The 288,358-nt window shown below is 45.3% G+C and overlaps 4 protein-coding genes across 7 annotated transcripts; 1 reads left to right on the top strand and 3 right to left on the bottom strand.

Moving 5' to 3' along the window:
• Nucleotides 1-15,118: 15,118 nt before the first annotated feature.
• On the bottom strand, nucleotides 15,119-48,412 carry LOC115076261 (phospholipase A2 inhibitor and Ly6/PLAUR domain-containing protein-like). Its single transcript, XM_029577512.1, has 5 exons — nucleotides 48,286-48,412; nucleotides 37,780-37,896; nucleotides 35,532-35,684; nucleotides 33,049-33,195; nucleotides 15,119-15,563 (listed from the first exon to the last, which is right to left on the bottom strand). The coding sequence occupies exons 1-5, from the start codon at nucleotides 48,335-48,337 to the stop codon at nucleotides 15,445-15,447; spliced, it is 588 nt and encodes a 195-aa protein (XP_029433372.1). The 5' UTR covers nucleotides 48,338-48,412; the 3' UTR covers nucleotides 15,119-15,444.
• A 67,774-nt stretch (nucleotides 48,413-116,186) lies between these two features.
• On the bottom strand, nucleotides 116,187-219,972 carry PROSER3 (proline and serine rich 3). Of its 2 annotated transcripts, none has more exons than XM_029576165.1 (13): nucleotides 219,870-219,972; nucleotides 200,341-200,468; nucleotides 194,398-194,506; nucleotides 168,795-169,093; nucleotides 165,374-165,537; nucleotides 165,161-165,234; nucleotides 164,987-165,072; nucleotides 164,710-164,843; nucleotides 148,834-149,039; nucleotides 126,870-127,544; nucleotides 126,288-126,462; nucleotides 126,068-126,149; nucleotides 116,187-117,006 (listed from the first exon to the last, which is right to left on the bottom strand). In XM_029576165.1, the coding sequence occupies exons 2-13, from the start codon at nucleotides 200,349-200,351 to the stop codon at nucleotides 116,955-116,957; spliced, it is 2,067 nt and encodes a 688-aa protein (XP_029432025.1). In that variant the 5' UTR covers nucleotides 200,352-200,468; nucleotides 219,870-219,972; the 3' UTR covers nucleotides 116,187-116,954. The 2 variants fall into 2 exon arrangements, with proteins under 2 accessions (XP_029432025.1, XP_029432023.1); XM_029576163.1 differs by having other exon boundaries at nucleotides 219,796-219,949.
• LIN37 (lin-37 DREAM MuvB core complex component) lies at nucleotides 219,888-262,693 on the top strand. Of its 3 annotated transcripts, none has more exons than XM_029576167.1 (10): nucleotides 219,888-219,999; nucleotides 221,888-221,942; nucleotides 224,706-224,781; nucleotides 225,018-225,068; nucleotides 235,196-235,225; nucleotides 235,389-235,474; nucleotides 249,990-250,156; nucleotides 250,388-250,534; nucleotides 258,106-258,179; nucleotides 261,981-262,693. In XM_029576167.1, the coding sequence occupies exons 2-10, from the start codon at nucleotides 221,891-221,893 to the stop codon at nucleotides 262,060-262,062; spliced, it is 765 nt and encodes a 254-aa protein (XP_029432027.1). In that variant the 5' UTR covers nucleotides 219,888-219,999; nucleotides 221,888-221,890; the 3' UTR covers nucleotides 262,063-262,693. The 3 variants fall into 3 exon arrangements, with proteins under 3 accessions (XP_029432027.1, XP_029432028.1, XP_029432026.1); XM_029576166.1 differs by lacking the exon at nucleotides 219,888-219,999 and adding an exon at nucleotides 220,110-220,808; XM_029576168.1 differs by lacking the exons at nucleotides 219,888-219,999; nucleotides 225,018-225,068 and adding an exon at nucleotides 220,105-220,808.
• An 18,178-nt stretch (nucleotides 262,694-280,871) lies between these two features.
• Nucleotides 280,872-287,577, bottom strand: LOC115075978 (alpha-crystallin B chain-like). Its single transcript, XM_029576990.1, has 3 exons — nucleotides 287,294-287,577; nucleotides 282,294-282,416; nucleotides 280,872-282,060 (listed from the first exon to the last, which is right to left on the bottom strand). Exons 1-3 carry the CDS (start codon nucleotides 287,492-287,494, stop codon nucleotides 281,863-281,865), a joined length of 522 nt encoding a protein of 173 aa, XP_029432850.1. The 5' UTR covers nucleotides 287,495-287,577; the 3' UTR covers nucleotides 280,872-281,862.
• Between the last annotated feature and the right edge of the window lie 781 nt (nucleotides 287,578-288,358).

Raw genomic sequence — 288,358 nt, 5'->3', positions numbered from 1 at the left:
GGGTTGTAGCACCTAATATGGAACCCAACATTGTGTAATTATAGCATGGGTTATTTTTCCCTATATGCATCACCTTGCACTTATCCACATTAAATTTGATCTTCCATTTGGATGCCCAATTTTCCAGTCTCACAAGGTCTTCCTGCAATTTATCACAATCTGCTTGTGATTTAACTACTCTGAACAATTTTGTATCATCTGCAAATTTGATTATCTCACTCGTCGTATTTCTTTCCAGATCATTTCGTGGATTGCAAACTGGCTAAAAGACAGGAAACAGAGAGTAGGATTAAATGGGCAATTTTCTCAGTGGAAGGGAGTGGACAGTGGAGTGCCTCAGGGATCTGTATTGGGACCCTTACTGTTCAATATATTTATAAATGATCTGGAAAGAAATACGACGAGTGAGATAATCAAATTTGCAGATGACACAAAATTGTGCAGAGTAGTTAAATCACAAGCAGATTGTGATAAATTGCAGGAAGACCTTGTGAGACTGGAAAATTGGGCATCCAAATGGCAGATAAAATTTAATGTGGATAAGTGCAAGGTGATGCATATAGGGAAAAATAACCCATGCTATAATTACACGATGTTGGGTTCCATATTAGGTGCTACAACCCAAGAAAGAGATCTAGGTGTCATAGTGGATAACACATTGAAATCGTTGGTTCAGTGTGCTGCGGCAGTCAAAAAAGCAAACAGAATGTTGGGAATTATTAGAAAAGGAATGATGAATAAAACAGAAAATGTCATAATGCCTCTGTATCGCTCCATGGTGAGACCGCACCTTGAATACTGTGTACAATTCTGGTCGCCGCATCTCAAAAAAGATATAATTGCGATGGAGAAGGTACAGAGAAGGGCTACCAAAATGATAAGGGGAATGGAACAACTCCCCTATGAGGAAAGACTAAAGAGATTAGGACTTTTCAGCTTGGAGAAGAGACGACTGAGGGGGGGTATGATAGAGGTGTTTAAAATCATGAGAGGTCTAGAACGGGTAGATGTGAATCGGTTATTTACTCTTTCGGATAGTAGAAGGACTAGGGGACACTCCATGAAGTTAGCATGGGGCACATTTAAAACTAATCGGAGAAAGTTCTTTTTACTCAATGCACAATTAAACTCTGGAATTTGTTGCCAGAGAATGTGGTTCGTGCAGGTAGTATAGCTGTGTTTAAAAAAGGATTGGATAAGTTCTTGGAGGAGAAGTCCATTACCTGCTATTAAGTTCACTTAGAGAATAGCCACTGCCATTAGCAATGGTTACATGGAATAGACTTAATTTTTGGGTACTTGCCAGGTTCTTATGGCCTGGATAGGCCACTGTTGGAAACAGGATGCTGGGCTTGATGGACCCTTGGTCTGACCCAGTATGGCATTTTCTTATGTTCTTATGTTCTTATATTGAAAAGTAAGGGTCCCAATACAGATCCCTAAGGCACTCCACTGTCCACTCCCTTCCACTGAGAAAATTGTCCATTTAATCCTACTCTCTGTTTCCTTTTAGCCAGTTTGCAATCCACGAAAGGACATCACCACCTATCCCATGACTTTTTACTTTTCCTAGAAGCCTCTCATGAGGAACTTTGTCAAACGCCTTCTGAAAATCCAAGTATACTATATCTACCGGTTCCCCTTTATCCACATGTTTATTAACTCCTTCAAAAAAGTGAAGCAGATTTGTGAGGCAAGACTTGCCTTGGGTAAAGCCATGCTGACTTTGTTCCATTAAACCAGGGGTCGGAAACCCATGGCTCGCGAGCCAGATATGGCTCTTTTGATGGCTGCATCTGGCTCGCAGACAAATCTAAATCAGTGTGTCGCCACACTTTCCAGTCCCCCGCTGACCCAGCTGCTCCCCGGTCCTCCTCCGCCCGGGCTTAAAATGCTGTCAGCCCGGGCGGAACGTGGCAGAATAGCTGGAGTTGGCGGCACCGGCATGCTCTCTTCTTCCCACTTTCCACTATTTTTCCTGGCACTGAAGTCAGGCTAACCGGTCTGTAGGTCCCCGGATCGCCCCTGGAGCCCTTTTTAAATATTGGGATTACATTTGCTATCCTCCAGTCTTCAGGTACAATGGATGATTTTAATGATAGGTTACAAATTTTTACTCTGCAATCTCATTTTTTAGTTCCTTCAGAACTCTGGGGTGTATACCATCCGGTCAAGGTGATTTACTACTCTTCAGTTTGTCAATTAGGCCTACCACATCTTCTAGGTTCACCGTGATTTGATTCAGTCCATCTGAATCATTACCCATGAAAACCTTCTCCATTACAGCTACCTCCCCAACATCCTCTTCAGTAAATACCGAAGCAAAGAAATCATTTAATCTTTCCGCGATGGCCTTATCTTCTCTAAGTGCCCCTGTAACCCCTCGATCATCTAACGGTCCAACTGACTCCCTCACAGGCTTTCTGCTTCGGATATATTTTAAAAAGTTTTTACTGTGAGTTTTTGCCTCTACAGCCAACTTCTTTTCAAATTCTCTCTTAGCCTGTTTTATCAATGTCTTACATTTAACTTGCCAACGTTTATGCTTTATCCTATTTTCTTCTGTTGGATCCTTCTTCCAATTTTTGAATGAAGATTCTTTGGCTAAAATAGCTTCTTTCACCTTCCCTTTTAACCATGCCGGTAATCATTTTGCCTTCTTTCCACCTTTCTTAATGTGTGGAGATGCTGATAATTCAGTTAATTTAGGAGATTCCGCCTTCTTAGGGGAATCAATTGACATAATAATACGACAACTTTATTTGTTTCTTTTATGTTAGAGTAAGACAAGGAGCAAGTGTTTAGGAATTTTTTTAGGAATAAGGATGCAAAATTTTGCAGCCAGAAAATCCAAATGTACCCTGATGTCTCCAGAGCCACACAGGCCCATAGGAAACATTTTCTTTTCCTGAAGGGTAAAACTGTGGCAATTGGAGCCACTTTCTGTTTGAAATTCCCTTGTTCCTGCTAAGTTACACTTCAGGCAAGGAAATTTATGTTTACAGATCCTCTACACCGAGAGACATTTTTGAGTGATAAAATAGCTTTGAATGAAAATCTAGTGTAGTTTTATTAGAAATAGACCGTATAAAATTAATTACTTAGTTTCTCTCTCTCACATTTGTTTTATATAAATAATTAAGGGCCGGATTTTAAGAGGTACGCGCGGGCGTACATTTGTGTGCGCAACCCAGCGCGCACAAATGTTCACCTGATTTTATAACATGCGCGCGCAGCCTTCCTCCGTTCCCTCTGCCCCCCCACCTTCCCCTCCCCCTCCCTTCCCCTACCTAACCCCCCCTTACCTTTATCTTATAAGTTGCGCCTGCCTCCGGGCAGGCGTAGGTTGCGCGCGCTGGCCAACGGCCGGCCCACGATCCCAGGCACAGCCGCAAACGGCGGCTGTGCCTAGAGGCTCCGGCCCCCGCCCTGCCCACACCCCTCCTCTTTTTTTCAAGTCCCAGGATATACGCATGTCCCGGGGCTCGTGCGCATCGCTGGGCCTATGCAAAATAGGCTCGGCGCACGCAGGAGCGGTTATGCATGTGAATCCACCTGGATTTACGCGCGTAAGCTTTGAAAATCTGCCCCTAAGTGTATATATACATATTCTTATATGTATGTTTGCATAATGACACTTTCTTTCCTTCCTCCCCCTTGATTATATGTATTAGTAGTGCAGATTTATTGATTTTTTCCTTAGATTATAATTTATGGAATTGTGATTTCTTAGGCTGCACTACTTCTTTGCCTTGTTTAAAATGTATATACATTTAAAAAACATAATAAAGAGAAAATTATAAAAAAAAAAAAAAAGAGGAATGAGGTTCAACCTGTGAATCCTACAAAACTTTTTAAATGTACCTTTGTAGGAGTTTAGGTGGGCAGGGCCATTTGTGAAATATTAGGAGGGGGATGTGAATGGGCACGCAAGCCTACAGTGAACTATTTCTTACCAAAAAGTGCCAATTAACTGGCAATATCTTTTTGAATATAACCAGATAATTTTATTTATTGTTTTTTTCCTAGGGAAGAAAGTGACAGTACTGACCTGCAGGGTCTTCCTTGGTGATAGGATGGGAAGGAGAAACCACCCGGTGCCCTGTCCCCTGTAACTGGCCATGGAGCTTAGCACCTGTAATTATTCTGGAAGCTGCATTCTCTACAGCTTATAAACAATTTAAGATAACTGCAGGTAACCCAACATAGAGGGAATGGTGCAGGGTGGGGCAATGCTTCTGAGGGGAATGACATGAAAAAGGGAAAATCTTGGGAGAGATGAGGAGGAGGATTAATGCAGGAAGGAAGCAAGTAAGGAGTGAATGTCATCTTCCTACCCACCTTCCTGAAGAAAGTAATGCAAACTGAGCTCTCTCGCACCTTATTCATCTCCAAAGTCGAATGAGAGATGAGGGTAGAAGAGTTTCAAAAGAACTGCGTGAAAGGCGAGTTCATGAAAGAATTAGAGATGAGGGTAGAAGAGTTTCAAAAGAACTGCGTGAGGGCCGGCGCTACCTTTGCCCTCACTATGTCATACGGGCCACGTCACCCGTATGACATAGTGAGGGCAAAGGTAGTGCCGGCGCCATTTTGAATATTAGCAATACAGCCCGCGTGCAGGAGGTCGCTCCCGGACCCACGCTGGACTTTTGGCAAGTCTTGTGGGGGTCAGGAGGCCCCCCCCCAGCTGGCCAAAAGTCCCTGGGGGTCCAGCGGGGGTCCGGGAGCGATCTCCTGCACTCGTGACGTCGGGAGACAGGAACCAAAATGGCGCCGGCGCTACCTTTGCCCTGTCATATTATAAGGGCAAAGGGCCACCGGCGCCATTTCTATTAACGCAGCCGTGGCCCGCGAGCGGGAGATCGCGCCGGGACCCCCCCACTGGACCCCAGGTAATTTAAAACATTTTGGGGGGGTTCGGGAGGGCGGGGGACTCGTCCTAAAGGGTCGGGGTGGGTTTCAGGTTCGTTTTGGTGTGCCGGTTTTCCCACCCTCCCCCTCCCCCGATAAAACGAATTTTAACCAAAAAACCATGACGATCAGATTTCCCCCCCCCCCCCCCAGCCAAAATCGATCGTTAAGACGATCGATCACACGATTTACATCCCTAATGGCAGGTTAGCTACATAGGTTCTAAGTGCCTTTTCTGCAAAATTTTATACTTCACAAACTGGCAATGAAGGAAATGTGCATTGTTGATTCTGAGGTAACTAGAATATGAATTTACTTTTTTTGTGAGTTTTAAGGGGAAATGCCTTAGTTCTGCTCTGCACTCATTTCTGTGTATGTGGTGTGTGCTATAGAATGAAATGTGTTAGGATTACATTGAGTTTCTGTCCTCTTCTATACAGACTCCACATTTCCCACCCAAATAGAAGAATTAATTGAATGATGCTTTCAAAGAATTATGATGATAATTTTACGGGATGGTTCAGATTGTCCATGGATTTCTTTATTGCATAGAAGGCTGTGGTAACTTGGTGAGAGCAGCTTGGGAAATAGCCAGAAGGAATGAGGAGGCAGACTGTGGCTGTTTCCTATTATACAAATGAAGTACAAAGTAAAACAAACAAATGATCCAACTCAATTTAGGTAGCACAGAGACATCACACATAGCAGGTTTTTCATAGAGTGACTTCCTGGCTGCTCCCTGGGGCTTCTAATCTTTCTTCGTCCTGAGTTCTTATACTCTGGTGAGGGGCTCCTTCTTTCACCCAGGATTCCTTGTGGGTCTGGATCTTAAGCAAGTCTGGGTGAGACAGCTGTGTTCAGTCCCTTAAGGTAGTCTTAGGGAGTTTCCAAAAGACTCCCTGACATACTCTCACCCTCAGTTCAGCCTTGTTGGAATAAGCATCTGCCTGTATTGCACTGTTGTTGTCTCTACCTGCCCTGTATCATATTTTATAGTTGAAGGGCTGTAGGGCCAGGAACCATCTCATGAGATTTGCATTGTTTATATTCATCCATATGAGTGGTTGATGGTCTGTTATGAGTGTGAACTGCCAATCCAGTTGGTAATATCGCAAGGCATCTAAGGACCACTTGATTGCCTGGGCCTCCTTCTCAACTGTTGTATAACGCCTCTCCCTTGGCATCTGGCTAATATATGCCACAGGATGTGGCATCTGGCTAATATATGCCACAGGATGTTCTTGGTCATCCTTCTCTTGGACTAAGACTAAGACTGCTCCCAAGACTATTTCTAAGGCATCGGTTTGCACCGTGAAGGTTTCGGTGAAGTCTGAACTTATCAGGACTAGCTCAGAGCTTAATGCCTTTTTCAAAGCTGGGAAGGCTTTCTCTACTTCATCTGACCACTGGAAATTCTCTGGTGCTTTCTTCAACAACATACTTGTGAGAGGCTCCATCTTCTTTGAGTAATTGGAGACAAACCTTCTGTAGTAGCCAGTAAGGCTTAAGAACACTCTCACTTTCACTTTTGTTTGCGGGATTGGCACATGGGCGATCAACTCAATCTTCTGCGTGTGTGGATAGACCTTGCCTTTAACAAGGATGCAGCCAAAATATAGGACTTCTTGCCCTCCCAAAAAGCACTTCTTATGGTTAGCTGCAGTCCTGCTTTCCTTAGACTGCTTAGCACGTAATGGGGTCAGCTTAGATGTCTCTTCCAATCTGGGCTGTACACCACAATGTCATCCAAGCACACAGCTGCATACTCTTGTGGATGGAACAGGCAGTCAACCAAGCATTAAAACATTGCTAGGGTAGCACAAAGTCAAAATATGAAGTCAGTAAACTGAAAAAGTCACCTGGACATCGAGAACACAGTCTTCTCCTTCATCTCTGGCATGACAGGTACCTGCCAATAGTCTTTTGTAAGGTCTAGGGTAGAGATGAACTGGGCTGATCCCAGAGCTGCATCAGTTCATCCATTCATAGTATTGGGTATGCATCATGTTTTGAGACCTTGTTGCCTTTTTAAAGTCAACGCAGAGTTCAGGTCAAGTGATGCGGTGAGCTTGATCGGACTTGTCTACATGAGCTCTGGATATCATCTCTGCTAATCTGAAATATTCTGCAAATTCTGCTCAATCCCTCTAGTTCAACATATAACTATGAGAAAGGCTGCATGTCCATAGATCAATACATGTATAAATCACTGAGTGATATGCTGACTAAACTAGTAAAACATGTTAAATTGAATACAAGGCCCAGGGAACCTAAAATGACCACTCACAAAGAAGCTGGTACACCAGAGGCCTCGAGCAGCACTGCAGTGAGTGAAATCACAACAGCAGTATCTGCCAAGATTACAGGCAAAGTAAACGCGATATCTGAACAGAACTCATTGCGAAAGTTTAGCCCACAGGTTGAAGCACTTGAGGGCTGCATGATCCTTGCTGAACATGAGATGCTTGCGACATCTGGAAAGCTTAAGAAACTTGAATCTCTTCTTGCAAGGCAAACTGACAAAAATGATGATTTAAAAAAGAGCACAATGTAATAATTTAAGATTTGGTGGAATTCCGGAAGCCATAGCAGAGCATAAATTGAGTGAGATTATTACCTTGTAGTTATTGCATGCAGCAGAATGTCCTGACCTGCTAGTCCAACTGGCTATTGAACATGCACATTGTCTAGGGCCACAGAGAGAGGATGGGAGGTGACCTACAGTTATAATTGCAAAAATCCTGAATTTCTTGCACAAGACTTTAATTATACAGCTAGTGTCCTCTAAGCAGAAACAATTAACTCTGATCTGTGCAATTTTGGCCTCCAAACAAATTTGCTTTATGCTCCAATATCCAGCCAAGCTACGCGTCTGGAACAAGGGCGTTTTCAGCACTTAGGTAGAGGCTAATCAATTTGTGGCCTCTCTGATCCAGTAATGGTATAAAGTTCTGATATAAGGATCAGAGAGGAACTCCGTGTACTTGTTTTCGTGGCTGGATATCAACACATCATACCAGAGTGGAGATTTTCATGCTGAGCCCAGCGGGTTGGTTCAATTGGATGCACAGAGACTAATGGCAATCTGCATGACTGTGTAGATTATATTTTAGTATATCGTCTCTTAAAAAGTGCCTGTTGGAGGCTAAACGTTGGCTCTGGAGCCGTTAATTTTCAAGGAAGTTCTTCCATGTCATGGTTTAAATGTGAGTTGTTACTGCTGAGTTATTCATTACTTGATTTGTATATTTTCCTAAATAAGAGTGTGGGGAAATGGTTATGTAAGAGGCAGATACCTGTTCATATGCAATTGTGAGGCTGACTCTCCAAAGAGAAAGTTGGTTTTTTAGATGGGGGTGTAGGGAGTGGGAAACAGAATCAAAGAAGGGAGAAAAACTGGATTTAGTATTCCTACATAAGGGAAGGGATGGGGGATGGGCAGGGATGGGAGGTCTATTTATGCTAACATAAAGGTCTATTTTGTGATTACTTTCATTTATTTCTGGGAACAGAGAGTGTCCAGTTGGGAGACATCTTCCCTGGTCAAGGTACGTTCATATATATTACTTTATGTTGCTGTTAACAGTTAAATGACTAAGGCAATTAGAGTGATAGCATGGAATGTGTGTGGAACTGGATCAGTCATTAAGAGAAACAAGCCATTGAATGCGATAAAGCATTTTAAAGTGGGTATCGCCTTTCTACAGGAAATGAAACTTACAGATGTGAAATATAACAAGCTGCAGAAGCGCTGGGAAGAGCAGGTTTCTCTCTCGTCCTCTGGCAGTAGGAAAGCAGGAGCAGCAATCTTGTCTCATCGTTCCATAGCCTTTCAAATGTTCTAAAGGACCCAGAAGGGAGATGCATTCTGGGAGGGGTTGCTCTGTGGGAAACCAGTTGTTTTGTGTGGTGTTTATGCTCCCAACTCTTACACACATAACTTTTTTATACAATGTATAAATCTCCTTGCGCATTATTCACCTACACCTATCATAATGGGAGGAGATTTGAATATAGTCCATGACCCTCAGTTAGATAAATCATCCTCACAACCACTGGGAACTTTATATCACAGAATGGGGGATTCCTTATTTATGCAACTTGTTAGATTTGTTGGATACCTGGAGATGTATGCACCCCATGGAAAGGGATTATACCCATGTTTCTAGGGCACACAATTCTCAAGCACGATTTAGACTATTTAATAATTTCAGTTTCTTTGTTTTCTTGTACTGCTGGCTCTGAAATTGTCCTATAGAAATATCAGCCCATGCCTCGATATGGGTAGATTTGGATGGGTTTCTTTCACAATCTCAGTCTCGTTGGAGGAGATTTCCAGGACATTTATATGAAGATGCAGGATTTCATGATTTTTTGAGAGGGAAATGGAAGGAATATTGTGAACATAATGAACAACACAGTTCTGACCCTTTTTTGTTGTGGGAAATGGCGAAGGCTGTTTTAAAGGAATGACAGTATAGCATATACAATGTAAAAAAAATTATGGCTGGAGAGATTTTAAGATTGAGAAACAATTACAAAAAGATAAGAATTTGTATAGTCAGCAATCATCTGTACACAACATAACTAAGTACATTACAACTCATGTTAAACACATTAATCCATCAGAGAACAAGAAAAGGTCTTCTTCTTTATTATAAGCATACATTTTTGTTAAACAGAGAATGGTACACATATGTTACCACTTTGCGAGATCATTCTGGGAAAGAGGTCCAGGTAATACATACACACTTTTCTTAAGATATTAGAAAGATTTATGTACTTTGGAAAAGAAAGGTAAATTTGTACAACAGCGCTATTTGGAGGAAGCAGCTCTGCCCAAGCTATCCAATGAGCAAATGGGTATTCTGAATGCACCTGTAACGGTTCAGGAACTTCAGCAATGAAAACGTGATAAGGCACCTGGCCCAGATGGGCTACCTGGAGAGTGTTATAAATTATTGATAGATGTCATTTGCCTGTTTTTGGCCTCAGTCATGAACTGCTTGTGATGCAGACAGTGATGCAATACATGGCCAACAGAGCCACCACTAAAACTGTGTTGCCCAAACCGGGTCGAGACCCAAATCTTCCAGGATCGTACCACCCGATATCTCTATTGAATTATGATATAAAACTGTTTGCTAAAATTTTGGCGGACAGACTGGCCCCTTTTTACAGCATTTGATAACGACTGATCAAATGGGCTGTGTTAAAGGGTGACTATCAGTATTTAATGTTTGGAAAGTCCTGGCCACTATAGTGCAAGTTATTCGGCAGAATTTAAGATCAATGCTCATCGGTTTTGATGCTGAAAAGGCTTTTGACAGGGTGAAGTGGTTCTTTTTATTTGCTTCTTTGCAAGCTATTTTTTACATGTTGTATATTCCAAACCAAAAGCTTGGATCTTGGTTAATGGGGATTTCATGGAGGAATTTATATTGCACAGAGGGCCTAGACAGGGGTTGCTCCTGTCACCACTTTTATCTGTCCTGGCATTGGACCATTGATTAGGATAATAGATGGAAATCCAAACATATCTGGAATCTTTGTGGGAACCCACTCCTCCAAAATATATGCCTTTCCAGATGACTTATTGATTCGCATGTTGCAACTGGAAGAGTCTTTATGACATTTATGTTATGGGAACCGTCCAAAGAGGCCCGCAGCCGGCTTCCTTCACTTACCGGCGCAAACCCCAGCTGACTGGACCTGGATACCTCACGGCGGCCAGGAAATCTGACACATGCCCTCCTCTCTCGCTCTCCCATGCTGCTGCTGCGACCCGGGCCGAGGTCAGATCCCGCGCTGGCCTCCCAGCTAACCAATGGGCCTCAGGATTTTTAAGGCAAAGCCTGCTCTGCAGGCCTTGCCTTGGCTACTCCTGGCTCCTTTTTGTTCCTGGAAGCTTCGCTACTTGTTCCTGAATTCCTGTTTTGCCTGAAGCTGCCTGCCAAGACCGGGAAGTCCTAAGAATAAAGAATTGCAATACTCTGTACTTGTAAAAAAATGAGTGCCTGTAGAACTGACCAGAAATCATTTTTAAATGTCATCTGCCATTTGGATGCCCAATCTTCCAGTCTTGCACGGTCCTCCTGTAATGTATCACAATCCGCTTGTGATATAACTACTCTGAATAATTTTGTATCATCCACAAATTTGATAACCTCACTCGTCGTATTCTTTTCCAGATCATTTATATATATACATATTGAAAAGCACTGGTCCAAGTACAGATCCCTGAGGCACTCCACTGTTTACCCTTTTCCACTGAGAAAATTGACCATTTAATCCTACTCTCTGTTTCCTGTCTTTTAACCACTTTGTAATCCACAAAAGGACATCGCCTCGTATCCCATGACTTTTTAATTTTCTTAGAAGCCTTTCATGAGGGACTTTGTCAAACTCCTTCTGAAAATCCAAATACACTACATCTACCGGTTCACCTTTATCCAAGCCATTGCTTGTTACCAGCATTAGTAGCTTGGGATCTATTCATTTAATGTTTGGGTACTTGCCAGGTACCTGTGACTTGGTTGGCCATTGTTGGACACAGGATATTGGGCTTGATAGACCCTCGGTCTGACCAAGTATGGCATATGTATATATTTACAAACCTCGTTGATTATTTAATGCAAATTTCCCCTTGTTATTCACACCCTCATTTATTCATTTGTTAACTTGTTTTATTTGTTCAATGTAAAGCGCCATACCTGGCGTTTGTTTGTGTTACACTGTAAACCGATGTGATATCCTGGATGAATGTCGGTGTATAAAAATTTTAAATAAATAAATAAATAAATAAAATAAATCTCTCATGTTCTTATGATACACCAATGTACACAGAGCTTTTACCTTGAGCAAGATGCAGAGGTGTTTCATTACCTTGGAAATGAACGACATTTCCTTATCCATCCAGATTTCCTTGTGCAGCCCAAGTCATGAAAAAACCTTTGTTAGAGCAGGCACCACCAATGAGGTCATATTTTGTAGTGGTAATGCCTCCGGATATCTTGTGGCATAATACAGAATAATGAGGATGTACTTATTTCCTTCCGTAGATCTCTCAAGTGGCCCCCACACAGTCCATACCCACCCTTTCAAACGGGTCTTCATTGCGGGTATTGGTATGAGAGATGCTGCCCATATGCCAGCAGGCTTTGTGAGCTGGCAGGTAGGGCAGGAATGGCAATACAACTGGACTTATTCATGTAGGTCCGACTAATAGAACTGTGCCAATATTTTCTTTCAGGTATTTTCTTTCTCCAGGGAACCCTCTAGAAGTCGCTATGTACTAGTTGTATGACCTGGCATTATGGTTTGGGAACTAGGAGTTGTTTTATCAATTCCCCCTCCACACTTTCCTTTGTGGTTCAGTAAGGTAGGTCCCCTTTCATCATAAAATATGAAGGATTAGGGTCTATAACCTGCATTCCAGGGACTAGCTTTCTGTTCACCACTTGTATATGCTCCTAAGCCCATTTAATGGAAAATCCTCGGGTCATCCCTCTTTTTTTTTGTTGCTCTACCCCTGACTCAGACCCTTCCTTCCCAGCTGCCTCTAAATTAGTAGCATAACTGTATTTATCCTGTCGATGTTGCCTTGGGACTTAGGAGTTTTAGAGCCTTTATGATATAGATCTAGATCATTCAAGGGAACGAGTACTGGAAACTCCAATTCTTCATTGTTGGGGCTGGATGAACCCATTCTGAGCTGGTTCTAGAGTCTCTTAAAGTTTGGACATTCCCATCCTATCACCATGGGGTGAAGCAGCCAAGGAAGAACTCCCACCTCAATTTGAACTTGGCTGATTGGAGTCTTCAGTTGTACCCAACTTGCTGGATACTGCTATTGGTCCCTGTGAATGCATGCCAGGGTCACTACTCTGCCCTAGTCAATCTAGACTCATGTCACTAACTCTCTTCGAATAAGTGTTTTCACACTTCCAAAGTCCAGTAATGCCTGAGTTTGAACACCATCTAGCTCAAAATCAATCACAAAAGTAGAGACTCCCTGGCTGGGAACATTCACAAAATTATAAAAGTGCGGAGCCACAGCATTAACGACCGTTGGTTCATCTTCATCTGGCTGGATCTGCTCTACTGGTTGTCAGAGTCTCTAGCTCCTAAGACTCCATCATCCTCTATCTGGGTTGAGTGGCTTCTCTGGGGACCGTATTGGTTCCCCAGAGTCTGAGCCTGCTACTATGCCTCCTCTACTACCAGCTCTTTTTCCAGCATAAGGTTTGGGTGTCGGCATACCCACTGCCACATAAGCCATTCCAGGCTCATTAGGATCTATTCCAGCAGAACCACTTAGGCTACCTCCAATCTAGACTTTCATTTCCAAGTGACATTTTTGAGTCTAGAATAGGTTCCTTGGGTTTCCTGGGCACTCTGCAGTTGTTACTGCCCTGTGGCAAGTTCCTGGTTCACTTCCTCCATTTTCCTGCTTTCCCAGGTGGTATAGTAACATCCTCCCTGCCGTGTGCTACTGTGCTGTCTATCAGTGGCAGTGATGCAGGAACAGGCAGGACACAGATTGTATGTTCAACCTAAACTTTAGTGTGATTCTTCAAAAATAAACAAATATCCAATCAAGTAGATAATTACATAACATAAGGATCATAAAGCTTGCCATAATGGGTCAGACCAATGGTTCATCAAGCCCAATATCCTGTTTCTAACAGTAGCCAAGCCAGGTCACAAGTACCTGGCAGGATCCCAAGGGGTAGATAGATTCCAACCTCCTTATCCCAAGAATAAGCAGTGGATTTCTGCAACTCTACCTTAATAATGGTTAATGAACTTTTCTTCCAGGGGGAGTGTGAAACTTATCGGGACTGGGAGGGGGAGGGAAATGGAGTTGGCAGTCTAAATACCCTTTCCCTCCCCCTCCTAGCCCCAGTAGTTTCACATTTATCTCAACGTCCGTCCCCCCCGTCCCCCCCCCCCTCAACCTAGCAGGGAGTGAGACTGCTGGGTGTGGGATGTGTTGGAGCCTAGGCTTGGAGGACCTGGGAGGGAGAAGGAGAGAGAATGATGGGGACTTGGGTGAAGGGAGTGTGGAGGGTAAGGCTCCTGGGGACATGGGGAGATTGTTGGAGCAAGGCAAGTGTGGGGGGGAAATGTGTTTGGGACAAGACTGGTGGGGACATCAAGGAGAGATGTTGAGACAGCGAGGCTGGTGGGGACCTTGGGGGAAAAGGTGAGGTGAGCAAGACTTGTGGGGGACTTGGGGGAAAAGCTTGAGGGAGTGAGGCTGCAGGGGACCATGGGGAAAGGAGTGTGGGGAGCAAGACTGGAAATATGTGGGAGGGAGACTGCCTGAGTTCTTAGGTGGGTGGAAGAGAGGGTAAAGTGACACTGCTGAGGACCAGAGGGTTTGAGAAGGAGACTGCTGGGGGAATGGTCGGGCTCTGGTGCAGAGCTGTAGCTGTTGTTTATTTTGTTTCAGAAATAGTAAGAATTTGATTTCTTCTGTCATGTTTGTGAAATGTGTATTTTTTAATACTTCGCTTTTAGATGGTACAGGAAAAATACTTTTATTTATCTGTCTGGTGTTACACTCCAGACAGTTTCTGGCTTCTGAAGGTCTTCCAGTTCAGTTCTTGTCTCCATGCTTCTATTTCTAATTTGTGGTCATTTATGTTGTATTTGTTGCGGGTCTGTCTGTGTTTTGCACCTGGGACCAAGGTAAGCTTTCTGTTTATGTGCAGGATTCCTGAATCAGGATCTGCAGCAGGAGTCCAACTTGTTCTGGTTTCCAATCTGCACCTCTAGTAGGAGTTGGGCATTATGTTTTCTAGGGCAGCGGTTCTCAAACTTGTATGATTACTGTACCTCTCCTAAGAGTTTTAGTTGTCTTGTGTACCCTTAGGTTCTCACAAATTGGTGAGGGAATGTGCTGTTCTCTGCTTCTGTGGATACTCAACAACTTGCTGCTCTTCCCTTAGAATATGATGCAGTCTGTATGGCAATCACATATTCCTAACATTACTCCTGAGTCCTCTTCATCCCATGACCCCTCGTTCTAGAGCCTGCCTTCTGTTGAAAGAGGCTCACCTCCTGAGCATGGAGGCCTTGGAGGCATTTACATTTCTCTATCATATTTCCCCTATCTCGCCTTTCCCCTAAGGTATACAGATGTGCAGCTACAGATATACTAGATGCAGCTACTTTGCACGAATAAAGGAAAGAATGAATAAATGTGGAGACATTCTTTTTTGTGTTATCTTTTTAATGTGCAGCCTCTTGGCACAGCCATATTATATACTGAAAAGTAAACATAGCATAACAATCTTTTCTTAAATTCTGTTCACTTGCATAATTCTAATACTTGAGTACAGGATTCAAAGTAAAGCTGTACAGATCTTGGAAGTCTCCAGGGACTGAGGATTTAAACATAGTTAAGGTTCATCCAGAAATGGTCATTGCACAGAGCTTGACCTTTTCTATTCAAAGTAATTGTGAAGGGAAAGAAAAAGCAGTATTGGATCAAAACATAGGATTTGATTGATGCTTCCCACTGTGTTATATGCAAGAGCTATGGACCCCTTTCATGGCGGTAGTTGCTACAGTTAGATTAAAATTACGCTCGCAGGCTCCAGTGGTAACGCATACTTTCCAGGCAACGTTTTTAAATGGCTGGTCTGTAGACAGAGAGAAATCACAGCTTATTTTCAGGCCAATTCTTTTCCTTGTGTCCATCTGTGCAGTAAGAGCCCATCTGCTGTAGAGCATTTGTGCACATAAGTGCATGCACAGAGAGTAATGCTAGTATTTTTTAAACTGTATTGTGGAAACTGTACCTGTAGTCATATATCTTTTCAATGCAAAAAAACAAATGCATACTTTCTTAATTCATTTTATACACATAGACACTTTTTTTACGCATGAAATAATTGTGACATTGCTCAAATAAACACCCTGAACTAAGTATGTATCTGTATATCCCATTTTTAAAATGCTTTCACTCATGTGTAGACTCACCAGTTTGCTGATACATTCACTCCTTCACTCAGTCCTTCTCATTTCACTTAGATCCTCTCGCCCTTCAACTTAACTCCCCATCAGTTTACCCAGACCTTCCACTCATAAACTGCTGACAACTGGCAAGTCCAATTTCATTTGCACAAATCACTTAGCAGAAGTGAAAGTGTATGAATAAGTTTGGTAGTGCATACATGTATATCTTTTACAAAATAGCAACTACTGTGCATACTTCTGAATACTACCCCGCAAAACCACCCCTTATTTTCCTCAGGGAAATGTGCACTCAAATCCAAAAATATACACATACTCTTGACATTTATCAAATTGCATGCAGAATCCTTTTGAAAATTACATCCTTAGGGGCATATTTTCAAAACCTATGCGAGCATATCCAGGCGGATTTATGCGCGTAAGGGGGGGTTACGTGCGCCGGACTTATTTTGAAAAGGCCCGGTGGTGCGTGTAAAGCCCCGGGACGCGCGTATGTCCTGGGGCTCGAAAAAAAGGGGCGGGGCGGTCTGGGGGCGGGGAGGGGCGTGACCGAAGCCTCCAGGCACAGCGGACATTTGCTGCTGTGCCTGGGATCGTGGGCCGGCCATCGGCTCGTGCGCGCAACCTACTCCTGCCCGGAGGCAGGCGCAACTTATAAAATAAAGGTGGGGGGATTTAGGTAGGGCTGGGGGGCGGGTTAGAAAGGGGAAGGGAGGGGAAGGTGGGGTGGGGCCAAGGAAAGTTCCCTCCGAGGCTGCTCCGATTTCATGTGCACGGCTGCGCGCGCATGTTATAAAATTGGGCGTAGATTTCTGCGCACCGGGTTGAGCGCACAAATCTACACCCGCGTATAGCTATTAAAGTCCAGCCCTTAGGGCGTAGTAACATCAAGGTTCATATTCAGGAACAGTCCAGATAGCAAAGTTAGGTGGATAAACTTAATTGGCTAACTTTGGAGGTATATTCAGTAGTGCAGCTGCACTATTGAATGCAACTGGCTACCTTAAAGTTAACTCTTTTGTCTGACAGGGCTTAGCTAGCTAAGACATCCAGCTAACTCTGAATGTCACAGCCAGTTAACTTACAGGCCAATACAGTATGGTGTGCTTAAGGCCAAGCGCACTGTTAGCCCCATTTGGACGCGCGTTTTCGACGCGCTATTATTATCCTTTATAAAGTAAGGGGTAATAGCGCATGGAAAACGCGTGGCCAAGCCCCACTGAAACTAATAGCGCGCATCACAAGCAAATGCGTGTTGATGAGCCTATTAGTTAGTCACACGCAATACAGAAAGTAAAATGTGCGGCCAAGCCACACATTTTACCGTCAGAAATTAACTCCTGCCAAAGGCAGGAGATAATTTCGGCCGGCACCTGGCAAGTGTATAGAAAAGCAGAAAAAAATGCTTTTCTGAACACCCTCTGACAATATCATAGCGAGATTAAGTTGGAGGCCCCAGAAATAAAGAAAAATTGTTCTACTGTAAACCGGGGTGAAGGCTATTTGCTAAACCTCGGTATATAAAAGCTCTGAAATAAATAAATAAATAAATAAATAAATAAATAAATGTCTAATTTTGCCGGTGTTCGTGTTCCGAACTTGTGGCTGTCAGTGGGTTCAACAACCGATGCCGGTAAAATTAAGCTTTGGCTGTCGAACCCGCTGACAGCCGCCACGTCCGCCAATAAGGAGGCGCTGGGGATGCGCTAGTGTCCCTAGCGCCTCCTTATTAGCGCGGGCCCTAATTTAAATACTGCATCGTGCACCCAGGAGAGGGGCCTGGGCGCGTGTTGGGAAAGCGGTCACTCGCCTCAGAGCGCCGGCTCTCCCACACAGTTTTCTTATCGGCCTGTTAGCTGGCTAACTCATCTCATCCAAGTTATTTCCCTGGAATGCCCCTTAATTATCTGGCTAAATTCTAGCCTCCTAAATTATTAGCTGACTATTGTGAAATCGGATATGTGCTCAAATATTCATTTTGCCAGCTAACTACTGGATTAGCCAGCCAAATGATTTGGATATGGTTCTCATCATGTATAAGTTAGCTGGCAAATATGTGCATACATTAAACCAATTTTCAAAGTGAATTTGTGTGCAAAAATTTGCTTTAGAATTATTCCAGCAAAACTACGTGGACAGAATTGCACGTGTTGTTGGATGCACATAGTTTTGCTAAGAGATTTTGCATGCGTTTCCAACCTCGCCTAGACTCTATCCCCTGGAAAGTCTGTCGTTTATGTATGTAAAAGTACTTTTTGCAGATATCAGTCATCAGTTTTCTAAAAGGCCAGTTTTGCGAGTAAAGCATTACTTTACTCACAGAAGTTTCTTTTGAAAATTGCTTTTCCTGGGCAGCCGTCGCTTACAGTCAACTTTATAGTAGCACGTCAATATGAGAAAATCCACTCATCTGTCAATCTACCCATCATGTCATATTACACCCATTTATGACTCCCTTATCCACCCTTCCATCCGTCCATCCACCCAGCTATCCGTCTACCCTAAAAGCCATCTGTCCATGTTTATGCATTCTTAACCTCCTCATGGGCTTATAAGTGAAGCACTTTTGGCTTTCAATAGTTAAAATGACATTTAAGTGAGTGATTCCTTAAAAGTTCATAGATGTGAATGATTTATTTATGCATCGTTTAATTATGAACATTTAGTATTCTGCCTTTTCGTAAGTTAGTCTCAAGGTGGATTACAATCAAAATTATAATGAACATTACAGTTGCATCACAAATCACATTCAAAATAAAGAACATCAGGATGCGCAATCTTCCCCCCTCGATCGCTGATGTCATTGGAGAGCATCGAGGGGCCATAAGCGCTGCATCGGGCACCTCAGGACTCTCTTGCCTCATTTGCACATCTTTGCGTCTGGTAACAATGTAGGCGCTATCTGCTGCCTATTTTGCCGCTAAAATACATTGCCTTGCTGCTTTACCTGCCCCGGAACATCAGGAAGCGTGCTGTTCCTCCCTCGATCGCTGACATCATCGGAGGGCGTTGAGGGGGCCATAAGCGATGCACTGGGCACCTTGGTATCGCATGCCTAAGGAGCGCGACAAAGGGGCTCGCCCTTTTGTGCGCCCCTTCGTGCAGAACCGAGTGTCAATAAAATAATATCTCTCAACAAGATGGACATTAACAAAGCTTCACCAATCACAGTGATCATGGACAGAGATTATACGACCCACATTTCTGCGGAGACTCAAAAGTAAACGTCTCAAAATAAAAAACAAGACCGACACACCAAACTATAACATCAATATCTACCAAAGACTCACTATTTAACTACTTTTTTCTTTCATTCCTATTGATTAATGCTCAATCACTGATGAAGAAATCAATGCTATTAACAGATCAATGCTATTGACAGACAAATAGTTTTTGTTGCTTTCATTGAGACATGGCTGAAAAAAGTGATAATGTTATTGTAAATCAAATCTGCAATGATAATTATGATACAATATAAATCCCAAGAATTAATCGGAGGGGAGGGGGACTTATGCTAATAATAAAAAAAATATGAAAATGAAATTATTACCTAAACAACTGACATAACATTATGAAATCGCCATCTTTAAATCAACAATTCTACAAATCTGTCTGCTATACTGCCCACCAGGTATCTTAGAGCATAATGTCTCACCAATCATAGAATTCTTTGCCAGCAAATTAAACCCAATTAATCCCTCCATAATCTTGGGCGATTTCAACTTACACATCGATAAGATACCCTGCCAAACCTTATATGATGCATTAACAGCTATAGGTTATGATTTAATTACCACAAAGCCAACTCACAAAGCCAGCCACGCATTAGACCTAATATTTGTCAACTCAAACATAGTAAGAGATTTTAGCTCCGACTATTCTCCAGTACCATGGTCAGACCACTTCCTGATAAACGCTAATATCACATTTAACTCACACAAAGACAATATTAAAATGGAAAAAACTTCCGTCCAGCATTCAATATAGAAGAGCTACAAATGAAAGAAACCCAATTACAAGAGATTGACCTCTCCAATATAACGAAAGCAACTGTGGCATACAATCACGTCTAACCTAGCAGATAAGATTAATCCAGTAAAACTTAAACACGTTAATAAGAACAAAAATTCTAATCCCTGGTATAACTCTTAGATCAAAGATGCAAAACAAAAACTAAGGAAAAAAAGGAAAAGGAATGGAGAAAAAAACAAATGTACCCGAACTTTAACTAACTATTGGATCTTCCTCACACATTATAAAAACTTGATTAATAAAACTAAGAAAGAGTTGTATGGGAACAAAATTAAAAAGTTCTCACAAAACCCCCAAAAACTTTTTAACATAGTGAATAAACTAATTAACAAACCAGCACAAACAAATATAGAGACAAATAAAAACCTTAGCTAAGAATTAGTACTGTTTTTCAAAAGTAAAATTAATGCACTTGTTTCAAACTTGGAAAACATACCAATTCAAGAAATTATCATGAACACAAAAGCAAATACATCCTGGTCTAAGTTTGATGTTACTTCAATTTCGGAACTAACAAGACTAATATTAGGCCTCAACCCTGCCCAACACCTGTTAGACTCAATACCAATCCAGACCCTTAAACAAATTTCACAAGTAATAGCCCCAACAATTGCGACCATTATCAATAAGTCTTTAGAAGAAGGCCTTCTACCTGAATCCCTAAAACAAGCTTTATTGGCATTAGCTCTTTTACTGTTTTTTAACATGATAAATATTTTATTTTTGTTATATTAATTCGATTTATTGTAAATTTTTTCCCATTTTTTGTTTTTATTATCCTCTGTGCCATCCCGGACATAAAGCAGCACCCTACCACCAAGATGCTCTTCTCCAGCAGTGCAATATAATTTGTACCCCGGTATAGCACTATCCCATTGGTAATTTATTTATTTATTTGTTTGTTTTATATAGCGATATTCATACCGGTTCACAAAAGCATAATAAGAATTATTTAAATCATACATAAATAGCATCAAAGGTAAAAATGAGTACATATGAAAGAAATAAAAAGCATCTCCATAAGAAAAGATTATGTGAAATTAACATAATACAGATAAGAAATAAAAGAAAAAGAAAAAAGCCTTCTAACCTGAAATACGGAATTGCTCCTGTTAAAATCCTCCTTTCACCAGGTCTCTGAGATGCCAATTAAGTCTATGTCATCATTCACTGCTATACATTCTAATTCTCCCATCTTACTTCTTAGACTTCTGGCATTAGCATACAAACATTTCAAATTTGTTTTGTGTTTCTATTAACATTCTTCTTTTCAGCTGTCAGGGATAATAAATTGGAATTTTTTAGCTCAGGTGAGTTTTTAGTTATAGGCACTTGAACTACTTTGTTATTATTGGAACCTCACTGTTGGGATGCCCTAATTCTAATGCATATTAGTATTAAAGGTTAGCGCCAGCTGTCTGGTTTCACCCTGGTTAAGATGGAGCCCATCCCTTCTCCATCGCAACTATATCTTTTTTGAGATGTGGCGACAAGAATTGTACACAGTATTCAAGGTGTGGTCTCACCATGGAGTGATATAGAGGCATTATGACATTTTCTGTTTTATTAACCATTCCCTTCCTAATAATTCCTAACATTCTGTTTGCTTTTTTGATTGCTGCAGCACACCGAGCCGATGATTTTAAAGTATTATCCACTATGATGCCTAGATCTCTTTCCTGGGTGGTAGCTCCTAATATGGAACCTAACATCGTGTAACTACAACATGGGTTAGTTGTTACCCAATATTGACTGGGTAAATGTAACATCAGGACTTGCTAGAGACAAAGTTCCTGGATGTAATAAAGGATTGCTTCATGGAGCAATTGGTTCAGGAACCAACAAGAGAGGGAACTATTTTAGATTTAATTCTTAGTGGAACGCTGGATTTGGTGAGAGAGGTAACGGTGGTGGGACCACTTGGCAACAGTGATCATAGCATGATCAAATTTAAACTAATAACTGGAAGGGGGACAACAAGTAAATCTACAGCTCTAACACTAAACTTTCAAAAGGGAAACTTTGATAAAATGAGGAAAATAGTTAGAAAAAACTGAAAGATGCAGCTGCAAAGGTTAAAATTGTTCAACAGGCTTGGACATTATTTAAAAATACAACCCTAGAGGTGCAGTCCATACGTATTCCACATATTAAGAAAGGTGGAAAGAAGGAAAAACGATTACAGTCATGGTTAAAAGGTGAGGTGAAATAGGCTATTTTAGCCAAAACTTGGAAGAAGGATCCATCTGAAGAAAATAAGATAAAACATAAGCATTGTCAAATTAAGTGTAAAACATTGATAAGACAGGCGAAGAGAGAATTTGAAATGAAGTTGGCAATAGAGGCAAAAACTCATAATAAAAACTTTTTAAAAATATATCCGAAGCAAGAAACCTGTGAGGGAGTGGGTTGGACCATTAGATGACAGAGGGGTTAAAGGGGCTCATAGGGAAGATAAGGCCATTGCAGAAAGACTAAATTAATTCTTTGCTTCAGTGTTTACAGATTAGGATATTAGGGAGATACCAGTTCTGGAGATGGTTTTCAGGGGTGATGAGTCAGACGAACTGAACGAAATTACTTTGAACCTGGAAGATGTAGTAGGCCAGATTGATAAACTAAAGAGTAGCAAATCACCTGGACTGGATGGTATGCATTCTAGGGTACTGAAGGTACACAAAAATGAAATTTCTGAGCTATTAGTTAAAATTTGTAACCTATCATTAAAATCATCCATTGTACCTGAAGACTGGAGGGTGGCCAATGTAACCCCAATATTTAAAAAAGGCTCCAGGGGTGATCCGGGTAACTATACACCAGTGAGCCTGACTTCAGTGCCGGGAAAAATATTGGAAACTATTCTCAAGATCAAAATCGTAGAGCATATAGAAAGACATGGTTTAATGGAACACAGTCAACATGGATTTAACCAAGGGAATTCTTGCCTAACACATCTGCTTCATTTTTTTGAAGGGGTTAATAAACATGTGGATAAAGGTGAACCGGTAGATGTAGTGTATTTGGATTTTCAGAAGGTATTTGACAAAGTCCCTCAGGAGAGGCTTCTATGAAAATTAAAAAGTCATGGGATAGGAGGCGATGCCCTTTCATGGATTACAAACTGGTTAAAAGACAGGAAACAGAGAGTACGATTAAATGGTCAATTTTCTCAGTGTAAAAGGGTAAACAGTGGAGTGCCTCAGGGATCTGTACTTGGACCGGTGCTTTTCAATCTATATATATATAAATGATCTGGAAAGGAATACGACGAGTGAGGTTATCAAATTTGCGGGGGATACTGCTCAGGAAGGAAGGATTAGGTCGGTTGTCATAGTTGGTGATTCAATTATTAGGAATGTAGATAGCTGGGTGGCTGGTAGACGTGAGGATCGCCTGGTAACATGCCTACCTGGTGCGAAGGTGGCGGACCTCACGCGTCACCTAGATAGGATTTTAGACAGTGCTGGGGAGGAGCCGGCTGTCGTGGTACATGTGGGCACCAACAACATAGGGAGGGAGGGAGGTTCTGGAAGCCAAATTTAGGCTCTTAGGTAAAAAGCTTAAATCTAGAACCTCCAGGGTAGCATTCTCTGAAATGCTCCCTGTTCCACGTACAGGTCACTAGAGGCAGGCAGAGCTCCAGAGACTCAATGCGTGGATGAGACGATGGTGCAGGGAAGAGAGATTCAGTTTTGTAAGGAACTGGGGAACTTTTTGGGGAAGGGGGGGGGTCTTTTCCGAAGGGATGGGGAGAAGGTACAGAGAAGGGCAACCAAAATGATAAAGGGGATAGAACAGCTACCCAATGAGGAAAGGCAGAAGAGCTGAGGGCTGTTCAGCTTGGAGAAGAGACGGCGGAGGGGGGATATGATAGAGGTCTTTAAGATCATGAGAGGTCCTGAACGAGTAGATGTGACTCGGTTATTTACACTTTCGAATCATTCCATGAAGTTAGCAAGTAGCACATTTAAGACTAATTGAAGAAAATTCTTTTTCACTCAACGCACAATAAAGCTCTGGAATTTGTTGCCAGAGGATGTGGTTAGTGCAACTAGTGTAGCTGGGTTCAAAAAAGGTTTGGATAAGTTCTTGGAGGAGAAGTCCATTAACGGCTATTAATAAAGTTGACTTAGGGAATAGCCACTGCTATTAATTGCATCAGTAGCATGGGATCTTCTTAGTGTTTGGGTAATTGCCAGGTTTTTGCGGCCTGGTTTAACCTCTGTTGGGGAAACAGAATGCTGGGCTTGATGGACCCTTGGTCTGGCCCAGCATGGCAATTTCTGAGACGACCTCCATCGCGGTAGTTGCTAGCCCAGCTAGGCCCCGTCCCGCAGCAGCGCACGCCAGGCCTCACGCCGAGGTTTGGTGTCTTCCTCCATGCTAGCCATGCCCATACGCGCGCGTGCGTGTCCTGCTCCAATATTTGTAGGGCCGACGGCAGGCCTGGGTTCCGCGGTGCGCCCTGATTGATCTACAATATAAGGAAGTTCCTGACCTCACTTCCTTGCCTTGGCATTCAGGTCGGCTTGTATGCTAGATTGTCTTCGCGCTTGTTCCTGCCTGTTCCTAGTCTCATTCCAGGATCTTTCTGTTCCAGTTCCATTCCTGACTTGTTCCTGCATCCTCGTTCCTGAGTCCTGCCTGTTCCTGTGTTTATCTATCTGCCTTCCCAGGTAGTACCCTTGGACTTACTTCTGGTACTGACCTCGGCTTGTTCCTGATCTGCCTGCCTGTCTGCCGCCTGTCTACGACTCCAGCTAGTTCCTGACTCATCTGTCTGTCTGCCGCCTGCCTCAAAGACCCCAGCCTGTTCCAGATCTGCTCGTCTGTCTGCCACCTGCCTCAAAGACCCCAGCCTGTTCCTGACTTGCTCGTCTGTCTGCTGCCTGCCTCAAGAGCTCAGCCTGTTCCAGACCTGTTCGTTTGTCTGCCGCCTGCCTCAAGGACCTCAGCCTGTTCCAGATCTGCTTGCCTGTCTACCGCCTGCCTCTAGACCTCTGCTTGCCTCTGACTACATCTGACCTCCGGTATCTGACCCTTGCTTCGGTGACCACTCCGCGAAGTGACCTATGGACATTGACCCTTTGCCTGCCTGACTTCTTCTCCAGATTCTAGCTCTGTTCCTCACCTTGTCATCACCAACTCTGTTCTGTTCTCCCTGATCCAGCTCGAACCCGACCGCACTCCTTCTGTGTCTGTGGGCACGTCGGACTTCCACTCTCCCAGGAGACCCTGCGAGGTCCACCTAAATCCAAGCGGCCTGGGTCCCTACGGGCTCCTCCCGGGGGGACCTCAGGCTTCCAGTGGTGAAGCTCTACATAGCCTCTATCTCGTCAGTGCTCCGCCCCCTGGAGCCAGTTACCTCATGTTCCCTTTCAGGAGCCATTCCATCCTTGCCCCAGGACAAGGGTCCACCCCTGAGCACAACAGGTTGCCAAGGCCATAGACTCGGTGGAGTCTCCCGCCTCCATGGCCCTACCAGGACTGGCCGCCACAGTGTTCTCAATTACAAGATACAGCGTACAATGGCGTTCCAAGCTCCTGTCGTGGCGTCCTTAATCAGTGCTCTATGCAGTTCGCACTGCAACCTTTTTTGTTTTTTAAGGAGATTACCAAAGTCACCTTCATTCTATCCCGGTTGGAAGGGAAGGCTCTGGCATGGGCCTCTCCCTTATGGGAACGTTCTGACCCCATCCTTTCCAAATTATCTGACTTCATTAGTCTGTTTAAGCTGACCTTCGTAGACCCAGGTCGCATAGCTGTTGCCAGTCATAGCCTACTCCACCTCCGCAAAGGGTCAAGAACCTTCTCCGAATGTACAGTGGAATTTCGGACTTTAGCCACAGAGCTTGGGTGGCAAGAAGATTGTCTGCAAACCATCTTCCTAGATGGACTCTCTAATGCTCTAAATGATGAGATTGCAGCCCATGAGACTCCCACGTCTCTAGAAGACCTGATCTCTCTTGCCGGTAGGATTGATCATCACCTCCAGCAAAGATGCCTAGAAGTAAAGGCTCCATGCCCTTCTACTGCACGCCCCACAAGTGCATCTCGCTCTCCCGGGAAGAACCTGGTGTTACCATTTTCTTCTACCGTGGAACCTATGGAGGTGAATCATGGGCGATTATCCCTGACCGAGAATCTCTGTCGGAGGAAGGAGGGTCTTTGCCTTTACTGTGGCACTTCTGGACATCGTCTGCAGTGTTGCCTGGTCCATCCGGTAAACTGCAACATCTGAGGCTGGCGGGGATTCCGAGCTTGGGCACAACTGTTTCTGGCACTCAACTCTTGCTTCCTGTAACCTTGGGCGTTAAGGCCCACACCTTTGCGACCACTGCTCTCATCGATACCGGAGCGAGCGGTAGATTCATAATGGACGACATCGTCAAACTTCTGAAAATACCTCTTCAACCCCTTGAGGTGAGTCTTCCTATTGCCTTCATTCAGGGGGAACATCTTCCAGGTCTTATTACTCACCAGACAGTGGCGATCCATCTCACTGTAGGTACTTTACATCAGGAGGAATCATTCTTCTACGTCCTAAAATGCTCTTCCCATCCGGTGATCCTGGGGCTCCCCTGGTTCCAGGCCCACGAACCTCAGTTCGATTGGCAGTCCCTGCAGTTGGTACACTGGGGCCCGAAATGCGTGAAGACTTGTCTGCATCCAGTATCCCCCGTGATACCTGTTTTGAAATTGGTTACACTTCCAGGTTTACCTCTGCAGTACTATGGCTTCAGTGATGTGTTCTCTAAGCAGAAAGTGGATATCTTACCCCCATTGCGCAAGTTCAACTGTCCTATTGAACTCCTGCCGGGCACCATGTCTCCCAAAGGCAGAACCTACCCATTGTCTCAGCCTGAAACCTAGGCCACGTCAGAATATGATAAGAAGAATCTTGAAAAAGGGTTCATTTGTCCTTCTGATTCCTCCGCAGGAGCGGGGTTCTTCTTTGTGAAGAAAAAGGATGGTGGACTCTGTCCCTGTATTAATTACAGGGGACTCAATGCGATAACCCATAAGGATCGTTATCCATTATGCCTGATCAGCGAGTTGTTCGACCGTCTGGAAGGGGCACAAATCTTCTCCAAACTGGATCTGAGAGGTGCGTACAATTTGGTATGCATTCAACCCGATGATATCTGGAAGACGGCGTTTAATACCAGAGACGGCCACTATGAATACGTGGAAATGCCTTTTGGGCTATGCAACGCTCCAGCCATCTTTCAGCGCCTCATGAATGAAATCTTCCGAGATCTCCTGTACAATTTTGTAGTCATCTACCTCGACGACATCCTGATTTTTTCTAAAGATATAGAGTCACACCGTGAACACATTTGCATTGTTCTCCAACATCTGAGGGAGAATCACCTGTACACAAAGCTAGAAAAATGCTTATTTGAGCGGAACCACTTACCCTTCCTGGGATACATCATCTCTGATCAGGGTTTCGCGATGGACCCAGAGAAGCTTCAGGTAATCTGTGACTGGCCTCAGCCAATAGGCCTCTGGGTGTTACAATGTTTCTTAGCAATCACTAATTATTACTGGAGCTTCATTGCGAACTACTCTTCGATAGTTGCCCCACTTACTCCTATGACTAGGAAGGGGGACAACACCCGAGTTTGGATGCCGAAAGCTATTGCTGCCTTCCAGAGAATTAAACAGGCGTTCAGCTCCGGTCCCTATCTCTACCACCCCGATCCCAGGCATCCATTCATTGTGGAATTTGACGCTTCCGCGGTCAGTGCCGGAGCCGTCTGAGTCAACATTCTCCCACAGGCAAGCTAGTACCCTGCTCGTTTTACTCTAAGTTTTCCACCACGGAGCAACGTTACACTGTTGGCGACCGCAAACTCCTTGCGGTCAAGTTGGCACTTCAGGAGTGGCGCCCGTGGTTGGAAGGGGAGAAAAATAAGTTTCCCATCTACAAGGACCACAAGAACCTTGAACATCTCAAAGAAGACCCACTTCTGAACTCCCGTCAGGCCCGGTGGGCTTTGTTCTTCGAGAGGTTTAAGGTCAACCTTTGCTTCCGTCCAGGTTCAAAAAACTCACATGCTGAAGCTCTCTCCAGATCCTTTGAGCAGGAGGATGTTCCAGAGATCCACAGTTTCATTATTGACCCTGCTTATATTACCCTGGCAGCTACTACCACAGTTCAAGTTGGGTAGACCGTCATTCCCCGCCGGTTACATGTTAAGGTGGGATCACGATTCCAAAATGGCAAGCCACCCCGGTCGCGCCTGGACCTTGGAGATGCTGAGAAGGCATTATTGGTGGCCTACAAGATTCCCGAAACTACGTGGACTCATGTCCTACTTGTGCTCAGCAAAAACCACCTACGGGGAAGCCTTGGGGGTTGCTTCAGCCTCTCCCAGCACCTACTGAACTGCGGTCCAGCATTTCTACAGATTTCATTACAGATCAGCCTGTTTCCCAGAACAACACGGTGATATGGGTCGTTATCGACCGCTTCTCGAAAATGGGACACTTTATTCCTCTACCGGGTCTTCCTTCAGCCCTGGAACTTGCTAGACTTTTTCTGAAAAATATTTCTGTCTTCACAGACTCCCCAAGGGGATTGTGTCTGACTGGGGTCCACAGTTTGCCGGCAAGTATTGGCGTTCCTTGTGCTGAAAGTTCTCAGGCGAATGGACAGGCCAAGAGGACCAATCAGACCTAGAAGACATTTTTAAGTTCCAATGTTAATGATCTGCAAGACAATTGGTCGGAGCTCCTCCCCTGGGCCGAGCTGTCGCACAACACTCATGTTGCAATAGCCACCGATACATCTCCATTTGTAACATTGTTACCAGAACCTCGGTATATAAAAAATGTCAAATAAATAAATAAATAAATCTCCATTTGCAGTAATCTTCAGATGGCAGTCCCGACTGCTGCTTCTAGTACCTTGGTTCCATCTCCAGTGGCTCAATCCATGGCTCAAACCATTCACCATGTGCGGACCCGAGTAAAGGAGCGAATGGCGCAAGCTGCAGAATGCGTGAAGCGTGACTCTGATCTTCATAGATGACCTGCTCCACACTTTCGTCCAGGCAAGAAAGTATGGTTGAGTGCTCGACACATCCGCTTAAGGCTACCCTCTCACCGTCTGGCTCCCAAATACATAGGACCGTTTCCGATAATCAGAAGAGTAGAAGCTGTTTCCTATCAACTCCAGCTACCTCGTTCACTGGGTATCCACAACACGTTCCATGTGTCCCTGTTGAAACCATTGGTTCTCTCCTGGCCCTCTCGTAAAGACCCTCCTGCTCTGCATGTCTCTGCAGAGCCAGACCCATCTCTCCAGGTAAGAGAGGTCCTCGACGTCCGGTGACTCCGAGGCGAGTGGGAGTATCTCTTAGCCTGGGAGGGCTATGGGGCCAAGGAGAATTCATGGGAACCATCTCGAACTATTCTTGATAAGACCTTCTGAAAACCTTCCATAGAATGCACCCTGAGAAACCACAACCGCGTAGGGGGAGGCCTAGAAGAGGGAGATACTGTTACGCACCCTGCCTGTGGCCGTCCCGAGCACGGGATCGCTCACCTGCATAGTTCCTTAGCGGGTCCTGGGACGACCTCCCTCACAGTAGTTGCTAGCGCTGCTAGGTCCCAGCGTCCCGCGGCGGCAGTCACCAAGCCTCACACTGAGGTTCGGCGTCTTCCTCCATGCTAGCCACGCCCATATGCGCGTGCGGCCTGCCCCGATACTTGTAGGGCCGAGGGCGGGCCTGGGTTCCGTGGCACGCCCTGATTGATCTACAATATAAGGAAGTTCCTGACTTCACTTCCTTGCCTTGGCAATCGGGTCAGCTTGTATGTTAGATTGTCTTCGCGCTTGTTCCTGCTTGTTCCTAGTCTCGTTCCAGGAGCCTTCTGTTCCAGTTCCGTTCCTGACTTGTTCCTTCATCCTCGTTCCTGAGTTCTGCCTGTTCCTGTGTTCGTCTATCTGCCTTCCCAGGTAGTACCCTCAGACTGACTTCTGGTACTGACCTCGGCTTGTTCCTGACCTGTCTGCTTGTCTGCCGCCTGTCTACGACCCCAGCTAGTTCCTGACTCGTTTGTCTGCCACCTGCCTCAAAGAACCCAGCCTGTTACAGATCTGCTCGTCTGTCTGCCACCTGCTTCAAAGACCCTAGCCTGTTCCTGACCTGCTTGTCTGTCAGCTGTCTGCCTCAAGACCTCAGCCTGCTCCAGATCTACTCACCTGTCTGCCGCCTGCCTCTAGACTTCTGCTTGCCTCTGACTACATCTGACCTGAGGTATCTGACCCTTGCTTCGGTGACCACTCCTCGGACTGACCTATGAACATTGTCCTTTCACCTGCCTGACCTTGTCGCCAGAGTCTGGCTCTGTTTCTCGCCTTGTCATCACCAACTCTGTTCTGGTTCTCCCTGCTCCAGCTCGATCCCAACCACACTCCTTCTGTGTCTGTGGGCATGCCGGACTTCCACTCTCCCAGGAGACCCTGCGAGGCCCACCTAAGTCCAAGCGGCCTGGGTCCTTACGGACTCCTCCCAGGGGGACCTCGGGCTTCCAGTGGTGAAGCTCTACCTAGCCTCTGTCTCCTTCAGTGCTCCGCACCCTGGGGCCAGTTACCTCCTGTTCCCTTTCAGGAGCCATTCCATCCTTGCCCCAGGACAAGGGTCCACCCCCAAGTGCAACAAGTTGTTTGTTTAAGAAACAAGTCAAGTTGATTATCAAGTGGGCCATAGATTAGGGCATGCTTCAGTCTCGCCCTAATCTATGGCCCACTTGATAATCAACTTGACTTGTGAGAAACCTTTGAATTCAATACAAGGTGGTCAGATTTGATTATTTGTTTAGCTGTAGCTAGATCAAGAGCTAGGAAGTAATGAAAGATGGGTAGGTTGTATGGTATACTTGGAAACCTGGTGGACACACCTGAATGAGGGTGACTGCATTGTCTTCTCCTATCCTGGACTCTGTGACGCAAAGGATTTGGAGTTTAAATTCTTCAATTAGGTCTAGGATGAGTTAACCATGTTGTATGTGTATGGTATATTGAGCAAGCCAAGCATAAAAGGAAATGATTTGCTTGGGTTGATGTGGTTAATGGGGTGCAAAGTGATAGGAGGCTTGATTTTTGTGGGTGAAGTTTCCTCTTGCCTCACAATACCTTCAGAGGTAGAGTGACTTTCTTGTAGCATACTGGTGTGGAATTCTTATCTCCCTCTTCCCTCTCTGTGTCTGGATGTTATATCACTGCTGAAACACTTAAAAAGCTTTGAAAATTGTTTCACATTCTGAATGGTTCTTCTCTTGTATCACAGTTAGAACATCCAAATGGTTTTCTTGCTAGGGAGGTGTATCACATTGAAAGACTTATATCACATTCAGGAACTTTGAATGCTTTTTCTGAGTGAGGGTTGTAATATCATTTTCAAATTTTAGAATGGGTTTACTATGAGATTAGTATTACAGTTACAACTTTCAGAAGACCCCTTTTTAATTATGCATTGCCTCACATGTAGAACATTAAAATCGTTACTCACTTTTGGACAGTGGAGCAACCTTTTGGACACTGAAAGAATGTTTAGGGGAGCAGAGCTTTGTAGTAGTCTTTTTTCTGCAAGTCTTTGCAAAGTTGTGCCCAGAGTTGCATACAAAGGAGCATACCCCTTAAAGGGGCCATCTCATCATGATGTTGGGAGGGATGGACCAGAGGAGGAGAGTCGGTAAGCTCTTGTTCACACTTTGATGCTGCAGGGGGTAAGGAAAGAGCTCGTAGGCAGTGTTAGTGGAGCCTTCCTTCACTCCTACTCCTGCTATCTCTGGATCACTGGCCAAATGCCTTCCTTGCCCCTTAAAGGGGGCGCTCTCACCATGATAATGTCATGAGAGGTGAGGAAAAAAGGAGGTTTACTAACCTTTTATGAAGGTATCATCATCTCAATGAGGTACTCATGTGTCTGTAGTTGTATTAACTAAAACTGTGTAATGCTGAAGGAAGGATCCTCTTTCAATGCCCCATGGGTTGCATCCCTCTCTCTCTATCCCATTCACATAACGAATGTAATTTGAGAAATGTTTATAAATGAGCCGATCCACATTGTAGTGGATACGGGGAAAGTTATGCCTGTATTTTATAAACTGTGTGGCAGGAGCTGTTCAGTTTATAAAATACCATATATCTCTACCCTGCAAGTATGCACGTATATTTCATTCCTATTTTAGAAAAATGCAAGCACATTTTTTATGTGCAAAGTAATTGTAATGAATTTGTAACTACTGCAGTTTACATGCAGAGAGAGATATTTATAAAGTATGCAGGTACTTATAATCTGGGTGTACCAGGTCACCCAGACCCTCCACTCTACTTCATCCTTGACGTCCCAACAAAAGACTGCAGACGCGCGCATGTTATAAAATCCGGGGTTGGCATACGCAAGGCACCGAGTCGCACTGTCTTCTTCCGTTACCTTCCCCCTAACCTAACCTTCTCACCCCTTCCCCTAACCTTTCCCCCTAGCCCTACTCTAACCCTCCTGACCTTTATTTTACCTTTTGCGCCTGTCTCCGGGCAGGCACAAGTTGCACGCGCCAGCCGACTGCTGGCACGCAATCCTCCGACAGAGCTACAACGGCCCCGCCCCCACCCTGCCCCGGACCGCCCGTTTTGTAAAGCCCCGGGACTTAGACGCATCCCGGCCTTTTTAAAATAGGCCCAGCGCGCGTAAGGCAGGTTATGTGCGTAAATCCGGTCCTTACTGCTTATTTAACTTGTGTGCAACCCTTCAAACCCCGCCTGGGAACACCCCTAAACTGCGCAGACTTCAGGTTTTTACAAACTTCTACTTGTACACGTACATGTCAGGTACACGCTTAACTTCCATTATGTCCCTCCATTGCTTCTACGTTGTTCTCCAGCTCCAGGATCTGGCCCTGGGATCTAGTCCAATCTGATTAGATTTATGTGAGATATAATATTTGACACACAGAAACTGTTGCATACCTGACCATTTTTGAAAGGTTTCAGGGTGGATTTACAGCTTTCACCTACATTTAGAAGATCAAAATTTTGATAATGGATCTGTTCATTTTTGACTAGATAAGATTTTCATCAAACTGAGAACTGCAGAACTTTACCTGGTCTCCTTACTTCACCATCCAACTCGCCACATTGTCCCTGATTCCCAGTGCAATTAATCGTCTCCTCCTTGGTGCACTTTGAAGAACCCTCAACATAGCAGGATGGGCACTGCAAGCCATTCAGCGTGGTGTTTCGTTCAGGCACTAAGAACCAAGAAGGAAAAGGATTTCAGCAAGACTCTTCTAGGAAAAAGAGTTTAGTTATTTAATTTGATGTTTCGTGTGCTGGGTCACTGACATAGCTCTTACAGATTACAATAAACAAAAATCTTCCAGGTTACGCATGTATAACAATAACAAGAAAAAACAATTAAAGCAACCTTTAAAATCAGAGCCCCAAGTTTCCTGCGGCAGATCTTTCATGATTCTGTGGCAAGAGTTTCTAGTTTAAAGCACTCAGATGGTAAAGTTTACAGAGGTGCGCGGGCGCAGATTTGCCCGTGTTCATCAGCCCGTGCCCAGGGACTCTGCCATTTTATAACATACACAAGTTTATGTTGTAAAATAGCCTGACTGCACGCCCCTGTGTCTGCAGTTTTAAGTGGACGCGTGCCTATGCATGTAAATGCTGCTTCTACCATTGTAACTGGGGGGATATTAATACACATGAATGCCAACGCAACCACCACTTTTTCCAGTTTGATCCCAATTTTCCCCAGATAGGGGATAGGACTTTGAATCGTCCCTAGTTAAATAGCCTCCTTTCTACCCTGTTAGCTACTATCTTTAAAACCCAGCTGATCTGCCTATATTTTTTTGTTCTATTAATTTATTTATTTATTTATTCATTTATTTATTTATTTAAAGCTTTTCTATACCGGCATTCATGATACAATCATATCATGCCAGTTTACAAATAACAAGGGGTGCAATAACTTTGTTCTTTTAACCAATGCCGAGGAAGTAAAAAAGTTACAATATAACAAGGTTGTTGAAACGGGGGGAGGAAGGAGACAGGAATAGACAAGAATTATATAATCTTTACAGAGGTAGATTATTTACATTGTGCCGTAATGTCTCTTAATGGATATTATTTACATTGTGCAGTAGGGCACATTTAAAACTAATCGGATAAAGTTATTTTTCACTCAACGCACAATTAAACTCTGGAATTTGTTGCCAGAGGATGTGGTTAGTGCAGTTAGTATAGCTGTGTTCAAAAAAGGATTAGATAAATTCTTGGAGGAGAAGTCCATTACCTGCTATTAATTAAGTTGACTTAGAAAATAGCCACTGCTATTACTATAAACAGTAACATGGAATAGACAATCCAGGCCAGGTTCTTATGGCCTGGATTGGCCACTATTGGAAACAGGATGCTGTGCTAGATGGACCCTTTATAGCATGCTCTTATGTTCTAAATTCATGGAGTGCTTACTTATTGTTTTTGCACTATTATGTGGAGACTAGTGTGTTCCTCTGAATTACAAAGCAGTCAGAATTACAAGGTAATGGTCTGACATAGCCGGCAGATTAATACAGGGAGCAGGAAAGGAATTTAGGGAGTTGGCTTCCTAGAAAAAAATACCGGGCCCGGTGGAATACAGGGAGGTGAAATCCCTGGGTATACAGCCTAAGGTAAATAGGCTGGGGCAGTCTAGACAGACCAAAATCAGGGAGACAAATTCTCTGGGAAAGTCTAGAACTGGAATACAGGGAGATGAGTTTCCTGGGAATTCTGATATTCCCAGCCTCCTCCTTACTTCCACTATTGTGAGAAGCCATATCCACCTATCTCCACTCCTCTGAAACCATACTTGATTTCAAATAAATGTTAGAAGATCCAACAATGGAACTGCCAGAACTTCCCTCCCTTAATACACTTGGATGTATTCTGACTGGCACCATTAGTGAATCTACTTTACAATTGATCCTCATGTTTTTTTACTGCCCAGCAAAACTATGCATCACTTTAGGAGTCAAGTTGCTGAGTCCTTTCCTTTATTGTCAGCTGCAGACAAAGCACCCTGAGCTTTGCATTCTATTGCATGTCATTTTCTGAGCAGATACAGCTACCGGTATAAGGAATTGGAAATTAGCCCCAGACTGCTTGTTTGCCTCAGGGCCAGCTAACGTCATTTTGAATACCGGATCTGGAGGGACAGGAAGGACTGGGGAACACTCCTGCCCCATTTCGACTTAGGAGACAGCAAGGATGGGATAAAAGACAAGCGGGTGGGGGCGGGGTGGAAGGTGACCTACAAGAAGACTTGAAGGGTGCATTTTTAAATATTGGGAGCACTGTTTATTTCTCATTGAAAAATTAAAAGAACACAAAAAAATGTCAGATTTCAGTGATTTTCTTTTTGTTTGTTGTCTTATTACCCACAACAAATTGAGGCTTTTTACATTTGTTTAGTTTGATTTCTTTAGAAAAAACATTGTGCATCCATCATAGAATTTCATCCCAATAAATCTAGCAGGTAACCTGTTTAGTTAGCCAGCTAGGTCCATTTGAAAATCTCTCTCTGAGTCCTTACTTGTGACAGGTCCACTGTTACAGTTGTCTTCATCGCAACATAAACTGAAGGCATCATAGGAAAAGTTACCGCCGTTTAAACAGATTTGAGTTGTACAGAGAAATGGGTCGTATTTTTTACACCCTTTCTTAATTGACATATGCACATCATTTCCTATGGAAACAAGAAAATATTTGTAAGAGGTCATACTTTGCATAGTTCACAAGATTGGTGATACATTTGTATGGCGCCCCTTGTTCTGCCACGAGATCCCTGCTTAAAACCTTTGAGGTAATATGTAAGACCCGTGTGTGAGTGCACATGTGCGTCATTTGCCAGTGTGTGCACATGGACATGGCGATTTTATAACCTACGCACAAGTTATGATATCGGCTATACGCGCATACATGTGAACATGATTTTATATTGATGTACGCATCTGCGTGCGTATGGCAACGCGAGCCCGCAAGTGGGGGGACGTTTAGTAGCTACGCACACCAAAGAAATTACCTGTTTCCTCAGTTTGTTCCCACTTTGCCTTAGTAAAGGAGAGGACTACTTGAACCCCCTAGGTAATTTGCCTCCCTTTTAACCTATTAGCCCCCAAGCCCTAAAACCTTACTGACTAGCCTAGTTTTTGTTTGTTACACAACTTACATGCCGTCCCCAGCAGAAGTCACGTGGCTCTGGACACCGGCACGCGGTGGTGTGCGTAAATACCCGCAAACTTCATGGAGCAGTTCTGACCCACTCATGCTCCTCCCAGACCACACTAATGCCCCACCCTTTTTGGTGGAAAAAAATATATGCGCATAACGGGAGATAGGCATGTACCTGCGCGGGTTTCCAAATCCATGCGGTGTGTAGCGGACTGAGTCACGTGCATATCTGCCAGCTTTGGCACAAGTAGGGCTTTTAAAATGAACCAGTTTACATCTCTGAGCCTTCCATCCCTCTCTGCCCCTCCTAACCTGGAGGATTTGGATAGGATGCCTCATCCTTTTTGGTACAGCCAGTTTAGGAATCTTTGCAATCATTTTCCGTTTACTGCAGAGCAGAGAGGATGCAGTTTTCCATTCCCTGAAGAGTGCTCCCAGCCTGGTTGTGAATTTTATTTTGGAAGAGGTTCCTCTCTCTTTGCATGCCCTGCCAGAGGGTCATCCTTTATTTAGCTGCAATGGCACCGATTTTTGCCAGATTCCCCCTTGGGAAGTCTCGTAAAGGGGCTGCAGCCCACTCTAGTGACAGTACCCTGCAGCATGAGATTATTTATGGCCAAAATGTCTCCTGTTTTTCAAGAAGGGATGGCTTTGGAGACCTTGCTCACTTTGGAGCAGGCTCTTCCCAACACAAAGGACAAGAGCTGAGGACCTGTGAGCATTAATCTACTCCCTAGCAGGGCAAGCACCAGTGATGGTGAAGAAGCAGTCACCGAGAGATTTTTCAGAGAACAAGTATTCAGATATTGTTTTGTGGGGAGGTTCTGCACAGGGCTCCAGGGCTGAGATAGCCTGGTTCTCACTTCCTAAAGGCTTTTCCTGCAAGAGAAATCACCAGTACCAACATCAGGAAAGGAGGATCAAGATTCTGGAGTTTCCCACTCGGATCTCCACCTTATGGGACCAGGACAGGTTGGGTGATGGTGAATAAACTGGACTCAGGTAGGACTTTTCATATTTGAGAGGACCTCGCCAACAGGATTCCCATTTGGCACACTGGGAAAACTTTGTGCATTTTAAAATCACCATGGGAAGCTTTACGCAGATACCGGAGATAAAGGACACCTACCCAGAAGAGAAAAAACACCTTTGTACATCAGTCAGCTGTAAATTCATCTTTACTAAAAAATGGACTTTAATTATTACCTAATCAGTAAACATTTAATACACAGTGCCTAGTTTGTCTCAGCATCTCATACCCTGGGGTGCAGCAGCTAACACCACACAAAGAGAAAGACATCGCCTGGGCAATAAGCGAGAGCTTCCCCACAAAAAGGATGCACCCTTGGGACAGAGAGTCAGCATGGGAAGAGTGCCAGCCGGATGCACGACCCGAAGAGTAAAGATAAGTTTGGGTGCCCTTGGATTTAAATCCCGCCAGCATGAGTGACACATGCTTGTGTATAATTGGAAAAAAAGAGGTTAATATTTCATTTTTGAGAACCTTTAATTGAATATATAAGTTGCATTTTGGGGACTATTGATCAAAGCAGGGATCTAGAACCTAACCAGAAATGGAACAGCCTTCACCTGAAAGCCACGTCACTCACCCACTGTGTTATTTTCCAGCCTTGTCATACACATTTCGCCCTCATTGCAGGTCTCAGAGATAGGTGAACATTCAACTCCAGTAGTATTCAAGCACTTATGGCAATTCAGAGAGAGCCCTGAGAAAAAGGAGAAAACATGTTATATACACACTGCCAAAGTCCAGTCATCTTTCTTCTCTTCTCATCTCCTCCCTATATCACACCTGCACCCTTCTTTCTTCAGCACCTCACCCTTTCTTCCCTTATCCTACAATACAATCTTAGACAAAAAACAGTTCTTCAAATTCCACAGGAAAGAAAAGAATTTAGCACAGGATCCCAGGGTCTTCCCTTAAAGGACTTTATATCTTCAGCCTCAACAGGAAAAGGTTGCAGAATCCCCTTTTCTAGTTCTCAGTTACTCACTAGTGACAGGATTGTAAAACGTAAGTCTCCAGTTTCTAGATTAGATTCCTCCTTCATCCTTCACTTTACCGCTCATAAAGCAGAGCTCCCTCTCCTGCAGATCCAGTGATCCCTAGGGTAGAGCCCAGTCCCTTGATTGCTTCCCCCCTAGTGACTGAGTCACCATTTAGAGTGGTAGCCTACTCACCATCCCTTTAGAGGTTGGACCCTCCGGTCACTTCTAACTGACCACTTCTCCTCCTGAACCTCCCATCTCTGGAATGTTCTCAATGATTAGGCAGAATGACGCCGAGCTGGCTTAATACATATTTCCTCCCAAGATCTACATCTTTATTCCTTTACCTCTCCACCCATTACACTAAGCTCTAAAATAGATCAAGTCTCTTCTTCATTCTTCTAAGTTCCCTTCTACAGTTCTTCATCCTAATCCTTCTCTCTCTTTCCAGTTCTTCTTTTCTCACCTTCATCCCACCTTGCTCACTGCTATGGACTTCTTTCCTCCCATCCACCTTCATGCTTCCCCATAAACACACAGCCTCCTATCTTATAATCACACACACAAACTCCCAAACACACAACTTCCTCTCTCATACATACATGCACACCTCCAAACAAACAGCCTCCTCTCTTATATTCACACACACACACACACACAACCAAACACACAACCTTGCCCCAGTGAGGACCTCATCTCCGCCCTATCCAAAGCCCTCTCCAACCTCAACTGCTCCAACCCTGAGGACGCAATAAACTCATGGAGCACCATTACCATTGACATAGCAAACAAATTATGCCCCATCGCCACACGCAACCTGAACTCTTCCAAAGACCTAAAACCATGGTACACTTCGGATCTTAAGCGCTTAAAAAATAATCTCAGACAAAAAGAAAGAGCATGGCATAAGAACCCTTCACCCCATAAGATATCCTCATTCAAATCAGCATTACATCATTACAGAACCTCCACCCTCAATGCAAAACGCGACTTTCACGCTAAAAAGATTCACAATTACATATACAACCCTAGAGCCCTCTTCGCCTATGTCTCTGAACTTACAAAACCAGTCATCCCAGACAAAGAGGCAAGCAGTAAATGCGAAGAACTGGCACTATACTTTCATAACAAAATATCAAACATACTTCTAAGATTCTCCCCAGATCCCCAACCCCCCTCCCTAGGCCCACACCTCACCACCGCTTCCCTCAATTCCCTTGACCTCACATCCTCCCTCGAAATAGCCTCAATCCTTAAAACAATTAGCCCTGCCACCCACCCATCCGACACTGTTCCCAGTAAAGCCCTCCTTACAATTCCTGATACCATAGCCAAACCCTTGGCTGATATCATCAACAGCTCCCTATCCTCAGGCATAGTCCCCAACTCCCTCAAACATGCCGCCGTCAAACCCCTCCTAAAAAAATACCATCCTTAGACCCGAAAGACCCAGGCAACTTTCGCCCCATATCCAATCTCCCCCCCCTCTTATCAAAAATTATGGAAAAGGTAGTCAACAATCAACTTTCAGATACCTGGAAGAAAACAAAATCCTGCACTCCTCCCAATTCAGCTTCTGCAAGCACCTCAACACAGAAACCCTCCTTCTCTCCCTCACCGACTTCCTTTTCAGAGGCATGGACTATGGTTGTTGCTACATACTAGCCCTCCTGGACATCTCTGCTGCCTTTGACACTATAAGCCATAATCTCCTCCTCACTCGCCTAGCCCACATTGGCCTCTCAGGCACCGCACTCCTTTGGTTCACATCATACCTCACTAATAGAAAATTCTCAGTCAGAATTGGTAACTCTGAATCTGCCCACCACGCCCTCTCCCAGGGAGTCCCCCAAGGCTCCTCCCTCCACCCTTTTCAACTTACCCCCCTCTGTCAACTCCTATCAGACCTCGGCCTTAAAATCTTCCTATACGCTGACGATGTACAAATCATCATACCTATCCATGATATCCTCACAAACGTGCTGGATCTCTGGAAAAATTGCCTTGAGTCCATCAATGCTCTCCTCTCTAACCTTCACCTTGCTCTAAACACATCCAAAATGGAGCTACTCCTCATCTCTCAACACTCACCCCCTAAACCCGCCATTGCTAATGATCCTGCTTATGACTTCTTCAGCAGGGAACCCAGTGGACGAAACCTCGGGGTTCAAATTGAACAACAACTGAACCTAAAAAAACATATCAACCTAATCCTCAAGGAAGGTTTCTTTAAACTCAACATCATAAAAAAATTAAAACCACTACTTTATGCCAGCGACTTTTGCACCGTCATTCAAGCCACCCTTTCAGCAAAAATGGATTACTGCAACTCCCTCTTCCTAGGCCTCCCCTACCCTTCAGTAAAACCCCTTCAAATGCTGCAGAATGCAGTAGCAAGAACCATATCTAACGCTCGTAAATATGACCACATCACGCCTCTCCTTAAAAACTTGCACTGGCTGCCAATCCCCTCTCACATCATATATAAAACCCTATCTCTGACCCACAAAGCTCTACATACGCACAACTCTAACTAGCTCATTGATGCTTTCTGCCCCTCACAATCTAACAAACCTACCAGAGCTTCCAACAATGGGACCCTCCACATGCCCTCACTAAAAAAGGCACACCTCTCCTCCACAAGGGACCGAGCCTTGTCCGTTGTTGGTCCCACACTCTGGAACTCCCTACCCCACAACCTATGACTTGAGACATGCACCGCTAAATTCAGAGCCAACTTAAAAACCTGGCTCTTCAAACAAGCCTATCAGTAGTAATTTCCCCTCTCCCGGCCAACGTCCTCTTATACAAAATCTTGGCTAATGTTTATTTCATTAACTCTTAAGTTGTTCTCGAGTCGCCTCGCTCCATTGTATTTTTCTCACCTTTGACCAGCAGTTCCTTTACGCTTCTCCCCCCCTCCTTGACCCTGTTCTATGTATTTTCCATCCTGCATGTTTTTTGTAAATCGATATGATGTCCCCACTCATATAGGTATAGAAAAATTACTAAATAAATAAAACTTCCTCTCTCATACACACATGCACACCTCCAAACACATAGCCTCCTCTCTTATACACGTGGTCACTCCTCTCTCATACACACATGCACACCTCCAAACACACAGCCTCCTCTCTTATACACACATGCACACCTCCAAACACACATCCTCCTCTCTTATACACGTGGTCCCTCCTCTCTCATACACACATGCACACCTCCAAACGCACAGTCTCCTCTCTTATACCCTTGTGGTTCGCTGTCCCTTCTCTCTCAAACACAGATGCACAGTCCCAAACACACAGCCTCCTGTCTCAGACAGAGATGGTTCACTGTCCCTTTCCTTAAAACCTTCCCAGCTTTTAATATATCTCCCTTGTGCCACCTGTCTCTCAATATTCTGTCCTTCTCTGTGCACTCCTCTCTTGTGGGGCCCTCCTGTCTTTAGTCCCCTCCCTCCCCATGCTCTTATCTTTTTCTCCCTCTTTCTTCCCTCCTCCCCAGTGCCTTCCTCTTTCTCATTTCCTCTTGTGACCCCCTTTCTCCTTTGTGTCTCTTCCTTCACTTCCCCATCTGTCTCTCCCATTGTGCCTCTAACCTTCCCTCTGCCTTTCCTTCCAATCCACCTATGTGTCTCTTTCATCTCTATGTGGCCATCTTCCTTTCCCTCTGCTTTTCTCTATGCCCCCTCTGTCTTTCCCCTTTCCCCATCCTGTGACTCTGTCTCTTTCTCCATCACCCCCCCCTCTTTTACTGTATCCCTTGGATGGCTCACTGCAGCCCCTCTCTCAGGTCTTAGCCCAGCACTCAGTGAGGGAGGGGGAGGGACCCAGAGGGCATTGCGGCAGAAACCTGTGGAGCCACTGGGAACTGAGAGACCTGCCGGACCCACCTCCTCTGCCCATTCCATCCAATCACAACACAGGAACGGAGGCAAGCAGTCAGAAACCAGATCAGCTCTGGGTTTTAAGAACATAAGAACATAAGAAAATGCCATACTGGGTCAGACCAAGGGTCCATCAAGCCCAGCATCCTGTTTCCAACAGTGGCCAATCCATGCCGTAAGAACCTGGAAAGTACCCAAAAACTAAGTCTATTCCATGTTACCGTTGCTAGTAATAGCAGTGGCTATTTTCTAAGTCAACTTAATTAATAGCAGGTAATGGACTTCTCCTCCAAGAACTTATCCAATCCTTTTTTAAACACAGCTATACTAACTGCAATAACCACATCCTCTGGCAACAAATTCCTGAGTTTAATTGTGCGTTGAGTAAAAAAGAACTTTCTCCGATTAGTTTTAAATGTGCCCCATGCTAACTTCATGGAGTGCCCCCTAGTCTTTCTATTATCCGAAAGAGTAAATAACCGATTCACATCTACCCGTTCTAGACCTCTCATGATTTTAAACACCTCTATCATATCCCCCCTCAGTCGTCTCTTCTCCAAGCTGAAAAGTCCTAACCTCTTTAGTCTTTCCTCATAGGAGAGCTGTTCCATTCCCTTTATCATTTTGGTAGCCCTTCTCTGTACCTTCTCCATCGCAATTATATCTTTTTTGAGATGCGGCGACCAGAATTGTACACAGTATTCAAGGTGCGGTCTCACCATGGAGCGATACAGAGGCATTATGACATTTTCCGTTTTATTCATCATTCCTTTTCTAATAATTCCCAACATTCTGTTTGCTTTTTTGACTGCCGCAGCACACTGAACCAACGATTTCAATGTGTTATCCACTATGACACCTAGATCTCTTTCTTGGGTTGTAGCACATAATATGGAACCCAACATTGTATAATTATAGCATGAGTTATTTTTCCCTATATGCATCACCTTGCACTTATCCACATTAAATTTCATCTGCCATTTGGATGCCCAATTTTCCAGTCTCACAAGGTTTTCCTGCAATTTATCACAATCTGCTTGTGATTTAACTACTCTGAACAATTTTGTCTATGCCCCCTCTGTCTTTCCCCTGTAATCAGGAAGTTGTGGGAAAGAGGAGCCTCTTACAAAATCCGGATTTTCAGTGTCTATCAGTACTTCTGATCGGACACTGTACAGCATATCTGAAAACCTGGCTGTCTGGTCCAAAACTGGGCAGTGGGCAACCGCACTCTGAACTAAACCTAGAATTCTTGTAAATATGCAAGCCCTGGTTCAGAGCCTCCTACAAGGGCAGAAGCAGCTGCAGGAAAGTGTCCTGAAGTACCAGAGTCTCTGGACCAACACCTGGGAAAAAGAAGAAGCAGGCAGGGCATGGATAATTGCCAGTCTGGCTAAACTAAAACCAGGGCTGGACTCAGAACAGCTGGAAACAGAGAAAGTGTCTCAGCTACCCAAATCAGCTGTCTGCTCTACCTTGAAAAGGGACACTGCTCTAGAGGAAGCTGGAAGTAACACGGCAGCTGACATCAGACCGGATTCTGACTGGCAAGTGTTACCAGGGAGCGCTAGGAGAGCGGTCCCCCTTAGAGAGAGTGTGTCCTTGGGCCCCTGGCACGATCCCGCACCAAGGGTAGGTGTAGTGTGGGTGGCGAGAGGCAGCCAGACCCCCAGCCAGACCCGCATGCCTCTGGAACCAACTGTGGAGTGTTGGTGATGAACAGTCATCCGACCGTTCCCGGCCCTTTCGGACCTGCCGCTGGGATGGCAAGAGGCAATAGGCCGGACTCAGGGCGTGGGCAGACGAAGGATCAGGAACAGACGACAAAGACTCGGGAAACACAGACTGTAGATGTAGACTCTGAAGCAAGATACTGTAGACGTAGACTCTGAAACAAGTAGGGAGGTTCAGACGTTGGCACTGTCCCTCAGGGCGCCCTACACAGCCAGTACGACTGGTCTGGTCACAGACCACCCTGTCCCACATTCGCGGGAGCGGAACCAGCGCAGGAAAGGAAATATGCTGCACAAAGCAGTCCAGGGTAATGTACTGCACACCGGCAGTCAAAAGCGAAGTACTGCGAACTGGCAGTCTGAAGCAGCTTAAAACATCAGGGTCAGGAACAAACGTCAAGGAACATCATGAAACATCAGGACGTGCAAGACACCGGACACCAAGCTGAAACAGAAACGAAGACCTGACAGAGCGCTGGAAGAGGAGATATCCAGAGATTAACTCCAATGCAAGGCGAAGCATGAGTATTGGAGCAAAGCTTTTATAGCCCAGGAGCAGGCAACTCACTGGGAGGAGTCCAGATGGGCCGTCCCTCGCTGGCTCTATAAGAGTGGAGAGGAGCCGCGGGCCTGCCCCTTAGGAGAAGGGCGTGGCCCACACAGAGCATCCAGGCTGCAGTGGAGCAGGCCTCGAGTAGGCCCTGAACAACACCGAAGGCTTCCCAGGTCGTGGAGCAGGATCCGGACAGTTGCTCAGGCGAAGCCCTGGCTTCGAAGAGGCCTCGAGAAGGGGGAGGGGACCAGAGAACATGAGACCAGAGAACACGAGACCAGGAACACGAGACCAAGAGAACACGCGACCGACATAAAAAAAACACAAAAGAGGGAGCATGTGAATGGGGAACACGAGAATGGAGAGCGACAAGCGAAACCCGCACACAGCAGGAACAAGCACAACCGCACAACCAAGCGCAACTGCAATGAGCGCAACAGCACACAACAGCACCAACAAGTGCCCAGCACAAACAACCGCACACAGCACAAACAAGCACAAGCGGAGGACAGCACAGATGAACAAAAGCAGAACAGCAGCAGAAACGAGCAACAGCAGGACAAGGAACAGAAGACCAGAAACAGGAAACAAGGGAGGGAATCCAGGGTGGGAGCAGGCTATGGCAAAAAAACATCAGGAGGAGCGCAGACGCCCCCTGTGGGTCGGGGGAAGCAGACAGCTGGCGCCTCCAGCAGGTCGAAGAGAAGAAAACCAGAAAAGAAATTTCTGGGTCCAGAAAGGAAACAAGAATATTGGGAATTATTAGAAAGGGAATGGTGAATAAAACAGAAAATGTGGGATAATGCCTCTGTATCACTCCATGGTGAGACCGCACCTTGAATACTGTGTACAATTCTGGTCGCCAAATCTCAAAAAAGATATAATTGTGATGGAGAAGGTACAGAGAAGGGCGACCAAAATGATAAGGGGAATGGAACAGCTCCCCTATGAGGAAAGACTAAAAAGGATAGGACTTTTCAGCTTGGAGAAGAGACGACTGAGGGGGGATATGATAGAGGTGTTTAAAATCATGAGAGGTCTAGAACGGGTAGATGTGAATCGGTTATTTACTCTTTCGGATAATAGAAGGACTAGGGGGCACTCCATGAAGTTAGCATGTGGCACATTTAAAACTAATCGGAGAAAGTTCTGTTTTACTCAACGCACAATTAAACTCTGGAATTTTTTGCCAGAGGATATGGTTAGTGCAGTTAGTAGAGCTGGGTTTAAAAAAGGATTGGATAAGTTCTTGGAGGAGAAGTCCATTACCTGCTATTAATTAAGTTGACTTACAGAATAGCCACTGCTATTACTAGCAATGGTAACATGGAATAGACTTAGGTTTTAGGTACTTGCCAGTTTCTTATGGCCTGGATTGGCCACTGTTGGAAACAGGATGCTGGGCTTGATTGACCCTTGGTCTGAACCAGTATGGCATGTTCTTATGTTCTTAAGACATGGGATCTGTAGGTCACCAATGCTGAGCTTCAAGCCCATGTGCAGGTGGTAAACCTCTGGGAGAATAGGACCTGAGAGAGAAAAGAGGCAGTCCGGCAAGTGTGCAGAGTTGAATGAAGCACATGTGGAGCTGGCACAGCAGCTAGCAGACTTGTAGCACTGAACCAGCACAAGGTACACGAATGTACCAGAATATAGAAAGAAAGAGGCAATTCTGGAAACCACCATGCAGGTACTACAGAAACAGGTGGCATAGGCACAGGCCAAATATGAGTGCAGATAAGAACAAAAGAACAAAAGAATTGCCATACTGAGTCAGACCAAGGGTCCATGAAGCCCAGTATCCTGTTCCCAAGAGGGGCCAATCCAAGTCACAAATTCCTGGCAAGTACCCAAAAATTAAATAAATCTCAAACTACTATTGCTTATTAATTACCGTAATAACAGTTTATGGATGTAACCTCTAGGAACCTATCCAAACCTTTTTTAAACCCAGTTACACTAACTGCTGAAACCATGAGAGGCTTCTAAGAAATCTAAAAAGTCAGGGATAAGAGGTGAAATCCTTTTGTGGATTGCAAACTGGTTAAAAGACAGGAAACAGAGAGTAGGATTAAATGGTCTGTTGACACAATGGAAAAAGGTAAACAGTGGAGTGCCTCAGGGATCTGTACTTCGACCGGTGCTTTTTAATATATTTATAAAAGATTTGGAAAGGAATATGACGAGTGAGGGGATCAAATTTGCAGACGACACAAAATTCTGCAGGGTTGTTAAATCTCAAGTGGATTGTAATACATTGCAGGAAGACCTTGTGAGACTGGAAGATTGGGCAACCAAACGGCAGATGAAATTTAATGTGGATAAGTGCAAGGTGATGCATACAGGGAAAAATAACCTTTGTTGTAGTTACACGATGTTAGGTTTCATATTAGGAGTTACCACCCAGAAAAGAGATCTAGGCATCATAGTGGATAACACATTGAAATCATCAGCTCAGTGTGCTGTGGCAGTCAAAAAATCAAACAGAATGTTAGAATTTATTAGGAAGGAATGGCAAATAAAAAGGTGATTGCCTCTGTATAGCTCCATGGTGAGACCACACCTTGAATACTATGTGCAATTCTGGTTGCCACATCTCAAAAGAGATGTAATTGCGATGGAGAAAGTGCAGAGAAGGGCAACCAAAATGATAAGGGGCATGGAACGGCTGACTCTCTTATGAGCAAAGGCTAAAGAGGTTAGGGCTATTCAGCTTGGAAAAGAGACGGCTGAGGGGAAATTTGATAGAGGTCTATAAAATCATGAAGGGACTTGAACGGGTTAATGTAAATCAGTTATTTACTCTCTCACATAATAGAAGGACATGACGTTACATGTAGATCATTTAAAACAAATCAAAGAAAAATCTTTTTCACTCAGTACATAGTTAAGCTCTGGAATTCATTAGCAGAGGATGTGGTTAGTGCAGTTAGTGTAACTGGGTTTAAAAAAAGGTGGCTAAGTTCCTAGAGGAGAAGTCCATTAACTGCTATTAATCAAGCTGATTTAGGGAATAGCCTCTACTATTACTGGCATCAGTAGGATGGGATCTTCTTAGTGTTTGGGTACTTGCCAGGTATTTGTAGCTTGGATTGGCCACTGTTGGAAGCAGGATACTGGGATTGATGGACCCTTGGACTGACCCAGTATGGCATGTTCTTATGTTCTTAATGTTTAGTAAATCATTTGTGTAGTGACTTCCATATTCCCTTCTGCTCACACTACCTCTCCGCCACCCCCCTCCTCCCCAAACCTTTACTGTTTCCCATGTTATCATTCCATATTCCCTTCAGCTCACCCTACCTCTCCGCCACCTCCCCTCCTCTCCGCCACCCCCCCTCCTCCCCAAACCTTTACTGTTGCCCATGTTATCAGTCAACTTTGACTGCATCCTCCCTTGTATATAGTTAATTTTCAGCCTCTTGTATATAGTTTACAAGCAGATAATAATCTATTGTAAAGCCTGCTACTATATGATTTTATATTGTGAACCGTTATTTATATTCATTGTAAAGCTATTTGCTATGTTATGTTACACTGTGAACCGAGGTGATGTTTTGCTACGTGCCCCGGTATATAAAAATCCTTTAAATAAATAAATAAATAAATAAATAGTGAGGAAAGGAGGAGGGAGTCTAGAGGTGGAGGACCAGGTGACATGGAGAGTGATCATTAACTTCTAAATTAAAAGAGATAGGAAAAAATGTTCTTTTCTATTACTGGCCTTCCTTCCAGTGCAACAGCATCTGACATGATAGACAGTTTGGTTTTCTTTTTGAAAAGAAGCTCACCTGCCTGTGTGTAACGTCTCAAGAGTTCATATGGCAAATAGCAATGAACCGACTAAGCTACAAGAAGTAGAAGGGAAGGAATATTAATGAGAATCAGTTTGGGAATGGTAATTTAGGAAGAGAAACCAGGGAAGGTGCCTCACCTGTAACAATCAGAGCAGAGAAGATGCAGATGCTGATGAGAGAAGCTCTCATGGTGCCGGAGAGATGATGGAGCTGGATGCTCTGTGTATGACAGGTTCTGAGCTCACCCTCTGGTCCTCTATAACACCTCCTGCTCAGGACACAGTATTTATCCTCTGGGGAACAGGAAGCTCCTGCCTGACCAGGAAGTTCAGATGTGAGAAATGTCTACTGCTGAATATGTAATGTGGCTGTGGCACTTCAAAGACAGTCAGTCATGAAAAGGATCCACACCACGATAATGAGAGGAGCTTCCCCTCGGTGCCGTGGGAACACTTTTTACCTGATTCTCATTTATTCCTTCTCTTATTTATTTATCCTAAGTGTCTGCAACCAGGACATGGAGGCACATATCTGAGAGCCTAAATGCTAATTACCAGAATCTTTTTATTAAATATAGCTTTTTCTTTAATTATGAGGCAACTTTGCCTTGTCATATTGATATAATTGTAGTACATAGACATTTAATCCCATCCATGTGATCACAGTGCTCCTCTCCCAAGCTTGATCACAGGGAGATTTTAAGGGGTAAATTCTCAGTAAGCCACTCAGTGGTTAAATTTCAGTTGGTAAAAAGTATGGAGATTTCAGGTTGTGGCTGAAAATTCTCCTAACTTTAATTTTGCTGGCTTGTCATTAGGCCCCAGTGCATAGAAATACCCTCCCCTGTCAGTGAAAGTCAGGATATGCTCTGCTCCTGATTATTTTATTATGACCTTCCAGCCCTTAGAGATGGAGTTTATTGTTTAGAGAGAAGAGTTCTCCAATAATTTAGAGAAATAAACCAGACTGGATATATGAAAATAACAGCTCTTTAGTCAGATAAAAGTTATAATCTTTTAAGGCATGTGATTAGATTTATGAAGCTCTATACTTCTCAAATCTTATCGTAATCAAACAATACAGAGCTATAAGTATACCTTAAGTATGATAAAAATAGTTACTGCTACTATAGCAATTAGATAAATACCTACTAAAGACATTTTTTCTTGTAAAATAAATTCTTTCTAGTAAATGCTTAGCTAATACTAGCTAGGGTTCTCTTATGCAGAAAAATAACTAATTAAAAGGCTTACCAATGTCATGAAGCAATTAGCCCATTTACTGTCTCTCTTATGTGGTCAGTCAGAGTTTATCTTGCTCCGCTACCGTTCCTCTCCCCGTACTGTTCTTAACGGGTTTAAATAGACAGACTAGCCAGGCCGGTGGGGGCTTAGATTTTGAAGCCTCCCAAGGACAAAGATAAGAAAGTTGGAAGGAATCCCAATTGAGGAAAGTTAACTTTTTTGCCCCCTTCCCCCGACAAGGGTAGCCAGATGGGAGCTCTCATTTTCTAACTCCCCAATAACAAAGATAAGAAGTAAAGTTTCTTATACTGTTTTTTAAGCGTCCAAGGACAAAGGTGTCTGAAGTTGTGTTATGATTTGGTGGGCCCTTGGTTGTAGAAAGAGATGGAACCTCCGACAAGAAGGAGCCTTGTGGGGACTTGCTGCGATAGGCTGGCTCTACTGGTGCATACACACAGGAGTCAAGAGAGTCTTTATTATACCGCTGATGATGTAAATAACCCAAGGAGCGTGGCAGAGAGCCTCTGCACAGAAGAGGGTGGGTCCCAGAGGAGTGGTCTCGCTGATACTCCGCAGCTTGATCCGCGGAGATGAACTCTCATTAGAGGACTATAGATCCGGTAGTGGTCCGCAGAGCGGGGTAAGCCGTGAATCCACACTGTAGATGGTAAGCCTGTAAGGTAGATCTGTAGTGGTCCAAAGAGCAGAGTACGCCATGAATCCACGCTGTACAAAGGTGAGAGAGAGCGAGACAAGCTGGAAAGCTGGGGTACTCACTCTGTAGAGACAGGCTGAAGAAGAGAGGGACCTCCGAGGAGCGGAGGCCCAGGATGAGGCAAGGCCCCCGAGGAGCGAGTGCCAAGGGCATCCTAGCTGGAACAAGCTGACCCTGAAGGGTAAAACAGGAATGTAGCAAGGCACCCGAGGAGCGGGTACCTGGGTCATCCAAAGTAGAGTTCAGAGTGAAGGCGTCTATAACCTGAGCAAAATCAGCAGGAAGGAATCCTTGCTAATTCATAGCTGGAATGGAAACTGGAGTTTAAATACCCAGAAGTAGTGACATCATGCGGAGGGGACGCCCCCGAGGCTCCCGCCATGATGTATGTAAAATGAGGGCCAACGTGCGTGCGCATGCCCTAAGTGATCCCAGAAGGAAAATGGCGAGCACAGTCGCCCTTGTTGGTCCGGGGACGCCTGAGCGGTCGGCGTGTGGAAGCAGAGGCAGCCATCTTGCCAACTGGAACGGAGAAAGGCAGAAAAGAGGTAAGACAGAGAGGCCGCAGCCGTCTGCAGCCGACGGGCGCAACAAGTTGGAAGGCATTTCAAAAGAGGCCCTCATCTAAGTAATATTAAAAATTGCATTTCATATTCTTCAATATAAACGTGATTTAACTGACTACACCAGACATGCATGATTACACAGAAACACATTTTCTGACACCCCCTCCTAATATTCCAATCCTGAGCCCTCCCACCATTCTCCCCCTTCCCCCCACCCACACCACAATACAGAATAACATATTAAGGAAGGAGGTATAGTCTAGTCGTTAGAGCAGTGGGCTATGAACCAGTGTTTGAGTCCCGCTGTCGCTCCTTGTGACCTTGGGCAAGTCACTTTAGCCTCCATTGCCTTAGGTCAAACTTAGATTGTAAGCACTCAGGGGATAGGGAAATACTTACAGTACCTGAATGTAAACCAATCTGATATCTCAGATCAAATGTTGGTATATAAAATAAATCAAGTCAAATGGCACCGTTTTTAATTTGGCAAGGCCAGACCAGAAGGGATACACTTGCCCTCCTGCTGCCAAGGGTAGAAGATGGACCTAAGGGATATGGGAGGTTCTTTGTATGCAGCTGGGCTTCAGGAGTTGGCAGGAGGACTTGGGATCAAATGCTGGGGGATGGTAGGTTATTTGAAGTATTTGTGGGTCGGTGACAGAAAAGAGGTCTAAGGCGTGGATACTCCAGAGGTGTCTGAAGTATCAGGGGCTTGGGATTGAAAGGCAAGGTAAGTTTTTAAATAAAGCTTCCAGGGTGATGGAAAGCAGGAGGTATCAGTGGATCTTGGAAGGCAGGACTTTGTATCAGCTGCTTAGATTTAGGCTTCCGGTTGCAATGACTAGGTTTGGCTGATCAAGTTAGGTGACTAACACTGTATATCAGCACTAGTCACCTAATTTTATGTTGACTTAGAAAATAGCCACTGCTATTACTAGCAACAGTAACATGGGATAGACTTAGTTTTTGGGAGCTTGCCAGTTTCTTATGGCCTGGATTGGCCACTGTTGGAAACAGGATGCTGGGCTTGATGGACCCTTGGTCTGACCCAGTATGGCATGTTCTTATGTTTCTTATGTTCTTAGGTTCTTAACTTTTTTCTCCCAACTAATGCCACCCGCAGGATCTTTAAAGAATCTGAGTGACTAAATTTAGCCACCACTTGGGGATCAATATTCATTAAGCGGGTGAGCTATCAAGTTATTTGGCTAAACTTTGCCCCAAACATTCAATGGGATAAACGCAGACTAAATATACTCAAATAATATGAAAACAAGGGACACTCCATGAAATTAAGAACCAGCAGATTCAAAATAGTTTGTAGAAAGTACTTTTTTACTCAGTGCACTATCAAGCTGTGGAAACGGTTGCCAGAAGATGAGATTATGGCAATCAGCATAGTGGGATTTAAAAAAGGTTGGGACATCCCTGGGTGTAGCTGGGTTTAGAAAAGCATAGGATAAGTTCCTGGTGGAGAACTCAATAAGCTTCTATTAATCAATAAGGAATAGCCCCTGCTTGCTGCCGCCATTAGTAGCTTGGGATCTATTTCATTTTTGGGTACCTGCCAGGTATTTCTGACTTGGATTGGCCACTGCCGGAGACAGGATACTGGGCTAGATGAACCCTTTGTCTGACCCTATATGGCATATCTTAAGTTCTTATTTTCTTATGTAAAGTGCCTATGAAAGACTCCTGAGAAGAATAAAAAGCCATGCCTAATTCCTTATACTGGAGGAACCACAGAGAAGGATTAAATGGTCAGTTTTCTCAGTAGAGAAAGGTAACCAGTGGAGCACCTGAGAATCTGCATTGGGACCCGTACTGTTTAATATATTTATAAATGTTAAGGAAAATGGAACGAAAAGTGAAATGACCACATTTTCAGAAAGCACAAATTATTCAAGTAGTGAAATCACAAATGGATTGTGATAAATTGCAGGAGGACCTTGTGGGACTGGGAAATTGAGCATCCAAATGGCAGATGAAATTTAATGTGGACCAGTGCGGGAGTGATGCACATAGAGGCTTATTTTCAGAGGATTTACGTGCATAGGGGGGGTTACGCGCGCAGAGCCTATTTTATAAAGGCTCGGCGCCGCGTGTAAAGCCCCAGGACGCGTCTAAGTCCCGGGGCTTTACAAAAGGGGCGGGGTGGGGGGACGCGCAGAAGGTAAATTAAAATTTTGGGGGGGGGGGGGGGGATTAGGATAGGGCTGGGGGTGGGATAGGTTGGGGAAGGTTAGGGGGAACGGGGGAAGCCTGTGGGCGTCGGTGCGTGCAGGGTGCACAATTGTGCGCCCCCTTCCACATACGCGCATGTTATAAAATCGGGCATACATGTGTGCACGCTGGGTAGCATGTGCACATGTATGAAAATCTACCCCATAGGGAAAAGTAACCCACGTTGTAGTTACACAATGTTAGGTTCCATATTAAGAGTTACAGCCCAGGAAAAGGATCAGGGCATCATCATGGACAATACTTTGAAAACTTTGGCTCTGTGTGTGCTGGTGGTGGTGAAAAAAGGAAATAGAACTTTGGGAATTATTTGGAAAGGAATGTAGAATAAAATGAAAAATGTCATAACACCTCTGTATCGCTCCATGGTGAGACCACACCTTGAGTACTGTGCACAGTTCTGGTCGCTGCATCTCAAAAAAGATAAGGCTGATCTAGAAAATGTACAGAGAAGGGCAACCAAAATGAAAAAGGGGATGAAACAGCTCCCCTGTAAGAAAAGGCTAAAGAGGTTAGGGCTGTTCAGCTTGGAAAAGAGATGATTGAAGTGGAACATGTTAGAGGTCTATAAAATCACGAGTAGAATAGAATGGGTAAATGAAAAGAGAGAGGAAAAAATGTTATTTTCTATTACTGGCCTTCCTTCCAGTGCAACAGCATCTGACATGATAGACACAGTTTGGCTTTCTTTTTGAAAAGAAGCTCACCTACATGTGTGTAACGTCTCAAGAGTTCACATGGCAAACAGTAATGAACCTCTTACGGCCCCGGGCCGTGCCCTGGGACCTCCACTTACCTCGAGGTCGGCCTGGGCCACCGAGATGTCAAGGTCTGTCCTGGCCTCGGCCATGGCGCTCCCTCCTCGAGGGAGACACTGGCGATCCATTGCGTCTGGCCCCACCCCCTAGGCGCACGCACTTGCAGGGGCTCAGAACTTAAAAGGGCCAGCGCAGGAAACTACAGGACTGCCTCCCGATGACGTCAGATGCTGCAGGCCTACTTAAACCCTGCAGCTAGGCTCTTACCTTGCAACAAGGTTCACTCTTCTTAGAGTCTCAAGTTGCTGTTCCTGGTTCCTGACTGTCATCTGACTTCTGGCTTTTGACCCTGCTTTGTCCACAGACTCTGGCTTCAGCTTCCGCTCCTGGCTTTATCTTCGACATCTGACTTCTGGCTTCTGACCTTGGTTCGTCCCTGGACTCCGGCTTCAGCCCTCTTCCCTTCTTCATGTATCCTGTGTTTCACTCGCCTGGAGGTTTCGCCTAAGTCCCAGCGGCTCGGGTCCTCATGGGCTCCTTCCGGGGGGACTGCGGGCTTCTGAGGGTGAAGTCTCTTCTGGTCCTCGGCCACAGAGGATCACACCTAAGTCCAAGAGGCCCGGAGCCCTACGGCTCCTCCTGGGGGGATCTCGGGATTCTAGTGGTGGAACCTTCTCAGGAATATCTCTCCTCCACCGCCTCCCGGCCGCGATGTCCACTGTGGGCAGCCCGCAGTGCAACACCATCTGTCCCAGCCGGCCCAAGGGTCCACCGTCCTAACAGAACCGAGTAAGCTACAAGAGGTAGAAGGGAAGGAATATTAATGGGAATCAGTTTGGGAATGGTAATTTAGGAAGAGAGATCAGGGAAAGAGCCACACCTGTAAGAATCAGAGCAGAGAAGATGCAGATGAACATAAGAACACAAGAAGTTGCCATACTGGGTCAGACTAAGGGTCCATTAAGCCCAACATTCTGTTTCCAACAGTGGCCAATCCAGGCTACAAGTATCTGGCAAGTACCTAAACACCAAGTAGATCCCATGCTACTGATGCCAGTAAAAGCAATGGTATTCCCTAAGTCAGCTTGATTAATAGCAGTTAATTGTCTTCTCCTCCAAGAACTTATCCAAACCTTTTTTAAACTTGGCTACACTAACTGCACTAATCATATCCTCTGGCAACAAATTCCAGAGCTTAATTGTACAATGAGTGAAAAATAATTTTCTTCGATTCGTTTTAAATGTGCTACTTGCTAACTTCATAGAGTTCCATCTAGACCTTCTATTATTCGAGAAAAACCCTTATGGTGCCAGAGAGAGGATGGAGCTGGATGCTCTGTGTATGACAGGTTCTGAGCTCACCCTCTGGTCCTCTATAACACTGTTACACCGGTCGGTCGCAGATGGCTGCAACCACTATTGCTCACCTCTTTCTTCACCTCCCTGACTCTGTGGGGTAGACTGGCAGCCTCCGCCAGCTGCCGACGGCCTGCCTACTGCACCCAGGCCTCCCAGGGTGGCACAGACACCGCAGACCGCCATTTTCCCATCGGAATCTCTTAGGCGCGTGCGCACGGGCACGGGCCAGTCTTAACCACGTCATGGCGGGAACCTTGGGGGCATCCGTTCCGGATGACATCATCCCTCCAGAATATTTAACCCAGCTGGCCCTGCCTACCGACAACTTGGCAAAGAGACCCATCCTTGCTAAATTCGCCTCGCTCTCAGAGGACCCTGCATTCCAGTTCCTGCTTTCTGGCGTAAACCGTCCTGGGTACCCACTCCTCGGGGGCCCTCTCCTCATCTTGGTTATCCGCTCTTCAGAGGGCCTACGCTTGGGACTGCTGCCTGCGCTGTTCCTCAGGGCTTCCCTGGAACCATCGCTACTCTTCTCGTGAGAATCCCGCTGTGGGGACCACTTCCAGTTCTACCGAGGACCTCTCTGGTGTACCCTGCTCTGCAGACCATTACCATCTCTACTGAGGACTCGCTCAGGCCTACCTCGCCCTGCGGGCATTTACCAACTCTACCGAGGACCTCTCTGATGTACCCCGCTCTGCGGACCATTACCATTCTCTACTGAGGACTCCCTCGGGCCTATCCCGCCCTGCGGGCCTTCACAACTCTACTGAGAACTCTCCAGTATTCCCTGCTCTGTGGACTGCTATCACCTCTATAGAGGACCCTCACCGCTGTACCCCGCTCTGCGGGCCATTACCATTTCTACCAAGGACCCCCCTCGGCGTACCCCAATCAGTGGACTGCTATCATCTCTACTGATAACCCTCTCCAATGTACTCCACTCCATTGACCATTACCATCTCTACTAAGGACCTCATCAGCGAACCCCACTCTGCAGACCACTACCATCTCTACCAAAGACCTCTTCGGTATACGCCACTCCACGGACCACTACCTCCTCTTCTGAAGACCTCATCAGGGTATCCCACTCTGCGGATCATTACCGACTCTATGGAGGTATCCCCTCTGGGTATCCCACATTCCATTGCCCCTGTGTTCTGGGTCAGGGAGACCTCCTCTCTGGCGCACCCCCCCCCCCCCGCCGCCACTCTGTGGGTAGTGTCGCTCTATCCCTTTAAAAAAGACTCTAGATTGATACTGTGTCTGACGTAGCTGAGACTCCACCTCCCGACAGTGAGGCTCACAGGGCTCCTTCCTGTGGGCGGTACCATCTCTCACCTCGGCCCGGGGCCCACACACTAACTAATCCTAACAAACACCTGCTCAGGATACAGTATTTATCCTCTGGGGAACAAGAAGCTCCTGACTGATCGGAAAGTTCAGATCTGAGAAACATCTACTGCTGAATATGCAATGTGGCTGTGGCACTTCAAAGATAGTCAGTCATGAAAAGGATCCGCACCACGATAATGAGAGGAGCTTCCCCTCTGTGCCGTGGGAACACTTTTTTCCTGTTTCTCATTTATTCCTTCTCTTACTTATTTATCTTAAATGTCTGCAACCAGAATATGGAGGCAAATATCTGAGAGCTTAAATGCTAATTAACCAGAATGTTTATTAAAAATATTTCTTCATTTAATTATGAGGCAACTTTGCCTTCTCATATTGATATAATTGTAGTACATATACATTTAATCCCATCCATGTGATCACAGTGCTCCTCTCCCAGGCTTGATCACAGGAAGATTTTAAGGGGTAAATTCTCACTAAGCCACTCAGTGGTTAAATTTCAGTTGGTAAAATGTAGGGAGATTTCAGGTTGTGGCTGAAAATTCACCTAACTTTAATTTTACTGGCTTGTCATTAAGCTCCAGTGCATAGAAAGACCCTCCCGCTCTCCCCTGAGCCATCAATCCCAAACCCCCCAATCTTCTGGTAATTTAAATATCTTTCTGATCTTATGTTCCCGAGCCACCCTCACTCCATCCCACCCCCCACCCCCCCAATATGTCAAACAACCCCCACCTCAATTATTCCTATCCTGAGCCCCTCCCACCAACCCCCACCCCCTACTGTGTAGAGCAGAGTAATGCATGAAGTCAAATGGCACCATTTTTAATTTGGCATGGCCAGGCCAGAAGGGATACACTTGCCCTCCTGCTGCCAAGGGTAGAAGATGGGCCTAAGGGATAAGGGAAGTTCTCTGTATGCATCTGGGCTTCGGGAATTGGCAGGAGAACGTGGGATCAAATGCTGGGGAATGGTGGGTTATCTATATAAATAAAAATGTAAAATAGTTTGTACAAAATCGCTAATCTCAGAAACTACTGCACCGATTGCTTTCAAATTTGGACACAACCTTCCTTTCGCATACGGGAAGGTTCTTCTCTACTTACATTACATACATGTCACACCTGTGACAGGTAAAAAAGGTTTAAATTTTTGTCCGGAAAACAGCGCCATCTGTTGGACGTAAGTGCCATCTGTTCCACGTTAACGCAACACACGGTACACTCATGATTTCACCATTCCATATCAACGTTTCCCATTGCATTGTTACATTCCATTTTCACACATTTACATTTACCGTGTTTTTCGCTCCATAACACGCAGTTTTTTCCGACAAAAGTGGGGGGGAAATGTCTGTGCGTCTTATGGTGCGATTAGGAAAAAAATCTAAAAATGTAACAAACACACCCCCACCCTCCTGCCCCCCCCCCCCCCCAGACATGCCAAATTAATTTACTACAACCCCCCACCCTCACGACCCCCCCAAGACCTGCCTAAAGTCCCTGGTGGTCCAACGGGGGTCCAGGAGCGGTCCGGGAGCGATCTCCTGGACTTGGGCCGTCGGATGCCAGCAATTAAAATGGCGCCGACGGCCATTTGCCCTCACTATTTCACTGGGGTCCAACAATGGCGGCGGTAGCCCCTGTGACATAGTAAGGGCAAAGGGTTGTCGGCGCCATTTTGATCACTGGCAGCCGACGGCCCTTTGCCCTTAATATGTCACAGGAGCTACTGCTGCCATTATAAGAACATAAGAACCTGCCATGCTGGGTCAGACCAAGGGTCCATCAAGCCCAGCATCCTGTTTCCAACAGTGGCCAATCCAGGCCATAAGAACCTGGCAAGTACCCAAAAACTAAGTCTATTCCATGTAACCATTGCTAATGGCAGTGGCTATTCTCTAAGTCAACTTAATAGCAGGTAATGGACTTCTCCTCCAAGAACTTATCCAATCCTTTTTTAAACACAGCTATACCCCAGTGACATAGTAAGGTCAAAGGACATCGGCACCATTTTAATTGCTGGCATCCGACGGCCCAAGTGCAGAAGATCGCTCCCGGACCGCTCTTCGACCTCCGCTGGACCACCACCGACTTTTGGCAGGTCTTGAGGGGGTGGGGTGTTGTATTAAATTCATTTGGCTGATCTTGAGAAGGGGTCATGAGAGTGGGGGATTGTATTTAATTATTTTGGCAGGTCTTGGGGCGGCAGGAGGGGGGGTGTGACTGAGGTAAATGAGCAAGGGGAAGGGGGAGGGAGGGAAAAGAATCTGACTCAGCCACTGCAACACGTGGCACGGGTACTGCTAGTTTGAAACATTTGTGGGGAAGCAGGGGTAGAAGAGAAGAGTTCTTAGGCTTGGATACTCCAGAAAGGTATCGGAAGTATCAGGGAATGGGGCTCAGGATTGAAATCCAAGGTAAGTTTTTAAATAAAGCTTCCAGGGTGATGGAAAGCAGGAGGGATCAGTGGATCTTGGAAGGCAGGACTTTGTATCAGCTTCTTAGATTTAGACTTCCTGTTGCAGTGACTAGGTTTGGCTGACCAAGTTAGGCGACTAACACTGTATAACAGCACTAGTCACCTAACTTTTTTCTCCCAACTAATGCCACCCTTAGGACCATTAAAGACTTTGAGTGACTAAATTTAGCCACCACCTTGGGGATCAATATTCATTGAGCGGGTGAGCTGTCAAGTTATCTGGCTAAAGTTTGCCCCAAACGTTCAGTGGGATAAACGCAGACTAAATATACTCAAATAATACGAAAACAAGGGACACTCCATGAAATTAAGAACCAGCAGATTCAAAATAGTTTGTAGAAAGTAGTTTTTTACTCAGTGCACTATCAAGCTGTGGAATCGATTGCCAGAAGATGAGATTATGGCAATTAGCATAGTGGGATTTAAAAAAGGTTGGGGCATCCCTGGGTTGCTATCCCTGGGAGTGAGTAACAGGAATTAGATCTACTTTATGGGATCTTCCAGGTACCGGCAACCTGGATTGGCCATTGTCAGAGACAGGATACTGGGCCTAATGGACCTTGGTCTGACCCAGCATGGCAAATCTTCTGTTCTGATATTCTAACTGGTTGTGTCTTAATATAACCGCTTATGTATTAAGGTTATCTGGCCTTGTCTGGTCAGATAAAACCTAACCCGCTGTATTTAAAAGAATATATCCATTTAAGTGGCATTGTTTGGAAAAAAAAAGATTTGGTGGAGGACTCAAGGCCAATTTTGCTCCCCATCCCCACCCAATATTTCACAAATAGCTCTGCCAAGCCTCCCGCCTCCCCTGTCCCACCTCCCCAAGCCTTTCCAAAAGTGCATTAAAAGCAATCTCTGACAAAGGTTGAAAGCACCAGGAATGCATAGGAGAATACCTTGTTCCAAGAGAGGATCTGGTGAGGGGGAGGGCAGGGGTGGATTTTGGGAAAATAGTGGCCCAGGGGATTTTGCTCCATACTGGCCCATGGGTACCCAATTACATATACAGAGGCCGATTTTAAAAGCCCTGCGTGCGTAAGTCCCGGGCTTGCTAAAACGGGCGTGTCTCCCGGGGCGTGTCTGCGGTCCGGGGGTGTCTCCCGGGGCGTCTCCCGGGGCGTCTCTGTGGTCCGGGGGTGTCTCCCGGGGCGTGTCTGCGGTCCAGGGGTGTCTCCCGGGGCGTGTCTGCGGTCCGGGGGCATGGCCGAGTGCCCCGACTCAGCGGTCTGTGTCGGGGCCTGGCCAGCCTGCGCGAGTTACGCCTGCCACTGGCAGGCGTAACTCCATCTAACAAGGTAGGGGGGGATTTAGGTAGGGCCGGGGGGGGGGGGGGGGTTAGATAGGGGAAGGGAGGGAAAGGTGGAGTGGGACAAAAAAAAATTCCCTCCGAGGCCGCTCCGATTTCAGAGCGGCCTCGGAGGAAATGGAGGTAGGTTGCGCGGCTCGGCGCACGCAGGCTGCTGATTTTGCGGCGTACTTTTTTTAAGATCTGCCCCACAATATAATTTACATATATAATTTACATATATATGTACAAACCCCTTAAAACATAAAAAAATGCTACCCGGCACACACATGTTATAAAATCCATGGGCTGCGCCTACATATATCATCATTTATAAAATATTTCAGTAAGTACTTTCATTCAACAAGAAACCGATTAGTTTGAGAACATTTACTATTTTCAGTAGAAGAGCAGGTGGCAGTACAACCATACACTGTTCCACAGTCACCAGCAGCTTGGACTGAAAGGCTTCATCCCAGAGTCAGAACAAGCTGCGGACCTCACTCTACTGCTGAGGGTCCATTGGAAAGACAGAGACTGTTGCTGGTTACCGCTGAGCGAGAGAGCACAGGCTGAGAGGGACTGCTGCTGGTTACCGCTGAGCGAGAGAGCACAGGCTGAGGGGGGACTGCTGCTGGTTACCGCTGAGTGAGAGAGCTCAGGCTGAGGGGGACTGCTGCTGGTTACCACTGAGTGAGAGAGCACAGGCTGAGAGGGACTGCTGCTGGTTACCACGGAGTGAGAGAGCACAGGCTGAGAGGGACTGCTGCTGGTTACCACTGAGTGAGAGAGCACAGGCTGAGGAGGACTGCTGCTGGTTTCCGCTGAGCGAGAGAGCACAGGCTGAGAGGGACTGCTGCTGGTTACCACTGAGCGAGAGAGCTCAGGCTGAGAAGGACTGCTGCTGGTTACCGCTGAGTGAGAGAACTAGTTTAGAGAAAATGTGCACTGAAAATGTTTGAATTATCGCACCTGTGCCACTGTTTAGGTAAAGGTGCTTTCAATTTCGTTTGGAGTCTAGAGGTACTTGAGGAAATTTTCATATCTTTTACTTTTGTTGGCCAGAGCATGGATTGATTTCTTTTTCTGATACGTTTTGCAGGATGTCTGGCTCACAGCACATGAGCAAGAATGCTTCCAGATGAGCAGAGGTTAGAGAACTTCACAAGCGGTTTTTGATAAATTTTAGTTTAGAAAAACTTTGTTCACAAGATACTTGCGTAGTTGGTAGTGTCAGAAGATATTGGTAACAGGTAAAACAGTGCTGTGTAGGCATCTGCAAATTAACTATACTTTTCAAGTATTAAATAGCAGCAAAGTGAGCACTGTTTACAGGCCTTAAGGGGTTCTGTTTCTGTTTCGGTAAATTCTTTGCTAGAAGACGCTTCAGTAGACTCAATAGGCTCATTATCAGATTCTTCATCAATGTCATTGATTTCAAATGTTATATAACTTTCTGGAATGCTGTGCTTTAGACTATCAAATTTAGATGCAAAATCCAACAACTCTTCATGTATTTGACTGGGTGTTGCTTCTGAATTGAAGCGCAAAACTTTGTCACTCAATGTTTGAAACGTCTGTGGTGGTAAAGCAGACACTTTGCTGAAATTTCTGGGATCAAGACATGCCAAATCTGCTAATATCTTCCCGTTCTGAGCAAATCGTTGTTCCAAGCTATTCAACATTATATCAAATACCTGAATGTGAACCTCTACTTTGTGTTGTGTTGCATCACCGATAGGCTCATCATCTACACTTTCTCCAGGTAATCGTTTATGTTTCCTCAAACGTTTAGCTGGTAGTTCTGGTGTAATCATATCTCCTTCATCTTCCTCTTCAAGTTTCTCATTTACCCAATTCACAAAATTGTGTGCAGCAATTTTAATATTTTCAATATCTCATGAAACAGCCCTGATACGTTTGATTGTGTCACTCACCATTCTGTGTGCTTGCAGCAGATCAACACCCTTTGTCTGAAGATACGTTGACAAGAGGGGTGATGTACTGGAAGATTCGTAAAAAGAGTTGAGCTGTTAAAATTATTTTAAATGAGAGTAAGGAGTTTTTGAGCATTGTTGCTTTCAGCCAAGTTTCACCATTTACTCTGGAGGCAATCTTTGTCAGTGTCTTTATCACGATTACAAACAAGCAGTTTGATGGATCATTGAATTTACCAAAGATTTTAGACAAAAGATCATCTTTTGACTCCATCTATTTTTTCCTATGGTATTCAGGCGGCAAACCTCTCCCATCATTTCTGTGAGTTCTGTCCAGATGTCCATTCGGTTATGAGATTCTTTGATGAAAACAGCACTTGTATTTAGCAAAGTTAAAAGGCTTCCAAAATCAACTGTGTCTGTGGCATCAATCATGACTACGGTAGGTTTGGTACATGGGATTAGCACCAAATATGAATTTGACCAGGTGCAACTTCTGATAAATGAACAGTAACTCCATTGTAGATACCTTGCATGTTTGCAGCACCATCTGTTGCATTGCCGATAATTTTTTCAACATTTATTCCAGCATCTTGGAAAACCTTGGAAACTGATTCCTTTAGAGCCTGCCCTGTTGCTGAAGTGTACTGAACAACAGCGATCAATCGTTCTTGAGGAGCTTGCTCTGGTATCATGTACCGAAGAACGATACTCACCTGGTCAGCAACACTAATATCTTGTGTTGTGTCTATTTCAACTGAAAACATTTGGGCTTCACGAACCTCCTTGGCAATGCGCTCTTTCATTAAATATGAAATAATCTCATTTATATGGTTAACAGTTCCTTTGGATAAAAAGGTTACTTGTTTCCTTTTAGATTTTGTAATTTCTTCAATGTATTCTGGTAGTGTACTATCAAATTCTGATAAAAGGAGAATGATTTCCAAGAAGTTTCCACGGTCCAAATTCTCCTGCAGCAGCGGCTTTGCATTTTCATTCCGTTTTCCACGAAAGCTCAAACCACGTTTTCCGATTAGTTTTATCACTTTTATAACTCGAAGTAAAATTAGCTGGTGCTTATCTACTTGGCTGTTATGCATGCTTATTTGTTTATGAAAAAGTAGTGAATGAATATCCTGACTGAAGTCATGCATCAGATGAGCATCAACGCATCCTTTATGGTGGCTGCTGCCTTCGTGGTCTGCTATTCTATCACATATATGTTTTGGGTCAAATACTGTGAAACCCGGTTCCGATGTGAATGAACTTTGGTCACTTAAAGTCCCATGAGCCAGACAAACTGTGCAAAAAAGAGCATTTAAACCATCTTTTCTATAAAATAGATTTCTGGGATGTTTTAAACTTGCCAGTCTTTGTGGTTGAATTGGATGGTAACCGAAAACTTGTTTTAAATCTATCATCTTTGGGTTTTTTAATATATCCATTTGCTGAAGCTGCTCACTATTTTGTTCTTGCGCTACATTTCTTTTAGCAACTCCAGATGGACCTGGCTCTGCTTCCTTCTCTTCACCTATTCCTTGTTTTCCTTTAATCATTTCTAAAACATTTCGACAGCTCTTTGCAGTCTCTGCTAAAATTTTCTGTTTTTTCTCACGGAGCTTTTCTGCCCCTCCCTTTCTCTTTTGTCCGTCTGGGAGAAAAGAAAACAGGGGTACAAATTGCTTGTAACTACAAAAATATTAGTAGTAAACTAGGGAATGTTTTCTTAAGTTTTTTTCTTTTGCTGTTGCTATTTTGCTTCTTTTCTTGCCTTTTTCATATGTTCAGATGTCTATGAGAAAATATGACTTAGGTGATCTTTAGCCAAAAAAATGCTTCAAAAAAGACACTTGGAATTCATATGGTATTAGGCCTACTGCAATACATGTTGGGTGTGAGCATGACCCTTAGACAGCCATAAGGAAATTACAATATAGTAAACTCCTATGCCAAAACAGCGCTAATTGTCAGCCTTCACACAGTAAGTGTTGTTTTCCTATGAAAAAGGCAATATGTCAAATATTACACCAGGCCCTAACACACAACTACACCTGCTATTAGGAAATGGAACAAGCCAAGCTGCTATAGATCCCCACACACTAGCAGAATGCAGACAGATCTTCATCAAATACAGAATAAAAAAAAAGAGACCATGAAGCATAAATAGAAACCTGCAGACAAAAAATGAAAAGGAAACTGCAACAAGACAGACACTGTGGGGTAGATTTTTTTTAAAAAGCGCGTTCGCGTACTTTTGTTCGCACACCAGGCGCAAACAAAAGTACGCTGGATTTTATAAGATACGCGCGTAGCCATGCGTATCTTCTAAAATCCTGGATCGGCGCGCGCAAGGCTGCCGATTTTGGGCAGCCGGCGCACGCCGAGCCGTGCAGCCTGTCTCCGTTCCCTCCGAGGCCGCTCCGAAATCGGAGCGGCCTCGGAGGGAACTTTCTTTCGCCCTCCCCTCACCTTCCCCTCCCTAACCCACCCCCCCGGCCCTATCTAAACTCCCCCCCTACCTTTATCCATGGATTTACGCCTCCTGGAGGGAGGCGTAAATCCACGTGCGCCAGCGGGCTGCTGGTGCGCCGAGACCCGACCCGGGGGCGGTTCCGGAGGATGCGGCCACGCCCCCGGAATGCCCCGAGCCGAAACCACGCCTCCGGGCCCGCCCCCTGAAATGCCGCGTCCCGCCCCCAAAACACCCCCGACTCACCCCCTAAAAAAAAACCCGGGACTTACGCGCGCGCCGGCGGCCTATGCAAAATAGGCACGCCGGCGCACGAGGGCCCTGCTCGCGTAAATCTGGGCGGATTTACGCGAGCAGGGCTTTTAAAATCCGCCCGTGTATATAGTGCAACAATGGAAAAACTGAAACATTACCATTCCTCACAAAACATTAAACAATAAAGAAATTTCACACAATCTTAAGAGTAAAATCTTACAAATAAAAAGAATAAATATTTTTAAAACAGGTGACAAATAGAACATGTAATAATTAAACATTTTTAAAAAGTTTCCAAACACCAATAATATGTCAAAACTGCAGATCCATCAAATAACACCCAATAATTAAAACTGATAAAGATTTAAAATATTCCTCACTCTCCATACCTAGGAACTTTTGGTTTCCAGTCACCCTGAGACTGACATGGACTTGTGGGGGAAGAGACCCACAAACTAGCTCTTCTCTCTCTCACAGGCACACACTCTAACATGGACATGTTCTCTCTCATATATGCACCTCTCTCACCCTTATATGCATGCTCTCTTATGCACTCCCTCCTATTCACATACATTCTCTCCCTCAAGCACTATCATCCTCTCTGTCATGCACTCCCCTCCTCTCTTATACACACACACGTTGCCTCACCAGGGTTATCTCTCTCTCACCTTCATTCTGCTACCAGCTGGACAGGATTTATTTATTTGGCTACCAGCCCTCCTTCTCTCCCCCGCTCCTTCTTCCTTTGGCTGTGATGGCCCCTACCAGGTCTCTCCCTCTCTTCCATGCCAGGCCTAATTCTGTCCTCCCGACTCACCCACCGGGGGAGGGCTCAAAATTAGCACCGCAACGTGGACAAACCAACCGAAGAAGGAGATGGGGGGTCTCGCAATTATCAAAACATGGACTGGAGTCGCCCCAGGACCAGGTCACAATATCAACCCAACAATCATCCTTTCACATCCGGACAGAAAGGACGGCCGTGACGTCAGTAGTCATCAATATTTCAGGATGCCCGATTTCAACTTTAGAAGAAAGTGTTTTGAATAAGGGCCTAAACTTTGTGCCTACCCAAAGACATGATCCTTTTCAGTTCCACTGTGATTTTTTCAAGTTTATTAGACAACTCCAACGGAAAGGTTTTTTGTCACATTGTCCGCCTGCACCTTCACCAGCCACCATTGTTTCAGTGGTCAAAGCAAAATCGAAATGGAGCCCGCCACCCCCAGGAGATGCGGCGATCAACACATTTCAGGCCTTAGTCATGCACGATGTTGAATCCATTGAGAAAATGAAGTCTCATTCCTTCTTTAATTTGACCCGAGAGGAATCGCAAGCACTCCAGCATTTACGAGAAAGGCAGGATATCGTGATTAAACCCACGGACAAGGGGGGTGCGGTGGTCGTTATGAGTCTAACATCATATTTTGAGGAAATCCAACGACAACTTTCTAATTCTTCATTTTATCAAGTGCTCTCCATGGATCCTACAGATGATATCTTAGCTGAAGTGACACGAATTGTTGAACGTGGACGGGAATTGGGTTATCTCACCAATAGTGAATGTCAATTTTTGATTAACAAATATCCTAGAATCCCGGTGATGTATATAGTGCCAAAAATTCACAAGAATCTTGATAACCCACCGGGAAGACCAATAGTCTCGGCTAAGGAATCGGTGCTTGAACCCATCTCAATCTTCTTGGATAAAATTTTACAACCTTTTGTATCCCAAGCAAGTCATACATTAAGGATACCTCTTACATGCTCCAATTTCTGTCCACTATTACCCTGACCAATAATAGCTTATTAGTCACCATGGACATATACACAGTCATTCCACAGGGAGAATTACTCACAGTCATTGCCACAGTTTTAAATAGCCGTCCCTCACCTCAACGAATACCCACATCATTTCTAATAGAATTGTTACATTTAGCTTTGAGTCAGAATTATTTCATGTTTCAAGACAGATTTTTCTTACAAATCTGTGGTACAGCAATGGGAGCCGCAATGGCCCCGGATGTGGCTAATTTATTCATCACCGCATTTGAGCAACAATACATATACCAGAACCAGTGGTCAGCTTACCTGAAACATTGGAAAAGATATATTGATGACATCTTTATAGTGTGGAAAGGATCGCAGAAGTCATTGTTAGAATTTCATGTCTGGTTAAACAATCTTAACTCGGAGCTGAACGGAGAAAGGAGGTGAGCAAAGGTCGCAGCCACCTGCGACCGGGCGCAACAGTGTGTGTGAGGGAGAGAGTGACTTTTTTTGTATGAGAGAATATCTGGCTGTGTGTATGTGCCAGATTGTGAGAGAGTGAAAGTCCTGAGTGTGAGATTGCCTGTGAGTGTGTATAAGAAAGGGAGAGAACCATTGAATGTGAGACCATGCCTTTACGTGTGTGAAGAAGATAGAACCACTGAGTGTGAGAGAGTGCCTTTGTGTGTGTGAAGAAGATAGAAGCACTGAGTGTGAGAGAGTGCCTTTGTATGTGTGAGGGACAGAGATCCACTGAGTGTGAGAGAATGCCTTTGTATGTGTGAGGGACAGAGGGCCACTGAGTGTTCGAGCGTGCCTTTGTGTGTGTGAGAGTGTGTGAAGAAGAAGAAAAAGCCTTGGACCTCTTTGGTCTTTCCTCATGAGGGAGCTGTTCCATTCCCCTTAGTTTGGTAGCCCTTCTCTGTACCTTCTCCATCGCAATTATATCTTTTTGAGATGCGGGCGACCAGAATTATACACAGTATTCAAGGTGCGGTCTCACCATGGAGCGATACAGAGGCATTATGACATTTCCGTTTTATTCACCATTCCCTTTCTAATAATTCCCAACATTCTGTTTGCTTTTTTTGACTGCCGCAGCACACTGAACCAACGATTTCAATGTGTTATCTACTATGATGCCTAGATCTCTTTCTTGGGTTGTAGCACCTAATATGGAACCTAACATTGTGTAATTATAGCATGGGTTATTTTTCCCTATATGCATCACCTTGCACTTATCCACATTAAGACTAAAGAGGTTAGGACTTTTCAGCTTGGAGAAGAGACGGCTGAGGGGGGATATGATAGAGATGTTTAAAATTATGAGAGGTCTAGAACGGGTAGATGTGAATCGGTTATTTACTCTTTCGGATAATAGAAAGACTAGGGGGCACTCCATGAAGTTAGCATGGGGCACATTTAAAACTAATCGGAGAGAAGAAAGTTCTTTTTCACTCAACGCACAATTAAAACTCTGGAATTTGTTGCCAGAGGATGTGGTTAGTGCAGTTAGTATAGCTGTGTTAAAAAAGGATTGGATGAGTTACATAAGAACATAAGAATTGCCATGCTGGGTCAGACCAAGGGTCCATCAAGCCCAACATCCTGTTTCCAACAGAGGCCAAAAACCAGGCCACAAGAACCTGGCAATTACCCAAACACTAAGAAGAACCCATGCTACTGATGCAATTAATAGCAGTAGCTATTCCCTAAGTATAATTGATTAATAGCCATTAATGGACTTCTCCTCCAAGAACTTATCCAAACCTTTTTTGAACCCAGCTACACTAACTGCACTAACCATCTCCTCTGGAGGAGAAGTTCATTACCTGCTATTAAGTTCACTTAGAGAATAGCCACTGCCATTAGCAATGGTAACATGGAATAGACTTAGTTTTTGGGTACTTGCCAGGTTCTTATGGCCTGGATTGGCCACTGTTGGAAACAGGATGCTGGGCTTGATGGACCCTTGGTCTGACCCAGTATGGCATTTTCTTATGTTCTTACGTGGAGTTGACGCAACCTTCAAGAAAGAAGCCTTCAGCTGGAAGAACTGGCAATGGCAAAGGCCCAACTGGAGCTTCACCTTTACCATTCCTTTTTCCATTTAGCTTGAGATCTTGGTTGCTGGGACCAGAAGGACTTAGGTGTGAGCTTCTGCAATGGAGGTGAAGATCAGTCCTAGTCGTCGAGTCCCAAGCCAATGCCCAGGGCAGGCTAAAGGCAGGCGGAGCCAGAGACAGGTAGAGCTCAGGGCTGGAGCTGTTCAGTAGAGTCTAGGTCCAGTAAACAGTGAAGGCCCAGGCAGTGGTCAGTGTCAGGTGAAGCTGAATCAATTCGAGAGGCAAGTCTAATTCAAAACCAGAAATTCAACCGAAAGGAGCCGGGCAGAGAGGCAAGAAGGAGTCCGGAATACAGAAGGCTGGGGTTCAGGACTGAAGACTGACCACAAAGAAGATGACAAGGACCGAGACGAGAACTGACCACGTAGAAGCAAAAGACAACCGGGGACCAGAAATGAACTCAGACCAGGAATGGAGGAACAGGAGTGGAGACTCAGGAACAAGGGTCAGGAACGCTGGAACATGCTGAGGCATTTAGCTCTAACTGGAGGTAGTCGACTTATTGCCAAGGCAGGGAGAGAGCGCTTTATATAGAGAGATGGCTCTGACGACAGGTACTTTAAATTGCAGGAGGTTGGGGGCGTGCTCACCTAGGGGCAAGCTCAGAGTCGGCGTTGGCATCTCCCTGTGCAACAGTCTTCCAGTCGCGATGGATTGCCATGCATTCAGTCAGGGGGGCCTACCCCCATGTCGAAGGCGTCCTCTGGGGCCTCGGGGCAGGAGTTAAGTGTGGTGGTCCATGGCCCTGATCCGAGGACCGCCAAGCGTTACACCCTCCCTCCCCAATTAAACCAAGACAATCTCACGATGACTGGAAATCAAAAGTTCCAGGTATGGAGAGCAGAAGATTTTTTTCTTATTCCTATTAATTTTAGTTGTTGGATGTTATTTGATGTCTGCTGGTTTTAAATGTATTATTGATGCAATATCTGCAGTGGTATGTTTTCCTGGGTAGGTTATTGCTATTTGAGTCTTGAGTGTTAATGTTGCTTTGATATGGCAGAATTGTGTCTTGGGGAAAACTGTATTTTTGGCAGGCTTGGTAGATTTTATTGGATCTATATAAGTATTATCCCAAAGTCCTGTACGTGAGCTATTGAGACAATATAGGACCAATCATTAGATGTGAATATCTCTGAGCTGACATCTGAAGAAGGGGCCTATGTAGGTTTAAAAGTTCTTGTGTCAGGAAATATGTTATTATTTTGTGTTTATTGCTAATTACCTATACTCAGTGTAGTCAGTAATCAATAGGCCATAAGAGAAATGTAAGTATTAATACCCATATGTCTTTTTTCCTTTAAGAACTATAGCTTTAGTCAATGCCTCTGCTGATACATTCCAGACTTCCCCCTTTACAGACCCTGAAAAAACAGAGCTGTTTGAATTTTATGACCTTGGGCAGCTTCAACCATTTGATTCACAGGAAGAGCTTTGAAAAAAAGCTAAATCTTATCTGTCTAGTTGAAGGGGCCCCCTTTCACTTAATTAAAATGCATATGAAGCTTCCTAGGATAGAGGGGAGTGCGTGGTCTCTTGTCTCTGAACTATTAGAAGAAATAAAAAAGACTGAAAGAGTATTTTTCGCCTGGCACACCTTGGCATTGAATAAAAGACCTGCAAAATGAGCAACGCTTTAATTGGGCAGGAAAACTCCTATATTTTTATTTTCCATATCCTGATATTAAATTGTTTGAGCCTCATGAAGGTTTTCAAACTAATTTCTTCAAAGGCTAAAGATAGACATATTGACAGAAATAATACAGTTGCTTTAGATCAGAGGATTTTTTAGGGTATAAAAATGGGAAGCAGGACAAAGAAAGAAAAACTGGGACTTTGTTTTTTTTCCTTACATATGGAGAGAGAGAGAGAGACAAAGAGCGGGACTGCTTCAGATATCTGGTAAAGATATCTTATATTCAAGCATATGAGAACCTGTTAATTGCATTTGTTTCTAAATTGGCATATGTATTAGAAATACATTAATTAAAAGATAATGTCATTAGTTGACATTTATCTAATTTTAATTTTTTCTGTCACCCTATTAATGGTTTTCACATTGATTTTAGGGTATAGTCTGATAAAATTAAGGTTTGAACATAGAAATGTTTTTTAGAATCATTTAGAGATTTTAATATTGATATCTTTCTTTATCTGAAATAAAGAAAATATTTTTTTACTACAAATTGTTTGGTTTTATTCTAAGTGCATGCTGTGCAGCATGAATTATTGGTCAATAAGTTCTGGAGTAAAAACGAAAACACATCTCTTTAAATAATAAATTTTTTGTCTATAAGGCAAGAAGGGTAGAAGGGAGGATAAGTATAGGGTTTTCATCCAAGCAGGATCCCCTGGTAATAACTTTTAATTCTGCTAGTGGTGAACCCCAATACTTATATCAAACATTTTCACACTTGTACAATATTTTTAGGTAAAAATATTTATTCTGCAAGTATTTTTAGGCCACCTGGCTTGTTCCGTTTACCTATTAAGTGGTGTACTGGTATTATAGGGTTGGTATTAAATTTGAATTTTTGTCTTTTTATACATAAGGTTTTTACTGTTTGAGTGCTGGCAGTCAGTGCTGTTTTGTAGGGATGTGAATCATTTTTGAACGATTAAAATTATCGTCAGATAATTTTAAAATCGTTCTAAATCATTAGAGTGCACGATACAATACAAATGCCCCCGATTTATCGTAAGGGGCATTTGTATTGTATCGTTAAAAAGAGCACGGGAATTATTTGGGGGAGGGCGGGAAAACCGGCACACCAAAACAACCCCTAAACCCACCCCGACCCTTTAAAACCAATTCCTTACCCTCCCCCACCCTCCCAAACCCCCCTAAAATGTTAAGTTACCTGGTGGTCCAGTGGGGGGGGTCCCGGCGCGATCTCCCGCTCTCGGGACATCGGCGCCATTTTGGCTGCCACTAATTAAAATGGTGCCGATGGCCCGATTAAAAAAAAAAAAAACCACCCGACCATTTAAATCGACCCCCCTTAGCCTCCCCCACCCTCCTGGCCCTTTTTTTTTAGGGAGGCCCGCGCCGCTGAAAAAAAAAACCCTACCCGACCCTTTAAATCGACCCCCCCTCCTGACCCTCCCAAAACCTTTTAAAATTACCTGGTGGTCCAGGGGGGCCTTGGGGAGAGATCCAGGGGGGCCTCGGGAAAGATTTCCCGTTCCCAGGCATCAGCTGTTCTAAAAAAAAAAAAATGGTGCCGATGCCCCTTTGCCCTTACCATGTGACAGGGTATCTGTGCCATTGGCCGGCCCCTGTCACATGGTAGGAGCACTGGATGGCCGGCGCCATCTTTAAAGATGGCGCCGGCCGTCTTTCTCATCAGCCCCTATTATAGAGTATAGTATAATAGGGGCTGATGAGTAAAGATGGCCGGCGCCATCTTTAAAGATGGCGCCGGCCATCCAGTGCTCCTACCATGTGACAGGGGCCGGCCAATGGCACGGATACCCTGTCACATGGTAAGGGCAAAGGGGCATCGGCGCCATTTTTTTTTTTTTTAGAACAGCTGATGCCTGGGAACGGGAAATCTTTCCCCGAGGCCCCCCTGGATCTCTCCTCTCCCCGAGGCCCCCCGAGACCCCCCTGGACCACCAGGTAATTTTAAAAGGTTTTGGGGGGTCGGGAGGGGGGGGGGTCAATTTAAAGGGTCGGGTGGTTTTGTGTTGTTTTTTTTAGCGGCGCAGGCCTCCCTAAAAAAAAAAAAATTAGCGATGTGAATTGCAATCGTTTCAGATTCCAATTCACATATCTTAACGATCAGATTTCACCCCCCCCCCCCCCCCAGCCGAATCTGTCGTTAAGACAATCTGGCACACGATTCACATCTCTACTGTTTTGGTATGAGAAATATACTATATTGTAATTGTTTATTCATGGCTTTCTAAGGGCCAAGCCCACACCCAATGCATATTATAAAAAGGCTAATGCCATATGGGTTCCAACTTATTTTGTACGTTGGGGAAGGGGGACAGAGGGAGTGAAACTGCTGAAGGGTTAGGAAGGTGGGTGTGGGAGGGAGCAAGATTGTTGATGATTCGGTTATTGGGGGGGGGGGGAGTTGGGAGTGAAATAAGGGCTGAGAGAATGAGATTGAATCCCCTGCTATAAATGTCACCGCACGCACTGCTGGCACATGGATTATGCAATCCCAGGATCCCTGAGCTAGAGGAACTCTGTACTAGAATATTTCAGCAAAAGAGATTTTGCCTTGGATCCCTCACCTACCTAACTACCCTCCTCACCTCCCACTTTTACCCCTTTCCCTAACCCAAACTGAGGTCACTTTATGCCTGTCTAGTATTCCATTTCAGTTTGTTTTAATTCTTTATTTTCAATTTTGAATTTACCAGGAATAAATCCTATACAGAAAACTCAATGTCAATAATAAGAAAAATAAACAGATACCATTAATTACTTACATATTTCATTCCATATGAATTACTGACATTTAAATTATAAGAAAAAGTATAGCAAAATTAGGGGGCAGAAAGAAGGGAATAATAATACAATAAACATTTTCTTTTTTTTCTAAACCAGGCCTGGTGGGGTTAAAGTAGGGGAACGTCCAGCCAGGAACGCTTTCAATTGTTCAGGTTCTTGAAAAACATAATTTACATTAAGGTATCTAATGGAAGCCTTGCATGGGTTTTTTAGTATGAACTTTGCTCCCAATTTAAGAACCTCGGGCCGCATCAACAGAAATTCCTTTCTACGTGTCTGTGTAGCTTTGATAACATCTGGGAATATCCATACAGGGCTACCATAAAAAAGGAGTGTGTGTGTTTCTGAAGAATAAATGCATTCTCTACATTTATAAAACAGATATTAACAAAGCTAAAAAAGATTTCTATGCTGAAAAAATACATAATTATCAGTTTAACCCTAGAGAACTGTTTGCATATATTAAAGACTTAACCCAGCCAGATAATATTTCTTCAAATTCAAATAATAAATTAATCAAATGTGATTTGCCAATTTCTTTAAAGACAAAATTCTAAATATTATCACTAAAATCCCACCTATAAATGATCCAACTACAAACATTTCAAATACTTCTAATCTTAAATGGTCTCAGTTTGAGAATACCTCATCCACTGCAGTTCAAAGCATTATACAAAAAATGAATCCAGCCTCTCATCCTATTGATGCTATCCCAATGAAAACACTCAAACTAATTTCTAACATTATTGCTAGACCAATTGCTGACATAGTAAATATTTCACTTGATGAAGGTATTTTTCCTGATAAATTAAAAATGTGCAGTTATTAAGCCAACTCTAAAAAAAAAACCACATCTTGACCAAACTAACATCGAAAACTATAGACCTATTTCCAACCTCCCATTTATAGCTAAAACACTAGAGAAAATTGTGAACAGACAACTTTCAGTCCACCTTGAAAAAAATAAAATTCTTTTACCTCTCAACACGGATTTAGAAGCACCCTCAATACTGATACACTTCTTTTATCACTAACTGATACTATCCTCAAAGGTTTTGATAATAACTAAAAATTTGTCCTCATATTATTAGATATATCTGCAGCCTTTGACACCGTCAATCACTCTATCCTTCTTAACAGATTAAGAGAAATTGGACTATACAACACTACTCTGAACTAGTTTGCTTCCTACTTATCTAACAGATCATATATCGTCAGAGCAAATAACAATGAATCCAAACAGATATCTCTCCCACATGGTATACCACAGGGTTCATCATTATCATCAATGCTTTTTATCATCTACCTTTTACCTTTGTGCAAACTCCTCTCAGAACCTCAAGTTGCTTTACTTCATCTATGCTGATGATGTCCAAATTCTACTCCCAATTAACGACAATCTGGAAAATATAATAAGCATCTGGAAAACCCATCTAAAATCAATTCAACATCTTTTATCAAAAATTGCTCTCACCCTCAACAATAACAAAACTGAAATGTTATATCTATGCAATAAAAACTCATCTTTATTTAATTCCCAATTCAATAGCTACACTACAAACAAAGGGGTAGATCTTAAAAAAGTACGCCGAATTTTATAAGATACGCGCATAGCCACACATATCTTATAAAATCCGGGGTCGGCGCGCGCAAGGCTGCACAAAATCGGCAGCCTGCGCGTGCCGAGCCGCGCAGCCTGCCTCCCTCCATTCCCTCCGAGACCGCTCCGAAATCGGAGCGGCCTCGGAGGGAATTTTCCTTCCGCGTCCCCCCACCTTCGCCTAACCCACCCCCAGCCCTATCTAAATCCCCCCCAGCTTTGTAGAAGTTACGCCTGCTTGAGGCAGGCGTAGCTTGCGCACAGCCGCCTCGCCAATCCCCCGGCCCAGGCCGCAGTACTGGGGGACTCAGGACCCGCCCTCCCGGCCCACCCCCGAACCGTCACCACTCCCCGGGACCCGCCTCGGACTGCCCCCTGACCCCAGACACACCCCAGACTGCCAACACACACACCACTGGACACGCCCCTTTTACAAAGCCCTGGGACTTACGCGCGTCCTGGGGCTTTGTGCGCGCCGGCGGCCTATGCAAAATAGGCGTACCGGGCTTCTAAAATCTACCCCAAAGATTTCACCCATACTACAAAAGATCTTGGAGTTACAATTGATAATGAAATAAACTTTAAGAAACATATCAATAATATAATAAAAGAAGGTTTCTTTAAACTTCAAAGTTTTAAAACGAATTAAAACCTCTTCTACACTTTCAGGACTATAGAACAGCTTGCAAGCCTTAATTTTTTCAAAAATAGACTACTGCAATGCAATTCTCCTAGGACTTCCAATCTCAACTATAAAACCTTTACAGCTTCTACAAAATGCAGCAGTAATGTAATATAGTTTGCTTTCTTCCTTCTCTCTTAACGTTAACTCTTTTCCTCACTAAACTCTGCTTCTCTTCTTCGACATCCCGTTCCTTTTGAATTTCCCTTGTTAGATGTAACTATTATTTTCCTCCTACTGATGTTAATTGTTACCCCTGTTATTATGTAAACCGATGTGATATCCATTTGAACGTCGGTATATAAAAGTTTTTAAATAAATAAATAAAAGAACAGAACATATTACTCCGATTCTTAAACAACTTCATTGGTTACCAATCTCTCACAGGATAATATATAAAACCCTAACTCTAATCCACAAAGCTCTCTATAATAATAAAACTGAATGGATGAAAGACACACTTCTTTTTAAAGACTCACTTAGAAACCTATGTTCAACAAATACTGGGCTTCTCTTAACTCTTCACCAAGAATGATACACCATCAATTTACAGAGAACGTGCTTTTTCCATTGCAGGATCAGCTTTATGGAATACTTTACCCACAGAAATAAGACTTGAAGAAGCTACTAAAACTTTCAAGAAAAAATTAAAAACTTGGCTTTTCAATAAAGCATTTACAATGTCTTAAAATCAATAACCCCTCTATCACTTTCAATTATACCATCCCCCTTCTTCTATTTTATGAATCACTACACTCTTTCCCATCCCTCACTTGTTTCTCCTTCTCAATGAAATCTTTCATTGATCACACTCCTATTTTTAATATATTTGATAATTAAGTCAAATTATTAAGTCTAATCAATGCCTTTTAGAATGTAACTATCTATTTTATGTATTTATCCATGTTTTAAACTATGTAGAGTTAGTTCAGTTTTACATTGGGCAAGTTAATAGCCCCGGTTTTCCTTTTCAATTATTTGTACTCTTGCAATGTTCCATGTAACGCTCTTTTGCATTGTTTTGTTCATTGTAAACCGGTCTGATTTGTAATTTTTACAAGAAAGTCAGGATATAAAAATCCAAAATAAATAATAATTATATTTTGTAATACATATCCCATTTTCCCCTCATTTGTTATATTTATTACATTGTATTCATTTTTTAGTTAAAATTGTTGTATGTAAACCGACGTGATGGCATTGCTGAATATCGATATATAAAAGCAAATAAAATAAATAAATTACATGATTACGTTCAGAAAGAAAAGCGAAAGACATGAGCAAAGGTTTTCTGTGACTGACCCCAAATTCTGAGGACATTTCCAATACATGTAGACCTTGAATAACTCCAAAGGAGAGATCAATTTAATTACTGGAAAGTTCAAAATACGAAGATTATGTGGTCTTAAAGCATTTTCCACAGCTTCGTCTTTTTGATGTAATTTGTTCTATATCAATCAATTTGGTTTGTTTGACCTGAACCGATGTCATCCTTTTGTCCAGGTCTAACACTTTGTTATTGAAATTTATCATTAGATTATTATTTTTCACAGTTTGATTTTTTATTTCATCAGCTGCCAGTGATAAAGTTTTAATGGAACTCTCAATTGTATTCAACATAGTCCATATCCCATCCAATGTTATTGCATTAGGTCTGGCAGTTGCAGGATAAACCGATAGCGCTCTTAGCTGTGTTAGTCCCTGTTCCTCATCAGTTTCCCCGCTCAACCCCGTACCTTGTATCGTTAGAAGCTCAGCTGTTGCTTGGAGAACTGTATGGAGGCCATTGCCGGTCTCTCCAATCCTCCTGGGGTTTTTTCCCTCCAGCCGATGTAACTCGCTGTCTCCTCCCAGGGTTCCCAGCACGCCTGGCTCCATTGCTTCCTTCCCAGGCCATTCCCATGGCCGCTCCTGCTTCCACCGAGGCAGGGCAAGGTACAATGCTGTCCCCGGGGTGAGCAGGTTTGCGCGGTGATCCGGGGCTTAGCGTCGTGTCCAAGGGCAAGGCTCCTGAGCCGTTCCCCCAGCGACCAAGCTCTCCGGAATTGAAGGTGTAGCCTCTGCGAAAAAAACTTGGGGCTGTCGGGGATCCACTAGGGGTGAGTTGGCATTCTCACCCCTTAGTCATCCCTTTCTTTTAGTATGCGGCATGGTTTATTTTAACAAAATAAGAAAAATCTGAGACAATTACCAGCCTCTCCTCTGGCAGTTTCCAGCAGTCTTATGCCCTGGCGGCCATCTTGCCCCCGTCCATTTCAGTTTTATGTGCACAAATCATACTAATAATATTCATTTATTTAATTAGTTGACTTTATAACCTTTTTTAATGCAAAATTCACCCAAAGTTGTTTACAATAAATTATAGAAGGCAGTACATATGCAAAAGGATATTTGCAGCATTACAAAATTAGATAATGTAGAAGAATTAAAAGTAGCAGCAATGACATTTCACTCCACAATTTAATTTGCATCCTAAAATGTATTTCTCAGAGCCCTTTAATTTGGGAGTTCTAGATGGCAGGTGCTGTGTAACACCAGTGGAGAAAGTGGACCTTTGTGACAATGGTGTGATTGATGCATCCTAATGAGTGAGCCCACTAGGCCTACACCGGCAGCTGGAGGAGAAGGCGGTAGGCAGTACTAGCTGCCTATTTCAGCCATCTCCCCTGCAGGTTGAGCCCTTGGGTCTGGTGGCCAGCAAGACCTAGTTGGGTGTCCTTGGGACAAGCTGGATTGCATGCCCAGTCTTAGCAAGGGTTGTGGCAGGCAGCAGAATGTATACCAAGGCAGAGGTCGGGACGTTTAGGAGCCAGGCAGAGGTCAGAATCTAGAGAATCAATCTCAGATGAACAGGACAAGAAAATTAAGACAACCAGGACTAAAGAGACAAGCAAGGCAAGGCATGGGTAGGGACAGGAAAAAAACAACAAGAAGGGAACCAAACAGACAAGGAAACGAGACAAGAACAGACAATCACAGGCAAGGCATAACCTAGAACATCAGTGATGGAAGTTTGAATTTTGTTCTGTACAGTACTGGTAACCTGTTTGGATTTTGTAGAACTGGCGCGATGTGTTGTGCTTTTTGCATACTTCTCTCAGTCATGGAGCAGAGTTTTATATCATCTGGAGTTTGTGGAGGACATTTTCTATTAAACAATTTTATAATGCATTGCAGTAATCTACTCGTGGCATGAACCAGTGTGGATAGGTTTGTCTTCTCAATGAGCGGACGTAGTCTTTACAAATCATGTAGCTAAAAGTGGCAGCTCTTTACTGTTAGAATTTTCAGGACATGGTTAGTTCAGATTTCAATAAGACTCCAAGACCAGTGAGGTCCATATTCAGCTGCTGTGTGGCTTGGCCAGTTAGCCACTGAAGGTACCCAGCTGTCTTAAAGTTAGTTAGATAAGTTTATTCAGATAACTTTAGAACAGGTCAGTGGCAATTAGCTGGATAAGATATCTGGATAATTCTAACTTCCTCTGCACTCAGGCAGGCCAGTCCACACCAGTAGTTATGCATTCCTACCAGAGGATGGAGACAGAGTAAAGCTGACTCACTGACATCAGCCTGCCAGGATTCTCCATCTTCAGAGGATGGTGGACATTCAGCTTCCTTGTGGGGATTGCTTGTGGTTAAAAAAAAGAAAAGAAAAACAGAGAAAGAAAATAAGATTAGGAAAAAATTCAGTCACATGGCTTGAACTCCTGAGGTGACATCCATTTTTTCCCTCCCTCAGTTTAGCACTTTAATCTGCAAGTCTGCACAGGTGTAGACTTAAAATAGAGGATATGAGAGTTATGCTCGGCGATGAAGGCTTCTGCCTTGCCCCCTCGTAACCAGTGACCCGATTGTGCTCTGAGCCAGGAGGCAGAGCTCAGGAAAAAAGAGTTAGGAGGGAAGTTTTTTCTTACCAGTTCCTACTTTCCCTCGTCGTTTCTCTGTGTGTCTCGTATTCCCTTTTCACTCTCACTTTCCTGGGGAGTTAGTGAAGAGTGGAGATGCATGGGCTGGGATGGTTGAGCAGCTTTTGGTTATGGTCCCGCTTCTCAGGCTTAGTTTAAAAAGCCGCATGGTAGGCAGGGGCAGTGTTTTTCTCATCCGCGCTTAGGGATTTGTACACATTCTCGCCATGCAGCGATGTTCTGTCATGTGCGTGCATGTGCACGGGAAGTTATGAATATAAGTCCGTGGCTTAGATTTGAGCGTGTATTTGCATGGGGACCTCTGGGCACTATTGGTGTGAGCACAGGAGGCCTTCTAGAACTGAGTTCAGAAAAACTATCACCGGGGATTAAAAAATAAAAGGCTAAACGCCTTGCTATGTGTGAGGCTTGTTATATCAAGGCAATCCAGCCATCGCTTTCTCTATGCCGGTGTCAGTGCTGTTCAGATTTTCAATGCAATTTGGCTGCTACAGAGTTTTCCATCGTTGGGACATCCCCTTGACCTATAGTGGCTCCAGAGGAGAGTGGGGCAGGAGGCAACACAGTAGACAGTTCCCCTCCCTGCTTACTTGCGAAAGCAGAGGGCCTATGGCTCAACTGAGCACACCCAATCTCATCTGATTTTGGAAACCAAGCAGGTTTGGGCTTGGTAAAGTATTTGGATGGGCATCCCTGGGAGAAGGGTCAGAAAATGCTAGATTTCGGCCTATGGGTACTGGTATAGATCCATCCTTCTTTTCCTGGGTGGAATTTTTCCAGGGCCTGCAGACTTTTCTGCAGGGGCACCAATGGAGGTGAAGCACCTTACTAAGAAGTGATCACATTCCTCCTATATGTCATCTACTGTGGGCGAATGCCGCAGGGAGGCTATTCCTGGAGATGTTCAGGGGGATACGGGTCATGACCCTTCAGATGATTCCAAAGGACATGGCTTTCTCACCTCTGGAACATGGCTTTCTCACCTTGAGTGGAATGCCCCAGAGGCAAGGTTTAAAGTGGGGTGCTCTTTGGTGGCTTTGTACCCCTTAGATTCAAAGGCAAGTGAAGAGCTGTGATTCCCAAAGGTGGTTTCCTTGGTATAATATTTCCCCTTTGATAGAATTTTTAGTGACAACTGTGAATCCTGAGAAACCCTCCTTCATTTTAGGAGATTTCAATATTCATATGGACAATGAGCCCCTCAATCCCCACATGTTTCCACCTATCTGAATCACTGTTAAGACTAGGATACAGTCAGATTATAAAAGGTCCCACACAAAGCAGGCCATACGTTGGATTTAGTTTTTACTAACAGAGAAATTTGATACCTTTAAAAGTGACCAGACCCCAGTTCCATGGTCAGACCATTTCTTAATTTCCTGTAACTTTCAAAGTAAATTGACTTGCGTCAAAAAACAACCTGACCAAACTATTAGGTATCAACCTAAATATAACCCCGATGACTTAAAAATAGCTTTAGAGAATAATATAAAGAACATCACCTTATTGAATTGTCAGAATGCAATTAATTCTTGGTTTGAGGTAACTGAAAATATAGCAGACCAAATTAACCCAATATAAACAAGATTTATCAAACAGAAGAAACCATCTCAACCTTGGTATAACAATAATATTAAAAAAGCAAAAATCCAACTTAGGAGATTTGAAAAATTATGGAGAAAAAATAAAATCCACAGACGTTAGGTTCATACAGATCGCAATTAAATAAATATAAAAACTTGATTAATGAAACCAAGAAAAATTATTTTAAGCATAAAATACATTGTTTTAGTAACAATGCCCAAAATCTCTTTATGTTAGTAAAGAATTTAACTTTGACTAACGTAGAAACTATGTATCTGAGATTAAATGCAACGAAATTGCTTATTTTTTCAAAAACAAAGTTGAGACCCTGGTTAAAGCAATTCCGAATGTAAAACCTCAAGAAATAAAAATGATAAAGAAAGAAATATCTGACTGGCCATCTTTTGATGAAGTCTCCTCTATAGAAATTGAAACTATTATAAAAAAAATTAAATACAACAAGTCACCCTTTAGATTCTATACCTTTGGTTGCCCTAAAACCTATTGCTCATATTATAGCCCCCATATTTGCAAAAATTGTTAACCTCTCTCTAGCTGAAGGATATCTGCCAGAAGTTCTGAAAACAGCTGTTATTAAACCCATTTTAAAGAAACCCTCCTTAAACCCCGAAGTATTAAGTAATTATAGGCCTACATTGAATCTTTCTTGTCTAGCAAAAATAATTGAAAAAATTGTTCATAAACAATAAGAACATAACATAAGAAAATGCCATACTGGGTCAGACCAAGGATCCATCAAGCCCAGCATCCTGTTTCCAACAGTGGCCAATCCAGGCCATAAGAACCTGGCAAGTACCCAAAAACGAAGTCTATTCCATGTTACCATTGCTAATGTCAGTGGCTATTCTCTAAAGGGCGGATTTTAAAAGGCCCGCGCGCGTAAATCCAGAAGGATTTACGCGCTCGGAGGGAACAGGCAGCTCGTGCTGGGCTCGGCGCGCGCAGGTTGCACAAATGTGCACCCCCTTGCGCGCGCCGACCCCAGAGTTTATAAGATACGCGCGGCTACGCAATTATCTTATAAAATCCAGCGTACTTTTGTTCGAGCCTGCTGCGCGAACAAAAGTACGCGCTCGCGCAAGTATTTAAAATCTACCCCTTAGTGAACCTTAATAGCAGGTAATGGACTTCTCCTCCAAGAACTTATCCAATCCTTTTTTAAACACAGCTATACTAACTGCACTGACCACATTCTCTGGTAACAAATTCCAGAGTTTAATTGTGCGTTGAGTAAAAAAAGAACTTTCTCCGATTAGTTTTAAATGTGCCCCATGCTAACTTCATGGAGTGCCCCCTGGTCTTTCTACTATCCGAAAGAGTAAATAACCAATTCACATCTACCCATTCTAGACCTCTCATGATTTTAAATACCTCTATCATATCCCCCCTCAGTCGTCTCTTCTTCAAGCTGAAAAGTCCTAACCTCTTTAGTCTTTCCTCGTAGGGAAGTTGTTCCATTCCCCTTATCATTTTGGTAGCCCTTCTCTGTATTTTATATCCAAACCAATTTGGCTTCCGTCAATATCTGAATACATAAACACTTTTATTAACATTAACTGATACAGTTTTAAAAGGTTTTGACTCTAGACAAAAATATATTCTAGTTTTATTAGACTTGTCTGCGGCATTTGTTACGATAGATCATAATATTTTAATATTAAGATTAAAAGAAATTGGCCTTATAAATAAAACCCTTGATTGGATAGTGTCTTTCTTAAAACAAAGATCCTTTCAAGTGAAAATAGGAAATTTATTTATTTTATTTATTTATTTGAGTTTTTCTATACCGGCATTCACGGAGTTCGTATCATGTCGGTTACATAAAACAAGGGGTGATCAATAAATTATAAAACGTACATAACTATAACATGAGTATACATTACAAAATATAACAAATTATAACAAGTGCGCAGAAAAAGCAGTTACAATAAAACAAGGATGGTTCTAACTGGGAGTAGAAGAAGAGGATGATAGAAGTTTAACAAGAAGTTTAACAAGAAGTAGAACGTGCAGTGGTTGGTAAAGTCTGTATCAGTTTATTGGGTGATAATCAGTCTTGCTGTATTTGGCGGTCGAGCATCAGTCAGGGTCCGGAAAGGCTTTCATGAACAGCCATGTCTTAAGTCTCTTTCTGAAGGTTGGAAGACATGGTTCCTGTCGTAATTCTAAGGGTATTGAGTTCCATAGTGGGGGACCTGCTGTAGAGAAGGCCCTGTCTCTCAGTGTTGTATGTTGGGTGGTATTGGCGTGTGGTACCTGTAGATATTCTCTGTAAGCTTCTCTTATGGGTCTGTTGGAGGAGTGTTTTTTGAGAGCTATTTGTAGATTGAGAGGAGCTAGTCCATGAATATAATTCATGAAATAATTATGAATATAATAATCATGAATATAAATAATCATGAATATAATTCATGAATATAATTCATGAAATAATTGCTCCGATAAAATTCAACTTCAAACTGGTGTCCCACAAGGGTCCGCTTTATCGGCGACCCTGTTTAATATTTATCTTCTTCCAGTGTGTCATCTCTTAGCAGGTTTAAGTCTAAATTTTTATATCTATGCCGACGACATTCAGCTTCTTATACCTATTCTTGGCACTATTGAACAAACATTTAAATTAATACCCGGACCGATTCTTAGTATATAATATTCAGCTAAAGTTCTTTGTTATTACATAATATTCAGTATGCAGTTTGAGTTCTTTGTACCAGTTATTTGATACACTTGTTTCTTATACCATTTCTTGTTTTTCACTTGTTTTATGTACTGCCTTTGTGCGAAGTTGCAGTTTTTTGTAAACCGGGGTGATCTGTATCCTATACAGGAACCTCGCTATATAAAAGTTATAAATAAATAAATAAATAAATAAATAATAAACATCTATCTCGGAGCCCTCAACCAATTACTATGCCATATGAAATTAGCCCTAAATATGGAAAACACGGAAATGATTCTCCTTGACAGAAAAGTAAAAGATAGCGCCGCTAGTACAAATAATACCCTTTTATTACCCAATAATATTAAACTAGTATTATCTGAATCAGTCAAAGACTTAGGAATTACCATCGATTGTCAGCTAAATTTTAAAAAACATATTTCTCTTAAATTAAGAGAAGGATATTATAAATTGTTGGTGTTGCGAAAGTTGAAACCGCTTTTAGATGTTAATGATTTCCGATTGGTGCTGCAAGCTTTGATATTTTCATCCTTAGACTATTGTAATTCCCTTCTCTTAGGCCTTCCACAATCTACTTTGCCCTCTTTACAGGTGCTTCAGAACTCTGCAGCAAGCGTTTTAAAAAACATGAACATATCACCCCTGTTTTAATCAATCTGCATTGGCTGCCAATAAAACAAAGAATACAGTACAAAAGCGATTTATTGACAAAAAACAGACTGGCTGAATTTTCTAATCCGGTTACATGTCCCGCAGAGATCCTTAAGATCGGCGAATAAAGGACTGCTTCAAATTCCATCTGTGAACTCTGCTCATCTTATATTAATTCGAGAGAGATTCATTTCAATTGCCGGTCCATGCATTTGGAACACTATGCCTGTGGCATTGCGTTTAGAGTCAGAGTTTAAAGCTTTTAAAAAAGCTCTAAAAACATGGCTTTTTGAATAGGCTTATATGGTTATCTTGAAAAAAAGGACTAATTGGTTTATAGAAACAGTATTTTTACTTTTGATTTATGTTCTTTTATTAATAATTGATTAACAATTTTATTTTTATCATATTTTATTGTACCTTTTAGATATTTTAGTGTGATTTTGTAACATGTAAACCGTTGTGATGTATATTATGAACGACGGTATATAAGAATCTTTAATTAAATAAATAATTAAATAAATAAATATGCACTATTATCAAGTGACGCGCCATCCAGGTTGAAGTTGGGGCACCTCTAAGGATGCTTGGGATAGGAGGATTTAGGCCATCCTCAAACAGGCATTTGAAAAGATGGCAATGAATTTTCAAATTGCTTTTTGCTGCTGCCTCGCGGCTCATGCTGGTTTGCGTCTCTCTCAGGAGACCCGAGGAGCAGGGTCCAATGGTGGATCAGTGATAGAATCAAGAGCTGCATTCTTAGCAGATGCGGGCTGTGACGTGGTGCAGACGGCCGCTAGAGGGGTGCCTTCCCTCATAGCAGCTAGATGAAGGTGAGGCTGAGAAACTGGTCAGCAGATATTATTCCATGTCTAATCTCACAAGATTAATCTTTGAGGATTCTCTTTCATTCGGAAGTGAATTGGAGAAGATGCTGAATAGCTGAGGCAAGTCCAAGGTTCCCTTTTTCCAGAGGACAAGAAGCAGCATCATGCCCTTTTGGGGCCAAGGGCCGCTCCTGGGATGCCCATCAGTTTCATTCTTGCAGAGGATTAACTACTCCAAAGTCTCTTTCGTTCAGAAGATCTCAGCCCTTTCAGCCTAAGAATTGTCATAAGGATGCAGGCTCCAGGTCCAGAGCATCTTGATCTTCACAGATAAGGTGTGGAGGCTCACCCACTGAATCGGGAGATGGGCAGGTGTCTATCTCTCCTTATCAAATGTGGGTCCAGATTTTGACAGACCTTTCAGTCCTGGAGGTGGGAAGGGACGGCTATGCTCTAGAATTTCTCAGAATTCCTCTGGATACATTTATGGCCTCTCCATGCAAATCTATACAGAAGAGCGTTGTTGCGCTCCCTGGCCATAGCATTATGACATTTTCCGTTTTATTAACCATTCCCTTCCTAATAATTCTTAACATTCTGTTTGCTTTTTTGACTGCTGCAGCACACTGAACTGACGATTTTAAAGTATTATCCACTATGATGCCTAGATCCTTTTCCTGGGTGGTAGCTCCTAATATGGAACCTAACATCATGTAACTACAGCATGGGCTATTTTTCCCTATTTGCAGCACCTTGCACTTGTCCACATTAAATTTCATCTGCCATTTGGATGCCCAATCTTCCAGTCTTGCAAGGTCCTCCTGTAAAGTAACACAGTCCGTTTGTGATTTAACTACTCTGAATAATTTTGTATCATCTGCAAATTTGATAACCTCACTCGTCGTATTCCTTTCCAGATCATTTATATATATATTGAAAAGCACCGGTCCAAGTACAGATCCCTGAGGCACTCCACTGTTTACCCTTTTCCACTGAGAAAATTGACCATTTAATCCTTCTCTGTTTCCTGTCTTTTAACCAGTTTGCAATCCACAAAAGGACATCGCCTCCTATCCCATGACTTTTTAGTTTTCGTAGAAGCCTCTCATGAGGGACTTTGTCAAATGCCTTCTGAAAATCCAAATACACTATATCTACCGGTTCACCTTTATCCACATGTTTATTAAATCCTTCAAAAAAATGAAGCCATGTCTTTCTATATGCTCTACGATTTTCATCTTGAGAATAGTTTCCACTATTTTTCCCGGCACTGAAGTCAGGCTCACTGGTCTATAGTTGCCTGGATTGCCTCTGGAGCCTTTTTTAAATATTGGGGTTACATTTGCCACCCTCCAGTCTTCAGGTACAATGGATGATTTTAATGATAGGTTACAAATTTTAACTAATAGATCAGAAATTTCATTTTTGAGTTCCTTCAGTACCCTAGGATGCATACCATCCGGTCCAGGTGATTTGCTACTCTTTAGTTTGTCAGTCTGGCCTACTACATCTTCCAGGTTCACAGTGATTTTGTTCGTCTGACTCATCACCCCTGAAAACCATCTCTGGAACTGGTATCTCCCCAACATCCTCATTAGTTAACACGGAAGCAAATAATTCATTTAGTATTTCTGCAATGGCCTTATCTTCCCTAAGCACCCCTTTAACCCTTCGGTCATCTAATGGTCCAACCGATTCCCTCACAGGTTTCTTGCTTCGGATATATTTTTTAAAGTTTTTAATATGAGTTTTTGCCTCCTTGGCCAACTTCATTTCAAATTCTCTCTTCGCCTGTCTTATCAATGTTTTACACTTAACTTGACAATGCGTATGTTTTATCCTATTTTCTTTAGATGGATCCTTCTTCCAATTTTTGAAGGATTTTTTTTTGGCTAAAATAGCGTCTTTCACCTCACCTTTTAACCATGACGGTAATCATTTTGCCTTCTTTCCATCTTTTTTAATGTGTGGAATACATATGGACTGCGCTTCTAGGATGGCTTCAAATTGTCCTATTTCCCTTTTAAATTTTGACCAAAAACTCTTCTCTAAAATTTTAGCAGATCATCTGGCGATCCTTCTTAAGATTATCAAACCCACTCAGGTGGGGTTTGTCCGCAGATGATATGCTTTGACTAATGTGCATTTGTTGCTTGTGGCTATGAAATTGTGTGATCAGTTTCGATGCCAAAAAGACTTTTGACACCTAGGACATATGGGGTGGGGGCTTTTTTTTTCAATGCGGTTAAGTTACTATACAATTAACCAAAGGCACTAATTGCGGTCAATGGTATGTATTCGGAATAATTCCCTATAGCCAGTGTCTTTAGACAGGGTTGCCTATTGTCCCCACTTTTATTTTTGTTAATCTTAGAACCACTGTTGGATTTTATTCAAATTTCAGAAACTGAAAGGGAAGCGACTAGATACACAGACGTTTAAATATGCGGATTTTGCTGATGATATTCTGGTCTTTTTAACTGACCCACTTAGGTCGCTTCAGTCTTGGTGGGATTTACCATTGACATGGGCAGGCCACATTAATATTTTCAAAATGATTCTCTTCCCAAAATGGCTGTGTGTGCTCCAAAATTTCCCTATGCATTTAAAATCAAAGGACAAAGACTCTGGATAAACTTCTACAGAATTTTATTTGGAGGGGGAAAAAGTCTAGGATCCCTTTAGAATGGATGAAAAAGGATTGGGTCCATGGTGGAATGAGGATTCCTGATTTAGAGACTTATAACCATGCTAGTATTTTGAGACTCGTTAGAGATTGAATTACCCATTAACCAAACTATGTGAATTTACAGGGGGTGAAAAAAGCATTTGTGTCCTCCCTTGACTTGCGATCTGTTTTGAACATGGAATGCAAAAATCTCCTGAATCAATATTTGAATAGTACCCCGATTGCTCCCGGTTGTCTAAGTTCCTATTGACCTCACCACATTGCTCACCTGTGGTGCCCATACAAGGTAATTTAGACTTCATTCTTGGAACTAATACAGCATGATTTCGGCTTTAGGCCTCTAAGGGAATCACACAATTGACCCATGTTTTGGATGACAATAGCCAGAAGATATCTTTTAAGGGATTGAAGGAGAAATTTTGGTTGAATAATAATAGTTATTTTTCATATTTTCAACTGCGCCACTATATTGGGACTCTGTCTAGGATAGATTTAAACTCTTCTTGCCTTCACCCATGCTTCCTCTCAGACTGACCTCTCGTGCTTGACCTTGGCCTGTTATGTGACTCTGCTTGCTTCAACCTTTGCCTGGTATTTGACTGAACCCGAACACTGCCTGACTCAATTTCGGCCAGGTATCCATCTTTGCCTGTACACTGCCTGCCCTGTCCATTGGCCTGTTCTTGGACTTCCTTCACTCATTAAGACCTTGTCTAAGTCCTGCCAGGCACTAAACTCAAGGACTCAAACTATGGGGCAAAGGGTTGGTAAAGATGAAACCAGACCCAGTCCCCAAGCATACCCACCTACTGATGTGGCATTGACCTAGTGAGTTCGCCTGCTAGGTTACATCAATCACACCTCAGTCCCAAGGGCTCACTGACCATGACAGTTTGCGTCCAACAATACTCCTAGACACTCCAAAGTCTGAATTGGAACCAACTTCTCTTGTTGAAGTTGACCACCCAGCCCAGATACTGAAAAAAATGCACAAAAATGTCCGTAGTTGTCACACTCTCTTGAGCTGACTTCGCCCTGATTAACCAATCATCCAGATAAGGAGGATGCAAAATTCCCTCTCGAAGAAGAGTCAATGCTACTACCACCATTAACTTCAAGAAGGTTCTTGGAGCAATGACTAGGCTGAAAGGCAGGCCTGAATTTGACAAACATCACAACATGAAGAAACTTCTGATCGCCTTCCCTTATCAGATATGGAGATATACTTCTGTTAGGTCTAAGGACATTAGGCACTCCCCCTTATTGTACTGCTACTATTACAGATGTCAAGGTTTCCATTTTGAAATGAGTCACTAAGATTTTTTTTTTTTTTCCAAAATCATTTTTATTGAGAACGCATAAGCACAACTACAGCAGTCACAAGACAAAAAAGACCAATATGTGCCTGCAACAGGCACCAAACATTGACATATTGAAAAAAACAAAAACAGTTGGAATAAAACAAAGAAGAACATGGCATATGCTGCAATTGCATATACGTCTCCATTTTCCAATAAGCATATACCTCCCCTCACTCAGCCCTCCTGTCATCCATCCCAGTCATACACAGACAGTCATCCACCCACCCCCCTACAGTTCCCACCCCTTCCCTGGGGATTGGTGCATTACAAACAGATAACACGTAAAATCAGCAGTCAAACACTCAACTAGTCAAAAAGAGGACGCATTCAGGTCCATGTAGTAGTATATCCAGTATTTAAAAGCTGAGTTTGTATATTTAAGGGTAGTAATGCAAAACAAGCAGCCCAATAGGCCACATAGGAGGTGTTCAAAGTGCACCCTGTTGAAAGAGCATCTAAACGTTCCAGTTGCATGGTGGACGCCAGTCGATAATACCAAGCTTGCATAGTAGGTTGTGTCGTAGGCTCTATCCAGGAGGCCAAGATCGTCCGGCAAGCCAACAAAATTCCAGTGTGACCGAATCGATCAGCAGCCGCAGTATAGAAAGACATATTGCCTCGCAGCCCAAACAGCAGCAGTCTGCCAGACAGAGGGCAACCCTGGCGCACTCCACAGTGTAAAGGGAAAGGTTCAGTTAGTGCTCCGTTAATAAGGAGGCGTGCACCAGGGTTATTATATAACACCTCCAGCCATGTGACAATGTTGCCTACAAAACCATATTGACGCAAGCTCCAAAACAAATATCCCCAAGAGAGAGAGTCAAATGCTTTCTCAGCATCCAGACTCAAAATTAATGCGTCTGTCGGACAATAGAAACTAAGAGCCGCTATTAACCGGCGGACGTTCTTCACCCCCTGTCGACCCTTAACGAAGCCGGTCTGGTCTGGATGTATCAATGTTGGAAGAATCAGGGCCAACCGAGCCGCCAGCACTGCTGCAAATATTTTTAAGTCATTATTTATCAGGCAAATAGGGCGATAAGAGCCTACTTCAAAAGGGTCTTTCCCGGATTTAGGGAGAAGTACAATAGTAGATTGGTTCGCAAGGTCGCTTAAAGACCGAACTTTAAGTAAATCATTAAAGTATGAAGTCAAAATTGGCAGCAAGGGAAACTTCAGAATTTTATAAAATTCAGGACCCAAGCCATCAGGCCCCGCCGCCTTTCCAAGTTTTAATGTATGGATAACGGCGTGCACTTCACCATCTTTAACCAGGGCATTTAACGCCTCTAACTGCAATGAATTCACTCGCGGCCAGGGGAGGTCTTTAAAGAAGTTAGCCGCAGCCTCCAATGGGCTAGGCTTCTCCCCATATAGACTCTTGTAATATTCTAAAAAACGCGCCGCAATTGCCTCGGGTGCAAATTGATGGTGCCCCTGACTGTCCTTAATACTGGAAATAATAGACTTCGGTCTCCGTGCTCGGACCAACCGGGCTAGCAATTTGCCTGGCCTATTACCATGTTTATACAGCTGCAACTGGTAATATCTGAGGGACTTGGTGGCCCGCTGGTACAGAAGGGTATTCAAAGCTTCCCTTATCTGTACGACCTCCATCTTACTAGAATCCGTCATTGTTTGCATATGACGCGTCTGCGCGTGTTTAAGCGCAGCTGTGAGGCGCAAAATGGCCGCATTCCGTTTCTTATTTTGGGTTGCTACATAAGCTATCACTGCACCCCGCATTACGGCCTTACCTGCCTCCCACAAAACAGTGGGTGACGTCTCAGGGTGTGTGTTAAGGCGCACATAATCATCCCATTGAGACTGTAAATACTGATGAAACTGTTTATCTAACATAAGGCCAGGGGGCATTCGCCAGGAGAATGGGGGCTTAAGAGAGGTTCCCAGGGTGATGCCAACCGACACCGGCGGATGGTCGGAAATGGATATAGTACCGATAGTGGCTGTGACCACCCTGGGAAACAAGAAATCAGAAAGCAAAAAATAGTCAAGGCGAGAGTAAGAACCATGAGGATGGGAAAAGAAAGTATAATCTTGTTCCCCAGGATGCAAAGCCCTCCACACATCCATAAGACCCAATTCTTGGCTAACAAAATTAGCGCCCATTCGGCAATCATTAGGTGCAACAGGTTTCGAGGGTTTACAATCCTCCGTTTTATTTGGCACCATATTAAAGTCCCCTCCCATAATCACCGCACTAGAGGAGAGCTCGGCCAATAGCCCCGTCAAATGAGTATAAAATTCATGTGAATATACATTTGGCGCATACACATTGCAAAGAATCACTTGTTGCTGGCAGCATTGTCCCCGAACTATAACATACCGTCCCTCCACATCATGCCACACCTTCTCCACCTGAAAGGGCACCTGCTTATGTATTAGAATAGCTACTCCCCTCTTCCTGGAGGAATAAGAGGACGAAAAGCATTGTCCCACCCATTCTCTCTGTAATTTAGCATGCTCTTCGGTAGTAAGGTGAGTTTCTTGCAAGAATACTATTTGAGATCCTAATCGACGGAAAAGCTGCAGTAACTTTTTCCGCTTAACGGGGGAGTGGATCCCGTCAACATTAAGTGAAGTAATTTTAATTGTGGTCATCATGAAACAATTTGGGAGTCCCTAGCCACTCATCAGAGCAGCATATGGAGAAAAAAGAAAAGAAGAAACCACCATATGGGCACCCGGGGCTCCCCAGCCTGAGCCACCGGGATCAAATGAGACTGGCATCTTAGCATCAGGGCCCACAACCAATTCTACCGCAACAAGTGTTACTGTAAGGCACCAACCCCCCATAACCCTCTCCCCCCCCCCCCCCTCACCCACAAGACCCCTTCTCCCCCACAACCATGCACATACATACCACACACATACCCAAACACTCCAAAATTTCACAGACATTGCTCGAAGAGGCACAGGCCTCGGGCACCCCCTGCTAGCAGGGTGTGTCCTAGGCCCCCTCCGACCCCCCTTCCCTCCTCCCCCGCCTTTATCCCTTCAATGTACAAGCATATTTTACCAAACCCATAACTACAGACAACAGGGTATGAACAGTGATCAATCAAAGCATACTAGCATAAGGGCCCCAGATCCTATCTGCAGAGCACTCCACATCGTAGTCAACAGGACCACAACAATATTCTGAGAAATCAACATTGTGAAACATACATTGGCCCCACAATCCAGTGCCAATAGGTAAAGTATATGTGGGCCATACCGATAACCAGAGCATCAGCGCTGGCGGCCAGGTGTCCTCAGCCCAAGGAGGCAGAACAAACCAGGAGAACACCACCTCTCGCCATCAATCATATACTGACATTGAGCTACAAATTCAAAGACCAATGGCGAATAAACTCATTTCCTGCTCCAGGAAAAGGGGAACCACTGCATCCTCAAGTATTGTCAGCTTGCGGGAGGTTCGCCAGAAAGTGGGACGCCTCCTCCTTGGAGGTGAAGAACACTGTTTTATTTGCATGGTGAACCCGCAACTTAGCTGGATACATCAAGGCGAAGGTGATTCCGCGTTTATGGAGCTCGGTACAAGTTGGGGCCATAGCCCTGCGCTGCGCTGCCACCGCGGCAGAGAAATCATTGAAAAGCAGTATGCGAGATCCCATATATTCCATAGTTGGTTGTTTTCGAAACTCTCGCATCAGCTGGATTTTATGCTGCCAACTGAGAATTCTTGCCATCACGGGGCGCGGCCTGCCCCCGGGCTCCGATTGTCTTCCCATTCTGTGTGCTCGTTCACAACGTAGTTGCCCCACCAGAGCTGAAAGTCCCAGGTGCTGTGGCAGCCAATCTTCCAAGAATGTATATAGGTCAGGGTCCCGAACGGTCTCAGGCATCCCCACTATTTTTAGGTTATTTCTGCGGTTCCTGTTTTCCTGGTCTTCGAGTCGCTCCAGAAGGACCGCCTGCTGGTCCTTAAGTACTTGAACCTGTCTTTCAGCGGTGACGAGGCGATCCTCCTGGTCTCCAACCCGCTGCTCCACACCATCCAGCCGTCGTGCCTGGCCTTCCACCGCCGCCTTTACCTCATCCATAGCCGACTGTAGTTTAAGTAAACGATCATCCAGGGCTGCCGAGACCCGCGAGGAAATCAGGAGCAATGCATCCTCTGACACCGACGTTAGTTGTTTAGGTTGATCGATGCTGGACGCCATTTTGGTTTTCGAGCTACGGCGCACCGTGACGGATCTTGACTGGCGTGGGCGCATATCACCCCCCCCCCCCCCCCCCCCCCCACAAAGGTTCCCCAGACTCAGCGACGCTCCTTGCGTAAGAAGTTAATAACCCCAGCGAATATGAAAAAGCAGTGAGGCTGTGGAGTATGGTTCCCAGAGCTCACCAAATCTGTATCCGCTCCGGGTGACGTCACCCCTGTAGGCCCACAGTTCAACTTATATCTGCTGTAGTGTCCACACCCGAGTGGTACAAAAGTTGACCCCCACAAAAGTTGATAGAGATGGGTGCAGGAGTTCAAGAGCGCCCCAAAGAGTGTCCCCCCTCCCTCACTTATAGATCACTGTCAATGTGGCCACAAAAATTATTCCAGAAGGAGGGTCCCTCTGCCCAACACCACTGTCGCTACATGGGAGCTTATTCTGCCCCTCGCACCGCCCACCACAGACACCAACGCTGCAATGATTTCATTTGCACATAGCTCTGTTTCTCATCTGGCAATAGTCCTTTCCGCAAAAAAGTGTCCTGTCGGCCAAAAATTATGATTCGGAGGGATCAGCGGAACAGGAGGCCCCAACATGCTCAAGTATTCAAGTTGCGTTCTCACCATGGAGCGATACAGAGGCATTATGATATTTTCCGTTTTCTTCACCATTCGCTTTCTAATAATTCCCAACATTGTTTGCTTTTTTGACTGCCGCAGCACACTGAACCGACGATTTCAATGTGTTATCCACTATGACGCCTAGATCTCTTTCTTGGGTTGTAGCACCTAATATGGAACCCAGCATTGTATAATTATAGCATGGGTTATTTTTCCCTATATGCATCACCTTGCACTTATCCACATTAAATTTCATCTGCCATTTGGATGCCCAATTTTCCAGTTTCACAAGGTCTTCCTGCAATTTATCACAATCTACTTGTGATTTAACTACTCTGAACAATTTTGTGTCCTCTGTAAATTTGATTATCTCACTCGTCGTATTTCTTTCCAGATTATTTATAAATATATTAAAAAGTAAGGGTCCCAATACAGATCCCTGAGGCACTCCACTGACCACTCCCTTCCACTGAGAAAATTGTCCATTTAATCCTACTCTCTGTTTCCTGTCTTTTAGCCAGTTTGCAATCCACGAAAGGACATCGCCACCTATCCAATGACTTTTTACTTTTCCTAGAAGCCTCTCATGAGGAACTTTGTCAAACGCCTTCTGAAAATCCAAGTATACTACATCTACCGGTTCACCTTTATCCACATGTTTATTAACTCCTTCAAAAAAGTAAAGCAAATTTGTGAGGCAAGACTTGCCCTAGGTAAAGCCATGCTGACTTTGTTCCATTAAACCATGTCTTTCTATATGTTCTGTGATTTTGATGTTTAGAACACTTTCCATTATTTTTCCTGGCACTGAAGTCAGGCTAACCGGTCTGTAGTTTCCCGGATCGCCCCTGAAGCCCTTTTTAAATATTGGGGTTACATTTGCTATCCTCCAGTCTTCAGGTACAATGGATGATTTTAATGATAGGTTACAAATTTTTACTAAAGGTCTGAAATTTCATTTTTTAGTTCCTTCAGAACTCTGGGGTGTATACCATCCGGTCCAGGTGATTTACTACTCTTCAGTTTGTCAATCAGGTCTACCACATCTTCTAGGTTCACCGTGATTTGATTCAGTCCATCTGAATCATTACCCATGAAACCTTCTCCATCATGGGTACCTCCCCAACATCCTCTTCAGTAAACACCAAAGCAAAGAAATCATTTAATCTTTCTGCAATGGCCTTATCTTCTCTAAGTGCCCCTTTAACCCCTCGATCATCTAACAGTCCAACTGACTCCCTCACAGGCTTTCTGCTTCGGATATATTTTTTAAAGTTTTTACTGTGAGTTTTTGCCTCTACGGCCAACTTCTTTTCAAATTCTCTCTTAGCCTGTCTTATCAATGTCTTACATTTAACTTGGCAACGTTTATGCTTTATCCTATTTTCTTCTGTTGGATCTTTCTTCCAATTTTTGAATGATGATCTTTTGGCTAAAATAGCTTCTTTCACCTCCCCTTTTAACCATGCCGGTAATCGTTTTGCCTTCTTTCCACCTTTCTTAATGTGTGGAATACATCTGGACTGTGCGTCTAGAATGGTATTTTTTAACAATGACCACGCCTCTTGGACATTTTTACTTTTGTAGCTGCTCCTTTCAGTTTTTTTCTAACAATTTTTCTCATTTTATCAAAGTTTCCCTCTTGAAAGTTTAGCACGAGAGCCGTGGATTTGCACACTGTTCCTCTTCCAGTCATTAAATCAAATTTGATCATATTATGATCACTATTGCCAAGCGGCCCCTCCACCGTTACCTCTCTCACCAAGTCCTGTACTCCACTGAGAATTAGATCTATAATTGCTCCCTCTCTTGTTGGTTCCTGAACCAATTGCTCCATAAAGTTATCATTTATTCCATCCAGGAACATCGGGACTCTAGCATGTCCACATGATACATTTACCCAGTCAATATTGGGGTAATTGAAGTCTTCTCTAAAAAGACGTCATGTAAATATGATTTTGCTTAATGTGCTGTTTACTTACAGAGCCATCATAACACCTGCAGGCATACCAGCGTTTTTTGCTTTGAGGTCTTGCCACTTCAGGTCACGTTTAATCATAGGCTCTAGTCCTTTATTCTACTACTTGTATTTTTAGGGTTTTTTTTGAATTTTTCATAAAATTCTGTGTCGGGGTTAATTTTGATTTGTAATTTTGACATTTCGAGTCACTACAAGGAAGATTTAACCCCGACACAGAATTTTATGAAAAATTCAAAAAAAACCCTAAAAATACAAGTAGTAGAATAAAGGACTAGAGCCTATGATTAAACGTGACCTGAAGTGGCAAGACCTCAAAGCAAAAAACGCTGGTATGCCTGCAGGTGTTATGATGGCTCTGTAAGTAAACAGCACATTAAGCAAAATCATATTTACATGACGTCTTTTTAGAGAAGATTTGTATTCGTTGTGTTTGATCATAACTGTTTATAGTGTGTGGTAATTGAAGTCTCCCATTATTACCACACTACCAATTTGGTTAGCTTTCCTAATTTCCCTTAGCATTTCACTGTCCGTCTCACCATCTTGACCAGGTGGACGGTAGTATACTCCTATCACTATAGTGTTCCCCAACACACAAGGGATTTCTACCCATAAAGATTCAATTTTGTATTTAGTCTCATGCAGGATGTTTATCCTGTTGGACTCTATGCCATCCCGTACATAAAGCGACACACCTCCTCCCGGGTGCTCCTCTCTGTCATTGCGATATAATTTGTACCCCGGTATAGCACTGTCCCATTGGTTATCCTCTTTCCACCATGTCTCTGAGATGCCAATTAAGTCTATGTCATCATTCACTGCTATACATTCTAATTCTCCCATCTTATTTCTTAGACTTCTGGCATTAGCATACAAACATTTCAAAGTTTGTTTTTTGTTTGTATTTTCATTCTGCTTTTTAATTGATAGGGATAAGTTAGAATTTTTTTAGCTCAGGTGAATTTTCAGTTATAGGCACTTGGACTACTTTTCTTATTATTGGAACCTCACTGTTGGGATGGCCTAATTCTAATGCATCATTAGTATCCTTTGAAGATACCTCTCTCCGAACCATGCGCTGCTGAGTGACTGTCGGCTTTCCCCTTTGTTCTAGTTTAAAAGCTGCTCTATCTCCTTTTTAAAGGTTAGCGCCAGCAGTCTGGTTCCACCCTGGTTAAGGTGGAGCCCATCCCTTCGAAAGAGACTCCCCCTTCCCCAAAAGGTTCCCCAGTTCCTAAGAAAACTGAATCCCTCTTCCTTGACCCTCGTCTCATCCACGCATTGAGACTCCGGAGCTCTGCCTACCTCTGGGGACCTGTGCGTGGAACAGGGAGCATTTCAGAGAATGCTACCCTGGAGGTTCTGGATTTAAGCTTTCTACCTAAGAGCCTAAATTTGGCTTCCAGAACCTCCCTCCCACATTTTCCTATGTCGTTGGTGCCCACATGTACCACGACAGCCAGCTCCTCCCCAGCACTGTCTAAAATCCTATCTAGGTGACGCGTGAGGTCCGCCACCTTCGCACCAGGTAGGCATGTTACCAGGCGATCCTCACACCCACCAGCCACCCAGCTATCTACATTCCTAATAATCGAATCACCAACTATGAAGGCCGACCTAACCCTTCCCTCCTGGGCAGTAGGCCTTGGGGAGATATCCTCAGTGCGAAAGGACAATTCATCACCTGGAGAGCAGGTCCTCACTGTAGGATCCTTTCCTGCTGCACCCGGTTGATGCTCTCCCATCATGAGACCTTCTTTCTCCAAGGCAGCACCAGGGCTGCCAGTCTGAAGTTGGGACTTGGCTACTATGTCCCTGAAGGTCTCATCTATATACCTCTCTTCTGCCTCAGCTCCTCCAGGTCTGCCACTCTAGCCTCCAGAGATCAGATTCGTTCTCTGAGAGCCAGGAGCTCTTTGCATCGCATGCACATGTACAACTCCTCACCGGTGGGTAAAAAATCATACATGTGACACTCGATGCAAAAGTCTGGGAAGCCCCCCTCTTGCTGCTGGGCTGCTGCCTTCATCTCAATTTTGATCAGTTCCTAGTTAAGCTTTAGGATGCTATGGGAGTAGGAATGTGTCTAACATCCTTTAAATGTATTAGTGAATTAACTATATGTCTGGTAGTGGCCTACCAGGGTCTGATCGAATTCTCAATAAAGGTTTTGGTGATGGGGTTTTTTTGTTTTTTTTTGTGAAAGTGGCATCTGCCTATAAATTAAGGGATGAGCTAGGGTGGGTGGGCGAGGGGTGGGAGGGTTGGGAAATACAAACAGTCTAACTTCAGTTAGTCAGTCAGAGTGACTTAATACTCTCTTGATTAACAAATGTTGATACCTATTCAACCCAATCACACTACCTCAACACCTTTCCAAGGTGAGTAACTGAGCTGAACCTTTCAACCTTTTTAGATATACACTGCTCCTAGCTTATTTCTAGCTTCTGGCAACTTTTTTTTTGGGGGGGGGGGGGGGGGGGGGGGGGTTCTTTTTTTTTTTTATTCAAACACTCAGTTTGTATTAAATACAAACACTCAGTTCTTTAAAAGTCTGCAGAACACTCAGTTCTGCAGACTTTTAAAACTTAACACACTACCTACTGCTTACTAGCTACCTTATTGAGTGACTATTTAAAAATACAAACAGTCTAACTTGTTTATTTAGGCCCATTTCTGGTAAAAGGTGGACAGCTTTCTGGCCTGCTCCCATCCCCCAGCCCCCTGTTCATTGTAATTTCCTCCTTTAACTGAGTTACTTGTAAACCGGCGTGATGTGCCCCACGAACGTCGGTATATTAAAAGTTGTTAAATAAATAAATAAATAAATACCTATGAGGTTTTGTTTTTTTTAAATAACTTTTGATTTATACCATTTTACATCATATATATCAGAGAAAAATAACAAAATAAGAAACCATACAACAAACTCCCACCCTGAAGGAAAGACAATTGTTTACAAAAATGATATTGCTCATCACTGCGAGACTGACAAAAGTGACTAGAGTCACAACATCACCTGGTTATATAATACATTAATCGTTCTTGTTGCCGATCCCAAAATTTCCAATAAGGAGACCAAATTTCTTCATATAGTAGCACATTCCTCTTCAAAAGAGCTGTGAGATTTTCCATCAGTGCAATCTCATGCACCTGTTTTTTCCATCCACTCAGTGTGGGAACATATTTCCATGATAAAGCTATCGTGAACCTCCCCCGCCTGCAATAATTGTTCTGCTAAATGGCACTGTGACATTATGAGATTATGGTTACACCATGTCCCCAGTTCTAGAGGTATGTCAAATTCTTTACCCAAGATAGCATGACACTCACCTTTAACCTGCCCCCAAACGTTCTCTATGTAAGGACAAGCACACCAAACATTAAGATAGGATCCTGGATGACCATAGCCACGCCAACAAATCCCCTTGGAGCCGAGCATAAAATGAGAAAAATGGTTATCTATATGCCCTAGAAGTAACTTGACCATTAACTCTGTTCTGTGGCAACAGATTGATATCTTGTGTGCCTTTTTCCAGATTAGTTACCAATCTTTAGAAACCAATTCCAACTGGAGATCCCTATTCCATTGATTAATTAGACCCAAAGGGGGATCACATGTTATCTGACATTTCTGTAGAACTTTATAAAAGAGTGAAATATCTCTTTTAATAATAATTCTGCCTCAAGTCATTTGAAGATTTCTTGTCGTCCCCCCCCCACCCGATTCACATGTTACCGTTGTTTCATTGTCTCAGATCACAGACTGCCTGCCACTAAAGAAGAAAGGCCACGTGTAGATGTGCCTTTATTATTGCCCTTGTATCCAATTGACAGATGGACAACCTGGCCTCCACCAGACTCCAAGTCCCTTGAGTGATCTGTTCCAGACAGTATACTCCCTATCCAAAGAGACTGGCATCTGTCGTTACCATAATCCACATGGGAGAAATTAATTCCACTTCCACCTCTAAGTTCTGGACGAGAAGCGACCATTTCTGGTCTCTTCCTGCAACAAGAGTCTCATCCAGTACACCTGGGACTGAGGGGACTACCTTAAGAGCAATGCTTTCTGCAGTGGCCTCAAGTTCGATCTCACCCATGGTATCAACTCTATCACTGCCCACAGGATGCTTGACTACCATCTGCTGGAGACAGAATACTAGCAGGTCTCGCTGGCTGAAGAGGAATGCCAGTTGCACAAACAGGGAAGTGTAGGTCGCGGACAGTAGAACATCCACACACATCACCATATTCAATATGTGTGTATTTTATTTTTATTTTTCGTTCACCACTAAAGGATAAGTTACAATTATAAAGCCATTCTTGTATTCAAAACTGATACAAATAGAATTGGACATGATTTATCACATTTACCAAATAATATTTATTATAAAACTATGTTACCGAACCATTATGGCACCTGTTTAATTGATATAATTTAAGACATTTAGCAACATTATGTGCCTTACTGTAAACCGTTGACAGTATCTATCTTAACGACTGTATAGAAAAGATTTTAAATAAAACAGCAGACCTTCATTCAGCCACATGATTATAGTTGGGAAAATATTGCTAAATATCCATTTAAAAATAACCAGATTAATTTATCTAGTTATCTTACCTTCTCTGCAAGTTTTTGAAAATCAATCTCATTATGTAGCAAAGAAAGGAAAATTGGTTCTTACGTGCTAATTTTTGTTCCTGTAGTACCACGGATCAGTCCAGACTCCTGGGTTTATTCATCTGTGCCAGCAGATGGAGACAGAGAAAGTAAAACTGACACTGCTTCATATACCCTGATGCCACCTGCAGTTCCTCAGTATTGATCTGTACCCAAGCTAAATGCAACAAACCACAAAACATTCCAAGAGCAACTGATAAAAGAGAAACTTAGTAGATACAACTTCTGATATCTGTAATTTACAACAGCTGGGTGGACGACTCTCCACTCTCATAAATCGGAACAAAAATTGGGAGGTAAGAACAAATTTTCCTTTCCCTGTATGTACCCAGATCAGTCCAGACTCCTGAGATTTAACTTTATTTATTTATTTTTCATTTTTATATACCGATGTTCCTGTATAGAATACATATCGCACCGGTTTACAGAGAACTGAACTGTTGCCTCAGGGGCGGATACATTGGAACAAGATTGAAACTGAAAACTTACAGAGAACCAGTGGAATGCAGTTCAAAACATGATGTACCAAAGCTCCCTAAACAGGGTGGAACCTGGAGTCCCGCTCGCAAAACACTGTCGTCCCATACATCCAGCCAATAATGCCTTGAAAATGTATGCAGAGACTTCAAAGTTGCCGCTCTACAATTTCTTGTGGTGAAACCAACTGAGCCTCCACCCAAGAGGTCACCTGAGAGAGTAGAATGGACCCTCAAACCTTCTGGAACTGACCTACCCTTGAGAATGTAAGCCGAATCCAATAGCTTTCTTAAGCCACCTTGCAATGGTAGATTTAGAGGCCTGAGAACCCTTCCTCGGGCCACTCCACAAAATGAAAAGATGATCAGACCTTCTAAAACCATTAGTGACTGAGACAGTGCAGCAAAGCTCTACGGATGTCCAGCAGTCTACGTTCCCATGCATTAGCCTCAGAAGGCCAGCAATTCCCATGTCTGATTGACATGGAAGGCCGATACCACCTTCGGAAGAAAGGAAGGCACCGTCCTCAAAGACAAGCCTACGTCTGATATGTGAAGGAAAGGATCTAGACACAACAGAGCTTGCAATTTTGAAATTCTTCTCGCAGAGCAAATGGCTATGAAAAAAAAACCTTTTAGAGTCAAATCCTTAAGGGTCCCTCTGTGTATAGGTTCAAACGGAGCCTCACACAAACATTGAAGGACGAGATTAAGGTTCCAAGGAGGACAAACCATCTTCACGGGAGGACGCAAATTCTTAGCTCCTCATAGAAAGCTGATCACATCAGGGTGACAAGACAACCGGTACCCATCCACCTTTCTCCTCAAGCAAGCCAAGGCCGGCACCTGAACTCTAAGAGTTGAAAGCGAGGCCTTTGACTAACCCCTCCTGGAGGAATGACAAGATGTGCGACAGTGAAGACCATAAGGCCTGTTCTCCCTTAGCCAGACACCAAGACTCAAAGATCTTCCAGACTCGGACATACAAAAAGGAGGTGGATTTCAGTCTCGCTTGAAGAAAGGTAGTGATCACCACCTATGGGTACCCCCTGTTCCTCAAATGTCTCCTTTCAAAAGCCATGCCGCTAGACAAAAGCGATCGGCCTGGTCGGAAAATATGGGGTCCTGCTACAGAAGATGAGGGAGGTGACTGAGTCGTAACAGTCCCTCGATTGCAAGGTTTACCAGATCCGCGAACCACAGCCAGCGAGGCCGCTCAGGAGCCACCAGCACCACCTCCCCCAGATGTCTCTCTATTTGCCACAAGACTGCCTACCAGAGGCCATGGGGGGGGGGGGGGGAACGTATAGAAGAACTCCCCGAGGCTAAGGCAACGCTAGAGTGTCTACTCCCTTGGCCCCTTACTCCCTTCGTCTGATGAAATCAGGTTGGGTGTCTGAAGCCACCAAGACAGACTGTCCCTGGCAGGAGGAGGGAGAGAGACAGTTTGGTGAAACTCTTCTGATAATGGACTCCACTGAGCCAGGAGAGCTCTCTGAAGTGGGCGCATACAAGCAAAAGCCCACGGTACCAGATCCAGCGTGGAAGTCATCGAATTGAGGACCTGCAAAAAGTTCCAAGCTCTGGGTATGCGTAACTTTGACAAGTGCCGAACCTGAGCTCATAACTTGCAAACTCACTTCTCCATCAGAAAGACCTTGCCTTGACTTGTGTTGAAATGGAACCTCCAAATACTCCAGGTTTTGGGACAGGGGTAAGTGTTTCTTGGCCAAATTCACCACCCAGACTAGGGACCACAGAGTTTGAAGTACTGTCTGTACAGTGGAGAGACAATTGCTCTCCTTCACCCATATGAGCCAATCATCGAGATAAGGATAAACGAGGACTCCCTGGAGCTGTAATGTCTCCGCCTCAACCACCATGACTTTGGTGAAGGTACGGGGTGCCGTAGCTAGCCCGAATGGAAGCACCTGAAACTGGAAGTGCTGCCCTAAGACAATGAACCTCAGGTAGTGTTGATGATCTTGCCGAATTGGAATGTGTAGATACACTTCCGTCAAATCCAAAGACGCCAGGAACTCCTGGGTGCATTCGGCTGTTACCATCAACTGCAAGGTTTCCTTGTGAAATCAGGAAACCTTCAATGCTTCATTCACGCATTTCAAATCCAGAATGGGGCGAAAGGTTCCCTCCTTCTTCGGAATGATGAAGTAAATGGAATATCGACCCATTCAGAGTTCGTCCGGAGGCACCGGGACCATAGTGCCAGGAAAAATAGTGGAAAATAGTGGAAAGTGTTCTAAACATCAAAATCACAGAACATATAGAAAGACATGGTTTAATGGAACAAAGTCAGTATGGCTTTACCCAGGGCAAGTCTTGCCTCACAAATCTGCTTCACTTTTTTGAAGGAGTTAATAAACATGAGGATAAAGGTGAACCGGTAGATATAGTATACTTGGATTTTCAGAAGGCGTTTGACAAAGTTCCTCATGAGAGGCTTCTAGGAAAAGTAAAAAGTCATGGGATAGGTGGCGATGTCCTTTCGTGGATTGCAAACTGGCTAAAAGACAGGAAACAGAGAGTAGGATTAAATGGGCAATTTTCTCAATGGAAGGGAGTGGACAGTGGAGTGCCTCAGGGATCTGTATTGGGACCCTTACTTTTCAATATATTTATAAATGATCTGGAAAGAAATACGACGAGTGAGATAATCAAATTTGCAGATGACACAAAATTGTTCAGAGTAGTTAAATCACAAGCAGATTGTGATAAATTGCAGGAAGATCTTGTGAGACTGGAAAATTGGGCATCCAAATGGCAGATGAAATTTAATGTGGATAAGTGCAAGGTGATGCATATAGGGAAAAATAACCCATGCTATAATTACACAATGTTGGGTTCCATACTAGGTGCTACAACCCAAGAAAGAGATCTAGGTGTCATAGTGGATAACACATTGAAATCATCGGTACAGTGTGCTGCAGCAGTCAAAAAAGCAAACAGAATGTTGGGAATCATTAGAAAGGGAATGGTGAATAAAACGGAAAATGTCATAATGCCTCTGTATCGCTCCATGGTGAGACCGCACCTTGAACACTGTGTACAATTCTGGTCGCCGCATCTCAAAAAAGATATAATTGCGATGGAGAAGGTACAGAGAAGGGCTACCAAAATAAGGGGAATGGAACAACTCCCCTATGAGGAAAGACTAAACAGGTTAGGACTTTTCAGCTTGGAGAAGAGACGACTGAGGGGGGATATGATAGAGGTGTTTAAAATCATGAGAGGTCTAGAACGGGTAGATGTGAACCGGTTATTTACTCTTTCGGATAGTAGAAAGACTAGGGGGCACTCCATGAAGTTAGCATGGGGCACATTTAAAACTAATCGGAGAAAGTTCTTTTTTACTCAGCGCACTATTAAACTCTGGAATTTGTTGCCAGAGGATGTGGTTAGTGCAGTTAGTATAGCTGCGTTTAAAAAAGGTTTGGATAAGTTCTTGGAGAAGTCCATTACCTGCTATTAAGTTCACTTAGAGAATAGCCACTGCCATTAGCAATGGTAACATGGAATAGACTTAGTTTTCGGGTTCTTGCCAGGTTTTTATGGCCTGGATTGGCCACTGTTGGAAACAGGATGCTGGGCTTGATGGACCTTTGGTCTGACCCAGTATGGCATTTTCTTATGTTCTTATAGCCCCCAAGTGTTGCAACCTGTCCAATGTCTCTTGTACCGCCCGGCGCTTTTGCAGCAAGCCGCAGGGGGAGACCAGGAACAGGTCACGGATGGGGCGAGCAAATTCTGATGCGCAACTGTCCTTTATTACACTGAGGACCCAGTGATCCTGGCCCACTCCTCAAAAACGAGTCAGCCAACCCCCTATAAAAGGAATGACTGAGTGGGCTGGCTTCTCCTCATTGTGCAGACTTGGATCCCAAGGATTCTCCATTGATGGGTGTTCTGAAGGGCCAACTTCCTCCTCAAAAAGGACTGCCCCCAGGCTGACCGCGAGACAAAAAAGATCTCTGCACTGCTGAAGCCCCCCTTGATTGATGAGTTCTCCTACTGTCTCGAAAAGGCAGACGCAATGGAAAATTCTGTCTGCCCTTAGGTTTGTCCTCAGGCAATCTATGCACCTTATTGTCACCTAATTGTTTCACTAGTTGATCCAGGTCCTCACCAAATAAGAGTCGGCCTTTGAAAGGCAGAGACGCCATCTGGGACTTAGACGAAACATCCGCCGACCAGTTACAGAGCCACAAGAGATGCCTTGCGGAAACTGCAGCCCCCATAACACAGAAAGACGTTCATACCACATCATACAATGCATCCACCACATAAGCTATTGAAGCTTCCAACCGGTCCGCTTGAACAACACGGTCGCCTGTTCCTCCTAGAAATGCTGCACCCATCATAAGCATGCTCTCTGCAAGAAGCTGGAACAAATGGCTACCCGGAGACTCAAAGCCAAAACCTCGAAAATCTGTTTGAGATAGACCTCCAGTTTGTGATCCTGAACATCCTTCAGAGCTACTTCTCCCGCAACTGGAATGGTAGTCTTGTGAAGGCCAAGACCGCTGCGTCCACCTTGGGAAGTGCAAAGAGCTCCAAGGCCTGCTCTGGCAAGGTATAAAGCTTGGCCATTGCCCTACCAACTCGCAATCCAGCATCCGGGTTATCCCATTCCTGGTCCACCATCTTTTTTATGGACTCATGATACAAAAACCCAGAAGAAGGGTTCCTCATGCCCTCCAAGAACGGATCCACCCCATCCTTGTGAGAGTCGTAAAATAGAGGCTGGAGCTCCAGTTCCTCCAGAACCTGAGGAATGAGAGGGGCCAGTTCCTCCCTGTAGAACAACTGGAGGATTTTGGGGTCATCCCCCTCAGCCACAGGCACTGGATCCACATTATCACCCTGGATCATATTCGCTGTCACGAAGAAAACAAGGATTAGACGCCATGATCTTTTTCAAAACTTTATTGTAGTGGAGACATATGTATTCTTACAGCCCGTCTCTGGCCGAGTTTTGCCGTTGACAGAACGGCTGCCTCAGGGGCTCAGATTTGTTTAGACTCAGAGTGAAACAACTGTGATCTTGTATCACACACTTATTTGTCCAAGTGTGATCCGCTGTATCCTTTTTGTTTCATATGAAATTCATAATCTTTTTAATGCGATGTGTTTATTGGGAATCCAATTCGGACATTGCATTAGTCATGTGATGCAGCTACTTGAGCTTCTGCTCCAAAAACCAAATGCACGTCCCCACTCCGACAAGGATACAGCGGATCACACTTGGACAAATAAGTGTGTGATACAAGATCACAGTTGTTTCACTCTGAGTCTAAACAAATCTGAGACCCTGAGGCAGCCGTTCTATCAATGGCGAAACTCAGCCAGAGTCGGGCTGTAAGAATACATACGTCTCCACTACAATAAAGTTTTGAAAAAGACCATGGCGTCTAATCCTTGTTTTCTTCCTGACTGCTTTCTTAGACCGCCTTCCTTCGTATTCGCTGTGTCTGGATCCTCTGCCCTGAGAGTGTTGCCCCCGGGTCGGAGGCATCGTCCTGCGGAATTGTACTAGGCAAACGCAGAACCCTGGTCCCAGATGTGTTTCAAAACAGCTCAGGCCCGACCGGCCCCAATCTGGACTCCGGAAATAAAGCGGAAGGGTCTTGACCCCCCCTGGTGGGGCCCAAGCCCCTCCTGCTGCGCCAAAAAAGCCTTGTGCATGAGAACGAATTAGGGCAAGAACGGAGTTGGAACGGCGGGGAGAGATTGCGGCCGCAACATGTCCGCATCCACATGTAGGGGACCTTGTCCCATGAAGCCCTCCAGAATCCCCCTGTCCCCCAACAGGATCCAGGTGGACAAGGGAAACTGCTGGAGGAAAATCCCCATCTGTCCCCGAAAGTGCGAGTCCAACTGCTGGGGGTTCCAAGATAGCCACTGTTCCAGCGGTTACAGCAGCAGGAAGCTGCACGTGGGCTGAACTGCTCAGAACTACAGCCGTCTGTGCAGGTGCGATTTTTCTTCTTTTGGCAGGCGCGGGGAGTTCCGAGGTCCCCTCCCTGCCCAAAACGCAGGCCGAACACAGACCGTGGTGATTCAGCCGCGTGGGAGCCGCTCCACATGCAGCAGGCCAACCCCCTCACCATCGACTAGGCAGAGGAAGTTAAAAAAAATAAAAAATAGAATCTCCCTGAAGAAAAGAACCCCAAAAACCGCGTGCCGGGGGGGGGGGGGGGGGGGGGGAGGAGAGGGAGCTGTCCTCCTCGCTAATTCTACCTGCTTCTCTCCTTTGTCAGTCTTTTTTTTTTTTTTTAAACAAACTTAATAGCTTCACCATAGCTTCCTGCTCCTAACACTGAAGAGAGCTGTCCAGCTCAATTCAGAAAGTTAAGAAAAAGGAGAGGAAATGTAAGGAAAGAGAGCGAAAAGCACAGCCACTTAAGTGACCTTGTGAAAGGGAGGGATCTGGACCATCAGATGTACATGCCCATGGCTACCCCTGGATCGGGCATACAAAAGGGTTGCCAACCCCCAGCCCGTCCGTCCCTGACTTCTGGGAGGAAGGCTCAAAGCCTTCCTCCTAAAAAAATACTGGAACAAACTGGTTTATGCATCAGCCACCATCTGCTGGAGACAGAGAAATACTGAGGAACTGCAGGTGGCATCAGTGTATATGAGCAGTGCCAGTTTTACTTTCTCTGTTTCCATCTGCTGGCACGGCTGAATAAACCCAGGAGTTTGGAGTGATCCGGGTACGTACAGGGAAAGATGTAGTTCAGCCTGGGAATATAGTGCAACTGAGGCAGAGGACATAAATATGCTTGTTATATAGGAAGGAGGCCTCTGTCTGAGTTTTGGTCGGTCTCCACCTAATCGAATTGAGAACACATGGTCTGCACTATTCTGGTGGAACTCAAAAACCTTATTAGCAGGTAGAAAAATGTCCTATCAATGAGGTATTTAGAGGGGGGGGGGGGGGGGGAGTAATGCTCAGAAACACTCCTGAGCCCTTAAACTACAAGGTATTGTGTGATAAATGGATAGAGAGGAATAGGCATGAAGGAGATATTTCCATTCAGCTGGATTTTTTTTTTTTTTTATTTATAGCGCATTTTACATTTTAATTCAAGCAAATACATCTTGAATATTACACAGAATACAGTTGTTTTCACAATTATAACTAGATTCATTACATCTAAAGAAAACTTTAACTTTCAACATAACCTGTGATTAGCCCACAAATGGTTCCAAGGTACTCAATTCCAAAAAACCTTCTTCTATTAAACAATTACCCTTTCTCAATTAATTGGGGATATTACCTATATTGAGAGTTCCCTTCTTATCCTTATGCTGCATCTATGTGGATTTCGGTGTACAGCTAGCTACAGATTTGGTTTTATTATCAATAAATAATGTTAATTGTTCTGGATGTAAAAAGACAGGTATTTCCTTCACTCTTTATTAAGCATTTACATGGGTATTTTAATATGAAATACATTCCCATCTGGAGAATTTGAGGTTTTAATAACAAGAATTGCTTTCTTCGTTTCTGGGTTGGTGCTAAATCTGGAAATATTTGGACTTTACAGCCCAAGAATTCTTTCTTTCTATTCGCAAAAATTTTTTTAAAAATCCAATTTTTGTCAGATTCCAACATAAATGATATTATTAATGTCGATAGCTCAACTGATTTTAAATCCGTCTGCTCAAGTAGCTCTGATACATTCAAAGCTTTATCCTGGGGAGGTTGGTTTTGTTGCAACTCATATAACTGTAAATTTCCAATATCTCTTACCTCCAAGGATTTCTTCATTGGAGGCAGATAGTAAATTTTTGATAATATAGGTAACGTTGCCTCTGGAATATCTAGAATTTCCATTAAATACCTCCTCCATAGATAAAGCGGGGTAGCAGTAGGTAACCTTGGAAAATTTATACACCGAATATTTTTTATTCTAGCAACATTTTCCAATTTTTCTATTTTGATTGTAAGGTCGAATTTTCTTGTACCGTCATAGCCTGTAGCTGTCTAATATTTCCTATTTCCTCTTTAACTTTAATTAATTCATTCTTCACTTTCTTGTTTTCAGTTTCTATTAATTCCACATTTCTCTTAGTTATACCCACAATATCTACTATTGCATGCAGTTGATCCCCCACATTCTTATTTACCTCGTTAATAGCGTCCCATTTGTATTCAAGTGAAAATGTCTGTGGTTTAACTAATGGTTTAAAATGGCTCATAGCAAAGGCCTCCTCTTTCACCATCTGGTCCACATCCACAGCACCGGCAGAAGTCCGACCGGCTTCCCAGATGTTTCTATTTGCCGAGGTATCATCAAGCAATACTCCTTGCCCCATGGAAGATCTTTCCCCTGCCCCTTTGGCTGGTCTCAGATCTCCTAGAGATTGCTGGAGCTTCTCAGCAGGGTTTGTCGGGGGTGATCTCTCTATCGGGGAGAGTGATGTTATAAGTTCAGGAGCGTGGGAGGGCTCCTCTTCCCCCCTCCCAATGCTCAGCGAACCTGCCTCCCCTAATTGTATCCCACGCCGCACATGCATATCCATAGGTCCTACCGTAGAGACTGGCTCGATGACGTCTGAGGCCTGACGCTCTCTCGCCCTTCTTTTACGTGCAGAATGTGGCATTTAGGAAACAATTTTTTTTCAGGATATGAGGGCGAACTAATTAACTGATTTACCTTGGATCCAGCCCAATATTGGAGAAGCTAACTCCGGAGAACAGTCATCTCCTAATAATCAATTGAGATCTGACGAAATCTGAAGAAAGCTGAAAAAAGCTGCACGCGCCCCTTTGGCGCGCGCGGCTTCGGCAGCACGCCGGCAGCGACTGCGCGCCGCAGGGGTCAATTCTTAAATCCCCAGCGTCTCGCAGCGTTGACGTCACTCACAATCAGGGCTCAGCTGTGCCTCCGTCGGGGCCAACCAATAGCGTACCCCCGGTAAGACTGCCGAAACCCTTCTCAAAGTTCTCCTCTCCTTAGCGACTCCCAGCTGGATTTTTTAAAAGCAAAAATCACAACATATTTACAAACTCAAATTTTATTGTTTTTACACTTCATAATAGTATTTAACATACATGAAAGATAATAGACCCTACTAGCAAGGTCTTACAGTTTAGAAAAGAAATTAGTAGGCACTGCAGGTAACACTCTCTTTTGGTATAAGACACAAAATCTCATGCTGATTGGTGAGAGGATATGCAGAACCAGTTAACTCATTATGCTGTTAAACATTGCTCATAGCACCTGTTAACTTATAATAAAACAGTTGTGAATTTCAAAATTGAAACAGCAGATGATGTAAAAAAAATTTTTTAAATTTTATTTCTGTAGTACCATGAGAACCTAGCACACAAAGAGATTCGGTGTTCTCATCCAACTCAATACTTATTCCCAGACACTCAGTTATGACAGAAATATGAAAATTGGTTCTTACCTGATAATTTTCATTCCAGTAGTACCACGGATCAGGGCGACTACATCTTTATGATGGTTCATATTATGAAATGTGTTTAATATAGAAATAAGGATTTCTCTATGCTTTTGGCATATTGTATAAAAATGTTTTTTATGATAGAGATTTTGGGACTCCATATAATAATGGTTACCAGAAGTTTCTTAAAAAAATGTTTTAAAAAATATTTATTGTTTTTTAACCTTTAGCCCCTGATGCAGCCTTGTTGGCGAAACTCAGTTCGAGTCGGGCACTTCTAATAAACTCTTCCACGGTGTAAGGTAGTCCCCTTGTTTTTTGCGTTGGCTACGTGGGACCGCCTTCCAATTTGTTTTATTGTACCACGGATCAGTCCAGACCATGGGTTATGCCTCCCTTCCAGCAGGTGGAGACAGAGAAAAACTTGAAAGGCACCCTCACTTGACCTGCTGTGCCTCCTTCATCCCTTCAGTATATAGAGTATCAAAGCAGAATAATACTAGCAATGAATCAAGCAAGAACATAATTGCAAGAACGAACATATAAACATGTAACCTGTAGCTTTCTTAGTGCGCTGCAATAACATAACCTGAATATGAGCGCGTGGACTTTACAGATCCCACTGCTACCCAACTCTTAGTATTTGGAGTTGGGTAGCAGGGGGACTGATCCGTGGTACTATAGGAACAAAAATTATCAGGTAAGAACCAATTTTCTTTTCCCTGTACGTAACCGGATCAGTCCAGACCATGGGATGTACCAAAGCTTCCCTAAACCGGGTGGGACCTCGCGAGTCCCGCGCGCAGCACGCCACTGCCAAAATCTCTGGGCGCCTGAACGTCCAAGCAGTACTGGCAAGCAAATGTGTGGAGCGTCTTCCAAGTAGCAGCTCTGCAAATCTCCTGAGGCGATACCAACTGGCATTTGGCCCAAGAAGCTGCTTGAAAGCAAATAGAATGGGCCTTCAGCCCTCAGGAACAGGTCGTCCTTTAGAAATGTATGCAGACGAAATTGCTTCTCTCAACCAGCGGGCAATCGTTGTTTTAGAAGCCTTGTGACCTCTCCTGGGACTGCTCCAAAGGACAAACAAATGATCTGAGAGTCTGAAAGAATGTGAGACTTCCAAGTATCGTAACAAAGAACGAACATCTAGCCGACGAAGCTCTCGTGCTTGTGGAACATAGTTTGATAAATTAGGAAAAGCAGGGAGCTCAACTGACTGACTTAAATGGAAGGACATGACCACCTTCGGCAAAAAAGATGGAACAGTTCGAAGGGAAACCCCCGACTCAGAAATTCTCAAAAAAGGTTCCCTACAAGAGAGAGCCTGTAACTCAGACACTCTATGAGCTGAGCATATAGCCACCAAAAAGACAGTTTTCAGCATGAGATCTTTCAACGTCATCGTTTTAAGGGGCTCAAACGGCGGATCACGCAATACGCGAAGTACCAAATTAAGACTCCACAAAGGACATACTGGACGGACAGGGGGCTTTAAATGCCTTACTCCCCTGAGGAAACGCACCACAACTGGATGTGGCACCACCGAGCTACCTACCAGAGTGCCTAGGGCCACTACCTGTACCCGGAGGTAGTTAAAGGATAAGCCCTTGGCTAATCCATTTTGCAAAAAGCTTAACATCTTAGCAATCGAAGCGTGCCTGGGAAGAATCTCTCGCTCCCCACACCACATCTCAAAGATTCGCCACACTCTAATATATGAGAGATAGGTAGACATTTTCCTGGCTTGTAACAGTGTAGTGATAACCTCCTCAGAGTACCCCTTCTTCCTCAATCTCCTCCTTTCAAAAGCCAGGCCGCTAGACAAAAGTGATCTGCCCTGTTGAAAAATATAGGACCTTGATGAAGATGTGGAAGATGCCCGAGTCTTAGAGGGCCGTCCATTGTCAGATTGATTAGATCTGCAAACCACAGGTGTCGGGGCCACTCGGGAGCCACTAGGATTACACTCTCTGGGAGAACCTCTATCCTGCGAAGCACCTTGCCCACCAGAGGCCAAGGAGGGAACATGTGCAGGAGAACCGATGAGGGCCAGGGAAGTACGAGCGCATCGACCCCCTCTACGCCGTGATCCCTTCTGCGACTGAAGAAGCGAGGAGTGTTGCCATCAAGTCCAGGTGGGGAGTCCCCCACCTGCGAGAAATGAGATTCATTGCTCGGTCCGAGAGCTCCCACTCTCCAGGATCTATGCGCCTCCGACTTAGGAAGTCCGCTTGTATGTTGTCCTTCCCGGCGAAGTGAAATGCCTCTAGCATCGCAAGGTTTTGTTCCGCCCAAACCATGAGCAGCTCCGCCTCAACGGCTACGGCTTGCCTTCTGGTGCCTCCTTGACTGTTGATATAGGCCACTGTCGTCGCATTGTCGGAGAGAACTCGAACCTCCTGATGGTGTAATTGGGGGGAGAAAGTGTTGCAAGGCCAAGCGAATCGCTCTGGTCTCCAGGCGACTGATCGACCATCCAGACTCCTCCGGGGACCAGCTGCCCTGTACTGAAAGATACTGGCAAACAGCTCCCCAGCCGGAAAGACTGGTATCCGTGGTCTCCACTACCCAGTTTGGGACTTCCAGATCCACCCCCTCGAGATAGGTTGTGTGGGCAAAGCCACCACCCAAGGCTGGACCTGGCGTGATCGGTGAGCGGCCCAGGGAATTGGAAATTCTCTGACTTGGGATCCCACTGGGAAAGCAATGCTCGCTGTAACGGTCTCATGTGAGCAAAGGCCCAGGGAACCACCTCCATAGTAGATGCCATCGAGCCAATAACTAAGGTAGTCCCAGGCCTTGGGCAGTGGAAGAACCAACAAGCGACAAACTTGCCCCATCAGTTTGTTCATTCGATCTGTCGGGAGAAAAACTTGACAGCAGTGTGGAACCAGGCTCCCAGAAATTACAATGTCTGAGAAAGGACAAGGTTGCTCTTGGCCTGATTACCCATCCGAGGGATTCCCAGAGAGTGGTCATCTTGTGGATGGCCTCCATACAGCAATCCCTCAACTTTGCCCAGATGAGCCAATCATCCTGGTAGGGATGAATGAGAAGGCCTTGTCTCCGGAGGGATGCCGCCACAACCACCAAGACCTTGGTGAATGTATGGGGGGTGGTTGCGAGACCAAATGGTAGAGCGCAGAATTGGTAATGCATTCCCAGGACCATAAAGCGAAGGAATTTTTCCTGATCCTCACAAATGGGAATGTGCAAGTATGCCTCCATCAGATCCAGAGAGGCCAGGAATTCACCCTTGCGTACCGCCGCAATGACCGAACGCAGAGACTCCATGCGAATGTGCAGCACCTTGAGAGACTTGTTTACCTTCTTGAGGTCCAAAATTGGTCAGAAGGATCCCTCCTTCTTTGGGACTTCAAAATAAATGTAGTACCTCCCTTTCCTCCAGTGTTCTTGAGGGACCGTTTTTACAGCTCAGAGAGCCAGGAGATGTTCGAGAGTCTGACAAACAATCTGCCATTTGACCTTGGGACCGCATGGAGAAATTAAGTAGAAATCTCTGAGAGGTCGAGCAAATTCCAAAGCATAGCCTCATTCTATTATGCTTAGCACCTACTGATCGGAAGTAATTCTGGCCCACGCCTCATAAAACCGGGACAGGTGACTCCCAACCCGAGGGATCGAGAAATGGGCCAGCCCCATCTCATAGTGTAGTCTTCGAAGTGAGAGAGGAGGAAGAACCACCTTCCCAGGAGGTTCTGCGGCCCTGAAAGGACGAGGTCCAGGCTTGGCCTCTGGCCAACAGTTGTCGCTGCCCGGCCGCCTGTGACCTGTTCTGCCGAAAACTCAGTTGTCCCCGAAAACGAGAGCGGGAGGATGGAAACCCTCTGGAGGGTTTTGGTCTGTCCTCTGGTAAATTGTGAACTTTGTTCTCCCCTAGGGACTTTATCAACTGCTCTAAATCATCACTGAATAAAAAACTTCCTTTAAATGGAATAGCCCCAAGCTGAGCCTTGGATGAAGCATCTACTGACCAGTTTCGGAGCCACAAAAGACGCCTTGCTGACACTGCCGATGAGATGGTGCGAGAGGAAGTGCGGAGCAGGTCATACAGTGCATCGGCTCCATATGCCACCGCAGCCTCCAATCGTTCCGCCTGCTCTGACTCTCCTGGAGGAAGATCTCTAGACGTCAGCAATTGCTGGACCCAATGCAGGCTCGCCCGCAGCATATAACTGCTACATACCACCTCCTGGATACCTAGGGCAGACACTTCAAAGATGCGTTTAAGCAGGACTTCTAGCTTGCGGTCCTGAAGATCCTAGAGAGCCACCGAACCTGCGACTGCAATAGTGGTCCACTTGACAGCCGAAACTGAAGCGTCTACCTTAGAGTACCACAGGAGCTCCAGAGATTCATCTAATAACGGATAAAGCTTATCCATGGCCCGACCAACTCGCAAACCAGCATCCGGAGCATCCCACTCCCTGGTCATCAGCTGCTGAAGCATGGGATGGAAGGGAAAAGCCCGGGTCAGCGTTCGCAATCCTGCCAGAACAGGTTCCACAGAGTCCTGCGGCAGAGCATGTGGTGGGAGCTCCACTCCGAGCTCAGAAAGAACTGCAGGAATGAAGGGTTCTAATTCTTCTCTCTGGAACACATGGACCACCTTAGGGTTATCTCCATCCAAGGGGGTCTGTTTCCCCTTCTCTTCCTCCAAACCCCCACTGGTGGGGGTGAAAGAAGAGGCCCCTGCATCTGTAGCCGCACTGCCCGGAACCTCTGGAGCAGCTGTACCTCCTGAAGCCAAAGCACCTTTTAACCACGATCCGTAGAGAAGCATTCACATCCGGGCACTTGGTTACCTTGGGGGATGGTCCCTGCACAGTTCTCACCGGCAAAGCACCACCTTGCGAAGACCTGGAAGCCAAAAAGGCTTTATGCATAAGGAGGACAAAATCTAAAGAATTAGAATAAACATCATCTCCCCCTGAAATATCAAGGTCCTCCTGGAAAAAATCCTGGTCCTGACCAAAAGTATCCACAGGACTGGCAGGGACCAATGATGGCACTGGGGGAAGCTCCCCTGCCCCCATAGCCCTTGCCTGAGCTTCAGCAAAGGTGTTTTAAAATGGCTACTGTCCCTGCACGGAGGGGAAACTGGTCAGCCCGAGGCTCCCGGGGAGCTGATTGCTTTTGAGCCCCTTAGGGCTTAGCTAATGCTGCAGACCCAGAAAAAGAGCTGCCTTCCCCTCCAGGAAGGCAGCGGGAGCAAATACCGGCCCTGGAAAGCCGCGTGAACGATTCTCCACATGCCACACACAAAGATGGCCGCGGCATCGTGGAGGAGGAAAAACAGCCCAAAACGTGGCGATTTGGACGGGGAAGGTCCTGGATTGCAACCGACCAAAAAAGAAAATTTTTCAAAAATTTTTATTTTTGTTTTTCAAACGCTGAGGATCGCCACAGGGTAAGAGAGGGACCGGACCACCGGTATTCTCTTCCCCAGCTCCTTACCTGGCTGGAGCCCCACGGAGTTACCAACCCCAGCTCCAATAACCTGCCACCAGAGGAGATGACCCTGCAGGATCTAACAACCCCCTGGGAGAATTGGGAAACACTCCCTGCTGCAGAAGAACTTTTTTTTTTTTTTTTTTTTTTAAACTTGCTTGATTCAAAACTTTATAGCTAGTTCACTCTTAGTTATTTCAAGGGATAGCCTACACCCCAGAAACAGGGCAAGACTGCAGGGTTTGCACCACCTCCATCTGCTGGAGACAGAGAAATACTGAAGGGATGCAGGAGGCACAACATGTTAAGTGAGAGTGCCTTTCAAGTTTTTCTCTGTCCCCACCTGCTGGAAGGGAGGCATAACCCATGGTCTGGACTGATCTGGGTACGTACAGGGAACAAGACACAGCCCCTGTCTAATATAGCAAAGCTGCCCTTCTCCTGTTACTCTGCACATGTGACATAAGAGGTGTAGTAACGGACTAGCTAAATACCTCCCTTCATGATTTATAATTAAGAATAAACAATCACTGGCATTACTGAACAAAAACTACCTGCTGAAGGAGGTGCATCTGAAACCCTTGTTAAAAAAAAAAAAAAAAGGCAAGGTCTAGACTGGAGATCATTGTTGCTATTGCATCTGTTTTCTTTTTTTTAAATAAAAAAAAATATATTCTAGTTTTGCTTTATTTACAGTAGTAGGAATTCCTTAGCAGTTTTCGCTTTCTAACCAATCCTCATGTATAAACCATGTCCCAGAGTTGCATTCAAAGGAGATACCCCACTGTGGGCTTGAGTAGGAGAAAGATGTTCAGGTCCCGTAGATGTGGCTCTTCCAAGCCTCTGGTAAGCATAGGTTTGGTGGCTTAAAACAAGAACATCTGCTTAGGAAGATGTCTCGGGGCTCTGCAGGTTAGCAATCTGGAAAGCCACTTCCCTGCAGGAAAAGATGGTGACATTAGTTATTACCTGATCATTTTCTTTCCTTTTAGTACAGTCAGATCACTTCAGACAAATGGGTTATTGTCACTGACTAGCAGACGGATACAGAGATCAACAGGTTCGCTGATGTCACTCCATAGAAGCATCCATGCAGACATCAGCCTGTCATAGTTTTCGGTAACAAGTTAGCTGTTGACAAGCTGAATACAACATTACAGGACTAGAGAAACTTATTTTTTTTTTTTTTTTTTTTTAAATCAACGGACTTCCAGAAGAACAATAAAGCTGAGACAAAAAGTATGCAGTAACAAGAAGAGAAACACTCACCTGCATTGCAGCTAAGTCATTATTATTGCTCTTCATCACCATTACAAAAAAGGAACAATTATAGAGATATGCAAGTCTGGCAGGACAGGGAGGGTGTCTTGGGCTGGTCTGACTGTACTAAAGGAAAGGAAATTATGAGGCAATAACTAATTTTACCTTCCTTGTCATCCAGTCCAGATGAATGGGATGTACCCAGTCTACTCCATATTAGGGTGGGATTTATTTATTTAAAAAATGTGTTGCCTGCTGATCCACAATTCTGAATAGGTAACAACTAGACTTGCTCTTAGCATTTCTAAGACGAAGGATTCGTCCTCCCTGACTGCCATATGTAAGTGATAATGCTTAGCAAAGGAATGCAAGGAGGATCAAGTCGCCGTTTTACAAATATCTGATGGAGACACCAATTGCAGCTCACTCTCCTGGAATGAGCCCCCCACCTGCTTTGGGAGGGAAACCCCAGAATCCACATAAGCGACCATAATGACTTCCTTAATCGAGTATATTATTGCGGTATCAGTAGTTGCCTCACCTCTTCGGACACCAGACCACAGGACAAAAAGATCAGATTTCCTGAAAGCATTAGTGGCTTTAAGATAACAAAAAAGAATCCTCCTGACATTTCAGGCATGAAGAAACCTATATTACACTCTGCACTAGTCCGATTACCAAAAGCAGGTCAGCACACCAATTGATTTACATTGAAGGCCGAAATCACATTTGGGAGGAAGGAAAGGACCATATGAATCCGAACCATCTCCTTGGAGATCTGCAAAAATGACTCCCACTTAGACTTTCAGAATTGCAAGCAGAGTAGAGCAAATAGCTACCAGAAACACCCTTTTCAAGTCAGCAGAGTCACAGAAAGCCTTTTAAGAGGCTCAAACTGAGTTCCTGTCAAAAAGGACAAAACCAAATGAGATCCCAAGAAGGTACCAGGGACATTGACCTCTCAGTAAATGTGATATAACGGGATACGAAGACAAGGGCTTACCCAATATATGATCCCTCTACCACACAAGAGATGCAACCTGCACCTTCAAGGAGTCAAAAGCCAAACCTTTGGAAAGCCCCTCTTGCAAGAAGTCCAAAACCTGTGGTACTGATGCTCTACCAGGAGCACACAGATTCTCCACACCCTCACATAATCCACCATGATTGTATGGAAAGTGCAAAATATAAATTGACAAAGTACATAAATAAACAAACAAGCCAAGGAGGTGGAAAATATTCTACCCCCTTAGGAAAGTAGCCATTACTGCCTGAGAATAACTTTTTACTAATCTTGCACTCTCAGACTAGGCAGTAGAACAGAACCAGTCCAGAACCTCGTGAAGAACTGGACCCTGTGCCAACAAGACTGGATTGAGTATAAACCTCAGAGGCTTTCCCTGCAGCAATCATATGAGATTCGTGTATTAGGGCCACTTCGACCAATCTGGCATGATCAGCACCACCAGACCAGGATGCCCTGCAATCCTCTGGAAAACCCTGTTTATCATGGACGATGGAGGAAGACTGAATCAGAGCATCAGTTCCCAATGACAGGTTTTCTTTCCTCCTGCTGAAGAACTGTTGAACCTTAGCTTTCCTGACAGTCGCCATAAAATCTACGTGAGGCATTCCCCATCTTTACAATGCATCCTGGGAAAGCAACAACTCTCCTGGATTGACCGCACTGTGACTGAGGTAAATCCACCTGAGTATTGTCCATGCGATCCAAACAGCCCTTTTATTCACCTTTGCTGAAGCCACAAGCAAATCTATATACAATGGCACCTGAGGACTCTTGATTCCTCCCCGATGGTTTACATATGCCACCGCCACAGCATTGTTGGACATTATCCTGACCACCCAAACCTTCAGTAATTGAGTGAAATCTAGGGAGCCAGCCAAATCGCCCTGGCCTCCAACTGACTGAATGACCATTGAGCTTTCTCAGGATTCCATTGATCCTGGGCTGAATGACCCAGACAGTGTGCTCCCCTGCCTTTTAGATTGGTGCCAGTCATCACCTTCACCCATTCCAGATTTTCTAGATCCATGCTGCCAGCTAAGTTCACAGATTCAGATACCACTGCAGACTTAACTCATGCTGCTTCCAGTATTGGAAGCTTTATGGAATAGCGCTGAAACTGGGGATTCCATCTGGACAGCAATACCTTCTGAAGCGGCCTTATGTGTGCTCTTTCGCCATGAAGACCAGAAGTTTAAGATAAAACCACACCATCAGACTCCTTGTGGCCAGAACCGCTTGCACCTGGTGATTTATTTTAGCAATTTCCTCTCTTAACTGAAAATGATCATGAGAGGTCTTGAACGAGTAGATGTGACTCGGTTATTTACACTTTCGAATAATAGAAGGACTAGGGGGCACTCCATGAAGTTAGCAAGTAGCACATTTAAGACTAATCGGAGAAAATTCTTTTTTACTCAATGCACAATAAAGCTCTGGAATTTGCTGCCAGAGGATGTGGTTAGTGCGGTTAGTGTAGCTGGGTTCAAAAAAGGTTTGGATAAGTTCTTGGAGAAGTCCATTAACGGCTATTAATCAATTATACTTAGGGAATAGCCACTGCTACTAATTGCATCAGTAGCATGGGTTCTTGCCAGGTTCTTGTGGCCTGGATTGGCCACTGTTGGAAACAGGATGCTGGGCTTGATGGACCCTTGGTCTGACCCAGCATGGCAATTTCTTATGGCCCATATTTATGTTGAACTGATCTCCCAGAGAAGAAAATAGAAGTGAAGAAGCAAGAGTGAGACGAACCCGCAACCGTTGCTGGACGGGAAAGAAAAACCGAGGCAATGAAGGCAGGCGCGTGGGAACAAAGCTCTGCACGTTCTATGAGAAGTTCCCGCTCCGGGCTGCCAGGGGGTGCTCCCAGACAGCATGGCTAATTCAGCCTGCTTATCTGCGGGAAAAAGTGAAATAGTGCCAGCGTCAGGACTTTAGAACGGGCGGTATAACAGCCATTGTTTAAACTGTTTTTGGGAAGTAACAACTTAGACAAAGCTAAGTAAAAAGATGAGGCTGCTTTTCATTGTATAACAATGAATAGAAAGTAAATGAAAGGCAGATGGACAAAATGCCTGCCCCACTGAGATGCATGCAAATAATTGCTCCTTGGCGTTTTCTTGAATTATAGTTTTCCCTCGCGAAAAATGCCTCACACCAAGCAAAAGGCTAGACTCAGGGAGAAGATTGTTAGCTCTCCCCTACCATCAGATTGAGGAATTATTTGGGGCGACGCCAGCACTTACTCCTGATGAGATGGCCGCTGCAGAGAAAGGCGTGGAGTGGAAGTCTTCTCTTCTGGCCAACGAGATCTCCCTTAGCCCGGGAGCACCGGCAACACTGTCTCCTCCTCGGCATGGAGCTTTGGCTCCAATGGTTGCCTTGGAGGGTGTCCGAGGGGCTCTGCCTCCACCAGGAATCCAACTGGAAGTCGAAAGGAGTGCTGCTATTTTACTTGCAATTTGTGATTTCTTCTTTGCCCTTTGAACTGAAGCAGACTTCCCCCGTCGTCTCAGGTATGATTTCTCCTCGGACTTTTGGAGATGAAGTAAGTGCCTATGTTAGCAAATTTAAACTTATTAAACCACCTACAATCACCCTGGAAGTGCTCTGGAAAGCTTTGGTTAATTTGGAAACATCTATTTCCACACTAACTACAGTGGTTATGGAAACTAATAACTCTCTTAAGCAAAACTCCAATATGTTGTCTGCTCAAGAAATTAAGGTTTTGAAGTTGGATGCTCGACTAACTGTTGTGGAAAAAGTTCAGCAACATTTAACACAGTCAGATATAATTTACTCCAAGACAATAAAGAATATTGAAAATGTGATACGTTCTTTAAATCTAAGTGTACTTAATTTTCCAGTTTTTAAAGAATTATCTCCTGTTGAATTATGTCTCCTAAATTCTTAAAATCCCGAATTCTGCGATGCCTGTAGTCACCAAGGTTTATTTCTTGCCTCAAGTTCAGACTGAGGAAGCTCGAGGTGATAATGTTCCCTCTGGACCTTCATTGGACTTGACAGATTTTCTTCAAAAACTCTCAGGAGGATGAAGTTTTACATCGTGGGACGATGCTAGTGACATCTGCTTCCTCCTCGGATTGGGATAATGTTTTACGTTTTTTTCTTTCGCAATCGTTCCCTATTATTCTATGGTCAAAAGGTATGGGTACACCCTGACCTTACAAGGGTTACCCAGCTTCAACGAAAGAAATTTCTTTCCTTACACTCCGAGGTTCTTTCTAAGTGTGGTCAGTTTATATTGCGTTATCCTTGTAAATGTTTTGTTAGATATAATAATATCAAATAAACTTTTTTAAACCATCTCAGCTTCGGGTGCTTCTAGATTCTCCATTGTAATGTCTGGCCAGAATAATGTATCTGGTGTCTTATTCTCAGTGTTTCTTTTTTCCTTATTTCTATTTTATCTCTGCTTATATTCCTCATCCCTACCTTTTCCTTAAAATTATGGGATTATATAATCTATTTCTCTGAAAGTATTATGTAACTTTCCTTTTCTTTCTGGTATACCTCATATTTCTAAACAGGGTGTTCTTGTAATATTGTTGAAATTGATTAAAAATAAAAATTAAAAAAAGTAAATGAAAGATGTCATAAATTAAGGATAAATGGATACAGTTTGAATTAGTCGACAAACATTTTTTAAATAAGAAAAGAATATCGATTGGATCTGCACTACATTTTAAAAATAAGCAAAAAAGCATAAATTAAAACTGAACTGAATTAAAGAATACAAATTAACATTTAAAATGACTAAAAGAAGGATGGAGGTGGCTGGGACCTATGATTAGGACCATAGTACTCTAAGAGATGCTCTATTAAGTTTAAAAATCGGTTCTAAGGTATTTCCTCCTTCTACAGTGCAGTGCACATAAATGGGAATTATTTTTGATTGCATTATGTGCAATATCCAACAGCCACTGATTTGAAGAAACTTGGGCCCAGCTTAAAAAAAAAAAATGAGGTAGACGGCTGCCCATCTCCTGAAATGGAGACAGATCTCCCAAGGACTCATTGTGAAACTCGAGAGGATCTTGTCTCCAAGGATCCTTCCTTACCTCCTCTTTTGGATCGAAAGATCGGAGCTTTGGAAAAAAACTAGACCCTTGACCAGATTTACTCTTGTTCTTATGACGCCTTGAGTTCTGAAATCTACTACGAGCCCTGAAGGACCAAGGAGAAGACTTTGTTCTATCCTTCAGGAGACTCCGTAGCTTCAAGTCTCCCCCAAGCCTTTGCCATTTTATCAAGATCCTCCCAAAAATCGCCCTTTAAATGGAAACTTTGTGAAGTGAGACAAAGTCCGCTTGAGCAGGTCCAAAGCCAGAACAGTCTTACTTTACACCACAATAGAGGCAACCCCGCTGGCCGAAAAACACCCCAAATCAAAACAAGTATTGGTTAAGTATTACTGCACCAGGTTCCAGCTGAGAGTAATCTTCCATGCTGCACCAAACACAGAACAGACCTCGCCACAGTACAGCTCCAGGATGAGGCTGACCACACCAAAGGACTGCTTAAGAACAGATTCTATCTTTCTGTCCTGAGCATCTTTAAGAGCAGCACCTGCCTCCACTGGAATGGTGGTCTGCTTAGTCACCGAGCAGACTAACGCATCCACTCTAGGAAGTCTTAACTTTTCATTTGTTCATAATCTAAGGGATATAACTGTCCTCCTGTAGAATTGGCCTCTGAAGGAACCCACTCCAGATCAATCAAATCCTGAACAGCTCATGCAGGTGGAAAAAACTTGGAAGATTTCCTAATACTGACCATAATAGGATCCTCAGTCTTACTGGGAGCCTCATATCATTTTTCCTCCACAATACCAGAGTACGCAGAGAATGGGAAATAAGGGACGCCAGTTCCTCTTTATGAAAAAGGCGGAACATCGAGCTACCAACCACAGCTTCTGGTGGACATTCTCCCTCCTCTAGTTCCTCATCACTATTCCCCGGGGGAAGTCTAGAAAGAGCCTCAAGGCTCTTTCTAGACTTCTAGAGTCCCAAGGTACAGAAATCTCCTACAACCTCTGCCCTAGGCCTCTCTTTTGCCTTGGATCCTACAGGAGCCAATGTCACTGAGGGTTCAGAGACGGACCCTAGCCCTGCCTACTGATTCAACAGAATGCCTGTAAATCCTTAAAAAAAAATTCTGGGGAATTTGATGTCCTTTGCGGAAATGCAAGAATGTTATGGGAGGGGGGTGATTACTGCATTCCCCTATTTACAAATCACGCATTATATTCAGGCCCTTCCTATGGCTTTTAAGCAAATCTCGGCATTTCAGAAATTGGAAACATTGTTAGCCCTTTCAAGAAATAAAGCACCGTCCTTATCATATTATTATAAAACCATGCATAGGTTGATGGGTGTGGAGATGTACTCCATATTGGCTGATCGATGGAATGCCGATGGGGAATTTGTGGTCACCTCCTCAGTGTTAAGAACCTGTTATGCTCGGATTGCCAGGATCTCGTATAATACTTACTATAGAGAACTGCAGTACAAATTCTTGGGAAGGGCTTATGTTTCACCCCAGATGGCAAAGACACAACATATTGCAACTTCGGGTTCTTGCCTGAGGTGTCAGAAGGAAGGAGGCACTTTGGCTCATGCCTTTTGGGCGTGTCCTGTGGTCCAATCTTTTTGGACTAGGATTGCACAATATTTAGCCACCATATTACATGTCTCTGTTCCGGTTGCGCCACTGTGGATTTTATTTGGGTGCATACCCCCCCTGAGAATACGAGATCCAGGCATCCGGTTGTTCTTGCAGAAGGCTAGTGTGGTTGGGAAGCGAGTGATTCTCATGAGTTGGCGTAGTGCTGAGTCGCCTTCTTTCTGGACGTGGAGAAATCTTTTTTATACGATGATGCATATGGAACAGCTGTCCACTCGACAGTCCCTACTACGGCGCAAGCAATTTGAGTGTTTGGGATCCCTACATTCAAACTCTTCCGCATGTTGCCAGAGGTCGGATTCTTAATGACTGTGGTCAATTACAGTTTAATGACGCACTGGAGGACTCCTTTTTCCCTTGTATGGACACGGTTGACGAATACACATCTGAGAATGGAATAAATGGCTGTGTTGTAACTATTTGAGTGGAGGGAGGGTGGGAGGAGGGGCAGGGATGATATTTAGTTTAGTTTTCTGGTGCTGCAATGTTTGATTTGGTTGAGATGAATAATTAGCCAGCTCAAGAGGTTGGCAATTTTTTTTTGAATAATCACCAATTAAAGGAGAAGGGAGGGGGGTTGGGGGGGGGGGAAGTTGGGAAACCATCAAGTTAATATCACACGCTACGCCTTGTGGACTTTATAATGATTTTTTTTTTTTTTGGCTGTATCGTGGTTGCACGGGGTGTATGATTATTATATAGCTAGAATAGAGGACTTAACTACTGACTCCTCTTATAAATGGGGGCGCTAAATTCTTTGTTTAACTGTTGAAGAGCTTATTGTTATGCTTATATTATTGTTCAATGATCACATTTATTGTATGTTGGTTTCTCAAGAAAATACAAATACATATAAAAAAAAAAAATTCTCTGGAGATGGCAGCCTATGGAATAGAAATAACATTAAGCTTAGCATAAGGTTACAAAGCTACAGCATCTGTGGCAGCCACCTGTTAAGTCCCCGCAAACTTTTTCAGAAGCTTTACAGTGCTTAAGGGAGAAGGGCCAAACTCATACACTCTGCCCCATGGTGTTAAAATGGCTGCCAAGGCTCCTACTGCATCCTGAGCCTCAGCCAAAATATTCAGGGCAGCCACATCTCCAGCCACAGACCGCCATCCCCTCCCCACAGCTGCAAGTTTGCCACTATAAAGCTTCCCTCAAGCCCTCTGGCACTCGTGGCAAAGTTTTCTACTCCTCTGGCCTGTGCCTTGTGCTGATTACAGGCCTCACACAATGCGGCATGCTTCCCACACTCCACTGTCATTACTGCTTCTGCGTGACAGCCGCGGCATGCCAAAAGAAATCTGCATGTTTCCCCAAACTGGCACTCACCCTGGACCTGACTGCTGATCAGACCGGAGACTGGACACTCACCACTGCAGCCCCGCTGTCAATCTTATTTCTTTATTTATACATGCAGCTTCACATTAAAGAAGCAGCACCCAAAATGTAGAAGAAGCCGAGAGCTAGAAAGAAAGAAAGGAGGAGACAGCATAAGGTGGAAAGAGCAGGGGAAGGTAACCCACCCACCCCACCCGGATGCTCTGCGGTCCTGCCTCGCCCAACTGAGGGCAGGAGCACCAGGCTTTTACCTCAGGAACAGATTCCACCCAAATTCTTAATTTGTTTTCAAAATCTTAGATCAAGAGAAAGGACCCCGCTCAAATGAGAAGGGAGCCCAACAGCACATGATGCCTGCCTATCATAGACTGGAAGGCTGATGTCTGCATGGATGCCTATATGGAGTGACATCAGAGAACCCGTTGATCTCTCTCTCCATCTTCTGGTCTGGAGTGATAACCCATTTGTCTGGACTGGTCTGAACTGACGAAGAGGACAGGAGTGTTACAGTAGGACACAAGTATTTCTAAAAGGAAGGAGACTCTGGAAAGAATGAGGCTCTCTCATAATGAGTTTAATTTCAAGCACAGAAGGCGCAGCTGGCCTGCTGCCCGAATGAATCTTCCCTGTCTTTCTGTAGAGCGCGGGAACACAGTGATACCTGAGACGGAGGCGCAGCTCATTCCTCTGCTGGCGGAGGATTTGAAGCAATGGGTCATCCTGGAACTCACTGCCATCGGAGTCTGCGGGTGACAGAAACAGAGCAGGGCAAGCCCCTCATGAACTCAGAAGATGCCTGTGCAGTCCATGGTTCCCACCACATGCCAGAGATATGTGATCCTTCAGTAAGTCTCTTACCGTGTGCACAAGCTCCCTCTTACCTTCTGCCTGTTCCAGAAGCAAAGCCGCCATCTCCAAGGGATGAAGCGGGCCTGGCTCCACAGGGGGGGTCAGCATGGCCTGAGGTTTCTTTCTCCTACTTCTTGATCTTCTCATGGATCTGCTGCCAACAGATTTTAGAGATGCAGGGGGAGAAAAGAGTCGTTCAGAAATGACCTAAAAAAAAAAAAATGAAAATACTAAATCTTACTGTCATTGCCAATGCAAAGTTACAAAAAGCTGTGAGGTCCCTCCTGCAAGACAATGCTCTTTCCCATTCCTTTTAGCACCACCTTCCACTGGGATAGGGCGAGTTCCCCTCCCCCCACAGCTTGTACTCTTGCACTATTCGTCACAACACCTCCTGCTAGGAGCTTCCCCCACAGCCAAACACTTTCACACCATTCCCTATAGCGCCTCCCATTGGGACAGGCGATGTGAACTCTCCAAAAGCCAACACTCCTGCGCCATTCCCTACAGTGCCTCCTGCTGGGAGAAGCTAGGGATGCGAGAGCTGTGTACCTTCCTTACAGCACCATGTTCTAGGAATGGCTGAATCATATTTTGCATTTCCTGTAGCTTACCTGTCCCATGGCACTGTGTACTGGTGAGGATTCTGTAGGCGGTTTTTGCCTCTTTTTATGTTCCTGGCACAAACGATGGAGGGGCTTGGGCGCCCTCTGTCCCTCTATGGGATCCTGGGCTTTCAATGTCGTCATCATGCCGCGATATCCTTCATTAACCTGAGCAGCTCCAGCCCTCTGTTTGGTATTGGGAGAGATGGGATACACGGCTGAATCTTGGTCTCCAGAAGCACCTCTCTCTCCTTTATGAGTCTTTGCATGGGACGAGCTGTACATCAGACCTTTATCCTTGTACCCAGAACTCAGTATCTGATGTCTGTCTGTCCCCAGGAGTTGGCTCTTCTGTCTCTCATCCACCAAGCACCATCGCTGCTTGTTAGGTGTGAGCTCGGTGGAATTCCCATCCTGGTCTCCCCAAGCTTTGCTCTCTTGGTTGGTCTGAGAGAGAACCGCAGGCTCTGGCTGACTCTGGCGCAGGCAGGGCAAGAGATCACAGATGTGGTGCAGATGCAGAGGGATGTGAGTAGAGTGGCTTCCAGTCTGTTCCACTAATGCTGGACTTGCTACAGGGTACATGTCAAGGACAATGGAGGGTGGAGCTGCAGCATGGTTGTGACTCCTCCCTCCCGTGCCATTTGTGACAACAGCAGACTCTTCCCCCTGAACTTCTTCCACCTTTGGAAAGAGAAAACATGGTGCTTACAGAGTATCTTGTGGCCCTGCCCCTCCAAAATAAAATACAGGCAAATAAACTCTTCTGCATCACAAAGCAGCAGCCTGCTGTCTATATAATATACGATTCTGTATTTAGGGCTTCTGATTTTAGGTTTTAAATCAACAAACCCTGATAAAACACCCCCGATGCAAAAAAAAAAAAAAAAGTGTTTATTCAACATTGTATTTATTTATTTATTTACCTTCTTTTACCATACCGATACTCAAGACCAGGTCTTATCGTACCGGTTTACAATAGAACAGGGGGAAACCAATCAACATCTAGGTAGAAGGTAAAGTTACATTAAACAGGGAGCGTAAAACATGGGAGATGGAAGACAGGGCAGAATTTAAACTATAACAACTGAAGAGTGATAAATATAATCAACAAAAACAATAAATTAGTAATACATAAACAAAGATTTATCTTAGGCGGTTATTAACATGGTATGTCCAGCGGGAGGAGGAGAGGAGGGGAGGTGAGTAGGGGGGAGGGATTAGGGAGAGGTCGAAGGGTGAGAGTCAGTGTTGGTTGAAAGAGGTTCCTTCAACGGTAGGCTTGTGCGAACAGCCAGGTTTTAAGATTCTTTCTGAATGTTAGATGGCATTGTTCCTGGCGTAAGTCTTGGGGAAGCGAATTCCAATGTAGCGGACCTGCTGTCGAAAGTGCTCGCTTGTGAATAGAGTTGTGGACTGAGGATTTGTTGGGGGGGGCCTTGAGCGAACCTTTGTAGGCAGTTCTGATCGGCCTTGCGGAAGTATTGTAAAATAAAACACTTCCCCTAGTACTTTCTTACCTCTCCTTTGCCTACCCTGGATCCTCCACTTTGTTTTTGTGCCTTTCCCATGCTAACAGCTTCTCAGCTGCACAAACGTATGTTTTTGATTCACCTGGAAAGGGTACCCCACAATAGTACCTAGGCTGTGAAAACACTGATATTTGGTACCCCTAAAAATCCCCTAATTAGCTGGAAAATAATCACCTAAATTTACAATTTATAAACACTGAAAATTAGAGGCTCTATCTGTACTATATGGCCTCTCCATTCAATCTAGTTCCAAGTGGCTCAGTGTGCTGCAGCAGTCAAAAAAGCAAACAGAATATTAGGAATAATTAGGAAGGGAATGATTAATAAAATGGAAATGTCATAATGCCTCTGTATCGCTCCATGGTGAGACCGCACCTTGAATACTGTGTACATTTCTGGTCGCCGCATCTCAAAAAACATATAGTTGCGATGGAGAAGGTACAGAGAAGGGCTACCAAAATGATAAAGGGGATGGAACAGCTTCCCTATGAGGAAAGGTTGAAGAGGTTAGGACTTTTCAGCTTGGAGAAGAGACGGCTGAGGGGGGATATGATAGAGGTCTTTAAGATCATGAGAGGTCTTGAACGAGTAGATGTGACTCGGTTATTTATACTTTCGAATAATAGAAGGACTAGGGGGCACTCCATGAAGTTAGCAAGTAGCACATTTAAGACTAATCGGAGAAAAATTCTTTTTCACTCAACGCACAATAAAGCTCTGGAATTTGTTGCCAGAGGATGTGGTTAGTGCAGTTAGTGTAGCTGGGTTCAAAAAAGGTTTGGATAATTTCTTGGAGGAGAAGTCCATTAACAGCTATTAATCAAGTTTACTTAGGGAATAGCCATTGCTATTAATTGCATCAGTAGCATGGGATCTTCTTAGTGTTTGGGTACTTGCCAGGTTCTTGTGGCCTGATTTGGCCTCTGTTGGAAACAGGATGCTGGGCTTGATGGACCCTTGGTCTGACCCAGCATGGCAATTTCTTATGTTCTTATGTGGATTTTATAATCATAATGCATTTCAGAATCAGACATGCAGTTTCTACCACAATAGCTTGCCAATTGTCTGGTAAGCCCTGAAATGGACTGGAAAGAAAGTGGCAAAGGTTCCACATTTGGTGTTAGGGATGTGCATTTGTTTTAAATTTTAATGCGCACTATTTTGATTTAGTGAATACTAAATTGAAATAATGCACATTAATAAAAAATGAAAATTAAAACAAAACCAATTTTAAAAAATGAACCAAATAAAACTAACCAAAAAAAAAAAAAAACCCAAAACAAAAACGTATTGTTTCTGGCTGCACATCCCTACTTGCTATTCACTCCACAGTGCCACAGCGTTATTTTTCCAAATGGAGATTGTAGGATTTGAACATACAGCCTTTTGGCTCCAAAACCAGGGGTAAGCTAAATAAGAGGACTCCATCCCAAGAACAAAAATACAGAACAAAGAGATACTTCTCAAAATGCTATGCAAGATACTAGAAAGAAAAATAACTGATGAAATCTATACATTTTAAGAAAAACTATCCATACAGCAGAGTTGCTTACCTGTAACAGGTGTTCTCCCAGGACAGCAGGATGTTAGTCCTCACGTATGAGTGATATCATCAGATGCAGCCCTGTCACGGAACACTTTTGTCAAAGTTTCTAGAACTTTGACTGGCACACTGAGCATGCCCTGCATGCCACTAACCCTGTAGCCACCAGGGGTCCCCCTTCAATCTCGTTTGTAGCAAAAGTATGAGTGAAAAATAAAATAATAAAACGGTTTTAAACCCAACTCCGTGGGGTGGCAGGCGGGTTTCATGAGGACTAACATCCTGCTGTCCTGGGAGAACACCTGTTACAGGTAAGCAACTCTGCTTTCTCCCAGGACAAGCAGGATGGTAGTTCTCACATATGGATGAACAGCAAGCTACAGGCCGCTTCATACGAATAGGCCAACCAGCCCGCAACAGGCACAACAACCGGGGTGCTGTTGGCAAGGATGAGGCAGCCTGAAATTCACAGCGGGTCGAGGTAGGACAAGTTGAGTTCCTACACTGGGAACAAATTTCTTAGGACAGACTGGCCAAAGATGGAATCTTGTCATCCAGCCTTGTCCAGGCAGTAGTGAGCTGCAAAGGTGTGGAGAGAGCCCCATGTTGCAGCCCTGCAGATGTCGGCAATTGGTACTGAACGGTAGTGAACTACTGACGTTGCCATTGCTGTGACAGAGTGTGCCTTCACTCGTCCCTGTAGTGGAAGGCCTCCTTGTTTGTAGCAGAATGCCATGCAGTCTGCCAACCAGATAGAGAGGGTCTGCTTGCCTACCGCAACTCCAAGTTTGTTTTTAATCAAACGAGACAAAGAGTTGGGTGGACTTCTTATGGACTGCGGTGTGGTCTAAATAAAATGCAAGCACACGCTTACAGTCCAAGGTGTGCAGTGCTCACTCACCTGGGTGAGCGTGAGGTCTTGGAAAGAAAGTGGGCAAGACTATGGACTGATTTAAATGGAAATCAGTTACCACCTTAGGAAGGAATTTAGGGTGAGTGCAAAGAACCACCAGTCTCAGAGGAACCTTGTGTAGGGTGAGTAGGTCACAAGGGCTTGTAACTCACTCACTCTGCGAGCAGACGTGATGGCTACTAGGAAAAGTACTTTCCATCAGGCCATTTCAGTAAAAACGCGGGAGGGCGGACGAACGCCCGCTCCCTGGCGCGCGCACCGGCCACTTGCCGGTACGCGCGATACAGTATGCAAATGAGGTGGTGTGGTAGAAACAGGCAAAAGGAGGTGCTAGGGACACTAGCGCGTCCATAGCGCCTTCTTTTAGGCCGGAGCGGTGGCTGTCAGTGGGTTTGACAGTTGACTCTCAATTTTGCCGGCATCGGTTCTCGAGCCCGCTGATGGCCACGGGCTCGGAAACCGGACGCCAGCACAATTGAGCGTCCGGTTTTCGGCCCGACAGCCACCGGCCCATTTTAAATTTTTTTTGCTTTTTTTTACCCTTCGGGTCCTCCGACTTAATATCGCTATGATATTAAGTTGGAGGGTGCACAGAAAAGCAGTTTTTACTGCTTTTCTGTGCACTTTCCCGGTGCCGGCAGAAAACTAGCGCCTACCTTTGGGTAAGCACTAATTTCGTAAAGTAAAATATGCGGCTTGGCTGCACATTTTACTTTCTGTATCGCTGGGAATACCTAATAGGGCCATCAACATGCATTTGCATGTTGAGGGCGCTATTAGGTGCCGCGGGGGTTGGACACGCGTTTTCCGCCCCTTACTGAATAAGGGGTAAGGGAAAACGCGTGTCCAAGAGCAGGCTAACAGTGCGCTCTGTCGGAGCGCACTGTACTGTATTGGCCTGCATGTAAGGTATCTGGGTTTGCAGGAGTGCAAGGGCTCAAAAGGAGTATGCATGAGCCGTGCAAGAACCGCATTGAGGTCCCATGCCATGACTGGTGGCCGAAGAGGAGGCTTAAGCTGTAGTAAGCCTCTCATGAAGTGACTCACTAGGGTTGAGCCGTTATAGGGGCATCCTCTACTCCCTGATGGTAAGCAGAGATGTCACTAAGGTGTACTTGGATAGATGATGTCTGGAGACCAGATTCCGAGAGGTGCTAGAGATAGTCTAACAGATGCAATGTGGGGCAAGAAAAGGGATCCAAGCTCTTCTGTGTGCATCACAAGGTAAACCTCTTCCATTTAGAGCGGTAAGATTTCCGCGTGGAAGGCTTCCTTGAAGCTACAAGGACTTGAGAGACGCCAGTAGAAAGATTGAGTGGTTGTAGAATCAACCTTTCAACATCCAGGCTGTCAGAGACAAGGTCTGGAGGTTCGGGTGGCGTAGCATGCCGTGATTCTGTGTGATGAAGTTGGGTGCCGTGCCCAGGCGAATGAGATCCTGGACAGAGAGGTCTCGAAGTATGGGGAACCAAACTTGGCGGGGCCAATTCGGGGCTATGAGTATCATTAAGCCTCAGTTCTGTTGTAGCTTCACGAGAGTCTTGGCTATCAACGGAATCAGAGGATAAGCGTATAGGAGACCTGTGTTCCAGGGACGGGCGAAGGCATCCATGGTTGGTGTTCTTCGATCCCTGTGTAGGGAGCAGAAGCATTCCATTTGTGTTTCTGACTGGACGCAAAGAGGTCGACGGTCGGCTGATCCCACCTGTGGAAGAGTCTGCTCGCAACAGAGGGATCCAGAGACCACTTAAGAACATAAGAAAGGGGTTGGAAACGTCAGCTGAGGTGATGGAAACGTCAGCTGAGGGGGTCCGCCTGTGCATTCTCTGTGCCTGCTAGATAAGTGGCTCGCAGTAGCATGGAGTGCGACAGGGCCCAGGCCCAAATCTGCGCCACCTCCTGGCAGAGCAGGTAAGAGCCCATGTCCCTTTGTTTGTTGAGGTACCACATTGCAATTTGATTGTCTGTTTGGATCAGGACAACTTTGATGGAGAGGCAGCCCTGGAATGCATACAGGGCATACTGTATCGCCCGAATCTCCAGAAAGTTGATCTGAGAGGTTGCTTCGGCTATTGTCCAAGTCCCTTGAGTTTGAAGACCTCGGATATGGGCTCCCCAACCGAGGTTGGAGGTGTCCATGGTTAGGGTCACCTGAGGAGCCGATTGTTGGAAAGGAAGACCTATTTGCAAGTTGACTTTGTGTGGCCACCATGTAAGGGACAGACAAAGCTGGCTGGTAATGTGTACCAGGGACGAAAGCGATTGCGTAGCTTGTCGCCACTGAGAGTCCATTGTGTCACTCTCATGGCTAATCGGGCCATTGGGGTGATGTAGTCTGCTGATGCCATATGGCCGAGCAACTTGAGCAAGTGGCCAGCCAAGGTGGTTTTCGATGGCTGATGGAGCTGGCCAAATTGGACAGCGTTATCACGCGGTCTTTGGTAAGAATGTCTTAGCTAGGGTCGTGTCCAGTTCTGCTCCTATGAAGGAGAGATGGTGAGACGGTGTCACATGGGATTTGGAGTAACTGATTAAAAATCCCAATGAGTTGAGAAGCCTTATGATGAGGCTGAGGGAGTCGAGGGCTCCTGTTTTGGACTGGCTTTTTATGAGCCAGTCATCCAGGTATGGAAAAATGTATATGCCTCTGCTGTGTAATTGTGCAGCCACGACTGCCAGGCACTTCGTAAAGACTCAGGGCACAGAGGCCAGGCCAAATGGCAGTACCTTGTATTGATAGTGACTGTGACCCACCACGAATCGCAGATAATTGCGATGAGGAGGGAAGATTGCAATGTGGGCATATGTGTCTTGAAGGTCCAGAGAGCAGAGCCAATCCCCTTGTTGTAGTAGGGGAAGCAAGGTGTCCAGGGATACCATTCTGAACAGTTCCTTGTGAAGAAATGTGTTCAAGGCACGGAGATCCAGAATAGGTCGGAGGTCACCGGTCTTTTTTGGAATTAGGAAAAAACTGGAGTAGAACCCCCTTCCTGCTGATTCGGTGGAACCGGTTCCACGGCTCTGACCGACAGAAGGGTCGAGAGCTCTGACTCGAGTAGTCCTGTGTGATCTTCCCAACTCCAGAATGGATTGGGTGGGAAGTCAAGAGGTATTTTTGAAAAATTTAGAGGGTAACCGTGGGCTATGATGGACAATACCCACTGGTCCATGGTAATTGAATGCCAATTTGTTGCAAAGTGGCAAAGGCGACCCTCCACTGGAGAATGGCTGCTGCTCTCTGGAAAGGAGTCAAAATCCAGCCGAAGGGCCAGCTTGTGGAGCTGGTTGCGGTCTAGGTGTTCTTGCTTGGTGCGCATGTCCCCTCTGAAGTACCCAAGCCGGTCGTGCACGGGATGCAGGAAGGTAATATCTGCGTGGCCTGTAGAATTGTTTCCTGGGTTCCCCACGTGTGATCCCCACGTGTCATCTGGGGAGACAGTTGACAACTGGCGCAGGGTCTCATGGTGGTCTTTTAACTGGGCCATTGCATCCTGGATCTTGTCCTCGAACAGGTTGTCTCCTGTACAGGGTAGATCTGCCAGTTTCTCCTGCACTTCCGGGTGTAGGTCTGAGGCCTTGAGCCAGGCCCAGAGCCTAGCACTGATGCCCGCTGCTGAAATTCTGGATGCTGTTTCAAAAGAATCAAAGGCAGCTCTGACTTCATGTTTGCCTGCTTCCAATTCTTTTTGTAGGATGGAGGCAAAGTCTCCTGATGCTGCTGAAGTAATGTCTCCGCAAACTCCTGGACTTGTTTCCAGAGATTTCTACTATATTGGGTCATGAATAATTGATAAGCTGTTATTTGCGCTATCAACATGGACACTTGGAAACTCTTCGTCCCAACGCATCCAATGCCTTCTGATCCTTTACAGGAGGGGCAGAGGAGTGTGGATGGGATCGTTTAGCCCTTTTCTGAGCTAATTCCATGACTACAGAGTGGTGGGGCAGCTGACTTTTTTGAAAACCTTGGGTTGTTGAACCAGGTACGTAGCATCTGTCTTTCTACTGACTGGAGGAACTGTACCTGGATGGTCCCACAGGCGGTGCAAGAGGTCTAGAAGAACTTCATGCACAGGTATTGCCATTATTTCCTTTGAAGCATCTACGAATTGTAAGACCTCCAACATCTTGTGGCGAGCATCTTCCTCCGTAATTAGTGAAAACGGGATAGTCTCAGACATCTCTTTGACAAAACTGGCAAAGGAGAGGTCTTTCGGAGGAGATCGTCGCCTTTCTTCCGGGGGTGAAGGCTCTGAGAGCTAGTCCTCAGAAATTCGTGAAGAATTATCTGAGGATGCATCTTCCCATGGATTACAGGGAATTTCCCCTTCTCCTAGTGGACTTCCTGAAGGAGGAAGTATGCCAAAGCCGAAAAGGCAGGAAAGCATCGATGGATGCGACACCGGCATTGATGGAATCTGAGCAGATGAGGTCTGCTTGGGCACCGGTAGCCCCGATGGCCCTGGCATGGGCTCCAGCATCGATGGCTCCCATGGAGGGATCTGGCCGGGAATTGATTCTTCCTCCTCCGAGGAACCCGGTATTGGAATCGGGACCTGCGGAGGCCATGATGGACAGCTTGGTGCCACCGTATCTGTGGCAGAGGAGTCGGTAAGGCACTGATGAGCATATCGAGGCACTTGAGGAGCAGTGCGAACATAGAGGAAGCCAGTTCCAGGGCCGGCATGGCGGCCCGGTGGTGATTGAAAGCCTCGTAAGGCTTTCAGCACTGCCTCTTGGACCATGCGGTCCAATTCCTCCCAGAAAGCCGGCATGGATGGCACGGCAACTGGGGTAGAAGGCAGGCTAGGCATCACCGGAGCTTCCACGGAGGCCATGGAGTCTCGGTGCCCGGCAGCGGTATCAGTGGGGAACACCTAGGGGACCCGGGTCCAGAGGAGGATGAGGGCTCCTTTCCCTGGGCCCTCTTCGCAGGCAGCTTGATGGAAGTCAATTCTGCTGCGGTATCGGTGCCGGTCGGGGATGCCCGTCGGTGCTGTTGTCAGTGTTTCCTCGGTGCTCGGTCCGGTCCTTCTCCAGCACAGAGGACGATGACACCGATGTCTTCGATGGAGTCAGTGACGGATGGTCACCCTGTCCACAGTGTTCCTGGCAAAGCGTCTCAGAGGTCGATGGATCCTCCACGGTTGGTGGCACTTGAACTGGCGTCGATGGAGCAGTATGTTTTGAAGCAAACAACTGCTCCATCTTATCCAGGCAAGCGCAACGGCCTTTGGGGGTCATTTGTGCACAACTGGGACATCGATGGATGTCATGTGAGGGGGCCTAAGCATCGGGGTAAGGCCCGCTTTTACTCGCCCTACCCACGACGGCCCAACACCGGACACGTGACTACCCGGCCAACACGCTCGCACCCGAACCCGAACGAGACGCACAGACGACGTCACGAACCCGCGACCTACGAGGGGATTTAAATCCCCACCTGCTCTCGAGGCGTCCTCTTCGCTCCGCCGGACAGACGAACCTCCGGACGTCCACTTCCCGCCGATCGACCACTGTAGGAGCTGGGAGGAGGGGCCGCGCAGCCGGCGCCGGGACCCATCGGGGTAAGGCCCGCTTTTACTCGCCCTACCCACGACGGCCCAACACCGGACACGTGACTACCCGGCCAACACGCTCGCACCCGAACCCGAACGAGGCCCGAACGAGACGCACAGACGACGTCACGAACCCGCGACCTACGAGGGGATTTAAATCCCCACCTGCTCTCGAGGCGTCGCGCGCATAAGGAGCGCAACAAAGGGGCTTGCCCCTTTGTGCGCCCCTTAGTGCAGCCCCGTAGAGCGGCCCGACAGACCACCTAAAACCAAGTTTTAGAATCTCTTGATTATCATCAAATTCCTAAATCGCACCAAGCTTCCAACACATGAAACGCTAATAACAGTCCATCCCTCAATCCCTCCTTTCGTCTGACGAATTAACCACAACAAACGTGCCCTCCTGCCACCCTCCCAAAAACAAAACCTCAGAGGAACCCTGTGCAGTCAGCACAACAAACATACTCTATCCTAGTCCAAACAAATTCCAAACAAAACCTCTTTCGAAACCTTTCAAGCAACCACACAATCATCTCTTAACACACAGCACAAACTCCCATCAAGACGTTTCAAAAAAGCGATCATCATCCTTCACCTCTCCCTCACTTAAACATAAAGCCTACAAACCAACAAAACCAAACAAATAAGCAAGAACACGGAAGAACACCAGAACTACAAACAACCTCTAAACAACTCCACAAACAACAAGATGCCTCCACAAACAGGATTCAGACACCTTATAAGCATCCCTATCAAAAAAAATATCAAAAACCTAATCTACCTCACCTTCTTCCTTCTAAACGCACAGTCTCTGACAAAAAAATTCATGCTAATATCTGACCTGATACAAGACACAAACCCCGACTTCATAGCAATTACAGAAACTTGGTTTAAAAACACTGATCAAGTGATACTGAATCAGATCACCAACAACGACTACAACTTATTCTCAATCCCTCGTAAGACACGCAGAGGAGGAGGACTTCTCTTAATAATAAAAAAGAACCTCGCAATGATTAGGATCAACAACAACCTTCCCAATAAATATGAAATCGCTCTCTTCGACTCAGAATGCCTACAGATTTACCTGATCTACTGTCCCCCCAAGCTACTAGAAAATGATATTTCCCCACTACTGGAATACCTAATCACAAACATCAACACAAAGAAACCCACAATAATCCTAGGAGACTTCAACCTCCACATAGATGACAACCCCAGATCACAAAACAGCCAAACCCTAATAGACATGCTTGCCAGCCTTCGTATGATGCAACAAGTAAACTTCCCCACTCACAAGGCAGGACACACCTTGGACCTAATCTTCACCAGTCACCACTTTTATGACACATCCGTCTCAGCCAACCCAATCCCATGGTCAGACCACCTCCTACTACGATGCAGAACAACCATACAAGACAACACACCGTCAAATGATAACAATATCACCTCATTTACTTACAGACCTCCCTTTCAACTAAACCTATTAAAACAAGAGCTAGGAAAACAACTCAATAACCTGGACCTCTCCACCAGCAACAGAGCAATACAATCCTGGATATACCTAACAGAACAAACAGCTAATAACATAAACCCCAAAAAAACAAAACTACTAAGAAAAACCAGAGATAAGAAAAACCCTTGGTTCAACACACAACTCAAATCGCTGAAATCTAACCTCAGAAGACTGGAAAAAGAGTGGAAGAAAACAAAATGCTCAACGACCCTTCAAAGATACCGCACTCAACTCGCCATATACAAAAAATCAATCACAAACACCAAGCGCGACTACTACAGCCAAAAGATAAAGAACGCAACAAATAACTCTAATGCATTATTCAATATCGTCAGAAACCTCACTGAAGAAAACAGCAACACCAACACAAATTCCTCAAACAACCTAAGCCACGACCTAGCTACATTCTTTAAAAACAAAATAAGCAAAATAACAAACAACTTTCAAAACAACACATCCACAGAAGACAAACTCGGAACAAATGCCATATCCCCGTGGTCAGAATTCAAGCCCATATCAAACTTGGAAACAGAAAAAATGCTAAAAAAAACCAACCCTGCTCGCCATGACCTTGATACTATCCCAACACGAAGTATGAAAGAAATAGCACACATTATCGCTCCAACAATCGCCGCCATCATTAACAAATCCCTTGAAGAAGGAGAGCTACCAGCAGAACTAAAAACCGCAACTATCACCCCCATACTAAAAAAGAAGAACCTAGATCCCACAGACCTAAACAACTACAGACCAATCTCAAACCTCCCCCTAATCGCAAAAATGACCGAGAAAGCAGCTCTCACACAACTCAACGAACACCTTGAGGACAACAACATTCTCCACGACGCCCAACATGGATTCAGGAAAAACCGCAGCACAGAAACTCTCCTCGTCAACCTAACAAACAAGATAATCAGGAGCTTCGACAACAACCTAAGCCACATCCTCATCCTACTTGATCTATCCGCAGCCTTCGATACCGTAGACCACACATGCCTACTGTCGAGATTAGCCAGCATTGGACTCACAGGCAAAACCCTCAACTTGTTCAAATCATTCCTGAAAGACAGATTCTTCAAGGTTACCATTAATAACCAATCTTCAAATCCTCTCCCACTCGAAACCGGCGTACCACAGGGATCAGCACTCTCGGCGACCCTCTTTAATTTATATCTACTCCCTCTATGCCACCTCCTATCAACCATCGGAGTTACTTTCTACATGTACGCCGATGACATCCAACTCCTCTTCCCAATAACATCCACAATAGAAGAAACATTAAGCACCGCAGCCAAACACCTAAGCACCATCAGAGACATGCTGAACTACCTAAAGTTATGCCTCAACATGAAAAAAACAGAATGCATACTAATAGGAAGAAACAACACTACACAATCCTCCACTTCCCTCTCCCTACAAATAGAAAACATCAACATCCAACTAAAAAATTCAACAAGAGACCTAGGAATCTGGATCGACAACGAACTCAACCTAAAACAGAACATTGCTTTTAAAACCAAAGAAGGTTTCCACAAACTGCACGTCCTCAAGCATCTTAAACCGCTACTTCACCAGCACGATTTCCGAACAATTCTACAATCACTCATCTTCAACAGCATCGACTACTGTAACTCCCTCCTGATTGGACTACCAAAAACCACCTTAAAACCTCTGCAACTATTACAAAACGCCGCAGCAAGAATACTAACCGGGAAAAAAAAGTCTGACCATATCACCCCAGTTCTTAAATCACTTCACTGGCTCCCAATAGACCAGAGAATCAAATTCAAAGCATTAACAATAGTTCACAATGCAATACATTCAACGGACAACACAGCTCTCAATGAACTTATCATAACACACAAACCTCAAAGAATGACCAGATCTGCCAATAAACTTCAACTTGAAATTCCATCACTTCCTCAAGCCAAACTCACCAACACCAGGAACAGAGCTTTCTCCATAGCAGGCCCAAACTTATGGAACAACATTCCACAACATTTAAGCTCAATTCATAACATCAAAGCATTCAAAAAAGAACTAAAAACATGGTTATTCAGCCAAACTTTTAGAGATGGCGTGGGTTAAGAAATCCACCCCCTTTCGAACCATTACACATTGACGCTCCCATTCCTTCGACGATCCCCTCTATTAAACACTTTCTCCCCTCCCCCCCCCCCTACCCGCTTCTTCCCCTCTCACCTCCCCTTTCATCGCCCTCGTTCCTCATGCAACCTTATCAAGTCTTTACCTGAAACCACCTAACATACCCCTAGCTCCTTCCCAGACCCATTTCATACATTATCCCTCCCCTGCTCAGATTGCTATTTGTTCCACATAATAGCTAATGAATATCATATATTATATCTTCGTATAGATTATCTCCTGTATATAATTTTCCCATTTAATATGTTAAATAAGGTTCTACTCTTTGAATGTTAAAGATAGTTATAAGATATTTGTATGTATTACGTTGTTATCCTGTAAACCGGAGTGAAGGCAAAACGCTATACTTCGGTATATAAAAAAACCCCAAATAAAATAAATAAATAAATAAATAAAATGCAAACTTCATGCGGGTTCATTATGGACATGGTCCTCGGACACTCGGGGCATTTTCTAAACACTGTCACCATGCTGAAAAATGGCGGGCGTGCGGTCGGCGACCATCAGGCACCATGGCAGTAAGCCACCAGGAACCGACCGCAAGTACGGAAACACACTTACCGAGCATCAGAGGGAACGGAGCGCGATGGAGGACCCCAGTGAGGGATTTTTTAAGATGATAAACTTCAAATATTTCTGTGAGGAAAGTTGTGAGAAATTTCTCACAGAGCTCCTAAACTGCGAAGTAACTTCTGTGTGGAAAAAAAGAGGCTGAAGGGGGACCCCTGGTGGCTACAGGGATAGTGGCATGCTGGGCATGCTCAGTGTGCCAGTCAAAGTTCTAGAAACTTTGACAAAAGTATTCCGTGACAGGGCTCCATCTGATGATGAAACCCATATGTGAGGACTACCATCCTTCTAGTCCTGGAAGAAATATTTTATCGATGTTTAGGACACTTTAAATTTATATATGGGGGGGGGGGGGTGCCAAAGAAGTATCCGCCACAGGTGCCAGATACTCTATGTACTCTTCTGCAGACTCACTCTCTCACACACACATACATGTTCTCTCTCAATCACACACTTCGGCTTTTTCTCTCTCTCATACACAAACCAGGAGCTCTCTCTCTTTCTTACACACACGCAGGAGTCCTCTCTCTCTCTCTCATACACACACAGGAGCTCTCTCTCAGGGCCTCCCCCTCTCTTCTGAGCTTTGTCTTTAACCACTGCAGGATAGGATTTGCGGTGGCAAGTCAAGCTCCCCAGTCTGGCTGAGCTTGGGCTCTGGAGACTGCTTGAGGAGGGGAGGAAGACAAAGGAAGGCAGACAGCACTGCCATCCACCCAGGCCAACTGAGCATTGCAGCCTCACCCTCCGGCAGCCGGTGGCCTGCGGGTAGGTTCCCCCCAACACGTGGCCTCCACACCTCCTGTGAAAGGCAAAGAGAGAGAAAAAATGGTACCTCACCAGTCCCTGGTACATACATAAACAAGCCCCCTATGCAGAATGGAATAAGGAAGAGCCAGATAAAGGAACCTGAGGCTACAGCCGAAAGTTCCAGGAAGAAAAGATAAAGCAGTACAAGCTGCTTAAGCCGGGGAGAAGTTTGCCTGGAAAAGGAGGGACTGTTCTTTTTGTCCTGTTTCCTTTTGCAGAAGTACATGCAGGATCAAGGAGGAGGAACAGGCTGCACTGGGGCAGCTTCCTCTGGCTGGAGAGCTTCACGCTGCTGCTAGAGAACAGAGAGTGCAGAGCCGCCTGCTGTCTAAAGCACTGTCCTGACTCAGACTCTCTCTGCTGCTTATCTTTAGCAGGCCCCACACTTTGCTACACAATGCCTCTAGAGATCAGATTACAAAGAGATCTCAAAACATGGCTTTTTAAACAAGCATTTTATAAAGAGACTGGAGAACAGAAAATATACAGGAATAGGCAGAAAAGCACCAACACACAGCACTATTCTAAGAATGTGGAGTAAAATAGTCTATGAACTCTATATCACAATAAACATAATTGTAACACTATGAATATGAATTTTACCCGTGAACAGTATCTTATTGGTACACCTGGTCATGACTACTTCACTAAACAATTGATTGTCTTTAACGATTTATTGTAAAGGAAAATTAGTTTCTTACCTGATAATTTTCGTTCCTGTAGTACCAAGGATCAGTCCAGGACACCTGGGTTGTGACTCCGCACCAGCGGGTGGAGACAGAGCAAAACTTGTGGGCGGAGCCATATATAAGCCCCTGTGCCAGTCACAGCCCCTCAGTCATACGTAATGTCAAAGCAGCAATGCAACCAAGTAACAAACTGGCTAGAAAAATTCAAACTAACATCGAAAAACTCCAACTTGAACTGGGCTCCCCAACCGGGAGAGCTAAAACAAGCGAACAGCAGAACTTAAGAAATTATGAGCGGACTCTCCGTTACTGTAGCGAAGCCCTGCGGGTGGGATCCTGGACTGATCCTTGGTACTACAGGAACGAAAATTATCAGGTAAGAAACTAATTTTCCTTTCCCTGTACGTACCAGGATCAGTCCAGGACACCTGGGATGTACCAGAGCAAACCTACCGAGGGTGGGAAGCAGAGAGTCCCGCTCGGAGTACCCTCTCTCCAAATCCCCCGGAATCGGTAGCCCGGACATCCAATCGGTAATGCCTGATAAAGGTATGCATGGACTTCCAGGTAGCCGCCCTGCAAATCTCCTGAGGCGATACCTGTGAAGCTTCTGCCCAGGACGCAGCCTGGGAACGAGTCGAATGAGCCCGAAGACCCACCGGAAGCGGCTTACCCTTTACCAAGTACGCTGAATCAATAGCCTGTTTAAGCCAACGCGCAATCGTTGTGCGGGACGCTGCGGCTCCTTTCTTTGGCCCTGAGAACAAAACGAACAGATGGTTGGTTACCCGGAACGGATTAGTAACCTCCAAATAATGAAGAAGAGACCTTCGCACGTCCAGCTTTCGCAGTTCTTTGAACTGGGGATCAGTGGACTCCCCGACCGTGAAAGCCGGTAACTCCACTGACTGATTGACGTGAAAAGACGACACCACTTTAGGAAGGAAGGAAGGAACAGTCCTCAAGGATACTCCGGAATCGGAAATCTGCAAGAACGGTTCCCTACAGGACAGCGCCTGCAATTCGGAAATACGCCGAGCAGAGGCAATTGCCACCAAAAACACCGTCTTCAAAGTAAGGTCCTTAATAGTTGTACGCTTCAATGGCTCAAAAGGAGCGGAGCTTAGAGCGGAAAGAACCCAGTTAAGGTTCCAAGACGGACAGGGGGGACGCAATGGAGGACGGAGGTGTTTTGCCCCTCGAAGAAAACGGGCAATATCAGGATGAAGAGCCAGGGAGGTTCCTTGGACCTTACCCCGCAAACAACCAAGAGCCGCCACCTGGACCCGTAGCAAACTGCACGCCAAACCTTTGGTCAGACCGGCTTGAAGAAACGTTAGAATATCTGAGACTGAAGCAGAAAAGGGATCCAACCCTCGCTGCACGCACCAATCCTCAAAAACCGTCCAGACCCGGACATAAGCAAGAAACGTAGACTGTTTCCTGGACCTCAGCAAAGTAGCTATCACCGCGTCTGAGTAACCTTTTTTCTTCAGATGATTCCTCTCAAAAGCCATGCCGCGAGACAAAAGTGATCCGCATCCTCCAAACAGACGGGGCCCTGACGTAGGAGCCCCGCGAACCCCTGGAGACGAATGGGTAACGACACTGACAGCTGGATGAGATCTGCGAACCACGGACGACGCGGCCATTCCGGTGCTACCATGATCACATGAAACGGGTGCAATTCTATGCGCCGAAGAATCTTGCCTATCATCGGCCACGGGGGAAACACGTAAAGGAGTACATCCGTCGGCCATGGAAGTACCAGAGCGTCGACGCCTTCTGCTCCCCGTTCTCGACGCCGACTGAAGAATCGTGGAGCCTTCGCGTTGTCCCATGTGGCCATCAGATCCATGTGGGGAACTCCCCATGTTCTGCAGATGAGCCGAAAAGCTTCGTCCGCCAACTCCCACTCTCCGGGATCGAGGTGATGACGACTTAGAAAATTCGCCTGTACATTGTCTACCCCGGCAATGTGAGAGGCTGCTATGTTGCTGAGATTTTGTTCTGACCAGGTCATCAAGAGCTGTGCCTCTGCAGCCACCTGTGGACTCCGCGTCCCTCCTTGTCGATTGATGTAGGCCACAGTGGTTGCATTGTCCGATAGAACTCGGACCGCCTTTCCGCTTAGTAACGGTAAAAAGGCTTGGAGAGCTAGACGGACCGCTCTGGTCTCTAGTCTGTTGATAGACCACTGGGTTTGAGAAGCTGTCCACAGCCCCTGGACCGACCTTCCTAGGCAAACTGCTCCCCAGCCGGAGAGACTGGCATCCGTAGTCACTACCGTCCATTTGGGTACCAGTAGGGACACTCCACAGGAGAGATGCTTGGAGTCGAGCCACCAGTGGAGGCTGGATCTCGCTTGGCCCTCGAGTGGAAGAGGCAGGAAAAACTCCTCCGAGACCGGCCGCCATCGGGATAGTAAGGACTGCAACGGCCGCAGATGAGCGAACGCCCAGGGAACGAGAGCTATTGTTGAAGCCATCGAGCCCAGGACCGTCAGATAATCGCAAACTCGAGGACTGTGAAGAGAGAGCAATCGTCGCACCTGAGACTGTAGCTTGTCCCTGCGTTCCTGGGACAAGATCACTTTGCCGTTCCTTGTGTCGAAAAGAGCTCCGAGGTATTCTAGGGTCTGAGTCGGTACCAGTTGACTTTTGCTGAAATTGACCACCCAGCCTAGAGACTGTAACACCTGGAGGACTCTGGCCACTGCTTGCTGACACAGAGGCTTGGATTTTGCGCGAATCAACCAATCGTCCAGGTAAGGGTGAACCAGGAGACCTTCTCGGCGTAGTTGCGCCGCAACTACCACCATCACTTTTGTGAACGTGCGAGGAGCGGTTGCTAGACCAAACGGTAGCGCCCGGAACTGAAAATGCCGCCCCAGGATGCAAAACCTTAGGAATTTCTGGAACTCCGGCCGAATTCCCACGTGCAGGTACGCCTCCGTGAGGTCCAGAGAAGCCAAGAATTCGCCTGGCCTTACCGAGGCAATAACCGAACGAATCGTCTCCATCTTGAAGTGAGGAACGCGTAGACATCTGTTTACGCCTTTGAGGTCCAAGATCGGCCTTGACGTGCCGTCTTTCTTTGGGACTATGAAGTAAATGGAGTAACGGCCTTTGCCGCGCTGATGGATAGGGACCGGAACGATAGCTCCCAAGCTTTCCAAGCGCCGGATGGTGTCTAGCACTGCCACCTTTTTGGTCGGAGCTTTGCAAGGAGAGACTAGGAACTTGTCCGCTGGAATTCGAACAAAATCTAATGCGTAACCGTGTCTTATCACGTCGAGGACCCACTGGTCCGAAGTAACTCTGGCCCAATCCTCGAAAAACAACGTTAACCGCGCCCCGACATTTGGGATCTCGTGCAGAGACTGAGGCGAGGATTGGACCGACCGCATTTCATTGCGGTCCCTTGTGAGCTCCCGCGCTCGAGGTTCCTCCCTGTTTGCCAAACCGCTTTCCTCGAAAGGATTGCTGCCACTGAGAGGCCCGGGAGGAAGAAGACCTGTACGAGGGACCCGAGGAACGAGAAGGACGTGATTTTCTGGAACCACGGAAGCGTGACCTGGAGGAGAAGGAGGACCGCGCTCTGTACTTATCCTCAGGCAGCCTAAAAGCCCTGTTCTCTCCTAGGGAGATCATCAGGTCATCCAATTCTTTGCCAAATAGCAGCTTACCTTTGAATGGCAGTGCTCCAAGGTGAGCTTTAGAAGAGCCATCCGCTGCCCAGTTTCGTAACCACAAAAGGCGACGCGCCGAAACAGACGCTACCATGGATCTGGCAGAGGTCCGTAATAGATCATGTAAAGCATCTGCTCCATACGCTATTGCCGCCTCAAGACGATCAGCTTGAGACGCCTCTTCCGGGGAGAGATCAGCATTCGCCTGAAGAACTTGGGCCCAGCGCAGACTAGCCCGCATTGCGAAGTTAGTACAGATAGCGGCCCGTACTCCTAGAGCGGACACCTCAAAAATCTTCTTAAGCTGTACCTCCAGCTTCCTGTCCTGGATATCCTTGAGAGCCGTCGCTCCTGTAACCGGGATAGTAGACCGTTTTGTCACCGCCGAGACTGCTGAATCCACTTTCGGAAATTTGAGAAGGTCTAGCGCATCTTCAGGGAGTGGATACAGTTTATCCATGGCCTTACTGACCTTGAGACCCAGCTCCGGGGTATCCCATTCTTTAAACAAAATATCCGTGGACGAAAAATGAAAAAGGAAAAGCCACTGCCGGTCCCGTGAGACCTAGCAAAACCGGATCCATGTTGGCCTCCTGACGGACCCCCACTTACGGAGCCTCAATTCCTAGCTCCTTAAGAATAGCCGGGATTAGAGGTATCAGTTCGTCTCTACGGAAGAGGCGGACCACTTTGGGATCATCTCCCTCAACTGCCTGAGTTCCTTTGCTCGCTCTAGGCTGGGAGGAGCCGTCCGCCGTTGTGTCCTCAGCCCCCATCAGGGGCTCTTCGGCAGGATCCGTGTCAGTCGAGGAGGAAAACTCCGATTCCGAGTCCTGTGGGACTCCCCGCAGGGATTGCTTCCCCCGCGGGGGCTGTCTGACGGACCCCTCGACTTCTCCAGTCGTCCGCTTCTTTGAGGCATGCTTACTAAGGCCCCCCTCGGAGGCTCCTTTTCGCCTACGCCTACTGCGCTTACACTTAAGGACTTTGCGTAGAAGAAGCGCAAAATCTTCTGAAAAAGAAGCCGAGTCCGAGGAATCGAGTCCGGAACCCTCCCGAGACCGAGACCTCTCCGGAGCGACCCCCCCCGCAAGACTTGACTGCGGAGAAAGCGGTGGAGGCATAGCAGAGTTCCCTGCCGGCTCCCGCCTGATTTCCTTGCCTGTGGCCAAAATGGCCGCCACTCCCGCGCTGAGCGGGAAAAGATCCTGCTGTTTGTCAGGCAGAGCACTGGCGCGCGGTGGCGAACGCGCGGGCCGAGAACGGACCCCCCGAGACGCCCCCGACGAGCCTTCATCGCCCGGGAGACAAGAAGCACAGAGGCCGTCCCTCGAAAGCCGCGCGCGCGCCGAGCCGCAGGCCCGGCAAGAAGAGCCGCGAGGCATGGCAGCAAAAAAATGCGGGAAATACAAGCGCTGACAGAAAAAAAATTAGAAACTTCTTTTTTTTTTTTTTTTACCAAAATAACGCCACGACTACCCCCCCGCGACCAGCACCTCCCCCCCGAAAAAACCGGAGCGGCAGCACTAAGTAGCAGAGAGCCGGCGCAAACAAAGAAAAATAGAAACTTTTTTTTTTTTTTTTTTTTTTTTTACCGCTTGTCGCTGTCCACGGTCCTGAAGCCCTGTTGCAAGAGGGGTGAGTGAACCGGGCTCCCCGGTGTCAACCCCTAACGCTGCTACTAGTAAGCCGGGTCCTCGACCCTAGCAGCGGCCTCAACCAGGGGGGGGTGGTCCCCTCAGAACCTCACAGCCCCCCTGGGAGGCAGGGCAGACAGGACACCACTCACTAAAAAACAGCCAAATTTAAAAGGAAATTAAACTCAAAAGAGAAAAATCTGAAAAAAGAAACCTAACTACCACAATCAGTGCAGGCAGAGGCTGTGACTGCACCTGCACCACCTGCTGGAGACAGAGTAAGACTGAGGGGCTGTGACTGGCACAGGGGCTTATATATGGCTCCGCCCACAAGTTTTGCTCTGTCTCCACCCGCTGGTGCGGAGTCACAACCCAGGTGTCCTGGACTGATCCTGGTACGTACAGGGAACTGAACCTTTGGCGGCACCTGTTAGAATGTACTATAGTACGCATCCACCTACATTAATTTATGTGCCAGCATGTAAACCACTGTGATGGTATATAACTTAGCGACAGTACAGAAAAGATTTTAAATAAATAAAATTAATTCTAGCTTTCCCCAACCTTTAAAGGTGCACGGCCTGCTGGCGGCACGTGGAACTGCGGGAGCTGGGCACGGGGAGGCTGAAGGTTTGAGCTGAGCGTGTGCATCACAGCTTACAGCAGAGCTTCTTCTCAACCACTGTGCCATGTTTGAGCACTGCTCCAACTAACTGCTCTACTGTTTCTCACCATTGCATGCAGAGGAGGAGCCAGGGAGAGACAGCCAGGGCGGGAAAGAGGACTGAGTGCTCTATTAGTCTGTGTCCCAGGTAACACTGTGCAGCACTACCAAGGGAGAAAAGAGGAGGGAAGGGAGAGCACTGCGGCACAGTAGGGATCTGACTGCGGTACACCAGTGCGGTACACCAGTGTGTTGCGACACAGTGGTTGAGTGGCTCTGCCCTAGAAGAAAGGCAGGATAAGTGAGATATAATAAAGACATTTAAATACCCCCAAGGTTTCCATGCACAGGAGGCTGGCCTCTTTCAAAGGAAATAAGGATGAAAGGGGATAGACTGAAGAGTAAACTAAGGAAATATTTCTTTACAGAGAGGGTAGTGGATGCATGGGGTAGATTCCCCCTGGAGGTAGTGGAGACAAGGATAGGATCTGAATTCAAGAAGGCATGGGATAAACACAGAGGATCTCTGAGGGAGTAGTATGGATTGTAAAAGCTGAATAGTTCATGTAGATGGGCAGATGAGATTGGCAGAAAAAGACCATTCGGCTTATTTCAATTCTTCTATTCTATAAAATGAAGGCATGCAGCCCAGTTTACAGGGAACAGCAGTCAGAGAGCTCATACCTGCTTAGGGAGTCTAACAGGTGGTGAGAGAGACTTCTTCCTAGTGTTGATGTGTAGGGCTCCATCTCTTGCCTGTTCCATCTTCCTTCGCAAGCGCCACTGGAATAATATGTCCTCCTCTGGTCGGCAGCCAGATGATGGCAGGACATGGACTGCAGATGGGGGTGCAGTCACAGATCTGGGCCATTGGATGAGGCTCATGGTTCCTGTGGAGGGAAAACAAAATCTGCAATTTGTGTGCAAACATTATCCATTTTAAGACCAGTGCTGGGAGATCACACTTTGATAGAAGCAAGTATTTCGTTATATTTTATTTTTTATTTATTTAAATTCTTTTAATATACCAATGCTCAATGTAACATATTTTTGGTTATACTGCCAAATCCAATAGATCGTGAATGTATTGTGGGTAATCCGACACAGAGTAGACATTCCCTGCTTTCCATTGCCTGACTCGGCGTGCAATCTTTTCCCAATCACCTCTAGAGACCCAAAGGCATCCTGGGGAAGTTGCTTTTTTCTTACAGAGACACCTCCATTTCACACAAGGGCTCTGAGCTAAACATGTAATATCATCTTGCTCTCCAAAATCCCTAAAGAAGCCATGCTTTTTTACCCTGTGTTCAACTAAAGTAGGAGACTAATCACAGCCGCACCAATTCAGAGATTCTGAAAAGTTTTTCTTAATTCCACATCATCTTACAGTAAAGTTCTTTGTTTATTCAATTGCTCTGTAATACACACTGTTTGTAGTTAGCAGGATGAATTAGCCATTACATGTGGGGTAATATATTCCATCAGCACCAAATGGACTCCACTCTCCTAGCTCTCCTGGGCACTACTAAGCATGTGTGGGAGTTCCCAAGCGGGAACTGCCTCGTGAGCATCCTCAGTATCATAGCTAAATCTAACTAGGTAGCTGACCCTCCAGGGAGGTAGACAAGCAGTTATTTCATGGATAATTCATCCTGTGATCTATAGAAAATACCATTTGCGATGAGCCTAGTGGTTAGAGCAGTGGGCTTTGAACCAGGAGACCAGGGTTCGAGTCCCACTCTCACTCCTTTTGACTTTGGGCAAGTCACTTTTCCCTCCATTGCCTCAGGTACCAACTTAGATTGTAAGTCCTCTGGGGATAGGGAAATACCTACAGTACCTGAATGCAATCCACTTTGAAGTGCTGCAAAAAGTGGAATATAAATTTAAATGATTCTTATGGCTTCTTTAAATGATTCTTATGGCTGAATTACTCATTACATGTGCAGAGTTCCAAGCTGAGGGTTGCAGCGGAGCTATTACTGAACAAGCAACCCAGATCATACCATGGAAAGTAGACTACTGTTAGAATAAGTTATGCAAAACTGCTTGTCCAAATTTACTCTCAGTCCTTAAAGATAGCAATTGGGATGTAAAGGTGTGAACTGAAGACCAATGGAAAAATTACTTACCTGATAATTTCGTTTTCCTTAGTGTAGACAGATGGACTCAGGACCAGTGGGTTATGTGCTCTTCTGCTAGCAGATGGGAGACAGAGTCAGATTTCAAAGCTGACGTCACTCAACCTCAACTCTTCAGTATTCTCTTCGAAAAACCTTTGTGGATATATCTTGCTTAAATAAATTGATTAAAATTTGATTGAAGTGGTTCAACTGATTTCAAAACTGGAGACCGCCAGTGCACTTAACCAATTAATGCCGACACCAGACAAACTGTGGGTGTCTTGAACTAGGGATAGGCAACGGCTTACCCGTATTTGCTTAGTCTCGAGGTTTTCTTTCCACTTCTCTGGGGCAGCCATGGGCGGGATGCTGAGTCCATCTGTCTACACTAAGGAAAACGAAATTATCAGGTAAGTAATTTGTCCATTTCCTAGCGTGTACTTAGATGGACTCAGGACCAGTGGGATGTACAAAAGCTACTCCCGGACAGGGTGAGAGGCTGCCTGCAGCCCACTTAGTACTGCCCTTGCGAAGGCTGCATCTTCTCGGGCCTGAACATCCAGGCGGTAGAACCTGAAGAAGGTGTGTATGGAGGACACGTTACCGCCCGACAGATCTCAGTGGGCAACAGCAGCTTGGTTTCTGCCCAAGAAACTGCCTGTGCCCTCATAGAATGAGCCTTATCCTGTAGAGGTAAGGGCTTTCCTGCCTCTATGTAGGCTGCCTTGATTAATTCTTTGATCCAGCGGGCTATGGTCGCCTGCGAGGCTGCTTCTCCTTGCTTCTTCCCGCTGTGAAGAACGAACAAGCGATCCATTTTGCGCACCGGTTCCAATCTTTCCAGTTATCGCACTAGGAGTCTGCCGACATTTAGGTGGCGAAGAAGGCGTGAGTCTTCTGAGTCTTTATGTTCAACGGAGATGGCAGGGAGATGGCCTGGTTCAAATGAAAATCTGAGACCACTTTCGGTAGGAAGGAGAGGACTGTGCACAGCTGTGTAGTTCCAGGAGTGAACCTAAGGAACGGTTCCCAACAGGATAGTGCCTGTAGTTCGGAGATGCGACGAGCTCAAACCTCCCCCAACCAAACCCCTTCCCCCCTACAATATCCATCTCAGAACATGTACGAGACCTAGGCTTCATCGTATAGACAGTCAACTAAATTTTAAAAAATTCATTAACTCCACCTTGAAAGTCTGCTATTACAAACTTCACACTCTAAAAAAACTAAGACTCCTACTTCAATTCAAAGAATTCTGCACTGTACTCCAATCCGCCATCTTCTCAAAAAATCAACTATTGTAACTCCCTCCTTCTAGGCCTTCCCAAAAGTACCATCGCCCCACTACAAATGTTGCAGAATGCCACCACCCGTATCCTTACCAACACACGAAAAACCGATCATATTTCCCCCATTCTCAAAGAATTGCACTGGCTCCCAAACTCATCCCGAATTCTCTACAAGACCCTTTCACTCATACATAAAACAATACACAACCAAGATATTCAATGGCTTAAAGACTCCCTACATTTCCACACATCTGACAGACCCACGAGATATCACTACAGGGCAACCTTACACACACACTCTCCTAACCTCACTCATCTCAATACCACGAAAGAGCGGGCTCTATCCATTGCAGGGCCCACAATCTGGAATTCTATGCCCCATGACCTACGCCAGGAGCACTGTTTACAAAAATTAAAAAAAAAAAACCCAAACCCCAAAAAACTGAAAACCTGGCTTTTCAAACAGGCATTTTCATGATCCTCCTTTATTTACTTGCCCGCCCCTCTCTAATTCCACTACTTCCCCAACATGCCACTCAACCCCTTCCCTTTAACGTCCATATTTACCTTCCCGCTCTCTCTCACACGCTCCCCCCCCCCCCAATTCATAATCCTCTCCTTCTATTTGCCATGTAATTATATTAACATATTCTTCTCACAGTTCTACTTTCATTATCTACTCCAGCAGTTAAAGGTTATTGATATTTCTAAAAACAGTTCTCTGTAAAGCTTACACGTTTTTTGTTATATGTAAACCGATGTGATGTGCCAACGAATGACGGTATAGGAAAAAACTTTAAATAAATAAATAAAATATTGCCACCAGGAATACAGTCTTCAATGTTGAGGCGTAGTGACAGACCACGTGTTGGTCTGAAAGAAGCCCCTTCTAGGAAGTCTAATACTAGATTGAGATTCCATAGGGGCACCGGCCACTTTAGGGGTGGCTGAAGTTGCTTAAACCTTTTCAGGAAGCGGGACAAATCTGGATGAGTTTATAGCCAGATACCGTCCACTTCAGCTCTGAAGCAGGACAGTGCGGCTACTTGGACCTTGAGGGCGTTGAATGACAAACCCTTCTTCATACCATCCTGTAGGAACTCCAGAATCATGGGGACCTTGGCCGTCCGCGGGAGTATCCTGCGGTCCTCGCACCAGGCTTCAAATACTCTCCAGATCCGTATGTATGACAGGGACGTGGAGAACTTGTGCGCGCGGAGTAGGGTGTGAATCATGGCCTTTGAGTAACCGTGCTTCTTCAGGCGAGTCCTCTCAAGAGCCAGACCGTAAGAGAGAATCAAGACGGATCTTCGTGAAGAATCGGGCCCTGCCATAGAAGGTCCCTGTGTGGAGGTAGGCACAGAGGGTTCCCAGCAAGGAGTCTTTGCATGCCTGCGTACCATGGTCGTCTTGGCCAATTCGGGGCCACTAGTAGAACTAGTCCCCTGTGATGTTCTATCTTGTGGATGACCTTGCCCAGTAGCGGCCATGGGGGGGGGGAAGGTGTACAGTAAGTCTTCCTCTGGCCAAGTCTGGACGAGAGCATCGATCCCTTGGGAGTGTGGCTCTCGTCTGCAGCTGAAGAACCTGGGGACTTGGGCACTGAGATGGGTGGCCAGCAGGTCCATGGCTGGGAGGCCCCAGCGATTTACTATCAGTTGGAAGGCTGTGGTCGACATTCCCCCAAGTCCAGGCTCTCTCTGCTGAGGAAATCTGCTGAGACGTTGTCTTTTCCTGCGATGTGGGAGGCCGAGATCCCTTGTAGGTTTATCTCTGCCCATGCCATGAGAGGGTCTATCTCCAGAGACTCTTGCTGGCTTCCTGGTTCCTCCCTGGCGGTTGATGTAAGCCATCGTTGTAGCGTTGTCTGACATTACTCGAATCGCTTTGCCTCGGAGTCTGTGGTTGAATCGCAGGCATGCTAGTCTGGAGTGGTCGCATGTGGGCCCTTGCCCACAGGACCTCCAGGGTTGATGCAATGAGGCCGAGGACTTGAAGACAGTCGCATAATTTGGGGCATACATTGGTCATCAATCGTCGTAATTGTTCCATCAGTTTCCTTCTCCTCGGGGGGATGAGGAAGACTTTGTTCTGTTTGGTGTCGAAATGGGCCCCCAGGTACTCTAGAGATTGAGAGGGCTGTAGACTGCTCTTGCCTGTGTTTACGACCCAACCGCGTTCCTGCAGTAGGCTTTTGATTCTGGTCACCTGCTGGCTCTCTTCCGAAGACTACACTACACTACATGCATCTCCACCATGGTCGTCTATTTGATCCAATGTCCGTGTGAACTCATTTATATTGGAAAAACAAAACGTCTGTTGAAAACACGGATGATCAAACATTGATCTAATATAAAGCATGCCTGTATTGACGAACCCTTGGTGGCTCATTGCACCGAGAATGGACATTTTTTAATGATTTACTATTCTGTGCTATTGATCACGTACCACCGCATTGGCGCGGTGGCAATCGGGAAAGATTGCTATCGCAATCAGAGCAATGATGGATCTATAGACTGGATACGGTTGCACCGGCTGGTCTAAATACAGAACTAGATTTGCATGTTTTTCTGGGTTGAATATATTTTTGAGTTATTCTTCTTATATTACAGACAGACGAGTCCTATGTTATTTTACGTAATTGATGTCATGTGGGAGTTGAGAATTTAAAGAGACGCGAGCCTCGGCTTCAGTTCCTCCTCTCTTTCTATGCTGTGATGTTTGAGACGTACGGTCCTCTTTAAATGGTAGCCTTGCAAACTTCAAAGATAAGTACTCTTTCATCTTTTTGAAATTGAATTTTTCTAAAGTTAGTTTTGTTATTTATAGGTTTAAGACTCTGTGTCCACAATTTTCGCATGCCCCTGAAGAAGCTATTAAGCAAAACACTGGCCGTGTTGGGCTATATTATGCTTAGATTTAAAGAGTCTATTCTCTAAACACCTTTTGAAGATGGAGGACTATTTTTAAGGAAAATATAGAAATTATATAAAAAATACTTTTTTGAAGCATTAAAGAATGATGAAGGTGAATGATTAGAAGACCGGTTGGTGTCTTGTTTTGAAGTCACACAACGTCAAGCTTACTGACACCTTCTTGTGCTAATATTTCAATATTGTTTTGGGTTCCACATTATTGTGTCTTGGTAATTGAAATCTCCCATTATTATTGCACTGCCAAATTGGTTAGCTGTAAGATGGGAGAGTTAGAGTGTATAGCAGAAAATGATGAGATTGACATAATTGGCATCACAGAGACTTGGTGGAAGGAGGCTAACCAATGGGACAGTGCTATATCAGGGTACAAATTATATCGCAATGACAGGGAGGATCAACTTGGTGGGGGTGTGGCACTTTATGTCCGGGAGGGTATAGAGTCCAACAAGATAAAGATCATACAAGAGACTAAATGCTCAGTAGAATCTATTTGGGTAGGAATCCCATGTATGTTGGGTAAGAGTATAGTAATAGGAGTATTCTACCGTCCACCTGGAGAAAATGGTCAGACAGATGATGAAATGCTAAGAGAAATCAGGGAAGCTAAATGATAAAACAAAAACGAAAAATAAATAAATAACACGAATTGTTCATACACTACTTTTGAACAGCAATAGTTTATTCCCAAGCAGTGCAGTTATGCAACTAGAGCTTCACTAATGTATTATTTAATCTGAGGTGATTTTTCCTTTGGCAGAGTCACATTTTAAAGCAGTGCACCCGACCAAAAAAAGAATCATTAATAGTTTTTTTTCAATCTCTCCAAAGTTTTTGGTGTTTTTTGTGTTTGAACATTGTTGTTTATGTCCAGCATTTATTTTTATCTTTCCTTTCAGTATTCCATATTTGAATGGAGTCTTAAAGTTGGCTGCTCTAAAGTTGCTCTCTGTTAGACTACTACTGGATTCATATGGCTCTTTGTGCCCGCACACAGAGATCGTGCTTTTAAAGATCTTGTGTGCCATCCTTTTTCAAAAATGAAGAGCATCCTGCTATAGTTTGGTTAGTATTACATCATGTTCATTCGTCTTTATTATTTATTTATTTTTATCGTTTTTAAAACAGTTTAATAATTAGCGCTTTTTGTGTGTCTTTTACAAATGCTGATTACTCACAAGTGTAACATCTATATTTTTAAATACTATTGATTGGTGCAATTGTTGACACTTTGTTTTTTATTTGCTGATATATTAAGGAATATGACTAAGTGATTTCTACAGTTCACCATAAGGAATCCACCTATTTGACTACACTATAATTATAGGTAAATTTTGCCTCTTTATCCATTGTTTTTCATTGAGTTCTGTATGTCATATTTTATATATGTGTATCATTTTTTCTGGCATATATTTGAAAACTCTTCTATACCGTCGTTAAGTTAAATAACCATCACAACGGTTTACAGTAAAGGCACGATAATGAAAAAAAGAGTGGTATAGATTACAAATTAATCATGTGCATTATAGTATGGTAACAATTTAATACAATAAACTATGTGTGTAAGTTAAGCTTGTATCAGGCCGATACAGTAAAGTCTGCGGGAGAGCGGACGAACGCCCGCTCTCCCGGCGTGCGCACCGGCCACTTGCTGGTGCGCGCGATGCAGTATTTAAATTAGGTCCGGCGGTAGATCCGGGCAAAAGGAGCGGCAGCTGTCAGCAGACGCTCAATTTTGCCGACGTCTGTTCGAGCCTGCTGACAGCCATGGGCTCGGAAACCAGACACCCGCAAAATTGAGCGTCCGGTTTTCGGCCCGACAGCTGCAGGCCGAATTCAATTTTTTTTTTTTTTAAACTTTTTTTTACTCTTCGGGACCTCAGACTTAATATCGCCATGATTTCTGAAAGTAAAATGTGTGGCTTGGCTGCACATTTTACTTTCTGTATCCCGCGCGCCTACCTAATAGGGCCATCAACATGCATTTGCATGTTGAGGGCGCTATTAAGTGCCGCGGGTTGGACGCGCGTTTCCCTCCCCTTACTGAATAAGGGGTAAGGGAAAACGAGCGTCCAAGAGCAGGCTAACAGTGCGCTCCATCGGAGTGCACTGTACTGTATTGGCCTGTATGTTAGGAACATATTAGGCGGTTTGAATTTAACATTAATATGCATTTGTAGATTACAATTAACAACTTCTAATTTGGTGCATCCTTATCAATCAACTGTTTTTCTCCTTCTCTTTACCTTTGTAAAAAGCTTGTTTAAAGAGCCAGGTTTTCAGATTGGTTTTGAATATTTTCAAATTTCTCTGCAGCCTTATTTCTAATGGCAAGGTGTTCCATAGCATGGGGCCAGCCAGTGACAGTGCTCTTTCCCTTACTTGTGTGAGGCGTGCTGTTTTAACAGAGGGGACAGTTAGTAGAGCCTTATTATGTTTTGATTTATGCTTTCCTCGTTAATTTTTTGGTCTGTTGGTATGTCAATCAGTTATATTTATTTTATTCATTTTTATATTAATGTCTGCATATTTTAATGTTTTATGTGTTACTTTTATCTGTTTATAAATAGCCCCTGAAGCAGCTCACGCATGAGCGAAACTCGGCCTGAGTCGGGCAGTTTGTAAAGATTGTGATAAAGAATCCTTGGTATTTTTACCGATCCACTACTCTTTGGTCGCTACTTGCAATATTGGAACGGTTTCCGATCTACACTGATTACAAGGCCATCATGGGACTAAATATAAAAACATATACTCTGCATCCACAGGAGTCCCCTGCTTCCTAACAACAAGTGCAGAGCAGAACTAAGACATTTTCCTGTAAAATTCACCATACCAAAGATATTCTGATTCTGGTGTCATCTCAATAACAACATCACAAACTCCCTCTACTATAAGGTGCATTGTAAAATAATACAAACAAGCCCCACTCTGTACATGTCTATCAAACCTGCCATACCTCAGCAGCAGTAACTCCAAGAAATGAAACAGCACTAGTCCTACCCATGAAAAGGCAGCAGTTCACCACGAGTGCCATATCATATTGAGAAAATACAACAAATAGGATTGATATAAATACCTACATGCTAGTAAAAGCAAGTTTGATTACAATAAACGGTGCTTCCATAGATAGCAGGATGAATTAGCCATGCTGTTATGGGAGCTGTCTTCAGATCCCCGGGAGGCGGAGCTTCCCCAAGCAGAGGTCAGAGCTTTCTTCCTCTGCGGCTGCGTATGGGTTCCCGTGCAGGAAAGTAACAGATTCTCCTCAGTCTGTAATTAAGCTTGTGTTATTGTTAAAGGGTCGACAAACCAGGGAGGAGGGTGGGTCAGCATGGCTAATTCATCCTATCTACGGAAACATCTTTACGGTAAGCAAACTTGCTTTTTCCTGTCGATAGCAGGGCTGAATTAGCCATGCTGTTATGGGAGTCCCAAGCTGTCGATCACGCTCAGTTAGTAGTTTGTCTGTTAAGTGTGATTTGACTGTGGTGGTTTTCAACCAAAGTCTGACCATAATGATGTGAGGATTGCTCTTCCCAGTGTGGTGTCCTCACTCGACTGTTGGTCTAGACAGTAATGGGATGTGAAAGTGTGTAATGACGACCACGTAGCTGCTTTTCAAATGTCTGCAGGTTGGACGCGACGTAAATGTGCAATTGAGGTAGCCATCACTCGTACTTGATGAGCGTTTGGGTGAGAAGTTAGTGGTAAGTTTTGCTTTTCATAGCAGAATTGAATACATTGGGAATCCAGCTGGATATAGTACTTTTTGTTATCAGACGACCCGGGAAATTTGGATTGAAAGATACAAACAACTATGAAGCACAGTTATCAGATTTCGTCCTCTCTTTATAATAAGTAAGAGCTCTCTTGCAGTCTAGGCATTCTCTATCATTGTGATGCGGTTTGGGAAAAAATGTGGGCAGTTCTATTGTTTGATTTAAATGGAATTGTGAGACTTTTGGAAGGAAAGTGAGATGTATGCGGAGTACTGCTTTGTGGTGATAAAACTGCAGGTACGGTGAGTAATGAACTAAGGCTTGTAGTTCACTAACTCGGCGAGCTGATGTAACTGCCACCAGGAAAACTACCTTCTATGTGAGGTTTTTATGTGAGAAAAGTGCATAGGTTCGAATGGAGAATGCATGAGTTGCTCCAAGACTGCATTTAGGTTCCAAGGCACTGGTGGTCGAATATGCAGAAGTCCTTTTAGGAAACGAGATAGCAAGGGATGCGTGGAGATCGACTGACCGTTTAGCGGTTGGTGATAAGCTGCTATCGCACTTAGATGTACCCGAATTGATGCTGTCACTAATCCCGATGTATGGAGGGAGTAAAGGTAATCTAAAAGCAGCTCCGGTGAACAGTCTATTGGTGAAATGTCCTTGGTTGTACACCAGGATGAGTAACGTTTCCATTTAAAATTGTAATTCTTTCTGGTTGATGGCTTTCTGGATTGTAAAATCACATCCTGTGCAGCAATTGAAATTCCTTGTTCTGATAGAAGGAACCGTTCAATCTCCAGGCTGTTAGATGAAGGGACGAATGAAGCGGGTGAAGAAGAGTTCCCTCCTGCTGTAAAAGAAGATCCGGTCTGTCCGGTAAGGTTATTGGGTCTTCGATGGAGAATTGCAACAGGTAGCTGTATCATGGTTGTCTGGGCCATGCTGGAGCTATTAGTATGAGTTGAGCTGAGTCTGCAATACATTTTTGTAACGTCCTTGTGATGAGAGGGATGGGAGGAAAGGCATACATCAATCGTTCTGTCCATTTTGTCAGAAACGTGTCTTGTGCTATTCTTATTTGGCTGGGCCATACCGAGCAGAAGCGTGGAACTTGTGTGTTCTCTTCTGTGGCAAATAGACCATCGTTGGAAGCCCCCATATGTTGAATATGTTCTGAGCTGCTTCCCGATTGAGAGACCACTCTTGTGGATGGAATATTTTGGCTCAGCCTGTCTGCCCTGGTGTTCATCACTCCAGGAAGGTAAGTTGCCTGAAGGTGAATCAAATGTTGATGTGCGTGTCGAAAAATCTGGAGAGCTTCCTTGCAGCGGGACCATGTTTGTTTATGTAATACATGGCGACTTGATTGTCCGTGTAGATCATTCGTCGGCCTCTTAGGTGAGTTTGAAAGGTTTTCAGAGCAAGTCAGATCGCTCTGAGTTCCAGTAAGTTTATTTGTAAGCATTGTTCTTGTGGATACCATAGTCCTTGCGTTTCTAAGAGGTCCAGATGTGCTCCCCATCCCTTGCGAGAGGCATCTGTGGTGAGGACTGCATTGTGCGGGGGAAGGCTGAATAGCATTCCCTTGGAGAGAATTGAGTCGTTGAGCCACCAGTTTGCATCCCTAGTCATCTCGGAGGTGAGAATGAAGGTTTTTGATAATGGTTGGACATGTTGCTTCCATTGCCGTTTTAGTCCCCACTGTAGTCTACGCATGTGTAGCCTGGTATTGGGAACAGTAAAATTGGCCGCCACCATATGTCCCAAAATTCTGAGTATATGTCTCGCTGTCGGTCTGTGCATAGTGATCAGATTGCGAATAAGTCGTGTCATCTCTTGTTTTCTGTCTTCTGGAAGGAACGCTCTGTAACGAATAGTGTCCAGTCGTGCTCCAATAAATTGCAGAATCTGTGTGGGTTTTAACATTGACTTCTGAAAGTTTATTACTAGGCCCAATTTGTCTAGGCATTCGATTATTTGATGAAGGTGATTTACTAATATAGCAGGCTACTATCAGCCAGGTATGGAAAGATACGTATGCTTTTCTTTCTGAGATGTGCCACCACCACCATGCATTTGATGAAGACACTTGGGGCTGCCGAAAGGGAGAACCTTGTACTGATAAACTCTGCTTCTTGTATTGGAAGCATAGGTATTTCCAGGAAGATGGATGGATAGGAATGTGTGTGTATACATTCTTCAAATCTATTGAGCACATCCAATCGTTCCGCTGAAGGAGAGGCAGAATTGATTTGAGGAATACCATTTTGAATTTCTCTTTGCTGAGACATTTGTTGAGCTCACGAAGATCTAAGATTGGTCAAAGGCCACCGGATTTCTTTGGAATGAGGAAATAGAGAGAGTAAAACCCTTTGATGTGGGTTGTTTGCGAAATATGATGGATCACTCCTTGTTGTTTGAGTGAGATGATCTCTTGTTCGAGTTGGGGATGAGACATCTTGTTTGTTTGTACCGGTGGATGAGGCAGTAAGGGGGGTGTCAGGAATTGTAATTGGTAACCTTTTTGTACAATGTCCAGGACCAAGCGATCCGATTTTATCTCTGTCCACGCCTGGAAACGAACCGTAATTCTTCCCGGGGGCGTTTGATGTGGCGGTGATGGCAGAGGAGTTAAAAAGATTGTGAAGTCTTTGCTGCTGTTGCTGATTGTTGAGATTGAGTACGTTGAGCTCTTGGTTTCCCTCTTCTGCTCAACTGTTGTTGTTGCTGCTGAGGGCGCTGGTAAGGTTGGTAAGTAGTGGTCCTGTACGGGTGATAAGATCTATATGGTCAACGTGGGTATTGAAGTCGACGTAAGGGGCCAAAAGGTGCACCGCGAGGTTGAGTATGGAGATGGACCCATCAGAGATTGAACAGCAACTGCTTGATCTTTTAATTTTGTTACTGTTTCTTGAAACCGGTCTCCGAAAAGGTTATCGTCCGTGCAAGGAAGATTAGCCAGTTTTTCGTGAAGATCTTCTCGTATGGCACTGGCTTTAAGCCATGCCATACGTCTGGCTGCGATCGCTGTAGCAGAGGCCCTTGAAGAAGTTTCAAATCCTCATAAATAGAGCGAAGCAAATGTCTGGTACACTCTTCCATGTCTTGAAGAGGAAGTGGGATAGAATCTGCTGCGGAGACCAGCAGATTTGGTTGCTTGGATGCACTCGTAAAGATATTGCACCATATAGAATTGGTGGTGTTGCAATCTACCAGTGAGCGTTGCATTCTGGTATATCTTTTTTGCGAAGTCATCCAAGCACTTATCGCGATCTGGTGGGGCAGATGCATGCAATTTTGACTTCTTTGCCCACTCATCGCCGACTCTACCTCGATAGATGTGTGTTGAAGTTGCGGTGTTGAATAACACGATGTTTTCTGCATTTTGTACTTGAGCTCTGTTTTCCTGGCCATGGCTGGAGTGGAAAAAGGGGTTTCCCAAGATTTTTCCCTTACTTTGTCAAGAACTGGTTGTAGAGGAAGTGAGGTTGGCTCGTTTGGGACATCAAAGATTTTTAGGAGACCCAAAGTTTCCGCTCTGGGGTCAGGGTGTTTGTTGTTTTTTTTTGGGTCTCTAGATGTAGAATTGCTCCCATCTTATCTAAAAACTTGGGATAAGATAGGTCTTCAGGAGGTGAGTATGGCTCCTAAGGTTGATCTGGCGGGTCAGATGGAAACCCCGTATAAGAGGATGGTGAATTTGTGTCCCGTGGAGAATCAGTAACATCAACAGGTATGGGAGAGTGATGTGAAATAGGAGACCTTGAGGGGGTTGGAGATGGTTGTTTCGTAGGCCGTGGAGATTCCGGAGAAGTGGTAGGCGATTCGGATGGCATTGCGAAATTTGTTTGCAAGGTGTCAAAAAATCCTGATAAGTGCTTGAGACAACTGAAAAATGGCTTCACATGTCTGAGGTGGCATGAGCAGGCGATTAGGAGGAAGATTTGGTTCCTGTGAAGGTATTTTGTCGGCTTGCAGGTGAGCTGGCTCCTTCACCTTCTTTGGAGTCGTCCCTCTTTCCTCTGGTGGTGTGAGGAATAGGAATAGGAACGAGATCTAAATGAACTTCCAGATCGACTCTGAGAAGAGCTAGTTGAGGGTGACAAGTGTATCACTTACCTCTCTGATGACGAGCTGGATATGTCAGTCCATCTTGTTGCTGATGAAATAGGACTCTAAATAAAAAGGCCGGGTCCGTTTATCAACAGGTGGCTTCTTGTTTCCCTGTGTTTATGGGAAATACGATGCCTTTTACCTTTAGAATCTGATTCTGACAATTCCGCTGGACTTTGTGGTGTTGTGAGGTTACTTTGCTTTGGTGTAGATATTGTCTGCGTCGCATGCTTCCTTTTATGCGTCAAGTGTATTTTCTGTTGGATCGAAAGTCGACTGAGGTGACCCCTGTGCGTCCCCCAATAATACTTGTGTTGATGTTACGTCGACCGTGTCGGTTTCGACGCAAGATGCGTCGACTTGGTGGTTTCACGCGTCGATGTAGACTCCTTTTGCGTCTGTCTCGACTTGCTCGTCAACGTCGACTCCTCATGCGTCGACTTCGAAGTGGTATGCTGCATCGATTTGTGCGGAGTCAAGGATCCCGGCTTCAATGCCGAGTGCGTCCGCACTTCTTTTCCTTTGTTCTTGTCGCTGCGTCAGCCTTTTTGATGTCGATGAACTTGGCGCAGATATAGAAGTTATCCTGTCTACTTTATGCGCCGAGGGGCTTGGAGAAAACTCTCTGCCCCTTGCCGACATTTTTGAGCAGGCCTCTTTTTTCTTGATGGATCTTTCCTTATCTCCAGGCCTGGAGATTGTAGGATCCAGCGAGGCCGCCCGTTTTGTTGACGGAGCCTGTATCTGCTCCGGTCCCGGAGAGGATTGAGTATCGGATGGGGGGGCGTAAGAGCCCTCTCTTACCGACTTTAAGTCCCGGATTTTTTGGGCCTGTTGTCGCTGGGCCCTCTGAGACGTCTTCCCACAATGATGGCAGTCTGCCTGGATGTGGTTGGGACCTAAGCACCTGTAGCATAAATCATGTCCATCTGTTATGGACATGATTTTGCCACATACACAGGGTTTAAACCCCAGTTGTCTGCTCTGTTTTTGGACATCTATTTTGAAAAAAGAAAAATCTTCTGAGAAGATCAGAAGCTCTGCGTGCGATCCTACGCGCGGAAAAAAACAGAGTGAGGAGAATCTTTTACTTTCCTGCACGAGAAGCCACGCGCAGCCGCAGAGGAAGAAAGCTCTGACCTCTGCTTGGGGAAGCTCCGCCTCCCGGGGACCTGAAGACAGCTCCCATAACAGCATGGCTAATTCAGCCCTGCTATCGACGGGAAAAGTACCTCTTCTCAGTCACACACATACAGAATACAGACAGACCTGCCTTCACCAAATATAGAATAAAATACCACAAATTACAAATGTGGAAACAAAAACTGGAATGGAAACACCAAGACCTTCTGCATGCAGTGCAAAACTGGAGAACTAGAAACAGAAATATTTCCTCCTACACTAAGCAAAGTTCAAAAATAGAACACATGCATATTCTCAAAACTACCATATTATGGCTCTTGTACCAAAGCAATTTCCATGTGTGAGGTAGTGTACAGAAAACTCCCTCAGACTATCTTAAAAGGACTGGGCACAGCTGTCTCACCCAGTCCTCCTTAAGGTTGACCCGCAGGATATCCTAGTTGAAGGGAGGAGCCCTTCATCAGAGTATAAGTCCTCAGGGCCTAAAAGGGTGAGATGGGCCCTGGGAGAGAGAGAGAGACCCCCAAAGTATAAGGAGACCTGCTATGTTTGAGGTTGAGACTGACATTGTTAAAACCTGCTATCTTTAAGTTGGGAACTTGCCTGAAGTTAAGGTGAGCTGCCTCAAAGTGATTATTTTTGCTTTGCACTTTTGTTTATTAACTGTGAGATACCTGAAGCCAAGGTGAGCTGTTTAAGTTGTTTGTTTTGCTGTGCACTGCACTTTGGGGTATTTCACTGTAAATAAACCACACTTAAGAAACATCTCCGGTTTTTCTCTGGCAGTCTCCAAACCGCTACCGCCTGAGTTAGCACACCATGGTAAATGTGTACCTAAGGCTCTAAATCAGCCACTTCTCACCATACAGATGCATTAACATTAGCCCCAGATAGTCTGTCCCTTCCCAGGGGGAAATCTGGAGCCCATCCTGATGATGTCACCCATATGTGAGGACTACCATCCTGCTTGTCCTGTGAGAATTAAATATACACTGACCTAGGATTCTAACCGGTTTGTCCTTTCTGGGCATGCTGCCAGACACAGTGACTCAAATCCCAAACTGCTTCCTGCCTCCCTGTGGGCCCAGGCCTTACTGAGCCTGTCCATTCTAGGGTTTTCACAGGAAATGCAGGCTACGTTGATCTGAGATTTCCAAAGGTGAACAGTACAGTGCAATATCCTCTCCCTATACACAACAATTCCTGAGGAGTCTGGAGGAGCAGCTCTTACCCAGTCCAGGATCTAGCAGGGATGGGATGAGAGGCTTCTGTATAGACTCTCCTTCCACGGATGCAGTGTAAGAGGAGGGGGAGGAGCCTAGGCCTTCAGAGCTCACTGGAGCAGAAATGTTAAGGGAGGATTCACTGCATGGGAAAAGAAAAGGATATGAGATATCACCCTTGAGGATTAGGGCAGGCATGAAGAGCAACATACAGACAGGAAGAAAAGCACACAATTCCCGCAGGTGGAAGAGAAAGGGTGCGGGCTGAGACGAGGAAGCCCTCACCTTCTTTGTAGGAGCCTTGCAGCTCTCTCCTGTAGGCTTAACGTCTCCAGATCAATGGAAAAGGCAGACACTTCAGAGGGTTTTTCCTGAAAAAGATCAGAATTCTAGGATCAGCCACTGAGGGCAGCATCATGATCACTGTACCGAGGGTGCAATAAATACACTAATACTGACCTTTGGTGACAGATCTTTCCTCGGGCTGATATGTTGCACAGGGAGTCTGGGAAACTCTTCAGATAAACCATATTCTACAAAAGATATTCAGGTTAACTTGGTAGAATGGGCATTATTTTTATTTAATAAGTTTAGTGATTGTTAAGAGACATCTGTTTGACAATAATGGAAAATACCATAGAAGTTTCTCTTTACCTCCCCTCTCAAACTTACCTAGCACAGTTCTCTCCTTTCTTCCCTGGGAAGTTTCGTCTGTTGGGGTGGAGCTATTTGAGGGGGGGGAGGCGTGGAGCCACCAGAACTCCTTTGTCTGTTCTCGTGGCGCAGCACGTTCTTCACGACTTGTCGGCTGGCCGCACCGAAACCTCTCAATATACCTGGAAATACAGACACAAGAAACACTCCCTCCATATTTACTCATTCCCATCCATACCTCCACCTGCCTTTTACTGTTCTACTCTTCTTGTGCACCAGAATAGGAAATGAGTGACAAGCCTAACTAGCCAAAGCCTTTATCCATTGGCAGCTCTTGTGATTCAGCTTTATCTCAGGTTCTCAGCTTCATTTAAAAAGCATTAACAGACACACGAGAACTGGGGATTAAACAGTGAGCAATTTACTCCAGTATGACGAGTCCTTTCCTTGTCCAGCTTGAGCAGTCCAGACACATGGGTTATGCCAGGGGTGCTCAGACCGGTCCTGCATATTCATTAGGGATATCCTGAAAACCCGACTGGCTGGGGGGGGAGGGGCACAGGACTGGTCTGTGTTGGGATCGGTTCTGTTCAACATCTTTGTGAGCGACATTGCGGAAGGGTAGAAGATAAAGTTTGTCTATTTGTGGATGATACTAAGACCTGCAACAGAGTGGACATGCCGGAAGGAGTACAGAGAATGAGACTGGAGTAAGGAAGCTGGAAGAGTGGTCGAAGATATGGCAGCTGAGATTCAATGCCAAGAAGTGCAGAGTCCTGCATCTGGGGTGTTGTAATCCAAAAGAGATGTATGTGATGGGGGGTGAAGGACTGATGTGCACAGAACAGGAGAGAGACCTTAGGGCGATACTGACTAACGACCTGAAGTTGGCGAAGCATTGTGACAGGGCGATAGCTAAAGCCAGAAGAATGCTAGGCTGTATAGAGAGAGGAATATCTAGTAAGGAAAGGGAAGTGATAATTCCCTTGTACAGGTCCTTGGTGAGGCCTCACCTGGAGAACTGTGTTCAGTTCTGGAGACCATATCTCAAATGTGACAAAGACAGGATGGAGGCGGTCCAGAGAAGGGCGACCAAAATGGTGGGTGGTCTTCATCGAATGCTTATGAGGAGAGACTGAAGGATCTGAATATGTACACCCTGGAGGAGAGGAAGAGCAGGGGTGATATGATACAGCTCTTCAGATGTTTGAAAGGTTTTACTGATCCATGGTCAACAACAGACCTTTTAGGAAACAATTTAGTAGAACTAGGAGTCACGATTTGAAACACCAGGGAGGAAGACTTAGAACCAATGTCAGAAAATATTTCTTCATGGAGAGGGTGGTGGATGCCTGGAATGACCTTCCTGAGGAGGTGAAGACTAAAACCATGAAGGATTTCTAAGGGGCATGTGATAAACACTGTGGATCACTAAAGGCTAGAGGATGGGAAACAATGGAAAAAAAAAGCACGGGGGTAGTGGGCCTAGGGGTAACCTGCATGGAGCGGCAGTTGCTACCCTTAAACAAACATGGGGTAACCTGCACGAAGCGGCATTTACTGTCAATAGAACCTTGCTAGGCAGACTGGATGGACCATTTAGTCTTTTTCTGCCATCGTTACTATATTACTGTCAGGCCAATACAGTAAAAGTCACGGGAAAGCGGGCGAGCGCCCGCTCTCCTGGCGCGCGCACAGGCCACTCTCCTCTGTGCGCGGTTCAGTAAAAAAAAAAAAAAATTAAAATTAGGGCCCGCGGTAAAAAGAGGCGCTAGGGACACTAGCGCGTCCCTAGCGCCTCTTTTGTGACAGGAGCGGCAGCTGTCAGCAAGTTTGACAGCAGATGCTCAATTTTGCCGGCGTCGGTTCTCATACCCACCAACAGCCACGGGTTCAGAAACCGGACGCCAGCAAAATTGAGCGTCCGGTTTTCAACCTGCGAGCCGATTTTAAATTTATTTATTTTTTTTTTTTATTTTTAACTTTTGGGACCTCCGACTTAATATCACCATGATATTAAGTCAGAGGATGTACAGAAAAGCAGTTTTTACTGCTTTTCTGTGCACTTTCCCGGTGCCAGCAGAAATTAATGCCTACCTTTGGGTAGGTGCTACTTTCTGAAAGTAAAATGTGCAGCTTGGCTGCTTGCCCTGTGGGAATTAGTAAAGGTAGCCTGGTATCTGCATTTTTATTTTTTTAACTTTTTATTTAACAATTTGCATGCTGTCAAATCATCATCATCATCATCATCATGTATTGGATGAACATCAGTAAACAGAGGGACAGAAGCACATAACTCTAATTCCTTCAATAAAAAAGAAAAGAAAGGCGTCTGTATATATCTGCTCGTATTTAGAAGCGCAACGCATTGGAGGTACCCTGTAAAATTTCCAATAGCATCACATATAAACTTACGATCTTGTAGACAATAACACAACTTTTCTATATCAGCTATCACTCCGGTTTATGTTCTCCAACTATCGAGACTACAATTATGTTTCCAAGTAGAAGCAACAGTAAACCGAGCTGCCAAGGGTAGTTGGGAGGGGGATCTGCATTGCCATGCTGCAATTCAATTGCTATTCTCATCATAGCAGCAAGCACGCCGGCAGGAACCATTTGAACCAACTGCCCCACTGATGCAGATCCCCACGGGATGGGCAACTGTAGTTGCCATCCTGTGTCCTTATCCTGCCAGCAGCTGTGGCACACTGACTCTCCTGCTAACAAATGCCGGTGCAACCCACAGTTAGAGCACAGCGGGGGCTTTTTCTCATGCTCCAACAGAAAAGCCGTAACAGCTTTTCACTGCCTTAAAAGCAGCCCGGGACTGCAGAAAATACAAATTCTTGATACTCAGCCCACAGCTGGTGCAGAAAATACCTCCAGTTGCCCTCTAATGATGCCAACTATTTCTCTTCTCTTTTTTTTTTTTTTTTTAAACTATGTGACAGACAAGGCTCTGCTATAAAGGCAGAAACTGCTTTTTTTTTTTTTAAGGAGGAGGAGAAAAAGAGTTGTAAGCATGGGGTGGGAGTTTCAGAACAACTGTAGGTACAATGAACCCTTAGCCCAGATACTGGAAGCTCCTAGGTCCAGGATTTTGCTCAACCATGGGAGGGAATATAAAACGTTCAACTCAGGAGCTCCCCTTATAGCCTTTCCTTCACCTGGCCTAACCAGGTCCCGGTTCACAACACAGGATGCTTGCCTATCATTTGCTGGAGACAGAATAATGGCAGGCTGAGTTCAGCATGGGAGCCTATAAGGGGTGACGTCTGCAAGCCTGCTGGTTGGTGGGCAAAACCCATACTTCTGGACTGGTCTGGCTGGCTGAAGAGGAATATAGCATTGCCAACTGTCTTCATTAACAGGACAAGTGAATGTATGTAAGCAGAAGAGTATCTGTGTCAGTTATACTTGCTTACAAGTAACTTACTTTGCAATGACTGAATCAGCTGTTGAATGAATCTCCGGACTTTTGGACGAGGAAGACTCCCTGGATCCTGCTTGCTTCTCCATCCTTACTTTTTGGAACAACCCCTCTGGGGTCTGAGAGGAGCTGGCTTCCGTTGAGGGCCATGACTCCTCAAAGAGGTCATAAGAATCTGTGTCAGAGGTCCTGAAGATCAAGCGGTTGGAGCCCTGCAGGAACTTGAGATCAGTGGGGCTGAGGGCATCAGAGGCCAGGTAGTTATCAGATTGGATTCCAGGCTTCAAGCGGGCTGGGGTCAAGACCTAAGGGAAAGTAAGTAAAAGCAATAATATATTATGAACTCCTGATTTAATTATTCATCCAGTCCCTATACTTTGTAAACTGAGTGGCAGAACATAACTAAAGGTCACCTGGGGGTCACGTGATGTGATGAGCTAAAGAAGACACGTCTTCCTGAGCTCCAAGCACCTGCAGCCTTCAATCTGCTTCTACCAAAGCCATCCGTACAAATTCAACTCTGATTACTTCAGGAAACTACAAAGCATATGTTAATAGACAAATATATGCATAAATTGCCAGGAACTATGGCTCTTAAGGGACAGACAAAATGAGGCCTGCGCCGGAAAGACAAGCAGCAGAAAGTGGTGATGCCGCGGAAGCAGGACCCTCACAAACCACTCTAGAAGCTCTGACTGAAAAAGTCACATCGGCTGTAGTGTCGGCTCTGAATGTCAAATTTGACCATCTTTCCTCCCAGATTTCCATACTGCAAAATTCACTGGATGAACTACATCCATGAATGGAAGCAATAAAGGGACGAGTATCAGTCCTAGAAGACTATTCTAACTCGGCTGCAAGGCAGCTAGCAACATTGGAAAATCAACTTAAATCCTACCGCGAAAAACTTGACGACCTGGAGAACAGATCCCCATGCAACAATCTGCGATTTACAAGTCTCCCTGAGTCCATCACAGAGATAAACCTAGCCTCCATGCTGGAAAAATGGCTCCCTGAGGCTTTGGAGCTACCTTTGTTGGCAGCCCCTTTGCAGACAGAGAGAGAGCACAGATTGGATATCCGAAAGCTTGACTCCTCCAGACCCAGAATTACAATCGCTAGATTTCTTAATGGAGCTCCCAAAACAAGAAATATTAAAATCTTATAGACAGCGTCGTGACCTTAAATATCAGGGAACCCCGGTAAGGCTCTTTCAAGATTATTCTGCCACCATTTCCCAAAGCCGTAAATTATTCACTCCAATGTGCTCTGCCTTAGTAACTAAACAAATTAAGTTTTCGCTCCAATTTCCTGCTAAACTAAAGATTTGGCATGCCAACACTACTCACTTCTTTGATGAGCCTAACCAAGCACAAGCCTTAATTGATGGACTGGTTTGAAGTAAAGCAGGAATGGAATCTGGGACAGTTCAGCTGCATAATGCTTGATATTAAGTTTCAAAAATATTTACCTGATCGGTTTTTCTTGGATAAAATGCTGTTTTTAGCCTGGTTGTTATGGCTGTTTGTTTTGTGCACAACGGGGTATCCCAATAAAATTCATTTGCACCCTCGCCACCGCCATTTCTGTTTCAAGGATATGTGAACTTTAGACGTCACATGGGGTGGCTACATTAGGAGAAGGAGCCACAGCCCCAGCTTTGTCAATTCTACAGAGTCGGAAGCAACCAGAGACTTTTATCTTTTCGTCCAGCAAGTGGCATTAGGACTTAAAACGTCTTAGTAATAATCGTTTTTCAGTTACTATGGAGCTCCAAGTGTCTAGGCCATGAGGAATAGACGAACAGTATCCACCGTGAGCGCAAGGATTTGGTAAGCTAGAACTGAGATGCACGATGCCACCAAGCTCGCCGGAACAATTTGATCATGTGCGCGTATCTACGCCACCCCTCCTTACTTTTACGGATGTCACCTTCCTATTGCTGTACATTTTGGCCTACCGACTGTTGATAGATAGTTGTAAGCCTACAACGTCGCCACTTAAGTACAGGGGCGGTTAGGTTGGTCTGATGCTGAAGTTTGCTGTATATTCACCACCAGAAACAAGTTTGTCTTTGAACTCTCTCCCATAGAGGACTCGACAGGGGGGGATAGAGGAGTTTATTAGTTCTGGGAAAACAAAAAAAAGCGGGGGGAGAAAAAAAATGCAACACGGTTTGTGTTTTGTTTTTTTTTATCATTGGCGCATCGCATTGTAGTTTAGGTGTGCTGGTGCTCACACATCGGAAGCGTACCTCCTTTCTCTGTGAGTTTTTACAGCTCGTAGAGATGTCGATCAAAAGGGTGGGTAGGAAGGGCTCATGTTTATCTGATTTTACATTGTTGTCCAGAGGAAAGCTTACTTTTATACTCCAGTGACATCTATTTGCTAGTTTCCACATTCACAGTAATACCCCACACTTAACCCTGAGTTCTGGCTGGGAGACTCAGGGAATACTACACTTTTGTGAACTGTTCGGTCCATGGAGTTTTGCTGATAGTAATGGCTGATTCTCTCAGGGTGGCATCTCTAAATGTCAACGGCTTGGGATCCCCAATCAAAAAGGCAAAATTTTAGTTCCTGAAAAGACAGAAAGTACAAATAGCCTGTCTCCAGGAAACCCATTTTTCTGAATTGGAACATAAAAAACTAAAAAAGGGACTGGGTTGATTCCTGTTATTTCTCCAATGCACAGGGTAAAAAAAGTGGGCATGGCCATCCTCATCCATAAATCTATTACGTTTAAACTAACTCAAGAATTTAAAGACCCATAATTCATAATGGGTTTCATAATTTTGATTGGTTCCATTAATGGTCGCTCCATGACATTATGCAATATTTATGGACCAAACAACTACCAACATGATTTTTTCGACACATTGACAAAACTGTTCTAACCAACCAGCAAGACTGGTTATTTCTTGTGGGCAATTAATTGTGTAGCTGACCCGCTACTCGATAGGATCCCTCCACAGCAACCTGCACAACCTAAGAACTCTTTTAGAGGCATTCAGTTTCTGTGTGAACAGCTACAGGTACTGGATTATTGGAGAAATTTACATCCCACCTCCAAAGATTTTACACATACGGCAAGGGCTCATAATTCGCTATCACGAATCAACTATATTTTGGGCTCTAGACGCTATTTTCCACATATCACTAGAGCTGAAATAGGCCCTACTACTGTTTCGGACCATTCCCTTATATGAGTTGACCTTATCCTTTCAGATACCGCCAAGACATTTAGACAATGGAGATTTCCAGCTTCTTTATACAATGACAAAGCCCTCAAGCAATTCTTAATAGATAAATGGGGCTCCTATGCACACCATAATAAAGCCCACATCCCCAACCCCTCTCTCTTCTGGGATACCAGTAAAACAGTGCTTAGAGGAGACATCATTAGGATCATCATTGGGAGACATCATTAGGACATCACCAGGATAAACAAAGCTATTCTAGACCTGGAAGCCCAACTGAAGGATGTTAAACTTAAAATGATCCAATCACTAACTTCTGAATCTAAGTCAGCCTACTTAAACATCCTCACCTCTTTAAATTTCTATCTCCACCAAAGAACCCAACTCACTCTATGAAACAATGAACACAAGTCTTTCAAATTGGGGAACAAAGCTGGAAAGCTTTTAGCCAATGCAGTTCCGATAGCCATAGGTAAATCCTACGTTGAGAAACTAAAAACGCAACTGGGCTACCTGGCCTACTGATATCTGCAATTCCTTCAAAGACTTTTACACCAAGCTCTATAGTGAGGACAGGTTGGGTACAAAGTAGAAGAGGAAGCTTTCTTTCACAGGATGATTCTCCCCTACATCTCCAAACAACAATCAGACTATCTAAATAGCCCCATTCAAACTCACGAGATCTTGTGTGCCATTTCAAGTTGTAGCACTGCTGCTAATCGCTATGTTTATTTAGCGCTGTTGCGAAATATTGTTGAATGTGAACCGATGTAATGTTACTAAACAAATGTCTGTATATAAAAGCTACAAATAAATAAAAAATAAGTAGTAAATCGGGCAAGGCGCCAGGCCCCAATGGCTTCCCCTTCGACTATTACAAACTTTTAAAGTAACAAGTCACAATCTCCTTACAGGCATTATTCCATGAGGCCCTGCCCTCCGGAAGTTTTTCCAAAGGTTTTACTGATGCCCACATCACAGTTCTTCCAAAACCTGGAAAAGGTCCCGCTCTACCCGCCTCATACAGGCCGATTTCCTTACTAAATTGCAACCTAAAGATTTTTGCCAAATACTAGCCAATAGGCTGAATCTCATCCTCCCAACCATCATATCATCTCATCAAGTTGGCTTTCTTAAGGGAAGGACAGCTGGTTCTCATATCATCAAATTAATCACTGCCATGCAATATTCGATCAGAAAGGGGCTTCCAGCACTGGCTGTTAGTTTTGACTCAGAAAAAGCTTTTGATAGTCTCGTGGCCTTATAGGATTTCTGTTCTTGACAGATTTGGGTTTTCGGGGGAATTTGTCAGTAATATTACTTTACTATATAATACCCCAAAATTGTATATCCTACCTAATGGAGGCAGATCAGATCCATTCCCTGTGGGTCGTGGGGTGCGTCAAGGCTGCCCCCTCTCACATAGAAACATAGAAATGACGGTAGAAAAAGACCAATCTGCCCATCTAGTCTGCTCAGCAAGCTTCCACACTTATTTTCCCATACTTATCTGTTTCATCTACCACCAAGTTCAGGGCCCTTGTTGGTAACTGATTCAAATTTCCTACCATCCCCTGTCATTGATGCAGAGAGTAATGTTGGAGTTGCATCAAAGGTGAGCATAAGGTTTATGGTTAAGGGTAGTAACCGCAGGTTACCCCGATGCTTGTTTACCCATACTGCACAGATCAATGCCTTGTTGGATGTTGTCTGAATGTAAATCTTGTTTTCCACATTTCCTCCTGCCGTTGAAGCTGAGAGCAACGCTGTATATGCATTCAAAGTGATGTATCAGGCTTAATTGGCGAGACTGCACCTTGAATACTGTGTACAATTCTGGTCGCCGCATCTCAAAAAAGATATAGTTGCGATGGAGAAGGTACAGGGAAGGGCAACCAAAATGATAAAGAGGATGGAACAGCTCCCCTATGAGGAAAGGCTGAAGAGGTTAGGGCTGTTCAGCTTGGAGAAGAGACGGCTGAGGGGGGATATGATAGAGGTCTTTAAGATCATGAGAGGTCTTGAACGAGTAGATGTGACTCGGTTATTTACACTTTCGAATAATAGAAGGACTAGGAGGCATTCCATGAAGTTAGCAAGTAGCACATTTAAGACTAATCGGAGAAAATTATTTTTCACTCAATGCACAATAAAGGTTCAAAAAAGGTTTGGATAAGTTCTTGGAGGAGAAGTCCATTAACGGCAATTAATCAAGTTTACTTAGGAAATAGCAACTGCTATTAATTGCATCAGTAGCATGGGATCTTCTTAGTGTTTAGGTAATTGCCAGGTTCTTGTGGCCTGGTTTGGCCTCTGTTGGAAACAGGATGCTGGGCTTGATGGACCCTTGGTCTGACCCAGCATGGCAATTTCTTATGTTCTTAATTGGTTTAGGGTAGTAACCACCATAATAAGCAAGTTACCCCCATGTTTGTTTACCCAGATTGTGAAGTTCAGTCGTTGGTTGTTGTCTGAATGTAAATACTCTTTTCCACATTTTCCCCTGCCATTGGAGCAGAGAGCAACTATATCTTCTCTCCATAGACCCGCTTCTCAGAAAGATCATGGACAACACTTTTATTCAAGGGCTCGAACCGGAAGACACATCCTTCAAAGTGGCCGCATTTGCCAACGATGTGCTCATTTTATTTATTTATTTTATTTATTTATTTAAATACTTTTGATATACCGATACTCAAGACTGGTGTCTTATCGTACCGGTTTACATTGAAACAAGGGGTAACCAATTAACTATGAAAATAAAGTTACAAAGAACACGGGGTTTACAGGATGGGAGAGTAGAGAGCGAAAGCACACAATTAGTATAATAAGTTAAACATAACTAAGTTTAAAATAACGGAGTTTAACATATAAACAAATGTAGCAGGCTTAGACAATGGATTAGTCTTTAGGTCTATAAAGTTGCCGGTGCGAGTGAGGGAGGGGGAGGGAGGGGATCTGTGAGAATGTATTGCATAGCTGTGCTGTTCGTGTGGTGTCCATTAAGGGAAGGCTTGGGTGAACAGCCACGTTTTTAATTTCTTTCTGAAAGAAAGCTGGCATTGTTCCTGTCAAAGTTCCGGGGGAAGAAGATTCCAGTAATACGGTCCGGCCGTGGACAAGGTTCGTTTCAGGATGGAAGTATGAGTGGTGGATTTATTTGGTGGGGCATGGAGCGATCCTTTGTAAGTTGATCTTATCGGTCTTGAGGACACATGAAGTTTGAGAGGAATTTTGAGTTGTAGAGTAGATCGGTGATATATGTTTTTGTGGATGATGGATAAGGTCTTGAACATTATTCTGTGGTTGATAGGTAGCCAATGTAGGTTTTTTAGGATTGGTGTGATGTGGTCTTTGCGCCGAGAGTTAGTAAGGATCCTTGCTGCGGCATTTTGCAGCATCTGAAGTGGTTTCGTTGAGGCGGCTGGAAGGCCAAGGAGGAGCGCGTTACAGTAGTCTGTTTTTGAAAATAGTATGGCTTGTAGTACAGACCGGTAGTCTTGAAAGTGAAGGAGAGGTTTTATTTGTTTCAGGACGTGAAGCTTATGGAAGCATTCCTTGGTAGTGGAATTAATGAATTTTTTGAGGTTCATTCTGGAGTCGAGCATGGCTCCTAGATCTCTCACGTGGTTTACAAATGGTGAGAGATGGAGAGTAAGGGGATTGTTGACCATGGGAGAGATGAATAGCAGTTCTGTTTTAATGGCCCCTACCTGCTCTTTGCAGAATGTTTTGACACATCAAAACCAATTTAGAAGATTTGCCGGCTTAAAAATAAAACAAGACAAATCAGAGGCACTAGATGTTACCAGCCAACTCCACCTGTCTTGGCTGGGTCCCTTTCCTCTAAAATGGGTCTCCTCGAATATGAAATATCTTGGCATTTATATCCCTACACAATTATCCCAATTCTATAAGATAAACGTACAACCGCTAACCTATGCTGTTCGTAAGAACGTTCAAAGATGGATGAATCTCCCACTCTCTTTATTTGGCAGGATACACGTCTTAAAAATGATAGAGCTTCCGAAATGGCTTACTTATTGCAGATGGCCCCTATATGGCTCTTCAGAAAAGACTTACGAGCAATCAAAAAAGAATTCTCGCGTTTCTTACGGCAAGGAAAAAAAGCTAGACTACCTCTACATGTTCTACAATCCTCCTGGGCTAAAGAGGTCCTAAATTGCCCCAACCTTAGATACTACAATTTAGCTTGTACGCTACATATTATCTATGATTGGCTCCATAATTCTTCTTTGTTTTCCCCATATAATTTAACCAGGGTTTGGCTTGGCGGATTTGCTCTCTCGGCTTATTTCAATGGCCTGAAAAAACCATACCCTCTTTCCACAATATTCTCCCTTCTTTCCTTCTGCCGAAAGGCATGGTTGACCCTATGGGTCTTAAATCCAAGAGCACGACACTTATTGAAATTTGTGCCAACCCTGATTTACCCCCAGGTCTTTCACAGGGGGTCTTTTTAAGATGGCTAGGCCTCGTATACATATCAAATGTTTATGCCCAACTCAAACATTGTGGCCAGTTTTGCAGAATTGCAAAACTTGTTTCATATATCCCGCACTGATTTTTTTGCTTACTTACAGGTCCGCCACTACATCAAACACCCTGCTTTTAGAGAACCTGAATTTAGGAGATACTGGAACACACACATCATTCTTTCACTTCACCAAATCCCAAAAACCATCCTGCACTTCTTTTGCTAAACGCCTGCTAGAATTATCCTCCACATCACATCGCCCGTTAGTTCTCTCACGTTGGTCACAGTAGCCCGACATAGCACTCCCCCTCTCTGATCTACAAACCTACTTCTCACAAATCCCGAAAATATCTGAGAATACAATGCTATGAGAATTGCGATACAAATTTATGTGGCAACTTTATATCCCTCAGATGCGTACAAACGCAAATTCTGCCCATCTCCAATTTGTTACAAGTGTAATTTCTCTAAAAATGACTACCTACACAGTTTTTGGGCTTGCCCTCGTGTCCAAGAGTTCTGGGACTCTGTGAGTCAGAAAGTTGCCCTTTTAACTCAGTTTGTACTCCCCTTAGACCCACACATTTGGCTATTTAGGCGCGCCCCAACAGACTCTCACACTTGGGCTAATGGTACCAACATGTTACTAGGCAAGGTTAGATTAGCAGCAAAACAATCTATTTTAGCCTGCTGGATAGGCTCACACCCCCCTTCATATTCAGTCTGGGAAGGGAAAATGCTTAAACTTTTAACCATGGAGTCTATGTCAGCGCTACTATCTACCTCTAAACGAAAAGAGGAGACACGACAGATCTGGCTACCTTTCAAAAACTCCTTACCTGCCAAAACTATACAGAGTCTTCCCCAAATCTAACACCCAAAACATTTGTTACCCCACAACAGCACATGTGGCAGTTATTTGATTTGATTACTCTATTTGTGCAGGCCTTAAAATCAGGGTTTTTCATTTCTTAATAGATTGGTGGATCTACTTTTTGAGGAACAGACGCTATGTCTCGTATGATCAGCTTAAGAACTTTCAGAAACACTCTCAAAAGCATTTCAATTTAAAATGTATCACTGTGGCTAGGAGTATCAAAACGAAATTCCGTGAACATTTCAACATGCACTGTCAGTAAGTGTACCCAAGAGTAACTTTGGGGGCCTAGAATTAGGGTGGGGGAGGGAAGGAAGGGAGGGCAGGGGGGTTCAGTTCTGGTATTTTCCAGCCTTGTATTTGCTATTGCTTGTTAAATTGTTTCAGCAGTTCCACGTGGGACCAGATTTTCTGTTTTGCTCTACCTGTTATGTCTTAACCATACTTTATACCACGTGTGACTGTATTTCTCATCTGTATTATATGGTGAAAAACTTTCAATAAAAATGATATTATAAAAAATAAATAAAATAAAGGTCACCTATTAAACGCAAATATGATATCTTAAAGCAAGAGTATCCAACTATAGTTCTAGAAGATGACAGAGATGGATTCAGGATCACCACAAAAAATGTTTTCAAGAGCTATATTTTCATATTTTGGTTACCCTGAAAACTAGAATGGTTTATAGTTCTGAAGGAGTGAAGATGAATGCTCGTGGCTTAAAACATCTTAGTCCCTCTCTCTTAGCAAGACACTGCCTTGAAGAAAAAGAATGGGAAAAGCATCCAGAGAGCAAGTTTGCTTACTGTAAACAGTGTTTACTTCAAATAGCAGGATGAATTAGTCATAAGAACATAAGAAAATGCCATACTGGGTCAGACCAAGGGTCCATCAAGCCCAGCATCCTGTTTCCAACAGTGGCCAATCCAGGCCATAAGAACCTGGCAAGTACCCAAAAACTAAGTCATTACACGTGAGTGATGTCATCCGGTGGCACTGAACAGACTTGTCTCTCCAAGCTTGTAGAACTTTGAGCTCTACTGAGCATGAGCCTTGGGCCTCCTCCTCAGTCAGTATCAGAGCAGAATCTAGCTATGTAGTCAAGTCTCCAGGGAGACAACAATACCCGTTGGATCTCCAGTTCCCCCTCAAACTCCACTCCTCATCCAGACCCATCAGAGAATCATACAAAGGATCTCTCCATTTGCCTCCCAACAAATTTTCACGCCACACCGCAACCAAAGAACGAGCATTCTCGATAGCAGCACCCACTATCTGGAACAATTTACCGCCGGACCTCAGGCAGGAACCCTGTCTACAAACATTTCGAAAAAAACTTAAAACCTGGCTATTTAGCCAAGCTTTCCCTTAATCTTTTCACTTCAGAAACTATACATCTCAAGCCTTCCTGACTACTTATTTATTTTATTTCAAGTTAGTTATTTACACCATTATCTATTTTATTACATGTTATTTACTATATAGATTCTCGTCATTTGATGAGTCACTGTTGTTTATTTAATATTTATTCTCATGTTCTGAAACTCCGTTTATTGTAACGCCTCACCGCGATTGTTTTGTTTTATGTAAACCGACCTGATTTGATATTTGTATCGAGAACGTCGGTATATAAAAATGCTAAATAAATAAATAAATAAATACTTACATAGCGAAACCCTTTAATCACAATGGTTATCTCTCTGTCCTTCTTTCTTCTATTCCCAAGTTTGATCTCCTTGTTATATGTAACTTTTTTACCTCCTCTGATTATTTTACTGTTAAACGGTTGATAAGAATGTTACCCCTTCGTTCCATGTAAACCGATTTGATATGACTCCCATCATGAAGGTCGGTATATAAAAGAATTAAATAAATAAATAGGCAAAATTTCATTTATATTATACAATTATATTCCCTAAATGATTCTACATTTTTCAATTATTACCTATAATTTTACACAAGAGAGGTTTATGGGTGCCATGTAATTTCAGAAGATTTTTGTGGCCTGGAAAGAGGGCACATGCATTCCATGACCAGAAAAGATGTAGCAGAATTAGAAAAGGTACAGAGAAGGGCAACCAAAATGATAAAGGGGATGGAATGATTCCCCTGTGAGGAAAAGCTAAAGAGGTTAGGACTCTTGAGCCTGGAGAGAGACGGCTAAGGGAAGATATGATAGAGGACTATAAAATAATGAATGGAGTGGAACAAGTAAACTTTACATCGGTTGTTTACTCTTTCAAAAAGTACAAAGACTAGGGGACATTCAATGACGTTACTAGGTGATACATTTAAAACTATTAAGAGAAAATATTCTTTTACTCAATGCATAATTGGGCTCTGGAATTCGTTGCCACAGGATATGGTGAAAGTCATTAATATAGCTGCATTTAAAAAAGGTTTGGACAAGTTCCTGGAGGAAAAGTCCATAAACCATTATGAAGGTAGAGATGCAGAAATCCATTTCTTATCCCTGGGATAAGCAGCATGGAATCTATTTACCCCTTGGGATCCTGCCACGTACTTGTGACTTGGATTGGTCACTGTTGGAACTGGGCTTGATAGACCTTTGGTCTGTCCTAATATGGCAAATGTTATGTACATATATATTCATCCTGCTATCTATGGAAAACACCTTTATGGTAAGCAAACTTGCTTTTTCTGTCGATAAGCAGGCTAAATTAGCCACTGCATGTAGGGAGTCCCAAGAGAAAGATTGCAGCAGAGCAATTACTTAATATGCAGTAACAAAGATTCTGTTGCAGGACTGTCTTCCAGAAGAAAAAAAAAGAAAAAAAATGAGTGGAAGCTGAGTATTGAGTACAGCGCCTCCTAGAAGCACAGCTATATAAAAGAACAAAAAGTAGCTTTATGACTGCAATTTGCTGAATTCATATCAGAATGTTTAGTTTCAATTGAGCTGTAATTTCTCTAACCTTTATGTTGCCAGATTTTATATTTTCCCAGGTTAAACACAGATGAAACATTTGAAGACTGTTGGAGTACATTTTCTCCTTTTTCCCAGTTTTTCATTTTTAAACAGATCTCTTTTGATTTTTACTTTTGTTTTTATTCTAGACACCTTTTTTAAGCTTTCTTTTACACAACTTTTTGCCCTACTTTATTCTTGATCAGGGGTTTGAGCTCAAACAAATAAAATTACGTGTTTGTTTTCTGTGTTTTGTATCTTTACACCTGTAGAGTGAATGAAGTTGTGTGTCCAAGTTTAATGTTCTATTTAATGTCTGATGGAATCTTCTCCCTGATTAATCTGAATTTATTTTGCTCTTATGTTAGATTCTGATCAAGTAACATACCTAGTGCTGAATTGAAAGGCTGTGCTTCCTGTCACTGAAGTGTACTAAGCCGAAAGAACTGTTTGCCCCATAAGCATCATTGAATTCAGAGATTATCCCATCCTTACAACTGCATCCTTTGCCATGGACTTGAACTGTGAACTGTTTCCAAAGAAAGCCATCATACACCTTTCATCATACGTTCCATCATTTGATTTTCTTTTGTGTGTTCATTGCTTTGTGTCTTGCTCAGATACTGTTTGGACCTATTTGCAAATGCAATTATTTAGACAGAATTAATGCAGTTTTTCCAAGTTTGGTAGCCTTTCCCAGTCTGACTTCCACTACGTATAATGATCTCTTCGCTGAATCGGCTAAATGATTATGTAATATGTCTTTCTTTACCCTTGTCTATAAAAGCTGCCTTGATCACATTACCCACATACTATATCCCACTGCTTGCCCTCAGAGTGAGATTTGTCCCAGTATGGAAACATATTTTCTTGAATTTTTATTCTTTGACTATCTGGTTTTTCTCTGGATCTTCCTTTTCTTATTTGTGCACTCTGTGGTTTCAGTAGTAATTCACGGTTCAAGAGGAATATATATTCACATATATTTCTGCCACATCAGCATATGTTAAATACATGCTGTTCTATTTGCTGCAAGCTATTTCTAGCATTCTCTCACTCATCTTACTGTTGGTGCCTCTGCACCAGTTCTCTTTGACTTATTCTTTCTTCTGCAGCCTGCACTTATGGTAATCACTTTGCTTGTCTTTGCTATCTCAATATCCTATTCCCTTTCTACTCCGATTTCCCTGTAATCTTTTTGAACATTTCTTCCTGTAACACTTCCTATTAGGTGTTACCTAGAGTATGCTTGTGCTCTCTTACAAATGTTTCCTGGTAGTGTGGCCTTTGTGCTTATTCTGAGATTGATCTCCTTGTAGAACTTCACCCATTCTAACTGAGACTTACTCTCACAGGGATATGCAACTATTCCTATTCCTACCTATGACCAGAATGTGTCTTATGTTTTTTGGCTGTTGTTTTTCCTTTTCTTTCTTGTCCATTACACTGGATTGCCTCTTAATACTTTCTCTGTACCTTCTAAGAATGATGTACAACTACTTTGCTAGGTTATCCTTCCTGATTAATATATTTGTGACATCCATATGCATAAGCACCAATCCGATCTCATGTAAAGCACAGTGGATATTGGCCCACTCCATTGTTGCAACATAGTGCACCCATAGACCTTATACCAGGGATCACACCACGGCAGTAGGCAATTCCTCTTGCATGTCTCAGACTACCCTTAACTACACCTCCTCCACCACCATCATTTACACCCATTGGCCAAACTCGTCCGTGATCCCAAACCTAACCCTCTGGACTACTGAGCCCCTTCTCTCGATAGGTACCCGTAAGATCCCGACCAATTGGCCTGCCCCACATGGTTTGTATTGGATATGTGGACGATACGCACATGCCTCCTTACCGAATGATTGGTTTGGAACCTGTACCGTAGGTACTATTCGCCCCTCATTTTTCTTAATCCCCCTACAAATGGGTCAACAACTAGCGATGCCTCTGTATAGTACATATGCAGATGAGCGCAAGAGAAGAGACCTTAAAATAGGTAACTGGAAAGATGACGAATGGCCCCCAGAACGAATTATAGCATATTATGACCCAGCCTCCTGGGCTCAGGATGGCTCTTGGGGTTACAAAACTCCAATTTACATGTTAAATCGTATTATAAGATTACAAGCTGTTGTTGAAATAATTACTAATGAAACTGCCAAACACTGAGAATATTAGCCACTCAGCAAAAGGGTTTCCGGAATGCCATTTACCAGAACCGTCTAGCGTTAGATTACATACTAGCTGCAGAAGGAGGACTATGTGGTAAATCTAACCTCAGTAACTGTTGTCTTCAAATAGACGACAAGGGTGAAGTAATTGAAGAAATCACTCACAACATGATGTCAATTGCACATGTACCTGTGCAAACCTGGAAAGGGCTTGATGTCAGTGGTCCATTTGGATCTCTTGGATCATGGTTCTCTAGCTTAGGTTCAGGATTCAAAATTCTAATTGGCTCCATGTGTACGATTGCCTTACTTGGACTTGTTGTCTGCCTATGTTTGCCATGCCTTTGTATCTGCATACGAAGATGCCGCGACCAAGTCTCTGAAATGCTGGTAACAGACCAGCACCCGGATCATGCTCAATCAAGCTGAAACCTTGACCCTGTTGCTCCTGGATTCCAATGATGACACCGAACCATTCCCCACCACCCATAATAGCTATCTGTGAAAAATGAGCACATTGGTACTAAGACGGGTAAGACTCTAGCCAGTAAGGATTAGCCTTAACTAGGCGGAACAACCTAAGACAGGCGATGTGCGATGCAGATAGATGTGAAGGGTTCCTAGGAGAAACCCTTCAAAGGGGGGAATGTAAGAATAGCCAGCACAAACTACACCTAGTAGACTGCTAGCCAGCACACGTCAGCACACAGTGACGTAAACTCTGGGAAAACAAAACTTAGACTGAACTTATTCTCTGGAAGTACCTGTAGGAGGGCACCTGTTCATAGTAACAGAGCACGTACACATGCTAAAATTTATTAATTGGCTATGAGACACTGGGTGGGCATTTGCAGACACCTGGTGATTGGCTGAAAGTAACCCTTAAATTGCTGAACAAGCACGTTAATTCATTGTGCAGGTTTAGAGCTTACAGCCCTTGTTTTGTATGCTCCGCTGTCCCAAAGAAGAGACGCATTTCTTTTTATTAAATCTCTCACTTTTATGACTCTTTAGAGGTGGTTTTTATTGGGTCTATTAGCCAGGGGTTTATTGCCTTTTACATTATCCACTATGATGCTGTTGTGTCCGTCGGTTCCCGACGCCCTCTCTCCACCCTCCTTACCTCTTTGGCGCCTCCCTCTTTGCCCATGGGAAGATTGGCTGCCGCAGCGTTCTTCTGCCGAAGTCCTCCGGCATTCCCGGACCAGCTAGACGCTGCAACCCATGTTTCCTGGAGGCCTAGGGGCACGTGCACGGCCCTGACTGAAATACCTGCGATGGCGCGAACCTCGGGGGCGTCCCCCGAAGATGACATCACCCATGATGGATATATAAGGTCTTAGAATTTGCTAACACATCAAGATTTCTTTACATTAAGCCTTTTTACATAGCTTTACTTTTGCCATTCTGTCTGCTGTTATTCTTATATGCTTATTTCTCCAGATATTGTTATAAGTGATTTAAATTGTTTTGTGTTAGCCTGATCCAAAAGCAATCAAAATATACCAAAAAAAAAAAAAGAGGGAGTTAACAAGACACTTCACAGGTGACTTGTGCATCATAGAAGGTGATCAGGCCAGCTCTAGTCAGTCTGCTTGAAAGAGAGAGGAGAGACTACAGGCAAAGCTAAGATTTCTTTACATTAAGCCTTTTTACATAGCTTTACTTTTGCCATTCTGTCTGATTCCCTCCCACCCTGCCCCTCTACCCACCCACCCCTAGAGGTTGGTTGTTCTAATATAGTCTACCTAACCACAATTGGAAACAGGATAAATTGGTAATTTAGTTGTTCCTTAGGTGTTATCCATCAGATAAATTTATCAAAATGAGGACTATCCAATGTAACCATTGTGGAGCATTTATTGTCAGGGAAGTCATCTGGAAACTTAGGGCTTGCCCAATTTGTGCACAACTCTCTTCCTTGAAAAAGGAGCTGACTGAGATTAAAGATCAATTAGCTTCAATTAAAGGTAATACACCCACATTGCATTACTCAGAAAATAATTCCCCAATATCACAGAAAAGCCAGGAGTCAAGAAAAGGAGATTCAGTAGGCTCAGGTAGGCCCCACAGTCACCCATTCTTGACAGATGGGCAGCCAAGAGGTACACCCCCCCCACTCAAACAGGTCATTAAGAAATTCTTTACAATCCAGGATTACAGTGGGCTCTGGTAGAATTAGACCTGTGATGAGGAGACACACAATGTACCAAATGCAAAAAGAACAACAAGCCTTCTCTATATTAAAAACTGAAGAAGTTCTTGAGAAAAACATTGAAGTGTTACCAGCAAAGAGAGAGAAAATACAATGCATGCAGTATTTCAAGATCCATAACCAAAAGAAAAATCTAATTGAGATGAATAACTCTGTCAACAGTGGCACATCTACAAAAAGAAAGAGTGAAGTGAATAACAAATCTCAACTAATATCTTATAAGGAGTCCAGGAAAAGCAATAATCTTAAAGAGAGTACCTGGAAGGCTATGACCACAAATGCTCATAGTTTGGGAAATAAAATCCCAGATCTGCAGGCCCTAATGACTGAGGCAGAATTGGACATTGTTGCTATCACAGAAACATGGTTCACAGAATCTCATGAATGGGATACAACAATACCAGGCTACAACTTGTTAAGGAAGGACAGAGAGGATAGAAAAGGGGGAGGTGTGGCTCTTTATGTTAGAAACAACATCCAAGCATCTGAGCTACAAGGAAGTTGGGGTAAGGAAGAAGCTCTATGGCTCGACCTAAAAAAAGATGACGGAGCGTCCATTTATATTGGAGTGGTTTACAGGCCTCCAAACCAAAAGGAAGAGCTGGACAGAGATCTGGTTGAAGACATCCATAAGATAGGTAAGAAGGGAGAAGTGGTGATCGTGGGTGACTTTAATATGCCAGATGTAGACTGGAAAATCCCATCTGCAGAAACTAAAAATAGTAGAGCGATAGTGGATGCCATGCAAGTATCTTTGTTCAAACAAATGGTGTTGGAACCCACGAGAGAAGGAGCTATACTCGACTTAGTGCTCACTAATGCAGATAATGTCTCAGATGTCCAGGTGGGCGCCCACCTCAGCAGTAGTGATCATCAAACGGTATGGTTTAATATCACTAAAAGAATAGGGAAAAGAACCACAAAGACCCGAGTTTTACAGTTCAAAAACACAGACTTCGAGGAAATGGGGAAGTACCTGGAGGAAGAACTTAAAGGATGGGAGAACGAGAGAGATGTGGATCAACAGTGGACCAATCTAAAAGGAGCAATCACCAAGGCAACTGCTCTATATGTTAGAAATGTAAAGAAAAGCAAAAGAAAATTGAAACCTATCTGGTTCTCAAAGGAGGTGGCTGACAAAATTAAAGCTAAAAGAATAGCATTCAAGAAATATAAAAGATCCCAAAGGAAGGAGCACAAAGAAGAATATTTGTATCAACTGAGGGAGACAAAGAAATTAATCAAGTTGGCAAAAAGTCAAGCAGAAGAGAGGATTGCCAAGGAGATAAAAAATGGTGACAAAACATTTTTCAGATACATCAGCGAAAAGAGAAAGGTCCAAAGTGGTATAGTGAAATTGAAAGGTGGTAATGATCAATGTGTGGAGAGAGACGAAGAAATGGCAGAAATATTAAACGAATACTTCAGCTCTGTGTTCACTAAAGAAGACCCTGGAGAAGGACCATCTCTACACAACAAGAAACTGGAGGGAAGTGGAATGGATGAAAATCCTTTTACAGTAGATAATGTGTGGGAAGAGCTAAAGAACCTAAAAGTGGACAAAGCCATGGGGCCTGATGGGATTCATCCAAGGATATTGAGGGAGCTCAGAGATGTTCTGGCGGCTCCGCTGTGTGACCTGTTCAATAGATCCCTAGAAACGGGAGTGGTGCCGAGTGATTGGAGAAGAGCGGTGGTGGTCCCGCTTCACAAGAGTGGGAACAGGGAGGAAGCTGGCAACTACAGACCGGTTAGCCTCACTTCGGTGGTGGGAAAAGTAATGGAGTCACTGCTGAAAGAGAGAATAGTGAACTATCTACAGTCCGGAGAATTGATGGACCAGAGGCAACATGGATTCACCAGGGGAAGATCCTGTCAGACAAATCTGATTAACTTTTTTGACTGGGTAACCAAGGAATTGGATCGAGGAAGAGCGCTTGATATCATATACTTGGATTTCAGCAAAGCTTTTGATACGGTTCCGCACAGGAGACTGGTGAATAAAACGAGAAGCTTAGGAGTGAGGGCCGAGGTGGTGACCTGGATTGAAAATTGGCTGACGGACAGAAGACAATGTGTGATGGTAAATGGAACCTTCTCTGAAGAGAGAGCGGTTTTAAGTGGTGTACCGCAAGGATCGGTGTTGGGACCGGTCCTGTTCAATATCTTTGTGAGCGACATTGCGGACGGGATAGAAGGTAAGGTTTGTCTTTTTGCGGATGACACAAAAATCAGCAACAGAGTGGACACGCCGGAAGGAGTGGAGAGAATGAGACGGGATCTAAGGAAACTGGAAGAGTGGTCGAAGATATGGCAGCTCAGATTCAATGCCAAGAAGTGCAAAGTCATGCATATGGGGAGTGGAAATCCGAATGAACTGTATTCGATGGGGGGGGAAAAGCTGATGTGCACGGAGCAGGAGAGGGACCTTGGGGTGATAGTGTCTAATGATATGAAGTCTGCGAAACAATGCGACAAGGCGATAGCAAAAGCCAGACGAATGCTGGGCTGCATAGAGAGAGGAATATCGAGTAAGAAAAGGGAAGTGATTATTCCCTTGTACAGGTCCTTGGTGAGGCCTCACCTGGAGTACTGTGTTCAGTTCTGGAGACCGTATCTACAAAAAGACAAAGACAAGATGGAAGCGGTACAGAGAAGGGCGACCAAGAAGGTGGAGGATCTTCATCGCATGACGTACGAGGAGAGATTGAAGAATCTAAATATGTACACCCTGGAGGAAAGGAGGAGCAGAGGTGATATGATACAGACTTTCAGATACTTGAAAGGTTTTAATGATCCAAAGACAACGACAAACCTGTTCCATAGGAAAAAAATCAGCAGAACCAGGGGTCACGATTTGAAGCTCCAGGGAGGAAGATTCAGAACCAATGTCAGGAAGTATTTCTTCACGGAGAGGGTGGTGGACGCCTGGAATGCCCTTCCGGAGGATGTGGTGAAGACCAGAACTGTGAAGGACTTCAAAGGGGCGTGGGATAAACACTGTGGATCCATAAAGTCAAGAGGCCGCCAATGAAGAGTGGGTGACTTGCCAGAATGACGGCTACTGCCTGGAGACAATACCCTTATTCAATAAACATACACATGCTTACTGTGACTCCAACATCGCTCTAAGCTTCAACAGCAAGAGGAAATGTGGAAAAATGGATTTACACTCACAAAGAGGGGAGTAGCTGGCTTGTTACGGCGGTTACTACCCCAAACCAAATAAGCCTGATGCTTCACCTTCAATGCATATACAGCATAGTTCTCTGCTTCAACGGCAGGGGAGAAGAAAAAAGGGTTCGCACTCACAAAGTGGGGAGTAGCTGGCTTGTTACGGCGGTTACTACCCCAAACCAATTGTGTCCGATACTTCACTTTCGATGCATATCCAGCATGGCTCTCTGCTTCAACAGCATGGGAGAAGAAAAACAACCAATAAGGACTGTATAACATAGTCTGGGTAAAACAAATAAGCATGGGTGTAGCTTGCTTATTGCGGCGGTTACTACCCCTAACTAATCAAGCTAGATATTTCAATGGTGGGGGTGGAAGGGAAATAGAACCAAGAGCTAAGAGAAACAGATAAGTATGAGAGAAAAAAACGTGTGAGGCTTGCTGGGCAGACTGGATGGGCCGTTTGGTCTTCTTCTGCCGTCATTTCTATGTTTCTATGTTTCTATGTAATGACTACGGACTCGCTTCGACTTTCCAAGCTACTCTGCCTCCTAGGACTAACCAGGGATACCCACTCCTCAGGGTCCTCGCGCTCTCCTTTGTTTTTCAGGTGATTGTCTGGAACCGGTACTTGCTCCTCTAGGGCCCTCGTTCCCAGAATTACTCGGTACTCTCTTCTGCCTGGAAGTCATCACTGCCAACTACATCAGTGAGTTACCATCGCTTTCTCAGAGCTTTCCCTGGAACCAGGTACTCGCTCCTCGAGGTTCTATACATTCCAGCTCCTGGGCTTCTATGAGACATTGTGTGAGTGTTACCATCTTGTGTGAGTACATGAACTCTGCATACCCTGCCACCAATGCGCAGCAGGAAGCAATCTGCAGTGCATTGCTGTTGCGTCGAAGGCCTGCTTAAGGATGGATTCCAATCGTCTGTCCTGAGTGTCCTTCAATGCAGCCCCTCCCTCAACAGGAATCGTTGTTCACTTTGAGACGGCACAGACCATAGCGTCCACTTTTCTGGAAATGCAGGCGTTCCTTGGTCGCTGGTTCTAGAGGGTATAGGGCTTCCAAGGCCTGACTCCCTTTGAAGCTGGCCTCTGGGGCATCCCATTCCAGGTCAATCAGTTCCTGAATTGCTTCCATTATTGGAAAGTAGTATGAGACCTTACAAAGGGACACCATAGGATCTGTGCCTGGAATACCCAGCGTCTTCAGAGTCTGGGAAACAAGGGCTGATAATTCTTCCTTGTGGAAGAAGCGAAGCATGGTTCGTATGGTTCCATTCCTGGAGGGATTTCTCCTTCTTCCAGGGAGTCACTGTTATGGGACAGGGTACATGGTAACTTGGAGGGGGTTGTAGAAATGAACTTGATTAGAATAGCATATATCCATGCTTGATAATTATAGGGGATATACTTATGTAGGGCCTGGATATACATATACAGAAACAACTTGGTAAGAATAGAGGATATATTTACAGTAGTACAATAATGCGAGCAGTACAATAAGCAGTTCAATTATACAAAATTGTAGTGATGATACAGAGGAGGCTATATGGGATGAATGGGAGGGGGAATCTAAGTGGTTGGGGGGTAATGTTAAAGGGTGCGGAGGAGGATGGGGTGTTATTCTGGGAATGCCTGTTTAAAGAGCCAGGTCTTTAGTTGTTTTTTTTTTAATTTCTGGGTGCACAGCTCAAAACTGAGGTCAGGAGGCATGGTGTTCCAAAGGGTGGGTCCTGCAATCAATAGGGCTCGGTCTTTCGTGGAGCTAAGGTGGGTGGTCCTGGAGAGGGGGTGTGTAGGGTTTCCTTGTATGCTGCTCTAGTGGGGCGGTTGAAGGTGTGGAGGTGGAGAGTATTGTCTAGCCAGTGTATATTATCGCTGTGTATGGTTTTATGTATAATTGAGAGGTTCTTGTAGAGTATTCGGAAGGAGATTGGGAACCAGTGGAGTTCCTTGAGGACCAGGGTAATATGGTCTGTTTTGAGGGTGTTAGAATTCTAGCTGTAGCGTTTTGCAGCATTTGGAGTGGTTTGATGGTTGAAGTGGGGAGGCCTAATAGTAGAGAGTTGCAGTAGTCAATTTTTGAGAAAATTGCGGTCTGAAGGACTGTGTGGAAATCATTAAAGTGGAGGAGTGACTTCAGTTTTTTTGAGGACGTGGAGTTTGAAATAGCACTCTTATGGTCGAATTTATGAATTTTTTTAGGTTCAGTTGGATGTCAATGGTGACACCCAGGTCTCATACATTTTGCTGGAAGGACATTGAAGGGGGGAGGGGGTTACTGCTGGGGGAGGGCACTAGATTATTGTCAGCTGAGATGATGAGCAGCTCTGTTTTTGAGGTGTTAAGAGCAAGGTGGAGGCTAGTGAGGAGGCTGTTTATAGCGTTAAGGCAGTTTTCCCAGGTTTTGAGGGACTTGGATAGGGATTCATGGATGGGTATGAGAATTTGGATATCGTCCACGTAGATAAAATGAGTGAGACCAAGATCTGGAAGGAGTTGGCAGAGGGGTAGGAGGTATATGTTGAAGAGGGTGGATGAGAGGGAGGATCCCTGGGGGACGCCTTGGGTAAGTTGGATAGGTGTGGATTCTGCGTTTCCAATTCTGACTATGTATTGTCTGTTTTCAAGATAGGATTTGAACGAGTGTAGGGCTGTTCCTGAGATGCCTATTTCTGTGAGACTTTATTAGGATGTCATGGTTTATGGTATCGAAAGCAGAGATGTCGTCGAGTAGGGCGAGTATGTAAGAGTGGCCATGGTCTAGTCCTTTAAGGAGGGTGTCTGTGAGGGAGATTAGGAGGGTTTCCGTGCTGAAAAACTTACAGAAGCCGAATTGAGAGGGAAATAAAATGTTATGGTTTTCTAGGTGATCTGTGAGTTGGGTGTTTACAACTTTTTCCATGATTTTTGCAAGGAAGGGGAGGTTGGAGATGGGTCGGTAATTAGATGGGTCAGCGGGGTCGAGATTGGGTTTGACTAAGGCCTGTTTTAATAAGTGGGGGACTTTGCCAAGGGAGAGAGAGCAGTTGATTATCTCAGCTAGGGGTTTGGCAATAGTATTTGGGATGGTTAGGAGGGATTTGGTGGGAATTGTGTCGGATGGGTGCGTGGAAGGGTTTAATTTCTTTAGAATAGATTCAATTTCAGAGGCAGGGGTGGTGTCAAGTGAGTTTAGGAAGGCTTTGGGGTTTTTTGGGAGAGAGGGAGTGTAGGGGGTGGATGCGGTGAAGTGTTGCAAGATTTTGGTGATTTTATCATTGAAGAAGCAGGCGAGTTTCTCGCATTTGGCTTTGGAGTCCTCGAGATTGGGGGGGTGATATTTTGGTGAGGTCAGCTACGTACGCGAATAGGGTTTTAGGGTTGTACTGATAGTTATGAATTTTAATTGCTTAGTAGTCACGCTTTGTCTTGAGAATGGCAGTCCTATAGGTGTGTAAGGAGGTTGGTGGGGGGGGGAGGGGTCTTTGCGCCATTTTCTCTCTTTCAATCTGAGGTCGTGTTTGAGTTTTCTTAGTTCGGGGGTGTACCAGGGTTTCTTGGAGTTGTGAGAGTGCTTTATTTCTCTGGACGTAAGTGGGCAAAGATTATTAGCGATGATATTTGTGAGGTTGTTCCAGGTGGAGAGTGCTGATTCAGTGTTTGACAGATCCAATTTGTCAAAGGAGTTGGAGAGTGCGGTTATTAGGTCTTCTTTGTTACAGGGTTTCCTGAAGTCTATGGTGTTGCTGTGCGTAGGGCAGGGCTTAGAAGTTAGCTTAATGGATAGGTGAGCTTTTATGAGCGAGTGGGTGTGCAGGATGGGGTGGCAGAGGAGTGTATGCAGGCATTAAAAAAGATTCAGTCAAGCATACGTCCTGCTTTGTGTGTGGGAGAAGTGATGAGTTGTTTGAAGCCTAAAGTGTTAAAGGAGTTTAGCAGGGATTCGCAGGAAGAGGAAGGGGGAATGGAGTCCACATGGAGGTTGAAGTCTCCCAGAATGATGGCTGGGAGGTTTATGTTCAGGATGTCTGTGATGAATTCGATGAGTGGTGAGGGGTTGAGTTCAAGTAGACCGGGGGGGGGGGGGGGCGTAATTTAAGCAAATTTGTGGTCATTTGACTTTAAGAGGCCAATTTCGAGTCTGGGCGGGGTCTTAGTTTAAGTTCTTTTTTGGCCACAAGTAGCAGACCTCCTCCATTCCAAGACCCAAAAAAAGAAGCGAAGAGGTCATATAATTGTGTGGGGAGCTGGTTTAGGAGAATTGTGTCTGAGTGTTTAAGCCAGGTTTCCATCGGGTTTGCAGTCTAGAAGATCATTGAGGATGGGAGCTTTTTTCCCTAAGGATTGGGAGTTGAAAGTGCAATGGAAAGAGCGGTGAGGCCAAGGAATTGGGTAATTGGGGTGATCATGATAGGCATCAGGGATTTGCGGTGTGCAGTAGGGTTGGAGACATGGTGTGTTGTGTGGTGGAGGGTAAGGTGTTTGAGGATGGGGATAGGGTATGCTGTCATGATTGGTTGGGTGTTTGAGAGTGAGTAGTCGCTGTGGGGGTCGGGTAAGGAGGTGGGGTGAGGTAGGAGAGGGGTATGCTAGGAGGGGGCTGTGCGAGCCACATATGTGTGGAGGGCTGTGAGCTGCTCAGGTCGATTTCTTTGGTGGATATGACCTTGTTAAGATTGTTGGTAGGATCCAGAGGGGGGGTAGGGCAGAGGGAGATGCGGTATCAGGTGGTGGGTGGTTGGAGTTACTGAGAGGAGAGGGGGGTTAGATAGGGGTCTTGGGGCAAGGGTAGTGCTGATATTGCTGTGGGTGAATAAAGCAATATGGGGATGTGAATGAGGAAACTATTAGATGCTGAGGGTTGTCATTGGTGGGGTTATTGCAGATCAGTGTTGTGTGCTGTATGTCTAGAGTTGAGGGGGATCAGGAGGTGAAGGTGGCAAGCTGGGGGCAACACAAAGGGGCGCACTAAGGGGCAGGCCCCTTAGGTCGCGCTCCTTGAGGCGCGTGATGCCTGCGGTTGCGGCCTTACTTAAGTATGGCGGTAGGTTGCTGGGATGACGTCACTTGGGAGGCGGACCGAACATGCTGGGCAGTGCGGCCTGGTCTTGTGCAGCTCAGAGGTCGGCCAAGGGCAGCAGTGAGGCCGGCAGCGTGCTCCGGACCCCGATGGGTCTGCGCTGGATATGCGGAGTGGAGGCGATGCGGCTCAGGCGATAGGGCTGGCGAAGAGGTGGTCTTGCGGTCGCGGCCTTACTTAAGTATGGAGGTAGGTCGCTGGGATGACGTCGCTTGGGAGGCGGTCCAAACTTGCGGGGCAGTGAGGCCTGGTCTTGTGCAGCTCAGATCGGCCGAGGGCAGCAGTGAGGCCGGCGGCATGCCCATCTGGCTACATGCTAGGAAATGTTTATTTAAGGCCCCTCTGCTTATTGCTAGATAGACAAGGAATCAAATTCAGAATATACGCTGATATCCAGCCGTTTTTTACTCAAAGGGGGATCCAACATCTATTCTTCCTTTAATAGTACAAAGTGTTCAACTGATTAACAGCTGGATGAAACAATCAATTAATTCTGAATATAGGGAAGTCTGAAGTCATCTGTTTTACATGGGAGGCTGGGTATTTGAGCAGCCTCTCCATTCCAGGCACAAGTTTATCGTTTAAGGATTCAGTATGAAATCTGGGATTTATTTTTATTCTAGGCTTACTTTTAAAAATCATATTCAACAAGTATTGAGGTCTGATTACTTTAAACTTCAACTATTGAAACATCTTAAATATATTGTTGCCATGGATGATTTTTGTACATTGGTTCAGGCTTTTGTCCGGACCATTGTTGACTTTGTAACTCCCTATTTATGGGATTGCCAAGCACCACTATTAGGGCAATTCGAGTTCTTCAAAATTCTGCAGCCCGATTAACTTTAGGATGGTAACACTGGGAACATATTTCTACTGGTTGGCAGAAATTACATTGGCTCAGAGTTAAATATCATATTGAATTTAAAATTCTATTACTGATTTTTAAGGTGTTACGGTTGAATGGGCCTCAAAATTTGTCAAATATGTTGAACCACTATATTCCTAGTTGTTCTTTACGGTCCCATGATAAAAGTCTTCTGGTAATTCCAACAGTTAAAGTGGTAAGATTATAGGAGACAAGCTCAAGAGCCTCTTCTGTAGTAGGACCAAAATTATGGAACTCACTGCCCAATATATGTGCAATCAATGATGTAAGTAGTTTTTGAAAGCAGCTGAAAGCTCATTTATTTAGGCAGGCTTATCATTCATAGGTGGATGTAGTATAACAGGATAATAAGGAAAATGCAGTCACTGATGGATGAACCTTTTAAAAAAAAATAAAATTAAGTGACATTCTCTTTTGAAGCACCAAAAGACTAACTTCCTTTGATGCCTTCCAAAGCAAGAGTTATCGCAATGGCTCCCAGGTGACTGTTAGTATCTCAGTTCAGTTTTGAAAAACAGTGGCGCAGTTCAAGAGTTAGCTCTTTCTCTCTCTCCTATTTCTCTTACCGTTTGCTTCTGCTCAGATGTCAGCTGTTGAGCCTCTGAAGGATGATAGTGGGCTCTAGTCTTACTTGGCTCTGGGAAAGGATCTCCTTGGTTAGAGAACACAGCTGTACTGCAAAGACAAAAAGAGGGAGATTCACCAGTTATTAACAGCAATATGTAGTCAAGCATTCAACTGATATCACATGCCCAACAGCAAAATTCTGTAGCCCTGGACTATTTATTTATTTTTTAAATTTGTAGCTTGCTGATCCACAATTCTCAGCAGGAAACCACCAACATATATAATCATTAACATAACATATTATGGAGAACAAATCAAAACTACAACTGCACAGAATTATGGACAATCAACTGCCCAGAAACACATACAATATTTTCTCCATTCCCAGAAGCAAAAGAAAGGGAGGTGGCCTACTATTCCTAGCACACAAAAAACTTAAATTCTCTTCCCACTCCCTTAACTTACCACCTCCTATCGAGACCAACCTATTCAAATCAAAACATCTCCAAATACTCCTCCTATATGCCCCACCTGGTTGCCTACACATAACCTTTCCCCCCTGATTGAATCCATCACAACCCACATAAACTTACAAGAGCCAGCCATCATACTAGGAGACTTCAATCTCCATATCGACACCCACCCTCCCTCCCCCACAAGCGAACTACTCCTTTCCACCATGTCTGCCATTGGATTCACCCAAATCATCAACACGCCCACTCAAAAATCGGGCCATACCCTGGACTTAATATTCATAAACAACAAAATATCTGCAACTGGACCACCCTCTACAACCCCCACCCCATGGTCCGACCACAGCCTCATCCAAGCCAAGCTTCAACTCCAATCCAACCCAATACAAACAAACAACCGAATCATCGAATTCACCAAACCATGCTCCAGTGAAGACATCGCCGAAGTGCTACCTGAGGCACTAAAAACAATCAACTTAAATGATGCCAACTCAGCCACAAACTCCTGGATAACCATCAACACAGACATAGCCAATACATTATGTCCCACGATAAGGAAGGAAATCAAGCAATCTACAAAGCAAAGAGCTCCATGGTACACCCCAGAACTGAAAACCTCAAAGCGAACACTGAGACAAACTGAAAAACAATGGAGACGAACCCCCACCTCAAACCTGAAAGACAAATTCAGAACACTACTACATAACTATACAACAGACCTCAACACAGCAAAGCGCAATTTCTACACATCAAGAATTCATGATTACCAATATAACCCGAGGACCCTCTTCGCCTATGTCAAAGACCTAACCAACCCCATCCAAAATGACAATAAGCCAAACTCCAGCAACATCTCAAGTGAAAAACTAGCACAATTCTTCAAGGACAAAGTTAACAACATCATCGCCAAAATTCCCCAAAACTACAACGACCCAGTTGACATCCCCCCTCCCATCCACACATGGTCACAATTCACACCCGTTGCTTCCACAGAAATCGAACCTATCATCAGAAAAACCAACCCTGCATCACACCCTTTAGACCCCATCCCCATCAAAACCCTAAAACTCATCAGAGAGATTATTGTCAAACCAATAACCTACATCATCAACTTATCCCTAGAACAAGGAATCTTCCCAGAAAAACTCAAAAACGCCATCATCAAACCAATCATCAAAAAACCTCAACTCGACAAATCCGACCCAGCAAATTACAGACCAGTCTCCAACCTCCCATTCCTAGCAAAAATCATCGAAAAAACAGTCAACAATCAACTCACAGAACACCTTGAAACCTATAATGTTCTACAGCCCGCACAACATGGTTTCAGAAAATTCTTCAGCACTGAAACCCTCCTCCTCTCTCTCACTGATACCATCCTTAGAGGACGCGACAAAGGCAAATCTTTCCTCCTGATACTTCTTGATATATCCGCCGCCTTTGACACCATCAATCACAGAACTCTCCTCACCAGACTTAAAGAAATTGGTCTCCAAGACACCACAATCAAATGGTTCAACTCCTACCTCTCAAACAGATCCTACATCGTCAAGACAAACTCATCTGAATCCTCTCAAGTGCCCCTCACTCATGGAGTCCCTCAAGGTTCTTCCCTATCCTCAACCCTATTTAACATTTACCTCATCCCACTATGCAAATACCTTTCAGAGGCAAACCTCACCTACTTCATCTATGCAGACGACATACAAATATTACTCCCCATAAACAAGTCCATTCAACTAACCATGGAAAAATGGAACAAACTCAGCTCAAATCTATCCCACTTGCTATCTCAATTATCTCTATGCCTCAACCAAGCCAAAACAGAAATCATTCACATCCACGATGACCGACCCTCTCTTCCACTCAAGTGCACCCCCTCCGACCACCCAGGAAGCTCAACCAACCCGGGAGTGCCCCAAATCTCACCCACGCCGTCCACAAGAAACCTAGGCGTAACAATCGACAGCCATCTCAACTTTAAACGACACATCTCCAATACAATCAAGGATGGATTCTTCAAACTCCAGACACTAAAAAAACTCAAACCCCTTCTCCAAGAGCACGATTTCCGAACAGTCCTTCAATCAATTATCTTCGCAAAACTTGATTACTGCAACTCCCTCCTCCTTGGCCTACCAGAAATTCACATCAAACCCCTCCAAGTGCTACAGAACGCTGCCGCCAGAATCATCACTAACAACAAAAAATCCTCACACATCACCCCACTCTCAAAGAACTCCACTGGCTACCCATTACCCAAAGAATCCAGTATAAAACCCTCACCCTCATGCACAAAAAAATAAACAACAACAACATGAACTGGCTAAACAACGGAATACAACCTTACCCTACTCAAAGAACTCTCAGGATCTCTAATGAAGTAGGGTAAATGTTAAATCTGACTTTAATGGTGTAAGAAATAATTTCTGTTTACCAAGCTTCAATGTTTAAATGTCAAGAATATTATCTTGATATGTAAAATTTAAAAAAGTATAATAAAAAATAAATTAAAAAAAACTACAACTGCACTAACTTTACTACTGTATAAATAAAAATGTAAACATAAAGACAAGACATGTTCAAAAGTTACAGCAGATTCAAAATAGAACAAACAAAATTAGAAAATGCTAAAGTAAAAAAATTGGTTTTAAGAACCTTTCTAAAGCAAAATAGACCATGCTCATCTCTGATCTGCTCAGATAGGTTGTTCCAGAGATTTGGGCCAGCTATACAAATTATCAATTCTCTAGATTCCTGTAAATGGGCATGTTTAAGAGGTGGTACTTCCAATACGGCCTCAAATATTTTCCAGATCCGTATGTATGCCAGGGACGTTGAAAACTTCAGAGGGCAGAGTAATGTGGCAACCACAGTCGCCAAATATCCACGCTTCATCAGGTGAGACCTCTTATGGGCCAGACCGTAAGAGAATCGAGTTGGATCTTCATGAAGAATCGGACCTTGCTGGAGAAGATCCCTGTGTGAGGGGAGGCAAAGGGGACTCTCCATGAGGAGCCTCCGCATGTCTGCATATCACGGGGCCTGGGCCAATCCGGGGCCACCAGAAGGACGAGTCCCCTGTGGTGCTCGATCTTGCAGATGATCTTGCCAAGTAGGGCCACGGGGGAGGGGAGGGAGAAGGCGTACAGTAAGTCCTCCTCTGGCCAGGTCTGGGCGAAGGCGTCGATCCCTTGGGAGCGCTGATCTCTTTTGCAACTGAAGAATCAGGGAACCTTCGCATTGTGAGATGAAGCCAGTAGGTCGAAGGATGGGAGGCCCCAGTGATCCACTTGGTGTTGGAAGGCTCTGATCGACAGCGTCCATTCCCACGGATCCAGGCTTTCCCTGCTGAGAAAGTCTGCTTGACGTTGTCTATTCCCGCGATATGGGAGGCAGATATCCCTTGCAGGTTTGACTTCGCCCATTCCATAAGGTGGTCTATCTCCAGAGACACTTGGTGGCTCTTGGTTCCTCTCTGGCGGTTGATGTAACCAACCGTTGTTGTGTTATCAGACGTCACTCGGATTGCTCGCCCCTGGAGCCTGTGGCTGAACTGCAAGCATGTTAATCTGACCACTCGCACTTCCAGGCGGTTTATGTTCCCGTTCGCCTCTTCCTCGGTCCAGTGCCCCTGGGTTGTCAGTTCCTGACAATGAGCTCCCCACCCTCGGAGTGTCTCGTCCATCATGAGGACGATCCAGCTTAGTGGGGAGAGGCTTACACCCTTGCTTAGGTGAACTTTCTGTAGCCACCACTGGAGCCGAGAGCATACTTCATTCGGTAGGTGGAGGCGAATTGCGACAGTGGGTTCCAGCGTGAAAGTAGGGAGTGTTAGAGAGGCCACATATGTGCCCTCGCTCATGGTACTACTTCCATGGTTGATGTCATGAGATCAAGGACCTGGAGATAGTCCCACACCTTGGGGGTGCATTGTGTTCGTCAACCAACGTACTTGGTCCTCATTTTCCTTCTCCTCGAGGAAGTGAGGAAGACCTTGTCCTGCTTGGTGTTGAATCGGGACCCCCCCCCCCAGGTACTCTAATGACTGGGAGAGTTTGAGGCTGCTCTTGTCCATGTTCACGACCCAACTGAGTTCCTGTAGGTGCGAGCTGACCCTGTTGGTCATGTGCAGGCTCTCTTCCAACGAAATCCAGTTGGAAGTTTGTTAGTGTAGAAGCATGTGCGCAGGTGCAGTGCTTGGCAGGATCCTCCAAGTGGCCACAGTTACATTGCATAGGTATTAGGGGTGGCACAGCAATATTATGTGCCAACGTCCTATCTTCTTTTCAAACTGAGCTCTCAGATACTCCGGTGTCTGACATGGCTGTAGATTGCTTTGGGGAAATTATATCATCTGCCACATGTCCAATATGCTCTCCTCACACCATTTCACACTCATCAACCCATCATCAGAAATAGATGAACCAAAATACCTTCCTCGTACAATATCACAGCTGCCACCACCACTATTTTTGAAAAGGTACTTGAGGTGGATTCTAGCTCAAGGGTAGCGCTTGAAATTGAATATGCAGACTTAGAACCACAAATTGGAGGATGTTCTGATGATCAATCTGGATTGGAATGTGAAGATAAGTCTCCATCAAGCCCAGGAATGTCAGGAAGACTCCTTTCTGCACTACCATAACCACATGTTGGCCATATGAAAGGCCAGAAAGCTACCAAAAAAATAAATCCCCAGAGTCCTTGTGGGCAATAATGAAAAACTCTGACTGTCAGGGGCAGCAGGAAATGATTTGTTCAAGGCCAGGGGATCTTGAAGTGGAGACATAGGAACTCCTACCAAAAAAAGAGCGAGAGATTTCTGAGCACCTGAAGATCATACCTGCCTGAATCTCCAAAAGTCCAAAATGTATTGCTAAACTAAGAGGAAATAACATTTCCAGATCAGTGCTCCAGGAACCCCAGAACTGGTGAGCAACTCTCTACATTGGGATCCTGCCAGGTACTTGTGACCTGGATTGGCCACCATTGAACAGAGGATACTGGACCAAATGGACGCTTGGTCTAACCCAAAATGGCAAATGTTCTCATCTTAAAGTCCTCTCCAAGACTAAACTCCCCTTAAAGGAAAGCTATGTTAAATTGTATGTAGAGATGAAACTGCTGACCAATCACAATCACCTCCTGGCTGCAACCGCTAGGGCAAAGAGGGGGCAGCAGCCATGAACCAGGGAATGTTCCCCATGGTTCCTATATGTATGCATAGAATCACACAATGGCTCCCATGCTGGAAGCCATACACCTAGCTACAATACAAACTGAACCAAGATCCATACCTCTGTACAAAACTGCCACTAGCTGTAACCTGAAATGCCACACTAGCAGCCACATATTCTGCTTCAGAAAGTAGGCAGTCTGCCATTATGTGCATCCTCTATAGAAAGGTAGTTCTTTCGGGAAGGAACACATAAGTGTGTTCACTTCTCTGGAAATAGAAGCCCATACCTGGAATTCATGCCTGCTCAGTAGGCTGGTATGTCCTGATCTCAAGCCGATCTCTCTCTCTTCTTGTTTTCAGTGGGAGCCAGAATCTGCATCTCCGGTTTCCATATCAGAGGACATTACAATAGTAACTATTTTAGAAGCAAAAGATGGTATTAAGTTCCATCGTCATCAAGAAAAAAAAAAAGAGAGAGAGGATTGCACATTCAAATATCCAGCCAACACATCTGACCCTTTGTGCCAAAAAGAAAATTACTTCTTACCTGCTAATTTTCGTTCCTGTAGTACTAGGATCAGTCCAGATGGTGGGTTATGTCCCCCGTCCAGCAGATGGAGTCAGAGTAAAGTTTTGAGGGTGCTGGTATATAAGCTGGTGCACCCTCCTAGATCCTCAGTATCGAGAATATCAAAGCCAAGCCAGAGGATTGGACAGAGCAAGGATGATGGATCAAGCATAAGTGCAACCAAAAGGCTTAAACTGCGAACAAATTTATGCAACGTGCAATGAGAACTGTCGAACAGAACAACACACAAAAGACAACTACCCCCGAAGGGGAAGAGCAGAGAACAGAAGGACAGGAGATAATAGTCGAGCAGGTTCACACCGGGTGGGCGTCTGGACTGATCCTAGTACTACAGGAACGAAAATTAGCAGGTAAGAAGTAATTTTCTTTTCCCTGTACGTACCGGATCAGTCCAGACGGTGGGATGTACCAAAGCTTCCCTAAACCGGGTGGGTCCCTGAGAACCCTGCTCGAAGTACCCTGTCCCCAAACGAACCAGCCTCCGCTGCCGGTACATGGAGTCTGTAGTGTCTGGAAAAAGTGTGGAGAGACTTCCAAGTCGCCGCCCGGCAGATTTCTTGTATGGAGATGAGTTGAGACTGCATGGGAAGTGGCCTGGGCCCGCAAAGAATGCGCCTTGATGCCCGCCGGAGGATCCTTCCCGGAACCAATGTAAGCAGCAGCCACCGTCTCCTTGAGCCAGCGCGCGATGGTAGTCTTTGACGCCTGTTGGCCCTTTCTAGCACCAGACCAAAGGACAAAGAGATGATCGGATATTCGAAATGCATTCGTCACCTCCAAATAGCGAAGAATCGCTTGTTTAACATCCAGGCACCGAAGCGCCACAGGGGCGTCCCCTGGGAAGGCTGGAAGTTCCACCACCTGGTTCATGTGAAACGAGGAGACCACCTTAGGCAAGAACGAGGGAACCGTTCGCAGAGAAACCCCGGAGTCCGTGAACCGCAGGAAGGGCTCCCTGCACAACAGCGCCTGTAGCTCTGAGATACGCCTTGCCGAGGCTATTGCAACCAGGAAAATCGTCTTTAGGGTGACGTCCTTGATGGAAGCCTGACGCAAAGGCTCGAAGGGGAGCCCTCCCAGAGCACGTAGCACCAAGTTGAGATTCCAGGAGGAGCAGAGAGGACGCACCGGCGGCCGCAAGTGCTTGACTCCCCTGAGGAACCGGGATATGTCCGGATGGGATGACGGATCCGGCCTGCCTGAGGCGCGAGCCAAGGACGCGAGGGCTGACATCTGCACTCGGAGCGAATTGTAGGAAAAACCCTTTTCCAGCCAGTCCTGCAAAAACGCCAGGATGTGATGTCGGGAAGCCGCGGTCGCGAGGGCACCCCGCGCCGAGCACCAAACCTCAAAGACCTTCCAAACCCGCACATAGGCGACCGATGTTGAAGCCTTACGCGCCTTGAGGAGTGTGTCCACCACGGGAATAGCGTAGCCTTTGTTCAGGAGCCCCCTCCTCTCAAAAGCCACGCCGCAAGACAGAAGGGTTCCGCCTGCTCCAAAAATACTGGGCCCTGATGAAGAAGACGTAGAAGGTGCGCAAGTCGAAGTGGACCGCCCACCGACACGCCGAGCAGATCCGCGAACCATGGACGCCGCCGCCATTCCGGAGCCACCAAGATGACCTGACCGTAGTGCCGCTCCACCCTCCGTATCACCTTTCCCACCAGTGGCCAGGGGGGAAAGACATAAAGTAGAATCTGAGTGGGCCAGGGGAGAGCCAGAGCATCGACGCCTTCCGCGCCGCGCTCCCTTCTGCGGCTGAAGAAGCGAGGAGCTTTTGCGTTGGCGGCGGACGCCATGAGATCCATCGCCGGCGTTCCCCACCAGCGGGAGATGAGCGACATCGCCTCGTCGGAGAGAGACCACTCCCCCGGATCCAACACCTGATGTCTCAGAAAGTCTGCTTGAATGTTGTCCACCCCGGCAATGTGGGACGCCGCCAGTTGATCCAGGAAACGCTCCGCCCACGCCATCAGACGCGCGGCCTCCCACGCGACCAGGCGGCTCTTGGTGCCTCCTTGCCGGTTGATGTACGCCACCGTCGTCGCATTGTCTGATAGAACTCGAACCGCTCGACCCCTGATCAGAGGCAGGAACTGCACGAGGGCCAGACGAACCGCCCTGGTCTTCAGGCGGTTGATTGACCAGGTCGACTGATCCCTTGTCCACCGGCCCTGAGCCGAGCTCCTGAGACACACTGCTCCCCAACCGGACAGACTGTCTAATTTTGGGACTCATAGCTTAGGGCACAAGAACACTGCAATTCAGCAAGAGGTTTTAAAATTTAGTTTATTTTGGCTTTTTTAAAAAAGAGGCAACGACAAGTGTTCTTGTGAGATGCAATCTGCCCTCTATCTGTAATAAGTAGCATCTCCCTGAATCTCTGCCATGCTCTGACTTATATAATCAAAATACAACATTCTCGAAGCTTCCAGAAAAGTGTAACCGCCCACAAACACATGATACCGTTGTCATGACAATCTATCCTGTATAGGAAATGCTTGTGAGGACCTCCCTCAACTAAGAATTCTTCTAACCCTGTTTCTCCTCCCACTGTAAACAAGTTCCTGTATCATGCTGGCTTTTGATGCAAGTATTCTCTTCTTGTCTTCTGTTGTTCTTCTTTGTTTATTGTAAACACCTCACAGTCTGGGTCTTGAATAGAGCTTGGCACCAGGATTCATTCAAAACTGTCACCTCACAAGATCTCCTTTTCACATTGGTTTCTGTTGCATCTGCAAGATAAACGCTTGCATCCTGGTTTTCCTGCAGAACAAGTATCCCTGCATTGTGAAGTAAATGTGGCCATTAAAATAGGCCTCTCTCCTTTTGTTGCCAGCAAATCTGTCTCAGAGATTTTCTGCAAGTCATGATTCAGAAAAGCACCCAAAGGTCATTCACCTCTTGCCAAGCTACCGTAGAGCAGAGGTGTCTGGGTAATCGTGGTTGTCTTAATCAGACATATTCTTCAAGACTGGCATCGGTAGTGACCACTACCCAGTCCGGCGTTTCCAGGGAGCAGCCTTGAGCTAGGTTCCTGGGATCCAGCCACCACCTCAAGCTGGACCTGGCGGCCGGAGGAAGCGGGAGAATCGCCTGGTAGTCCTGAGAGACTGGTTTCCACCTCGAGAGCAAGGACATTTGTAGAGGCCACAGGTGTGCAAAGGCCCAGGGCACCAAGCTGATCGCGGACGCCATGGAACCCAGGACTTGGAGATAATCCCACGCCGTGTGTGCCTGAAGAGAAGCAAACCGGATGATTTGATCCCGCAGAGATTGAGCCTTGTCCGGACGCAGGAAGACCTTGCCCAGAGCCGTGTCAAAACGCGCTCCCAGGAAATCCAACTGTTGAGCTGGCCGCAGGTTGCTTTTGCTGAAGTTCACCACCCAGCCAAGGGACTGAAGGAAGGACACCACCCTGTCGACCGCCGCCCGTCCCTGCGACAGAGACTTCGCCCGAATAAGCCAGTCGTCCAAGTAAGGGTGAACCAAAATGCCCTCCTTCCGGAGCGCGGCCGCTACCACCACCATAATCTTGGTGAAGGTTCTGGGCGCGGTCGCCAGACCGAAGGGCAGAGCCTGGAACTGAAAATGTTGTCCCAAGATTTTGAAGCGAAGGAATCTGTTATGGGCCGGGTGGATCGGAATATGCAGATAAGCTTCCGTGAGGTCGAGGGAAGCCAAGAACTCCCCTTGATGCACCGCCGCAATAACAGAGCGGAGTGTTTCCATGCAAAACTTGGAGACCCGGAGCACCTTGTTGATTTCCTTGAGGTCCAGTATGGGACGAAAGGATCCGTCCTTTTTGGGAACCACGAAGTAAATCGAATAATGCCCCGAGCCCACCTCTCCTAAGGGGACGGGCGAAATGGCTCCCAGGGTCAGCAGCCTGTCCAGCGTGTGTTGCACCCCCAGGCGCTTGAGACTTGACCCGCAGGGAGAGAAAATGAAGCGGTCCCTGGGCGCCCGAACAAAGTCCAACGCGTAACCGTCTCTTAGGATGTCTAGGACCCATTGGTCCGTGGTGATGTTGGTCCATTCCTCGCGAAACAAAGCGATGCGACCTCCAATCCGGGGCAGCGAGGAGTGGACTGGCCTGGCATCATTGTGAAGGCTTGCCTGAGGCTCCCTGTGCCGAGGAGTCCCTGGCAGGTCTGCGGCCCCAAAAGGGCCGCGTCCACGTTTGCGACCTGGTGGAAGGTGTCCTAGGTCCCTGTGGCCTGGAGCCTCGGTAACGCCTCTGGGCGCGGTAGCGATTCCTGGGAGTTCCAGAGGACGACCGAAAACCACGCTGCCGGTCCTCAGGCAACCTGTGGACCGAATTTTCCCCCAGGGTCTTGATGATCTGATCGAGGTCTTCTCCAAAGAGAAACCTGCCCTTGAAGGGCAGAGCTCCCAGACTCGCCTTGGAGGAGGCGTCCGCCGCCCAGTTCCTGAGCCACAGGAGGCGCCTGGAAGAAACAGCCGAGGCCATGGTCCTTGCCAGGACCCTCAGCAGGTCGTGCAAGGTATCTGCCCCGTAAGCAATGACCGCCTCCAGACGGTCTGCCTGGGCTGCCTCCTCGGGCGGTAACTGTTGAGAGGTGAGGAGCTGTTGAACCCATCTAAGCCCGGCTCTCTGAGTCAGAGAACCACAGATAGCCGCCCGGACCCCCAGCGCCGAGACTTCGAAGATCTTCTTGAGGGCGACCTCCAGCTTTCTATCCTGTATATCTCGCAGCGTGGTGCCCCCTGTGACCGGGATGGTAGTTCTCTTCGTGACGGCGGACACCGCTGAATCAACCTTGGGGACCTTAAGAAGGTCCAGGAAGTCCCCCGGAAGAGGATAGAGCTTATCCATCGCCCTGCCGACCCGAAGGGACGCCTCCGGGTTATCCCACTCTCTCACCAGAAGATGGAGAAAAGAATCGTGAATGGGAAAGGTCTTCGCTATGGGGCGCAGGCCTGCCAAGACAGGGTCACCCTTGGAGGTAGCGGAGGCCACGAAAGGAGCCGGGGGTCCCGGTGGTTCAATGGGAGGGTCGAGGTCCAGTTCCTTGAGAACGTGAGGGATGAGATCCGCCAATTCCTCTTTGCGAAAGATGCGAAGGACCCGCGGATCATCGCATTCCAGGCGCGCTGTTACGCCCGAATCGTCATCCACTTGTGCCAAAGGGTCGCCCCCCGGATCCGGCGAGGGCGACGGGCCACCTAAGAAAAGCGGTATACTCAGGGGCCCCCTGGCGCCGCCCCCTACGGTCCCCGGTACCGATGTCGTAGCGCCCGAGGGCCTGGGGACCTTGGCGGGGGGAGGAGAGAGAACTGCCCCCCCCTGAGGACTCAGGCTCTGTAAATAAGCCTGGTGCATAAGTACCACGAAGTCCGCCGAAAAACTGAGCGGCCCCGCCGAGGGCGGGGGCATGGGGTCCCTGGAGGGTCCGGCCGAGGAAGGCAGAGGCCCCGAATCCGAGATCGGGGGCGCGGACGGCAAAAAATCATCAGACGGCTCCTCCGTGTCTGAGCCCACGCTGCCTTCTAACTCTAAGATGGCCGCCGCTCCCACCAAGGACGGGGGCGGGGCTACCCCTCAAGGCCCGCGGCGCTCCGAGCGCGGCGGCGAAGTTGTCGGTGGGACGGCGCCCGCTTCCCCCCCGGGAGGGCACCGACCACATGGACCGTCCCTCGAGGCGCCGTGACCCGGACCGCCGCAGGACGGACAGCGAGCGCGTTGCATCGCGCGAGGCCCGAGTCAGACGCAGCACCTCGAGCACGCAGCAGCTGATGATCGCGGCGCGGGAGGAGCGGGCTCGCCGTGCCCTCAAACCACCACCCAAACACCCTCAACTCCAGGGGCAGCAGGGGAATGGGACCTCCTTGCCGCCTGCGGCCCCGGGGAATGAAATGTCGCAGGGCCGCGGGGGAGGTGAGTCGCCACGAAAGAAAGGAGGAAAGAGGCTGGCCCCACCAGCATCCACCTCAGGCTGCGCCGAACCTGTGCTGAAAGAAAAGAAACACAAGCCCCAAACAACAAGCTTCCCCCAGCTTACCCCTGAAGAATACAAGGAGCGCGAGAGACAAACAAAGCAGGTAAGAGACAGTCCTGATGGCAGGATGAGCAGAGGGGCCAAGGGAACCGGTTTCCCTCTGGCAGGAACAAAGTTTCCTTCTTTTTTCTTTTTTTTAACTAACTTGATCCATCAAACGAAAGAGAGAGAAAATAAGTATATGTATAGCGGAAAACCACTAAATAGGGGGAACCATGAGATCCCCTCCTCACATCTGCTGGAGTCAGAGAGATACTGAGGATCTAGGAGGGTGCACCAGCTTATATACCAGCAACCTCAAAACTTTACTCTGACTTCATCTGCTGGACGGGGGACATAACCCACCGTCTGGACTGATCCGGTACGTACAGGGAACTTATTTTATCTTTGGGCATTCAAATATATTAATGGACAATGCTGTCATAACTCATATGATGTTTTTCAATCCATGTCATAATCATTGAAGAACCTCAATAATAAAACCTCAATCAATCCACCAACTACATAATCAAAATACACAGTGGATGAATAAGTGGCAAAGAAAAAGAATGCCTATAGAACTAGAGCCACAAAATTCTGTCAAAACAAGGGAGACAGACATTCATAAACTGGAGTTAAACTATCTTTTAGGATGAAATTATCCCTCCATACAAACATTGCTAATATCTTTAATCATAGCTCAGTCACCATATACTGTATCTCAAACTAAAAAAGTCCAAAACTTTTGCAAATTTATTTTTAGTCACCATCACACAAAACTGTACTACTTATAATAATGTCCCTTGTTTTTGTGTGCAAAGAGTGTAATATCCCAATTTTATAACCAAAAGATGTAGAATCATCACTTATCCTTCCAGCTCTGTTTCGACAAGGTCTCCCCTGCTTGGGGGCTTTTCTAATAATTTATTTAAAATCTTTTCTATACCGTTGCTAAGTTAAATACCGTCGCAACGGTTTACATGTAGGCACATATTTAATGTAGGTAAAAGTGTACTGTAGTACATTCTAAGAGGTGCCATCAAAGGTTCTGTTACAATATATCATTAGACGTAGTCATTTAGTGAAGTAGTTCATGACCAGTTGTACCAAAGGTACTTACACGGGTAGTTTTATCACACATAGTATTATAGTTGTGTTTTATTGTGGTGTGGAGTTCATAGACTAATCTACTGTACAGTCCTAATGACTGTGTGTCGGTGCCTCTGTCTTTTCCTGAATAATTTCTCTCTATTCTCTCGTCTCTTTGTAAAATGCTTGTTTAAAAAGCCATGTTTTTAAACTTTTCTTAAATGTCTTGAGATCACTTTGTAGCCTGATCTCTGGGGGCATTGTGTTCCAGATTATGGGTCCTGCTAGTGATAGGGCTCTCTCTCTCACTTGGGTCAGTCTTGCTGTTTTAACTGAAGGGATGGTTAGGAGGGCTTTATTTGCTGATCGGAGGTTCCTGTGTGGGACGTGTACCCGTAATGCTGTGTTCAACCAGTCTGATTTCTCATCATAAATTAGTTTGTGAATGATACATAGGGTTTTGTATTTAATTCTTTGTTCAATTGGTAGCCAATGTAACTCTGCTAGGGTTACATATTGTTCACCATGGTGTATTTTGATTTTATAATCATTACTAAATTCCTAGTTATGACTCAAGGGCTCCCAAATGACCCTCCCTAGTTGGTTTAAACCTATATCATGAGTGCAAATTGCAATGTTACTTGCTAAACAATTATGACAAATTCTATGTTAACATGGTTAGCTCCAAATCTATTATTGGTGGAGGGAAAGCTTTTCTGTCAGGCTCCTCCTGGGCATGCACAATTTCCAAACGTGCAAATCTGCAATATGTAAAAACAGGGCATGGATTTTCAGCTCCCAAGAGACAAGGGTAAAGCAACATCAAACTGCACATTACATAGAAACACAGAAAATGATGGCAAAAAAGCCCCAAACGGTCCACCTAGTCTGCCCAGCAAGCTTATGGTAGCATCTGCTGTGCCATACAAGTCATCCCCTTACTCATCAGTTTCCAGATCATCAAAGTCAGGGCCCTTGTTGGTTGCTGTTTGAGTCCAATTCCCCATTCCTTTTGCCGTTGAAGCAGAGAGCAATGCTGGAGTTGCATCCAAAGTATCAGCTTATTGGTTAAGGGTAGTAACCGCCACATCAGCAAGTTAGCCTCATGCTAATTTGCTTTCCCCCCCCCCCCCCCGACTGTAAAATCCAATGTCCTTGTTGGCTGCTGTCTGAATCTAATTCCCCTTTTCCCCCTGCATTAAAGCAGAGAGCAATAATGTATTTACTGAGATTTTTATATTCCGCTTTTCACACTTTTTTCAGCACTTTCAAAGCGGATTACATTCAGGTACTGTAGCTATTTCCCTAGCCCCAGAGGACTTACAATCTAACAGCTCGATACAGTAACATTCAGTTGAAGTTTTCTCGTCTGTAACGAGCTCCCTGCGCACAATTCGGACGCGTAAGGCAAATCAGCGATACAGTTTCCAGTTTCGCGCGTCCGTAGCGCTTCTTAAAACAGACGCGTAACCCTTCCCGCACCCGGCATGTAAATGAACGAATTAGCTGTATAATGAAGGAATTAGCTATTCCCCTCCGATACCGTAACGCGCGCTCAAGTTATCTCATTAGTAACGCACTGTTTTGCCGCGGCCGTAACGTGTTAGTTTACCGCCTCCCCCTAGTAGGAGTTAGGACTGTGAGTCTAGTAACAAATCCATCGACACCGCTTAAGACACTCAAAAACAATAAAACACAATTAAAAAAAAAAGCGATACAGAGATGATCGAGAAAATGTAATGATGTGGGACACATAAAACCTGTCAGAAGAAAAAAAACATTTTAAATACCTGTCTGAGGGCCGCGTCGGTCCAGGCTGCCGGCGGGATCCGGGGGGCCGGTGGTCGCGTGTTAAATCTAGGCCGCGGGCGGGTGGGTGCCTGTTCCAGGCGGCGGCGGCAGCGGCGGCGGGGGGACACGCGTTAGTTCGAGACAGGCGGCGGGTGGTCGCGTGTTAAATCTAGGCCGGGTCGCACAGGCGCGCATTCATCCAGGCGGAGGAGCCGGCGGCGAAAAGCCGCCGGCTCCTCCGCCTGGATGAATGAATGCGCGCCTGTGCGACCCCTGCGTTTCGGCGCTCAAGGCAGTCACATGCCGTGACGTCACGCCTTGAGCGCCGAAACGCAGGGGTCGCACAGGCGCGCATTCATTCATCCAGGCGGAGGAGCCGGTGGCGAAAGCAGCCGGCTCCTCCGCCTGGATGAATGAATTCATTCACTGCCGGTGGGGGTTGCCTCTCCGGCAGCCCCCACCGGCAGTGAATGAATGAATGTGCGCCTGTGCGGACCCGGCCTAGATTTAACACGCGACCACCCGCCGCCCGCCGGCCGTCTCGAACAAACGCGTGTCCCCCCGCCGCCGCTGCCGCCGCGCCCACCCGCCCGCGGCCTAGATTTAACACGCGACCACCGGCCCCCCGGATCCCGCCGGCCGCCTGGACCCACGCGGCCCTCCGACAGGTATTTACAAATTTTGATTTTTACACTTCCTGGTACCTGTCATTTCAAATGTCATTTGAAATGACAGGTACCAGCGCACCCAGGTTACTGTATAGGCGCTGTATTAAGCGCCTATACAGTAAAATGGGTTACGCGGCCATAACCCTTCCCTACCGCTTTAAAGCCGCGGCATGCATTTGCATGCGATTAGAGGAGAGTATCGGGGAGTTAGTGAAGAGAACTGTGCGTGCGGGGAGGAAGGGTGCGCCTGACACTACCGCACTGTTTTTACCGCGGCCTTACTGGATCGAGCCGAAGTTTGTGCCTGAGGCAATGGAGTTGCATCAAGAGTACAAAGGCTTATTGATTAAGGGTAGCAACCGCCACACCAGCAAGTTACCCCCATGCACTTGTTTCTTCATTTCTATCCTCTAGTCTTCTTAGGGAACAGAAACCTAGCAGACTGGCTAGGCTAACTTCTACGATATAAAACTTTCTTTTTTTTTTTACATCTTTGCTCTCACCACCTCCTTTACATAAAAGACGCCATGCTAAAACAGACCAGTGGTCCACTGAGCCCAGTATCACATCTCAGGCAGCAGCCAATCTGAGTCACTTGGAAGAACCCATTAGATCCTACTAGGAAAATCAATTCCCTCTTGTTCACTGCCGAAAGCAAGAAATGGAGATGATTAAATCTATCTGGCTAATAATTGTTTATGGATCTGTACTCCAGAAACTTGTCCAGACTTTTTTTTTTTTAAACTCAGCTATACTACTAATCTTGACCACATTCTCTGGCAACAAACTCTAGAGCTGAAGTGTTCATCAACTGAAACAAACACATTTTAAAATGAGTTTCATTGAATGTCCTCTGGTCCTATTATTTAATAGAGTAAACAGCTATTCCCTATTGACTTGTGCTACATCACGCATGACTTTGCAAATCTCTCATATTCGCTCTCAGCTTTGATGTTCCACATTTTGCTGGTAGTGTCACTGGTTGCAGCTTACCATACTACATACTAGGGATGTGAATCGTGTCCTCGATCGTCTTAACGATCGATTTCGGCTGGGAGGGGGAGGGAATCGTATTGTTGCCGTTTGGGGGGGTAAAATATCGTGAAAAATCGTGAAAAATCGAAAAATCGCAAAACCGGCACATTAAAACCCCCTAAAACCCACCCCCGACCCTTTAAATTAAATCCCCCACCCTCCCGAACCCCCCCCAAATGACTTAAATAACCTGCGGGTCCAGCGGCGGTCCGGAACGGCAGCGGTCCGGAACGGGCTCCTGCTCCTCAATCTTGTTGTCTTCAGCCGGCGCCATTTTCCAAAATGGCGGCGAAAAATGGCGGCGGCCATAGACGAACACGATTGGACGGCAGGAGGTCCTTCCGGACCCCCGCTGGACTTTTGGCAAGTCTCGTGGGGGTCAGGAGGCCCCCCACAAGCTGGCCAAAAGTTCCTGGAGGTCCAGCGGGGGTCAGGGAGCGATTTCCCGCCGCGAATCGTTTTCGTACGGAAAATGGCGCCGGCAGGAGATCGACTGCAGGAGGTCGTTCAGCGAGGGTTCCGGCGCCTCGCTGAACAACCTCCTGCAGTCGATCTCCTGCCGGCGCCATTTTCCGTACGGAAAATGGCGCCGGCCATACGCGTATGGCCGGCGCCATTTTCCGTACGAAAACGATTCGCGGCGGGAAATCGCTCCCTGACCCCCGCTGGACCTCCAGGAACTTTTGGCCAGCTTGTGGGGGGCCTCCTGACCCCCACGAGACTTGCCAAAAGTCCAGCGGGGGTCCGGAAGGACCTCCTGCCGTCCAATCGTGTTCGTCTATGGCCGCCGCCATTTTTCGCCGCCATTTTGGAAAATGGCGCCGGCTGAAGACAACAAGATTGAGGAGCAGGAGCCCGTTCCGGACCGCTGCCGTTCCGGACCGCCGCTGGACCCGCAGGTTATTTAACTCATTTGGGGGGGGTTCGGGAGGGTGGGGGATTTAATTTAAAGGGTCGGGGGTGGGTTTTAGGGGGTTTTAGTGTGCCGGCTCACGATTCTAACGATTTATAACGATAAATCGTTAGAATCTCTATTGTATTGTGTTCCATAACGGTTTAAGACGATATTAAAATTATCGGACGATAATTTTAATCGTCCTAAAACGATTCACATCCCTACTACATACTGCCCTGAGATAGGACCGTAATGACCCAGGGGCTCCCAAATATCCCTATCTAGGTGGTTCAGACCTGCCTCGGGGTGCAAATTATTTCTAGGTTCTCTCTCCACAGCAAAGTGGCTCTTGTTCCTGTAGGTTGGGGCTAACAAGCCCTGCAATTTATTCTATTTTTCTTGCTTCTCTCTTTATCTGCTTATTTCTTCTACAAACACTTCTCTTCCTGTCTTCCTCTCATTTCTTCAGCTTCTCACTTTTGCCTTCTCTCTTTGCTCAATGCATCTCTGTTCCTTCCCCTTTCTCTACACCTTTTCCCTCTCCCCAATATAAGCTAAATTTCTTTCTTCTATAAACTCAATCCATCCCTCCACATTCTTCCATCTCCTACTACTTCAATTTTCTCTCTTTCTTCCTCCCTTAAGAACATAAGAAATTGCCATGCTGGGTCAGTCCAAGGGTCCATCAAGCCCAGCATCCTGTTTCCAACAGAGGCCAATCCAGGCCACAAGAACCTGGCAAGTACCCAAACACTAAGAAGACCTTACTGGTCTCCTCAATACTTGCCTCTGCATTTTCTCCTCCTAAACCTGCTTCCTTTCTTCCTCCACTTACTACTCCTTGTCCTCTCCCCTTTCTTACAGGAAATGGGGGAGACGGCAGCAATTGTTCCCCCATACACCAGGATGGTAACTTTTTAAACAGGTGCATAGGTACACATTCATCGGCCCACGCCCAGGGACACTGCCATTTTATAACATACACGCACATGTCATAAAATAAACTGACCGCATGCACGTATGTGCACAATTTTAAGTGGGTGCACTCCTCTGCCACTTCTATTGTATAAGCAGGAGCGTTTTAGTAGATGCACGCCAACGCCATTTCCAAATTTCCTAGTTCGTCCCCTAGTTTAATAGCTTCCCTTCTCCTCTGTTAGCACCAAACCTTAACACACTGGTGATCTGCCTATTTACCTTTATTTTATTACTTACATGCCATCCATAGCAGAAGTAAAGTTATGCAGTAGGGGACCCTGGCGTGTGCCTGTACGTGTAAGTATTTACATGCAAATTTCAGGGTGAAATCCAGGCATGCCCAGACTATACCCCACCCCTTTTCCCAACTTATTTGTGCGCATAGCGGGAGATTCGCTTTTAAAATCTGCTTGGTGCATGCCGGAACAACATTTTCGTGTAACTCCCAGTTTTGGCACACGTTGGGCTTTTAAAATTCACTTCATACTTTAAAAAAATAAATAAATAAATAATCTTTCCCCATTGCTTCATAATTTTTTCCCATTCCCTTCCTCAGCCCCTAGTAGAGTGTCACTGCAGTGTCTACAACTCTCCATTGTTCTTCTCTTCTCCACCCTAATCATGCCACTGTTCTTACTATCCTGCTTCTCATATTTTCCCAGACCCAGTGTGCTCTCTCTTTTCTCCTCCCTGTCCTTCCACCCCATGACACCACTCTCTCACCATCCTCTGTTGGGCCACTGCTCTTCTCCTCTTTCAAACTGTTAGCAGCCTCTGATTTCCTTCTACAAATTCTCCTATAGGCTGATGGAGAGCTGCATCGGCAGTCGTTAGGAGAACAGGCACTCAATCATGACCACCTGTTTTCCACACGCCGATATTGCACCGACCTGCTTGTATAACCATTTTTGGTTGTTGACTGGTAAACTTCTCATACAGCTGTAAGAAAGTATACATTGCTACAATATTCTCCGTTCAACATGTGGTATTGGAAAACCCAAAAAGGGAATCAGAGTGGATGATAGCCAGGGTGATGGAGGATAAAAGTAATGGAGAAAGAAAGAGCAGTTGGGAAGGGAGGAAGGGGCAAGTGAGGGAGAAGAAAGAGAAAAAAACAGCACTGATAGGGAGAGAACAGAGAGCTGTTGCACTTTGGGAAGGAAAGAATAGTGAACTATCTACAGTCAGGAGAATTGCTGGACCAGAGGCTGCATGGATTCACCAGGGGAAGATCCTGTCAAACAAATCTGATTACTTTTTTGATTGAGTACTCTAATTCCCTAGTCACTCAATGTCACCTACTTAGATTTCAGCAAAGCTTTTGATACGGTCCCGCATAGGAGACTTGTGAATAAAATAAGAAGCTTAGGAGTGAGTGCCGAGGTGGTGACCTGGATTGCAAACTGGTTGACGGACAGAAGACAATGCGTGATGGTAAATGGAACTTATTCTGAAGAGAGAGCGGTGTTAAGCGGAGTGCCGCAAGGATCAGTGTTGGGACCGGTCCTGTTCAATATCTTTGTGAGCGACATTGCGGACAGGATAGAAGGTAAGATTTGTCTTTTTGTGGATGATACTAAGATCTGCAACAGAGTGGACACACCGGAAGGAGTGGAGAGAATGAGGCGGGATTTAAAGAAGCTGGAAGAGTGGTCGAAGATATGGCAGCTGAGATTCAATACCAAGAAGTGCAAAGTCATGCATATGGGGAGTGGAAATCCAAAAGAGATGTATGTGATGGGGGATGAAGGGCTGATGTGCATGGAGCAGGAGAGAGACCTTGGGGCGATAGTGTCTAACGATCTGAAGTCGGCAAAACAATGTGACAAGGCGATAGCTAAAGCCAGAAGAATGCTGGGCTGCATAGAGAGGAATATCTAGTAAGAGAAAGAAGTGATGATCCCCTTGTACAGGTCCTTGGTGAGACCTCACCTGGAGTACTGTGTTCAGTTCTGGAGACCGTATTTCCAAAGGGACAGAGACAGGATGGAGGCGGTCCAGAGAAGGGCAACCAAAAAGGTGGAAGATCTTCATAAAATGACTTATGAGGAGAGATTGAAGAACCTAAATATGTACACCCTGGAGGAAAGGAGGAGCAGGGGGTGATATGATACAGACTTTCAGATACTTGAAAATTTTTAATGATCCATGGTCAACAACAAACCTTTTCTGCTGGAAAAAAAAAAAATCAGTAGAACTAGGGGTCACGATTCGAAACTCCAGGGAGGAAGACTCAGAACCAATGTCAGGAAGTATTTCTTCACGGAGAGGGTGGTGGATGCCTGGAATGCCCTTCTGGAGGAAGTGGTGAAGAATTTCAAAGGGGCATGGGATAAACACTGTGAATCCATAAAGGCTAGAGAATGGGAATGAAGAGAAGAGCCATGGGGGTGGCTTGCTGGAATGGTGGCTACTACCTGGTGATTATTACCTTTACTCAATAACCCTTCGCTCAGTTAATGCAACTCCAACATTGCTCTCTGCTTCAACGGCAAGGGGAAATGTGGAAAAGAGGATTTGCATTCAGACAACAAACAAGGACTGAACGTCACAATCTGGGTAAACAAATAAGCGTGAGGATAGCTTGCTTATTACAGCGGTTACTACCCTAAACCAATTAAGTCTGATACATCACTTTGAATGCATATACAGCGTTGCTCTCTGCTTCAACAGCAGGGGGAAATGTGGAAAACAGGATTTACATTCAGACTACATCCAACAATGCATTGATCTGTGCAGTCTGGGTAAACAAACATCGGGGTAACTTGCTTGATGCGGCGGTTACTACCCTTAACCATTAAGCCTTATGCTCACCTTTGATGCAACTCCAACATTACTCTCTGCATCAATGGCAGGGGATGGCAGGAAATTTGAATCAAACAATAAGCATTGTCAAGTTAAATGTAAAACATTGGTAAGACAAGCGAAGAGAGAATTTGAAATGAAGTTGGCCATAGAGGCAAAAACTCATAATAAAAACTTTTTAAAATATATCCGAAGCAAGAAACCTGTGAGTATGTCAGTTGGACCATTAGATGACTGAGGGGTTAAAGGGGCTCTTAGGGAAGATAAAGCCATTGCAGAAAGACTAAATGAATGTGGATAAAGGTAAACCAGTAGATGTGGTGTATTTGGATTTTCAGAAGGTGTTTGACAAAGTCCCTCATGAGAGGCTTCTAAGAAAACTAAAAACTCATGGGATAGGAGGCGATGTCCTTTCATGTATTACAAACTGTTTAAAAGACAGGAAACAGGGAGTAGGATTAAATGGTCAATTTTCTCAGAAGAAAAGGGTAAATAGAGGAGTGCCTGAGGAATCTGTATTGGGACCCTTACATATACATATACATATATATATATATATATATATATATATATATATATGATCTGGAAAGGAATACGATGAGTGAAGTTATCAAATTTGCAGACGATACAAAATTATTCATAGTTAAATCACAAGCAGATTGCGATACATTACAGGAGGACCTTGCAAGACTGGAAGATTGGGCATCAAAATGGCAGATGAAATTTAATGTGGATAAGTGCAAGGTGTTGCATATAGGGAAAAATAACCCTTGCTGTAGTTACACGATGCTAGGTTCCATATTAGGAGCTACCACCCAGGAAAGAGATCTAGGCATCATAGTGGATAATACTTTGAATTCGTCAGCTCAGTGTGCTGCGGCAGTCAAAAAAGCAAACAATGTTAGGAATTATTAGGAAGGGAATGGTTAATAAAACGGAAAGTGTCATAATGCCTCTGTATCGCTCCATGATGAAACCGTACCTTGAATACTGTGTACAATTCTGGTTACCGCATCTCAAAAAAGATATAGTTGCAATGGAGAAGTTACAGAGAAGGGCAACCAAAATGATAAAGGGGATGGAACAGCTCTCCTATGAGGAAAGGCTGAAGAAATTAGGGCTGTTCAGCTTGGAGAAGAGACGGCTGAGGGGGGATATGATAGAGGTCTTTAAGATCATGAGAGGTCTAGAACGAGTAGATGTGAATCAGTTACTTACACTTTCAAATAATAGAAGGCCTAGGGGGCATTCCATGAAGTTAGCAAGAAGCACATTTAAGACTAATCGTAGAAAATTCTTTTTCACTCAACGCACAATAAAGCTCTGGAATTTTTTGCCAGAAGATGTGGTTAGTGCAGTTAGTGCAGCTGGATTCAAAAAAGGTTTGGATAAGTTCTTGGAGAAGTCCATTAATGGCCATTAATCATGTTTACTTAGGGAATAGCCACTGCTATTAATTGCATCAGTAGCATGGGCTCTTCTTGGAGTTTGGGTACTTGCCAGGTACTTGTAGCCTGGATTGGCCACTGTTGGAAACAGGATGCTGGGCTTGATGGATCCTTGGTCTGACCCAGCATGGCAATTTCTTATGTTCTTGTGTACCAACAGGACCCTGAACTTGGTGGTTGGTGAAACAGATAAGTATGGGAAAATAAGTATGGGAGCTTGCTGGGCAGACTGGATGGGTCTTTATCTGCCATCATTTCTATGTTTATTTTATTTATTTATTTAAGCTTTTTATATACCGACAATCATTGGGAACATCTTATCGGTTTACAGAGAAATTAATGCAGCAACAGGCTTTACATGGAACACTTAATAAAGGAATTATAACGCATAATTGACGATAAAATGAAGGTGGAAGAGCATATATATATATAGGCAAATAAAGCAGTAGAAAAATATTTACATGATCAAATAATGCAAGGTGTGTGGCTTTGGGGTGCAGTGGAGAAGACAAGGGAGGTGAATTAGAACAGGAGGGAAAAGGGGCAGAAGCTATGGGAAAGGGAAAGATAGGTCGAGAGATAAGAGGGAAGGGAGGGGCATGGAGTTTGCGAGATAGGGGGGGGAGAGGAGTGGGGTGTTAGTTGTAGGCTTGCTTGAAAAGCCATGTCTTGAAGTTCTGTTTGAATTCCTTATGGCACGGTTCTAGGCATAGATTGGGGAGCATGTTATTCCAAAGTGTTGGGCCTGCTAAGGAGAGAGCACGGTCAGATGTGGATTTAAGCCTTGTAAGTTTGTGTGAGGGAGTGCATAGTGTTGCTAGATGTTGGTTTCTTGTGGGTCTGTTTGTTATGCGAAATTGTAATTGTTCATTGAGGAATTGCATCTTATTGGTGTGTAGAGATTTATGGATGGTGGTGAGAGACTTGTATCAAATCCAGGCAGAGATTGGCAGCCAATGTAAGTGTTTGAGTACTGGTGTTATGTGGTTATTTCTGTGGGCATTAGTAAGGATACGGGCAGCTGCATTTTGGAGCAACTGCAGGGGCTGGATAGCATTCTTAGGGAGGCCTAGGAGGAGGGCATTGCAATAATCAAGCTTGGACAGGATGAAGGCTTGGAGAATGGTGCGGAAGTCATTGAGATGCAGAAGGGATTTGAGTTTTTTTAGGGTATGAATGAAGAAGGATTCTTTTAGGGTAGCGTTAATGAACTTTTTCAGGTTAAGTTGACTGTCAAGAGTGACACCTAGGCTACGAACATGTGGTGAGAAGGTAATGTGAGACCGGGGTGTGAGTTGTGTGGGGAGGTAGGATTGGGATTTGCATGGAGAGATGGCTAAGAGTTCGGTTTTAGAGGTGTTGAGGGCAAGGTAGTTCTCGGAGAGTAGGGAGCCAATTGAGGTGAGGGCTGAATCCCATGTTTTCAAGGCATTAGACAGGGTGTCAGTATGTACACCATCCGCATATATGAAGTGCGGAAGACCAAGTTCTGATAGGAGGTGGCAGAGGGGAAGAAGGTAAATATTGAACAATGTGGAAGAAAGTGAAGAACCTTGGGGGGGGGGGGGGCGCCTTGTGTCAAGTTGTATGGTTTGGATTTACAGTTCCCCGTGTTTACTCTATATTGTCTATTGCAGAGGTAAGATTGAAACCAACGGAGTTTCTATGAATGAGATAGGGGAGAGGAGAGAGAGCATAGCCACACTTGTGGGAGGGGGAAGAGAAGGCAGTGGAACAGATGGTGGGGTGGGGGCGAGGGAGTTAGATTTATTTATTTATTTATAGATTCTTTTATACCGCGGTACGTATAGTTATACATCACCTCGGTTTACAATGAAACAATAAATTAGCAACAGGCTTTACATATAACAGTTTAGACAGTAGAACACAGTAGAAACACAGTAGAAACAATAACAGCAACAGGCTTTACAGAAACAATGGGTTTCCAGGGTAATATGCTAACTTAATTATCTATAATAACTATAAAATATTAATATTCCAGCATTACACCGGAGCATATTAACTGTCAAATACAAAACCAAAATAACATTAAAGTCAATATACAAAAAAAAAAAAAAAAATGAAAGGCGGAGGGGGGTTATGGATAAGCAGTATGATAAATACCAGTGGAGAGGCGGAGAATCTGAATAACGTAGGAAATAATATGGGGTAGATGCATTTTAAGTTAGCAAAAATTTCATAAAGTGAAGGCTTGTTCAAACAACCATGTTTTAAGGTTTTGTTTGCCCAGGTATCGCCATAGATAATAATATGGCGATACCAGGAGCACAGGGAAAGAGAGAGAAGAAGCGTAAAGGAGTGTGGGGGTGGCAGAAGAGGAGACGGAAGCACTTCAGGGAGAGAGAAGTAGCCCTAGGCTGAAAGACCGTTATAATAATAATAATAATAATAATAATAAATAAATAAAGGCCGCCTCACCATGACCGGTAACCAAACCTCCCGCGCTTGGGGGCCTCCCCTCTGTTTCCAAAGCAACGGACCCCGGTGCTCACCGGGAAAAGACGCTGCCTTCCGCCCTCGCGATGCCTTCCAATCCTCTCGCGGCGCCGCGTGAAGTTGAGCAGCCTCGCGAGAAGAGAGCAGGGTCCCCGTGCGCCGGGAAGTGTTGAACACGGGAAGGGGGTGAGTAAGTGGGGAAAGCAAGCGAGGAGGCGTCACGTGGCTGCGCGCGAGCGACTCCGCCCCCGAGTTTGGGTTTTAACGTTACTCGTTCTCCGCATTGGCGGCGGGCGCTCCGGCTTAGGCAGGCGTGAAGTCTCTCGCTGGGCGGCTCCTGTAACCTCCGCTGGGCGGGTTTCCGGGTGCCCACCGTCCTCCTCTCAGTGGGGAAAGTACTTTCTCGCTTTACTTGTTTTTTTAGCCTCCCGCGATGTCCCCTTCTTCCAGGCCCGGATTTCGGAACAGGGCTGTCAAAGGTCCTCATCAGAGCAGTGCCTGCTCCTGTTTGCTTTAGGGCTGTGCACCCTTAATGCTGTGGCACTCGGGGGTCACTCCCAGCTGGTCCTGGCTATGGGCACCAGAATCTTAAATCTTGCCCTGCCTTATACTTCAGGTTTTAAAGGACAGTTTTCAAAACCGTTTACATGGGTAAATAGTTTGTCCATTAAAACTGGCCTCTCTAAAAATTGTACGCCCTGGCCTGTCTAAAAATTGCTGTCCTCTACTTGCTGAACATACACGTGCTATGGAAGACCACATGCTTTTAATTGCATTAAAATAATAAGTTCCTGGGGGCATGTTTAAGTTGTTCAGGTGGTGGGAGAGAGAAGAAAACATTTTCAAAAATAGTTACGCTATTGTAACGCCTGCCCCCTCGGCCACCTGAACTAGTAGAAATAAAGTAGGTTTAAAGTGCATGGGTGCTTTTAGCGCACGTGTGATTTCCCTTTGAAAATCTGCTGCAACGTAAACGGTGTTAATAGTGACCAATGGTAGGTAAATAGCAATGGGCCTGGGCAAAGCACCATCTTCACATCTACTTGCCCCTCTCCCCCACCATGTCTTACTGATCTCTCAACTCTTTACCAACCCCCCCCCCCCCCCCCCCCCAATATTTAAATTCCTGGCCTCTTCCACCTCTGTCATAAGCTATTCTGATCTTGTCCTTTGATTCTGCAAAAAAACCAGTACTTAGTTTAAAGCCAGGCCCCCTTCTCTGTGTTATCACCAAGTTGTGTAATAATCTACACAGCTACCAAAATTAATGAAGCTATTGTGAAAAACATCCAGCTGTTCATGCTCATTGATGTTCAGGTTTTAAATTGTGTTCACTCCATGTGGCTTACTTCTGCCTTCTTGGAAGTCCAAGCAACCATACCACTGCTGTTTAGGGTTATAATTGCTGCTCTGCACAGGTTACGCCAGTTGTCTACCATCCTGAGCAGATAAAGCATATAAGATCCCATACTTAACACTAAGCACCCCCTCCTTATCATCAAGCTTTTTGATAATCTAAACAAAGGCAATTGCCAAAACATCCTGCCTCCTAGTTACTGGACAGTATCTGGCCACCATCAGTCGGTCAGCACTGACCTGTTTGGTCTCTGGAGAGTTGTAACTCACTGGTACCAATCTTGGTTACCCCATGGCCTGCAGTATCACTAAGTTGTGCTTCCCTTCTCTTGCCTTTTTGTATCACCCCTTTCACTTCTTTCCCTTACTTCTGCTCTTGGGTATTGTTTGCAGTACTGTACCTTCCAACCCTGCTCTACTAGCGTCTTAGAACATGACAGATAATGACCATTTAGCCCATCTAGTCTGCCCAATTCCATACCCAGTGAATATCGTAGACCCCAGCTCATGTGCACTGCAAACAATGCAAGCTATTCTATGTTTAAAGAAATTCAAGGGTTTTACCCCCAAGAGGCTTACAGTCTAGGCATAACATGGAGAAAAGTATAAAGGTTGAGAGCCATTAACAGCAGCTTTGCTGAATATAGTATGGCTCTGATAGATGTAAAATGGGTGCTTTAGTCTTGTTTTTTGTTTGTTTGTTTGTTTGTTTTTCCAGGTTATGCTTCACAAAAGTACAATGTTACCAGTAAAAGTAAAAGCAGAAAAAACAGGTAAAAAAAAAAGAAACCACAATGTAACATGTTGGATTGAATATAAGGCATGGTTTTGTTTTGTTTTTTCAAAAAAAAAAAATGTTTCCAAAACCAGCCTTGTCTTTTAGCCTGAACTGATCCAGAGAAAGTGTCTGCCGTCTGTTCTGTCTAGTGGAGATATCCCACACGAGTAAAACTGACAGCATCCCACCTAGGCCAGGTGGTAGCTGCTCGGCCTGTGTATAGGAAGAGGCATGTGCTTCTGCTTGGCCAAGGCAGAAGATGAGGTGATGGAGGCATCCTGCCTGATGGGGAGGGAGGTTGAAATGCCTGCTTGACCCAGGTCAAAGAGGAGTTGACAGCTGCTGGCCATTATTTTTCTGTCACATTGAACCCAGTATAAGGGTGGTGTTTTATTCAGTACTTGCTATTAATAGCACTTTTTGTAGGCTGGAATACTTATTGAGTCAAAATAACACTTATCCAAAAATGATGTTCATGAGCTTTTGAGACTACAAAGGTCCTCTATTTTTTGTGTATTGTGGCTTTCTGGAAAACTGTATAAGGATGATCCAATAAATCAGTTTTCTTAGTGTGTAGACAGATGGACTCAGGACTAGTGGGTTATGCTCCCCTGCCAGCAGAAACTCTGAAAGTGGTGCTTTGGGTGGCAATCTGTTCCACTGGGCATATCTTGGAGATACAGGCTTTCGTGCCAGGAGCCCTTTTTGGTATTTATTTAGGAAATTGTGAAAATTTATATGGTCACATCTTTTCTTCCGAAGGTGGTCTCGTTGTTTCATTTTAATCAAGTTGTGTGTCTCCCTTCCATAGAGATTTATGTGGTGAGGAGTATTTTCAGCCTCATTCCATAGATGTAAGAAGGATGCTCTTGCAGTATTTGAAGGTCACAATTAAGTTTAGGAAATCTGACCATTTGTTTGTCCTTTTTGTACAATCCAGGAAGGGAGAAGTGGCTTTGAAGGTTCCTTGGCATGTTGGATTAAGGAGATTATTATGACACCTTATGTTAAGAAAGATCTGTCATTCACTAGAGAGTAGGGGCTCATTCTACTAGAGTGCAACCAACTTAATGGACAGAGCTTTGGTTGGTGTCGCCAGTGGAGTTTTGTAGAATGGCAACCTAGTCATTATTGCATTCATTTGCTAAGCATTATCAACTGGATGTGTAAGCCAGGGAAGATGCCTCCTTTGGCTTGGAGGTTTTAAGGGAAGGTTTGTCAGTATTCCACCCACTTGAAGAATAGCTTGGGTACATCTCATACTTCTGGACTGGTCTGATTGGATGAAAAGAGAGGTGAAATTTGTTCTTACCTGAAATTTCTTTTCCTTGAATCCAGGCAGACCAGTCCAGGACCCTCCCTGTTATGCCAAAAGTATGTAACTGCAAGTACCTCTTTAGACAGGATGTTTTCTTCAGTTTGCACACAAGTAAGCATTTATTAAAGTGTTTATTCTTTGTTGTTTTTTCTCTTGGAAGTTCCTTGGTTAGGGGGAGGGAGATTGGTTTTGGTGTAGTTCTTCTTAGCTTGTTACAGTATACTGGCAGGCTGACATCAGAGACTTATATACAGTGGTCAGAAGGTCTTTTATTCTCTGTCTCCATCTGCTGGTCAGAAGACATAATGCACATATTTGGAGAAGTCTGGCTGGATTCAAGGAACGGAAATTATCAGGTAACTTATTTCTCCTTTTATAATATAACACAGAATTTACATTATTTAATATGAAAATGTACCACAGAATTTTCTGGCTCTTAATATAGAATATCAGGAAACTGGTGTGGGGAGGTGGGTGATTATTGCTATGCTATGTACTAATTTTTGGTACCAGAAGTTAAATTGCACATGAAATTTAATTTCTGGTCTAGGGCTATACTAAATTCCTAACATAATCTATACGGTGTGCCGCACTTTGTCATTCATAACCTGAACTAACACCGAAAAAAGTATAAAAATGTAAAGTTTTTCCCACTTTTTCCAAATTATATTTGCACCATCATCATAAATGCTCTGAGACTAGGGAGGTATCGGCAAACCATTGATATGTATTGCATAAATGAGCCTATGCCAACGCCAGTCTACTCTATCATATACCTCGAAGTGGTAAGCCACTTTTTTAAAAAATAATTGTCATATAGCATGTAAAAACATCAGCAAATATAGTTGCCAAAAAGCAACGTCCAGCACCAGCTGGTGTTTTGTGAAAACAAACTCCCTCAGGGGGACAAATTCAAAACTGGGCTTATCTTAGCTAGGTGCTGTTAACCAGACCATGGTAACTTCAGCTTCAATTCACTAACAAACCTTTTCTGAATTTTATGCCAGATAGAACAGAGACTTTAAAAGACAAATTTTGTGAGATCTGGAATCTTATTTTTTGAGGTTTATAATTGCAAGCAAAGTAAATCTGATATGATGGATGTATCATTGCTCTTTGACTACATCCAGTAGAAAAAATTGGACATTGGAGAAAATTATTAGCCATATAATTTATTGCAAGTAAGCGTTTGGTATCCTTCAGATCTGATCTCTCTATACTGGAGTACGTAAGTTGGTGTAGGACTTCTGAACTGGATTTTAATTTGTACCATTTCTTCCTGTATTTAACTGAAAATATAAATAAAAACTGTAAACCAGAGTGAAGGCAGCCTGCTATACTTCGGTATATAAAAGAGTCCAAATAAATAAATAAATAGTACATTGAAGAAAACAGAACTTTATTGGAGTTGCCATATTTGTGTTTTTTTTCCCCACTCAGATCTGGAGATGGTGAGTGCTCGGAACCGCCTCGATGCTGTGCTGCAGGGTTTGCTGGAAAAAAGCGATGTGGACAGGTATGGCCCGATTCTTTGCTATTATCTTTCCAGATCATAGGAGACGCAGTGACCCCAGAAATGCAGTCATCTAGTGCCTGTTAGCTAAAGATTTTAATCCTCAGTGAAGAGCTTTCTTCCCTTATTGTAGGTGTACTCCGGGCTCTGACTCTCAGTGTTAATTCTGGAGTGATTCCTCCAAGCTTATGAAGCCTTCCCTCCATTTTGCGATTTTAGCTTCTTGTTTTCTGTTGTAGGGAACACATGGAAGATGACACCTGCAAACCATCGTCTGATTCCCACAGCAAGTGAGGGGTTTTTGTCTTTTATTGTGGAACCCTTCAGTGTAGGAGTGTCAGTTTTTAAAACTGTGGTGAGAGAGCACACTGACCCTCATACCTCTTTCTATCCCCAACACAGAGTTGAATTCCTAATGTAAAATATTACATGGCCACTAATTAAATTTCAACAAAAGGGTTCTCTGGGAGAGGGGAGGTGAGAAAAGATGGAATCTCTAGCTGGATAGGGGGCAGTGAGGGGGAGCGCACTACTGGAGCAGTAATAGCCTCTGGTAAAGGAGGAGAGGCTGATTGGGTGACAGCAGCAAAGGAGAGTTTGATCATTCCCCTGTAGGCCACTACCAGGCACATAGTGAATTCACTAATACATTTAAAGGACATTAATTAGACACATTCCTACTCCCATAGCAACCTAAAACTTAACTGTGCAAGGACCTGCTCTCCAGGTGATGCACTGTCCTTTCGCACTGAGGATATCTCCCCAAGGCCTACTGCCCAGGAGGGAAGGGTTAGGTCGGCCGTCATAGTTGGTGATTCGATTATTAGGAATGTAGATAGCTGGGTGGCGGGTGGATGTGAGGATCACCTGGTAACTTGCCTACCTGGTGCGAAGGTGGCTGACCTCACGCATCACCTAGATAGGATTTTAGACAGTGCTGGGGAGGAGCCGGCTGTCGTGGTACATGTGGGCACCAACGACATAGGAAAATGTGGGAGGGAGGTTCTGGAAGCCAAATTTAGGCTCTTAGGTAGAAAGCTTAAATCCAGAACCTCCAGGGTAGCATTCTCTGAAATGCTCCCTGTTCCACGCGCAGGTCCCCAGAGGCAGGCAGAGCTCCGGAGTCTCAATGCGTGGATGAGACGATGGTGCAAGGAAGATGGATTCAGTTTTGTTAGGAACTGGGGAACCTTTTGGGGAAGGGGGAGTCTCTTCCGAAGGGATGGGCTCCACCTTAATCAGGATGGAACTAGGATGTTGGCGCTAACCTTTAAAAAGGAGATAGAGCAGCTTTTAAACTAGAACAAAGGGGAAGTTGACAGTCGCTCAGCAGTACATGGTTTGGAGGCAGGTATTTTTGAAGGATACTAATGAAGCAGGAGAGTTAGAGCATCCCAATAGAGAGGTTCAAATAAAAGCAAACGTAGTCCATGTGCCTATAAGTAAAGAATTACCTGAGCTAAAAGATTCCAAATGATCCCTGTCAACTGAAAAACAGGGGTTAATGCAAACAAAAAACACACTTTGAAATGTCTGTATGCCAGAAGTCTAAGAAGTAAGATGGGAGAATTAGAATGTATAGCAGTGAATGATGACATAGACTTAATTGGCATCTCAGAGACCTGGTGGAAGGAGGACAAGCAATGGGACAGTGCTATACCGGGGTACAAATTATATTAAAATGATAGGGAGGAGCACTTGATGAGGGTGTGGCACTTTATGTCCAGGATGGCATAGAGTCCAACAGCATAAGGATCCTGCCAGAGTCTAAATCGAATCTTTATGGGTATAAATCCCTTGTGTGTCAGGGAAGACTTTAGTGATAGGGGTATACTACCGTCCACCTGGCCAGGATGGTGAGACGGACAGTGAAATGCTAAAAGAAATTCGGGAAGCTAACCAAATTGGTAGTACGGTAATGGAGATTTCAATTACCCCAATATTGACTAGGTAAATGTATCATCGGGACATGCTAGAGAGAGAAACTTCCTGGCTGGAATAAATGACAGTTCCTGTACATACCCAAATCAGTCCAGGCCAATGGGTTATGCACTCCCACCAGCAGATGGAGTCAGAGAGCAAAGCTCTATGTGAGAACGATTTTTCTTGCTCCCTGAGGTGCTAGGTTCAGTGTCTGGGCCATCCCTCAGGTAGAGCCCGTGTGGTTCCCGGTCCCCTGATAGCCAGGGGACTGGCTCCCTCTGCAACCCGAAGGCTCCCCCTCAGTGACTGCGGTACAGGAAAATAGCCCCTTTGGGGATTTTTTTCTATTATTCTTAGCTTAGGCTTTATTTTTTTCTGTTACTAGAAGTTATCATTGTGTAAAAAAAAAAAAACAGCTCCAAGCTCCCTGTTCACCGCGGCTCCCGGGGTAAATCAGTCTGCCCGGTAGTGCAGAGCCAGGCAGACCCCCTGGAGAAGGGACCTCAGACAAGAGGACCAAACCTAAAAGTCTGCAGCCAGGTCAGGCTCGGCGGCTGGGTCTAATGGAAGGAGCCCAACCCCCACTGAACACCCTGTGGAAAAGGTCTCCCAGGATGACCCTCCTCCGCTATCCCCCACTGCGCAGACTCCGAGACCAGAGGATTCGAGAGACACAGACACTGATTCTAGCAGTGACGAGACAGGACAGGGGAGATTTTCACCGGAATTTATGCTGCTCGTGTATGAAGCATTTCTGGCTCGGAAACCCACGAAGCGCAGAGCCCAGGATGGGAGCGTGGGAGTTCCCAAGCATCCCCATCTGCAAACTCACGGTCGTCCGTCCCAGGCAACTTTGGCTCAGGAGGATCTAGTGGGCAAGGTCGACCAGCAGGGGAATGATTCCACTCCGCCCCCGAGGGACACTGCTACAGATCAGGGTGAGGTCCCTCCAGACGTAGATATAGGCGACTACAATCAGGATCCAGTAGAACCTAGTGTGGAGGGGGACAACCCCTGCGTAGTCAGGCTGTTTAAGAGGGAGGAATAGCGCCCCCTTATTCCCCAGGTGCTTGAGGAATTGGGGGTGAGACCCTCGCTGGAAGATTCCGACAGCGAGGGAGTGAACCCAGTCCTGGACGGTCTCCGGGGTCCACCTAGTGCTTTTCCCATCCCAAAGAAGATTCAAAAGCTCATTAGCTGGGAGTGGGAATCCCCAGAGGCAGGGTTTAAGGTCTTCCGGCCAATGCAAAAACTCTACCTGCTAATGGAGGAACATTTAGAACACCTCAGGGTACCTAAGGTGGATGCGGCTGTATCAGCGGTGACCAAGAAAACGACCATTCCAGTAGCAGGAGCAGCTGCTCTCAGATGTGCAGGACCGCAAGCTGGAGCTGCATCTGAAGCAGGTGTTCGAGGTCTCCTCCTTAGGACTTCGGGAGGTGTGTGCCAGCAAAATGCAAAGAGCGTGTTTGTTGGATTCAAAAACCGAAGGACCCATTGTCTTCTGGGACTTTGTCAGCTTCTCAGGCGGCTCGTCTGGAGGCGGCAGTAGCATATGTGGCGTATGCCTTATATAATTTAGTGCGTCCGGTGGCTCAGACTATGGTCTCCTCGGTGGCGGCTCCTATGGCTCCACAATTGGGCAGCAGATGCTTCCTCCAAGTCGCAACTGTGCAATCTGCTTTTTCGAGGGAAGTTGCTGTTTGGAGAGGATTTGGATCAGCTGATGAAATCTCTGGGGGATTCCAAGGGCAATAAACTGCCGGAAGATGGAAAGCCCTACAGGAAATCATTCAGTCCTCGATCCCGTTTTCAGGATTTCCAAAAAAGCAGGTCGGGAGGAGTGTTCCACCCTCTGGTTCCAGACAGACTTCTTCCCGTACACAGTCCTTTCGCGGCTCCAGTCGTCCTGCTAGAGGTAGTTTCGGTCAGGGAACCGGAACTGGGAAGCCTGCCCAATGAAATCAGGCCTCCACTCCTCGGACGGGATGATCAGGAGCAGGTTGTCCCAATTTTACAAGGAATGGGCCAGGATCACTTCCGATCATTGGGTGTTGGAGGTGGTAAAAGAAGGTTACGCCTTAGAATTTTCTTGACCTCTCATGCCGGCCTTTGTGGAATCGCGATGCGTTTTCCCGCAACAAGCAAGCCCTAATAGAAGACACTCTACAAAGATTGCTGACCCTGAAGGCGCTCTTCCTCGTGCCGTCCGAGGAATGGGGGAGGGGACACTGTTTTATTTTGTGGTTCCCAAACAGGAGGACACTTTCTGACCCATCCTGGACCTACAGAAAGTGAATCGCTGCTTGATGGTGCCCCGTTTTCAAATGGAAACACTTCAAACAGTCATTGCAGCGGTTCGAAAGGGAGAGTTCCTTGCCTCCTTGGATCTCACCGAGGCTTATCTACACATCCCGATTTGCAGCACTCACCAGAGATTCCTACGATTCAAGATCTTGGGTCAGCATTTTCAGTTCCGGGTGTTGCCCTTCGGACTGGAGACAGCCCTGCGCACCTTTTCCAAGGTAATGGTCGTGGTGGTGGCAACCTCTGGAAGGAAGGGATAACAGTCCATCCTTACCTCGAAGATTGGCTGATTCGAGCCAAGTTGGAAGAGGAAGGCGAGCGGATGGTTCTTTGTGTGATCCATTGTCTCCAGTCCTTAGGCTGGGTAATCAACGAAGCGAAAAGTCGTCTGACTCCGTCACAGTGTCTGGAGAATTTGGGAGGTCATTTCAAAACCCTCCAGGGCAGGGTGTTTTTCACGAACGACAGGATGTACAAATTGCAGCAACAAGTGCATCTCTTGTTACAGCTTCCAATTCCCAGAGTGTTGGATTACCTACAAGTTCTGGGGTTCGTGGGTTCGACGTTGGAATTGGTGCCTTGGGCCTTCGCTCACCTGAGACTGTTGCAGAGAGATCTACTGTCATGGTGGAACCTAGTGTCTGAGCAATACCAGTTTTCCCTGTCTTTGTTGCAGCGAATCAGGTCCAGCCTGCAATGGTGGCTGTTGGAAGACAATTTACAGAAGGGGATGCCCCTCGAAGTCCCGGATTGGGTGATTGTGACAACGGATGCGAGCCTTCAAGGCTGGGGAGCAGTGTGCTTCAGTCATGCAGTGCAGGGAACCTGGTCTTTACCCGAATGGTCATAGTCTATCAATCGCCTAGAGACAAGGGCAGTTCGCAAAGCGTTTTTAGCATTCCAGTCCCTGGTGCAGGGGAGAATGGTTCGAGTCTTCTTGGACAGCACCACCACGGTGGCATATCTCAACTGCCAGGGAGGAACCAGGAGTCCAGACATGGCACAGGAAGCACACCTCCTCTTCGCTTGGGCCAAGCTTCATCTGGCAGGCATGGACAACGTGCAGGCAGACTTCCTCAGTCGTCAACAGCTGGATCCTGGGGAGTGCGAACTATCCCAGGAGGGTTGGAATCACATTTGTGCCCGATGGTGAGTTCCCCAACTGGACCTCATGGTGACCCATGTCAATGCCGAGAAGGACCGGTTCTTCAGCCAAAAGAAGAAAATCGGGGCGGTATGAGTAGTCTCCCTAGTCTGCGCGTGGCCAACAAGAATCCTCCTGTATGCCTTTCCTCTATGGCTCCTGATCGGGCTCGTTCTCCAGCGCATAGAGGTCCATCCCAGTTTGGTAATTCTGGTGGCACCGGAATGGCTGCGGTGGCCGAAGTTTCCGGACCTGGGATGGTTGGCGACCAGACAGCCCGCGACGCCTAGTTCATCTGCCAAACCTCCTGCGACAAGGGCCCATTTTTTTTCGGATCAGGAGGCAGCGGTTATGGATGAAAGGTTATTCGGAACAGGTGTTTTCTACCTTGCTTCATTCCAGACAGCCCTCGACGTCTATGGCGTGTCAAGTGTGGAAGGTGTTTGAAGTCTGGTGAGGTCAGCAGAGTGTGGTGCCATTGTCTGTGACCATTCCTCAAGTCTTGGGGTTTTTGCAGCAGGGATTATCTAAAGGTTTGGCTTATAATTCCCTGCGTGTTCAGATTTTGGCCCTGAGATGTCTCCTAGGGCGGGTAGGTGGCAGACCTCTAGCCAGTCACGTGGACATTGTCCGTTTTGTGAAAGGGGTGAAGCACCTTCATCCTCCTCTTCATAAGTTATGCCTGGAGTAGAATCTCAATTTAGTGTTGAGGGCGCTTCGTGATCCCCCTTTTGAGCCTCTGGGTCACGCTTCCTTAATGGACCTCACCTTGAAGACTGTGTTCTTGGTGGCCATCTGTTCTGCGAGGCGTATTTCAGAATTGCAGGCTCTTTCCTGTAGGGATCTCTTTCTTTGCATCTCGGCTGATAGGGTGTCCCTGCACACGGTCCCTTCCTTTTTGCTGAAGGTGGTGTCTGCCTTTCATGTTAATCAGTCCATGGAGTTACCCGGATTCCCTAATTGGACTTGTGACCCCGCTATGGGAAGAGATCTTTATCTGTTAGATGTCTGCCGGGTTCTCCTTCGGTATTTGAAGGTCACTAACTCTTTTCGAAAATCGGATCACCTTTTTGTGCTCGTTGGAGGTCCGAAGAAGGGTGAAAAGGCATCTTAGGCATCCTTGGCTCGCTGGCTGAAGGAAACAATTTGCTTGGCCTACATCGGGAAGGGTCGCCCAGTCCCAACTGGTTTGAAAGCTCACTCGAGAGCACAAGCGGCTTCTTGAGCGGAGTGTCAGTTGTTGTCGCCCGAGGAGATTTGCAGAGCCGCAGTCTGGTCTTCCCTGCATACCTTCACAAGGCATTATCGTCTGGAATGTTTAGGGATCCGGACCAAGCGCTTTTTGGGGAGAGCGTCTTTGGAGCGCGGGTCTTTCGGGTTCCCTCCCAGTGAATTGTGGCTTTGGTACATCCCACTGGTCTGGACTGATCTGGGTATGTACAGGAAAGGAAAATTTGGTTCTTACCTGCTAATTTTCGTTCCTGTATTACCACAGATCAGTCCAGAATCCCGCCCGAGTGCTATTGCCGAAAGACTGATTTCCTAACAGTTAGCTGCTGTACATAGGGAATCTATCAGAATGATTCTATAATATTTTGCTTTTTGGCAATTATATTTTGCTTGGGTATCGATAAATACTGATGAGCTGCAGGTGGCACACTTGGGATACCAGTGTCTCGAAGCTTTACTCTATGACTCCATCTGCTGGTGGGAGTGCATAACCCACTGGTCTAGACTGATCTGTGGTATTACAGGAACGAAAATTAGGTATGAACCAATTTTCCTTTTTATGGAGCAATTGGTTCAGGAACAGACGAGAGAGGGAGCAATTTTAGATCTAATTCTCAGTGGCCAACAGGATTTGGTGAGAGAGGTAACAGTGGTAGGGCCACTTGGCAATAGTGATCATAATATTTATTTATTTATTTGTTTAGAATTTTTTTATACCGACATTCTTGATAGAGTGTCAAATCATATCGGTTTCCAATGAAACAAAAACAATCGCAGTTGTTGCGTTACATAGAACAAGTCGTCAAAAACATTAAATACATTAAATAAGATTATACATTAAATAAGATTATACGTAAATATAAGTAAGCAAAAACATTAAATAACAGGTGAATATGGGTAAAATAATAAGTAACCGTTATAGTTATTGTAACTGACAATTGGTTATAAATAAAAATAAAATAAAACATGTCATCTAGAGACAGATAACAATAACAACTATGAATGAGCATCATAGGCAGTGATGAGCAGTAGTATATAGTTTAGGTCGAAAGATAAATGTTGCTATGAGGTGGTGGGACCAGGGGGAAAGGGTAGACATGAGGAGGGTGAGGTTATGAATCTCAGGTTGGCAGATAGGTAGAGAGGACCGAATGGAATATGGGGAATAGGACGAGCGAGGAGGGGGAGGGATGAAAGGCATTACATCAGGTAGGGTAAGCTAGAGAAGTAGAGTCTGTCTGTGTTTCAGTTAAGACCATTGCGTTTCAGTTAAGTCCGTTGGCGATTTAACCAGTATCTACCCTAGTGTCCTGTTATATCTTTTGGCCAGTGTCTGAATATGATCAAATTTGAATTAATGACTGGAAGGGGGGACAGTAAGCAAATCCACGGCTCTGGTGCTAAACTTTCAAAAGGGAAGCTTTGAGAAAATGAGAAAAATAGTTAGAAAAAAACTGAAAGGAGCAGCTACAAAGGAAAAAAGTGTGCAAGAGGCATGGTCATTGTTAAAAAAAAATAAAAACAAAAAAAACATCCTAGAAGCACAGTCCAGATGGTATTCCACACATTAAGAAAAGTGGAAGGAAGGCAAAATGATTACTGGCATGGTTAAAAGGGGAGGTGAAAGAAGCTATTTTAGGCAAAAGATCTTCATTCAAAAATTGGAAGAAGGATCCAATAGAAGAAAATAGGATAAAGCATAAGCGTTGGCAAGTTAAATGTAAGACATTGATAAGACAGGCTAAGAGAGAATTTGAAAAGAAGTTGGCTGGAGAGGCAAAAACTCACAGTAAAAAGTTTTTTTTAATATATCTGAAGCAGAAAGACTGTGAGGGAGTCAGTTGGACCGTTAGATGATCGAGAGGTTAAAGAGGCATTTAGAGAAGATAAGGCCATCGCGGAAAGATTAAATGATTTCTTTGCTTCGGTGTTTACTGAAGAGGATGTTGGGGAGATACCCGTTCTGGAGAAGGTTTTCATGGGTAATGATTCAGATGGACTGAACCAAATCACGGTGAACCTAGAAGATGTGGTAGGCCTGATTGACAAACTGAAGTGTAGTAAATCACCTGGACCAGATGGTATATACCCCAGGTTTCTGAAGGAACTAAAAAATGAGATTTCAGACCTATAGTAACATTTTGCAATTTATTATTAAAATCATCCATTTTACCTGAAGACTGGAGGGTGGCTAATGTAACCCCAATATTTAAAAAGGGCTCCAGGGGCGATCCGGGAAACTACAGACCGGTTAGCCTGACTTCAGTGCCAGGAAAAATAGTGGAAAGTGTTCTAAACATCAAAATCACAGAACATATAGAAAGACATCATTTAATGGAACAAAGTCAGCATGGCTTTACCCAAGGCAAGTCTTGCTTCACAAATCTGCTTCACCTTTTTGAAGGAGTTAATAAACATGTGGATAAAGGTGAACCGGTAGAAGTAGTGTATTTGGATTTTCAGAAGGCGTTTGACAAAGTTCCTCATGAGAGGCTTCTAGGAAAAGTAAAAAGTCATGGGATAGGTGGCGATGTCCTTTCGTGGATTACAAACTGGCTAAAAGACAGGAAACAGAGTAGGATTAAATGGACAATTTCTTCAGTGGAAGGGAGTGGCAGTGGAGTGCCTCAGGGATCTGTACTGGGACCCATACTTTTCAATATATTTATAAATGATCTTGAAACAAATACGACGCATGAGGTAATCAAATTTGCAGATGATACAAAATTGTTCAGAGTAGTTAAATCACAAGCAGATTGTGATAAATTGCAGGAAGACCTTGTGAGACTGGAAAATTGGGCATCCAAATGGCAGATGAAATTTAATGTGGATAAGTGCAAGGTGATGCATATATGGAAAAATAACCCATGCTATAATTACACAATGTTGGGTTCTATATTAGGTGCTACAACCCAAGAAAGAGATCTAGGTGTCATAGTGGATAACACATTGAAATCGTCGGTACAGTGTGCTGCGGCAGTCAAAAAAGCAAACAGAATGTTGGGAATTATTAGAAAGGGAATGGTGAATAAAACGGAAAATGTCATAATGCCTCTGTATCGCTCCATGGTGAGACCGCACCTTGAATACTGTGTACAATTCTGGTCGCCGCATCTCAAAAAAGATATAATTGCGATGGAGAAGGTACAGAGAAGGGCTACCAAAATGATAAGGGGAATGGAACAACTCCCCTATGAGGAAAGACTAAAGAGGTTAGGACTTTTCAGCTTGGAGAAGCGACGGCTGAGGGGGGATATGATAGAGATGTTTAAAATCATGAGAGGTCTAGAACGGGTAGATGTGAATTGGTTATTTACTCTTTCAGATAATAGAAAGACTAGGGGGCACTCCATGAAGTTAGGATGGGACACATTTAAAACTAATCGGAGAAAGTTCTTTTTCATTGAATGCACAATTAAACTCTGGAATTTGTTGCCAGAGGATGTGGTTAGTGCAGTTAGTATAGCTGGGTTTAAAAAAGGATTGGATAAGTTCTTGGAGAAGTCCATCACCTGCTATTAATTAACTTGACTTAGATAATAACCACTGCTATTACTAGCAACGGTAACATGGAATAGACTTAGTTTTTGGGTACTTGCCAGGTTCTTATGGCCTGGATTGGCCACTGTTGGAAACAGGATGCTGGGCTTGATGGACCCTTGGTCTGACCCAGTATGGCATCTTCTTATGTTCTTATCTGGCTGGGTAGTGGCAGAAATGAGAGCTCTCAAGATAGGGGCAGTATTGGGGATTTCTCATTTTGGTGGGGCAATAATGATGCTATTTCTACCCATTTTTTTTCTTGCTTTGTAGGGATTCCTCCCCCTCTGCAGCAGGAAAGCGGTATGTGATACCTCACTCTCTTATTAATGATTTCTTCTCCGCTTAGCAACTAATGTCTCCTCCCAAGCCCTTCCTGCCATAGTTCCATCTGTTTGAGCTGGCGCAGTCCTCTTGAGTTCCTCCCTTTTGTGGTGCGTGACAGTTTCTCCCTCCCTTTTCTCAGACCCTCAGCAAGGTTCTCCCATCACCGCCGGAAGAAGAGGAAGGAGATGGAAGATACCATGACGGAAGGAGGGCAGCAGAGACCCAGTGAGTACTAGAGCTGGGATAAGACTGAAGGCGGGGAATTTCTGAAGGTCACTTAACATAGGTGATTAGATACAGTGGGGATCCCTTAACATTATTCTAACAGAGCAGTATGGGAGGCAGGGCAAGGACAACAAGGGTATTCCAGTCATTTCTTTAGTAAGAAACATAATTAACCAATTAGCTTGAGAAAGAAAAAAACATTACTGGAATTCAAAAAGGCATGGGATAAACATACAAAGGATCCCTAGGATGGTAATAAAGCACTAGGGTGACATGTATAGAGCAGCAGTTACAACCCTAAAAAACCTTTCTGGGCAGGCTGGAGGGCAATTTGGCTTTTTCTAGCAACATTTACTGTAAAGTTACGTTAGATGCAGGTCTGGTGAAACGTTCTTAACCTTTTTAAGGTTGGCCCTATAAAATGGAGTGACTTAAAACAGAGATACTTTTTTATTCCAGGAACGAGCAGGGCGCTTACCTTAATGACAGGGGCTATAGATTAGGTTACTGAATCCATAGGCTTATTTTCTCTGTCCCTAAGCATCCCCCAGATCAGTCGGGACGCATTGGTTTTTCTCCCCTCCCAGCAGATGGAGACAGAGAAGAAAAGCTTTACTGAGACTGTGTTACTTAAGCCAGTGTGCCACCTGCAGTCCCTCAGTATTTTTCTGTCTCCAGCAGATGGCAGAGTCATAAAACCTTCAGTCTGGAGATCTCAAAATAAAAAAAAGAGGAGTGCTCCCCGGGGTATTAGGAACTGTGAGGGACCATCTCTCCAGTAGAGCAGGGGGGGTTGATGACCTTTCCTTTGGCTTTGCTTGAGGACATGAGGAGATTGAAAGCCAGTGGACTGGTTCCCTCGTTGCTCCACAGAGGATGCGCGCTCTCTCCCCTTCTCAGCCACTGTAGACAGGGAAGTATTCCTGCTTTATTTTTTTTTCGTGACAAAAAAAAAAAAAAGGCACTGCACTGAGGGGGATGACTGTTAACAAGGCCGTGGGGAGAGGCATCAACGCAAGTGGATATGAGGGATCTGGGGTCGTTTGTTACCACAGCAGGCCTTTTTCATACGCTTTCAGAGGTTCTGCGTAGAAGCCTTGCAGAGCGTCCATTTTGACAAACAGGCCTGAGAAGAGCACACAATTTACACGCAAAGGCCAGGGATGCCTAATATTACACAGGACATCCAGGCTGACCGTCCATTTTGGGCGCACATGGTGGCTGAGCACAGGAAACGCTGGGTCTATCTGGAACAGAAAGCACACGTAAACGTAGTGGGACTGTGCAAGAGGAGCACACATGGATGGGAAGGAAGTTCGAAGTCAATTGGGTTGGCGGGTGTGGGCAAGAAATCCACCCGTTCGGCAGAGGCCGCAAAGACGGTGCTTCCCGGCAGTACAGGAACAGTGGCCATTCAGGTTCCAAGGATGATTGGGGGAATCCTGGCTCCCCAAGGTCTTGAACCTAACTGAGCTGGCAGGGAAACTCTGCATAGAAAGGACTCGCCATCTTGGAGCCCGGAAGGATTCAGACACAAGACCGCATATTGTAATAGCTAAAGTGTTGAACTTTTGCCCATAAACAGATGATATGCCAGGCATACAGGAAGAACACCGAGATCTTTTAATTCCCAAAGGGTGCGTATCTTTCAGGATTACTCGGCGAAAGTGTCAGCGCTTCGTAGAGGATTCTCTCCAGTTTGCTCTCGCTTGTTTAACATGCAAATCCGGTTTTCCCTGCAATTTCCAGCTAAGCTCAAGCTGTGGCAAGAAGGCCGGATAAAATTCTTGGATTCGCCAGCCGAGGTGCAAAGTTTTGTGGATGCCCTACCTAAATGACTCTGGCTGCTGAATATCGATGGCATATTGAGCATGTGCGATACCTTCACATGAAGTTCTAAGAAGTTAAGCGCACAGATTGTCATTGGGACACGTGGATGCTCTTGGTGCACTGACCCAGCCGGAGTGGGTTTCAGGTTTTTTTTCTCCTCTGGAGCTTATGGCACTCCACTCGAAGCCATGACCATTCTCAAGGGCTCTGTTCAGGATTTGGGATGTGGGAGTTTGGAGGGATTTCATGTTGTGCAGTCAGAAGGGTAAAGCGAGATATAGGGAGGGGAAGAGATCAGTTTCCCTTTCGATGGATATGGAGGGGAATCTCCGTTTTACTGTTCTTTCCATAGTTACCAGGGAAGGCTGTACGTGGGTGATTGTTGAAGAGGGGGATTTTTTGTCTTTTTCTCTCTCTGGCCTTCTCTTACGTGGATCTTCTGTAGGAGGCTACGCTGGGGGCCTGTCATGGTTTTATAGAAGTTTGTTTGGCCTTTGGGGATTTCGCACTCCGGGTGAGTCATGAACAAGCTGATTTACTGGGACGTTAATAGGTTAGGTTCTCCCATTAAAATGAAGAAAATGCTGCAACATCTGAAGAGATCCCGTGGTATTTCTTGTATTCAAGAAACTCGTCTTTCTGGAGTAGAGTGGGAAGCTGAGAAGAGAATGGGTGGGCAATTGTGTATATTCTGAGGCAAGAGGGGGGAAAAGGTGATGCTATTTTGGTTAACAAATCCACCAACTTTTGTACCATTAAAAACATCTCAGATCTGGAGGTTAGATGAATTGTTTTCATTGGAGTTTGGAATGGGCTAGAGATGACTAAATGTAACATCTGTGCTCCAGATGAGTATTCCCACAGCTTCTTTATCAGAGTTCTGAATCTGTTGTTAGCTAACATAACAGGGTAATCTATTTCTGGTGGTAATTGCAACTGTCCGCACAACCCATCCATAGACAAATGTCCCCCTACCAAGGGCAGATGTAGCATTCAGGACAAGGGGGAGTGGCTTTCCTGTGCCAGCATCTGGGGCAGCTTGATGTCCAGAGAACCTTGCACCCCGAGGAAAAGAACTTATACATATCTCATGGGCTCATTCACCTCTTTCCTGTATTATTAGTTTCCTGGTCTTTTTTTCTCTATTTCCCAAGTAGCTATTGATTCCCCTGCAGTCTCTGATCATTCACCAGTTTCAGTGGACATTACCTTTGCTAATGGGAGTCTAGGGATCAGGATATGGAGATTCCCCGCTTATTTGAAGGATGACTCGGGGTTTCAACAATTTCTTCGGGAAAAATGGCAAGCATTTGTGTTTCATACTCAGCAACACCTTAACAACCCCCAATTATTCTGGGAATCAGGGAAGTTAGACTTGCGGGGAGAAATCATCACCTACCTAATCTCTAGGTTCAGACGGTTAAACAAAACCATTCTTCAGCTGGAGGCCCAACTTAAAGTGTGTAAAACAGATATGATTGGAAGCTCTAATGACAGTCATAGAGATGCTTATAATAATATTCTGGGACGCCTCAAAGCCTTACTCCATGCTAGAGCCCAACGATTCCTACAAGTAGCGAATCATAATTTTTTTAAATTCAGGAACAAGACTGGGAAACTTTTAGCTAACCTGGTGCACTCAGCAAGGGAGAATACCTTTATTGAACGCATGAAGAACTCCCACGGGAAGCTAGTCTCCTGAAAGGAGCAAATTAGTGACATTTTCTGGGTGTGTTATGAGAATTTATATAAAGCAGACTCCTCCGGAGGGAGTATCGAAGAGGAAGCTTTCTTTGCCAATATCTCACTCCCTCAGTATCGGAAACACAACTGGATTTTCTTAATCGGCTGATTCAAACTTTTGAACTTTTGCATGCTGTTAATGCCAGCAAACCGGGCAAATCACCGGGGCCAGATGGGTTTTCCTACAATTTTTATAAAATATTGTGCTTGCAGATTCTAGTCCCTCTTACCAGGTTTTACTCAGATGGGATCACAAGGGGTTCCTTTCCAGAGGCTTTCAACCAAGCTCATATCATTGATTTACTGAAAACTGGCAAAGATTTATTATTGCCATCCTCTTATCATCCCATCTCGCTCTTAAATTGTGACCTGAAATTGCTGGCTAAGATACTGGCGGAAAGGCTTAACTCCCTTCTCCGCAGGTTAATTTCCTCCAATCAAGTGGGGTTTGTAAAGGAGAGAGAGGCCAATTCTCATAAAATCAAGCTTCTTAAGCTATGCAGATTTGTAGGACGCGAGGTACCCCAGCCCTAGCCATAGGGTTTGATTCAGAAAAAGTGTTTGACTGGGTTTTCTGGCGATATCTTTTTTCTGTTCTTGAAAGATTTGGATTTCGGGGTAATATCCTTACTTCCCTTTACTATATACTAGGCCAATCTCTCAGATAGTGGCTAATGAGTGTATTTCAGACGATATTCAAATACAGAGAGGGGTACGTCAGGGATGCCCAATCTCCCCCATTTCATACATATTATCCATTGCCCCCCGTCTAAGAAAATAGATCAGGATCCTGCAATTAAAGGCTTTATGGGAGCTGGGCAGGGTTTCAAAGTCGCAGCATTTGCAGACGATGTCCTTAATTGTCTTACAAGTTCTGAACAATCTCTTGGGGCTCTGCGCAATCTCCAAATACAGTTTTGGGCAGGTTGCAGGGCTTAAGATCAGTCAAGATAAATTTGAAGCCATAGATGTTTGTGGAAATGTACAACCGCATTGACAGGGCATATTCCCTTTGAAACGGATGGACAAAGAAATGAGATACTTGGGTATAAAAATTCCAGTTAACCTAGATTCCATCTATTCAACAAATATTCATCCATTACTCACAAGCACCGTTACCACCTTGGATAGATGCAGGTCCTTACCACTTTCCCTGCTCGGTAGGATACATCTTTTCAAGATGTTACTTCTCGCCAAATGGCCTCATACCCACCAAATGGCGCCCCTTTGGGTTAACAAACATGATCAGAAAATTCTGGGAAGGGCTCTCAGGCTTTTTATTTGGAGGGGGTAAACAGGCTAGGATTCCTATGGATGTTTTAATTAAACCTCTGGATGCAAGTGGTCTGGGGTGCCCAAGCATCCAGCTTTATAGCTTACCATGTGCACTGTGGCATTTGGGGGATTGGGTTTCTGCTACTTCTCATTTTACCTGTCGTGAGTCTTTTAAACTGGTATGAAATACCTTCCTTGAACCCCCTACTACAGCTGGACACCCATCTGTGCTCCCACCTACTTGATAGCACTTGCAGGAAGGCCTGGTCACTACTGTGTAAGATGGTATAACACAAGGGCAGATTATCACCCTCCATAGCAGATAATGGATTATTTCAACCAGGGATGGGAGCTTCAGTGTTTAAAAGATGGCACAGGCTTGGTCTCACCAACATCTCTCAATGATTTGCTGCCTCCTTGGGCGTAATGTTCAGGTATCAGGAACTGAGAGCAGTTCTCGTTACTTCAATCCGATTTTTTTTTTTTTTTTCGCCTTCCTCCAACTGCGACATTTTGTTCACTGTTGGCAGGATGCTTTTCGAGAACCTGGATCCTCTAAATCCCTCCAAGAGAGAGTTCAGCTGGGACAACACCAGTGTCCTTCGATTACTAGCTTTTCTAAACTTCTGCTTTCCCTGGGAAGTCTAGACCCTGACTCAGCTCTCTATCAGAAGTGGTCAGAGAGTGGCCAGCCTTTAAGCTCTCTCGCAATTCCAAAGCACGTTCTCCTGTACTCGTGAATTAACGAGCAATATCCTTTTACAGGAGACACGGAATAAATTCTTATTGCAAGCCTATTTTACACCCCTTAAGGCGTTCCAGTCCCAGTCTAATAGGTCTAAGCTATGTCCCAAATGTCAAACTGATGTTCCCTGTACGTACCAGGATCAGTCCAGGACACCTGGGTTGTGACTCCGCACCAGTAGATGGAGACAGACTAAAACTTGTGGGCGGAGCATATATGCCCCTGTGCCAGTCACAGCCCCTCAGTCTTACTCTGTCTCCAGTAGGTGGTGCAGGTCTGGTCACAGCCCTGTCGGGCCTGATTCTGTGTGGTTAGTCAGGTTCGCTTTTGTGGTTGATTTTATTAGGCCTAACTTGGTTTTTTTTCTTCAAATTGGGTTTTATTTAATCTTGTTTAATTCTAGTCCCAGTTGCCCTGCCTCCCTGGGAGTTGAGAGGTCCTGAGGGGACTACCCTCCCCAGGTTGAGGCCGCTGCTAGGGTTGAGGACCCGGCTGGACTAGTAGCAGCGTCAGGGGTGACACCGGGGAGCCCGGTTCACTCACCCCTGCAGGACATAGGGCTTTTCAGCACCTGGGACAGCGTTTTTTTCTTATTTTTAAAAAAAAAAAAAAAAAAAAAGTGTTTTTACTTTTGTTTTCAGTCGGCTCTCCGTTCCCTGGCGTTGCGCTCCGTTCCGCTCGAGGGGGGGCGTCTTCGGCAGGGGGGAGGTCGCCGATTTTCGCCGCGTTGAATTTTTGTGTTTATTCGGCGTCCCTCAGTGCTTTTCGGCGCGTCTTTGGTTTCCCGCGGTTTTTTGCAGGGCCGCGCGGCTCGCAGTGCAGGGCCTGCGACTCGGCGCGCGCGCGTCTCTCCCGGGACGGGCTTTGCTCGGCCTGCGTCCCGGGAGACGAGGGATCGTCGGCGGCTCCTCGGGGGGCCCGTTCCCGGGTCGCGCGATCGCCGTCGCAAGGGGGGGGTCCCCCTGATAGGCCTCCTGACCCGTTCCTGGTCAGCGCGGGAATGGCGGCCATTTTGTCTACCGGCCGGGTAGCTTCGCGGGAAACGGTGGGGGCCTCGGTTTTACCTCCTACGCTTTCCCCGCAGCGGGGTGCAGCGGTGGAGGTCCCTTCAGAGGGGCCCCAGTCCCGGGGGCATTCGGAAAGCGACGCAACGGATTCGGGCAAGTTTTCTGAAGATTTGGCGCTTTTGCTGCGCCGTTATAAGCGCAGCAAGCGCAGACGGGGGGACGCCTCGCGTTCAAGGGTCCACCGGTCCCCGCCGCAGAAGAAGATGGCAAGGAGGGTGGCGAAGACCACCCAGAGAGCGGCCTGGGGCAAACGGCTTCCCCGAGGGGTGCCGCAGAACTCGGATTCCGAAGATACCTCCGGGGTGGACACAGAGGCCTCCGAGGAGCCCCTGCCTGGGGCCGGGACGGCAGCAGCAGATGGCTCGGCGCAGCCCAGTACAGGTAAAGGAGCGCAGGCCGTCGACGGGGATGACCCCAAGGTGGTGCGTCTGTTCCGCAGAGAGGAACTGTCGCCACTCATTCCGGCCATTCTCCAGGAGCTGGGGATTGAGGCTCCTCCGGTGGTGGTCCGCCAGGAGGCAAATATGGATCCTGTTCTGATTGGATTCACAGGGCCGGCGGTCGTTTTTCATTTTTTCGTCCACGGATATCCTCTTCAAGGAATGGGATACTCCGGAGTTAGGTCTGAAGGTCAGCAAGGCCATGGACAAACTTTACCCTTTGCCGGAGGACGCGCTAGAGCTCCTCCGACTCCCAAAGGTGGATTCGGCAGTGTCAGCTGTCACGAAGAGGTCTACCATCCCGGTCACGGGAGCGACAGCCCTCCGGGATATTCAAGACCGTACGTTGGAGGTTCAACTCAAAATATTTTTGTGGTTTCTGCCCTAGGGGTGCGTGCCGCCAGTTGCACAAATTTTGCTATGCGTGCTAGTCTGCGCTGGACTCAAGTCCTGCAGGCGAATGCGGGTCTCTCTTCAGAGGAGGCTTCCCAAGCTGACAGATTGGAGGCGGCCATTGCCTATGGCGCGGATGCATTCCATGATCTTTTGCGCACCTCAGCTAGGTCCATGGTGGCAGCGGTGTCGGCACGTCGTCTCCTTTGGCTGCGCAATTGGGCAGCGGATGGCTCTTCCAAGGCTCACCTCGGGGCTTTGCCTTTTAAGGGGACATTGCTGTTTGGCAAGGAGTTGGACGATTTGATGGTTTACCTGGGGGAGAACCGAGCGTTTAAGCTGCCGGAGGATAGGACCCGGTCGAGATTTTCCTTTTCAGGCAGAGCCCGGTTCAGGGGGCCCAGGAAGTCTAGGCCACAAAGATCCTCTGGACCCTAGGCCGTCTTCCTCTCGGTACACCCAGTGGCAGCAGTCCTTTCGGGGCAAACGTTTTGGCCGGCAAGGAGGGGCCCCGTCGGGTGCGGGGTCCAAGCCTTCGCAATGAAGTTCGGCCGGCCCATCCCTCGTCGCGTCCTCGGCACGCTGTTCCAAACGTGGGGACGCGTCTATCCTTATTCCTCGAGGAATGGGCCAGCGTGACATCGGATCAATGGGTCCTCGACGTGATAAAACATGGCTACGAGTTAGATTTGGCTCGCATCCCAACGGACAAATTCCTGGTCTCACCCTGCAAGGATCCCAAGAAGAAGGCGGCGGTGCTAGATACCATCCAAAGACTAGAAAGACTGGGAGCCATCTCGCCGGTTCCGGCCGCTCAGTACGGCAAGGGCCGGTACTCCATTTACTTCTTAGTCCCCCAAGAGAGACGGCACTTTCCGCCCAATTCTGGATCTGTAAGGAGTCAACAGATGCCTTCGAGTCCCTCACTTCAAAATGGAGACCATTCGGTCAGTGATCGCGTCAGTGCGTCCCGGCGAATTCCTGGCGTCCCTAGATCTCACAGAAGCATACCTTCATGTGGAAATTCAACCAGCGTTTCAGCAGTTTCTGAGGTTTGGCATTCTGGGCAGGCACTTCCAGTTCCGGGCGCTTCCGTTCGGCCTGGCGACAGCGCCTCGGACATTCACGAAAGTGATGGTGGTCGTGGCGGCGCAGTTGCGGCGGGAAGGCCTGCTGGTTCACCCTTACCTCGACGATTGGCTGAGCCGGGCGAAGTCTCAGAGTCTGTGTCGGCAGGCGGTGGCCAGGGTGTTACAGATCTTGCAGTCCCTGGGCTGGGTGGTCAACTTCAACAAGAGTTATCTCGAACCCTCTCAGTCCTTGGAATATCTTGGAGCCCTGTTCGACACGTAGCGAGGCAGTGTGATTCTCTCGCAGGACCGGATATGCAAACTGCAGTCTCAGGTGCTACGTTTTTTGTCGCTACACCGGCCACGAGTCTGCGATTACCTGACGGTTCTGGGGTCTATGGCATCCAAGCTGGCGTTAGTCCCTTGGGCGTTCGCTCATCTATGGCCGCTGCAGTCCTCATTGCTTTCCCGCTGGAAACCGGTTTCCGAGGATTTCTATCTACCTCTACCTCTCGAGGGGCAGGCGCGATCCAGCCTGAGCTGGAAGTCGGTTCAGGGTCTGTGGTCAGAGTCGCAGACCCGGTGGTCTATCAACCGGCTGGAGACCAGAGCGGTCCGTCTGGCGCTGCAAGCTTTTCTACCCCTCGTGCGCGGACAGGCGGTCCGGGTATGGTCGGACAACGCTACCACCGTGGCTTACATCAATCGCCAGGGAGGGACAAGAAGTCCTCTAGTGGCGGAGGAGGCGCGGCTCTTGATGCTCTGGGCAGAACGGCATCTCAGCCATCTCGTGGCTTCCCACATAGTGGGAATCGACAACGTCCAGGCGGATTTTCTCAGTCGTCACCGCTTGGATCCCGGAGAGTGGGAGTTGGCGGTCGAGGCGTTTCTCTTCATTCGCCGGACTTGGGGAATGCCCCACATGGATCTGATGGCCACCTGGCACGACGCGAAGGCTCCGCGATTTTACAGTCGACGTCGCGAAAGGGGAGCAGAAGGAGTCGACGCGTTGGTGCTTCCCTGGCCGGTGGATGTGCTTCTCTATGTGTTCCCACCGTGGCCCATGATCGGAAAGATCCTACGGCGCATAGAATTGCATCCATCCAATGTGATCATGGTGGCGCCGGAGTGGCCACGCCGTCCGTGGTTTGCGGACCTGGTCCAGCTGTCAGTGGCCGCACCCCTTCGTCTACAGGGATTCCCGGGGTTCCTTCGTCAGGGCCCCGTCTGTTTGGAGGATGTGGCTCACTTTTGTCTCGCAGCATGGTTTTTGAGAGGTATCGGTTGAAGAGAAAAGGCTATTCGGATGCGGTCGTTGCTACGTTGCTGAGATCCAGAAAACAGTCTACGTCCCTAGCTTATGTTCGGGTCTGGGTAGTTTTTGAGGAATGGTGCATGGAGTGGGGCCTAGACCCCACTTCCGCTTCTATTCCCGATATTCTGGCTTTTTTTTTTTTTTTTCCAGGCGGGGCTCGCCGAAGGTTTAGCGTGTAATTCCCTTCGGGTTCAAGTGGCGGCGCTTGGCTGTTTGCGTGGTAAGGTCCGGGGGATCTCTCTGGCTCTCCACCCGGATATCTCCCGTTTTCTTAGGGGGGCTAAGCACCTCCGTCCTCCGTTGCGGCCCCCTTGCCCGTCTTGGAACCTCAACTGGGTACTCTCAGCCTTATGCTCAGTGCCGTTTTGAGCCCCTGAAACGTTCTACGCTCAAGGATTTCACCTTGAAGACCGTATTCCTAGTGGCGAGTGCATCGGCCCGTCGTGTTTTCAGAATTACAGGCGTTGTCCTGTAGGGAGACCTTCTTGCGCATCTCCGATTCGGTGGTCTCCTTGCGGACGGTTACCTCCTTCCTTCCTAAGGTCGTGTCGTCGTTCCATTTGAATCAGTCAATTGAACTTCCCGCTTTCTCGGTTGCGGAGTCTTCGGACCCGAAAACAAAAGACTTGAGAAAACTAGATGTGCGGAGGTCCCGGCTTCGCTATCTGGAGGTTACTAATCCGTTTCGGGTGACGGATCATCTGTTTGTGTTAACTTCGGGTCCAAAGAAAGGTGCTGCGGCGTCCCGCACGACAATTGCCCGTTGGCTCAAGGAAGCCATTGGTTCTGCGTACATTCTGCGCGGAAAATCGCCGCCGGTGGGTCTTCGGGCTCATTCGACACGCTTTGCAGGGCGGATACCTGGAAGTCGTTGCATACCTTCATTAAACATTGCCGGTTGGATGTTCAGGCTACTGAAGCTGGGGGTTTTGGAGAGAGGGTACTCCGAGCGGGACTCTCTGCTTCCCACCCTCGGTAAGTTAGCTCTGGTACATCCCAGGTGTCCTGGACTGATCCTGGTACGTACAGGGAAAGGAAAATTAGTTTCTTACCTGATAATTTTCGTTCCTGTAGTACCAAGGATCAGTCCAGGATCCCGCCCGCAGTGTTGCGTTATAGTAACGGAGAGTCCGCTCATTATTGTGTTTTTCAGTACGCTGATCCATTCGCTCTCCCGGTTGGGGAGTCTGGTTCCTGTAGGGGTGTTGGTTTTCTTTTCCCTACCAAGTTGTATGGTTAGCTATGGTTGCCTTTTGGCTTTTGTCTACTTTGACATTACGTATGACTGAGGGGCTGTGACTGGCACAGGGGCATATATGCTCCGCCCACAAGTTTTAGTCTGTCTCCATCTACTGGTGCGGAGTCACAACCCAGGTGTCCTGGACTGATCCTTGGTACTACAGGAACGAAAATTATCAGGTAAGAAACTAATTTTCCTTTGGCACATTTTCTCGCTGTTTTTGGGATTGTCCAGTAATCTCGGCCTTTTTGGGGGCAAGTTGGTCACAAATGTGCTCTCATTCGGTGGGGGGAAACGTACCCTTGGATCCAAATCTGTGGTTGTTTGGGATTCCTAAAGTGGAGGGCTTTAGTGGGAATGCAGAGATGATTTTATTCATTTCCAAAGCAGGTTTGGTGGGTAAGAAAGTGATATTAACGGAGTGGTTGGAATCGCATAGTCCTAGGGTGGAACATTGGTTTCAGAAAATGTTGAATCTCTTCTTGCAGGAATACCTAATTGCCCGGAATAGTTCAAAAAATGGATTTGCAGGAATGTTACGTATCTGGTCGGGCTTTCAGGAATATCTATCCCCTACTAGGAGGAATATGCTGAATATTCTGTAAATCCCAGAAATCACTTTCCCTTACTTGATCAAACACTGACTGTCTCTTTAGTATTGGGTGGGCTGGATCTCGTTTGCCCTTCTGATTATTCCATCTGTTTATCCCATTTTTTGATATGGCCTCCTACAGCTCAAACCCTGGTTTCTAAAATAGGGGCAGGAGGGAGGGAGGGAGAGCTTGGGGGGGAGGTGTGGAGGGAGACATCTGTTTGTTTCACCGGTTGCTGGGGGTAGAGTTAGTGAACTTTCTGTCTCTGTTCTAGCTTATGGCCCCGTGTAATTCTGACATAATTTGATTTTTTTTTTCTTGTATATTGCTCTTTAGGGGCAGATTACTTGTTTGGTCACGCCCACAATCGTGTGTAATATACAGTAACCACAATCAACGCTGAGATAATGTTATTACTGATGTTTATCTGAAAAAAAGAATATGATATGCCATACTGAATCAGACCAAGGGTCCATCAAGTCCAGCATCCTGTTTCCAACAATGGTCAATCCAAGTCATAGGTACCTGGCAAGTACCCCAAACATTAGATAGATCACAAGCACTATTGCTTATTAATTACCATCATAGCAGTTTATGGATTTATCTTCTAGGAACATATCCAAACCTTTTTTTAAACCCAGTTACACTAACTGCTCTAACCATATCCTCAGAGCTTAACTGTGCGCTAAGTGAAAAACAATTTTCTTCGATTTGTTTTAAATGAGCTACTTGCTAACTTCATGGGGTACCCCCTGGTCCTTCTATTATCTGAGAGAGTAAATAACCGATTTACATTAACTTGTTCAAGTCTTGTCATGTTTTTGTAGATTTCTCTCATATCCCCCTTCAGTCGTTTCTTCTCCAAACTGAACAGCCCTAACTTCCATGCCCCTTATCATTCTGGTCACCCTTCTCTGCACTTTCTCCAGTGCAGCTATATCCTTTTTGAGATGCGGTGACCAGAACTGCACACAGTATTCAAGGTGCGGTCTCAGCCTGGAGCAATTACAGGGGCATTGTGACATCCTCCGTTTTATTTTCCATTCCCTTTTTAATAATTCCTAACATTCTGTTTGCTTTCTTGATCGGCACAGCACACTAGGCTGACTCTCTCAATGTATTATCCACTATGACGCCCAGATCTTTTTCCTGGGTGGTAACTCCTAAGATAGAACCTAAATTGTGTAATTACAGCATGGGTTATTTTTCCCTATATGCATCACTTTGCACTTGTCCATGTTAAATTTCCTCTGCCATTTGGATGCCCAATCTTCCAGTCTTGCAAGGTCCTCCTGCAGTTTAGCTCACTTTTGTCTCATAGCTTGGCTTTTGAAAGGAAGTGCTTGCAATTGAAAGGATATTTGAAGGAGATCATTATGACATTACTGCAAGCTTGGAGACTGTCCACATCTTTGGCTTATGTCCTGGTGTGGAAGGTGTTTGAGATGTGATGTTTCGGGGAAGGGTTTTTCCTCTTCGAGCATTGGTTTCTCAGCTTTTTGCAGGAAGGCCTGGCAAAAGGGCCAGCATACAACTCCCTCTTGGTACAAATAGCAGCCTTGGGCTTTTTTCGGAGTAAATTGCAGGGATTATCCCTGGCCTTGCCACACGGATGTAGTTCAGTTCCTTCGAGGTGTGAAACATCTGCGGCCTCCGCTAAGGTTGGTGTTCCCTTGTGGAACCTGAATTTGGTTTTGAGGGCTCTTTGTAGTTCTCCCTTTGAACTGTTGTGGAAGGCATCGTTTAAGGACCTTACTCTGAAGGTGGTCTTTCTAGTGGCGATATGTTCAGCTAGGCAGATTTCAGAAGGTGTTTTATAGGGACTCCTCTGAGGTGGCTTTACATACAGTGCCTTCCTTTTTGACAAAAGTGATTTCATTTCATCTCAGTCACCCAGTAGAACTTCCAGCTTTTCGGGATTTGGATTCTTTGAATTTGCATGCGCAAGATCTTATTTGTTGGATGTGCATCGCATTCTGCAGCACTAGCTGAAGGTCATCAACAGTTTTAGAAGAACGGAGCACTTGTTCTTTGTGTTTGGTGGAGCGAGTAAGGGAGCGAGGCTTCAAAGGCTACTGTTGCATATTGGCTAAAAGAGGCCATTGCGTCTGCTTACATTTATAAGGAAATCTGATTCTGGTGAGTCTGTGGGCACAGATGGTGTCCTGGGCAGAATGTCAGCTGGTTTTCCCGCAGGAGATCTGTCGAGCAATAAACTGGACTTCGCTCCACAGTTTTACAACACGTTACCGGCTTAATGTCCAGGCACTGGAAGTGGTGGGTTTTGGGGAGTGTGTGCCAATCTTTCAGGTTCCCGACCAGTTTACAGGTGCTTGGTTACATCCAATGTGGCTGGATTGAGCTGGGGGAATCTCAAGAAAGATAAATTTTGGTTCTTACCTGCTAATTTTTGTTTCTGTAGTCCCAGAGATCAGGCCAGAGCCCTGCCCTCTCTGGAAAGACTGCTTTATTCTGTATGTATATAGTAAGTTTTTTAGCTGTATTGAATAGTGTCAATCTCCTATGGTTTAAAGGGTTCAGCTTTAGGGACCATGCCATTTCTCCTGCTCGGTTGGTAGTGGGGATATTGTTATAATTCAATTATATCTTGGATTGGGTACAGTGAAATACTGAGGGGTCTGCAGGAGGCACATTGTCTTAAGTAACAGTCTCAGTAAAGCTTTTCTCCTCTGTCTCCATCTGCTGGTAGGGGAGAAAACCCCATGTGTGTCAACTGATTTGTGGGACTATAGGAATGAAAATTAGCACATAAGAGCCAATTTTCCTTTTCTCCTTTTCTCCAGACACATACATTATAAAGCTGTTTGACCGCAGTGTGGATCTAGCACAGTTCAGTGAGAGCACACCTCTGTACCCCATTTGCCGAGCCTGGATGAGGAACAACCCCTCAGTGCGGGAGAGGGGGCGCTCCCCCAGCCCCTCCCTTCCCCCAGTGCCAGAGGATGAGGAGGTAAGGAAGACAAAAGCTCCTCTGATCTTACCCAGCCCCCCTCCTGGTGGCAGAGGGTGAAGAAATCCCTCTAGTGTGAGAAGGTGAGGAGGTAAGGGGGGAGAGAGAAGCTCCCCTGAGGTTCTTCAGCTCCTTCCTGCGCCCAGTGCCGGAGGGAGGGAGGCCTTATCTATCTCCCTAAGAATTGACCAGGCAGGACAGTAGCTTACAATTTGTTGCTTGTGTTTTTAGGGCACCGAAACACTGAACGGGAAGTGCCAGGATGTACATAGACTGCCTCCTCCCATCCCTTGCCAGTTGAACAGTGCTGGTGAGGCTGTCAACCTGAGGATCCCATCCCCACTGTCGCACGCAGAGGAGCCGGTTAACATCAATACGGTATACCAGGGTTTCCAGAGGAGTTAGTGAGAGGTGGAATAACAATAAGAAATGTAATAGCAAGTAAAATAGTAATATTTATACAAACGAGAACAAGATCATGGTGGATTCATGAGGTCACATAACATTTTATCAATGTGTACAATTTAGTTATACAAATTAAATTTAGAAACCTCAATGGGAAAGCAGCAATATAAAACTAACATATTCTCACAGGTGGGATTAGGTGGGTCTGGAGTTATAGGTGCACCGGGGCTCAAGGATGTATGATGATCCTGGGGTGTTAATGTCTGCTCCTGACTAACACCCATAGCGGAAGCTTCTCCTGGTAAATTTACGTTTAGAGGAGAGAGAAACCCTTCTATCAACTGCTGAGATAGAGCAGAACTAGTAGCAGTTGGGGTCTCTGGGCGTAGTCTGCACTTTCTCTTTGTATGAGGCATTATTTATGACAACACTCTTTAAATTAGGGATCTCTCAAATACACCTATTCAAATAGGATCTCTGTTGAAGGCAGGCAGAGAGATAAACCAAGAAAATTCAAAGACTTACTTCAGTTTCCACGAAAAAGCGAAAGTCTCCAGAGTTCAGGCAAAGCCGCGCGCCCCTTTGGCAGCGCGCCGGCGTCATCTGCGCGCCGCAGGGAGGTCCGGTATAAAGCTTGCCGGCTCCTCCCCCTCGGTGACGTCACGGGCTTGCAACCCAGAAGAAGGCGTGGTACTCGGCTCACAAATTATTTTCTTCAAGTAAATCCAAAGGTAATTAAAGTGGGGCCGGGATTCCTCCTCACCCAGAGCTGGTGTTGTCTCTTCCGCCTCCCCCACAAAAGATTTAGACATGTTGTGGGCCCATGACTTTGGAACATCCTGAGGGTGACAAAAATGGTAAAGGGAATGGAAAAACTCCCTTATGGAGAAAGGCTAAACAGATTAAGACTCTTTAGCATGGAAGAGAGATGACAGAGGGGAAATGATTGAGATTTATAAAATCATAATAGGTAAATAGGGAACAGTTATTTACCCTTTCAAATGACACCAGGATTAGGGAACCCTCCATGCAACTAGCAACAGGCAGATTTAAAATAAATTGGAGGTATTTTTGCATTCTGTGAACAATAAAGGTATAGTCAAGTCAACTAACTTAGTGGGGTTTAAAAGAGGGTTGGATACGTTCCTGAAGGAAAAGCCCATAGTCATTAGCCAGGTGCACTTGGGGAGAGCCAGTGTTTTACCTTGGCGTGAGATGCAAGAAATAGATCAACTATTGAGAGTCTGCCGGGCACTTGTGACCCAGACTGGCCAGTTTTGGAGACAGGATGCTGCGTTTGATGGACCTATGTTCTTATCACAGAGGGTGTTGGTAAATGGAATTCACTCAGGGGAGGGAGAGAGAGGTGGTTGATGGGATGCCTCAGGGATTATCCTGGGACTGCTTCTCTTTAATAGAAAGGTTAGAAGGAAAAGTTTGTCTTGTTTCAGAAATCACAAAGTAAACACACTTGAGGCAATAGACAGAATGCAAAGCAACTGAGAAAAGTTTGAGGGATGATCAAAGGATTGGCAGCTAAAATTCAATGCAAGAAAGTATAGGGCAGGGCTTCCCAAACTTGTCCTGGGGACCCCACAGCCAGTCAGGTTTTCAGGATATCCACAATGAATATGCATGAGAGAAACTTGCATATCACGGAGACTCGGTGTATGCAAATTTAACTCATGCATATTCATTGTGGATATCCTGAAAACCTGACTGGCTGTGGGGTCCCCAGGACAAGTTTGGGAAGCTCTGGTATAGAGCCGTACACAGTGGAGTGGAGGGGGAAGCTATTGATGGGTACTGATGTGGGTGATAGTGTCTGATATAACATAGTAAAGAAGGTAGATAAAGATCAAATGGTTGATCCATTCTGCCCAGCAGTAACTGCCGCTCCATGCAAGTTACCCCATGCGTTTTGTTAAGGGTAATAAATGCTGCTCTGTGCGGATTACCCCATGCGTTCTGTTAAAGATAGTAACTGCCATGAGGTGAAACAGCGTGAGAAGACGTTGGCTAGAGCTCGAGAGATGCTGGGCTGCATAGAGAGAGGTGTAAGCAGTAGAAAAAAGGAGGTGGTGATGCACCTATGTAGGTCACTGGTGAGGTCTCACCTGGAATACTGTGTTCAGTTCTGGAGGTCGTATCTCAGAAAGGATAGAGAGAGTCTGGAGGTGGTCCAGAGAGGGACAACCAAAATGGTATGGGGACTGCACCTAAAGCCATATGAGATGAGAATTCAGGACTCTAGAGGAGAGAAGAGACAGGGTGTGGATATGATGCAGACCTTTAAATGTCTGAAGAGTATTAATGTGCAATTAAACCTTTTCCGATGCAAATAAAGCTGTTAAACCAAGGAGGCAGACCCTGGGGAAAAACATCAAAGCATTTTCTCCCGGAAGGGGTGGTGGATATATAGAATGCCTTTCCAGAGGAAGTGGTGAAGACAGACTGTGCTAGAATTCAAGGGATAAATATAGAGGATCCCTTATTTTTAAGAAGATGGAAACGAAATATTGGGGAAATCTGTGTGGAGCAGTGGTTCAACCCAACACCACATTGAAACAATGTATTTAAAAATATTATATTTTATTTTATTTATTTATTTAAATTGTTTACTATACCGATACTCAAGACGCGGTCTTATCGTACCGGTTTACAATATAACAGGGGGGAAACCAAATTAACAACTGTATAGAAGGTAAAGTTACATTAAACAGGGAGCGAAAAAACATGGGAGCTGGGAGACAGGAAAGATTTTAAACGATAACAACTGGAGAGTAATAAAATAATGATAAAATAGACAATGATTATATACCGCATCCTCAGTAAAAGTGGTTCACAGGAAAGGCACAGGGTAACCTTTACAGAGCCACAGTACAACCCTAAAAAGATTGCTGCGCCAGCAGTAAACACGGAGGGGTAGCCTGCATAAAGCGGCAGTTACAACTCAGTGCCTTGCTGGGCAGACATTTCAGTCTTATTTAGTACATTGCATTGTGCTGAAGGTGTAAAGATTTCCATGCTGTGGTTTAAGTGCAAATATTCTTTGTGTTTCTGCTCCATTTGATACGGGTATTGCATTCTTGTCCACACACAAAATTTGATGAGCTCATTGTGAAAAAAAACCCTGTCAACGTGAGGCTTGGGTCCATGCTCTCCTGCTCATGTCTGGCGCTCTGCTGGGGCCCTCCCCACTCTCAGGGGCTCCTTAGGTCACCTCACATTTTCTGGGTCCGTTCTGAACACACCTTTAATATGGGGTTTTATTTTTCCTCAAACCTTTTTTTGTATAGTCATACAGACATTGTTATACATTAACAAGTTAGGTATATATAGAAATATTTAGAAGTGATGGCAGAAAAGAACCTAACAGCCCACCCAGTCTGCCCAGCAAGGCTCCCATAGTTATCCGTTTCCCATACTTATCAGTTCCTCAGACCGCAAAGGTTTCTGTTTGAGTCCAATTTCCTTTCACCCCTTGCCTTTGAAGCAGAGAGCAATGTTAGGGTTGCATCAGAAGTGTAGTATCAGGCTTTTTGTTTAAGGGTAGTAACCACTGCATCAAGCAAGTTACCCCCATGCTTATTTATTTTCCCAGACTGCACAGTTCAATGTCCTTGTTGGTTGTCTGAATCCCATTCCTTTTTTCCTCCTGCCATTGACGCAGCGAGCAATGATGGAGTTGCATGTACAGTATGAAGGCTTATTGGTTAAGGGTAGTAACCACCACACCAGCAAGTTACCCCCGTGCCTCTTACTACATTCCCCTCCCCCTTGCCTTTAGGGATCCAGTGTTTATCCCATACCGTTTTGAAACCTTTCACCATTATTGTCTTCGCCACTTCCTCCCTAAGGGCATTCTAGGGGTCCACCACCCTCTCCATGAAGAAATATTTCCTGACAGCTCTGACTCATCCTCCCTGGAGTTTCATTTTGTGACCCCTAGTTCTATTGGTTTCTTTCCAGCTGAAAAGGTTTGTTGTTGATTGTGCATCATTAAAACCTTTCAAGTATCTAAAGGTCTGTATCACATCTCCTCTGCTCCTCCTTTCCTCCAGGGTGTACATATTTAGGTCCTTCAACCTCTCCTCATAAGTCATTTGATGGATACCTCTCATCATTTTGGTCGCCCTTCTCTGTACCGCCTCCATCCTGTCTCTGTCCCTTCAGAGATATGGTCTCCAGAACTGAACACAGTACTCCAGGTGAGACCTCACCAAGGACCTGAACAAGGGGATTATCACTTCCTTTTTCTTACTCGATATTCCTCTCTCTATGCAGCCCAGCATTTTTCTGGCTTTAATTATCACCTTATCAAATTGCTTTGCCATCTTTAGATCACTAGACACGATCACCCCAAGGTTTCTCTCCTGTTCCATGCATAGCAGCGCTTCACCCCCATCGCATACAGTTCTTTCGGATTATGGCATCTCAGATGCCTGACTTTACAATTCTTGGCATTAAATCCCAGTTTCGACCACTCTTCCAGCTTCCTTAAATCCCGTCTCATTCTCTCCACTCCTTCCGGCGTGTCCACTCTGTTGCAGATCTTAGTATCATCCACAAATAGACAAACTTTACCTTCTATCCTTTCCACAATATTGCTCACAAAGACGTTGAACAGAACTGGTCCCGACACCAATCACCGTTCTCTCTTTAGTGAAGGTTCCATTTACCATCACTTGCTGTCTTCTGTCCGTCAACCAGTTTGTAATCCACACCACCACCTCGGTGCTCACTCTCAAACTTCTCATTTTGTTCATGAGTCTTCTATGCGGGACCGTATCAAAGGCTTTACTAAAATCCAAGTAAATCACATCGAGGGCTCTTCACTGATCCAATTCTCTAGTCACCCAATCAAAGGAATAAATCAGGTTCGTCTGACAGGACCTTCTCCTGGTGAATCCATGCTGTCTCGGATCGAGCAACCCACCAGATTGTAGATAGTTCCCTCTCCTTTCCTTCAGCAGAGTCTCACTTTTCCCACCACCGAGGTGAGGCTAACCACCAGCCTGTGGTTTCCAGCCTCCTCTCTGCTCCCACTCTTGTGAAGCGGGACCACCACCGCTCTTCTCCAATCACTCGGCACCACTCCCGTTTCTAGGGATCTATTGAACAGGCCACACAGTGGACCCGCCAGCACATCTCTGAGCTCCCTCAGTATCCTGGGATGAAGCTCATCAGGCAATTGTCCACTTTCAGTTTTCCTAGCTCTTCCCATACGTTCTCTTATGTAAGCTGGGTTTCGTCAAATCCTCCCCCATCCACAGCTTTGTTAACCAGTGACCGTTCTTCTCCAGGGTCTTCCTTAGTGAGCACCGAACTGAAGTATTTGTTTAATATTTCCGCCTTTTCTTCCTCTCTTTCCACACATTGATCCTTTTCACCTTTCAGGTTCACTTTACAACTTCAGACCTTTCTCTGATGTATCTGAAAAATGTTCTGTCACCTCTCTTTACCTCTTTGGCAATCCTTTCTTCCGCCAGACTTTGCTTTCCTGATGATTTTCTTTGTCTCTCTGTTTAACCAGATATTCTTCCCTGTGTTCCTCTTTTGGGATCCTTTATATTTCTCAAGCACTGTTCTTTTTATTTTTATTTTATCAGCCACCTCCTTTGAGAACCAGATGGGTTTCTTATTTCTCTTGCTTTTGTTAACTTTTCTAATGTAAAGATTGGTTGCCTTTGTAATTGCTCCTTTTAGTTTGGCCCACAGTTGTTCCACCTCTCCCATTTTCTCTCAGTTTTCAAGTTCCATCTCCGGGAACTTTCCCATTTCAGCAAAGTCTGTGTTTTTGAAGTTTTGAAAGTCGGGTCTTCATGTGACTTCTCCGTATCCTATTTGCAATATCAAACCATACCGTTTGATGATCACTGGGGCTAAGGTGGGCCCCCACCCAGACATTTGAGACGCTATCTCCATTTGTGAGCACTAAGTCAAGAATAGCCCCCTCCCTCATGGGTTCCACTACCATTTGTTTGAACAGAGCTCCTTGCAGGGATCCACTAACTCTCTACTTCTGATAGATTCTCCAGTCTACGTCCGGCAGATTAAAATCTCCAACAATCTACACATCTCCCTTCCTTCCCACCTTTTGGATGTCTTCCATCAGCTCTCTGTCTAGTTCTTCCGTTTGAGTCAGAGTAAAAATGGCTGCCTCATCATCTTTTTTTAGGATGGCCCATAATGCTTCTTCTCTACCCCCTATTCCTTGTAGTTCAGTTGCCTGGATTTTGTTTTTTTGACATAAACTACTCCTCCTCCTCCTCCTTTCCTTTCCTCTCTGTCCTTTCTTAACAAGTTATAGCCCAATATGGCCAATCCTATCCCAATCATGAGATTCCGTGAGCCACATCTCCGTAACAGCAACAACAATGTCTAAATCCACCTCCACCACTAGGGCCTGCAGGTCTGGGATTTTATTGCCCAGACTACGAGCATTTGTGCTCATAGCTTTCCAGCTTCTCTCGTTCCATTTACTGCTTATCTTGGATTTGTTTTTTGCCTTATTCAGCTGATTTTTGTTATCCCCTTCACCCTTTTCCTTTGTTTTTGTATTTGGTTTTGTTTTTGTTGTTGGGGGATGACATTCCAATGTCCTTCTGCCATCCCCGTCATTTAGTTTAAAGGCCTTGTGGCATAGGATTTGAACTTATCCCTTTTCCTTCCACAGACAGATGTAAGCCATCTTTGACATGGAGTCCTTTTCTGTTCCATAAATTGCCCCAGCCTCCAATATATGCAAAACTTTGTTCCTTACACCAAGGTTTGAGCCATGTATTGAATTTATGTATCTGGCTTAGTCTCTCTTTCCCCTTTCCATGAACAATTAAGATTTCTGAAAAGGCAATAGCCTTGTTAATTCACAAGTCCCAAAAACAACTATTGCCTACTACAAACTCAATTTACTCCTAGCTCGCCTAGAACTGATTGTAGTCAGGCCCGAATTTAGGCATAACCAACTGCCTAGGGTGCCATATTTAGAGGTCACAAAATAACCAGGCCAAATCGGAGCCTGTTTCTGCTTGCTTTGGTGCCATGTGCCAGCAGATCTTCAAAGGGGCACTGCTGTGGTACTATGGGTGCCCAAAGGTTAAATCCAGCCCTGATTGTAGAAGCTCATTAAGAATTTGAAGTAAGATTATGTAAACCCACTATACCTTTAAGTGAAAAAGCCATTATCTGGTATCTTCAGCAGACTAAATGGGGAACAGACTTCCCAAACCTGTGAATCAAATGGCCAGGCTTGTGAGGTTTTTTTCCACAGTTCCAGATTGTTCTGTGATCCTAGAAGATCAATCAAAGGATTAATAGTAAATGAGACACCTAACCTTGCAAAGAAACAGTCTTCAGTATCACTATCAATCGTACTTTTTGTACTTGTTGGCAGGACCACAGCATCCCCTTCAGCATAGTGTGCTAGCCACGTCAGAAAATGTGATATAAAGTACAGTACATCTCTATGTATGATTTGACAAACTCTTGGTTCCTCTCTTTCTTTTTACACTTACATTTTTAATGTATCTTTGTTTCCACAGCCACCTGAGCTGGCCCCCACAATGTCCATTCTCATTTACAAGAACATGGACCGCTGGAAGAAGATTCGGCAGAGGTAATGCGAAGTGTCTAGCACCAGCTGTTTACTAAAGGCCCTGCAAAAAGTATGTGTATGAAGAAAAAGCATGCAATACTTAAAATGTCATGCAAACTTTAATCATAAAGACCTCCAAAGTACAAGTCCAAAATGTTTAACAAAAATCAAAAGAATTATTTACAGAGTATCATCAAAGCAAATCACGCACACACACAAAGGCCCAGAGACACCAAACACAAAAACCACAAGACAAACAAACCCACGTGTATTCTAAAACTTAGTACATCCACCTCCATGAGTGATCCATGGGGAACCGAAAAGGAAAATCCCCCCCAAAAAAACATAGCTTGACAATTGTTCACAAAATGCAAATTTGAGAAACTTCAAAATGTTCCATTCCGATTCACCCCAGGCTTCTTCAGGGAAACTTCACTATAGCAACAGGTTATATGTGCTTTACTTCAGGGATATTATCACTTTTAATGGCCCAGCCTCCTCCCGTGTTTTCTCTAAAATTAAAAAAAAAAAAAATTACAACTATCAAAATCCAGAAAAAACCCCCAAAATAAACCCACAGAAAAAATAACTTCTCATACCTTACTCAAGTCAATATAAAAGACACCAATATTGCCATCTTGTCTGAAATGCCTTTAAATTAATATCTATGGCTACACTCCTTTTATCACAACACGCCATACCAAAGGATTCATCCCCATTATATCACAAAGCTTGTTCAATCTGCATTACATTCAAAAATCTTTATACACACTCCTTATCACAACATGCAGTCATCATCCATTCATACTATAGCAATCCAGAGCACCTATGTCCTACAAACTAATTATTATGATTCATTCAAAATTGGGCACTCAACTGTAAATCAGCGTTACACTATTTGAAACAAATACAAAAATAGTATATCACAAAAAGACAGATCATTAAATCTTGCTATTTTTAATCCCTGAGGATGTAAAGAGCCCAGCTCAAAATATCCACTGTTCTTTTTGTAACCTGTTGTAAGACAAAAATATCGTAATGCATGACCAGTCTGACCGCAATCTAGCCAATACCGAGTCATAGGTGCCTCCATACGTGCACTACAGTATTCAGTAATGCATGTCTAACCTATATAAAGGTTACAACTAAATAACTTATCCGAGACCAGATGTACAGAACACAGAGTACTTAGTGACAATGAACAGACTTTATGATGTTTGCAACTGCAGCGGCCACTTGCACAAGTTGCCATGGTAGGAAGATATCTGGGAAGAAACCAAACAGACCCATAGATTGCGAGCCCGCTTAGATGCAAATAAAGGGAAACATTCAAATGCTTTGTTCCTGTAGCAAGGGCCACATTTTTTTTAATATTTACAACCTTTGGTGTATAAGTGTGTGTGGAAGGATACGAACTACTCAGTCTTGGACTGCAGCTGGGGGAGTTTGAAACCACAAATCGCAGTTAATGTATTGGGCTCATCTGTAGGCCCACTTCATCATACCAGAACCTCATTGTAAGGTATGTGATGTTGTTTTTTGTGTGGGCTTATTTTGGGTTTGTATCTGATTTGGGTAGATTTAATTTGTTTTGATTTTAGAGAAAACATGGGAAGAGGCCGAAGTAAGGCACATGTGACCTGTTGCGGTGAAGTTTCCCTGTAGAAGCCTGGTGTGAAACATGTTGGGTCGAGATTGTTCTGCCTATGCCCCTATTTGAAGTTCTCTACCTAGTGTATTTGTGGATTGTGGGTGATTAGCCATTGATACACATGAAGCTTTTTTTTAATGGGATTGGAAGATCTTGAACATAAGAAGCTGCCATACTGGGTCAGACCAAGGGTCCATCAAACCCAGCATCCTGTTTCCAACAGAGGCCAATCCAGGTTGCAAGAACCTGGCAAGTACCCAAACAGTAAGAAGATCCCATGCTACTGATGCAATTAATAGCAGTGGCTATTCCCTAAGTCAGCTTTATTTATTTAGATTTTTTCTATACCGGCATTCGTGAAAATATCACATCAAGCCGGTTTACAATAAACAGTGGGGTGATAACCGGAACAGAGAACGAGATAATATGTACCAAACATACTATAGATGCAGTTACAATAAAACAAGGAGGCGTACAACTAGGAGCAAGAAGAAGAGAAGATAGTAACTTTAACATAGTATATTAACCCGTAAAATGGTAGAATTACCAAGCAGGGAAGTGTGTGATTTACAATGAATTGTTCAGTTCACACAGATGTAGTTTTTAACAAGAAGGAAGAGATCAGAAGTAATGAAGTTCTGGATGTTGGTAATGCTTTTAGGGTAGGTTGCCAAGTTGGTTGTAAAAAGAAAGTTGTTGCTTGGAGGTTGTTTGTCGGAGAAAATTGGGTTTAATCTGAGTCTGGGAAGACTTGTTTGAAAAGCCATGTTTTGAGTCTTTTCCTGAATGTCGGGAAGCTTGATTAATAGCAATTTATGGACTTCTCCTCCAGGAACTTATTCAACCTATTTTAAACCCATCTACCCTATCTGCCCCAACCAAATTCTCCGGCAATGAATTCCAAAGCTTAATTGTGCGATGAGTGAAGTTTCTCAAATTTGCATTTTGTGAACTATTGTCAAATTATGTTTTTTGGGGGGATTTTCCTTTTAGGTTCACCACAGTGATGTTTGAAGTGATCACGCGTGGGGGTGGATGGACGTTTTTGAATTTTAGGATATGGGTGTGTTTGTGGTTTTGTGTGTTTGTCTTGTTTTAATGTTGGCCCTTTTGTGTTTGTGTAAGTTCATTTGTATTTATCTTCAGAGGTATAACCATGTTAGTCTGGTGTAGCAGAAAAGCCAGGAGTCGAGTGATACCTTTATAGACTAATTTACTAGAGTATGAGCTTTCGAGGACAGATGCATGAAGTGATGTACATCAGTCCTCTAAAGCTCATGCTTTAATAAATTAGTTAGTCTATAAGGTGCTGCTCGATTCCTGTCTCATTCATATTTATGTAATTTGATTTGCTTTGATGAGGTTTTAATAATTCTTTTGATTTTTATTATATATTTTGAATTTATACTTTATTTTTCATTAAAGTTTGTATGATATTTTAAGTATTGCATTATTTTTCTTTGTATTAGTTTTTAATAGCATTTGTTGACCTGTTGTGGGTTTTTTTTCTATGAGCAAAGACTACACAGGTTAGGGCTCTTCAGTTTCGTACAGAGATGTTTGAGAAGGGGATATAAGAGGTTTATAAAATCATGAGTTGAGTGGAACAAATAAATAGGGGACAGTTACTTACTCTTTCAAATAACACTAAAACAAATGTATACTTCAGGAAACTACCAACCAGCAGATTCAAAACGATTGTAGAAAGTACTTTTCACTTAGTACACATTTATGATGTGGAATCTGTTGCCAGAAGATGTGGTCAAGGTGACAAGCATAGCAAGGTTTAAAAGCGGTTTGGACAAGTTCATAACACATTCTTAGCCAGGTAGACTTGTGAGAGCCATTGCTTATCTCTGGGAATGAGTGACTAGAAATTGATCTACTTTTTGAGATCTGCCAGGTACTCGTGACCCGAACTGGCCACTATTGGAAACAGGATTCTGAGCTTGGTGGACCTTGATCTGACCCAGAATGGCATTTCATATGTTCTGATTTGGTGGTAGAAGGGGTTGTGGGTGCCCTACAAGTCACAGTGCACATTAAAGGCAGGCTGTGGTGAGACTGCATTGTGCACAGTATTGATCTGGGGTGGGGGAGGAGGTCCCCTCTAGCTGTGATGGGGGGATATTCACTCCCCTCTTGAGATGATTTCTTACTCTCTGTTATAGGTGGAAAGATGCGTCCCACAAGAACCAGCTGCGCTATGCGGAAAGCATGAAGATACTGAAGGAGATGTATGAGAGACAATGATGGGGTGGAGTCTCCTGCCATCAGCTAGTTCCCATGCAGACTCAGCTTCTTAACCAGGGGATCTGAGATAGGAAACCACTGGCCTGTAACCCCACTTTCCTTCCTGTTCTATTCTCCTCCTTCAGATTCTCTACAACTGAAAGACAGTTTTCGGGAACAGTGTTCTCTGTGGTTATTAGTGGTGAAACACCATACTCAGCTAGGACTACCTTCTGCCCTTCAACAGCAGTCTGAAATTTCCCTTTTAGAAGACCAGATTCCCAAAGTGGCTAGTGTTTTTTAAGAGCAGAGTCCTTTGAAGCAGATCATTTTATAGCATGTATTTTTCCTGCAGTGGCAGTCATTTAGTCCCCTGGTGTCTGAGCCTTGTGGCCCCTATGGATGGGAGACTCAAGCACGGATTTCCTTCACATGGCTAAACAATGGAGTTGCACAAAATTCATGCAGCTTGAAGATTTCTCGTTTGAGAACATTTGTAAAAATTCAGAGTCCCCCTGGGTTTTACTGAAATACATTGGGGAGGGTATGTGCTTTAAATCTACATGCACTGAGCATGTGTAAGATCTTGTCCTTCTACTTTGTAGCAGTATTTCTGATTGTGTATAAAAATAAAACTGGTGCTGCACACGTACACACTCACTCACTTGTGTTGCTTACAGGCTCCATATTTGCACTTGACAGCTATCATGCTTTTTGCCTGACCAGATCTCACTCCTCTTTAGAGATATGAAGTGTCTCCCTAATATCGCAATGACAGAGAGGAGCACTCGGGAGGAGGTGTGGCACTTTATGCCCGGGATGGCATAGAGACCAACAGGATAAACATCCTGCATGAGACTAAATGCACAATTGAATCTTTATGGGTAGAAATCCCTTGTGTGTCGGGTAATACTATAGTGATAGGGGTATACTACCTTCTACCTGGTCAAGATGGTGAGACTGACAGTGAAATGCTAAGAGAAATTAGGGAAGCTAACCAAATTGGTAGTGCGGTAATAATGGGAGACTTCAATTACCCCAATATTGACTGGGTAAATGTATCATCGGGACACGCTAGAGAGATAACGTTCCTGGATGGAATAAATGATAGCTTTATGGAGCAATTGGTTCAGGAACCGACGAGAGAGGGAGCAATTTTAGATCTAATTCTCAGTGGAGCACAGGACTTGGTGAGAGAGGTAACGGTGGTGGAGCCGCTTGGCAATAGTGATCATAATATGATCAAATTTGATTTAATAACTAGAAGAGGAATAGTGTGCAAATCCACGGCTCTCGTGCTAAACTTTCAAAAGGGAAACTTTGATAAAATGAGAAAAATTGTTAGAAAAAAACTGAAAGGAGCAGCTACAAGAGTAAAAAATGTCCAAGAGGCGTGGTCATTGTTAAAAATTTCCATTGTTGAAGCACAGTCCAGATGTATTCCACACATTAAGAAAGGTGGAAAGAAGGCAAAACGATTACCGGCATGGTTAAAAGGGGAGGTGAAAGAAGCTATTTTAGCCAAAAGATCTTCATTCAAAAATTGGAAGAAGGATCCAACAGAAAAAAATAGGATAAAGCATAAACGTTGGCAAGTTAAATGTAAGACATTGATAAGACAGGCTAAGAGAGAATTTGAAAAGAAGTTGGCCGTAGAGGCAAAAACTCACAGTAAAAACTTTTTAAAATATATCCGAAGCAGAAAGCCTGTGAGGGAGTCAGTTAGACTGTTAAATGATCGAGGGGTTAAAGGCGCACTTAGGGGCGGATTTTAAGAGCCCTGCGCGCCGGTAGGCCTATTTTACATAGGCCTACCGGCGCGCGCACAGCCCCGGGACTCGCGTAAGTCCCGGGGTTCTCCGAGGGGGGCGTGTCGGGGGCGGGCCTGGTCGTCGCGGCGTTTCGGGGGCGTGTCGGCAGCGTTTTGGGGGCGGGTACGGGGGCGTGGCTACGGTCCGGGGGCATGGCCGCGCCCTCCGTACCCGCCCCCAGGTCGCGTCCCGGCGCACAGGAGGCCTGCTGACGCACGGGGATTTACGCCTCCCTCTGGGAGGCGTAAATCCCCCGACAAAGGTAAGGGGGGGGCTTAGACAGGGCCGGGTGGGTGGGTTAGGTAGGGGAAGGGAGGGGAAGGTGAGGGGAGGGCAAAAGGAAGTTCCCTCCGAGGCCGCTCCGATTTTGGAGCGGCCTCGGCGGGAATGGGGGTAGGCTGCGCGGCTCGGCACGCGCCGGCTATACAAAATCGATAGCCTTGCGCGCGCCGATCCAGGTTTTTAGCAGATACGCGCAGCTCCGCGCATATCTACTAAAATCCAGCGTACTTTTGTTTGCGCCTGGAGCGCAAACAAAAGTAGGCCTATTCGCGGAGTATGAAAATCCGCCCCTTAGAGAAGATAAGGCCATCGCGGAAAGATTAAATGATTTCTTTGCTTCAATGTTTACTGAAGAGGATGTTGGAGAGGTACCCGTACTGGAGAAGGTTTTCATGGGTAATGATTCAGATGGACTGAATCAAATCACGGTGAACCTAGAAGATGTGGTAGACCAGATTGACAAACTGAAGAGTAGTAAATCACCTGGACCGGATGGTATACACCCCAGAGTTCTGAAGGAACTAAAAAATGAAATTTCAGACCTATTAGTAAAAATTTGTAACATCATTCAAATCATCCATTGTACCTGAAGACTGGAGGATAGCAAATGTAACCCCAATATTTAAAAAGGGCTCCAGGGGCGATCCGGGAAACTACAAACCGGTTAGCGTGACTTCCGTGACAGGAAAAATAGTGGAAAGTGTTCTAAACATCAAAATCACAGAACATATAGAAAGACATGGTTTAATGGAACAAAGTCAGCATGGCTTTACCCAGGGCAAGTCTTGCCTCACAAATCTGCTTCACTTTTTTGAAGGAGTTAATAAAGGTGAACCGTTAGATGTAGTATACTTGGATTTTCAGAAGGCGTTTGACAAAGTTCCTCATGAGAGGCTTCTAGTAAAAGTAAAAAGTCATAGGATAGGTGGTGATGTCCTTTCGTGGATTGCAAACTGGCTAAAAGACAGGAAACAGAGAGTAGGATTAAATGGACAATTTTCTCAGTGGAAGGGAGTGGGCAGTGGAGTGCCTCAGGGATCTGTACTGGGACCCTTACTGTTCAATATATTTATAAATGATCTGGAAAGAAATAAGACGAGTGAGATAATCAAATTTGCAGATGACACAAAATTGTTCAGAGTAGTTAAATCACAAGCAGATTGTGATAAATTGCAGGAAGACCTTGTGAGACTGGAAAATTGGGCATCGAAATGACAGATGAAATTTAATGTGGATAAGTGCAAGGTGATGCATATAGGGAAATATAACCCATGCTATAGTTACACAATGTTAGGTTCCATAGTAGGTGCTACCACCCAAGAAAGAGATCTAGGTGTCATAGTGGATAACACATTGAAATCGTCGGTGCAGTGTGCTGCGGCAGTCAAAAAAGCAAACAGAATGTTGGGAATTATTAGAAAGGGAATGGTGAATAAAACGGAAAATGTCATAATGCCTCTGTATCGCTCCATGGTGAGACCGCACCTTGAGTACTGTGTACAATTCTGGTCGCCGCATCTCAGAAAAGATATAATTTCGATGGAGAAGGTACAGAGAAGGGCGACCAAAATGATAAGGGGAATGGAACAGCTCCCCTATGAGGAAAGACTAAAGAGGTTAGGACTTTTCAGCTTGGAGAAGAGACGACTGAGGGGGGATATGATAGAGGTGTTTAAAATCATGAGAGGTCTTGAACGAGTAGATGTGAATCGGTTATTTACGCTTTCGGATAGTAGAAAGACTAGGGGGCACTCCATGAAGTTAGCATGTGGCACATTTAAAACTAATCGGAGAAAGTTCTTTTTTACTCAACGCACAATTAAACTCTGGAATTTGTTGCCAGAGGATGTGGTTAGTGCAGTTAGTGTAGCTGTGTTTAAAAAAGGATTGGATAAGTTCTTGGAGGAGAAGTCCATTACCTGCTATTAATTAAGTTGACTTAGAAAATAGCCACTGCTATTACTAGCAACAGTAACATGGGATAGACTTAGTTTTTGGGTACTTGCCAGGTTCTTATGGCCTGGATGCTGGGCTTGATGGGCTTGATGGACCCGTGGTCTGACCCAGTATGGCAGGTTCTTATTTTCTTAATACCAGCAGGGCAGTTGCTTGCCCACTTCTAAGGTACACTCATTTATATACCTCCACTCAGGGGCCTTCTCTTCACCAATGCAACTGTACTTCCTCTTAATCATTCAGAGCAGTCCAGACAAGTGGGTTGTGTATGCCAGCCAGCCGATGAAGACAGACTCACTGATGTCATTCCTTGTATACCTCCATGCTGACACCAGCCTCCCAGTATTCTCTGTCTCCAGCAGATGGTGGACAAGCTTCCTGTGATAGAAGCAAGGGCCTGGTTAGGCCGGGTGAGCAGAAACACAATTCTTTTGAGCAGCCCCTTAAGTAACAGATGAATTCTCTCTCCCTCAGTTGAGCCTGGCCCTAAACCGAAGAGGATATCTGTGTGGTTGGCAAGTCCTGAGGTGACAGAGTCAGGCTCCCTCCTTAAGTGGAGCACCGCCAGACACCAGAGCACTATCAGTGTGAGTACTTGGTTCACTCTGTCACCTCCCCTTGGGTTCTCAGAAGCAATTCAGGTCCAGAGCCTTGTGCGCCCTCCTCCTGGTGTACTCCAGGATCAAGAGGTCTCCAGGGAACTGATGAGAAAAAAGTTTTTCCATTCTCTTCCTGCCTTCCTTGTTCTCATGATAATTTTGCTGCTTCCCATTTAAATTCTTCATCAGAACATCATCCAAACCTAACCCGGATACATTTATAAAGAATGAATACAGTGCAGATAGTTGAAGAGTGGATCTTCATCCATCCCATGCAGAAGGCATATTGATACAGTTAAAGCATGAATACAGCACAGACAACTGAAGAGTGAACTCAAGCAAAGAGTTTTTAAACATTTATTTTTATTTATTTTTTATTTTTAATTTTTATATACCGAAGTTCTTGTAGGGACTACAAATCAATCCGGTTTACATAAAACGAAGAACTGCTCAACAGAGAGCGGAGCTTTACATGGAACCGAGGAACATATGGAACAGTATAACTGATTGACAATTTAACATAGTGCTAAATAAAGTAATAATAGTTTAACTGGAAATAAATAAAGCAATATAATATTTTATAAAGACAGTTTAACTGTTTAACGTATCAATAAATATAAATATAAGCAATGCCAGATATATATATAAAATATAGTAAATTTTTGAGCTTAACGGTAATTGTCCAGTAGCAGATTCTAAAATTAGTACTTGATGCCGTGTTCATAATTAGGGTAATTAGGATACTTAGGAATTGTGAAGTCTGTTCGTCACCGTAAAATTAATCGTCTGGGAAAGCTTGTTGGAAGAGAAAAGTCTTCAATCTTTTTTTGAATTCTTGATGACTGGGTTCTAGTCTAAGATCTGGGGGAAGCGTGTTCCACTGGTGTGGGCCTGCTGAAGATAGCGCTCGTTTGCTCAATGATGATTTAATTTGTGGAGCCTGCAATGTTCCTCTGTATGCGCTTCTGATTGGTCTGGAGGAGGTGTGTGGTTGTAGTTGAGAGCTTAATGAGATGGGAGCTAGTTTATTTGTCGCTTTGTGGATGATAGTGAGTACCTTATAGAGTATCCTTTGTTTAATGGGGAGCCCAATGTAAGTTCCGGAGGATTGGGGTGATATGATCTTTTTTGTTGGTGCTAGTTAGAATTCTAGCCGCTGAATTTTGAACCATCTGTAATGGTTTGATAGTGTTGGCGGGTATACCTAGTAGCAAGGAGTTGCAATAGTCGAGTTTAGAAAGAATGATGGATTGTAGTACTAGCCTGAAGTCGGAGAAGTGAAGGAGGGGTTTAAGTTTTTTGAGGACTTGCAGTTTGTAAAAGCAGTCCTTTGTGGTATTGTTTACGAACTTTTTTAGGTTTAGATGATTATCAAGCCATGCTCCAAGGTCTCTGACGTCAGATGAGAATGAGTTGTTTGTGTTTAGTAGAGAAAGGCTGGAAGAGATTGTGCGTGGATCCTGGGAGACAATGAGCATTTCAGTTTTATTAGCATTCAATACTAAGTTGAGGCTTGAGAGTAGGTTTTTGATGGGCTGTAGGCATTCGTTCCAGTACGTGATGGTTTTTTGAAGGGATTCTGTAATCGGAAGGAGGATTTGTATGTCGTCTGCGTAGAGGTAATGGGTGAGCTTAAGGTTTGAAAGTAGATGGCAGAGAGGGAGGAGGTAGATATTGAATAGGGTAGGTGAGAGTGATGATCCTTGTGGGACTCCTTGCTCTGTTAAGATTGGATGTGATTCTTTGTTGTTTATTCTCACTTTGTAGAATCTGTTGCTTAAGAAGGATTGGAACCATCTAAGGGCTGTGCCTTTGATCCCTATGTTGGCTAGTTGGTCTATTAGAGTGGAGTGTTTTACCGTGTCAAATGCAGCGGAAAGATCCAGAAGAATAAGCAGGTAAGATTGTTTATTCTCCAGATTAACGAGGATTGTGTCAGTGAGAGATAGTAAGAGAGATTCGGTGTTTAAGCGTTTTCGGAATCCATATTGGGCTGGGGATAGAATGTTATGATCTTCCAAATAATCTGATAGTTGCTTGTTGACAATTTTTTCCATCAGTTTAGCGATAAGTGGTAAGTTTGCTATGGGTCTAAAATTGGCAGGGTCTGAAGGGCAGGCGTTTGGTTTCTTTAGTAATGGTTTCAGTATTGCCAATTTTAACTGGTTAGGAACTAAACCTTGAGAAAGGGATGCGTTGATAATTTCTGCAATTGGTTTTGAGATGGTGTTTGGTATGGCGATGAGGAGATTTGTTGGTATTGGGTCTGATGGGTGGGAGGAAGGTTTGAATTTTTTGAGTGTGTTTTCAATCTCCAGTGAAGAAGTGAGCTCGAAAGAATCCAGGCTTGTGGTTTGTTGTGGCAGGGATGTGAGGTGGTGTGTTAGGGTAAGGCTGTTGTAAGTGATGGTTTGAGTAAGGTTGGTGATTTTTGTTTTGAAGTAGTTGGCTAGTTCGTTTGCTTTGTTGAGAGCTTGGTGGTCTGGGATAGTAGGAGGAGATGGTTTGGTTAAAGAGGAGACGTAAGTGAATAGAGCTTTTGAGTCGAATATAAAGTGGTGTATTTTTTCTCTGTAGAATTCTTTCTTAGTTCTAAGGATTGTGTTCCTGTAGTTGTTGAGGAGGGATTTATAGATGGCATGTGTTGAGGTGGTTGGGTTTTTTCTCCAGCTTTGTTCTTTTTTTCTAAGTGATTGTTTAAGGGATTTAAGTTCGGGTGTAAACCAAGGTTTCCTATTGTCTAGTGTAGGTTGTATGGTTTTGGTTGTAGTTGGGCAGATTTGATCTGCAATTTTATTGTTAATATTGAACCAAGAGGTAGTTGCAGTTGTTGGGTCTGTGAGGTCTAGTTGCTTTAATGCTTCAGTCATTTTCTCACTGAGTATGTCTGGCAAGCATGGTTTCCTGAAGTGGATAGTGGTTTTGTTAGTAGTTTGAGGTGGTGGGTTGTTGATATTGAGGGTTGTGTGGATAACTTTGTGGTCTGACCATGGAACAGGTGTGCAAATGGGGTTGGTATGAATATTAAAGGGTTCGTTAATAAAGATGAGGTCCAGAGTGTGGCCTGCCTTGTGGGTAGAGCTGTTGATAATTTGAGTAAAGCCCAAATGGTTGAGAGAGGAAAGAACTGTTTGGCAGTTGATGGATTGTGGAGAGGCATCTACATGTAAATTAAAGTCTCCGAGGATTATGGCAGGTTTGTCGACGTTTATGTGTTTGGCTATAAGTTCTATCAGTAGAGAGGGATCCGTTTCTAATGTTCCTGGTGGTGCGTAGATTAAAGCTATTTGGATATGTTCAGATTTAAAGAGTGAGAATTCTAGTTTGTTGGAGGAATTGGTAAGTTGTAAGGTAATATTAAGACCTTTTTTTGCTGCTAGAAGAAGACCTCCACCTCTTTTTTTGGGTCTTGGGACGGAGAATAAGTCGTAAGATTGTATGGGCAGTTGATTTATGAGTACTGTATCTGTGAGTTTTAGCCATGTCTCTGTAACTGCACAGATATCTGGGTTGGCTTCTATGAGGTAGTCGCTGAGGATGTCCATTTTTTTGGAGAGTGATTGAGCGTTGAATAGTGTTAAGGTGTTAATAGTGTTAATAGTGTTAATAGTGTTAAACATGGAGCCAGAACCACAGTGAAAGACATAAGCATGCAATTAAATTTGATAAGATGAAAAGGAAAGAAGAAACAGAGCCAAAATATGTTTATAACTACTGCTTACACTCTGCAGACTTATCTATTATTCCTTCAGCATCGAACCGAAGCCAAAACAGATTCTTCTAAACTGCCCACAATCCATAGGCATGAAAGCATGCATTCCACCTCCGTGCCCCCGAGCCTGGCATCCTGCCCACAGATCCTCTGACTCTGGATAAAGTCAGACCATGCAGAGACGGCAGCACAGAAAGATGTGGCCCACAGCTTAGCAGGATAGATCTGGGGTGCCATTTCTCAATTACAGTCAAAAACTGGCAAAAGAAGAACTCAGTGTAGCAAGGGAGAGAACTTAAGAAAATGCCATACTGGGTCAGACCAAGGGTCCATCAAGCCCAGCATCCTGTTTCCAACAGTGGCCAATCCAGGCCCTAAGAATCTGGCAAGCTCCCAAAAACTAAGTCTATTCCATGTAACCATTGCTAATGGCAGTGGCTATTCTCTAAGTGAACTTAATAGCAGGTAATGGACTTCTCCTCCAAGAACTTAGTTATTTATTTATTTATTTATTTAGTGATTTTTATATACCGCGGCACGTATAGATATACATCACCTCGGTTATCCAATCCTTTTTTAAACACAGCTTTACTAACTGCATTGTGTGGTTGGCAAGTCCTGAATGCGGAGAGTAGAAATGGGCTCACCAGGCCCATAGGCAAACGCAACTGCCTCACCAGATTTTGATAGGTGCCAGAGCTTTGCCAAATCTGCCACCATCTGGGCCTGTTGACTATTCCCTCTTTAACCAAACAAACCCAATGACTTCCTAAACTCCGTGCAGGGCCTGGGAGGCGGCAGGCATGCTCACAGACCCCATAGTGACTTTGCCCCCTACTCCAACACAGACTTCCTGTTACCATGGAAACCTTTGAGAGGGGCAGAGCACCGCAGGGTCTGTGACAGTTTGGGCTTGTTTTTTTAGTGATTTTTTTTTTCACTCACAGGTAGCTTATTGGGCTATTTTTGTTCCAACTCGTGTGTTTTTGGGCGGGATTCATGTTCCTGTCACCTTTGATTGGCTGATGTACCAATGGCATAGCCACGGGTGGGCCATGGCCTGCCGCTTTGGTCTTGGGTGCGCCCAACCAAGGCTGTCTGTTGGAGTAATGCCATCATGGGATCCCATCCCAACGACAGCAAAGAAGTCCAACCCCCGCCGAAGCAAGGCCACCACAGGAGCTCATCCCCTTGGTGGCGTAAAGGAAGTCCGGCCCCATTGAAGCAAGGCCGCCATGGAAGTCGTCCCATGGTGGCGAAGAAGTCCAGCTCCATTGAAGCAAGGCCGCATGGAAGCTCATCCCAAGGTGGCGAAGAAGTCCGGCTCCATTGAAGCAAGGCCGCCATGGAAGCTCATCCCATGGTGGTGAAGAAGAAGTCCGGTTCCATTGAAGCAAGGCCGCCATGGAAGCTCATCCCAAGGTGGCAAAGAAGTCCGGCTCCATTGAAGCAAGGCCGCCATGGAAGCTCATCCCATGGTGGTGAAGAAGAAGTCCGGCCCAGCTGAAGCAAAGCCACCATGGGAGCTCATTCCAGTGGCAGCAAAGAGGAAGTCCGGCCCTGCTGAAGCAAGGCTGCCATGAGAGCCCATCCCCGTGGCAGTGAAGAAGACTCGCCAGAGTAAAGCCATGGTGGGAGCCCATCCCTGAGGTGGCAGAAGAAGAGGTTTGTTGGTGGGGCCTGGTGCATGCATATGAAAATGGGAGCTTGAGTGTAGGTGTTTGTGCATGAAAATGGGAGCCTGGGTGTGGGTATTTGTGTGTGAAAGAAAGGGAATCCAAGTTTGGGTGTTTGTGTGTGAAAGAATGGGAATCCAAGTGTGGGTGTTTGTGTGCGAAAGAATGGGAGCCAGCGTGTGGGTGTTTGTGTGTGAAAGAATGGGAATCCAAGTGTGGGTGTTTGTGTGTGAAAGAATGGGAGCCAGCGTGTGGGTGTTTGTGTGTGAAAGAATGGGAGCCTGAGTGCGTGAGTGAGAGTTTGTGTGGGGGACGGAGAAGAAATAAAGAAGCGTGACAATGGAGAAAGAATTAGGAAAAGTCTGACAAGGGGAAGTGGAAAAAAGAGACTGGGACCAACTGATTCGAAAAATAAAAAGATCAGACAACAAAGGTTAAAATATGTGTATATATATACATTGAGATTTTAGCAATTGGAATATGCCTTCCTTGGGCTTGTGCATTTCACAATTTTTGTGTTTGGCTCTTTCTTCAGTATTGCACTGTTCAGAGTCTGGTTTCTCAAGCTTTTCATTTTGGTTTTGTCTGCCTGTTTCTGTTCCTAATTTGAAGTTCCTTATTTCTATATTAGGTAAGGGTCAGTTGGTGTTCTGCCCGTGTGTGACTGAGGTGCAGTATTGCTGCTAGTGTTTTATTTCTCTGTAGGGATTTGTAGCAGTCCGGCCTGTATTCATATCCTAGGGCCTGCTTTGTCATGAGTCCTGAGAGTCAGTGCTGGGACTGTATCGTAGGGAAAGCTTCGAGACCTGCCTTTCTTTGCAGGAGATTGTGTTGCTTCACAAAGTGTTTAGCAGTGGAAGGATATTTTTTGTTGAGATGACACCAGAATTTGAATTTTTTTTTTCATGTTGGTTGTAATGTGAATTGTCCCAGCTCTGCTCTGCACAGGTTCTGATGATTAATGCTATTTTATTGTAATTATGATGATTTCTGGATTTCCGCAAAGAGGACAAGTGAAAGAATACATTGAGTTTTATTGGATTACATGATTAGATCTGATATTTTTGTATCTGCTTTTTACATGATGTATTTGTGCATTTATAAACTGCAAGAAATATAAAATAAATGAATACATAAGATTAATAAGGAATTTGTTTAGTCTTGTTTTTTGTTTTTTGTTTGGCAAAGCACCCTTGTTCTTGTGAGCTCCTATGTTGAGTCACAGAGCGCCCCGTGCTGTGGCCCAGATAAAGAAGAAATCGTTGGCAGGACCAGGCATTAAGGAGATGGACACAGGAAGATCTGGGCCGTGGCCCTGCACCCTGCAATGATTGCTGGGACTCAGAGTGCAACCTCCTCCTCTCTCCCCCAGTGCCTGAATCTGGCCCCCGACTCTCACCAGCATAGAATTAGGAGCCTGACAAAGACCACCGAGCCCGAGCAGTGTCTGCCCATTCCTTGTATCTCGGGAACCTCTGGATTTGGCCTGGAGGCTCTGAAATTCTGAAGAAATTGCCAGGTCGGGGGGGGGAAACTCTTGCTGCTGCTGTTGAAGTGGCCCGCATAGATCCCAGAAGAGCAAGTCAGCAGGACCCGTGTATATGGAAGGAGCAGGGGCAGGGTGGACCTGCACAGACGGAAGAAAGAGGAGGAAATCCCATGGGTCAACACCGACCCGAAGCAGAAATGGGTGCGGGCTGAGGAGAGAAAAAGTGAGTGTGTGTGGGGTGCAGGAGGGAAAGTCATTTGTGTGAGCGGTAAAGACTGAGTATGTGTGGGAGAGAGTGCGAGAGTGAACGTATTGCAGTGCGGCATTCTGCTACCCTCCTCCTCCTCCCTCCCCCTGACTAATCCACAACCATCTCAGGGGGAATGGAAAGCAAAGCTTCTGGCCCTTTCTACTGCAGTCCAGATCTCTGGATTTACCTCTCACTCCCCCACCACTGAAAATACTCTGTGCCACACTTTACCCCTCACTCCCCACTGCTGGGGATCCTCTGTGCTTATCCCAGGCTTTACCCCTCACTCCCCCACAGCTAAGGATCCTCTGTGCTTATCCCAGGCTTTACCTCTCACTCCCCCACAGCTAAGGATCCTCTGTGCTTATCCCAGGCTTTACCCCTCACTCCCCCCACAGCTAAGGATCCTCTGTGCTTATCCCAGGCTTTACCCCTCACTCCCCCACAGCTAAGGATCCTCTGTGCTTATCCCAGGCTTTACCCCTCACTCCCTCACAGCTAAGGATCCTCTGTGCTTATCTCAGGCTTTACCTCTCACTCCCTCACAGCTAAGGATCCTCTGTGCTTATCCCAGGCTTTACCCCTCACTCCCCCACAGCTAAGGATCCTCTGTGCTTATCCCAGGCTTTACCTCTCACTCCCCCACAGCTAAGGATCCTCTGTGCTTATCCCAGGCTTTACCCCTCACTCCCTCACAGCTAAGGATCCTCTGTGCTTATCCCAGGCTTTACCCCTCACTCCCTCACAGCTAAGGATCCTCTGTGCTTATCCCAGGCTTTACCCCTCACTCCCTCACAGCTAAGGATCCTCTGTGCTTATCCCAGGCTTTACCCCTCACTCCCTCACAGCTAAGGATCCTCTGTGCTTATCCCAGGCTTTACCCCTCACTCCCTCACAGCTAAGGATCCTCTGTGCTTATCCCAGGCTTTACCCCTCACTCCCCCACAGCTAAGGATCCTCTGTGCCTGTCCCAGGCTTTACCTCTCACTCCCTCACAGCTAAGGATCCTCTGTGCTTATCCCAGGCTTTACCCCTCACTCCCCCACAGCTAAGGATCCTCTGTGCTTATCCCAGGCTTTACCTCTCACTCCCCCACAGCTAAGGATCCTCTGTGCTTATCCCAGGCTTTACCTCTCACTCCCCCACAGCTAAGGATCCTCTGTGCTTATCTCAGGCTTTACCCCTCACTCCCCCACAGCTAAGGATCCTCTGTGCTTATCCCAGGCTTTACCTCTCACTCCCCCACAGCTAAGGATCCTCTGTGCTTATCCCAGGCTTTACCCCTCACTCCCCCACAGCTAAGGATCCTCTGTGCTTATCCCAGGCTTTACCTCTCACTCCCTCACAGCTAAGGATCCTCTGTGCTTATCCCAGGCTTTACCCCTCACTCCCCCACAGCTAAGGATCCTCTGTGCTTATCCCAGGGTTTACCTCTCACTCCCCCACAGCTAAGGATCCTCTGTGCTTATCCCAGGCTTTACCCCTCACTCCCTCACAGCTAAGGATCCTCTGTGCTTATCCCAGGCTTTACCTCTCACTCCCTCACAGCTAAGGATCCTCTGTGCTTATCCCAGGCTTTACCCCTCACTCCCCCACAGCTAAGGATCCTCTGTGCTTATCCCAGGGTTTACCTCTCACTCCCCCACAGCTAAGGATCCTCTGTGCTTATCCCAGGCTTTACCCCTCACTCCCTCACAGCTAAGGATCCTCTGTGCTTATCCCAGGCTTTACCTCTCACTCCCCCACAGCTAAGGATCCTCTGTGCTTATCCCAGGCTTTACCCCTCACTCCCTCACAGCTAAGGATCCTCTGTGCTTATCCCAGGCTTTACCCCTCACTCCCTCACAGCTAAGGATCCTCTGTGCTTATCCCAGGCTTTACCCCTGACTCCCTCACAGCTAAGGATCCTCTGTGCTTATCCCAGGCTTTACCCCTCACAGCTAAGGATCCTCTGTGCTTATCCCAGGCTTTACCCCTCACTCCCTCACAGCTAAGGATCCTCTGTGCTTATCCCAGGCTTTACCCCTCACTCCCTCACAGCTAAGGATCCTCTGTGCTTATCCCAGGCTTTACCCCTCACTCCCTCACAGCTAAGGATCCTCTGTGCTTATCCCAGGCTTTACCCCTGACTCCCTCACAGCTAAGGATCCTCTGTGCTTATCCCAGGCTTTACCCCTCACTCCCTCACAGCTAAGGATCCTCTGTGCTTATCCCAGGCTTTACCCCTCACTCCCCCACAGCTAAGGATCCTCTGTGCTTATCCCAGGCTTTATCTCTCACTCCCCCACAGCTAAGGATCCTCTGTGCTTATCCCAGGCTTTACCCCTCACTCCCTCACAGCTAAGGATCCCCTGTGCTTATCCCAGGCTTTACCCCTCACTCCCTCACAGCTAAGGATCCTCTGTGCTTATCCCAGGCTTTACCTCTCACTCCCCCACAGCTAAGGATCCTCTGTGCTTATCCCAGGCTTTACCCCTCACTCCCCCACAGCTAAGTATCCTCTGTGCTTATCCCAGGCTTTACCTCTCACTCCCTCACAGCTAAGGATCCTCTGTGCTTATCCCAGGCTTTACCTCTCACTCCCTCACAGCTAAGGATCCTCTGTGCTTATCCCAGGCTTTACCCATCACTCCCCCACAGCTAAGGATCCTCTGTGCTTATCCCAGGCTTTACCTCTCACTCCCTCACAGCTAAGGATCCTCTGTGCTTGTCCCAGGCTTTACCTCTCACTCCCTCACAGCTAAGGATCCTCTGTGCTTATCCCAGGCTTTACCCATCACTCCCCCACAGCTAAGGATCCTCTGTGCTTATCCCAGGCTTTACCCCTCACTCCCCCACAGCTAAGGATCCTCTGCGCTTATCCCAGGCTTTACCCCTCACTCCCCCACAGCTAAGGATCCTCTGCGCTTATCCCAGGCTTTACCCCTCACTCCCCCACAGCTAAGGATCCTCTGTGCTTATCCCCAGGCATTACCTCTCACTCCCTCACAGCTAAGGATCCTCTGTGCTTATCCCAGGCTTTACCTCTCACTCCCTCACAGCTAAGGATCCTCTGTGCTTATCCCAGGCTTTACCCCTCACTCCCTCACAGCTAAGGATCCTCTGTGCTTATCCCAGGCTTTACCCCTCACTCCCCCACAGCTAAGGATCCTCTGCGCTTATCCCAGGCTTTACCTCTCACTCCCCACAGCTAAGGATCCTCTGTGCTTATCCCAGGCTTTACCTCTCACTCCCTCACAGCTAAGGATCCTCTGTGCTTATCCCAGGCTTTACCCCTCACTCCCCCACAGCTAAGGATCCTCTGTGCTTATCCCAGGCTTTACCTCTCACTCCCCACAGCTAAGGATCCTCTGAGCTTATCCCAGGCTTTACCTCTCACTCCCCCACAGCTAAGGATCCTCTGCGCTTATCCCAGGCTTTACCCCTCACTCCCCCACAGGTAAGGATCCTCTGTGCTTATCCCAGGCTTTACCTCTCACTCCCCACAGCTAAGGATCCTCTGAGCTTATCCCAGGCTTTACCCCTCACTCCCCCACAGCTAAGGATCCTCTGCGCTTATCCCAGGCTTTACCCCTCACTCCCCCACAGCTAAGGATCCTCTGTGCTTATCCCAGGCTTTACCTCTCACTCCCCCACAGCTAAGGATCCTCTGTGCTTATCCCAGGCTTTACCTCTCACTCCCTCACAGCTAAGGATCCTCTGCGCTTATCCCAGGCTTTACCTCTCACTCCCTCACAGCTAAGGATCCTCTGTGCTTATCCCAGGCTTTACCCCTCACTCCCCCATAGCTAAGGATCCTCTGTGCTTAACCCAGGCTTTACCCCTCACTCCCTCACAGCTAAGGATCCTCTGTGCTTATCCCCGGCTTTACCCCTCACTCCCTCACTCCCTCACAGCTAAGGATCCTCTGTGCTTATCCCAGGCTTTACCTCTCACTCCCCCACAGCTAAGGATCCTCTGAGCTTATCCCAGGCTTTACCCCTCACTCCCCCACAGCTAAGGATCCTCTGTGCTTATCCCAGGCTTTACCCCTCACTCCCTCACAGCTAAGGATCCTCTGTGCTTATCCCAGGCTTTACCTCTCACTCCCCCACAGCTAAGGATCCTCTGAGCTTATCCCAGGCTTTACCCCTCACTCCCCCACAGCTAAGGATCCTCTGTGCTTATCCCAGGCTTTACCCCTCACTCCCCCACAGCTAAGGATCCTCTGTGCTTATCCCAGGCTTTACCCCTCACTCCCTCACAGCTAAGGATCCTCTGTGCTTATCCCAGGCTTTACCCCTCACTCCCCCACAGCTAAGGATCCTCTGTGCTTATCCCAGGCTTTACCTCTCACTCCCTCACAGCTAAGGATCCTCTGTGCTTATCCCAGGCTTTACCTCTCACTCCCTCACAGCTAAGGATCCTCTGTGCTTATCCCAGGCTTTACCTCTCACTCCCTCCCAGCTAAGGATCCTCTGTGCTTATCCCAGGCTTTACCCCTCACTCCCTCACAGCTAAGGATCCTCTGTGCTTATCCCAGGCTTTACCCCTCACTCCCCCACAGCTAAGGATCCTCTGTGCTTATCCCAGGCTTTACCCCTCACTCCCCCCACAGCTAAGGATCCTCTGTGCTTATCCCAGGCTTTACCCCTCACTCCCCCACAGCTAAGGATCCTCTGTGCTTATCCCAGGCTTTACCCCTCACTCCCTCACAGCTAAGGATCCTCTGTGCCCACACCAGGCTTTGCAGTTCATTCTCCCACTACTGAGAATCCCCTGTGACTGCCCAGGGCTCAACCCCTCGCTCCCCATCATTGGGGATCCACTGTGTCTGTACCAGATATTAACTCTCCTTCTTCTTCTTTGAGGATCTTCAATGCCCATCCCAGCATTATTCCTTCATCAAGGGTCTTCTGTGCCCATTCCAGGCTTTACCCCTTCCTCTCCTTCACTGAGGATCCTCTGTATCCACACCAGGCTTTACCACCTTCTTCTTCTTCACTGAGGATCCTCTGTATCCACTCCAGGCTTTACCCCTTCCTCTCCTTCACTGAGGATCCTCTGTATCCACCCCAGGCTTTACCCCTGCCTCCCCTTCGCCGAGGATCCTCTGTATCCACCCCAGGCTTTACCACCTTCTTCTTCTTCACTGAGGATCCTCTGTATCCACCCCAGGCTTTACCCCTTCCTCTCCTTCACTGAGGATCCTCTGTATCCACCCCAGGCTTTACCCCCTTCCTCTCCTTCACTGAGGATCCTCTGTATCCACCCCAGGCTTTACCCCTCCCTCTCCTTCATTGAGGATCCTCTGTATCCACCCCAGGCTTTACCCCTGCCTCTTCTTCACTGAGGATACTCTGTATCCACCCCAGGCTTTACCCCTGCCTCTTCTTCACTGAGGATACTCTGTATCCACCCCAGGCTTTACCCCTTCCTCTTCTTCACTGAGGATCCTCTGTATCCACCCCAGGCTTTACCCCCTTCCTCTCCTTCACTGAGGATCCTCTGTATCCACTCCAGGCTTTACCCCTCCCTCTCCTTCACTGAGGATCCTCTGTATCCACTCCAGGCTTTACCCCTTCCTCTCCTTCACTGAGGATCCTCTGTATCCACTCCAGGCTTTACCCCCTTCCTCTCCTTCACTGAGGATCCTCTCTATCCACTCCAGGCTTTACCCCTTCCTCTCCTTCACTGAGGATCCTCTGTATCCACCCCAGGCTTTACCCCCTTCCTCTCCTTCACTGAGGATCCTCTGTATCCACCCCAGGCTTTACCCCTTCCTCTTCTTCACTGAGGATCCTCTGTATCCACCCCAGGCTTTACCCCCTTCCTCTCCTTCACTGAGGATCCTCTGTATCCACCCCAGGCTTTACCCCTTCCTCTTCTTCACTGAGGATCCTCTGTATCCACCCCAGGCTTTACCCCCTTCCTCTCCTTCACTGAGGATACTCTGTATCCACCCCAGGCTTTACCCCTTCCTCTTCTTCACTGAGGATCCTCTGTATCCACCCCAGGCTTTACCCCCTTCCTCTCCTTCACTGAGGATCCTCTGTATCCACCCCAGGCTTTACCCCTTCTTCACTGAGGATCCTCTGTATCCACCCCAGGCTTTACCCCTTCCTCTTCTTCACTGAGGATCCTCTGTATCCACCCCAGGCTTTACCCCTTCCTCTTCTTCACTGAGGATCCTCTGTATCCACCCCAGGCTTTACCCCTCCCTCTCCTTCATTGAGGATCCTCTGTATCCACCCCAGGCTTTACCCCTTCCTCTCCTTCACTGAGGATCCTCTGTATCCACCCCAGGCTTTACCCCTTCTTCACTGAGGATACTCTGTATCCACCCCAGGCTTTACCCCTTCCTCTTCTTCACTGAGGATCCTCTGTATCCACCCCAGGCTTTACCCCTTCCTCTCCTTCACTGAGGATCCTCTGTATCCACCCCAGGCTTTACCCCTTCCTCTCCTTCACTGAGGATCCTCTGTATCCACCCCAGGCTTTACCCCTCCCTCTCCTTGATTGAGGATCCTCTGTATCCACCCCAGGCTTTACCCCTTCCTCTCCTTCACTGAGGATCCTCTGTATCCACCCCAGGCTTTACCCTTTCCTCTCCTTCACTGAGGATCCTCTGTATCCACCCCAGGCTTTACCCCTTCTTCACTGAGGATCCTCTGTATCCACCCCAGGCTTTACCCCTTCCTCTCCTTCACTGAGGATCCTCTGTATCCACCCCAGGCTTTACCCCTTCCTCTCCTTCACTGAGGATCCTCTGTATCCACTCCAGGCTTTACTCCTTGTTCTCTGAGGATCCTCTGTGCCCGCTATAGGCTTTACCCTTCCTTCCCTCTTGGTCTGTCCCAAGCTTTACTGCTCCCTCTCTCTTTGCTGAGGAGGATCTGTGTCCATCCCAGGCCTCACTGAATCTTGTAGCTTTGCCTCCATGGCTTTTATTCGGTGGCCGCTCCATGTTTCCATCGCCCTTTGCATAAACACCAGGCTTGATGCAAGCACACAGAAATGGATCGCGGTTCGTTCCACCACTTCCATCAGTTTTCATTATAAATTTGTTACCACAATTTGAGAAGTTTTTACAATAGAAACTTAGATTTTTTTTAATTGAATTATTTTTCCAGATGAGAGAAGGGGGCTGATGTCACTGTTAGGATTAGATCCTCCGAGTGCTGCAGGTGATGTTTGCTGCTTTAGGGCTTCCCAAGCTAAGCATCTTGGGCCGGATGCAGTGGCAGTGCAGATCCTGCAGCTGATGTAGAAAATGTGTAATAATAATGTGCGCAACATCTGTCAGCAGGCATGGCTCTGTCTGAAATCATTCATTTGATGAGTGTCCCTGCCCCCAAGAGCTTACAATCTAAGGTAGCATACAGGATGGTTAGGTCACACAGTGAGTGGCAGCTGGATCATTTGAACTCCAGGTTTACCAACCTGCCCGTACCTAAGCTTCATTTGATGCTCCCTACAAGTCCGGCAGTAACTCATTTTAGTGAGCTTTGCAGGGGTTTTCACTACGTTATTCAGGTCTTGGGAGAAATGACATATCTCTAGTTTTGTCTCTGACCAGTGTCTCGATATTATGAGTAAGAAGGGAAATAGAGCTCTTGACTAGTGCCAACAATGAAAATCAGGCCCCCTGACTTTTGGGGGGGTTACAGCCTAAACACAGAGGCATAGAGGGGGCAAAAATAGTTAAAATGGATGAAGAGAAGCTGGGCTGATGGGCCCTGGAGAAGGCAGAGACTGGAAAAGAGGGGAGGAGGACACTGAAAAGCAAGGTGCAGGGCAGAGAAGTCGTGATTGAAGGGAATAAAGGAGGAGGAGGAGACAGAGGGGACAGAGAGAGACATCAAGCGGCCCAGGATGGCATCTTTGAGTAATTCGGGCCTGCTGGACTTTAGTCATGGCCGACAAACGGCAACTTTCTCGGATTTGGAAGGAACAAAAAACCTGCAGTGTTGTGAGCTGGGCAGGGAGTAAGGGACTGGGAAGGTGTGGGTACTGAAGAGCTGCAGGAGCCTCTGGAGTCCTCGCTTTCTCTCCTCAGGACGCCCCTCACTTGTCAGCCACAGCCGGCTTGTCTGAGCGCACGATGGGGATGGTGCGTTCTTCGGGCTTTGCCGCCTGGGTGGTTGGGGCGACGACGGAAAGGACCCCCTCGGGGGACAGGGCGGAGGTGATGGCGGAGGGGTTCACCACTGTGGGGATCAGGTAGCGTCGGTGGAACTCGCGGGAAATGAAGCCATGTTCATCCTGTGAGGCGGGGGAGGGGGAAAAAAAAGCAAATATTGTGAAAGAGTAAGTCATTGGATGAAATTAACGAAGGACAGGTGAGGAAATATATCTGCAGGTCTGGAATATTCTGGCAGTCAGAGATAACAGAATGCAAGCAGGAGCAGGCAGTGGTGCGGGCGATGGGAAGCAACTCAAGCTCCTTCTTTGCGGACGGGTAACTATGTATGTGAGGTGTCCGTGATCCTCCGCACCTGTCTCTCCTCATGCTTGGCGTGCACCTCCACGTGGTCTCCCACCACCTTCACAGTGACTTCCTCTGGCGAGAAGTGCTTCACGTCCAGCAGGACCGAGAACTTGTCCTTATCCAGCTTCACCTACGGCAGAGAGAGAGCAGCTGAATGAATAAGAACATAGAAATGCCCTACTGAGAGAGAGAGAGACCTGCATCTCCTTTCCCAACGGAGGCCAGCCTGGCTCACTTGCAAGGAACCTAGCAGATATTGGTGCGAGAGTAAGTGGTGCCCTGGGCATGGACCCCCAACTTACCTGCTGGTGGCAGCTCCAGCACAGCGTTTCCTCCTAGCAGTGGACGTGACCCCAGCACTGCACTCTCTTTGATGAGATTAGCTCCGGCACAGCATCAGCTGGGGCTTGTGCTGGCAGGATTTTGCAGCTCCCAAAATTTGGTCCTCTAGGTGATCACCTAGTTTTCCTAATGAAAGCACCAGCCCTAGGCACAGTTTCACCCTCGGTAAGCACAGTTTTACCCTCGGTTGAGCGCACATTTTTTGTGTGCAAACTGTACTTCCGCAGGAGCAAGGAGGTTTTTGCACAAAAAATGTACATAGAGAATTATATGCACTGCTCATCCCCCTGACATGGAAATCCCATGCTAAGGAAGGCATTAGCTATTGCCCCAAATGCAGAGAAGGCTGCTGGATTAATGCTGGGAATTGTATTCCTGATCAGAGGTGGGGTAAAGTTTCTGATGCCAGTGTCAGTCTGTGGGCAGAAACTGGAGTTCTGGTGCCAGGACCTGCAGTCTGGATTGTATACACAGGAAACATGTTTTGTGCACATAAATATAATTTATGTGCACAAAACAATTTTTCTGCACTGAAACCTTTTTTGTGCATAAATCATATTTCACAAGCATAAAACAAGCATAAATCCTGTTTTGTGTGCATGAATCCTGTCTGACACCCACCTGAGTTAAAATGTGTGATCGGCCTGTGCTACATGCACATTGTAACTTGGGATTGTGGGCACATGTTTGTGTTTGAACACATTTTTAACTCTTGGTGCAGTAGAATACCATTTGCCTATTGCATCATGAGCTACATTTTATTTATTTATTTTTTTTAGTGCTCTGAATTTCAGCACAGTCTTAGCCCCTCTGATAGATGCCCAAGTCTATCTGTATTATAAATGTTTCTGGCTCTGTCCCCCAGACACTTGTCTAAGCATTGTGTAAACTCAACTCTTCTACTTGCCTTGACCACAACCTCCGGCATCAAATTCCATAACCAACTGCTTGCCGACTGGGAAAAAAACTTTGAACATTTCATTTAAATCTGTTTCGCAGAATGTCCTCTAATCCTGGGGAAAAAAACAAACCATTCCTGTTACCTACTTCCTCCTCCCTCATGATTTTATAAAGCTCTATCATAGCCACTCTTCTACAGGCGGAAGAGACCTTAACTTGTTCACCAGTTTTTCATATGGGAGCTATTCCATCCCCTTTATCATTTGGTTGCCCTTCTCTGCACCTTTTCTAATTCTGCTTTAGCTTTTTTTGAGATGGGGTGACCAGAACTGTGCCCAGTACAAAAGCATTATGATATTCTCTCTTTTATTCTTCATTCTTTTCCAAATCATTCCTAACATTCTATTTGCCTTTTTTTTTTTTTTTGGCTGTTGCCACTCACTGAGCTGAAGGTTTCGGGTTTTCCCCCAGGACATGTGTGATCCTTTTCCTGGGTGGTGACTCCCAATACAGAACCGAGCCTTGTGCACATAGGAGTTAGGATTTTGTTCCTTATGGGCATCACTTTGCCCGTATTCACATTAATAAATTTAATCTGCCATTTAGAAGCCCAGTTTCCCAGTCTCGCAAGATCCTTCTGCAGTTCCTCACAATCCTCTTGTATTTTAACTACTTTAAATAATTAAATCTGATCATCTCACTCGTAGCTCCTTTGTCCCTGTACAGATCTCTGGGGCACGCTGTTATTCACCTCTTGCCATGGTGAAAACTGGCCATTTAGTCCAACTCTCTGTTTCCTGTTTTTTAACCAGTTACCAATATACAGTAGAGCATTGCCTCCTAGCCCATGACCTTTTAATTTTCTGAGGAGTTCTGTCATGAAGGAGCTTTTCAAATGCCTTCTGAAAATCCAGATACAATATACTGACAGGTTTATTAAAACCTTAAAAAAAACCCCTAAGATTGGTAATACAAGTCTTCCCTTTGCTAATTCCATGTTGGCTCTTCTCCATTAAGTCATGTCTAGCCATATGTCCAGTAACTGTATTTTTACTAAAAGCTTCTACCATTTTGCCTGGCACTGGCATCAGAATCACTGGGCTATAGTTTTCCAGATCACTTCTGGAGCCCTTTCTAAAATTAACATTACATTGGCCACCCTTTGGTCTTCAGGAACTCTGTCGGACTTTAATGATAGGTTCCAGATTGCTAGTAACAGGTCTGAATTTTCTTATTTGAGTTCTTTTAGAATTCTTGGGTGAATACCATCCAGTCCTGGTGATTTGTTAATCTTTAGTTTGTTAAGTTGCTCTGTTATATTTTCCAGTTTCACAGTTATTTGCTTTAATTCCTCTGAATCATCGCCTTCGAAGACATCCTCCTCAGTAATGAGAGAAAGGGGAATAGAGCTAGAGAAATGAGGACAGGAGAATATGAAGAGATGGGAAAGGATGAGGTGAGAAAAAGGGAAAACAAAAAGGAGGAAACTATACCACATTATGAGGTGTAATGTTGTTTTCCTCAAAGATGACAATTTATAAAGAGAAATTTGTCTCCCCCATCTACTTTATAAAGTTTCTAAAGTCCATTTTCGAAGTAACAGTAGAGCATCCCATCATAATGATTTCACAGATGTTTGCTATATTTCTTTAAGATGCTCCCCTGAAGCTGTGACACACAGTGATCTCTGTCCATGCCGTGTGCATGATGTCATTGTCATAGTGGAACTAACATGGGCCAGTCACATCTAAGGCCTGATTCAATAAGAATTTTCTCTCATTCTGTGACTACGAGAAAATAGTTTAAGTGAATCCGATCCTTTGTGAGCCTATGAGGAATATTATGACAATGCTCTGATCTTAAAAGAATCTCTAGGTTTTGTGTCTCAATCAAAATGAGCCATCATCACAACTGCCAGGGGTTTTCCCCCCCAATTTTTATATCCCCCTCCCACGTGAGCCCAGTGAAGTCAGTGACAGTCTTTGGCTAGGGGCTGCAAACCATGGCTCCCTCTGGTACGTGTGCACCTTGAGTCTGTCCAGTAGGTGTCACCACTGAGCAACGGCTGAGAATCCCTTCCTCTAGGGACTGTGAACGCTCCCTCTGCAGCATCTTTAGCCCCAGCTGGCCCAGGGAACAGGTCTGCCCCATGGCAGCGTATAGCACACCGAGCCTGTCCAAGTACAATTTCTGATGATTTACTACTTTTAAAACACTGCACAAGGCTCTGATACAGGATGGCGGGTGAGTGAGGAGCTCCCTTCCTCTGGGGTGTGCAGACACTGCGCAGGGCTCTGATACAGGATGGCGGGTGAGGAGCTCCCTTCCTCTGGGGTGTGCAGACACTGCACAGGGCTCTGATACAGGATGGCGGGTGAGTGAGGAGCTCCCTTCCTCTGGGGTGTGCAGACACTGCACAGGGCTCTGATACAGGATGGCGGGTGAGTGAGGAGCTCCCTTCCTCTGGGGTGTGCAGACACTGCACAGGGCTCTGATACAGGATGGCGGGTGAGGAGCTCCCTTCCTCTGGGGTGTGCAGACACTGCACAAGGCTCAGATACAGGATGGCGGGTGAGGAGCTCCCTTCCTCTGGGGTGTGCAGACACTGCACAGGGCTCTGATACAGGATGGCGGGTGAGTGAGGAGCTCCCTTCCTCTGGGGTGTGCAGACACTGCACAGGGCTCTGATACAGGATGGCGGGTGAGGAGCTCCCTTCCTCTGGGGTGTGCAGACACTGCACAGGGCTCTGATACAGGATGGCGGGTGAGTGAGGAGCTCCCTTCCTCTGGGGTGTGCAGACACTGCACAAGGCTCAGATACAGGATGGCGGGTGAGGAGCTCCCTTCCTCTGGGGTGTGCAGACACTGCACAGGGCTCTGATACAGGATGGCGGGTGAGGAGCTCCCTTCCTCTGGGGTGTGCAGACACTGCACAAGGCTCAGATACAGGATGGCGGGTGAGGAGCTCCCTTCCTCTGAGGTGTGCAGACACTGCACAGGGCTCTGATACAGGATGGCGGGTGAGGAGCTCCCTTCCTCTGGGGTGTGCAGACACTGCACAAGGCTCAGATACAGGATGGCGGGTGAGGAGCTCCCTTCCTCTGAGGTGTGCAGACACTGCACAGGGCTCTGATACAGGATGGCGGGTGAGGAGCTCCCTTCCTCTGGGGTGTGCAGACACTGCACAGGGCTCTGATACAGGATGGCGGGTGAGGAGCTCCCTTCCTCTGAGGTGTGCAGACACTGCACAGGGCTCAGATACAGGATGGCGGGTGAGGAGCTCCCTTCCTCTGGGGTGTGCAGACACTGCACAGGGCTCTGATACAGGATGGCGGGTGAGTGAGGAGCTCCCTTCCTCTGGGGTGTGCAGACACTGCACCAGGCTCAGATACAGGATGGCGGGTGAGTGAGGAGCTCCCTTCCTCTGGGGTGTGCAGACACTGCACAGGGCTCTGGTATGGTGATGCTGCGTGAGTGAGGAGTTTTCATCCCCATGTTGTTCCATAATGTTGAGATATGCTGCAGTATTCATGCAGAAGGAAAATGGACTTTACAGCTGAGCAAGAGGGAATTTGATCTTTTACTCTCAACCCCCTTCCCCAGAGGCTGAATACTGTTATCATTTCACAGATTATAGGTCTGGGAGGTCAGATTTTGAACCACATTCAATGCAGATTTTCCCTTCCAAATGTTGGTAGGGAATATAAAGCCCAGCTGGGTGCAGAGCCAGCCCTGTGGTGGAGAGCAGAGACAGATGGACCTTACCTCTGAGAGGCCAGATTCTGCTGAGAGCTGCATGCTGGGCATCCTGTAATAGTAGGGGCAGAGGCTGCTAGAGAAGCTGGGGACCAGGTCCGTCTCCAGGATCCCCTCCCCAAACCGCTGATCGAAGAGTCGGTGGGGGGAAAAGGGCGCGGGGCTCATCGGGGGACGCCTCATCCAGGGGTGATGGATGGTGATGTCCATGGCTTTAGTGCTCAGAGCGCAGCTGTCTGCAGGAAAAGGTCTGCCCAGCGCCGGCTCCTCTTCTGCCTCTGGCTTCTCAGCCTGCGCCGGCTCCTTTATATACACGAGCGCAGCCCTGCCAATGGAAGACACCAGAAAGAGACAGAACAGCTGAGCCAGAGCCCAAGAGAGTATGGCCAGGAGCCAAGGTTTCAGCTGCAGCCCAGTGTGAGCTCAGACAAATGGGGAGAGAGGGGGAAGGAGAGGAAGATAAAATGCATGAAACCGGAGAGGGAAAAGGAGCTAGAAAGAAGGAAACAGACAAAAAAAGAAACTGAAGAAAGTCTGGAAGTGGAAAGGAATTGAGGGATTAAAGGATAGAAAGTGAGATGGGACAGAGATGGATAGGCAGGAAGCTACAGAGGTGCTGGTGCCGGTGTTTCGGGAATCCAGGACCCTTCCCCGGGTCAAAGTTGGGGTGCGAGGCCCACTGGGAAATAGGGCCAAGGACCTCATGGCTGTGCAGCCTTTTCCAAAATGGAATAAACAACCTTTGGACAGGCCCCAAAGTGCATTTGTAAATATTTATCCGTGGACCTGATGTCAGCTGCTGATGCTCTTAATCTCTCGGGTGTCTGATATTATCACGGTGTTGTGTGTAACTCCCATGTGATACAGGGTCTGACCTGGATAAATATATATAGCCTCAGATCCAATTGTTTGCCTCTTGTTTCTATAACAGTGAGAGGAACTAGAAGTGATCCTATCCCCGAGACAACTCAGCCACAATACCCAGCCAAGGAGCTGCGGAAAAACTTCCCAAGTCATTCTCCATTACAGTTTTGAAACTGCAGAAGAGAACAGAGAGCGGCAGCCCTTTTACAG

This window comes from Rhinatrema bivittatum, chromosome 14 (genome assembly GCF_901001135.1).
Source record: "Rhinatrema bivittatum chromosome 14, aRhiBiv1.1, whole genome shotgun sequence".
NCBI classification, from domain to species: domain Eukaryota; kingdom Metazoa; phylum Chordata; class Amphibia; order Gymnophiona; family Rhinatrematidae; genus Rhinatrema; species Rhinatrema bivittatum.
This window is presented reverse-complemented; position numbering and strand designations above follow the sequence as displayed.

Excerpts from the sequence above, each read along its gene's own strand:
- LIN37 (XM_029576166.1), top strand. Across the intron at positions 221,943-224,705 it reads AGTAAAAGCAGAAAAAACAG|ATCTGGAGATGGTGAGTGCT; the intron begins GTAAAAAAAAAA and ends TTCCCCACTCAG. Across the intron at positions 250,535-258,105 it reads AGCCGGTTAACATCAATACG|CCACCTGAGCTGGCCCCCAC; the intron begins GTATACCAGGGT and ends TTGTTTCCACAG.
- LOC115075978 (XM_029576990.1), bottom strand. The coding sequence starts at position 287,494 with ATGGACATCACCATCCATCACCCCTGGATGAGGCGTCCCCCGATGAGC. Across the intron at positions 282,417-287,293 it reads CAGAATCTGGCCTCTCAGAG|GTGAAGCTGGATAAGGACAA; the intron begins GTAAGGTCCATC and ends TCTCTGCCGTAG. Across the intron at positions 282,061-282,293 it reads CCAAGCATGAGGAGAGACAG|GATGAACATGGCTTCATTTC; the intron begins GTGCGGAGGATC and ends CCCGCCTCACAG.
- PROSER3 (XM_029576165.1), bottom strand. Across the intron at positions 165,073-165,160 it reads GGAAAGATCTGTCACCAAAG|GAAAAACCCTCTGAAGTGTC; the intron begins GTCAGTATTAGT and ends GATCTTTTTCAG. Across the intron at positions 164,844-164,986 it reads GCAAGGCTCCTACAAAGAAG|TGAATCCTCCCTTAACATTT; the intron begins GTGAGGGCTTCC and ends TTTCCCATGCAG.
- LOC115076261 (XM_029577512.1), bottom strand. The coding sequence starts at position 48,337 with ATGAGAGCTTCTCTCATCAGCATCTGCATCTTCTCTGCTCTGATTGTT. Across the intron at positions 35,685-37,779 it reads GCTGGAAAATAACACAGTGG|GAAATGATGTGCATATGTCA; the intron begins GTGAGTGACGTG and ends TTGTTTCCATAG. Across the intron at positions 15,564-33,048 it reads TGGTGAAGTAAGGAGACCAG|ACCAGCCATTTAAAAACGTT; the intron begins GTAAAGTTCTGC and ends CTCTGTCTACAG.